The sequence below is a fragment of the Emydura macquarii genome, unplaced genomic scaffold (assembly GCF_026122565.2).
Source record: "Emydura macquarii macquarii isolate MOO-44397 ecotype Brisbane River unplaced genomic scaffold, CSIRO-AGI_Emac_v2 contig_1027, whole genome shotgun sequence".
Taxonomy (NCBI): Eukaryota; Metazoa; Chordata; order Testudines; family Chelidae; genus Emydura; species Emydura macquarii.
The window spans coordinates 21322402-21610759 of NW_027131164.1; the positions used below are offsets into that span (position 1 = coordinate 21322402).

The 288358-nt window shown below is 40.9% G+C and overlaps 3 protein-coding genes across 3 annotated transcripts in view; all 3 read left to right on the forward strand.

Annotated features, from left to right (window-relative positions):
* The first annotated feature begins 90863 nt into the window (after positions 1–90863).
* Positions 90864–200794, forward strand: DLGAP2 (DLG associated protein 2). The gene is made up of 10 exons (XM_067544896.1): positions 90864–91880; positions 106746–106957; positions 132682–132829; positions 140512–140731; positions 167206–167555; positions 177816–177901; positions 179166–179581; positions 193285–193376; positions 198199–198351; positions 200576–200794. Exons 1-10 carry the CDS (start codon positions 90879–90881, stop codon positions 200792–200794), a joined length of 2898 nt encoding a protein of 965 aa, XP_067400997.1. The 5' UTR covers positions 90864–90878.
* A 50241-nt stretch (positions 200795–251035) lies between these two features.
* Positions 251036–270951, forward strand: LOC137150859 (protein CLN8-like). Its single transcript, XM_067544898.1, has 4 exons — positions 251036–251088; positions 251670–251976; positions 265797–266448; positions 267114–270951. Exons 3-4 carry the CDS (start codon positions 265906–265908, stop codon positions 267435–267437), a joined length of 867 nt encoding a protein of 288 aa, XP_067400999.1. The 5' UTR covers positions 251036–251088; positions 251670–251976; positions 265797–265905; the 3' UTR covers positions 267438–270951.
* Positions 270952–287672: 16721 nt separating this feature from the next.
* LOC137150860 (protein CLN8-like) overlaps positions 287673–288358 on the forward strand; it is a 1942-nt gene continuing 1256 nt past the window's right edge. Inside the window, exon 1 of the mRNA XM_067544899.1 lies at positions 287673–288215. Coding sequence (XP_067401000.1) covers positions 287673–288215 — 543 coding nt within the window. The remainder of the gene's footprint in view (positions 288216–288358) is intronic.

The following is a 288358-nucleotide window of genomic DNA, read 5'->3' on the forward strand; positions in this document are numbered from 1 at the left end:
TTATACAAGAGATGTGTCCTGTTCTTTCATAAGACAATTCATTGGTTGTTTGCCTTTTGATCAAAATGGTCCTTAGATTTCTGTCCTGCCATTTGCAATATATTTACAACTTTCAACTAAAGATTTCTAATAAATATTTCATGCGAAGCACAAATCACAGTAAACAATGCTTATATACACTTTAAAATCATAGCAGAAAATAAAATAGCATAGCAAGTAAAGCAGCATTTTAGAGTCTTTGTAAATACACTTGGGTGTAGTGAACATGATTTTATGGTCAAAGAGGTGCTCTGTTTCCTGACAGTCGGCTTGTCCCTTGGGAGAAACAGTCTAAATTTTTTTAGTTAGCTTAAACATCTCATTTAATAAAAATGTAAGCATGTACGTTATTATATTCTCCCAGACTCATGTATAAAAACATGTGAGTATTTCTTAAATTCACTAGTGGTGCAGGCAAGTTTATAATGACCTAACATAAGAATAAATTATAATAATTTTATTGATAACCATTTTGCAGGATGTGATGCTGTCTGATTGAAATATAACCATTTATATCATTGAAGTTGCCACTCTTATACAATTGCAACAAATCTTGTACAAAGTATGTCATGTAATGTGTCAATGGAACAGTTATAATTTGCTAAATAAGATTATCCTGTTTAAATCCATGTATCATTAATGTATCTGGAGTTATGAATAATGGCTATGTATCTGTATCTCAAATATGTTTGTTCCTGGGATAACAGCCCTAACCTAGTTAACATGCAATCTAGACAGCCCATTATGAATGGACTATTCATGTTTGATGGCCCATTAAAGGACACTTAACTCTAACAATGGGCCATATATGGGTGGCGTGTGCACCCCCCATTGGGGAGACTAGTCCCCGCTCCTTCCACCTGAGGCCCTGCGCCTTCTTCCTGAGACTTCATCCCTCCTCCTCTCCCTCCCCTCTCTTGCTGGTTGACCCTCCAGTACAGCACTGAACCCTGGCCGGTGCCCAGAGCAGCCCCGGCCCCCAGAGCAGTCCTGAGCCCAGGCTGCCCAGAGAAGCTCTGAGCCCTGCTGCAGGCCACACAGTAATGGTCCTCCATAAGAACCCAGCTTGCATTTGCAACATTTAAATACATACAATACACTGACCATATTTCTCTGACTCACACACTTAACACAAAACCCGATCACCTATTTTAGACTTTTCTCATTTACTAGAAATGTATCAGGTGTGTATTTATGTATTATGTACATGGGGACATTGCTGAGCTAACGTGTTTTGTCAGGCTGTGAGTGAGAGGAATGTGGTGTAATATGCTTTGAATTCCTGTGATGAAAGGCAGTAACACAAGTACAATGCATTAGTGTTTCAAACTTGAGACACTTGTATGTGGCTCAATGTTCTGTAGAATATTACGGAATTGTTCCTTTAATCATGTATTGAGTTTAGATTCACCAGTCTCAAGACTATGATTACACTCAGCAGCATAAAGCAACCAGCTCGCTCAACATCAACAGAAGGAAAATGATGGACCAAGGAACGATACTAAATATATAGAAAACTTAATTTTTAAGTGAGAAGATTAAAAAAAAATAAATATGGAAAACAGAAGGAATGTGGGAGGAGAATATAAAGTGTGATCCAGTTAAGCTGGCTGGGTTCAATAGACCCCCCAAGTTTTTTTTCCTTTAAAAAAAAGTTCCTGGGTATGCCAGGAATCAATGACCAACTTAATGGGTAGAGCCCTGCAAATCTGCGTATATCTGCTTTATATCTGTGGGACCATTTTTGCGGACCGTGACTCGGATGAGGATACAAATTTTGTATCCACGCAGGGCTCTGCAGCACACACTCAACCGAATGGAGTGACTGTCACCCAGTCTTCAGGCTCCATATGGCTCTCTTAATCACACAGCAGCAGGCTGTGATATGTGGCAATAATCTGCTGAGCATTCTGGGAGTCGTAGTCCCCAGCTTGCTCGCGTGGAGGAGGTTAGCTACAACTCCCAGAAGGGAGCACACCCATGTGTTTCTGCACAGTGAGCCAAGTGCCATTTTGAAACAGGTGTAGTTTAAACCGGTGGGCTCTATTTGCAAAGTAGTTGTCACCCCTGTCTGTCCTGGCCCAGTCTATGTGCGTTAGAGCCACTGCAGCTGCATAGGGATGTGCGATCCCTCCACTGGGAGGGCAGCGCTGCACACGATGGTCCAGGATGTAGCCTCCCTGCCTGGAGCGGACAGCGGGGCAGGAGGTCTCTGGGGAAAAGTGGGGGGCATTTGGGGGGTGTGGGGCTTGGCGTCACTGCTGTGTGGTGATCTGTGAAGCTGTGAGTAGAATCCTGCAAATCAGTGGATATCCACTTTATATCCGTGGATATCCGCATCTGCAGATTGCAGATATTTACAGTCAAATTTTGCGGATCTCGTAGGGTGTGGATACAAATATTGTGGATGTGTAGGACTCTATTAATGGGAGTCAGTCAATTCAAATATGACCTGGAGCTTAGCTATGCATTTTTGTGGAAGTTAAATCTGAAAGCTAAAATCATTTTTTAAAAGTCCATATTTTACAGATACCCATTCCACTGCAGTTTCTGTAGCCCAAAGGACATAGCACCAAGAATGCAGAAGTGAAACTAACTAAACTAAAGATAATTGATTTAACTGGTTTTCATTGACCAAAGTGAAAGAAATGCAAAAAAGTTAACAGTATTTGTATAGTTCTTTCAGTGTTAATAAGATGTTTTTCGTAAGATAGGTACAGAGATTTTATAATATTATTACAGTGACAATGTCCCTGGAACAGTATAATTTTAGAGGTAGCATGCATTCATTACCAACTCTTGTGATTTTATCAGAAGTCTTACAATGTTTGGTATTTCCGTTATAGCCCCAGCTCCTGGTGTAACATGATTATGTGAAAATCCCAAATTTTGTGTTTAAAAAAAAATAAATAAAGCATTTTTAATCCTCATTGTTGCAGTGAAAAGCTTGAAAACATGAACCCTATAGGCTCAAAAACCAGAAAACAAATAAAAAGAACCTAACCTTCATTATACTTCATAATCCCTTGATTTTTAAACCAATTTTATGATTCTGAGGGTCTGAATCTTGAGTTCTTAACGCTTTGAGTTTGGCAATAAATACTCAGTTAATTTTTGTCCTAGGTTTACTTTAACTTGTGCTTTTCAGAGTTGTCAGACTATCAGGTTTATTAACAGTAAGACAATTAATTTTCCATACAAACATTTATACCAAACAGCTCTTGCATTGTTCTTGTGGTTATACAATTAGATAAAAATGAATGTAGTATCTTTGGGAAACCATAGTGACAGCACTGGATCAAAAGCTGACAGAACCAGTTGATGATTGCTCCTGTGGATTTGATTTGAATGACCCATTTGATGTAAGATTTAATCACTACTATGCCTAGATAAAACCAAGAAACAAATACGTTGATATAATGCATTGTTGTATAGTTTTCATAACTATCTAACCAAACTATTATTTTTCTTCTTGAATTACTGCTGATATGGTTAAAAAAATTGAGTTCAAACAACCAGTGCAAATGATTTATGCAGTTCTTAAACTGCCTACTGTAACATTGTGAATGTCTGTGTAATCTGCAAACTAATTTTTCTCCATTTTTTATCAGATGAATCATTACAGAAAATATTAAAAATCATAATTGTGCTGGTAACAGAAATAATGACAAATGAGTGTGATAATGTAGCAATGATGGTAAGTAAGAGTCTGAAAGCTGAGTTTTATCAGTTGGGAATGGGGGCAAGAGAATAGGATAATGACAAATAGTGCAGATCTCGGTCTCGGAAGAAGAACTGTTTGTTTTTGCTGTAAAGGCACTTCCCAATCTTTTAATTAATAATGTACAGTGTTTTTGCAGCAAAGTTTCCATTATAGTGCTTTCATGCAGAACTGCCTTCGTACCTCTATTTTACCAATTACTTTTTACTTAAGGATGGTCCCAAATCAAAATCCCAAATGCAGATACTGCTAGACCTAGAAGGTATACCCACTAGCGGTCATCTTTTTCTAGGGGGTACAGACTTGTCAACTCTTGTGATTGTCACAAGATTCTCAGCTAGATCCCAGGATGGGGAGAAGAGAAGGAGCTGAGTGCCCAACCTCTGAAATCTAAGAGGAATGAGGGGCACTGAAAGAAAATCAGGAGAGAAGTGGGCAGATGGAACGCGAGAGAGAAAAGAAAACAGAGTAGGAGCAATGGCAGAGATTGGAAGAGATGGAGAAAATGCAGCCTGCCAAAAACAGTCCACTTTGTCTGCAAGATAGAACATGCTGGAGAAGAGCTTCAGCTATCACTTGACCTAAATCAGGAGAAAAAAGTAATGGAACTAAAACACAAAAGCTCTCATCAACATTTAATACATAAGTTTACAGCTCAGGCTCTACTCAAGTGCTGCTCCCCACTTCTCCTGCCCCACACTGGCGGACGTAGTTTTTTATTTCCCCTGTACTGGCTGGAAGAGCTACAGCTGCATCTTCTGACCTGTGCAAGCCGTCCCACTTCTGCAGCTCTGCTTTCCAGCCCCATCCCACTTTTCCTGCTTCCGAGAGGTCCTGACCAGCCTTTCACATCTCTTCCTCCTTCATGTCCCAAATTTTTTGTAGGGCAGTTCTGGATCCAGCCCTTGGCTCCACCTGCTTTTCTTTCTAAAGGACCAGTGACCACTATAAAATATGCTGTCCTTAGGGCCCCTGAGCTATTTGACACTGCACACCCAGAATGGCTCCTAGATCCTTATTTCTACTGCTTCTTCTTTGTTCTCCTGCCTAAAGTGAATTAGGTTCCAGTCTTCTTGTAATATATATTTTGCATATCACAAAGAAATAGAGGAAAGAAATGTATTTTCTGACAGTGAAGTTATTGAACATTTACAATCAAGTAACATAAATTTGCACAGAAGCATAGTTAAGAATTTCTTTGGGTTTTCTTAACCCTGCTATGAATGAATCAGTGCACAGAGATTAAATTTGGCATTTCAGTATCTCACTGATATTCTAGGGAAGGATTCCTAACATTACAATTACTTACATATGTTCTACACCTGGACTACATTTCCCAGTGTGGCATTAGAATGACTGTACTTCCAAATTAGGTGTCAGTGCTCTCTCAGTACAATGCAGCAGCAGTACTAACATGGGATTTTAATCCAGGAAGCAGATCTATTGTACATCACTATTCTAGTGCAAGTCCTGCTTTAGAAGTACCACCCAGCTGGAAGACAAAGCTCTGCATATGGTAATATACAATATGTGCCGTTATTCAAATGTGAGGAATTGTGCCCTGGAGACAGGAAACAGAGAAGACTTCATCTTTGTGATGCTGGAAATCCTAATCAAATCAATGCTAAGAAATAAACAATTATCTTATCTGTATAAAAAGCCTGTACTGTCTCTAATGCCTGTTCTGTACTGAGCTAATGAAATGATTGCAGCATACCAAAGAGCAGTATATCCCCTTCTCCTTTTTAAAATCATCTAGATTTTTTACAGTGTAAATAGAAGTCAATGCTACCTTCAAATCAGTCTTTCTTCTTTTCTTCTTCTTCTTCTATTTAAATGAATGAATAACCATCTCAATCAAGTATGCATTTCGTGAATATAATTTATTGCTAATTGCTACTGAGGACATAGTAGTTATGCTGTTTGGAAATGTGTTTTGTTTGCCTGTACATCATTTTCATCAATGTTCCTGGTTTTTGTTTAGGAGCTCTTGTGTGAATCAAACTGAATACCACCAAATCAGGGCAATAGATCTGATAAATGGAATGAAGGAAACTTGTATTCTATCTGATCCCATATACTTACTTGAAAATCAGTCCAGGGAATGCAGAGTTGTTTGGATAATAAGGACTATTGCTCTTCTCCTGGCCTTTAATTGTTGTAACAAAGTAGTAAAATCCCTATGGCGGAAACTAAAAATCCTGGTTGTTCCAGGCACAGCAAAGATTTCCTTCCATTATTAACTGTAGTAAATGCATATATTTAAGTCTAGCAGGAAAGAGCAGCAGACAGTATTTGACCGTATTTGGGAAATCTTTACAGTGCCCGCCTTCTTTGGTATCACCTCATATCACCCTTTGTGAGAAAGTAATGATGGAAGTGGGGCATGTGGCATGTGGCATGATTTGTGGGTTCAATGTATCCTAAAATTCTACTGGTTTCCACTAGCAAAGTAGTCTTATTTTATTCAGAACTTCACACAATAGAGTTGTGATGAGGCGACAAGCTACCTTATTTTCGTCTAGTTGCAAAGAAATAAACATGTGTCCATGTCACATTTAGCTATACATGTAGTACAACACACTAACACTGCTTGATCCAGACACAGATGCATTATTTACATTGATTACAGAGTATCCAGTTTTGCAGCCATTCTGCCCAGAGTCTCAATGCATGTACACACACATTTCATAGATAACAGTCTCCTGTGTTTTTATTTTATTTTATTTTATTTTATTTAAACAAACAATTACCCAGGCCCCAGATGCACAAAAGGATTTAAATGCCTAACTCTTGGGAGAACGGGAGTCTTAGCATACATCCTTTTCCTTGGCATCTGTTATTAGCTAGCTTAGGCGGCTCCTCACCAACCATGCTTCCATGTGTGGATCCCATTCTTAGGTGCCTATCTCTCCCCATTCATAGTATCAGGGCATCTAGGTGCCTAACTCAGACTTTGTGGACTCCTCTGGGTGGCTAGGTGCCCAAAAGTTAGGCAATGCAATGCTCAATGTTGCAACACCTCAGTCCCTTTGTGAATGTGGACACAGTATCTATGTGGCTCTTGTTCCCCAGTTAGGAGAGACTGCACTTAAAGACCAATTGGCCCCTCTTTGCCCTTCCTTTAGGACATGAAAGTTTTACATCATGATCTTTTAAACCCTAAGATGACGTAGTCTATTTTAAATATATAGATAGGAAAGTTAGATTTGCACCTGTGTATAATCTGTAACATGGGGGTGGTCAAGAGGTCATGAACAGGTCCTGAAGGTGGTCATGACCATGATCCCTTTCTTATAGGAGGGGGAGATCTGAAAGCTATTTGCTGTTGTAACTCAGATAGTAAATGTTGAGAACCACTGGTCTAAGATGCATTTAGAATATTTTGTGTAGTGCGCACTGTCTGTGTATGATTTTTGCACATCAATATTTTCTAGGGCAAGGATCATGTTTTTTCTTTGTTCTTTTACAGCGTTGAGCATGTTATTGGTGCCCAGTAAATGTCTCTCATTTATATATTATCACAGTCAGGAATGGTTTACTTCCACTTCCCAAGGGAAAAGCTGTGTGTCAGCCTATACAGTGGTAGATACAATTTTCTCACCACAACTACTTTTTTTTAGAATAAACAACTGTATTGTAGGAGACTCAAGATTTGAGCTGCATCAACAAATATTCAAGTCACATCAGCTTTTTTTGTATGTTTGTTACAAACGGGAAAGAAAATCCATTTCTTATAAATTTACTCAGAGCTCTGAGCAATCCTTCTCCAGGTATAAATCAAGAGTAAATTCATTTCAAAGTAACACCAAGTAAACGCAAGAAAAATATCATACACACACATATGGAAGTAAGCTAGACAGGAAGATTTTCTCCTCCAATTTCTCCAGTGCCCCCATCTCTCTTTCACTTTTAATGGGAAGCATAGGAATTCCCTCCTCTGCTGTCTGGGAAACACACTGCTGCTTAATTTTATCTTACTATTTTGGTTGGAGGGAGGAAAGAACTCCTGATGGTGGTATATCTTTCCACATACCATTGTGAGGGTGATAATTATGAATTGGGATGGGATGCTATTGACCCAGGAGGGTTTGCTGTATGATCAAAAGGCCTGAACATCCCATTCCATGTATGAATGTTAACACATTAGGTAAGAAGACTTTTTTTGATAAATCAAATCCAAGATATTTGACTTTTGTCTTCCTAATACAACATGAGCCACAGCAAATCTTGTACACTAGTCAAGATTTTGTGACCATGTTTTATAAGGCAGAACTTAGATTCTGTTCCATCTACAGACCTAACTATGAACCTAAGTGTCTGAGTTACAGATCATCTTTTGTGTCTCTGTTAAAAATATGGATTTGTAAATGGAAGGGTACTGCTCCAGAAAGCTACAATTCTAGATTCTTGTCTTGACAGTTGGAAAAAACCTGAAGGATTTGCCTGCTTTCTGTCAAGGTGAATTCTCGAGGGACAAGGGAGTAATTTACACCTCCCTGCTCCTGCAGTAGTATACCAGGCCCATCTTATTTTGAACTTATTTCTTTAAACAATCATTTTTTGTAACATTTGTAAATATATATATATATTACTATGGGCTAAGAATTCATATGTACAACGTCAGAACACATGTTCATATTCAAGTAATAAACATCTGAAAACAATGGTTTGTAAAGGAATTGCTTGCAAAACCCAACCTAACTATAGTGCAGCATGATTAAAATTGTTATAACAAAGCAAGTGAGCTTGTTTGAGTGTACAAGAGCATCATATATATATCCTGCTTTTTGTATCTCATACAGACCCAAATTTCTACACAGTACCTAATGTAACACTGAGGTTTTTATCTTTGCATTCTGTAACAAATTATATATTAATGTTATGTGATTGTGGTGCCAATTAAAAGTTCTGAGTATTAAGTTAGTGTTAAAGATTTTTTTTTCACTGTTTTAATTTCAGGTTTGGATTCTCTAACAGGGCATGCATTTTCAGGTAAAGTTGCAGTTAGATATTGTGTTACATTGTGTGTTTTTTATTTATTTTGTTTATATGCTTTTTTCTTTGTTTGTTTTTGTCAAATCTTAAATTGTGTGGTTCCCCCCACATGACATTTCATGTGCAAGCTATGCTTTAAGATTTTTACTCCAGGTACATGAAGAGGAGATATGCTATTTTAAAAAAAATATAAATGTAAATCTGTTTTCAATATGATCAATACCATCTTTAGAACTTAAAACCAAATCAAAGGGAAAAGATTGTGGAACTAAAAGTTTCAAATCCAAATTAGAATAATTGAAATGAATTCAAAGTGGAGTTTGATTTAATAATCTGATAACATTAACAAGCCTATGCCTGAATAATAATTTAGGAAGTGTAAGATTCTGTTTCCTATCTTGCTGAAGTTTTGAACAGTCATGGGATGGTGTCCTGTAGAGAATCAAAAAAGGATGGGTTACACCGTTATATTAATTCTCACAACTTTCCTGCACACAACTATATCTAATAATACATGGCCAACATGATTTTTTTAAAAATAATTATTGATGTTTGTCTTAGCATTATAATATCCTCAGAACCATGGTTTGTTTAACCAATGTAAACATTTTGGGCTTGGAATTTTCCAGTCAGCAACTAGATTTGATGCTCATTGTTCATTTGAATTTCTATGTTGTGTCTGGAATTTAGATGGATCAAAATTGTGATGCAATAGTGTGTTTAAATGAGCAGTCTGCTCAATGCTGCAAGTTTGCTCTCTTCTGCAAATGTCCAATGCCCACCTCTACTCAAAATCTCCCTTTGTGATAGAGCAATGAGTCAAATAAAATGAAACAGGAGGTGAAACCCAAGACATAACTTGTTATGTATCCAAAGAGTTATTTACCAAAGGTAGAGATCATATATCTCAGTTTTATTAGAACAGTCTTGGTCTTTCATATAATATCGCAGTGCTTGAAGAATGTCTTTTGGGACACTTCAAGCGTAACTTTGTTTTCATGTAATTGATAAATGTGTTTGTTTAAATAACTACAGAAGGTGATAGATTTTGTGCTGAGCTTTTCAGATGATCATGTGGGGGCCAGAATCTGCCATACTTACTCTTGAAGTACCTTACTGGTACTGGTTTAAATGAGAATACTAATTTATACAAGAGTAATGTACCACACTCGATGTAAGGGTTTCATAAGTCTGTTTCTTAAGATTGGAATAAAATCACTGCTGAGTCAGAAGTTGGCAGAAGTAGTATCAGTACACACTCATTACAAACATCAAAGAAAGGCCTTTTTGTTTTGAAAATATGGTCACTTTAACAAAAAGAGCATTACTCAAGCTGACTAACAGTAGGGCTTCAGTATTATTTTGAAACAAAGTAGAGGGAAGGAGATCCCATGTTTGTTTGGCCTAGAAAACATCCAGTGTAAAGGCCAAATGCATCCCAGATGTAAGCGCATGCAAGTCTACTTTGCATAACAGTCATACCTTTGTATAACAGGCCCTTTGCATACATCTCCTGTATGTAGTCGACCATCAAAGAGATGCGGATTGATATTAATTGTTGCCATGAGGAGTAAAAAAGCCTGGAAATGGGGACTTGATTTATACAGTCTCCAAATGGAGATGTACTTAACCCAGAGAAACTATTTCCTGAGTCCTCAGTTGTCCTTGTTATTGCCCAGTGGGCTGCTACTTTTCCACCGTAACTTAGTTTAGCCAGGGCACCAGATTTTGTTTATTAGCATTTGTTATGGAAGGTGATTTCATTCCCTGGCAAATGTGGCAAATAGCCTGTCCCCTCCACACACACAATTTCTCTGGCAGAATTGGGACACTGTCTTTCCTCACAGAGAGATTTAGCCCCAGTTTGAGATGTTTTACAATGTCTCCTTGGTGAGGGTTTTATGCTTATCTTTGGTCATTGGTTATTAATTGGCTCCTAGTACAGTAGTTCAGCAAGCCACACATGTAACTATGTTAGCCTTGCTGACTTAAGCCCTAGTCCTGTTTACATTCGTATGGACTCTCACTGATTTCATGTGGATGCTGTGTGGGTGTAAGGGGCTAACGGTGTGGATCCTTTAGTGAATTCAGATCCCTGATAGAAAATCACTATCTCATTTGAATGTGTTAGTTATGGGATTTGAGGATCTTCATAGAGGGAAACTCTAACCGCACAAAATATATAGGTATTTGTATCATTGTTGTTACTCTCCCATAGACTGTCTCCAATTTGTCCACATCTTTCTTAAAGTGAGGTGCCCAAAATGGGACAAAATATTCCAGTTGAGGCCTCACCCGTGCTGAGCAGAATGGAACAGTTACTTTCTGAATCTTACTGTCAGTATACACAAGAATTATGTTATTTTTCACAACAGCATCACATTGTTGGCTCATGTTCAATTTGTAATATACAATAAACGTCAGATCCATTTTGGTGGATATAGGGTATATAGTGTACTTGGACTTTCAGAAATCCTTTGACAAGGTCCCTCACCAAAGGCTCTTAAGCAAAATAAGCATTCAGGGGATAAGAGGGAAGGTCTTCTCCTGGATCAAAGTAACTGGTTAAAAGATAGGAAACAAAGGGTCAGAATAAATGGTCAGTTTTCAGAATGGAGAGAGGTAAATAGTGGTGTCCCCCAGGAATCTGTACTGGGACCAGTGCTGTTCAACATATTCATAAATGATCTGGAAAAACAGTAAACAGTGAGGTGGCAAAATTTGCAGATGATCCAAAATTACTCATGATAGTTAAGTCCAAAGCAGACTGCAAGGAGTTACAAAGGGATCTCATGAAACTGGGAAATCGGGCAACAAAATGGCAGATGAAATTCAATGTTCATAAATGCAAAGTAATGCACATTGGAAAACATAATACCAACTACATATAAAGTGATGGGGTCTAAAGTAGCTGTTACCACTCAAGAAAGAGATCTTGGAGTCATTATGGATAATTCTCTGAAAACATCAGCTCATTGTGCAGCAGCAGTCAAAAAAGCTAACAGAATGTTAAGAACCATTAGGGAAAGGATATATGATAAGACAGAAAATACCATGCCATTATATAAATCCATGGTATGTCCGCACCTTGAATACTGCGTGTAGTTCTGGTTGCCCCCATCTCAAAAAAGATATATTAGAACTGGAAAAGACACAGAGAAGAGCAATAAAAATGATTAAAGCTCTGGAACAGCTTCGATATGAGGAGAGATTAATAAGACTGGGACTTTACAGCTTGGAAAAGAGACAACTAAGCGGGGATATGATAGACATCTATAAAATCATGACGTGTGGAGAAAGTAAAATAACCTTTTTACTCCTACTTGAATGGAACAGGAAGTATTATTTACTCCTTCACATAACAGAAGAGGCCGAAGTCACCCAATGAAATTAATAGGCAGCATGTTTAAAACAAACAAAAGGAAGTACTTCTTCACATAATGCACAGTCAACTTGTGGAACTCACTGCCTAGGGATGTTGTGAAGGCCAAAAATATATCGGGGTTCAAAAAAGAACTAGATAATTTCATGGAGGATAGGTCCATCAATGGATATTTGCCAAGATTGTTAGGGATGCAACCCATGTTCTGGGTGACCCTAGCCTCTGACTGCCAGAAGCTGGGAGCGATTGCTTCTTCTTTTCATTCCCTCTGAAGCACCTGGCATTGGCCACAGATGGAAGACAAGATACTGGGCTAGCTGGACCATTGGTCTGACCCAGTATGGCCATTCTTATGTTCTTATGTTTTTTTCTGCAGAACTACTACCTAACATGTTATTCCTCATTTTGCATGTGTTCATTTGATTGTTTTCCTTCTTACTTTGCACTTTTCTTTATTTAATTTTATCTTATTGGTTTTAGAACAAATCTACAGTTTTTCAAGGTCATTTTGAATTCCAGTCCTGTCAACAAAGTGTTTTCAGCCGCTCCCAGTGTGGTGTCATCTGCAAACTTTATAAGCATACACTCAAGTTACTAATGAATATATTGAATAGTACAGGACGCAGGACAGATGCTTGTAGGACCCCATTAAATATGGCCTCCCCGATTGAAAGCATACCATTGGTAACTCTCTCTGAGTAATGTTTTTCAACCAGCTGTGCCCCCAATTTACAGTAATTTCATATAAATCACATTCCCCTAGTTTACTTATGAGGCTGTCATGTGAGACGGTTTCAAAGCCTTATTAAAATCAAGATATATTGCTATCCCTGTTGCTTCCCCTCCTATACTCTAGGCCAGTAACCTCATCAAAGAAGGAAATGAGATTGGTGTGGCATGATTTGTTCTTGACAAATCCATTAGGGGCTCTCTCCATTCCCTCAATACATACATTAACATCCCAGTAGCTGCTGTGCTGTAACTCACACCATCATTCTCCTACTTCTCCTGATAATCAGTGGGTAGCCCCTTTTGCTTTGCTGCCTCCCTTTCTCCCGATGATAGCTGCTTTGCTCCCACTTTTATCTACCTCACTCACCTTGCCAGAGAATAGCACCCTTCCTCTTCCTTTCCTCCCCAGGTGCAGGCTCCGACCTTCTGCCCACTAGAAATCACAGGCCGGCTTGTTCCTCACTTCCTCTGCCTCAGCTTTTCTCTGATTGGTCCCTGTTGCTGCTGCTGTTGAGATGGGGATGAAGCTCTGCATCTAAGTCACAAACCCTTTGGGGTATCCTGATTCTACCCCAGGGGGCCTAGAAAGGCAGCCTGCCAGCATGTGCAGCTCTTAGCTCTGCTCTGTACTTTCAGTGGAGGGAGTAGCTCTCTTGAGGGGAAAGACCTCAACAAGCCTGGCCTATCCCATGCTCGCCTCCGTGCACTCTGGTGTTGCTGTATTGATGGGACTGGATGCTACTAGCCCCTCCATCCCTGACTGGTGTTGCACTAAAGGGAGAGACTCTAGCAGTCTCTTCTTTCCTCCCTCGTACGCTCCTTGTGCTTTCTCCATTGTGGTGCTGGAGAGAAGGGAGAAAAGAAGAGCAATTGTCACAAAGGTTTTTAGTTTTTAAAGGAAGGAATTAAATGGGTCTTTGACCAGTAATCCCTTACTGATGGCTTTCATTATATAGATTCAACTTTCCCCTGAGGTCCAAAGTAACTCTCCCACTCAGAAGCGAAGCAGACAGAAAACTGGAAGAGTTCTTGGACTTGACATACATAATGCCAGAAGGGGAATCTCAAGTAGGAGTAAAGAGGTTATTTTACCTTTTTTTTGGCAATAGTGCAGCTGCTGCTGTAATAGTGTGTTCAGTTCTGGTGTCCACAATTCAAGAAGGATGTTAATAAATTGGAGAGAGTTCAGAGAAGAGCCACAAGAACGATTAAAGGGTGAGAAAACATATTTTTACAGTGATAGATGCTAGGAGCTCAATCTATTTGGCTTACCAAAGAGAAGATTAAGGGATGACTCAATCACACTCTATAAGTACCTACATGGGGAACAAATATTTGATAATGGGCTCTTCAATCTAGCAGACAAAGGTATAATATGATTCCATGATTGGAGGCTGAAGCGAGACAAATTCAGACTGGAAGTAAGGCATACATTCTTTACAGAAGGTAAATAACCCTCAGAACAATTTGCCAAAGGTTTTGATGGATTCTCCATCACTGGCAATTTTTAAATCAAGATTAGATCTTTTTCTAAAAAATATGCTCTAATTCAAACAGGAATTTATTTGGAGAAGTTTTCGCCTATCTTATTCACAAGGTTGAACTAGATAATCACAATGGACCCTTCTGGCCTTGGACTCTATTAATGAATTATGATTATCTAATCTGACCTCCTGGATGCCACAGGTCATTGAATCTCCCTCAGTAATTTCTGCCTCAAGCCGATATGTTGGTCTCTTGCTGATTGGGACAGACATAGCACTGTTTCTATTTACATAGTGCCTTAGGTTAGAGGTGGTTATTAATAACAATCTGTTTTATGTTGTCCAGGTCTTAAAATATGAAGAAGAAACACTTAACACAATATTTAAAAACAAAAATTCAACTTTTTAACCCCTCTGTGAATATGGTATGAATTTTCTACATTCTACTCTCAATTGTAGAGATTTTGAAATGATTTAACAATATAGTTATTTCCTTCAATACCAATATTACAAATTTTAATCTGTTCAATGCTTAAACATAATAATAGTAATATAAAGTTCATACAAGTAAGTGACACAAAGCTTTGGCACTCTTTTCACACGAATTATTAGGCAAATGTAGTAATATAATTTTTAAAATTGAAGTCATTTTAGGAATTTATAATATAGAGATCTTTTCCACAGCAAGATTCAAATCCTGTATTGTAACTTTTGCCTTGATTATAGCATGCTAAAGTAGAATGACAGATTTGTGAAATAACTGTCTATTGGAAGTTTCTGATAGATTTTTACCAGGTGGTAAATGTCACTTGTTTTAAGTAGGGAAAGTGATGTTCCACAAGCCTATCTCACTTCCAGGTAGCCCCTGTCCTTTATATGTTTCTCATCCACAGAACTTGTCAAATACACTTGTCAACCTTATGGGTGATATAAAGGGTCTATGCAGAATGCCAGATTCTCAGCTGATATAAATTCACATAATTTCACAGAAGTTACTAGGAAGTCCAGATTCTTGATTCCTCCCCCTCCCCACTCCCATCTGCTGCTAGTTTGTATAATTGTTCTGTAGTCATTTAGCTTTTTGTTATATCTTCTTCTAATTCCATTCCAGCACCAGCTCTGGAGTATTTCCTCCTTTCTTTACTAATTTCCCAAAATGGTCAAAGCTTCCTGATAGGCCCTTTTCAATAAGATCCAAAGACTTAGCTTTCGCTTGCACTGATGCTAGACTATCCATCTGTTTTGCAACTCTTTTGCGTAGCTTACAGTTTATGAAGCCCAAACCTCTTTCAGGATCAAGATTGTGGACAAATACGTGTTTAAACAGTTCTTCATCCATTTTGGGTAATAAAGCCAAACTTTAAAATGCCTCTTTTTTTTATTCTGATAGTTTTTCACCAATGCTGGCAAAAGAATCTTAAGGGTTTGTGGTACTTGAAGTTCTATCTTCAAGTGATTGCTCATATCCATTCCCATTTAGGTGTGTGTGCGCTCCGTGCACAGTTTCTCGGAACTTTTTTGCCTTTAGCAGTCCCGGTAGGGTCGGCTCAGGCGCCCCCTGGAGTCCCGCGCCCATGTCGCGGTACATAGGGCACTGCCGACCCCACCGGCCCCCAGTTCCTTCTTTCCGCCCGTTGACGGTTGTTGGAACTTTGCCTCTTGCTTGCAAGTCGCAAACCCTTAGCTCTTTGTTCTACAAATCGTTATCCAGTTAGTTAGATAGTTTGGAAAACCCTCAGGGGTTCTCTCTGCGTTGGGCCATGCCGGGCTCAGCAGGTTTCAAGCCTTGCACTGAATGTGCTAAGCCGGTCCCTGTGAGTGACCCTCACTCACGCTGCCTCCGATGCCTCGGGGAGCAGCACCGCAGGCACAGATGTAAAATCTGCAGGGCCTTCAAGCCGCGGACCCAGAAGGAGAGAGAAGCGCGGCTGAAGGCAATTTTGATGGAGTCCGCTCTACGTCCGGACCCCGAGCCAGCGCGGTCTTCTGCGGCACCGAGCGTCTCCTCGGTGTGGAGCACTCCGCCGGCACCGACATCATCATCTAAGGGGCCGGCACCGAAGCGCCGCAGGGAGACAGCACGCCGGGACTCCTCCGCACCGCCGACCCAGCACCGGGGGAGTCCGGAGATGCCCCAGCCACGTGCCGTCGAGACTTCTCTGGCACCGGCATCTCCATGCAAGGAGCCCTCCCCAACTCCCCGGAGTGGGGCAGAGCCCTTGCAGGGGCCATCGACGCGGCACGCGCCCTCATGGGCCTGCCCACGCCTCCGTCCCACCCTCAGCCGAGGATGGGACCTGCGTCTCGGGGTAAGCCCGCAATGGGTGGACCTGGTGGGTGGCGGAGACAGGAATCGAAGTCTCCCCCAGACGGCCAAGGAGGGTTCAGAGTGCGGGCTCCCCTCCCAGCTCCAGCACCGAGTCTAACTCCTCGACGCCACGGGACCGTGGTCGGTCGAGGAGCTCTCGAGGGACGACAACACCATCATCCCTCGACAGCCCGGCTCAGCACCGCAGCGCCTGGCACCGGTCCAGATCCCCGGCACCCAGTCCGGTGCGGATCCCGGTGCCTTCGAAGATGGCACAGCCGGAGCCACCGGCACCGCCGCCGCTGCAGACCCCGTCATTGCCGTCTGCGGCAAAGCCAGCTGTACCGTTGCTGGCCACGGCACCGCTACTCACGGCACCGGCATCATCGGCACCACTGCCCCCGGCACCAGCGCTCTCGGCACCGACTTGCCGTGCACTGACGCGCAGTCCATCCCGCGCTCGGTCCGGTTCTACAGCTCGGCACCGATCTAGATCCCAGTCCCGATTTTCTGGCCGGCACCGACGGCAACGTTCCCGGTCACCTAAAGGGGGCAAACGCCGTCGGAAATCCTCAAGAGGATGGAAATGCTCAGGCTCGAACAGCTCCTCCTCCCGCCGGCTCCACTCACGACGGCACCGTCATCCTCTAGTTCCCGGAGCCGCTCCCCCAAGTCCAGGAGCAAGCGCCGCTCCGGTGGATCTGGGTCTAGATCACGGCACCGGGTGACCCACACGGCACCGATGCCGGCTCCACAATGGCCCCAGGGACCTTGGCAGTGGCCTTATTCGGGCTCCTGGGGTACACAGGTGGGACAGGCGACGGTTTCCCTCAAATCATCTGGGGCACCACTGCTACCGCCACCGCCTCCAGTGTCCCACAGGGAAAGGGATCACCCCTCGGACGAGGGATCCGATCTGGAGGAAGGCCCCTCCACAGGGCCCCTTCCTCAGTCCTCCTCCTCATCCTCCGATGACGTCACCTTCTGGGGTCGCAAAGGTCCATGGCAGGACTTTCGAGCTCACCAGGACATGCTAAAATGAGTCGCTGGCAACCTGGGACTAGATCTCAAAGAGCTCTCCGAAGAGGAGGACCCCCTATTTGGAGCCTCGGGGATGGTAGGTCCATCTAGGGTAGCCCTCCCGATTCACGAGAGGGTGCTCAAGGTAGCCAAGTCCATTTGGCAGACTCCAGCCTCGGTTCCTCCCACGGCCAAGGGAGCTGAGAAGAAATACTCCATCCCTGTGGAGGGGGTGGAGTACTTATACACCCATCCGGCACCATGCTCTCTGGTTGTTGATGCTGTCAACCAGAGAGAGAGACAAGGGGGTCAAGCCAACACCCCAAAAAATAAGGAGGCTAAGAAACTGGACCTCTTTGGCCGCAAGGCCTATACAACAGCATCTCTGCAGCTGAGGATCGCCAATCACCAGGCGCTCCTAGGGAGGTATAACCTCAACCTCTGGTCCTTGCTGCAGAGGCTTGCTGAGGTCCTTCCACAGGTCCTGCCCCAGGACAAGACTGCGGACTTCATGGCGGTAATAGAGGAAGGGGCCGCGGTGGCAGGAGCGGCCCTGAACTCTTCCAGAGACGTGGCGGACGCCGCTAGTCGGGCCATAGCATCGGCCATCGCCATGAGGAGGGCCTCGTGGCTTCAGTCGTCGGGTCTGTCCCAGGAAGCCCAGCGCACCATCCAGGATCTTCCTTTCGATGGAACTGGGCTTTTCGCGGACACCATTGACGACAAGTTACACACCCTCAAGGACTCGAGGGCCACGCTACGCTCCCTGGGGATTTACACCCCTCAGGCTGCGAGGCGTCAAAACCACCCTCAGGGCCAACGGCTGCCTCAACAACCACCGAGGCAGCCCCCTAGACCTGCTCAACCCAGAAGGGGTAGGGAGAGGTTTAGAGGCCCTAACCGCCGTAATCGTTCGGGGTCTTCGGCGGGGACCCGTGGCTCGAATAAGGGTCAGAATAATAAAAAGTCCTTTTGATGGTGCGCAAGGGGCTGGTACTCTTACTTACCCCCTGCCTCTCGACCGACGCTTTGCCCACAGATTACGGCCGTACTACGCCCACTGGCAAAGTGTCACGTCGGACCAATGGGTCCTTGGTATAGTCCGCAGGGGCTATGCTCTACAGCTCACGGCCTTCCCCCCGGACTTCCCTCCGGTCCAATCTCCCTACAGGGACCCACTTCACGAGCAACTCCTCACTCAGGAAGTCTGCTCCCTCCTCCGGCTGGGGGCGGTGGAGGAGGTCCCACCAGGGGAAAGGGGACAAGGGTTTTATTCCCGATACTTCTTGATCCCCAAGGCCAAAGGGGGACTGAGGCCCATTCTGGACCTCCGCCGTCTGAACAAGTTTATCAGACGCCTAAAGTTCTGGATGGTCTCCCTGGCCTCGATTATTCCTCTCCTGGACCCAGGGGACTGGTATGCAGCCCTCAATCTCAAGGACGCATACTTTCACATTTCTATCCTCCCAGGACACAGAAGGTTCCTAAGATTCATGGTAGCTGGTATCCACTACCAATTTACAGCCCTGCCATTTGGTCTTTCATCTGCCCCCAGGGTTTTTACAAAGTGTATGGCTGTGGTGGCAGCGCACTTGCGCCGCAAAGGAGTCCAGATATTCCCATACCTGGACGATTGGCTGATCCGGGGCAGGTCCTGGGGCCATGTCAGGAACAGCCTGGAACTCACATGCACAGCGTGCACCGACCTGGGTCTGCTCATCAACGAGCAGAAATCCATTCTCACCCCAGTGCAGCGCATAGAGTTCATTGGGGCCACGCTAGACGCCATCCAGGCCAGAGCCTTCCTCCCGCGACCCCGCTTCGAGGCGATGGCTGCCTTGATAGACGACCTTCACAGGTCCCCCATGACGACAGCCAGGCGATGCCTTCAGCTGTTGGGACACATGGCAGCCTGCACGTATGTGGTGCGGTTAGCTCGCCTCAGACTCAGACCCCTTCAAAGGTGGCTAGCCTCTGTGTACGCCCCAATCAGACATCCTCTCCACAGGATAGTCACCTTACCCACCCCAGTACTGACTTCCCTACTTTGGTGGAAGGACCCGAGGGAGGTGTTGAAGGGAGTTCCCTTCAGGGAGATGGTACCGTCGGTAACCTTGATCACCGACGCCTCCGATGTGGGATGGGGAGTGCACATCACGGGCAACCTCAGTACCCAAGGGCGCTGGTCACCAAGCGAGATCTCCCTGCACATCAACGTCAGGGAACTCAGGGCAGTCCGCCTTGCTTGCAAGGTCTTACTCCGGTTCCTCCGGGGCAGAGTGGTACATGTCCTAACGGACAACACGGCAGCCATGTTCTATATGAACAGGCAGGGGGGAGCACACTCCTCGGCCCTATGCCAGGAAGCCATGTTGCTCTGGGACCTGGCGGTGAGGCACGACTTCCACATAGCTGCCTCTCACCTCCCGGGGGTCAGGAACGATGAGGCGGACTGCCTCAGCAGACCGTTCCTCCCCTGGCACGATTGGTCACTACACCAGGAGGTGGTAAATTCCATCTTCCAAAGGTGGGGGGCTCCCCATCTGGACCTGTTCACATCGGCCTGGAACAGGAAATGCCCAACGTTCTTCTCACTCTGAGGGCATGAACCGGGCTCCGTTTCCAATGCGTTCCTGATAGAATGGATGGGGACCCTCATGTATGCTTTTCCCCCGTCCCCTTACTATCCAGAGTCCTCTTGAAAATCAAGAGAGACAAGGCAGACATCATACTGATCGCCCCAGTCTGGCCGAGACAGCATTGGTTCAGTATATTGCTGGACCTGTCCATAGCCACGACCCTGCCGCTCCCGAAGCATCACGACCTGCTCTCCCAGGACCAGGGTCGCCTACTCCACCTGGACCTGGACTCCCTCCACCTGACAGCGTGGAGACTCTGTGGCTAACAGAGGGAGAGAGAACCTGCTCCCTACAGGTGCAGCAGGTCTTACTTAACAGCAGGAAACCTTCCACCCAGTTGGTGTACAGGGCCAAGTGGAAGTGGTTTACATGTTGGGCTCAGTCCCGGGGCATCCTACCGAGCTCCTCGCCAATTCAGGCGATTTTGGAGTACCTCCTTCACCTGAAGCTGCAGGGCTTAGCCCTGGCCTCTCTCAAGGTACACCTGGCAGCCATCTCGGCTTTCCACCAGCCGATGGAGGGCAGATCCCTGTTCTCACACCCCATGTCATCTAGGTTCCTTAAAGGGGTGGAGAGGCTATATCCCCAGGTCCTTGACCCGGTGCCTCCCTGGGATTTGAACCTGGTCCTCACCATGTTGACGGGCCCCCCCTTCGAGCCCTTGGCGACATGTCCATTGCTCATACTCTCATGGAAGGTGTCCTTCCTGGTGGTCATCACATCGGCCAGAAGGGTCTCTGAGATAAGGGCCTTAACCTCAGAGCCTCCCTATACGGTCTTTTACAAAGATAAGGTCCGACTGAGACCCCACCCGGCCTTCCTGCCGAAGGTGGTGTCCCAGTTTCATTATAACCAGGATATCTTCCTCCCTGTGTTTTTTCCCAAACCACACGCTTCGGAGGAGGAGCAGAGATGGCACTCCCTGGATGTCAGACGAGCCTTGGCCTTCTACCTCGAGAGGACCAAGCCCTTCCAGAAGTCGACGCAGCTGTTTGTGGCAGTGGCAGACCGGATGAAAGGCTCACCGGTCTCCACCCAGTGCATCTCCACCTGGATCACCGCCTGCATCAAGACCTGTTATGAGCAGGCAAAGGTACCGCTTCCAGGGGCTGTAACGGCACACTCGACCAGGGCCCAGGCCTCATCTGTGGCTTTCCTGGGGAGAGTGCCCCTGCAGGACATCTGCAGAACAGTGACCTGGTCGACGGTGCATACCTTTACGTCCCACTACGCCATAGTGCAACAAGCGAGAGAGGACGCCGGGTTTGGTAGAGCCGTCCTGGCCAGGGCGGCGCAACGCTAACTCCTACCCACCTCCAGGTATGGCTATCTAGTCACCTAAATGGGAATGGATATGAGCAATCACTCGAAGATAGAAAACTTAGGGTTACTTACCAGTAACTGTTGTTCTTCGAGATGTGTTGCTCAAATCCATTCTGCACCCACCCTCCGTCCCCACTGTTGGAGTCAGCAGAAAGAAGGGACTGGGGGCCGGTGGGGTCAGCAGTGCCCTATGTACCGCGACATGGGCGCGGGACTCCAGGGGGCGCCTGAGCCGACCCTACCGGGACTGCTATGGGCAAAAAAGTTCCAAGAAACTGTGCATGGCGCGCACACTCACCTAAATGGGAATGGATATGAGCAACACATCTCGAAGAACAAGTTACTGGTAAGTAACCCTGTTTTTCAGCATTGTACTCGTAACTCAAAAATCTATCCTTGGATACAAACTTAACTTCCAAGAGACAAGCAGGATATGTCTTTCTCAAGCCTTCATATAGCTGTTTGAGTGCCCGGAGGAGTTGGAGTATATTGTGTTACAGGAATAATTAAGAGAGAGGGATGGCTAAAAAATGCCATAAAGAATACCATAAAGAATACATTCTAACTTCTTGAGTGCACCTGACAAAGAAAAGTAGTTGGTTTGTGATCTTTGTATATGTTTTTATACCTGAAATGGCACTATGTTCTTGTAGTGAGAGACTGTCATTCCACAGGTTAGAGTTAGTAAGTAATCTACTGAATTGTTTATCTATCAGACTAACAGATCTGTTAGGTTTAAATGTTATGTGAACCTTACATTCCCTGGACTTTCTCCATTGCTTATGGTTGAAATCACAGTTTATCAGCAGTGTCTGCTCAGTCATGCTGTTGGCAATTGTTGTGGCATTCAATAACAAGTTAGAATAAATCTTACTTTGTCTATTCACATTCTCTAAATTTTCCCAGTGCTTTTTCAGAGTTCTTTGGAACATTAGGGAGAGGTGGACATTGTGAAACAGATGATCAGGAATGGTGTTTAATCCAAGATTCTCAGCATCAGAAATCTCCAACATCTGAATTCATTACCATTTGATCAGAGATGACAAATCAGTCTATTCAAAGAGGTTGTTGGAGAAATTCTATTATGAAGATGCTTCTGTCTAACTATCCTCTTAAATCTACCCAAACAGTATGCTTCCCAATGAAGTGAAGACTGGCTCAATTTTGATTTTACACTTAAATTGAAATTTAGTTCGGATTACTCCTGATTTACATCACAGTAAATCAGAGCAGAGGAACATACAGTGCAATCTTGATAGATAACAGAAAAAGTAAAGACATCAAACCACCGATGTATGCGGAATAGGGTGCAAAACAAAAAGGACTCTTGTGACTCATTAACTATTCCTGATGTTTCCTATGTTTTGTAGAATTCTGTGGGTAAGGTCAGAAATGAGGAGTAAATGTTCACTTGTCTTGGTGGGCTCCCCTGGCTCATGGTTCAACAGTATTTTAAAGTTGCACTAATTCTGTATACATTTTTGCATAGACCTTTCACTACAAACCTTGGGTGAAATTCTTACCTGAGCAGAGTGCTAGCAAAAGGCCTGTGCACCAACAAAGTTCCAGTTAAGTCCTCGAAGTCTGAAGTGGGATTTAAGTGGTGCATATGCTTTTTGCTGACCGTAACTCTCAGTCTGCCAAGTACAGCTGTATGGGAACTGGAATTTCTCTCCTATGGAAAATTTTGCATTTCCAAAAAAAAAAAGTCATTCTAAATCAGAACAAAAAAACAGATGTGCAGAATTTTCCATTGGAGGGGTATTTTTAAAAAATCAGCTTCAGAAGAACTAATATTGAATTTTTCAAAAATTTCCAATCTCCCTTCCCAGAGCTTTTTTAGTCTTCTGGCTCTGTGATAGTCCGGAAGCTGGAAGTCTCAGGGCTTTCTGACTGCTCAGAAGCCTGCCTATTGAGTCACTTGGAAGCCTGGGAGGCCAAGCTCCCCAGGCTGCTTGCCAGATGAGCTGCCAAGGTGCTAGGAGGCTGGAAGCCCTGAGATCCCAGCTCTGTGGCAGCCCGCCAGGTGATCTCCTGAGGAGCTTAGAAGGCACAGAAGATCTACCTTGTAGCTAGCAAAACTTGTTGCTGAGGAGGAAAGGGGGCAGGAGGAAACCAGACATGTTTCTGTTGGAAACATGACTGTTTTTTGTCAAAATCCAAATTTTCGCAGTGGAATGTTTCAGTTTCGATTAAAAACGGTTTGTTAGAAAATTGCCAACAATTGGGCTCTGTTGCCAAATGTAGAATACAATAATGTGTACGAGAAAGACCCAAAATGAGGAGGACGAAAAATTACTCACACAGGAATCTGAAAATGATGTAGGATTCATTCCTTTGGTGAAAACAACTCTTTCTATAAGCTCAGTTTCATGTTTTTTTTATTTCTGATTTAAGTTCTTTTCAACAAGAAGAACCAAAAGGACACTGAGTTTTCTGGAATTAAGAGAACTTTGGAACTAAAATGAGCAATATCCTTTGAAAAGAAGTACACTTGAGGGATAAGTTGTTGATCCTCTGCAGAGGGGTATATTTCACTCCTCATGATTAGTTGGTTTTCATCTCTTTTGTCCGTCACCATGCTTTTGCTTTTGTTTGGCAACAGTTGAATGTGGCTGAAGGAGACTTTATCTTTTGCTTCCCAGTCTTTGTGAAATTTGTTGTCCTTCTGGATAAAGTCTGTTGAATTCTTAACTGTGTTTAATGTCAAGTTAATGACTTATTTTTTTCAGTTGTGCTTTTAATTAATTTCATTTGTCATTTTATTAATTAATTGTTGTAAAACACTCTAGGGTGCTTGGCATTACAGCTGCAACATAAAACAGTGTGATTATATGTCTCATTCTTTACTTTCAAAAAGAATTGGAGGAAAATAAAATGAAAATTACGTCTGGACCCTAGTTATTGTTAGATAATGTCTCTATCATTTATAAAATAAATGAATTCATGACTTGTGTCTCTTTTCAGTTAAACATTTTCTTCCTGGACAAATCTGAACCATAATTATTTGAGGGCTGCAGGGCCAGCAGTAATTATGATGTTGGGCCTGTCGAGTTATCGTGAACATTCTACTAAAGCAGTGATTTTTCTGCATTGTCAGTCATCCATTCTTGTTCTACATTAGTCTGTGACTCTGCTCAAAATGACATTGTCAAAAACGTGTTACATTGCAGTACATCTTAAATAGCCCCAATGTATCAGTATGTTGAAGGAAACAGATCAGAATAAAGACTCTGTTCCATTCTTTCAAAAGAATGATATTCAGATGTTGTAAGCTAATTCTATATTCCATGAGAACTCGTATGAAGGAAGGTGTAAAATTGGAATTATAGCCAAGGGCAAATCCTTAAGGAAATTAATTTGGATTAAGAGTTGCAAAAGTGGTAAATTATGTTGGTTTATGGCATAATCTTGTCATTAATCTGCCAACATGATTTTTTAAATATAGATTCTGACAGTTCTGTGAATTATTGTATATAATTATAGTACCTGTTATACACATTCAGAAAATGTAAAAGTACTGTTCTGATATTGCATTAAATCCTACATTTGCTTGAAAAGAAACTAACTACTTTGCATAACATACTGTCATGGAGTAGGAAGAATGGTCTGTGGTTAAGGTACAAGTCTAAGAGTCAGAAGTTACAGTTCTAAGTAGATTTCTTATGTGATCTTCGGCAAGTCACTTAATTTAATATTCCTTAGTTTCCTTCTCTTAAAGATACGGATAAAATTTCCCTGAGACTAAAGTAATTAACATGGTATAATGTGCTTTGAAACTTCCATCTAGGAGGTGCTGTTAACATACAGAAATATTATTATTAAATATTTGGTAATGTTTCTAACTAGCCTTGCTAATCTGCCAGATAGCTGTTGTTCCTTAGTTCAGAGTTCATGATTTCAGTGGAGCGATTCTAATTTACACCAGCTGTAGATCATGCCAGAACACTTTATAAAATGACAGCTTCATTTAGTATCAGATATTTTTCTATCCACAGTATGGTTTTTGTCAGGGTTACAAGAGCATTTATAATCTTTATGACCTCAGACAGCTCAATATGAAGCAAGGTTCCGCCAGAATTTTGGCTCCTTATATATCCAGCACAGTGGAATATGGGAGAGAACCTATATTTGAAAATAGTTTTAAGCTATTAGTTAATGATTATTATTATTATCCATAAATGATACTGTCCTCAAAAAATGTGACCCCAGTACTTTCTTTTAATTTTTTTCTAAGTACATTTTTAACATTTACATTTTTTTACTGTGAAAAGCCATGACTTTTTTCTTAGTTCTTGATATGTTAAGCAAACATCCTTACCCACAGGTCATCAAGGCTATGAAGGAGGGGAACCAACTTACTGAAAAGACACTGAGACAAGTTCAATGTACTGCATAGAATAAAATTCTGATACCTCTTCTTGTTGCAAAGATTTTAAAAAGAACAAGTAGTGGTATAACATGAATCCATTCTCCAGACAATTACTGTAATAAGAATGTTAAAAGTTCAAATAGAAAGCATTGCTTTTATTGTTTTAAGTTTAGATGGATGGATGGTATGATTGTAGTGTCATTCTTGAAAGTTTGTCTTTGCGATTTTTTTTCTTTAGTCCCGTAAAGGCTGCCTGACTGATTTTATTCCAATGTAAATCAGAGGAGAATCAGGTCTATTGTAGACAATACACTTTAAAAATTTTGTTTTTTCTCCCCTTACCTAACAGGGTCATGATTTCTATGTCCAGAAATTTTGGAAAATTCTGTAGTTGTCTTTGATGTCCTAGAGATGAGATTTGTCTATTAAAAATCAGTGATTTTTCTGTGTTTCCAATATTGGATTCTGTGAGCTGCTGGTACATGATGGAGACAGCCAGTTCCTGGCTTGGTGGCTAGTACTTTGTCATGGTGCAGAGGCAGAAAATTTGGTGCTTATCCTATCCTGCAGGAACAATTAATCTGCCCTGTGGCTCAGGAGCAGACTACTGGGTTGAAGTCTGTTTGGGAGGAAGTACTACAGCATGAGGGTGAAATGCATGCCTATGCTATGGGTTGTTTCAAAGCCAATGCACTCTTTAAGTTCCACTTGAGCACTGTGTGCTGACCCTTAGAATAGGAATTAATTTGCTGTGTTATACGTTTGTGATCAAGTACAGTAGCCTATGTGTGGAGTAGAAATGTATAGGGGAAAATACTCTGGTAATAATTGCTGTTTATTCCTAGTGGTTGTTTTTCTTCTCAAGCTTTATTCTGGTTTTACATCAGTTTAATTCTCTTTGCTTTCTTGGACTTGCTCCTGATTGACACTGAAGTAAATGAGATCAGAGGCAGACCGTGTATGTTCAGAAGAAGGGTAGATAGGAGGAGTTAAAACAACATTTTTTAAATAAGGATTAATACTTTGTGTGGGTGCACGAAACAGAGAGTGCTGTCCTGCAGATGGAAAAATACTATCTGCCAGGATTTCCTTTTTAAAGGCATCTTTTAATTTAGGTTCATCAGAATTAGGAGTGGTACTTCATACGTTCGTCCTTTAACTGAAATATCATTTTGTTTCACATGTTTCCTGTAATTACCCACGGCACTGGGTATTTATATGCTAGCAAATATGCGTAAATAAATTCAAAGTAAAAAAAAATATTTATCCCAGTGATATGCATAATTAATTGACAGCTGTTAAATTAACAGTCTTGCACTTTCACCTTCCAAATATTGCTGGTCGGGGGAAGGATTCAGGCACAGTGGAGGTCATAAGATCACTTTCAAATGTACCATTAATTATTGAGGGACAGATTGTGATGCTCTTACTCACATTGAGAATCGATGATTGAGTAGTTCCTTACTGCAGAAAGAGTCCTTTTGCCTTCATTGGAACACTTTTGATATAAAGTGCTAGGCAGTGTGATTTGGCTCTGAGCATATGTAAAAGTTATGGTGCTCCTGCTAAACTTCTGACTTAGTCCACAACTACCCGGCTGTGGAAATCCAGTGTCACTTTGGTGAGAATATGCTTTGGCATCTTGCTACATCATTTGTTTAAAAATTTTCACAGCCACTTTTTGTGGATTCTGAAGTATTTAAAAAACCAGGCTTTTCTTAAGGCAAAGTTGAAAGTGCTTCAGGCCTAATAACAAGATCAATTTTGGAACTTGGAACTAGGTACATCTAACTTGAGTGCACTTGGTGTGGAGTAAGTACAAGAGACTTAAGCAGCTCAGCATACTTGTGCTAGCGTTCTACACCAAGACAGGGTGAACGTTACCCATACTGAATGGTTGGTGGGGGGAAAGATGGGAAGGAGAATAGATCCAGCTTGTTCCACTAATTCCAGAGGGAGTCAGATTAATTCAGAGTTTGACAGACTTTAAGTGCATGGTGCAAGGCTCTCCTCTGGACCTTCCCCACCATAACCAAACTAATGGAGGATGGAAAATCACTTAGATGAGTATCCTAAGCTGTGCCTTCTCTATCAACGAATAGAGAAAAGCAAAAGACTAGGAACTTTGTCTGGCATACTTAACTTAAAACACTACAGAGATGGGCACCATAGAAAATCCCATGAAAGACAGGTGAGTAGAGAATGGAACAATTTGTCAAGCTGCCTATGAAATAAGGGCTATGCTGCCATCAGATTTCTTCTGGTGTTTTATCTGTCACAATATGACCTTCTTAAAAGAATCACTTTTGTATTTGTGATAACAATGAAGTGTTTAGCATGGAAAGCAGCTATGTTAGCTCAAGTATGTTGCCTGTTGCTATGGGAACTGTAGAACGTTTTATATAAGACCTTTATCTAGAATTTATATGGCATCTTATTCTAACATAGTAATATTAATACTTCCTGCAGTTTCAGATTTTGATTTTGATTTTTTACTGGCAATATGGAGCAATAATTCTACAAGAAGAAACACTGAAATAATATACTATCCCACTGAACATCCCTCATAAAGATAGGCTTAGCAATTTTCAAATTACAATACAATGGGGAAATAGCATCCTTTAGTTACGCATTATTGATGTTTCAAAGTACATAAAGTTATAGAAGAATGTCATTTGGAACAAGGTTGCCAAACATTGTGTGTTCAGGACGTTGCAATCATGACCTAGATTTCACCTCACCCTTCTCTTCTGCACAGCCCTATTCCTAGTACATTATTATTATTTTTGGAGGTAACAACAAATAACAGCAAAATATGTGCTTTCATCCTAAGTATTTCCTTTTAAAAAACTTTACATTGTACCACATATATTCAAGATTCACCTGTCAGCCACTTTCATGTTGAAAGGCAATATTATTTATCGATTTTAGTCAACAATAAAATATTAGAAACCCGAATGGATTTTAATCAGAGCTCAATTTCAAATACTTTGTGTTAAAAAAATTATTATACTGAACCAAACCAAACTATATAGCAAGTCCAAATTGTGTGAAATCTAATACTATATGAAATTATACTGGAAGACCAGTCCATCCATAATAAGTTTTTGTCTTGGCAAAGGATCAGTTCCATATTGGTACCATGCATGCTATACCAAAGTAGGAGGCAGCTGTTATTCTGTTCATTTCTTATTCAGTACCAAGTACTATAGTTTTCTCAGGCATAAACTATTTTCATGTTTGAAACTGATTTGTGTTGTCTTTTTTTTAAAAAAAACTGAAATACATACATTTTTATATGCTTGCGTTGGAAATGCCTGTGTTTTCTCCCTTGCCACTATTTTAGGAAATTGTGCACTTGAAAATACACAATTTCTTTGATAAATTTACAAACAAATGTAAATGAGCTTGTAGGGAGCAGTGTTCAGCACTGAACCCTGTAAAACGGCAAGTCCCGGGATTGCATCTGGGACTGAGGGTATTTGCTGAGGGTCAGTCCCATGGGCGGCTGGCTAGAAGCACTCCTTCATTGGGTCAGAGATTGATTACTCACAGGAGGCTGGGCGTGGGCTGACCCAGAAGTGAGTGGTTCACACAGCAAAGCGGAGCGAGTCAGGTCCCAAGAGTGAAGAATTGGGATGACACAGCTATACTCCACTCCAGATTGCAGGGAGAGAATATTCCATCTTTGCCTTTCCTTTCTTGTTTTCCCCTGCCCATCTGACCATCGTAGTTGCACTGTCCCTCTCTCGGTTGTGGGGCTCAGCCAGTCCCCTCTGTGGGCTCCCACCACCTGAGGGCTCCCTCTGCTGTGGGCTCCTGCCACCTGCAGGCCCCCTCTGCTGTCAGTCCCTTGAGGTTTCTCAGTTCCCCCAGCAACTTCCATTCTAGTGAGTTTCAGCTCTCAATCCATGGGAAATCCCCCTGCCAACGCAAGAGCACTGTCCCTGCTCTGAGTCCTGGGGCTCCCATCAGACAGACCAATCCAGCTGCTGACAGAGCAGAGAATTCCTGCTCTTTAACAAAACAAAAAGACTCCAAGAGTAATCATTAGTTCTATCTTTTAACAGTGGGAGGAAATAGTCAATCTATACCTCAGGGCAGCCCTTATTCAACACTGTGCCAGTCTCAGCAAGATGACCACCACCTCTCCCTGCTTGCCTTTACTGTGCTCTAGCATCTGTACACCACCTTTGATCTCTATTTAGATGAGAGCGAATTTTTCATCAGAACAGGCTAAACACAGTTCTGTTGCCATTTGTTCATATAATAGGAGGAAAACATTTCATTATCCCCTGCAGTTAACACTAAAGTGATTTGTAACCCAATTCCAGCCAGACTGACCATTTCCCATCATGCTCAGCATCTAGGCGTACTTATGCAGATACAGTGCAATCATACTGAGCACCTAGTTGTACTCGTGCAAATACAGAGCCCATGCAAATAAAGTGCCCCCCCCTTTCAGCTGGCTAAATAGGGGAGACCTCTCAGACACTCAGATCTTGCTTACACATATAGTACCCATTTAAGATCTTTTGCAGTTCATTTTCAAATACCGAGTGTAGTATGATATGAAGCAGGGTGGAATGAGAGCTGTGTTGGAGGGGCACCTACTGAGTTTCTGGAAGTGGGCGGGTGGGCTCATCCTAATCTAAGGGGAGGAGCCAGTGGAGTCAAGTGAATGCGGGGAGGCAACAAATGATGAAACAGGAAGGAGAGGGAGGGTTACAGATCAAAAGCAGGGATTCAGACATGGACACTAAGCTGCAGTTTGAGGAGCAGCTGAGCGAGCAGCACTGGTTTGGCTGCGGGTTTGCCTCATAGCCTCTTCTACTACTTTAAAGTAACTTTGCACCATTTTTGTACAGACTGAGCTTAGTGGACCAGAGAATCAGCCCTTTATAACAAAACAAACTAGGCCTGATCTGTAGCTGATGTAAACAGGCATAGCAGCATGGAAGTCAGTAGAGCTATGTTGAGGTTCTGGCCCTCGAGCTGGAATCTATATTTATATATATTGAATCTTATATGTCTCTATCTCATGGTGATATCTTGGTGTAACGTTTACCTGCAGCATATGCAAAAGAAAAGCTGGCTGATATATTAGGCTAGTTAATGAGCTTTACAGAAGCACAAAAATTAGGAAAACACTGTTAATGCTGATGATCTCTTTGAACAGGATCTTTTAAATTTAAAATTTAAGACTAAATAGAGTGCCACTTTTTTTAAACTGGTCTCTGTACCCAATTGTCAGCCAGAAGTCTCATGAGTACTGCTACAACTCTAATCACAATGCTGTGCTTTTCAGGAATTTTTTTTTATACTGAATAAAAAGGTCAGACAGTTCATGTAACATTCATTACTTTGTGCCAGCAGCCTCAGACATCCTGTAGCTGCTTACACTTATAGATGGCAGCCGTGATTCGCTAATTCTTTTGCGGTAAACGGTAGAGTTCTCAAAGTCCTGACCTCTGAAATTCATCACATATTCTGACTGATTTTGGTATTGAAAATGACATAAAATACCCTAAATGAAGAAAGTGGGTTGTAATAACTGTCAGCAGTAATTCTTACATAATTAAAACACACTGTTGCATACTAGAAAAATGCTTTTTGGAATAATAACTGTCCCTAGGGCATTGCAAAGTATTCTGATCTGTAAGACATCAGGCAGAATAAGAACTCACATTAGACATTTCACTTTTATTTCAGTCTCCATAGAAACTGAATGTTCAAATGTGTTATTTTTGTCTATGGAGGCTTTATGTGCCACAAAATTTGGATATGTGTTCAGGGTAAAAAACCTTTGAAATCCCAATTAAATTGTCTTGCCATATGTACCGTCAGCAGGTTAGTGAGATGTTTTTGAATGACTGGCATGGCAAAAACAAACTCTTTGCTTCCCTCAGTGTGGTACACACTATATCTAAATTTTTACTTGATTGCGAAATTCAGTGATCAGCACACTGCTGCTGTACTCCCTACCCCCTGAAATTCAGTTGAAATAGTGGAAGGCCTCTAAGGGACAATTATTAGTTTGGCAGTGTGAAATTTCACCTCAAGTGGTTCTTTGTATCCTAGCAGAAACATTTTAATTCCTCAAAACCAAGAAGAAAAAGCACTGCAGTTAAATCAAAGCTATTTTTTCTTGGCTCTTGAAAATAGTGTTGTATTAAAGAAGCACTGTATTATTTAATTCCAAATCAAGTAAAGCACTCTCTGGTAGCCTCATAAAGAGTAACATTCTGATACCCCACTGACTCAGGCGCAAGGTGAATAGTTACCTTATCCCTGGAGGAGGAAATGGCAATATCAGTTATTTTTGCTGTTATTCCTTCACAGCACTATTACTTGGATGTTGATAATACCTGAAATTAAATTACAGGAAGGTGGAGGAGTGGGTATTTTGTGATTATTTAGTGATGTATGTTAGTACTAAACAAAACACCCCTCATCCCAATAAATAACATGAAATGTAAGGAGCTATATGTTAGTAGCTCGCTTGCTCTAATTTTGTTAATTAAATTTATTTTCCTTATATGAAGAACTATAACAGTTACAGTGAAATAAGGGGGAACTAAAACCCAAAGCAAAGGTGGGCATAATATAAGCAATATTCATCGTATTACATTGGTCCAGCGCTTTACGTTCTAGGAAAAGTCAAGAAGGACAAAAGAGCCAAAGTGAAGAGAAACCACAGGAAACAAGGGAAAAATGACACCCGGCACCTAGTGAGTCAGACAGGCAGAGCTAGAAAATTGTCAACATACAACAGAGAACAAGTTTATTACTTATACAGATGCTTTGACAAGAACATGAGCATATATTATATCTCAGTAGTAAAGAACTTTGCTGCCTCCAAGCTACTGCATGGAATAGTCTCTAATTTCTTTTCAAAGACTGCCAGTTAACTAAGTCCAGCCACTTGTTTAGTCTGCTGGTAATGAAAATCCGTGGGCTTCTAAAAAAGCACAGCTTCAAGGAAAGCACGTTACATAAAGTTCAAGGAAAGATACGAAAGAGGTCAGTTGTCAAAAAGGAAATTAGTACATTTAACTTCCTTGTGGCAGGTAGTTGCGGATACTCAAAGATATGCCTTTTAACTGCCCAACGTTGTTTACAATAGAGTGGCAGGTTTTATAGAATATATTCATAGCTCTACATAGTTGCTGTATATACAGAGTCCTTCAATCTCTTTTTTTACCCTTTTTTAATTGAGAAAAATAGTTTTACCAGATATTTGAAAACAATTTCTTCATTAAATTTATCAGGCAAAGAATGAATGCTACAAATAGAATGCAGACTTAGTTGGTCACTAAACCATATAAATCAGACTCCAGCAAATATCTTGTTAGCTAGAAAATAGCCAGCTTGTAAGCATACTTTACTTTGATCTCTTGATGTTTCAGCCTTTGTTTGCAAAAATATTTTTGTTTTAATTAAGTCATTAGTGCCACCTTATACTAAATGTGGTGCTCATAGAAAGCTCTGAAACATAAATCTATTCATTCAGTAGAAAAATGGGCAGAGACTGATTGATAAAATATATACTATATTTAAGATTTTTGTAATTTACTATAAAATATACATTAAATAGTTCTGTGTTTTATAAAAATATTTGTCTATACATTTATGGAAAATGTAAATGATATTCCCTAATCCTAATTAATTGAAGATTTTTGTTGTTATTCTGACCTAGAAAGTGTAAATGACACTTCAATACATGATAAATATATAGTCAGTACATGCAGTGAACTGTTTCCAGCTGTTGAGCTGTTCTTACTTCAAGTCCCAAAAGGCCTTTAGTGATGGGTTTTGATTGGTTTTGTGTGTTTGTTTTTTGGTGGAACTGTGGGATTTTTTATCCTGTGTTTGAGTACTATTCCTAATGAATTGATGAGGGACTATTTCAAAAGTTGTCATTAGGGGCCAAATGATGACATTGTCTGTATATGGGCCTGATCCAGAGCCCATTGACATCAATGAAAAGATTCCCATTGATTTCAGTGGACTTTTAATCAGACTCTGTTTGCTTAATTCCAAGGGTTGATTCTTCTCAGACATCAGTGAAGTTAATGGAGCAATACCACTGAAAAATTGGTATAAATAAGAGCAGAATAAGAGCTCAAGGAAGTGTCTCAATGTGTTGAACTTGCAAGCTATCTTTTTAAGAATGGGACGTTTCCTGGCCCTGCATGGAGGCAAGATGGTTCTGTAGGAAAACGTGTAAGCTGGGCCGAACAATTTGCAGACAGCTTACAGTGAGATAGATGAGTTGTGCCTCCTTGTTTAAGGAGCAACCTGCTCTCTCACTCGCTCTCGCTCTCTGTTTTTGGTTACTATGTGTTGTTGTTTTGGATTCTAGGAAATAAGGTAGTGTTACATTGCAACCTTCCAGAAGAAGTATTTATGTTTTTTATCTAACTTCTCTGTGTGTATGCCATGAACATAACACTAAAGCATGAACAGTTATAATTTAAAACACTTGACTTGATCTGCAGGACTCTCAGAAGTGTTTTGCTACAAGTACTCATGTCTGATACAGAATGGTTTGCCTCAATGGGAAGGGGATTTGCCCAAAAAAGGACAATGCTCTTTAATGAGTTTCAGAAATGCAAGATCACATCCTCATAGTGCTATAATAGCAGCATTTTGCAGCCACATTCTGTGGACTCCTGCACAGCTTGCAGCATAGGTTCCTCATGACAGAAACAAAAACATTTGAAGCCAGCAGGCTGCATAGAGTCTGCAAGGCCAAGAGAGGTGGTCCAAAAGAAACAGACCCAAGCCCTTACCCTGAAATAGTCACTCATGTTATGGTGAAAAACACCATGGAAATGCCAACAAATAAACAACAAAAGAATTTTACAGGTTAGGGAGGAGCCAACATTGGAACATAACAGTTTTGATCATGGTTCTCTTAGTCATTGCTTTTTGGATGTTTTTGTATAGGAACCCCAGTCCAGAAATTGTCCCTAAATTTCTGTTCTGATTTCTGAAAATCATGTAACTTTTCTTCCCTTAAAGTAACTTACACTCTCTTCATGAGTAGTTAGAGAAATGCCTGACTGGCTGCATTTTCAAACCTATACCAGATTGTGTACATCTCTCTATACTATGCATTCATGAGTCTGTCTACTCAGTGTTTGGATCTGAGAGACTTTGAACTCCCATATTGTGTATGTATTTGACATAAAATAATAGAGGGGAGAAATCTATATCATAATCCCAATATAGAAGTTAAAGATAAAATGAAGTAAGATTTAAAAGGAGGCCCAGGAGAATATTACGGTATTTCAACCACCTTTTTCTAAAACAAGTACCATTGTTTTACACATTATTTATAGTATAATTAAATCAAGGAGTTTCCCTAGAGAAGGCCTAATATTTATTCAGACTTCCTTTTATGCTCTTTTTTAGCTGGCTTTAATAAACCTTTTCATTAACAATTTGAAGCCTACTGCATGTCTTAGACAGAGGCAGTCTAAGCATCCATGTGAAAATCTTACTTGTACTTGCTAATAAGACAAGAAAGGTGATTCCTTTTGACCACATTTTATAGTAAAATTAAATGCCTTCTCTCATTCAATCATTTTCTGCTCTAAAAACCAAATGACCCAAATAAAATCTGCTCTGCACAATTATTTAGTTAGTTATTTATTTATGGTGTGCTAGCACCCCAACCAAGGATGGCTCCTTACTATTCTAGGAGCTATATGTATTTTTTTCGCAAACTAAAAAACTTAATTTTATGTCTAACAACATGTTTTGTTAGATCCAAAAAAATTTGGTTTTGAAGATTTTTTAAAACAAAATGAAAGTAAAATTCTAAATAAAAAATTGTTATGTATTGAGCAACACAATTTAAGAAATTCAGCACAAATTCACAAAATGTTTTGGTCAACCTGAATCTGCATTTCTGGCCAAAAAATTTGTCTGAAAAATTTCACCCAGTACTAGCCAGCAGTTCAAATATACACTGAATAGAATCAGTAATTTTCACGGCTAAACATCTCCCATGTTATTTTGCAATATATGATTTTATTCCACTATCCTTTGCATTGTTGCAATTACCCCAGTCCTTATGTCCCAGAGATTGCCTTTGTGATTTTGTTGTTGTTATTTTTTAGATTGCGGTAGCATCTACGACAGTAAGGAATCAGGGCCTCGTTGTGGCAGGCAATGGGAGGATAAAAAAAAGGGAGGATGACACAAGAGCATGTTTTTGCATAGGCTAGCCCAGCGTACCATTTGTACGTACTGTGCTCTATCAAAACATACTAAAATGTGTCAATTGATATCATAAAAGCTGAAAATTGTGATATTTACTTCCCTGATACTTTACTTCTATTGTACAGATCATGCATTAAAACATTACGCTGTACATGGGACTTTTAATGGCTTGATCACATACCCAGATACAAATGTACACCTCTGCAAGTAGGTCTTATGAGACTATGCTAAAGCTTTCCATATAGTATGGCAGAGTTAGTGGGAAGTATATGTCACGCACAGCTTTTTAATTATTATTCATGAGCAATTACTTAGAACATTGCATAATAAAAAAAAGCGACGTATGACATATTTGTGTTTTGTAGTTATTAATATTCTTTACACATTTATTAATATTAAAGCTAGAAAATGTTTTTGAAGATATTTGTGTTAGGCAAGTGCACTCTTTTGCTTTATCCTGTCACAATTACTTTAATCTGCCTGGGATTCTCATTTTACATGAAGTCTGAATGTAAACTAAAGTGTGTGTTATTTATGGAGACTGATACGTTATACAGGGCTTGATCCTGTAACAGACATGCCTTCTGCTCCCACTGAAGAAAATTCAGGTTTGGAACCATAGACAGCTGTGTGAAATTGCCTTTGTGCAAATATTTCCTTTTGTTTCAATCCACATGGATTCTCATGCCTCCCCACTCAGTCTTGCTTTCTGTTTCAAGTTTAAACAAACTCAAATATTTATCCTGATGCCATCATTTTTTACATTGCCCACCTTCATACAGTCCCTTTGACTTCAGTAGGGCTCCACATGGATGCATGGGTCCCTCGTTATGGAGGGGCCTAGATTGTAAGTATTTTAGGGCAGAGACTGTGGATGAAATCTTGTTCCTGTTGAAGTCAAGGGGACTTTTGCCATTGACTGCAATAGGCCAGAGTTTTACTCTATGTCTTCCTATGAGTTTTGGACAGCATCACTCACAACAGGACTTTGACCACAAAATAATTTCCAAAATAACTTTCTGTTTTGTTAGCTCATAACCTCCTGGAACTTTAACCAATAAGGCTGTAATTTTTTGTTTGTGTTTTTTGTCTAGAGATGTATTAATCTGTAGAATTTGAGGAAGAACAGTTTAGCTGTTTGGAAATTAGCAGAGGGGGTAGATTTCAGATGCTTGTGGTTTAGTTGACGACAGTGGGATCTGGTATACCAGAAGAGTTTCAATACCATGGAGGCTGTAGCTCCTTCTATGGATTTCTCCAGGCCCCTTTTTTTTTTTTCCTTTTAAAGAAAACCTAAGAAATTCCACATAAAAATATTTAAGAGAATCTTAAGCTGAAGTCAAATGTCTGGAAATGCTGAATCTATTTCCCGGCCTATTTATCTCACCCAGTTACCCAAATATTTCATGTTTGCTAGGTCTGGATGACCGCCAGATTTTAATCTAAGTTGTCAATATAGTGCTTGTGCCTACCCTCTGTTTTATCCACCAGTTTCTTATGTGACACTTTATCAACTGCCTTGCCAAAATACTGATTGCTTCTATCACCTTTTCCATCATCTGTTTCCTTGGTCACACTTTCAAAAAACTCACTCAGATATAACTAACAAGATACATTTATAGCAAATCTATCTTGATATTTGGATTTGAGCCCTTTGTCCTCTAAATATTACATCATCTTTCTCCTAACAATTAACTGAGTATGTTAGGTGGGAGGTAGGTTAGACTAAATGGTCTATGGTTGCCATCATCACACCTGCTTCCTTTTTTTTTAAATATAGGCATTACTGTACATCGGCCTTTTCTCAAGTTCTGCCACCTGTATATAGTCAATTACAATGAAGTTTTCAGTGAGACAGTCACCTTTTCAAGCCCCACGTGGATACCATGATAACAGAGAGTGGCATCAAATGAATGTCTGTTTCTATTTTCTGTTGTTCTTGTTCTGTAACCCGCATCCCCTGATGTTGTAACCTGCCTGAGGGAGTGCCTGTAGCCTTCTTTTTTGGGACTTCAGCTTGTTCATGATGTCCTGGAGTTGATTCCACACTTGCAGCCTTAGAAAGCATAACCTAGAGAAATTAAACATTAGACTTTAATTCAGCAAATTTCAAGTTAATAATGAAAACTAAAACTTGGTTAGTTTCATGGTATTTCAGTTTTAACTGAAAATATTTTGCAGAGTCTTAGATATGGAGCAGATTCTCGAGTGGTAACCACCAGTGGGGAGTATAGTCCGTTCCTATACCACTCTCTTTACTCTCTCTGATACAAGGAGTGTGGAAGGGGCCAGTGGAGATGTGTCAGGTTCAGAGAAGGAGGAGTGTTCAGGCCATGCTTTGACCTAGCTATATTCAGCTGGTCTATGATCATTAGAAAGTTAGCTAGTGTGAATTAGAGCAGCCTCTGGGCTGCTCTAACCTGTGTCAGAGCTAGACTGATAATAAGGGAACCATAAATCTGTTATAAGAGACTGAACCACTGCTACAGTGGTTCAGGAGAGCATATTATTTTATAGTTCTTACACTGAAAGGCTAAGAGACAACTCCTGATCAGCTTTATCACCCAGCTAGTCTCTTTGAAACTAAATACTGACATTGAGCTGCACTAACTATATAACTCTGACTAGGTGAGACAATTACATTTTATTGTAATGCCAGTTAGTCCAGTACAATTTAGGGTGGTGGAGATATTACATCTCATGTAGCACAATGGAGAAACAGTTTAATATTAAAAAACAAAAACAAAAACTACTGTATAGCATTAATGTAAAGAACACATTCGCAGTACAACAGCAATTATAAATCTTCTTACCATTTATTCAGTGTGCTGAATGGCTACATTGTTGTTTTAAGATACTTTTATTCTGCTGCATTTAAATACTTTTCTGAGCAAAGAAAGGCCTAACACTCAAATCCATGGCATTTCTCTTTTTGGCTATCTGTCTGTCTGTGAATGCAGCTGTTAAGTAATATTAGAGGCAACTTGTGGCTTCTAATCAATCTGCTAAACTGTCATTTTACTCTCTTCCTCACAGCCCACTGCTACCCTTTTTGTCTGTTTTGTGTGGATTACTTTTCTTTCTTTCTTTTTTTTTTTTTTTTTTTAATATCAAGATGAATTTGGGAATTCTTCCCCAGTTCAGGTTAATTCCCAACCAGACATTAATTCCCATTAAAAAAAAAATCCTGCAACTCCTGTGAAGTTCAGACTGAAGGTTTACAGTATTGAGCTCAAAACCCTTACACTGGAGTCTTTCCCAACCAAGCCCTAGCCAAGGACACCATGAGGTAAATAAATCACAATTGATTATCTCATAATAGTCAAGGCCTGGAATCACACTTTGACATTGTGGAGCCACATACGTTATGTTAATGAAATGTATTTTTAATTATTCAATGTCGTTTCAAGTGTGTGGTTCACAAATGAACTCTCACAGTGCAGAACAGCCAATCAGAATGGTCTATTAATTTCATCCTTACTATAATTAAGTACAAGAATACTTTTCTGCTTTTTATCCTTTGATGATCTCTTTTTTTAATCTCCTAAAAAAAGATGATAATGGTAAGTATGTCTCTATAGATCTGATTATAAAGACAGATATGAGCTGGCTTCATTACTAATCAGCACATATGACTCAACTGTATAATCTGTACTGATCCAATTAAAAGCTATAGCACTGTCAAAGTGACCTGACAACATGCAACGGGTAAAAATAGGAACCTATGTGTAGTCTTTGAGCCACGTAATTCCCTATTAGTTTTTTTTTCCTCTTAGACAGCAGTGGGCCAACTGAACTCCTGATAAGATACTAGAGGAGGCAGTGCATCCCCACTTATCATCGAGTTTAACAGACTCCACTCCATAAGAGGAAGAGACTTCAGGTGAATTCATAAATATCTATTCAGCCACCTTGTAGGAATCATTCTCTTAGAATACGGAGAAGACTATTATTGTTGAGCCAGAAAGAAGCATGGAACTTCTGCAGAATCGTATTTGTTTGAATAGAAAGGAACAACTCTCCTAACATTTTCAAGGTGACTAATGATTTTTAGTGCCTCTATTCAGGGTTCACAACTTCAGACACCTCACTGAGACAGATTTTTGAATGAGCCAAGCATCTTCAGCTGGGTACTCAAAATCACTAGTTGCATGTGAAAACATATGTCCGTACATATATCTTACACTCTCCTTTTCTGGAAATAGTTTCATTTAATCTATTTTAAAAGGAAATTCTGCCTAAGTATTTTCATGCTTTTTCAGTACAAATCAGAATATCACCAGTAATCTACAATACTGCCCAAAGTCAACCTCACGCCATATTGTCTCTCAGTTGAGCCATAACCCAAACATTTCCAAGGAACCTAAGATTTACCTTTGTAGCTGGACCACTCTCACCCCATAAAGGATGGTTCTACTTAGAGCCATTGACACACATCTAAACTTTCATTTCAAACTATAACCTTTCCAAAAGGGTAAAGTTAAAAGTTTTTAGTTAAAATGAAAATATTAAATGGCAGGGACCAGAAGTGAGTGAAGTGCAGACATACCACAAGAATAGGCTTTACTGAAGTATTCCCAGCCTCACTTGATGCCTTATTCTAGTATAAGATTTGCAGCTCGGTTGTAAGATTATGCATCCAAGCTGTTGGGAGCTTTTCTGAACATAAACACCAAACTTTTTGATCAGCAGCAGTTTACGTGGAGGTTCTTCCCAATTCTGTCCACCCTCCAGCAGCACAGACTTTCTGGTAAGTGTGTATGTGAATGATCGGCTATGGTTTAGGGGATCCCCTAGCTTAGGTGCGGACCAAGCACAGGACAGGGTACCTTACTGGGGAGACAGTAGGCAGCAGTCTGGAGATTGAGCCATTGTGGGGCAGGGCAAAAGGCAATTAGACAGGAGTTGGGGCAAGAGTGATTTACTCAGGCGATGATAAGGGAAGAGTGTGAAACAGCTTGAACAAAACCTTTTATCGTGCCTGGGAAAGGATCTTTTTCTCCCCTGTTTCACTTAGCTGTGGGATCAGGTGGCCTGCTCCTGTCTTTTCTAGTGCAACTGGAACAGAAAGTGACTGAGTGGCCCATTCTTCATCCCCACATTCAGGAAGCTGCACAGATTGTTCTGCCTGCCAATGTGTGCTAAGATCTACAGTCTTCTGTGCGGCTGTTCGGGTTAGAAAAGACAGAGGAGACAGGACTCAATATCTTGGAGGTTCAGTAGGTTCAGTAGATAAGGCCTATTTACAACCGTTGATTAGAAGGTGTGAATGTGTGAACAGTGACAATTACTTCTTGTAATGAGATAATCATGCCAAGTCCCTATTCAGACCCAGTCTGATTGTGTCAGTAGGCCTCATCTACTCTAACTGAATGGACTTTGTTAACACTTACCCTCCCCATTGTTGTTTCTTACCCCACCCCCTGTCTGTGATTACCATTTCATGCATCTGACAAAGTGGGTTGCAGCCCACGAAAGCTTATGCCTGCAGAAATTTGTTAGTCTTTAAAGTGCTACACTCTTGTTGTTTTTGCTGTATACAGACTAACATAGCTATCCTTCTGATGCTTTCTATAGTCAGAAAGGATTCTATGTGACCGAGGCCTAATTCCTAAATAAATACATACAAAGATAAAAGAGCAAGCTCCATGTCCCTGGGAAAGTCACACTGCATATGCAACAGAACCAATTTAGGATGCTCTTGTATCATGTAAAAATTATAATCAGTGTGACTGATTTGAATTCTGCCTCGGTGGATGTTTCAGTCGTGCACCCAAGGGGGCACTCAGCCCCAAAAGAAATGTCTGCAAATGAAAATAAGGCACAGCTCCATACTCTGCTTTTTCAAAAGAAAGACTACATGTTACTGCAGCCCCAGGATGCGGTAACCTGTATGCTAACAAGTTATGCAGATTTTATATATTGCAGCACTTTGCCATTCAGTTAAAAAATATCTTCGCACCATGGCAACCACTGCATCACTTGGTACTTCTGCCACTTCTGAGGTGCAGAGCATCTTCCGAAAGACTACATATAGGAAAACAAGCCTAGTAAAAAACAAGACGGGAAACTTTATAAAATTTACATAAGGCATTGGTGCAAGTTATTGAGACTTTTCCCAGTTTTTCCAGAATTATGGGGTTTTACACTATTTCAGTGCATTATGATGAGTATTTACAAATTTGCACATAGTTGTATTCCTAAATTCACAAAGCACGTACAAAGTATTGTAATGGAGAAGTGAGTAAAGACTATTCATTAGTCTACAAAAAATGACAGGCATTTCTGCTGCCTCTGTCTTTTGCATTTCCCAGACTTTATTGCTTTACTCAAGGTGGGGATCAAAGAAAGGTGTTACATGCATTCTGTCCAGTCCTAAGTGCACTTCAGCCACAAATAAGAAATTTGTAAGGAGTTTTGAGCTGCCTGTTCATCTTGGAATCTGTAGGCACTGAGTGGATGTTGTGAGCGAAGAGATGATGGGCTAGGGTGTATATAATAGTTTGGTTTGTCAAACCTCACTCTCCCCTATAAAACTACTTAAAGGAATGAATATTTTTTTTAGTTAAACTTCTTTATCTATGGTAATTATATGTCCTCCCCCTCATTATGATGGTGTCTGAGGGCCTCACAATTGTTAATATATTTGTCCTTACAATACCCCAGTGAGGTATTAGCCTCATTTTACAGATGGGGAATTGAGTCCCAGAGAGACTGTGACTTACCTGAATTCACACAGGCAGAGCAAGGAACCTAGGTCTCCCAAGTCCTGGACTAATCACTGGACCATCCTTCCTCTCAGGACAGTATAGCCACTATACCTTAAATAAAAAACAAACAAGAGAGTAATACACATACACAGCATGATTCCCAGAGGTATAGCAGTGTCAGGATCCAGAGAACTAGAAGCCAGGTCTGCAGGGCTCATAGTGACACCGTTCCATGCCTCTACCCATGGGATAGCCGTGATCTATGCACTATGAACCCTGTGGAACTAAGCATCACAGGAAACACTACCCATGGGAGACCCGATTGGCAGCCCCCAGTACCTTTGGTTGGTGCAGGTACATTATTTAAGCATGGAGAGAGTAATGGCTTGACTCCTGATTTTTGACTCGAACTCTGATTCCTGGCTAGACACCTGACTGTGGCTCTGACCTTAGGCCTGACTCCTGTTTCTGACTCCAGCTCTGAAACCTTGGTTTGACTCCTGGCTCTGACTCCTGCTGCAACCACCAGGCCCTGCTGCTGCTGGGACCACTAGCTGATCGCCCACATCCCAATCGTGACAAGTAGACTGCAATGATGTAGATTAATCCATTTCTACAAGAGCAGAAGGGTGTTGAAAAAGGAAGTTTTTCCTTTCTCCCCTTAATTACAATTTTATAATATTAGGAAACATCAAGTGTAAAGGACAAAAATAAGAAAGGAAGTGGAGGACACATGCTGATACAATATGCAGTGTAGAATGGAATCACATTTTATCAGAACCTTCAGTATGTTTGTCACATGCCCCAAAATGTTTTGCTGTGAAAAGCTAAAGGAAATTCTATTAAAGCACCTTCTTCTTAACACATTCCACGAGACAAAAAAAAAAAAAGAGCTGCTCATTCATATTGTTTGATTTCCTTAGCAACAATTTAGTATCAGCTGTGGCACAGCTGAGGGTGTGTAAACATGGTGGGGAAAAGCTACACCAATAATGGTGGAGTGTGTATGTTCTCTTGCTTTTCCAGCCTGTGAATAATATCTAATTACCTTTTTGCCAAATGGAATAAAATTGCCAGGATTCTCTTTGTTGAAAATATAAATTGTTGAAGGCAAATATATTTTCAGAGAAGCTGCCAGTATGATAATCATGCAATTGTGTCACTAAATTATGTAAAAATACATTCATTTATGCAGTTACTAACCCTGTGAAACATTAACAGAAGGAATACCTGGAAGAGTGTCTGTGGGGAATCTTTGTGTTCTTTTTTTTTTTTTTTGGCTATTATTATTGGTAGGTAACCCACGGAGATTATGTTTGAAAAATATTTTAGTTGGTCAAGATGCCACTGTTTTCCCATCACAGTTTCTGGTGACAATATCATTTCAAGATTTACAAAATCAGTTAAGCAAAAAATTAATCTGAAATTCAAGGGACAAGGAAAATCAATGAACAGAAGTAAGGAGCTCGTTAAATATTGTGAAGTCATGGGTTTTATGAATAACATACTATAGTTTTTTATGCTTTAATGTGGTAGGAAACCTTGGATGATAGTCATCAAGGGAGTAATGGGTAGGTCTGTAGAATTTTTTTAATTTTAACAAATAACTTTCCCATATGTTGAATTTCAAAAGTGTTTTTCTGTGAAAATCACCCAATTTCAATATTTAGAGAACAGACACTTCTGTACTTTAAATAACTGTTCAGTTTAATATTCCTGAGGTGTACATTTATGTAAATATAGACATTCAAAAGCAGTCAGACACTTTATAAGTGATTCATCAACTTCAGGATAGTTTAAAAAAAGAATGTGAAAAATGGTTCTGACTTAAATCTCATAAGCAGGGCAATTCTTGGTTAAGAATGAATATGGATATAAATGGCCAGTTAGGCACTGAAAGACTGCTTAATGCCCAGATCCTGTGCATTGACGTTAATGGAATGTTTGTAACTGATTATTGTTATTGTGATTGATTTAAATGAGATCAAGATCAGGGCCCATGTCTCGACTGAGCACTGGGATCCCAATCCAGCAAAGCAACATGTGTGTAGTCCCATTGCAGCCAATGGACTTGTACACTTTGTGAAGAATGTATGAGATATGTGTATTGTTTTTAAGAATATTACATTTACTGCTGTCTGTTTGATTATTATCATAACTTCTGCTACATAGGTGCAAAGTGATAACTTAAGTCTGGCCTATTGTATATGTTTTGACAGTATAACTGTCAATCAGAGGTGTGATTTTTTTTTCCCTCACTCCTGACTAACGTAGCTATGCCAGTAAAAGCCTTAGTGCAAACACAGTTATATCAGCAAACAAGACCTTTTGCTGGTATAGCTTAATCCGTTCAGGGAACTGGTTTAAGTGATATTGGTAAAATAACTCTTTTTTGCCAGGCCTGGTCTATACCTAAAAATTAAACCAACCTACCTATATTGCTCAGGGCTGTGAAAAATTTTGCACCCTGGTCGATCTAGTGAGGTCAACCTAACCCTCACTGTAGGTGCAGTTAATGCTTCTCGGAGATATGGATTAATTATATTGATACAGGAAGCATCCACACTACACCGTTATACTGTGGCTGTGCCACTGTAACGAATGTAATGTAGACATATCCCCAGTATAAGCTGTATCTTCACCTTGGGGTTTACTTCTATAGCTATGCTAGCAAATCATTTCAAGTGTAGACAAGGCAGAGTTTACGGTGGTTGTATACACCTTCAGAAAGGCAGACATGGTTGTAGACATCACAATCATGGATACTTAACAAACAATACAGGTGCCATGACCTGTTTTTGTTTTGCCCTGTCAAGGGGGAAAACAACCAACTCCAGTTTAGGGCAGAGCTCGCAGCCCTAGCACAACTATGTAGATTACTGATCAAAGACTATTGACTTGTTTTTAGCCACACTGAGCAACACAGAGGATTGGAAAATAGAAGAACCCCAGGGGAGTGGCAGGAAGACATAAGGTGTGAGAAAGAGCTGTTAAAAGGAGTCTCTCTAGCAAGGACCAGTCCAGAAAAAGAGAAGGCCAGGCAGGAGGAGAGTGGGTGCAGAATGATCCTGGACTCCCTGAAGGATGCTGACCAATACGAATGGGTAAAACTTAGGGAAACTGGGAAGGTGTTGTGTGCAGCTTTTTGTTATATATCCATAGATCTTTAGTTCATGTTTTGTGCATGAATAAAATATGTGTGGCTTAGAAGTGCATTTGCTGAGTCTCAGTGTTTGTTGCTTAAGCAGTCATAAAGCCTTTGAAGGGTTAAATTATAAGCCAATGTGTGTGGCGCTGTAGAGAGGGTGTGCTTAAGCTACTTGAGAGACTATGGGAGTCAGCTTCAGTGTTTCAGCCTATGTGTTTCACAGCACCCCACATCACAAGAAGGGGGACTAGAGGTGGAGTCTGTGCCCTAGAAGTGTGCTGAAAGGCCAGGCTTAGAGACAGTGACTGGACATTGCTCAGCCTCAGTGGGCTTACAAGAACCTGGGAACATTTGGATCTAATACAGTAGTCTGGTGAGGGGGAGCTCCGTCAGGGTTGTAACACACATTCTTAAAGTCAGGCATGTGCTTAAGTGTTTTGTTGAACTGGGTCCCAGCTTGGATTAAAAAGTACCATGCATTTTTTCACCATAAACTCACTCAAAAACTAGAGACTAGATTGTGACTTTTAGTTGTAGGAAATACATGCAGTTAATTTAGGTGAAATAGAGAAACATATACAGTAGAACCTCAAAGACATGAACACCAGACTTCCGAACTGACCGGTCAACTGAACACGCTGTGAAACCGGAAGTAAGCAATCAGGCAGCAGTGGAGGGGGGGAAGCAAGCAAACACTGTGCCTGTATTGCAAGGTTGGCATGCAGAGCAGAAACAGTCCGGGGTCTGCGCTGTTCCTGTAAGTCAAGGGCGCTGTTTCACCCCCTCCATCCCCAACCCTATTGGGGGGGAGCTGTTTTCATCACCACCACTCCCACTCCAGAGCCCAGGAAAGAAAGCTCCCTGCTGATGTTGCTGCAAGAAACTAAAGGTTGTAGCCAAGGTCTGGACTGGAGCTGGAGTGGGAGTCAGCTGCACTCTGGAGGAGTTTTAAAGGGCCACAGCGTGTGCACCAATGTGGCCCAAGCTTTGCCCGTGGATGTACTCCTGGATCCTGCCAGCACCTCTGAGAGTGCAAGGGGCAGGGGAAGGAGGGTGCGCTGGCAGCCGGCTGGCACCAACCGCCTGCCACGTGCTGCCTCTGGAGTGTGGCAAGCAGTGCACTGAGCAGGACGAGCCCTGGGGAGAGGTGGCTTAGGGCTGGGGCTTGTAATGACAAGGGTGTGGGGCAGGTCCCTCCAGTTCAGCCCAAAGGCAAGAAATAGAAATAGGGCAGGGAGCTGCTTGCAAACAAGGCAGTGCTGCCAGATGCCACCTTTGCAGAGATCTCTCCCAGCCTCAGCTGGAAGACACTGACTGCAGGGTACTGTACCATAAATGTTTTGTTCAGTTACGAACATTTCAGAGTTATGAACAACCTCCATTCCCGAGGTATTCGTATCTTTGAAGTTCTACTGTATAGCATTCATACATCAATAACTAATAATAATACAAATAAAAATTAATTTTAGTTTCAAAAGGAAAAGCAATTCTATGAACAACAAACAAGATTTTTCAGAGCTCTACATCTTCAAATAATACACACTCTGGGTGACAGTAAGTGTTATTTGTGGCTCTGGGTGTTCCTGCAAAGTTGCTGCTAGATACTGAATCTCCTCTACCTTCAGAACTCAAAGGGCTTGCTAAGCAATAGACCATGACCTGTATGGTCTGTAGTGTGTCAACATAGTATAGTTAAAACCTACAACAGTATAGTAATGCCGAAACCTGAGTGCCTCGGCCCTCCCTGTAGAATAAAGGTAGCTCAAGGTGAAATTTAAAAAAAGACAGTGACCTGTGGAGTGGGGGAAATGTGGAAGAAGAAGTCCAGGGTTTTTTTTTATAGCTTCTTGTTTATTTGTTTCCCCCTTCCCTCAGCTTATGATGACTCAATTTCAGTATAGAGAAATATTTTGCATTTCATAAGGCTTTAAATAATGTACACAAAGCATGTAGACCAGAAAGTAAATGATGCCATGGAAACAGGCTTCAGTCCAGGGCAGCATAGTCTAGGACTAATAGAAGCATGCATTCCAACTGTGGGCGATTCCAAATGTGTGCATCCTTTCAAAAATTTATGCAATGTCTAACTCACATGCCAGTGAAATATGGGGCCATAGTCATATAGAGGTTGGACCCTTTTTCAGAAGGTCTCAGAACTAAGTGTGACACAGAAGCTTCTCTGTGTTAGCAATTCATGTCAGGCCTGACATGCTCACTTCACCTCACGCACCGTTGTCATGATATTTATCCAAAAAGTGACATGTAATATTTCACTGGAAAACTAATAATTCTTTCATGTCTTATGTATTGTTAACCTACAAAGAATTATACAGGGGTTCTGGAAATATATGAGTAAAATGTGCTTAAACCAGTCATGTCAGTCAAAGTTGATAAACAGGTTTTTCCAGACAAAGAAAAGGGACTAACACCTTAAACCAGGCGTGGCCAAGGACAATGTATTGAAAATAGCGAGACCTTCATTAGCACTGTAAAAATCAAAGTGGAGGAGAAGCCAGCTTGGTGTCTACACCCAGCAGGAGAAAGGAATTTTGTCTGGGGATATACTTTGGAAGAATATATTTCAAAGGTTTACTAGACTATACAGAGATGGGGAGAGAACCCTTAACTGATCCTTCACCCGAGGACTCAAAGATACCAAATGCTTTGAGCTCCATATATTGGGTCCTAGCTAAAAAGGAGCCAGCCATGCTGGAAGAATGACTGTGGTGAGAAAAACTTCTGCAAAAGACTAGTTTGATGAGTTTTAGTCTTAAAAGTGTATTTTTACGTCAGTTTCCTTGTAATCATTTCCCTCCTTATTTATCATACTTGATATCACTTAATCCTATGTCCTTTTATTAGTAAACTTGTTTTACCTTTACTATAAGCCAACTCAGTGCTTTCACTGAAGCATAAGGTTTGCCAATCCCAGTTAAGTTAATAAACTGCTGTGTACCTTTTGTTTAAAGGAGCTGTTTGTTTAAAGGAGCAGTGAACTTGATAAGGTTTTCTGGGTGTGACAGTAAGAGGGGCCGAGCACTGTAGAGAAAGACAGTTTGGGGAAAAAGCCGGGACTAGGAGGGAGTTGGTGTCACCCTGGAAGGAGCAACCAGGCTGGTGGAAGCCTGGGTTGAGGCTATGGCGCTGTGAGCATGCGATTGGTGTCAGGGCTCTGAACTAAAGTTGCATGACACAGAGGCTCCCAGATTTACAGGGCAGGTGGTGACAGAAGCCCTTACTGGTCTGGGTCGAGCCCCAGAGTGTCACAGTAACTAACACATATTTTATATTTTGTGTCCAGTGTTGTTGTAGCCGTGTTGATCTAAGGATACAGAAGAATCATAGAATCATAGATGATTAGGGTTGGAAGGGACCTCAGGAGGTCATCTAGTCCAACCCGCTGCTCAATGCAGGACCTACCCCAGCTAAATAATCCCAGCCAGGACTTTATCAAGCTGCAGCTTAAAAACCTCTCAGGATGGAGATTCCATCATCTCCCTAGGTAACCCATTCCAGTGCTTCACCACCCTCCTAGTGAAAAACATTTTCCTAATGTCCAACCTAGACCTCGACTACTGCAACTTGAGACCGTTGCTCCTTGTTCTGTCATCTGCCATCACTGAGAACAGCCTAGCTCCATCCTCCCTAGAACCCTTCTTCAGGTAGTTGAAGGCTGCTATCAAATCCCCCCTCATTCTTCTCTGCAGACTAAACAAGCCCAGTTCCTTCAGCCTCTCCCCATATATCGTGTGCTTCGGTCCCCTAATCATTTTTGTTGCCCTCTGCTGGCCTATCTCCAATTTGTCCACATCCTTCCTGAACATAATACTCCAAATGTGGTCTCACCAATGCTGAATAAAGGGGAATAATCTCTTCCCTCAATCTGCTGGCAATGCTTCTACTAATGCAGCCCAATAAGCTGTTACCATTCTTGGCAATAAGCGTACACTGTTGACTCATATCCAGCTTCTTATTCATGGTAACCCAAAGGTCCTTTTCTGCAGTACTGCTGCTTAGCTAGTTGATCCCCAGTCTGTAGCAGTTTATGGGATTCTTCTGTCCTATGTGCAGGACTCTGCACTTGTCCTCATTGAACCCCATCAGCTTTCTTTTGGCCCAATCCTTCAATTTATGTAGGTTGTTCTGTATCCTATCCCTACCTTTCAGTGTATCTACATGTTTTATTCCCTTATATATAACAATCTGTCCCACTTTGTCTTTAGCTATGACACTCTGGTTATTTGTTCCTGACCTGAAGAAGAGCATTGTGACACTCAAAAGCTTGTCTCTTCCAACAACAGAAGTTGGTCCAATTAAGAATATTACCTTTCCCATCTTGTCTCTCTCAGGTATTTTATATAGCCTTTGAATACATACTCAAGTCTGATTTCTTCCCCTTATCTTTTCTGTAGAAAGAATAAAATTCAATTACTTTGAAACATGCTGAAAATCTCTAGCTTCTTCTTCGAGTGCTTGCTCATGTCCATTCCACTATAGATGTGTTCACGCCTCTGTGCATGGTTCCTGGAACTTTTTTCCCCTTAGCAGATCCCGTAGGGCTGGCTCTGGAGCCCCCTGGAGCCCCGTGCACATGCCATGGTATATGAGGCGCTGCCAGCCCTACACGCCCTCAGTTCCTTCTTTCCGCCTGTGATGGTTGCTGGAACTAGCCTTGCTCACAGCAAGTACTATTCCTCTTGTTTGAACTTGTTTGTTATTCTAAGTTAGTTTTAGTTAGTTAAGTAGTTGTTAAGTGTGTTTAGAGTAGTTAGCGATAAAGCAAGTCCCTGCGGGGACTTAGAGCGGCCAGGCTATGCCCCAGTTGCCGGGATTCAAGCCATCTGCCTCCTCCCGCTTTCCCACTCAGCGACCCCCGTGATCGCTGCCTTAAGTGCATGGGGGAAGCTTACAGAAAAGAAAAATGTAAGATCTGTAGGGCTTTTAAACCGAGGACCCAAAAGGACCGAGAAATCCGGATGAAAGCCCTTCTGACGGAGTCAGTGCTCCGCCCGATGTACGAGCCAGCCCACTCCACCTCAGCACCGAGCGTGACCTCGGTGCAGAGCGCACCACTGGCACTGGCCTTGACTCGGCACAGCACAATATCACCGGCACCAAAGAGAAAGAAGCAGCGCATGGAGCGCGGACACTCCCCTGCGCCATTGGTACAGGCAGGGTTGAGCACAGAGATACACTGGACCAGGCCCATTGCGTCTTCTTTGGTGCCTGCATCTCCGGTCAGGGAGCCTCCCCCGACTCCTGGGAGTGGGAAAGCGCCCCTGCCGACGCCATCGACACTGACGGCTTTTCAGGTGGCAAGAGCCTTGTTGGCCTTGCCTGTGCCACCTCCACCCAGCCCTCCACCAAGGAAGAATGGGTCGGTGGAGATCCCCGGTTCAGGGAGGAAGATCTCCTACCAGACAGCCTCCAGGGGTAGAGCAGAGATGCTCCCTCAGCAGTCGCTCCAGGTCGGCGTCATTGAGCTGATCTGCTTTGACACAGGACGCGGAGTCTCCCTCTCAGCCTCAACATCGATCCCCGGCACCGGAGGCAGCACATGCCAGGAGGCGGCACCAGTCAAGGTCTGTCAGGTGGAGCTTGGACAGCTCCCATTCCAGATCCCTGGCACCAAGGAATTTGCCCGCACCTAGGCGGCGCAGAACCCAGTCGCTGTCGGAGGACCCAGCACCGTGCAATCCACAACACGGAACCCGGTTGCCGGAATCCGGCTCGGCACCAAGGAGTCACCGAAGGGGTCTGCAAGACCGCCGTGCACTTGGTGAACACCCTTGGAGCCGAAGATAGGCCAAAGGGTAGGGATGTAAACTGATAGTGGGAGCCAGCCACTGTGTGGAGATGAGGAAGTACCTCGAATAGACCCCTTCTGCCTTGAGGGACCATTTCCACTGCTCCTATGTTGAGGAGGGTGTCCACCTCCTGCAAGAGGAGTTGCTTGTGAGAGGGGTCCCTGAAGAGGGACGGAGCGGGAGGCTTGTTGCTGGGGGGGGTAGATATAAACTGCAGGGCATAGCCCCCTGAGACTATCCCAAGGACCCAATGGTCTGACGTGATCTTTGCCCATTCAGGATAGAAAGGCCTTACCCTATTTAGGAAGGGGCAGGGCTGATTCAGGAGAGCAGTCAGGGCGCCACCCTTGGGCACACCATCAAATTATCTCCTCTAGTTGCCCGACCTCCTGGGGGGCTCTTGCTGGGGAGCTGAGGACAAGCTGGGGGGCTGATTTCTTCCTCTAAACCCCCTATTCCTATACCTATTGCTAAAGGGTTGGAAAGGCCTGGGCGGGGGCCTTGGCTGCTGCTGCGCCTGGGGCTCTGACTGACGCCTGGAAAACTGAGGTGTGTACAGGCCCAGGGAGCGAAGTGTGGCCCTGGAGTCCTTCAGACCGTGCAGCTTCGCATCAGTCTGGTCGGAGAATAGGGCCGACCCATCAAAGGGAAGGTCCTGAATAGACTGCTGCACCTCCTGGGACAGGTCCGAGGATTGCAGCCATGAGCACCTTCTCATGCAGATGGTGGAGGCTATGGCCCTACCTGCCAAGTCAGCAGCATCAAGGATGTCTGGAGCGCTGCCCTAGCCACCATGGTTCCTTCCTCCACGATGGTGTTAAAGTCTGTGGCCTGGTCCTGGAGCAGGGCCTCAGTGAATCGCCTGAGGGAGTCCCACAGGTTGAAATTATATCTTCCCAGAAGGGCCTGATGGTTGGCAATTCTGAACTGCAGGCTTGCCGTGGAATAAACCTTTCTCCCAAACAAATCCAGCTTTCTATTGTCTTTGTTCTTGGGAGTTGACCCTGACTGACCTTGCCTGTCTCTCTGGTTAGCCACGTCTACCACCAAGGTTCCCGGGATGGGGTGAATGAACAAATACTCAAATCTTTCGGCTGGGACATAATACTTTTTCTCGGCCACCTTTAACATAGGGGTGACCGAGGAAGGATTTGCCACAGGGTCTTTACAATTTTAAGGACCCTTTCATGGACTGGGAGGGCCACTCTCGCTGGGGCAGCTGCTGCCAGCAGGTTAAAGAGGCTATCCTTAGCCTCTCCTAACTCCTTCACCTCCAGCCCCAAGTTGGAGGCCACCCTCTTGAACAGCTCCTGGTGCGCCCTGAAATCCTCCAGTGGCGCCAAGCGGTCCCGGGAGACTGTCTCATCCGTTGAGCAGGAAGAGGACTGCCAAGGCGCGTCCTGCGGGTGCACCCCCTCCTGGCGAAGGGTTGCACCCGTTGAGGGCCTTCATGGGGTCTGACTCCTCGTCCGAGGAGTAGTGTCTATAGGTCTTATCCTGTGCTGGAGGCACGGACTGCATCCCCGATGACAGGATGGATTGGGGCCCCAGCCCCATCTGGATATCCCATCGGGCCCAATAAGGCCATTGTTGCAGCCATTGACCCTGGGACCAACCCAGAGCTGACTGCGCCACAGACTGTGACGCTTTGTGGGGGCGTCGGCTCTCCTGACGACTGTCCCCTTTGGGAGATCCCAAGTCACTAACCGGCGGTGCCGTGCATGTCCTCGGTCCCAGGAGCCCTTCCGTGCTGGGGACCGCTCTTTTGATGCGGAAACAGTTTACCTCTTGGATGGAGTACCAGGGCATTCCGCCCAACCTCTCGCCTCTACAGGCGATCCTGGAGTACCTGCTCCAGCTAAAGCTCCAGGGTATGGCGCTGGCCTCACTGAAGGTTCACCTGGCGGCCATTTCAGTCTTCTATCAGCGGCTAGAGAGAAGATCGCTGTTCTCCCACCCCATGTCGATCAGATTCCTCAAGGGGGTGGAGAGGCTTTATCCACAGATCTGTGACCTGGTGCCTCCCTGGGATCTCAACCTGGTCCTCTCGAGATTCATGGGACCCCCCTTTGAACCCATGGCTTCATGCCCTCTGCTCATGCTTTCATGGAAGGTAGCCTTCCTGGTGGCCATAAACTTAGCTAGAAGGGTCTCCAAGATTAGGGCCTTGATCTCAGAGCCCCCTTATGCAGTATTCTATAAGTATAAGGTGCAGTTGAGGCTGCATCCAGCCTTCCTGCCCAAGGTGGTTTCCCAATTTCATTGTGATCAAGATATTTTTCTCCCCGTGTTTTTTTCCAAACTGCACGGTTCGGATGAGGAGAGGAGATGGCATCTCCTTGTGGATTACATCATGCATCAAGTTCTGCAATGAGCAGGCGAGGGTGCCGCTTTCAGGAACCATCACAGAGCACTCAACCAGAGGTCAAGCCTCATCTACAGCCTTACTGGAGAGAGTGCTCCTGAAGGACATCTGCAAAGCTGCCACCTGGTCATCGGTGCATACCTTCATGTCCCACTACTCCATCATCCAGCAGGCGAGAGAGGACACAGGATTCGGCAGAGCGGTGCTGAGGGCAGCTCACTGGTAACTCCGACCCACCTCCGAGGTACTGCTTGTTAATCACCTATAGTGGAATGGACATGATCAAGCACTCAAAGAACAAAACAAGGTTACTTACCAGTAGCTGATGTTTTTCGAGATGTATTGTTCATGACCATTCCACAACCCACCCCCCATCCCCACTGCCGGAGTTGGCAGAAGGAAGGGACTGAGGGGGCGTAGGGCCGGCAGCACCTCATATACCGCAGCATGTACGCGGGGCTCCAGGGAGTGCCGGTGCCAGCCCTACAGGATCTGCTAAGGGGAAAATAGTTCTGGGAACCGTGCACAGAGGCATGCACACACATATAGTGGAATGGACATGAGCAACACATCTCGCAGAACATCATCTGCATCTACACAACCTGAAGTTATGTTTTCAGATTGAAAAGAAAGCTCGAATGTTTATGAGATTTGGCAGATAGTCCCGCTGCCAAGTGTAAACAGATTCCCTCTTAAATTAAACTATAGTTGAGGTGAGTAAGGGCACTTTTCATGTTAAACTTTCCCTTTACCTGATATGAGTTTAAATGACAAGAAAGGAAAAATTGTTCTTCTTACTTTTTTTTCTGACTCTCGTTTTGTTACCTCACTGTTTTCTTCCTCCTCCCTTCATGTGATGAGGTCATACTCTGAAATCATCTAACTACTCATATTGAGTTCAGTGTGTGCAGGATCAAGCCCAAAAATTGTAAGTTCCCTGAAGCAGGGACCCTCTCTTCTTATAAGATTGGAAAGCCCCCCTTCCCCACTCTACACACACACCTGTTCTGCTGTATAAAAAGTAGCATGTGAGTGAAATTAAATTCTGCACCCAAAAGAAAGCCATTCAATAGCATTTGTGTTCCTTTCTGCCACAGTAGACTAGAATGCCAGGAATAAAATAAGTTATCTTAGTACCCAACAAAGAAAAGTAAAACACACGATATGTCACATATCTACCTTGTAACATACTTTGCTAGATTTAGGGCAAGTCAACAGATCTACATTCTGAGTTTGGAGGAGAGCCAAGATCACCCTAAATCTAGGGGTACGTCTACACTGACATTCACCAAAGTCACCATCATCAGATCAACCTATCTGGATCGATTGAGCAGTCAGTGAAGACCCACTCAATCAATCCAGAAGTTGACACAGTAAAATCACACCCTCAAGTGGCGTAACACTGTGTTGATGGGAACGGTCCGTCAGTGCAGTGCAGTGAAGACGCTGCGCACAAAGGAAGCACAGCAATCGATGGGAGTTACGCAAGCTACTCTACTCATATGCGACTGCCACCGAATCACCAGGTAAGTGTAGACCAGGGCTTTGTCTATGTAAGGATACGCCTCCCAGAACAACCCCTATTCTGAAGGATGACAAGTGATGAGTACCAGCAAAATAGATCAGATTTGCTCATAGCCCTTAATTTATTGCTTCTGTCTCATCCAGGTTTCATTAAGGTTGTTTTCAGAAGGATCATTGTAGACACTCTGGCTGATGAGCAAGCATTCCGGCTTTGCAAAACTTATATTGTTGAGTAAGGCCTAAGTAAGATTGAAGACAGACACTCAGGGATTTGTCCCTTTGATACTGCAATTATTCTTGGCAATTAGATGGTTCCTTGTAAGTGCTGTGGACCATGAATTCATCTTCACAATATGTGATGGGCACATAAGTAAATTGTACAGGTAGAGAAGTTGAGGCAGAATGATTCTGTGAATTTCTCCTGATCACACAGCAAGTCAGTAGCAAAACAGTTATTAGGATGCAGGAATTCCTGACTTCCAATTCTGCCCTTATTCCCCCAGATGCTGTTGCGTCTTTGTTTAGGTGATATTTTAACATAAAATCTCTGATTTTAATTCTTCTGTTTTCAAAACAACCAAGTCATTAGACGTACTTCAGTTTTCCAGAAGCTAAGGCAAACATAGATACTAAGCTGTCAGAATATTCAGGTGTCCCTTGAACCTTGAAAGGGGGAATTTGACATGAATTCTGCCTGTTGGAAGGTAAAATATTTATTATAGAAATATTGGGAAAACTTTTTTTTAATCTTATAGCCTGAATCTCTGTTGAAAAGACCAAATTTCCCATTATCACATGGTAACAAAGTAGTTGACAGAAAGTTGTTAAAGATCTCCAATGAATAGCTGAAGTGAAGGCAGCTCTTTATCTACTTCCAGGCTTCAGCTCAGCCTCTCCCCTTATCTCATCAAGCTGTGTCCCATTACCATTCATGTGAGAGAGTTATGCTTCTGGGTTCCTATATACTGTTCTTGTGTCCTTTATCCCTTCAGTGCCTGCAGCTGCACCTTGTTCTGTATAGTCAAAAGTGGTGCTATTTAAACTGGTTCATGATAATCAGTAGCTTTTTCTAAAGCTTGATTCATTATCTACTGATAATCTACAAGTAGGAAATTACTTGGAAATCCTGGATCCTCTCCTGGCTGACAAAAGTCTTTGTATTCAATCTGCATATGACCAGCAAGGTGTATGTGTGTAGACTGTTATTAGCCGCATCTGTAGTTACAGAACTTTATTTTCAGATGTGCACCCTCGTATTGTATTTGGCTCCTCTATCTTCTATCCCCCCAAATCTGGTATCCCCTACTTCTAGGGGTCTTTCTCTGTTTCTTTTCAGAAGCCTTCTGCCATTTTGCCATTCCAAAATTGGCTCTTTCTCACCTTTTTCAAAAAACATGATGTTATTCAAAGCAAATAAGAGTCTTAGTAAAGCTGCACACAGTCTTAGTAAAGCTGCACACAGAAAGGCAATTCTGCTTCCTGGAAGAGATATTTCAAAACTTGGTTTCATTTCAATTCAGACTTGAAACCAAAGACATTGTAAGCCCTGGGATCCCAGGTTTAGCAGCAATCGGCCTGACTAATGACAGACTTTGGAAGTCTTTTGGGTCCCCAACTTGGAGACAGTCATCCTGGTTGGATGCAGTTGGATCCTGAAAGCCCCTGGGGCCCCAACAGCCCATCAGGTGGGCTGAGGAGGAACCAAGCAGGTAAGCTGTCAGGAAAACAGGCAGGTTTCAAACGTTGCCTAGCTATAATCATATTTAATTCTCATTTCAGAAGTGTTAACATTTTTTGCCAGTGTTATGCATATATGACTGCCTTTGGGTATCTTAGAAATTAGTGATAGGAAAGGTCTAGTAACATATTCCTCAATTCATGTAGAATGTTTTTCAAAAAATATATTTTCCAATGTTTTGTCTAGTCTAATTTCAAATAACAAGCAATGGAGCTTCCATTACTGCCCTTAGAAGAAATTTATTTCATTAATAAATCTCTCTGCAGATAACTTTTATTCTTCATGCCTACATTTTCTTTTTCATAAATTCTTCACATTCCGCCTAATTATATTCCAGGGAGATCAAAGAAAGGCAGACAGAGTGGAAGCCCCAAGAAAAAAGAGAGTCAGTAGCCACCAGTGGAAAGGGGTCCAGAAATAGTTTACAATAACCATAATTATAGTACGTTACATAAAGTAAAATATAAACCACTTACAGCTCTACAGTGCTTTTGCAGAAGCTATAATACTATGGGCTGCAATGTTATAATTTTTATTCAGGTAGCTACATTTTGCTTATTCTTAGATTCATCACTGGGGGCAATTCAGAGTCAAGTAAATTAAAGTAAATATACATGCAAGTTGGTCATGGCCCTCAGGCTGAGACAAGTTGCCAATACAGCCTCTAGGCTACAAGGATAAAAGGCCATTCATAGATTGTTTTGTATTAGTATTACAGTAGGCTGATGAGTTTAAAATTCTGGAATTCTTTTGTTTCCCTATCTTGTCATGATATTTACTTTCCATTTATTTCAGTCCAGTTTTTATCTGCAACTGAAGATAACTAGCTTAATTTCATCTTCCTACTTACCACTTTCAAGCATTTGTTTTCTTGATGTTTTATATTGCTCTTCCTGATCTTGTCTCTGATCTTCGCTCTTATTGTCTTACACAAAAGATGAGGGAGGGAAATGGCATTGTTAACGTGCTTTCAGTGTAGTTTGAGCTGTCCGAATTTCTTTTCAGTGTCGAACTACACTGTAATGATGCTGTCTTAAGTGCATTATTTTCAGCACCAGAATGTTGTGTCCAAAAATCATACATAATTATTTCATTATGATTATTTATGTATTATATTTGTTATGGTAATGCCTATGAGCCAACTGAGAATTGGCAACCCTTGTGGTAGGCACTTTACTAACACAAAGATAAGAGACAGGTCTTGTCCTGAAGAGCTTACACTCTAAATAGCCAAGATAAAGTAGAGGGGAAAGGGATACAAAATACAAGCAGAGGGAGTTGTGATGGTTTGTAAATGTTAAATTCTATTATTTTGATTCTTATTGTTTTTTGTTTGTTGTGCACTCTTGGGTGGGGTTTTGTTAGGAGGGAATTGTCTAAATGGAAAGACAAAGGAAGGGCATGTACAGCAAGAGTTGGAGACTGTGAGGAAGTAGGTGGGAGGGGATTGGAGCCAACAGCCAATCAGTACAGAGGAGAGAACATTCAGAGTGAAGACTGCAAAAAGCAGCCTGATGACCTCATTGTCCAGTGGTCACTGTTTATGCAACTTCACAGCTGCTCCTGCCAGTTTAAGGCCACATCTACACTAATAACTGTTGCTGGTCTAATAATGTGAGTTGGGGGGTTGATTTTTTTAAAAATGCCCTACGGTTGACTTAGTTACACCAGCAAAAATGTTTATTTCAATTAGGGAACAATTGGTATGAGCTACACCAGCAAAAGTACTTATTTTGCCTATATAAGCTCTGTCTACACTAAGGGCTGATCTACACTTACCAGGCGATTCGGCGACAGTCGACGGGAATTATGCAAGCTACGCAGAGTTCCCGTTCGATGCAGTGCTACACCACTTGAGGGGGTGGTTTTACTGCATTGACTTCTGGTGTCTTCTCGATCAATTGAGCAGGTCCTCACTGACAGCTCAATCGATCCAGATAGGTTGATCTGATGGTGACGACTTTGCTGCTGTCAGTGTAGATGTATCCTGAGAGAATTTTTTCTAGTACAGCTATATTAGAAAACCTTTTCTAGTGTAGACTTAGTTTAATTCTGTGGCTGGCTCCTCCATGCAGTTTTTTGCCCCAAGTCCACATGCCTGGATTGTGGGGAGGAGTGGGTCTTAGTGCTCCCAGAGTAGAGGGTCTCTTCTGCACAGTTCTGGGTTGGTCAGTGATGATCAGTGTCAGATTTTGATAAGTGCCTCTTGCTCACATACAGAAACAACAAGGTTTGATTTTGCACAAAATATGCCTTATTCCCATTTCCTGATGCTTCCTGAGCTCTTAGAAAATACCATAATGTCAGATGGAACTTTCCCTGGAATTTGATAATTTCAGAGGAAATATCTCCCCTTTCTTCCATAACTGAAACCCATTCTCTGAAGTTATCAGCAACTACTGTGATGATGACATTCTTCCCAAATGTAATGAAATGACTCCTCCTCCGATACCCCCAAACTCTTACGCGTCTTGTGAAGTCATTTGCAACTGTTCAAAGCAAGCACAAAATGCTACTACTCTCATTTTGAGTGTCTTACTTGGCACACACCTTGCTTGGCACACGTTTTGCTCAGGAATAAATATACACAAGATGCATGGTGAATGAAAAATAGCCCCATTGGTTCTAAATGCTCCAGAAACCTAGCTCTAGCCAGATAATGCATCCATTCTCTGAGCACCGAAAAGTCCTACTGAAATAAAATAGTCCAGGATCTCACTCCAGAATGTGATTGAAAGATTTGTTCTGATGAAGAGACTGCTAGTGTGTGTACAGTACAGCATGAATCTATCTGTACTGTAGGTATGTTTCAAACAGAGTATATAATAATGCATTATAATTTTGGCAAGTTGTGCAACACTGGAAAACAATAGGTGGCCACCTGTTTTACTTGCTGAGTTTTGCCCTAAAATTGTAGTTTAGAACAAATGTATGAAATAAATCCCTGTATTGGGATGAGAAATACATTTTCTTTCCATACTTTTGCCACCTGCCTAGAATGGTTCTGTGTAAGAAATGAGTTTATCTCCATTGATCTGGGGAACTTTTCATGCCTTTAGAAATGGCCTTAGACAATAAATCAGACAATTTGCATAGGTATGAGAGGACAAGCTATAATATTTTGATACATCTGTGCATTAATAACCAAAAGAGAACCTCTGATGTTGTTTTAACACTTCCTCAGAAATCTTTCAAAAGTTCTTCAACAGACACATTGTGTTAGCTGATTAAGCCTGGGAATATCTAAAAGACTGTAATTGTTGATAAATGTCAATATATCAACATTAGAACATAATCTTCTGCATGGACTGAGTATCTTATTTTATAAGAAGTTTTAAATACAGACTAATGCAATCATAGTGGCAGAGTGAAGGTTTCAGCTTTGCAGTCAGGTAAGACTTGTATTTAAATTAAGAGAAAATGAATATTGCTTTTAGTGTGGATGATGCTAAGACTTGACTGAGTTATGCAACACAGATAGCATTTAAAAATGAAAACTCCACTAGTTCATGGTGAAAATATTACAGTATTTGAATAGAAGCCATACTAGCACTATACTAAATCACAAATTGATCCTTTTTATGCTTTTTCTGGCTATGCACATCTATTTGGAAGTAAGGCACTTTATCGTATAGTCATAGCAGACTTCTTTTAGGAGGTGATTTCATAATCTGCATGAAAACACTAGAATGGCAGCAGTTGGCTTTAACCTGATAAGGCTCTCTAGGCTAGAGAGGAAGAATTGTAGAATTTATTTATGTATGCCGTTTATCTGAATGTGATTTTGCTGTAATTAGTTTTAGTTTCTGTCCACTTTCACATAATCATGTTCTTTTCGTCATGCATTAATATGTGGTGTGGTTTTTGGTGACTTTAAATTTCCCTCTGGTCCATTTCAAATGAAGTTTAACCAAGAGTGAGGATTGTAGACAGACTGTATAATTTCAATCAGATTTTTTTTTATCTTGAATCCAGAGTACAAATGCAAAAATTGTATTGCTTTCCAAGTAAAACCATTAGTAATTGTTAGCATAGCAGTGGAATACAGACTGGTCATATGGCTGTACACAAAATGGAACTGGAGGTCAAACATTAAAACTAATCACTACCATTGTACTAATAGAGTAGAAATAAAGAATTAATTAAACACATTGGAAATCCCTTCACTGGGGAACCAAATGGCTGAAAATATGTGAGGTCTTATTCATGGCTTTCTGTACGACAAAACCAACGCTAAATTTTAAAGCAATTGCACTGCTCTTAGAAAAATGCCAGAGTATCAGCCCTGGAAACTTGTCTAATTAGATGTGACTCATGGTCAAGTGGAGGCAAGATTCCCCACATTGTCATGCTGATGTGACTCAACCTTGTGACCAGGAGGGAATTTGAATGGTTCAGAGGCTACTTCATTCTCCTTGTCCTTTCCTGAGACAGCTAATTGTGAGTGTTGGTTTTTGAGATGTGGACACCTTTCCCTTGGGAATTGGATAGAAACTATCAATTCATTTTCAGCCAATGAGTTTGTCACTACCAATCCAGACTTCATCTGATCAGTGAAGCAGAAGTGATAATGTTAATAGTCCAGTTCCAGTTCCCTGACCCATCCTATGTCCCTATTTAGATCTTTCAATAAACAAAGGCATGGAGCCGAAAATATGGATTCTAAGGCCTGTAATTTATTTTACTTTTTCAATGTGAACTTTAAGGCCATCACACAGTCCTCCTTCCACTCTCCCCCCTGAAATGAATAACATAATAGCAAATGTATAATACTATACCTAAAGATTATTTAAACCAATATACTTCAAAAAGAAATTGTTGGATACAAATGTACTACAATTAATATTTTACCTCCAAATTGGAGGTCATGGTTCTTTCCTGAAAGAAGGCGGAATGTTCTCTCCAGGTGAAGGGGGAGCAGAGGCCTTTAGTGGAAGTGTTTAAGTATCTAGGGGTCTTGTTCACAAGTGATGGTAAGCGGGAGTGGGAGATTGACCAGTGGATTAATGCGGAGGCGGTAGCAGTGATGCGGGTACTGTACCAATCCATGGTGATGAAGCGGGAGCTAAGTTTTCAGATGAAGCTCTCAGTTTACAGGTCAATCTATGTCCCCATCCTCCCCTATGGTCATGAACTTTGGGTAATGACTGAAAGGATGAGATCGTAGGTACAAGTGGAGGAAATGAGATTTCTTGGCACAGTGGCTGGGCTGACTCTCTGAGATACAGTGAGGAACTCAGCTATTCAGGAGAGCCTTGGAGTAGAGCAGCTACTCCTTCAGATCGAGAGGAATCAGCTGAGGTGGTTCGGGCACCTAATATGGATGCCCCCTGGTAGGCTTCCTTTGGAACTACACAAAGCACATCCCACTGAGAGGAGGCCCTGAGGTCGACCCAGGACATGCTGGAGGGATTATATCTCCCAGATGACCTGGGAATGCCTGGGAATCCCCCCGGAGTAGCTGGAACCTGTTGAGGAAGAAAGGGAGGTCTGGTCCTCCCTACTCTCTATGCTGCCACCATGACTCTCATCAGGAAAAGTAGCATAAAGAAAAAGAAGATTGTTACATGTATTCTGATATGCTTATAGTGAATTATTTTCTACTGACTCTGGAAAAATAATATTGTGAAGTTATGTTTACAGGGACTCAATAATTTCCAGTTCAAATATTTTCATCTTACAAATACATATTCTTTCTTCTAACTGCAAACTCTTCCTAGGAACTCAGACTCAGGTTGGGTTTATTCCTGATCATGCATTGTCACAAGTGGGGAAAAAAAGACCAATTTGTGCTCCATTGACATTTGTCTAATGCCAGTGCCTTTAAATTGTACTGTGCAAGTGAACCCTTATATTTGTGTGAAATGCAATTGACTTCAGCTATGCATGGTTGCAAGTGTCTGCTCATGTATAACAGTTTGCAGGACCAGGATCTTAATGAGTGATTCTGTTGATGAACTGGAAGGTATAGAATCTTGATAATTCTCTCTTAGCTGCATTATCTCAGCAGGACTAACAGAAGTGAATGATGGTAGATAGTTGCTTTTGATCCCAGATTAAGCAATTATGACTCCAAATGCACACAGAATGCAGAGCTGAGAAAAAGGTGCCATTGTTCCAAAAGCAGAAATAGACTTTAAGGGTCCTGTCAAGTTTTTGATTTCTCCTTTACTCTTTGTTCAATGTTTAGGAAATGGACAAAATATATTTGTACACATTTTTTAGAAAATCCTAAATATTGATTCTCCCTTTCCCACCTCTTTCCACATACACACATCTTGAGACTGGCATATCTTTTTCACATACTAATTTCCTTATGCATCAACATCATCTTTATTATTTCTTATTTGAACTTCAGTATGTGATGGGGTGTACAAACCTCACACTGGAGAACAAGGGGGTAAGGAGCAGCTCTGGGCCTGGGCAGCCCTGCCAAGCCGTACTTGCAAAGCTTACACAAGATAGAGATGGGGCCTAAAAGGGGAAGCAGAGCATCTCATAAGGGGACACACAGTAGAAGGGAGCCGACCTCTGCTCTGAGCTGTGGTGAAGTACTGCCCAGGAGCTATCATGCCCAAAGACCTGATAGAACCTACAATGGAGAGCCTGGTGACTGACTGGGAAGGTCAGAGACTTTGTATGATTCTGTAATTTCTCCATGGGGAAAAGGGAAAGTTGGGTAGGAATTGGTTCCAGGGGCAGCTGCATAGTACCCCAAGATGCAGAACATAGCTGTCCGCCATCGGGCCTTGGACTGAAGCCCGGTCGGGAGGGTGGGCCTACTCACTCCCAAAAGACATCAACAGAAGCCTTTACCTCAGTAGGGAGTCCAGCTGAGGAAGCCCCTGACTGTTCAAGGGCTCAGACCCCAAAGTCCCCAAACTAAGGTGAAAGCTCCGAAGCCCTCAGGGGAGCTGAAGGACAGGACAATATCGAAAAGGGGCAAATGACCACTCAATCCTTATTTTGGTTTCTGTTGTTTCTGAGATAGAACGGTGCACAATTTACACTCGATACTTAAATTCTCCACCTGGTTTCAAAAATGCAAAAGGAGGATAGATTTTGAGTCTCATCTAAATTAAAATCCATCCTTCTCTCCCCTCATGAGGCATGTGTATATAGAGGAAACTTCACCATGTTGGTTTGGAGCTTATAAAATATGAGTGCGGATTTGCAAAAACAAACTACCCATACTTGCCCCATCTCTACAAATTTATGATGCCTTTGTGATCTTGTGCCAAAAGGCTTTATAGTAAGTGATCAAAGCTACAACTGACACTAATCACTGTTTTCTTTTAGTTCCAGAAGGAGACCTCCTGCTTTTGTTTATATTCCATAAGGGACAGATCCTTCTCATACTAAATGTCTTCAGTATTCGTAAACCAGTGAATACTATGATTAATCGAATATCCCTGTTTGGTTCAGCAAATTCAGTGTCTCTCAGATGTTAGAGGTTATATTGACAACACATTTGAAAAACAGGGACAAACCTGGCAGTGATTGAAAGTACTGCTTTCCAGCTAAAAGAGAGGGTATGGTGCACCCTGTTGGATCCAGCAATCACCAGCAACATATTTCATTTAGGCTTCCTGGGAAATAGAACCATACATGTACAGGCGACTTCTTCAGCTTTATTTAACAGGCTCTGTGACTGAGCAGCTTTTTCAAACAGCCAGGTGGTGGGACCAGGTTTCAGATGTCTGGACATGTGTAGTATGTACAAAGTGGAAGGACTGGACTGGAAAAAGAGATCTAGGATTCTTCAATTCTGCTTTCTTATCAGCTGCACTGATAGTAGCAAACTGCACTAATTAAATACAAGGACTTATTCAACATTTACCAGCATAACATATAAGGCAATTTTTCCTGTATAAGGAGAAAAGCCAAACTAATCATTATCTTAATTCACATAAGCAATGAATTCTCCACTTTGTGTAGTGGGCAGATGGTATGTAAAAGGAAATGGGGTAAAACAAATCGTGGTGTTGATAGGAAAAATAAGGGCAATGTGGCAAGGTGACCAAATGTCTTTTGTTCTTCCCACTGCTCAAACAGGGCACCCATGAAAGTGGCCACCAGGAGTTTAAACCTTCCAACATAATCTTTCATTTGGGTTACAATCATGGTTTCCAATGTAATTCCACCCCATCCCCTTTTCTGTGTATCGGTCACTCACTGATTTACCACAATACTGCACAAGAGCAGTTTATGATTTGCTAAGCACTGACAGTGTGCCAGGTGCTATACAAAACACAAAAAAGGAACACTACTTGCCTAATGAGTTTGCAGGCTAAAAGAGAGACGTAGATAAGGCAAGATGCGCTAAGAGACCCAGAGGAAGCTGAGAACTCAGTTTATCGATTTTTAATTTATCTATTAAGTTTAATATCAATTTTAGCTCAGTCTCTCTGGCTCTCGTACAGGGTTGTGGTAGCGAAGGCAGTTAACTGATTGTGAGCCTTGCTGAGGGCACCTTTAGAAGGGATGTCAGTGAGGATTGGATGAGACCTGCCCGCACTTGGCTTGGGAGCTTGTTCCATGGAAGGGTAGTGGGGGCTGAACCTTCTGTTGGCTGATCCCAGAAGATGGGGAACATAAAGTAACCTCCTCCAGCTCACTGAGCCTTAATTTCTGCACCAGAACAGAAAATTGGAGCCTGAGCTGAGCCTTGGCTGCTTTCATAGATGAGTGCATTAAGGCATCGCTTTATTAGAAATTCAGCTTTCACAAAAGCAAATAGACATCCATGCATTTTTCCCATGAAACTCGCACATCAGTCTCACGCAACTTCCATTGAAGTCAGCGGAGTGCTATGTAAGTCTGAGGATAGATTTTGGACTTCACTTTAATGTGATAATGTGTGCACTTGCAACAGACTTAACTAGTAATTGTATCTGTTGTCTGCAGAATGTGAGTTCTTTACATTATTCAAATCCTTAAAATGTAAGTCATCCAATTTTCATCCTATTTTCAGAATCTCACGTTTATTGTCAATGCCTTTTTCCCCTAAACCCTTGCAATTCACCCATCATCGAGTATTTTCACATTAAGGTTAGCATTATCATGTAAAGCTGTGGTTTTCAAATCCTCTGGAGTTAGTGCCACTACAGGCGATGGGGCAGCTGGTACAATTTGGATCTGTGTTCTAAAATGAGGAAAGTAACAGATGATCAATAGATGCAAGTATTTTATGACACTAGAATGTTAGAAGAATGCGAGAATGACACAAGAATGCTATGAGCATGCAACACAATCTGCCCTGCTTCATTACCATTAAATAGGAAAAACACTGATGAATGAAAGATTATTTTAATTTTGTTGGTCAATAATAAAAATTATTTGATTATGAAAAATGAAGAAAAAATTCATAGGAAAAAATATAACCAGACCAAACAGCCTTCAATGCCTTTACTGATGGAATTACAGTATATTGGAATAATTGTTTATGAACCTCCGACAAAGATTATGCCACAAGAGTCGCGGAGACTTTTGATTAAGTTATTCTTCGTCAGTGCAGAATGTATGAACTGACTTTGTTCAAAGGCTGACTAAACTAGCTATTTGGGGGAAAAATCTGAGCACTGAAGTAGTTATGTGAAGAGTTACAAATTTATGATAAAAAATATAAGGAGAATTACTCTTCATGCTTGGGATATAAACTGATCACCAGAAAATAATTCTCTCCACCACAGCAGACTTATAGAGCAAGGTATTTTACATGAGTTTTATGCATTCCTCTGAAGCATTTGCAATTGACCACCATTCAAGGCAGAATACTGCTCTTTTACAGAATGGCAGGTCTAACATCCTTATGCAATCTAACTATTTGTCTATCCACTGCCATACATTGTTCTAGTGGAATGCATCTCAAGCAGTAAGGAGTTTATTCTTACAAGGGACCTGTAAGGTAGGGAAGGATGTCTTCATTTTACAGATGGGGAACTGAGGCACAGAGAGATTAAAAGACTTGCCCAAGGTTACACAGGAATGCATGTGTCAAAGCCAGAATAACAACATGGTTTCCTGAGTTCTGATCCTGTGCTGTAGCCACAGGATCCTTCCTTGATTGTTTATGTTAATCTCTCCACTTCTACACCTTTTCTCTGACCTCTTTTGGATTTATTCATCCATCTTCTTCGTCTCCCTTCTGTCTTGTAGCAGCCATCTCTCCCCCCTCCCCCTCCCCCCTCTTAACAGCAAGGGTAGCTGGAAAAAGAATTAAGTTAAAAGAGTTATTTTCCTCTTCTGTCTAAAATATGTCAGATTTATGCAGGGTGTTTTCAGAATTTTTCCTACAATCTTAGTGTAGTTTGGGGTTGAACAAATATTAATTTTACAGACTTCTAGCATGAGAGGAGTTATTGCATACATTTCTGTTTTCCTTTTTGATGATAATTGAGGTGTTTCTGGATGGATGCATTATTTGCGATTTCAAAACATAAAATTACTGTCTTAAAGGAAACCTTCTTTTTCACTAATTTCCTGTGATATTTGCTAACTAATTGCAAGAATTTAAAGGATATTCTGGGTTTTGTGGGGACTCTTTTTGTCATGCTTTCCTGTTGATTCCAGACTTCAGTGCAGCTGAATTAGAGGCTCCACTCATGAGTTACACAGCATATGCAGATCACATGCATGTAGTCTCCATGGAAACTGCCTAATTTGTGCTTACATTCAATTAGAGTTGTCCATTACCTCTTCAAATGAAATTTAATTTGAATATATGTGCCAGTCATTTTTAAAAATTGTATGAGATTCCTTTTCTGTCACTTGACTGACTAGATTTCTAGTAGATTGAATGTGAACAAAAGAAGTTTATTTAACTATGTTAAAGGTAGAAAAAAATGTTACTTTTTCTGAAAGATTTTAAACATTTTCTGATTCTCTTTTCCATGCACTATCTGGACTAGGCTTCCCACTCTTGTAAAATCAATTACATTAGTTGAAGTTTAGAGTGAAGCATGACCAGGAACAAATGTTACTGAGTGTCTAAATTAACATTTGCAACCATATTAGTTAACTTGAGCTAATTGGAAATCCGTTAATTTGCATTACAACACGTCTAAAAACTGCAGACTAGAAAATTTACTAGGCCAAGAAATATACAAGATGTGTACATTTGTTAAATGCCTCATTGAAATCTGCAAAAACTGTAATTTTGTTTACATTGTAAGTCAAACCACACAAACTACATACCAGATGTGGTGGCTATATAACTTTGGTACCTGAAAAGAAAAGCAGGTGTGGTCTAATTTGTAGCCAACTTCAAAGGTTTGACTGTCCACCTCAGAATAACTGTTATGTTCATGAATGTGAGTTAATTGGAAATCAACTAACTCAGGTTACAACTGAACAGAAAATATTCTAATGAAACCCACTATGTCACTGTGTTTGTTCCCTGAAAATGTGTACACCATTTTCCAGTTGGCTATGCAGTGTGATTCAGGAAATATGTCCCCTTTCACTTCCATTCACTCTTCTACTTTTGAACCACTTGTGCTTTTGATTAAAAAACAGATTATGGGGAGGAATACTATGAAAGACTGTCTTGATTTAAAGAATTTTTTCTGGGAACTTCGTCAGCCAAAAAAAAAAAAAAAAGAAAAAGTGAAGAATAGCACCAAACAAGGGACATGTCAAAGGAAAAAATAGAGAATATAAGGATAATGTATGTACTTAAATCGCCCTGTTACTGCAGTTTCTGAGCATCTCACAATTTTTGATGTTTTTATTCTCACAACATCTCACAACATTTTATTAAGTAAAATTCTACTAAATTCTACTAAAATTCTACTAAAGCATAGTGAAGCAAGTGACTTGCCCAAGGTCACACAGGAAGTCTGTGGTAGAGAAGAGAACTGAATTTAAAATAACAGAAAAGTCACAAACACAAAATTACTGGACCTTAGTCATGCAGACTTCAAAAGATTAGGTTGTATGTGAAAGAGAATAGGCTGACAATAATTAATAGCAGTGAAATAAACAGAGAAAAATGGGAAGTATTTAAGACACAGTTGGAGAAGTTACAATAAGAATTTTTTCCAGAATAACTAAAAAAACCCAAAAAACCTAAAAAGGCAACAGAAATCAGTGTGACTAAGCAAAGATGGAGGGAAAAAAACATGAAAGGTAAACAAAAGGCATTGAGTGATACAAAGAATTTGCCCAGATGGGAAAGTTACAAACCCAAACAAAAAGCATGAAAACAAAATTATGGAAGCAAAAAAAAGAACAACAAATATTTGAGAATTTAAGATCCCTTCTCCTCCCCCATCACCTCTCACACCAATCAGCACATAACATATGGTGAGTCATTTAAAAATGAATGGAGAGCTTATACCCAGGTTGTACCCAGAGTTATTAAATAGTTACTTTGTTTCTGTCTTTACAGAGGAAGAGGGTGGCGATCTGCTCAAGCCGGGGATCAGTTTTCCAGGGACGACAGAGGAGGAGCTAGGTACAGATATTATCCCTTAGATAACTTTATGCTAAATAAGGTTAGAGGCACTTGCAGTGTACTAAGAATCAGGTCTGGATTACATGCAACCAAGAGTTCTAAAGGTAGTGAACAAGGAAATTGTTGGAGCTTTAATTTTTGCTAAGTTCTCTAGATTCAATTCCCAATTATTTGGGAAGTACTACAGAATTTTTTTTAACTTTAAAAAAAACCCCAAAAGGATAATAAACTAAGAAAGTATGTAGTCTTTGTGAGCACCACTGAAGTTGATGACAAATGGCCCATTGATTTCATTGCGGCCAGGATTTCACCCTTTGAATTGTACAAAATTCAGCTTCTACTCTTGGAATTTCTTAGGAAATGTTTTGACCATTTTATGTGAAGCCCCTCAAAATTTTGTTTTATGTGAAATTTGTATGAGATAATTGTTCTTGGTTAGAAATGGAGAAAATATGGGTATCTGCATGTTTTCTATACAAAGCTACCATCATTCAAAAGGGGCCCTACTTTCACTCAAAAATTAATGTACCTTAGTAAAATTTTTGAACCCATTTTGTACATATTTTCAAGTTAATAAATTAAAAGGGGGTCTTCTTTTTTTCTATTTGACTAGTTTTGCATTTTGTTAGGAATATTTAGCAATTCAGTCTAGACTGCTAAATTGTAAATTAAAGGTAAATCTCGATCACTCTCTTAAAGGATATGGTTAGGGGGAAAAAACCCTAAGAGGACAGTTTGATTAAGCAGTAGTGATTCAGGGATAGGAGATCACTGTGTTTAACTAATCTCTTGGGTTGGGATTTTCAAAAGCAATCAGTGCTGGCCTAAATCTGCTCCTATTGAAGTCAATAGGAGTTTTGTAGATATTACTAGAAGTGTATTTGTAGATATCAAAAAATATTTTAAAAAATATATATTTCACAAGGTTGCACATTAGAGATGAAAGGCTAAGGGAAAGAATCGTGAGGTAGGACATTAACAATGCTGGATAGAAGATTGTATTAAGAAGAGATTAAAACTATTCATCTTAGTAAGGGGTCAAAACTATTTCCACCTCCGCCTCCCCTTTGATCTCAGAGTGCATGGTTTAAAACTAAGGCTCAGTAGGATCCCTGCTAATGGAGGCTACACAGGATTAACTGAATCAATACATCCCCAGCCACCTTGGCTCAATTCCCCCTTTCCTCATGACAAAGCCTATTTTTCATGACACTCTGGTTCCCTGCTGTCCCATTTCCTAACATATGGGCGTTGTAGACACTTTGTGCCACTGCAGCCTCCCCACTGGGACCTTCCCCCTGCAGGATCGCTGAAGACAGAGCAAATAATATATAGGTCAATGCAAGCAGGTGCAGAAATATTTGGCACCTTTAGGTGATTGGGCAGGCAGTAGCTAGTGGAGTTCCATGTATGCAAATGTAAAATAATTAATCAAGGAGTAAAAAACCAGTCTAGGGAATAGGTACTAAATGGATCTATCATCCAGCATCCTGACTAGGAAACGATTGTGGGGTTATTGTATAAAAATAATTAAAACCAATAGCAAAAGTAGAGAATGATCAATAAGAACCAAAGCTGCATCAGCAAAAGAACAGAGGACCCAACAAGAGTGATATTGTTTCAGTATAAGCATTCACTAAACTGCCATTAGGAATATTGTGTCCTGTAGTGGTCATGCCAGAAAAAAAGTATTGTTCTCTTGGATTCCAAGTCTAAAATATCTGAGGACCCCATTCGTCCCAAATAGGAGAATAACCTATGTAGGCGATAGGAAGTGCTGTGAGTTTCAACTTGTTAAGTTTCCAGTTAATTCTTCCCTCAAGAACATGTTGTGCACAGTTTTATTAATATTAATGTAGGATGGGCCCCATAGAGAGTAGCATTCTGTGAAGCTTGCTTTACTCTAGTATTTGAACTTTAGAGTCCTAGGGCAGGGGCCTCGTCTCCTTTTTGCCTGTAAAGTGCCTATTCGCTTTGGGAAAAATAGAAATAATGATAGTTCAAGGTCAGTGAGAGAAATAAGGAAAATGTATTATGTTTAAAGGGACCAAACTGGAAAACAATAGTCTGGGGTGAGGGATGGGGAGGGTTTAAATGAGTGATTGTCATACTGGAGTAAATAGGGAAAAGATAACCATTGTCAAAATGTACGGGGGCAGTTGTGTTTTTTTGTTCCTATTCGTAACAATAAAGATATTTGTGTTTTACAAGTTTTACAATTCAGTGGACAGCATCTTGTGTTTGACTCGGTTCATATGAGGCATTGCCATAAAATTGTTTTAATATCACAAGTTGAACATTATGACTCTGAGGCAGTCAGAAAAGGTAGGATGGAAAGAACTTTTTCTGAAATAAACATTTAAAGCCCTGATCCTTCTATTTGATCTGTCTCTCTAGGTTCTTATACAACCCTCATCACTGTAGTATCTGAGCATCTGTCAGTCATTAATTGATTTTATCCTCGTAACTCCCTACTGAGGTAGGGAAATATTATCCACATTTTACAGACTTGCCTAAGGTGTCATAGGATATGTCTACTCTGCGGAATGAAGTCGATTTATTTATTTATTTAAATCAACTTCCACCCACCGAATTTTAGAAGTTGCAGGAACATGATCACACTACACTCATTGCGTCGGGGGATTGCATCCCCACTAGCCACACTTAGGTCAACAATCAAAGCAGTGCATCGTGGCTAGCTATTCCGCAGTGCAACAGCGGCTTTCGGGAAGGTTGTTGTCCTCCCATGATGCAACGTCCTCCCTCCCCCTCCTTTCTTGTCTCAAACAAACAGACTAATGCTTTTTCACATAGTTTTTCTAAACCCTTCTGTCTGCGCCGCACGCATGCCATTGCTGGAGAGGCATGGAGCCTGCTCAGCTCTGCGCTATCATTGTGAATGCCACAAACACTTCATGTCTTATTCTGCAGTACTTTCAAGGGTGAGACAGGGGCCGCAGTGCTGAAAATTGTGATGTTACTCAAGACGCCCTATCACAAGCCATAGAATTAAACAATTCCCATTTGCTGCTGGCTGTCACACAGCATCTGCAGTTGGTGGAGTGCTGCTTCTGGTCCCGCAAAACAAGCAGTGACTGGTGGGATCGCATCATTATGAAGGTGTGGGATGATGAGCAGTTGCTGCAGAATTTTCATTTGTGAAAGGCCACTTTCTTTGAACTCAGCGCAGAGCTGTCCCCAGCGAACGTGCAGAGTGATCACAGAAGAGCATTGTGGGATAACTCACGGAAGCCAGTTACATTGAATTATGCTGTACTCCACCTACACTGCTGCTCATTTGACCCAAACAATTCGATTTCAGCGCTATGCCACTTACGGAGGTGGTTTTATTAGGTTAATTTTTCCCGCAATTTAAGTTGACGGAACTGACCAGCCCCCCGAATAGATGGTAGGAATGGTATGTAAAGTTGTAATTAGTAAATACACTAAGAAAAAATTGATCTGAGGTACTTATATGGTCCCCATTACCATAGTACCTGAGCGCCTCACAATCTTTAATGTATTTATCCTAATAATAGACCTGTGAGGTAGGAAAGTGCTATTATCCCCATTTTACAGATGGAAAGTGAAGCACAAAGAGATCAAGTGGCTTGCCTAAGGCACAAAGGAAGTCTGTGGCAGGGCAGGGAATTGAAGCCACGTCTCACAAGTCCCAGACTAGCAACTTGGCCGAGGACCGTCTTTCCTTCTTATGCTGTAAAAGATATATTTTTATATTTAGGCGTGAAAATCCCTCTTAAGCTTAAAATGTATCTGCTGCCTCTTAAATAGAAGGTGTCCTAATATTTCTTTACATATCTTTATTGTATACTTTACACCTGTGCAGATTCTGCAAAAGAAAAATATTTCTATGAGTATGCATTCATATTTTTAAATAAAGTTACTTTGTGTATTTTCTGTCCCCAATCTGTGAATATTTTTCAGGGAACAGAACCATGCCATGTGACCTAAATATCCAATGAAAATTGATTAAACAGCCTGGATTTTAATTATTGATTACAAGAACTAACTGATCACAGATATTTACAGACCAATAATTAGAGATGCAGCTCATCATTCCAAGTAATTCATTTGGAAAATGAAAACAGTGGGGCAAGTGCTATTCTCCTCTGCTTTAGCAGCACATCATCTTATGGTCAATTCACAGAAAGGAAAAGAGCTAGTTCATAAAATAAATTATTTATAATGAATTACTCACCAGTTTTTGCTATTGAATAGAAAGTGGTTTTATTTATCTGTCCAGAAGTAAAGTCAGTTTTTGGTACAAGTGATGTTTGCCTTTTTACTAGGCCAGCTGGCTAGATACTTACAAGTACTTTCAGTGCAATGTTACCTCTTGCAAAGACATATTATTTGTGTTTAAATTTATGCTCATTACAGACAGCTAATATGCTGGGGTTTCTTATTTCATTCCCTTAAAAACAAAAGTTTTATCCTGACTAGCACTCAGTGTCCTTTCCTCCATTTGCTGCTCTACCGTAATGAGTCTTAGACCATATCTCGGCTGATATATTTGAATGATATAGCTACACTAGTGCAAGGCCCAGTGTGGATAGAAGTGGCCATGGGAAGTCTTATGAAGTACCAATGACAGTGGGCACCAGTGCAGTGTGTTGCCATTAGGGGTTTACACCAGTGTAATTAAATTGGCATAATTACACCAGGTCAAATTTCCCAACTCTAGCCAAGCCCTTATTTGGAGGCTCAGAAACATCATTTCTGAGTTCAGTTGCCATCTCTTTTAAACTGGGATTTTCACACCCAGTTCCCTTCCTTTGTGCAGTTTATTGAGGACTTTGTCTTCATCAGTAATCAGGCAGTGGCAGAATTAGATCATTCACTCTCCCAATTACTAGCCAAATCCTTGAGATGGGCATGTACCACATACACAGCCAGTTCTTTTCATGGGCTGAGTCTATGTCTGTCCCCCTTGCCTGTCATATAGGAGCACTAGGTTCCAATGACGACAAGCATTTGCATCACCTCCTACACACCCAGAATGGAGCTGTCAGCTAAATAGCAAAGAGAGAGCACTACTGATTAAAAAAAATCTTAATATGAAGGTAGCGAAGAGAAGGGTATTTTCCACCTGCCGACCATGGCAGCATGTTTAAAAAGGTACTTTTTCCCAGTCTGCAGTCTCTCCTTCTCCCTGTAAGAATTCATTAAGGATACAGAAAGCTCTTCGGTCCCGGTGGGCTGAGTGGGAGAGAGAAAAGTTCATTATACGTGGTAAAGCAGTGAGAGGTTGTACCATGCAATAGCTCCTGCCAGTCCTAGAGCAGCTATACAGTTTCAAACAGTGGAGCAAGTACTACTCTCCTCTGCTTACCTTTAGCACCAGAAGGAATAAAGTTAGAGAGGGCGACAAGAAAATAAACGTGAAAGCACACATCTAAAAGCCTAAAACTTAATCTAGCAAGGTACAGGCTTGGTTCAAGATGGCTTTTCTCATCCACAATAGTCCAGCAAAATGGTGGCTGACTGCCCTCCCTCATTCAGGATCTCCATCAGAAGTCTAAAAGTACTGGTTCCTTCGTATTCTTAGGTGAAAGAGATTGCCTGAGCAGGTTTCTCACCTATATTCAGTTTCCAGAGAATTCAAGTCCTCCCACTATTGAATGAAGGACCCATCTTTCTCAGCTTGTAAGAGCTCTGTTCCCTTCTGTCTGTCTAGTGATAGATGCCAAAGATGGCTTCTGTTTTACTTATATCTTCCAAAGTTCAGTGACTTTGTTTCAAGAGGTAAGATGTCCTCATGATGTTTTTCCCTTCCTGTGAGCTTCCCATCCTCCTGTATGTAAATGGGGCTTCCACTGTTTTGATTCCACCATGCTAAATTTACATAGCAGACAGGTAAATAGCTGCCTTTTCTCCTGTCTGGGAGGAAACCTGTTTCTATCTGTGTAGCCACAGATTTGATAGTGTGAGGTACCAATATTTCCTCAGGTAGTGTTAATACAGACATTTCACAATGATATTTATCAGCAGTGTGTCATTAGTTTTCAGAAAAGACCTCACTCTATACGCTTTGTATACAATATTACTGTATTATAAATCAGTTGAGTCTCATAAAAACTCATAGTCTGATCTTCTGCACAGTGTAGGCCAGAGAACTTCACCTACCCACTCCTGTAATAGAGCCTCTGACTGAGTTACTGAAGTCCTCAAATCATGATTTAAAGACTTCAAGTTACAGAGAAGCCACCATTTACACTACTTTAAACCTGCTAGTGAGCCATGCCCCATGCTGCAGAGGAAGGTGAAAAAACCCCCAAGGTCCCTCTCAATCTGACCCGGGGAAAATTCCTTCCCAACCCCAAATATAGCAATCAGTTAGACCTTGAGCATGTTGACAAGACCCAACAACCAGACACCTGGGAAAGAATTCTCTGTAGTAACTCATAACCCTCCCCATCTAGTGCCCCACTGGGGATATTTGCTACTAGCAGTTGCAGATCAGCTACATGCCATTGTAGGCAGTCTCATCAGACCATCCCCTCCATAAAATTATTAAGCTCAGTCATGAAGCCAGTTAGGTTTTTGCCCCCACTGCTTCCCTTGGAAGGCTGTTCCAGAACTTCACTCCTCTGATGATTGGAAACCTTCATCTAATTTCAAGCCTAAACTTGTTGATGGCCAGTTTATATCCACTAGTTCTTGTATCAACATTGGCACTTAACTGAAACAATTGCTCTCCCTCCCTGGTATTTACCCCTCTGATGTATTTATAGAGAGCAATCATATCTCCCCTCAGCCTTTGTTTGGTTCAGCTAAATAAGTCAACCTTGTTGGGTCTTCTCTTCTAAGTTAGGTTTTCCATTCCTCTGATCATCCTAGTTGCCCTCCTCTGCATCTATTCCAGTTTGAATTTATATTTCTTAAACATTCAGTATGACCCGTTGCGGTTTCCCCTTTAACCAGTTCCTTATCCACCTTATTCAGTTCTCATGTTAATCCCCATCTTCTCTAATTTAACTAATATTTTTCCATGTGGAACTATATCAAATGCCTAACTGAAATCCAGATAGATTAGATCTACTGCATTTCCTTTTTATAAAATATCAAAGAAATTGATCAGGTTGGTTTGTAAAACCATGTTGTATTTTATCCCAATTACTGTTTACCTCTATGTCCTTAACTACATATTCGTTCATAATGTTTTCCAAGATCTTCCATACAATTAAGGTCAAACTAACAGGCCTGTAGTTTCCCAGATCACTATTGTTCCCTTTCTTAAAAATAGGTGCTATATTAGGAATTCTCCAGTCATAGGTATGACCTTTGAGCTTATGAATTCATTAAAAATCCTTGCTTGCAGTTTCACATGCCATTTCCTTTAATATTTTGGGTTGGAGTTTATCCAGCCCCTTCCCCCGCACCGATTAGGTTCCATTAAGCTGTTTGAGTTTGATTTCCACCTTGGATGTGGCAATTTCTACTTCCATATCCTTATATCCAGTAATCATCCTGCCACTACCCTCTTCATTAGCCTTATTAATAGCTGAGGCAAAGTATGGGCCGTGTCTAGATTATTTTTAATCTCTACCCTATCCTCAGCATTTAGCAGTCCCACTTCTTTATTTCTTTGTTTTCTTCTTATTTATATGGCTATTGAATCTTTTACTACAGGTTTTAATTTCCTTTGGGAAGGTCCAACTCTACTTGGCTTTTTGGCAGTTCTCACTTTTTTTCTACACGTTCTGACTTCCAAGAGGTAGCTTTCCTTGCTAATCCATTGTATCTTCCATTCCTTGTAGGCTTTCTGCTCTCTCTTAATCATCTGTTTGAGATGCTTCCTCCTCCAGGTTGGTCTGCGAACCTTCCCTATGAATTTTTCCCCTGGCTTGGGATGCAGGCCTCAGATAGTTTCTGCAACTTTGACTTACAGTAATTCCAAACCTTCTCCATATTCAGATCCTTGAGTTCTTCAGTTCAATTGCCTATTACTTGAGGTTCAGCCCTCCCGCCCCCCGCCCCCCCGGCCATGTTTATAGACCATTAAACCGTTTGAAATGGATTCTTCAGGGAGTCACCTCTCAAAGTAAAGTTTATTCAAACTGTGAGGAAAGTGACATGGAGTCTGGTGGAGAAAGAAACTCCATGCTCTTTCTTCCCCTGCTGCCGCTGTTTGCTAAAATGCAGTTTGTTCTGTTTCCTGCAATCTCCCCCCATTCCCCTTGTTAGTTTGAGGGCCCTGTTTACTGTTTATATGTAAATGTACCTTCATTGTCTGCCTTATGAATGGGATGGTCAGAGAAGCAAACTTATTTGTGTAAGGCAGACCTGTTTACCAACTCCCCCTGGTGTGATTGGTTTAAAACATATTAGTCATAACTCCAGCATATATTCATGACTCTTAAAACACACTATGTATTAACACATATCACATGCATATGAGTGATGAGTGAGTTATCAGTTTTCAAATGATACCCTACAAGGCATATTTTGTACACAGATTATTACAACAGTGTGCAGGATGTGAATACAGGGTGCTTAGTGTCACATGCACCCTAAATCTCCCTACATGCCCAGGGAAGGGAGTGGAGCCCCAGAAGGACAGGGCAGCTCACGCTAACAGTTAGTACAGCCTTGGATCCCTGGGAGCAAATGGAGCCAGCAGCCACAATGCCGCTAGCCTCCCATGGAACAAAAGGATCTGCCAGTTTTGTAGGGCTTTTTAACCAGAAATCCTCCTGGAGATTCCTAAGTGAAAGTCTCCATGTGTCATTTTAACCATAGCAAACAGCGGGAGACCTTGATAATGCCTACACCAGGTCAGAAATAGACACTTCCCTTCTCATTTAAAGTTTACTGCCATTCGGTGTTGGTTATCAATAGGTATAGTTTCTTTGTTCTGTTTAAGGAAGTTCCATTTTCTTCTTTGGGGGAGTCATTTTGGTTGTTTTCAACATAGCTCCTTTTGAAGAATCTCAGTATTTGCACAGAAAATAGCCATTGGCTGATAAAGACAGTCTTTAAATAAAGAAACCCATTTTATTCGACCATCCTCTGCTTACGAGATGAAGGAGTTACAGTAACAGACAGAGAGTTTTTCAGAATATACTTTCTATGAATAGTAACTACAACATATAAAACTTTCCTTAGAACATCCACACATTAAAGTAGTTCCTTTTGTCAAACATGAGGGATCATTGTTTTGATGTGCTGGCATATTTAAGAGCCATTAAAGGTAACCAGTTCTATCACTTCGTAGCAAATGTCCATGGTGGAATTGTCTCTCAAAGCATATCGAAGTGCCTAAGATAATCCACCAGCTGTGTTGATATTTTCATATGTAAAAGAACTGGGACTGAATGGCACAGTCTCTCTTGCCATTTTCCTAACACTAAAACTCCATCCAAATGAAAAGTTTCAAATAACAAAGGAAAATCATGGCAATTACCCTCCAACTTTCTTTTACTCATATTCAGCACAATAGTGTTGTGTTTATCTAGGCTGCTGTGCTGTTGCTGCACGTTCAAGGGGCCAATATTGATTGTATTCTGGGCTATTATCCAATCTTTTCAGACTAACTCTTATATTAGACAATATCTTGTCAGAATGCTGCATAATACAGCATTCAAATGAGGCTCTGATTTGTTCAACTATACAGCCGTATCGGAGGCAGGTCTAAGAATGCTGAGTGACACAGGTTTAATTTTAGCTGTGCCTCTCATGAACTACTCAGCTGTCATATTGTATTAGATTCTGCATACTTGTTCCCATTCTTTTGATTGGATATTTACTGTCTTTTTATTATAAAACTATATTTTAATTTATTGTTTGTATTACAGTAACACCAAAGGCCCCAAATTAGATTGGAGCCTCATTGCGTGCAGCATTATACATCATACAGTAAGAGACAGTCCCTTATAGTCACCCTGAAGAGTTTACAAACCAAGTAGGATTACTACAGGCATTTCACAGCTGGGGAACTGAGAAATTAAGTGTCTTCTCCAAAACTGCATAAGATGACTGTCAGGAACTGAACCCAGCTTTCCTGAATTCTTCTCTGCTGCCCTAACCAGACCATCTCAGATATTGTCTTTTAATTCTGAATGTCCACTCAGGATTTAAGGCTCAATAAGGCTGGGAAATGTCAAGTCAGTCCCCCCTTTCAGGCCTTTGATTTGATGAGAGATATTGAGGGCCCCTACCAGAAACCCAACCCATGTGTGTGCTTCAAGCCACCTGGTTGCCTTAGTTGCAATTCCAGCTCCACCCCCTTGGCTACTTATCATCTCTTCTCAGCCCTTCAAGGAGCATCTGCTCTTGCTGAAGCTAAGAGGCTGTTGCTGAGTGCAGCCCAAACATAGGAATTTGCCATATTGTCTCAGAGCTGTGGTCCATCTACTCCAGTATCTGTACCTGGCAGTGGACAGTGAGACACTTCAGAGGACGGTACAAGAAACCCTGCAGTAGGCAGAGATGGTATAATCTGGCCTCAAGGGGAGTTTATATCTAACTCCTGATATTTAGAGATTGGCACAAACTCTTAAGCATGAGATTTTATATCCCCTCTACAACTTCTTTTTGTAGTTCTTACTATTATAGCTATGGATGTTCTTGCTATTCACATAAATGTGCAATTCCTCTTTGGATCGTGCTAAGATCTTGACTTGAACAACATGCTGAGGCAATGAGTTCCACGGTCTGTGAAAGAATAGTTTCTTTTATCCATTTAGAATTTGTTGCCTTTTGATTATTGAATGTCACTTTGGTTTTGAGTTATGAGACAGTGAGAATAGATGTCCTTTAACCACTTTCTCAATACCATTCATTATTTTTATTATTTCCCCCTCTTAATCATCTTCTTGCTAATCCTTATCTTTTCCATTTCTCTTCAGATGAGAGCTTTCCCATGCCCTAGTAGTTTTTTCATGCTCATCTCTGAACCCCTTCTAATTGAAAAGTTTTCGGGATGGGATGACCAATATTGCACTTAGTTTTCCAGAGGAGGGTGAACCACTGATTTATATAAGAGCTTCATAATATTTTCCATGTTTTTCTCCATCCCATTTCTTATGCAGTCTAGCGTTTTGTTGGCTTTTTGACTACACCTCTATATTTGAGCAGAGGTCTTCACTGAGCAGGATGTCAGGTCCTTTTCCTGAGCTGATTATAGTTACTTTAGAACCCAGTTAGATGTTAGAGTAGTTCAGATTCTTCCATGCAACATGCATTACTTTGCATTTATCAACACTGAATTTCATCTGCTATAGTGTTGCCCATTCACCAACTTTGGTTAAGAGTTATGAATACAGGATATTTATAAATTGCACTGGAAAAATAAAGTAAAATAAAATATACTGTATACCTATTACCATTTTAAAAATTCAGTGCTTGTAGGTGTCTATGTGAAGTATAGGGAAGAACTGTGATATATATTTCAGATATCATTACATTATAACTGTTGGCAAATGCTGGTCTTTAACTATATGTTAGGCCACAAGAGCTTTATGAAAGCACTTATGAGCTGTTAAAGGTACATTTAAGTAATATAGAGTAGAGGTGCAAATGGCAGATCATGCGTACCCAGGGAACTGGCATGGAGGTAATTTACGCGAACCTGGATTTAATTTTCTCTTACATCAGGCTCCCATATTTCTGGAGTCATTCATTGTCACATTTCAGACAGAGAGATACTGCCAGGGGGAGGTCCAGAAATGCTGATTTGATTTTTCCAGTGCAGTTTATAAATGGTGAGAAATGTCTCTTACTACAGAAATGGGAATCCAAAAGGCTTTGGAGGTTCAATTCTGATGAACAGTGACAGGTTTGGATCCTCAGGCTGAAATCCTGGCCCCACTGGAGTCAATGGCAAAACTCCCATTTACTTCAGTAGAGTCAAAATTTCCCCACTGAACTTTCTTAGTCTGTCTTTTCCTCTTCCCCAGGATTTTCTGATAGTCATCCAGATGGATCCTTACCTTCTGTAACTCTCAATTAGCTGCCATCCTCAGTTCTCCTCCCTTTTCAGCAATGCCCTAATAATGCCTGTCCTGCCCTTTCCATTTCACTCATAAGCCTCTCACTCCAAAAAAGTGAAGTTAAATCTTTAGATTTATTTAACCTAAGCAGAAAAAAGAGGAAAAATAATATGTATCTCTAACTTGAAATCATAATGCCAGTTGGACTGGTTTTTCAACCAGGCATAGATTGTAGGACTAGAGAACATCACTGGGTGAATGATGTACAAAAAATAAAGGGAATCTGAAAACTTTTCATAGTCCACATTCTTTTAAATAAATCTTCCTTCTTTCAGGGGGAAGGAGTTTAACAACAGGGCTCATATTTGATTAAATATGTGGACTTAGAAGGCACAACCACAGATAAACATTGAAATAGAGAAATGGGAAGAGAACACACTGAGAATTAATCAGTTGATGATGCTTTTAAGTTCCTTGCCCAAGATGCTATTTTCTGTGGTCATGTTATCATGTACTTTGGGGGAATATTTGCATAAATGTTTATGAACTACAGCAACCTCCAATTAACTCGGATCAACCTCAGGCAAATCTGCAGCCCATTAGGCTTGAAATGACATCTGACAGAAATTTTAAAACTGATAGATGTTGCTAGCTGATTTGGCCTGATAAACATCAAACAGTGCTTTCTTGGAGCTGCACCACGTAAATGTCTAGTTTGCTTAGTGTTACCTTGTGCTCTGTGATTTGTCAAGGCTTCTAATGTATTTGTTCCAATCAGGCACAAATTGTAATTTGATATTTAACTCTAACTAAAACTGATCTTGCTTTTTTATTACAATTGGATCTTTGAGTAAAGTAGCTGACATTGTTTCTCAGTAAGCATTTAGGGTGAAAACTTGGCTCCACTGAAATCACTGGGAAGTTTGCCCTTGATTTTAATGGGATCAGGATTTCATCTTCACATGGAGAATGCTGAACAAATTCATATGGGTCTTTGAATTAGACTAACATTGATTTTGCTGTTCTTTCTTACTGAGTTTCATGGTGACCGCACATGGCCAAACTCATCCCTGGAATATGCAGTTGCAATTCCAGTGATGTTAGTGGAGTTTGAGGTGTTACATCCAGGCTGTATTTAGTCTAGTAACTACCAGGTATTCATCCTTCAATTCAAAACAGCTGTGCGTCTAGAAGGTTGCAGGTAATAACTGATATATTAGTTTAGCTCTTTCTAAGAAGACACCTATATGGGTCAGCAAAAGCTAGTGCTTTATGTTCTTGTCAAAAGCTGATCTTCATATTTTCACTAGATCACACTTATGGATAGATTCTGTGAAAAATGATGGGTTTAAAAATCATTTTGCTTATTTACCTCCTCCCTCACAGTAATATTGTGAAGAATAATGAATGTTTGTTCAGCACTTTGAAATTGTAAAGCACTGTGAAGTGCTAAGTATTAAGTATTATTATTACTTTCACAGATTTTGTTGTATTCTATGGAATCCAATTTTTCATGTAAAAAAATGAAGTTTTGGGGCCTCTTCTTTGAAAAGGTAACCTTTCTTCTGTGGTTAAATGTACTGTAGATTTAAGTGCAGTCAGCTTTGCAGAAAAGTGTCTGTAAAAATACCATCATAGGGTACCATCGTGTGGCAGGATGAACAGGCAGTAAAGTTATGTTATTTATACAAGAATTTCTATGGGAATGTACATTTTAAGGACAGCATTGTAATATGTCCTCTAGCATAAGTTGAGTGACAACTGAATGTCCAATATTTTTATTAACAGATGTAAATAACTTAAATTGACATGAAATTTTGTGTATTAGAAGACAAGGAGGTAAACTTACATCTGAAAGGCTCTGTCTTCCACCCTTGACTTATGCAAGTAGTTCCATTGAAGTTGATTGGATAAGAAAGAGTTGAAGGATTGGGCCCAGAATGAGAGTTATCTTTTATATAATGATGACTGCATGAAATTGAGACATATGAGGTAACATTTTCAAGACAGAGCCTAACTCTCATTGAATTTCAATGGTAGGTTGGTTTATAAATACCTAAGTCACTTGCGAAAATGGGATTTAGGCTCCAAAGTCACAGAAGCACTTTTCAAAAATTTATTTATGGTCCCTCCCCCGGTGCTTTACCATTAGTCTAGAGGTAGGATGTGTATCTCACTTGCATAACTGCAGCTTCTAGCAGAAGCGTTACAGAGCCTGCATCCTACCCGTAGACATCTTTTTGTAGTGTGCTTCCCGATGTTATCTTGTGTTATGAAAGCCTTTATCCAGATTTCACATTAGGTGTCCGTTCCCCGCAACATCTTAATCATACCTTAATAACAGAGCAACTCAAAGTGCTTGAATTTCCTTTCTATTAAAATATACACGAAAGTAACTAAGGCCTTGATCCTGCGAATCAGTCACCCATTGCACATGTACTCAGCCTCATTCACTAAATTTATCTCATCGGGGTACAGTGCAAGACAAGTGGTGTGCCCATGCACAATGAATTGCAAAATTGGGGCCTCAGTATATAAATGTTTGGTTTGGATACAATTGTAATTGAGCTACCCATGGATCCATAGATATGGCATATTGCATACACATCCTCACTTGCAAATGCAGCTGCAGAGTGAGTATAAAAGTAATAAAAAGCCAGACTCTGAAATGTAGAGGTCAAATCAGGTAATCACTCAAATTGTTTGGATGCTTATGTAAATGTTATGTGAACCGCCTTGGTCTCCATAAATAGGCTGGAAATCTCATGAGACTAGAATAGCTCTTTGTGGCATTTCCAGTATTTGTTCCTTCCAGCTGACCAGTTAGTCAACTATTGCAACGAACAAAAAGGTTCACTTTCAGTGCTGGAATAAGTTATAAGCAAACAATTTAACAGGGGGAAACTGCTCTTGGGTTCTGTAGTTCTTATGCAGACAGAACTCCCATTAAAGGCACAATGGCTGCAGGAATGGGCCCTAAGAGACTGTTCCTGCTCCAACTGAAATCAATGGCAAGATTTCAGAGGTGCTGAGCAGTTGCACCTCCACTAAATTCAGCTGGAAGTGCGGTTGCTCAGCACCTCTCCAGATCAGGATCATAAGCTCAGGCCGTAAGTGAGAGAGGTCCCCAAAATTTTGCAGAAATAGAGGAATTCTTTTAAATTCCCTGTGGTATTGGCAAAACATCTGTGAAGCTTATTTTTATTAGTTCTTTCCCCTGCCTACGAGTTTTCCATACTCCCTGCAATGGGCTGTAGTTAGGTGCATAATTATTTACATGGCATTCTTAGAAATAAGGAACTAATCTACTTAAAATATGAGCAGTGAAGTGTGTTGCCTGACTGATTAAACATTTGCTAACTAGGTTAAAATCATTTTAAATCATTTTTTCACTGGAAATCAGAGCAATTTTCAAAAGAAAAAAGGTTGAGCCTGGTAAGTATTGGGTATGGTTTATTATTTCCTGGGATTACCATTTTTGATGCTTTCTTAGATTGCATTCAGTATGAGACATACAGACAGGTTTGTAGAGCTAAATTTGCAATGACATATACTTGCTTTGAATGACTGAGAAATTTCCAGTTGTTTTCACGTTGATTCCCTTTAGCAAAGAACTGTTTTCCAGCAAATTACAGATGCAGAGCCTTGCTATTTCATTGCTTAAAGGTATTCAGGCCTCTTGCCCTCGCACACTAATGTTAACAGAACTACTTCGCAATTTCAAGCAATGCCCTCAGTAATTAAAGCTGATGCTAGCTGCCTTTCCTCCCTTGATGCTGACACAAGGTAGAGAAGCTGGCATGCTCTCAAGAATTATGGCTAGCACTTAGAGAGAAGAGAACAGCCTAGCAGATACTTGAAATAAAAGAGCAGCATTTTTAAAATTGGAAAGTGAAGAGGAGTACCCAGGAGAAGGTGGAAGAATGCAGAGGAGGGGACAGATGCAGTAATGGGGGTGGAGAGGGAATCGATGGGAAAGGATGCAGTTCTGGCATCCATCAGGGTTTAAGTTTGATATATCTCCATGCAGTGCTCCATAGTATAGAAGAGGCAGCTTTAAGGAGTTTTCCAGGATTTTAAGAAATTGCTAATAGGATCCAAGTCTTCAAACGAAGGGTCAAATGCCATCCTTATATGCTATCCATATATACCAACATATATCTGGGTCAATGGTCAGGAAAGGAATAAATCATATATATAGGCTAGTCCCATTGTCTCTAATGGCTTGATCCAAAGTCCCTTGAAGTCACTGGAAAGTTTCCTCTCTTCCTCCAATAGAACCCAAATAAAAGCCACTGCTCTTGTTGCAGGATTAACATAATGTGTTTCCTCAGCTCTTGGTTGCTCTGGTCAAACTGGTCTAGATTACACTAATTTGCTATGCTCAAAGCTTCCTTGGTTTTATATACTGACAGCAGTGCAACTTTCTTTGTAGGATACATTAGTATACTCAATTATGAAAAAATATGAAATACAGTTATAAAAAAACCTACGGCCTGCTCTTGTAGAAAAGCCACCGAATGAAACTGTTCTGTCATTTATTTTCTCATTTAAGAAAGAGGGCAAAACTTCTTACACATTTTGGTTTGTATTATTTTTTTAAGATGGCTCTGACATTGATATTCAAATTAGGCGAAGTACTGGGGTACTTAAGAGTAGAGCACAGAGATTGAGGAGGAGGGAATGTACAGGACAAACCCCAAGAATTTGATAAATTCATAGTTGAAATAAATAAGTAAATGAAATTCTTCAGAAGACTGGTAACAGGACAATAGCATTCTGCTTTGTGTCTAAAGTAGAGCCCATAACTGAGTGATTAGCAGGAACCCTAGTTTTCCATGATAAAAAAACTAAAATTTTCTGATAATAAAACATAAAAATCTGCATTTTTCTGCAGTTAAAATGAAAAGCGGAACTTTAGTTTCCCTAGCCACAATATATATAGGTATCTGTTGACCACAATGTTTTATTGATATATATATATAATTTTTAAGCATGTTTTTAAGCAAACCTACCAGTGCCATCAATCACTATAATAAAATAAAATAAATAGACTGATCCAGTTACACTGCATTGTTTCTTTACTATTGTCAATGGCCATGATGTTTCAGCATCTTGTTTTCGTTTCTTTTCATTCTGTTTATGTTTAGCATTTTCCATGTGTTCTACAATTGCTTGCCTTAGAACGTAATCTACAGTCTTGCTGCATACTGTACAGAACAGCACATTACTATCAATGTGAAATTTGACCTTGCCAAACTCAGGGCTTGTCTTCACTACACAGCCAGGTCGATGTAAGTAACGTAACTGAAGTTGATGTACCTTCCATTGAGTAATCACGCTGTCTTCACAACTTTATGCTGATGGGAGACACTCTCCCATCGACATAGCTTATGGTTCTCGTATCGGAGGAGTACCAGACTTGACGGGAGAGCGCTCGGCAATCGACTGAGTGTGTCTTCCCCAGACCTGCTCAGTCAGTGCCGCTGCATTGATGGCTGTGGTGCCAATGGAGCAGTGTAGTGAGGACAAGCCCCCTGTGATGCAGTCTTTAGGGGTGATTTTTAAAGTTTTCAGAATCTTTTCATAACTTTAATTACTCACATATGGAGGCTGAAGTGAAATTTGAGATGCATTAAAACATGAACCCCTATACGCCATTGAGTAACCTATATACTTTGAAAGCAGTTTATTAGAGTATGTTTAGCTATGTAAATTTAAAGCATATTCAAAAATCAACCATGAGAGGGGGAGGCTGCATGCATTGATTAAGTGACACTGGTATTTTCAGTAAAATTTAGTTAATAGTTAATATATATTTTTATTTTTTCACAAAATGTAAAAACTAAAGATTCTATGTAAAAACACAAATTCTGCACTTTTCCATGACAAATGGATTTCTAGGATGCCTGGTGATTAGGGACCTCAGTGTGGGTGATTGTTTGTATATCAAAGTGATTATGAATTTTATTTATTATAAGTTTGTCTCCTTCTCTGATATAAGATTTTACTAAGAAATATAATTGATTTTGAAAAAAAATCTATTTTGTTTTGATTTTTAATTTTTTAAATGTGCTCTGTATTAAAGTTGCACAGTAGTCACCAAAACACAACTAATCATGACAAAAATATATAAACCCTACCCAAGTATGTGAAAGATGTGATCACATATAACAATATACAGGAAATTATACCCAACCATTATAATTGTACAATCTTACTATGCAAGAATCATAGACGTTAGAGATGCTATTAGATCATCCATTCTAACATGAGCCAAATATCATGCTATCTCACACCCCTAGAGCTGTAGCCAGCTGAAAATATTTGCCTTCTGACATATAGCTGTTGCTGTGAAAGGCCAAAATAATTAGTTGGAAGTTGTAGTGTTCAACCAGGGACCTCATTTAAATGTGCTTCCCAACTCCAATCCAAACACTCTGTCCTCTAGATCTGTGCCATGTCCTTCCTGGAGTAACCCTTATGTATAGCCCTACAAGATGGAGATGAACAGGTGCTAGAGAGTTGACTTTTGCTGGTTTCTTGGTTTGACTGAAGGGCTTTCTTTCACTGCTCTTGGGCTCTCAACTAAAAGCACTGGCCATTCTGGAAAAAGTTGCCCTAAGTGTGTGTGTATTTTTCCATCTTTAAAAGAGAGACCAGTAATAGCTTCTATATTTCACAGAGATGTTGTGAGGACTAATTCAGTAATGTTTGTTAGGTTATTTGAGATCATCTAATGGGAGATGCTTTATAAATGCAAAGCATAGAGCATTATTATTATCATGATAATACTTGGCGATATACTGAGTTAACTACCATTAAATACTTTGGTAGTGATGTGGCTAAATCCCAATGTTCTGTTATATAATTTACTGCTATGTCTATATAATAATTCTGCTACTTTTCATTGGATAATCAAAATTAGGTCATTCCAGTGGAACATTTCTCTTTTTATTTCTTTTGTGTGACCATGTTTGTGCTGGAGATTCTGGACTAAACAGTACAATAGACTTGAATCTGTGTATAGAACAATGAGTTTTCATTTTAATATGATAGACCAGAAGTAGGTAAAAGAGATTGATATAAGCAAAACAGAAGCAGAAAAGAGTAGAGAAAGATTAATTTAATACCGTAGTAAAGCCTAGGAATGAAATCTTGATCCTGTTGAAGTCAATTTTGACTTCTGTGTGGCCAGGATTTCACCCAAGATACAGAATAAGGTTTTGTTGTTTATTAGTTGAATATTGAATTTCCTTTAAAAACTTGATTAAAATTCTGTTAAAATATAATACAATATTTCTTAAGCATCCCCCATATACCAGACTGCTCTGGTTATAACTTCGCTGTTGCCAAAGAATATCAATGAATTGCTATTGTATCATAGGTATTGTGACATAAAACTCATTGATGTAATAAAATAATGCTATTTGCAAAGAGAACAATACCCATTTGCACTGTATCCAGGCAGGCTTTGATTTTTGGACCACCAACGGGGACCTGAGGGGGGAGATACTTTTCACAGGTATATAAAGATCACTCCAGCTGCTCCTTCACTATTGTGCTCCCTTTGTAAGACAGTTGCTGATGTCAGATTATGACAAGCATTTTCATTTCTGTTGAAGTCTCCTACATGTTTGTAGCATGCACCTGCAGTAACTTACACATTACTTAGTTCTCAAGAGCAAGTTTGCAGAAAGAAGGTGCTGAAGTGAGTTGGAAGTGTAGATTCTTAAATGATTCTCTAAAGGATTAGTTTTAAATAGCCTCGATATTTATCTGCTTTTGAAATGTTTGCCTTATAAGCTGAATTTTGAGGAGGAATATGAATGCCTAAATCAAACTGAAGTATTCCTTGGGTTTTCAAATTTTTGTTTGCAGAATTTGACAGCTGCAGGAACTTGCATAAGAAAAGGAGAAGAATTAATCAAAAACTGAATACCATATACCTTCGTTTACAAGCCACCCTTGATTAGTAATCACTCTTGTTTAGTAGCCACAACTTTACTACAAAATCCACAGGAGCAAGTAATTAAGTATAATAAAAGCTGTGGCTTCTACGTGTAGATATACAATATTTGCTGTAGCCAGCAATAATGCAGTGGTTGAAAGAAATGTTATCTTATTGGAGTACTATGTGACAAATATATAATTGGGAAAAATAATATGTTTTAGAGATGAGTGTACAGTAAGGAGGTGACTGCAACGGGAGTGCATCTGGAGAGTTGATGAGAGATGTTCAAAAGTGTCAGACACCTGCTAACGAACGGTTTAGTGAAACGGAAACCAACTTTGAATTCAGTGTGTTCATAGTCCTTTATTATTTGCTATTTATTATTTGTAGTTTAGTTTGTACATATGTTCTTGAATAGCAAATTTGGGGCCTGCAGCTGAGATTCACTTAATCAAAAACTGAAGTTCAATTTGTGACAAAACAGTTTATAAGGGTTAGGATCATCCACTTGGAGAACAGAAACAATACCATGTGACTTAGGAGACCAGTCACAAAGCTCGAGTAGTGAATTCAAAATATCGAATAATTAACTGAATGCTTAAAATGTATCCATAAAAATTATTTCAGTAAGTTTGCATAATGAACACGTTCAGAAAAATCCAGATCTGTTTGTAGACAACTTGTAAACAGGAAAAAAAAAAAGGTCTAAATTAACCAAATAAGTTGTTCACAGCAAATATTTAACCAGCTTTAATTTAAAGCGTGAAGTCCCTGATTGGTAACTGAGACCTTCTATTGAGTTTCTATGAAAAAAAAATGCTTTATTTTCATAATATATGTGTAGTTTTAAAATTAGCATTTTAATTAGGTATAATACTGAAATTTGTGTATTTTGTCAACAGACCAGCAGTATTCCTGGTCACCTTCTCAGCACTTCAATGAAGAAAGATTCTCGCCTGCTCCGAGGAACATGAAAGGATTATCTGGGAGTCGCAACCAACCACAATTATGTTCTGCTCATACTTGTGGCTTAGCATCCCCTGAAGATTGTGAACACACCCATGATCATATCCACCATGGGCAGGAGCCAAGGCAATCATATCTTCTCAGCCCTACAGAGAGCTGCCCACTGGACCATCATCGCTGCTCACCGCGAAGCTCCATCCATTCAGAATGCATGATGATGCCCATGGTTATGGGCGATCACATGTCAAGTAGCACTTTCCCCAGAATGCACTACAGCTCACATTACGAAACTAGGGACGATTGCGCCATGTCTTACGGTAACCCTAAGATTAACCGAATTCCTCCAAATCTCTTGGATCAATTTGAGAAACAACTTCCTCTCCACAGGGATGGATTTCACACTTTACAGTATCAGAGGACCTCAACAGCTGCAGAACAACGCAGTGAAAGCCCAGGAAGAATACGCCATCTTGTTCATTCAGTCCAGAAACTTTTCACTAAGTCTCATTCTTTGGAAGGATCATCCAAGGGCAATGTCAATGGGACAAAGGGAGACAGTCGAGGGGATGATCATCATCATGGACATCATTCCAAGCATAGCAAAAGGAGTAAAAGTAAGGAGCGAAAACCAGAGAGCAAGCATAAATCTGGAATGAGTAGCTGGTGGAGCTCTGACGATAATTTGGACAGTGATAGCACTTATCGCACACCTAGTGTGGTAAATAGGCATCATGTAGATCATATCTCCCACTGCTACCCTGAAGCTCTCCAGGGGCACTTTGGGGATCTCTCACTAAAGACTTCCAAAAGCAACAATGATGTGAAATGTTCAGCTTGTGAAGGGCTAGCAATGACCCCTGATGGTAAATACATGAAAAGAAGTTCTTGGTCTACACTCACAGTAAGCCAGGCTAAAGAAGCTTATCGCAAGTCATCGCTTAACCTAGATAAGCCTTTGGTTCATCAGGAAATCAAACCCTCCTTGAGGCCGTGCCATTACCTTCAGGTAAGAGCCAGATTTGGTTAATATTTACAATAAAAAAGTAACTAGTTATAATTTATGCCAGAAGGTCATTGTAAAAATATATGGGTGCCCCGTAAATTTCTTGCAAAGGTTATGGTACTCACATACTGCAATATCTTTGCAATGGGAAATCTGCAGTATTTATTTTTTTAATAATAGGATTTAGATTGCAGTGTGAATAAATTGATGTAATGTAAACTAGTTTAATTGTAATGAATTTGTTTTCAGTACCTGAGTTTGTACAGTATTTAAATCTTGATGAAGTTTGTTTCAGATGACAGAAAGGGGCACTTTGCACAGCAGTTTGCATTTAGATTAGAATAAATGTATAGAAGACAACTATAAATAAATTAAGCCAGTCATGGTGAGATCTTGACATACCTTTTCTTCTGTTCTGTCACTCCCAATCTGCCCCCAAACTTTCTTAACAACACAGGGCTAGATTTACTAGTACGCTCAGTTGCTTTTCAGAGAGGTAGCCGTGTTAGTCTGTTTTTAGCAAAACAGCAAGAGTCCTGGGGCACCTTAAAGACTAAAAAATTTATTTGGGCATAAACTTTTGTGGACAGAAACCCACTTCGTCAGTTGCTTTTGTTGCTCTGATGATGTAAAGTAGATATAACATCGTTTAATTGGCTGGATAAACTAGGTTTATGGTTGCTTTGCATCACTGAAGTAGTGCAAAGCAGGTGAGGGTACCGGTGAATCTGGTCCTGTGTCTTTAAGGCTTGGTCTAAAAAACTCAGGTACTAAGCTGCATAAAATCTAGTGTATCTATCTTGAGGTTGAAGATCTGAGCCATTCCTTTTGAAATTTGAATTCATGGGTGAAAGAGAGTAAATATTTCAAATCTGATATTTAGAAAACTTAACTATCTCCATCAAGTAGAGTCTGAAAACCCCACTGCTGCTGTGAGTGCCTTCATTCTCATTTTCTTTTGAAATCAGTTCTTCTTTCCACTGAAATGGTTTGTCACGTGCATTAACCCACCCTAGCCCTTCTCAACTTTTGTATCTTGAGTATCTCTCAACATCTCTGGTGTCTGTGGAAGCCAATAGTTGTGGAGTAAAGGGAGGGATGTTTGTTCTAGTCCTGTGCAGTTCTTTTGGTCTCTCCAAGCTGTAAGGTACAATAAAGGTGGGCCGGCCCCTTTAAGGAAGGGGAACTGTGGCAGCCAACCCTATTCCACAACATGGCCCCTTTTAAGGACCAGGTGTTTAAGGGAGCAGCAGACACCCAGGGCAATAGGACCCAGGTTTAATCAGAGAGCTATCTCCTGAACACGATAAAAACCCAGCTGTTAACAGAGGAGAAAGAAAGGAGGCTCTGTAAAAGAGCACTGAAAACCCAGCTGCTGATGCTCTGCGGAAGCTGGCTTGAAGCACTACACAGCCCCAAGAAGGCTGTGGACTCCCTTAACCAGGGGAAAGGTTTGGGCCAGGTGCGCCTAAGAAAACTGTCTTTTTATGAAGACTGGAAGGGGAATATTACTTTAAGTAACATTTAAGTGCAATCAAGTTACTTGGGAGAAGCAAGAGGGAACTGAGGATGGCATGTCTGCAGGGCCACACCATGCCACGAGGGGCTGGGCTGTGGAATAACACCATCCTGCAACAACCAATACAGCAAGAGCTGTATCTTTTCAAACTCTGTAGGAACATTCTGTATCTATCCTACATCTGTCCTTTGTTTCACTTTCTTTCTCTTCCTCCTCCTCTCCTGCTTTTGTGTCTCCTTCTTTCTCTTCACTGAGCAACTCTCAGTTCTGAACCCTGGTTAGCCTCACTCCCTCACACTTCATTCTGCTCAGATGATCAGTAGTGAAAGAGTTAATGCTGAAATTGGAAGTGTTATCATTAGACTTTAGAGTCAACATCCCAGTGAGATGAGTGAGGCGTAGGAGAGTTCATACCTCTCAAAATCGTTATTTTAGGCTGTTTGCAAATTCCAGAAACCATTGAAAGGAAGGCCAGTCCAAAAATTAGGGTTCTAAACTTGGACTTAGACTCTCTGTGTTTTAATTCTGCAGCTGTGAAATGGGGATGATAGAACTTTCCTACTTCACAGGGATGTTGCAAGGATAAATTCATTAAAAATTGTCAGATGCTTAGATGCCACAGGAATAGGGGCCACAGAAGTGCCAAAAAGGAGTACTGCAACTAGCTCTGTACTGGAGAGATTTTCTTCAGAAATATTAGGTTAATTTTTTATTAAAATGTGTATTGTGTGGATTCTGAACATGACATAAATGACATAAATGTCATTAGATGAGACGTGGATCATTCGTATAAGAGAGATGGGCTGTGTTACTAGCTCTGTCACAAATTTCCTATCAGAAGTGGGTTAAATCATTTGTTAATCTCCCGGGGCTTCAAGTTACGTTATCTGTAAAATTGGAGAATATTTGCCTTCTTTATATGAGAGTAGTCAGTGGCTTCATTAAATAATGAGAATTACTAAGGCCGGTCAATTAGAAACATAGGGGCAGTGCTCAGGAACCCATGATAAAAGCAAGGGCATTGCTAGCACATCTGTTTCACAGACATAATGGATCCTGGCTAGTTCTGAATAATTCAAAGGATGTTGGTGATGTAGCTAAATCAGACACACAAAGCATTTACCTGAGGTGCCCACGTGATCAGGTTCGCAGGTTCGCAGAAAAAAACATCCATGTAAAACCTTTCTGGATATAATGTTAAAAGCATGTGATATTCAAAGGTTCAAAGACAATGATGTTTTCCATACCAGATTTAAAATTTGAACTGCCCCTTTAGATCATGGCCATGGAATCCTGGGCAGATTTTTTTTTTCATATAGAAGAAGTGTATATTTTCTACTCCAGTTTTTTTATGCTGTCCTTATATGGCCTGAATCACTTTGGTATCCGAGCACCTCATAATCTTCCATGTATTTATTCCTAACAACACCCTTGTGAGATAGGGAAATACTATTACCCCTTTTACATGTGATGAACTGAGACACAGAGAAACCAGTGACTTGTCCAAGGTCACTTAGAAACTCTGTGGCAGAGCCAGAGTTCTGGAGCTTAAATCCAGGTGTCCCAATTCTCAGGCTACCACCCTAATCACAGCATCATCCTTCTTCTTCCTTAGAAACAGCTGAACTGTGTCTCCTCAAACTTTTCTCTTTGGGGGAGTGACCAAGCCAGGAAAATGTCAACATGAAAGATGACAATTTTGAAAAATTATGAATAACTGAAAACAGAGGGTTAGAATAGAAACCCTTGTGTATCTTTAACTATGGTGTTTGCTACTGCTCCCCAAATAATTTTTCCCTATATATAAAAAGATGTTGGGAGCAAGGAAATATCTTTAATCATAAATTGACTAATTAGGTACAACGCATTTGAAGCTAAAGCCCATTATTTGATTTATTTTATTGCGTGACATGAATCCTTAGGTGTGACAAGGATTTTCAGGGAGAAAGCTGGAAGAGAACTAGGTATCAATAGTAAAATTATAAATTAAAAAATCGGATTTTACAGTTTCCAGTATTCAAATATCTATGATCACTGCTGGAAGAGAAAAGGAAACTACTTCAGATAGGGAAGCCCAAAGACAGGCAGAAATGTAGAACTAACAACCACTATAGTTTCGGAGCATAATTTTAGTGCCATTGATTGATATGCCTTCCTCAGCCATTCAACAATATTTGAAGCAGCAGCATGAAATCAAGGTAAACACATCAATGGTACAGCGAATGAATCAGCACTTAAAAAAGAAAATAGCATGTTGTGCTAAAAATGGCCACAGCCCCCTTCTGCCTGCCTGATGCATTGAAGTGCTAGCGTCATCCGTTACAGCACTGACATTGCTAGCGTGCAAGTAATAATAGCAGCAGTGGATTCTGAAACATGAAAGGAAAACACTGGCTTCATCTGTCCTTCCATTTAATGTTGTCTTAAAAAAATAGACGCAGTGTTGGGTGGGCTGCACTCTGGATTCAGGTAAGCCAATGTAGAGAAGAGCACTGAGAACAGGCCAGCAGAGGGGACCACTGAATTATCACTTATACTGGTCTTACACAGAGCTACAGCTCTATATGCACTACACTATCATGAAGGCAGATTTCAAGCTTCAGAAACCCTATATTCTAACTATGTAAAACTACTTCCAGGCTGCATAACTGTTGAGTATAAATTATTCTTACCAGGCATTACAATGAACGACTCATATGTATTCATTTCATAATGTTCTCAGTGCCCATTATATCTCTGTACAATTCTTACTCACTGAAAGGATTTAAACAAATTGGGACTTTACATTAAACTGACACTCCTCCTTCCCAGTTTCCAGGGATGCAGAGGTATCTACATGGCCAAGGCTGAAGTGCTGCTCTTTGAAAGAGAAAAGTGAAATAAATACATGGATTCAACTATGGGGCAAGAATCTGACTAAAACTATTGGGAATCTCTGATTATTATAGTGCTTAATGACGTGATAAAGTGTGCTACCTCCAAGTGCCAAGAAGCTGTTTACCATTTCTGGTGAAAATACTGCTGCAGATGTGTTGTGGCTGGTTTGCTAAACAAAATAAGAAAAATATTCATAGTTTCATATTCTTCTAACAGCCAATGCAAGTTGACATTACTGCACAGGTGCTGTTGCCAGGATAGGAAAGGAGAGGCTTTGTTCCTACCAATATTTGATCGGGAGTAATTCTCCTTTATATTTCTAGCACTCTTTTGTTGTCAGAATAATGTTCAACATTAAACTGATAGTTAGGTTGAAAGTTGGTCCTTGCTACACTTGCCTGGGGCTACCTGCCCGGTCCCAAGAAGCCTGCAGCCACAAATAACTTGATGTTTTCAAGCCCTGGCCCAGTTCACACCAGTGATGGGGGCGCTGCTTGGACTACTGCCGCTGATGCTAGATAACCACACACTCCCCTTGGCTCCTAGGCCTGAACTAGCTCCTCACTGATCAGTTAGTGCAGTTTTGGGTCATGGAGGAAATTGCACAGCACGCACCTTAAAAATATCTTTTTAAGATGGGACCCACAAATGATTTTACCACCCTTTCTGGGTCATTTTACAGTCCCATCTTTAAAGGATGTTTTTGAAATGTAGTTGCTCATATGCTTAAATATCATAATGGAAATGTACTCATGGCCCCTCTTACTTCAAGTAAGAGAATAAATATAGCTCCCTTTGGAATTGTACAGATAGTAAAATGTCTCCTAGCAGCTGGAAAATAACACTTTCCTCTCAGGTGGCTAAATACTTGCCTATGGAGATTTGAGTCAGCTGGTCAGAACATGAAACTCATTTGTTCGGATGAGAAGAGTGTATGAGAGATACAATATATGAATTAATTTTTATATAGCCCTTTTAAAAAGAGTGTTTTTGGAATACATCTGTGCTCTCACTACAGGTAGTGTCTGCATAATGACTGGGGGAAAAGCCCAAGGAGGAAAAATGCGTCTTGCTTGGATTAAATAGGTGGTTTAAAACAGCAGGAAGTCAGCGTGCTCTAGGGAACATCTAGTGTGCAGCAGCAAGGTTGACACGGACAGTGCACAGCATGATTTACACCCCAGCTTGCTGTGCAATAAGTGTTGGTGCAGGCATGCCTTGAGATGCAAACAGCACTTTTCTTGTTCATCTACTTTACTGAATCTCAAAATAGGATTTCTATTACAACTCCTCCAATCACCAAACTTGTGCACGTATCTCAGTGACTATAAACTCTCGCAGATTTAAGTTGTTTAACAGCTCAGATTATTGGAGTACTGAAAGTGAATATTTAAAGAAAGCAGGCTATGCTTTTTGGGTCAGGCAGCAAGGATATGTTAGGCCAGGTAGGTTATCTAGAATTCATGCTCTGCATGGAAACTTGTCACTTGTTCCTTATGGGCCAAATCCTCTTTCCTCTCATCAAGTCTGAGTAGCCAAAGTTGGTGAGCGGGTTTCCAGGTCAGCAGGAAATAAAGGCTTTTCTCTTCTCCCCTACCGCCCAAGCAACAGCAGAGCTGCTCCACGACTACTAATGTAGGCTGTGCTGTGCCCTTTCTAATTGAAGTAATTGGTCATTGACTGATCTTCCAGCTCACCTCAAACCCATCTGTGGAATATGCAGAGAGAACCCTATAGTCTTGGCTCTGTGGTCCGTGGAAAGGTGGAATCCTCAGTACATCAGAACTACACCAGTTATACTTCAGGCAGGGCTGTTTGTGGCCACAGAAAGGGAAGACACACGATTTACCCTGGGGTGAGGTAGAGGTAGAGTGACTAGAGAAATGCAAAGGTGATTGAGGTAGTTCCTCAGAAGAGCTTAGTTTCCAATATTTCCTGAAGAGTCAGTTTTTAGTCAGCCTTTCTTGCCTGAGAAAAATTGTGGCAAAAAAAAAAAAAAAGACATGACCTTTTCTTTCAAATATCCATCTCCAGGGCTCCATCTACTCTGTGGCACATGAACACAAATTGTATAACCACCAGCCTTAAATTCCACAACAATGTAATTTTATCTATCATCATGAAATACCCGCTATTCTCACCTCCGCATATAAACATGCACAATTATGGTTCCTGTTTTAAAATACTAATAGATGTAAAATTCATCTGAGTATTTTTACAGTGATTATTTTATAGTGAATGTATGAGGATATGGTGTTTTTGTTTCCACTATATCTTGTAGGTAGCCTGGCTCCATACTCCGGGTAGGTTCCTGCATTGTTCAAAGCCTTTTTCATGCCACAAGGAAGCTTGTAGTCACCTTCATTTGGTCATCTTCCTAGTTCTCTGGGCCTTGTCTGCTGCCCAGATGATCCAGGCAGCCCAGCTAGCCAGTCTACATTTCTGGATCTCCCTACCCTCTAGTTACGAGCTGGACTCCAGCTCTAGCTCCCTACCACCTGTTGCTTTGCTCCCTAGAACTTGCACTGTCATTCAATTAACTCAGCTTGTGGGGAAAGTTGGAGAACAAGGTGTATCTACAGGCAGGTCCCAGCAAGGATAGGGAGACAGAAAGCAAAAAGCTGGGTGTGTGACTACAGCAAAACAGTGTCAGAAATGCTGAATTCTGGAATGTTGGAAAAGTTCCTCTGTCTGTCTATGGCACAATGTGGCCCATTACCATAGTATCTATCTAGTATTTATCCTCTCAACACTCCTGTCAGGTAGGGAAGTTCTATTTTCCCTGTTTTACAGATAGGGACCTGAGGTACAAAGAGACTTGCCCACAGTTATACAGGAAGTCTGTGGCAAAGCAGGGACACAAACCCAGATCTCCAGAATCCCATGCTAGCACCTTATCGCTAGACTATTCTTCTTCTCTGGCTAGGGAGTCCATTGCCATGGAATCACAGAGACTATGGGGCCCTGAGTGGGGCATTTCACACCTCTTCAAGTTGTTGCTTCAGGCTCTCTGAAAAGTAAGGCAGGTGATACTATATATTTACACTAGATTCGTGTCTTTAAGTTTATTATCTCAAGTATCTCAAGTTTTTTTCATGAAAGCTGAGATTTTGGAGCATAGTTCTGTAGCAAGTGGATATTTTGTGGATACAGAATCACTGAATACATGGAACCCTATTGGCTTCACCTCAAATTTCAATTACTGCATTTGCATTCTGCTTGGGGCTACTCTTAAAAAAAAGTTTGTTAATATGAGCTAATACGGAATGCAACTGCTGAGTTGCTCTGTGGAGTGTCTCACACACAGCATGTGTCGCTTGTGCTTTGTGATCTGCATTAGCTTCCAGGTCATTTCCAGGTGTAATTCAAGCTGTGATTTTGACCTATAAAAACTGTAAATGGTTGGGATCTACTTGAGCATCTTCCTCTGCATATGATACCATGACAGATGAAATCAGGTGAGGTTCTCAAGATGTCATCCCCCTGGTTTACATGGGAGAGTTGTTGGCAGGACATTTTCAGCAATGGGTCCTCAACTCTGAAATTAGCTCCCCCTCATTTGACAGTGTCAGCCAACCTTCAGGGCATGCTGCAATATCTCTCTATTCTCCCATGTGCTCAGGGATGGGGGTGGCTTATGAAATTTGGAGGGAATAGAGGGGGTGGCTTTTTTTAATGCTGAGTAGGAATTCCTGGCCTATTTTAAAGAACTTTTTAAATGTTTTTTATTATATAATCCATGTACTTAGAGCAATCAATCAGCACATTAAAAAATCAGAATAAATAAAATACGTGCACTAAGAAAAGTGTTGAGGAGATAAAAGGTTATATGTTAAGGAAACAAGGCCTTTTTATAGGTGCAGATTCACCGTACAACTCCTCCCTACTTCCAAAACCTTGTGAGTCATAGTCAATAGGGTTGGAGGGAATGGAGCCAGCCAAATTTGTATGGGGTTAGAGACATCTGATTCTAGAATTTGTGACAATAAAATAATTTACATTTTCATGTCTGTGGAAAATTGCATACATTGCATACATAGAATTTCTATCTTTTTTTTTTTTTTGCCCAGTAATTGGCTCAAAAAATCAGGCACTCACAGGATTTTATATTTCCTCAAAAATGGGTCCATGAAACTGGGACCAAACTCTCAAATCCACAATATAAGGTGAAAAGACTTGCAATTAAATTTTGCTGCAAATATGTCACATGCCAATAGGAACTTCGATAATGCCAATCATGACAGTCACACTAAAGACAGGGTAAATCAAGGAAAACAGCCAATACTTAAAGAATCTCTCATTTTATTTTCTTTAAAAATGCAGCAATAGAATGTTGTCTTTAAATGCTTATTGAAAAGGTGCTGCTTGAGGAGAAAACAAAAACTAAAAGCACAGTCCTCTATACTCAGAGAAAAGTCACAAAGTAATAGGCTAAGGAGAAGCTTCAGGGAAAAAAGCAGCCAACAGAGAGAAGCTGCTAAGAATCCAAGTCTCAGTACAAATATCAGTCAGGCTCACAGTATTCCACTTGTCTTTCCACATCTAATTCCAGGAACAGTCTATTCAGTTTCCCTGGGTTTGGGTTTTATCGAGTCGCTGCCACCACCAGGAAGAAACCAATTAGACCAGGGTAGTTTTGATATTCTGAGCAGCAATTGAGGTTTCTTCCAAAAATGTTGAGCCTCATACACAGAAAAGAGAATGGCTGAACTCCCTCTTCTTCTTCCAGAACTCTCTAGTTTAGTTTCTTCTGGTTGGATAGGCCTCCAAAGTGGGTTCTCTGAGAAAACAAACTGGAGAAATCCAAGAGAAAAACAAGGGCAAGGACTAGCAAATAGGTTCCAGACTAGTCCTGGCAGCTTTCCTTGGAGAAACTGCAGGCTTTATGCAAATCTCGAAGGCTTCTCCTAACCCTTCTTCATAGAAATGCTGGGTTCTTCCTATTAAGTCTGGAGAGAATAAGCTCATCAATGTTTATCCTTCCTACTCAGCAGATCAAAAACTAGTAAACATTCAGGCAAGCATTGATAACTACTTTAATTTATGCATTTATTCCTCCAAATTACACAAATTATACTTGTGACAAAATCAGAGTGTGGGCACTTGCCTTAAGGTAGATTCTGGAGTGGACAGATGATTTAGGAAGAATTGCTGATGTTTTGGGCACCCTGTAGGAATCCTCTGAACAAGTATGTAGGTCTTTCAAAAAAGCTAGGGCTCTAGTTGAATTGGGTCCTCTATCTTGGGAAGTTTCCTTCACAATTACAAAGACATTCTCTATCCTTCTAGAAATTGTTTCTATCTGCCTTGCAAGGTTGCATCCATTTATCTGCCTAATCATTATCTATGTGTACAATGACATGCTGGGTTCTCTTGAAATCCTGGAGTGGCGGAGATTTGTCATCTAAATTTTAGTTCTTGTCCCTCTCCTTTTTGTTGGGGCATCTTCTTGATCAGGCTTAGAAAGCTTTAAATGAAACAAGAATTGCATTTGTAGCTTTATCTATAGTAATCAGTTACTTTAACCAATTACCCATCCCCTGGTGAGGGTTTACATCTACATTAATTTGTGAGAGGTTAGCCCCCAAGATCGACTATAATAGAGAGATTATCAATAGAAGGGGGAGCCCATGGTGCATAGCAGAGATTACATAGTGCTTTTTTTATCATAATTACATTTCTTAGCCATTAGAACAATACACACTGCACTCTATGTATATATAGAAAGACCACTACAGAATGCACAAATATTTGCATTACTCACATCATCCCTTGTGGAAAAACCTGAAGTGTTAGTCCTGACCATCATCACCAGTGATGGTCATCCTGGAGTCTCCCACCCCGAGGCATATAGACCGTAATACAGTTTTTATAATGTGTTATGCTGATGCTTATTGGGGTTCATATATATTTAAGAAGGTTTTAACCCCTTTTCCTTAGTTGAACTTCCACACCCCACTACTTTTGGCATGTCCTGTTTTTCATAGGTTAAATCATCAGCTCCCCTTGTATCCATTAACATTTATGTCATGTTATCACCACAGGAACTGGTGATTACTTTAAGAAAGCCTCCAACATTTCACCCTGCCTACCAACAGTCATCTTGTGGTGTCTACTACTCTCTCATAGACATTAGTGTCCAAAGTCAGCAGTTACTTTCAAAACATCAGCATATCACACACATAAACACAAACTCAGCAGGTTTACTATTGACTTACTTATGTTAATTTATCCAAAATCCTAAAGCCTACTTTGGCTAAGCTAAATGTTTTACCGGCCTGGGGCCTGTAGGTCTTGAGCTACAACCTTAATTAATCCTTATATTTCACCTCTTTATCCTAAATATATCTGATACCTTTATTCCTTGGCTACACATGTCCACCAGACAGAGCTTCAATTCTGATTCTTATATCTCTGGCCTAATTTAATGCACAGATTGTTGATGATGATAAGATTTTAGATTTATCTTAATCAAGTAAGATTTTGATTATAATAGTTTTAACTTATGTAGCCCCATTCAGCTGAAAATTTCAAAGCATTTTACATTTACATGAGAAATTAACATCACAGTGTTTCTGTGATGTAGGTAATACTTATTTTAACCTTGGAGAAACAAAGGCTACCGTCAGATTTTCAAAATCCATTGGTGCCCATTTAGACATCAAGATAAGCAGCCTGATTTTTATGAGTCCAATACTGCAGGTGTGGAACACTTTTGAAACTCTGGAAATTAGCTAGGTACCTAAATGGAAGCTGATACTAATGTGAAAATCTAATCTCAATTGCTGGGTTTGGGCTCTTTGGAAAATCTGGCCTTAAGTGTCTAGCCTAAGATCCCACAGTGGAACAGTGACAAAAGAATGAAGAGAACCCCTAATTCCTGTGCTCCTTTCTCCTCCTCACACCACTAGAGCACAGAATTTGTTAAAGAAAACTCATCATGGCCCATAGTTGTTATAACCAAATCGGCAGCAAATGACTAATTAAATGAAAAGATCTAGACCATGTCACCTTATTGTTCTTTTGAAGGAAAATTCATATGGTAGTATGCAGTCCTATTCCTTTGTGGGTAAAAACTGCAGATACAGAAATTTATGTGAACATCTAGAACAGGAAGAAGGCTTTTAAAAATTATAAATATCAGCACTCATCACTATATGCAAGTAGGTAATTAGGGTAATTATTTACAATTAGCAGCTGCAAACCCTGCAGATGGAAATTTCAGGGACTGGTAACTATTGTAAAGGGCACTTTTGCAAGCTGTAAAATCACTTTCACCTTTTGGAATGCATGCGTTTAATACCCCTTGCACGATCTGTAGCAGATTTTTGTTAACGGACCAAAATAATAAAGAAAGAGAAATGTTTTCCTGCAGTATTATAGCTCTGGTGCCGTGCTGTAGTTCAAGACATGTTGGCATCTGAGATGGGCTGAATTTTTAAAGAAAATTTCAGGTGTTTAATCTGTTATGATTGTGTGAGGAGCTGAAGTGAATCTTGAACCTACACATACTGAACCTGAGCTTGAGTTTTGCTATCTTTTTCAAATCTTGTAGGAAGAAGTTCACAAGGAGCTGATGCAGTGTCCTTTGAAGTCAATGGAAAGATTCTAATTAACTTCTCTGGGCCTTGGATCATGCCCCATGTGAGGAAATGTGTACCCCATTAAAACATATTTCCTTCAAGCCACCAGACAACATCCTTCCTTCTACCCAGGATCCAGAAACTCTTCTACTCACAGTTGTCATTTGCAGAGGGGTTGGTGGCCTCTTCTCTCTCCTGGATCTTCCAGAAGGCTTTTTCCTTTTTGAGAACTGGACTGCCAATCACCTTTCAATCCCAAGGGTCTTTTAGTACCCAGCAAGTGGCTCTGAATGTAAAAGGGACAGAGTGGTTTTGGATGTACTTGTGTGCTCTCTGAGTTATATTACAGGCAAGAATGGTGGAGGGCTTTCCCTGATTCCAGTGTCCTTGTGAACTTAGCTGTATAACCAAACAAATCTAATCAGCCCAAACGGGGTGAAATATGAATCCAAATATATGTCACTGGTGGAAAACTTGTAGTAGGTAGAGCTGCCCTTAGCATGAAATTGCAAATGTTAAACATTCATAACATTCCAACTAAGGCTTGAGCTTTGTGTTACAAATAAGAATCTCAGAATATACACTTGTTTTAACATGTTTAGCTTTCAGCCATTTTTGAGTTATTGGAGTACAGAATTTCAGATTGGACCATATAAGGAAAGTAAGCTTTTTCTTGCTTGAGTAATTCAAAAACAGCTGAACTGATTTTGCTCACACTTTTTTTCTTAAAAAAAGAATCATCTGAGAACTAAAACAAAGCATTGAAAATCTCAGACCAAAAATAAGTTGCTATGATAACAATGGATACTTGAAAAAGTGTATCTAGAACAGAGGTTGCAATTCATCCTTAATACAGGAAATTGAGAAACAAAGTAGGGCAGATAGGGTACCCACTTGTGTGCCAGTAACCAGAATGGTTTTCCATTACTTGAACCTTGTTCATAGCCATGCCAGCATCCAAACACTAGCAACAAAATAAAAGATATAAATATGTATGTTTGGTTGCATGTACTTCATTGTAATGAATTTACTAGTCTGATTCTTTAGCAGTATAACTCTATCATTCAGACTTTGGCAGCCAAGAGATTTGCCAGTTGTGTGGTAATAAAGTTTAAGAAAAGGTATTTTTCGATGTGTTAAGGATCTCCATCTGTTACACTAACACTACTTGCAGATATTCTTGAGTTCTCAGCAAATCTTGGAAATACTTCCCACAAAGAACTTCCATATGTGTTTGGTTTTAAAAGAAAAATGTGGGTGATATATTATTGTATCTAGAGATCTCAAGCTTGGGGAGAAATGATCACCCTCTTCTCTTGGCTTCCCACCAGCTCCTTCTGAAATCCAAATCAGGCTAACTTTAAGATTAGTTTCTGTGCTTCATACTGCAACTTCTTGTTTTATTTGTTATTTTTCCTTCTTACTGCATCTTTTTTCATTCCTTTTCAGTGCCCGTGTTTTCCCTCAGATTCATTTTTCCATATTTTTCTTCTTTTAAAATACTTCCAGAGTATATTTTTTCTAAAAACAATGTCTCTCTTTTCAAGCTGTTTTTTTTCTGATTTGCACTTGCTTTCCCTATCAAGCTTTACCTTTAGTGTTTAGAGAGTTTCTCTCTCTCTCTGCCCAACCTCTCCCTCCCACTATCTCTCTCTCTCTCTCTCTCTCTCCCTCTCCCTCCCTCCCTCCCCCCTTGTTCCTCCCTCTTCTTCATTTCCCTCTTGACCCTCTTTGGATGGGGTCCACAGCACAAGTCCAGCTCACCCTAAATGTGGGTTATGAATGCATTTTGGAGGGTGAGGAGCTGAGAGAATAAGTGAGTATCAGTCTCCATGGATCTGATGCAAGGCCAATTGAAGTCAATGGTAGTCTTGCCTTTGAACTGAATAGACTTTGGATTGGCCCCAAATGCACTTAGGTTGACAGACTTGACTAGACTGTCTACCTTTTCAGAATTTCCACTGTACATTTTTACCTTGCAGTCCTCCAGCTTTATAGGGTATTTATATATCTTTCAAATGTTCTATATAAGGGGTGAAGCCATTATGCTGATAAAGGGCTTGAACTTAAAGTTTTCTGGCCCAGATCTAGTGAAGCACCTGTGCATGCCTTTAATTTTAAGCATATGAGTTTCTGCACGCATATATCATGACTTGAAACAGCCCTGCTTCCAGTTCTGAGTTTGCTTGGGGTAGAGATTTCATCTCTTGGAAGCTTTGTGATGCAGACAGTTATGAGCATGAAGCCATCAAACTCATTTTCACTCAGCCTAAGTCAGAATTTGAACCTAGACCTCCAGAAGGTACAAAGCTAGCGAAGAGTGATGGATTGTCTAATAACCAAACATAATGAGCATTTTAAAAACTGCCTAAATTGCATGTATTAATAATTAACTGCCTATATTACTAAGATAGAATGAGATTATATTATAGTCTTGTCTGAATTATTTATTTATCATTCTTAAAAAATATATTACTTTAGAAAACTCCCACCATTGTGCTTGTTTCATAAATCAAGAGTTATGAACATTAGCCGTCTCTTGTAATTCCATCAATTGGTGACAGAAATACATCTTAATGTTATTTAAATGTAGTTTTTTATATTTCATTAGTGATGGCTTGTCTGAAAGACTGCAGAATCCCAATATGAGGATAATGGGTAAAATGTTCAAAAGGGCTTGGCTGAATGAGTTTCAGGTTCTTACACACCTAAGCCACTTTTGAAAATGTGACTTAGGCTCCTAAGTTACTTAGGAAATTTTGAAAATTTTACTCAGTGGCATTGTGCCTCAAGGGTCAAACCTAAATGACTTGTCTTTGAAGTGTGGAAAATCTAAGGATGTCTCTTAAAATATGATGAGATTCCTACATATTTTGTGTTTGGTACCAGGTGCCTCAAGATGAATGGGGAGGGTACCCTGCTGGCGGTAAAGACGAGGAGATCCCCTGCAGGAGAATGAGAAGTGGGAGTTATATTAAAGCCATGGGAGATGAGGAAAGCGGAGATTCTGACACTAGCCCCAAAACATCACCAAAGGTAGCAGTTCGACCAGAGTCATTATTAAAATCCATTGGACAGAGACCACTTGGAGATCACCAAAAGTAAGCTTTACCAAATTTTGTTGCATATCTTACTGAAAGCCACAGTGACTCAGGTCATTTTTCTATGATGTTTTGATGTGATTACAACAAACAGGTTTCATGAAATATATATGTACATATATACACACACACACACACAGAGCAAAAATACAGAAATACCATATATATGGTATATCACTTTTAGTTTTCAACATGATGATTTCCATATGCAACAGTCCCAGGTATCAAGTATAGTGTATCACACTCATTTAAAAATTGTATAACATGTTTTTCTGAGCATCCATAATGGGTGATCTATCAAATAAGTAATGGACGTATTATAAGTGTATAGATATGTATTTATGTAATGGAGCCAGACATGTGCTTCTAGTAGGTTTTTATTTTTGTCTTTTTTTTAAATGTACAATTACAAAACTAAGCATTTAAGTATTTTTGAGAGGTAAATATTCAAAGTGGTAGCTTGGGTCCAACTCCGCAAGTTGAATTATTGTGAATGGATATTCCACATAGCTTCAGAAATAGACCCTTGAAGTCTGAGAGAAATGCATCAAATGAAGAAATTAAGACTGAAACTGACTGGCAATTTGTCCTTTATCCTTTAGCTTTTCTGTAAATATTACCATGCATAATGCACCTTAGTGATGCTCATTTTTATTATAATAGCAATAATAATACCCTTCCCCTCCCCAAGTAAAATCTGTTTGGCTTCATTAAATAAAAGAATTTAGTTAGCAGATTGGAGGAAAAATATTTTTGACAATACCAACAATAAGCAGTTTCATGAAAGCAAAAGGGAATTGAAGATCTTGCCTCAGAAGACAGTTCTAAGAGTGTAGTACCATATTTATTTATGCAAAGGTAAAGGATATTCTGTTCTCTTATTAGGAGTCAAAAGTGATACACATTTAAACAAGATATATATTGTAAAGGACTTTTTATAATCCACTGGATCCACAGTGCAGGAGCGTATCAGTAGGTCATTGTGAAAACAATTGTCAATCACTCTTGCCATGTTTTGCAAATATACTGTACAAAACAGTTAAACTGACCTAATTTTCCAGTGTAGACCAGCCCTTTATGTTAATAATTTTATCCAGCACTTCTTTTCTACTCAGAACTTGCCTTAGAGTCAAAAGGCATTTTGGGGGGACAATAAACAAAACAAAAATACTAAAAAAACGGAACAGTACTAATGCAGTATACTAGAAATGACCAGAAATGACAAAAATCAGTGGCAGTTCTGCTGTTATTTTCAATAGGAGCAGGAGCAGGTTCATTGTAGTATTGTAGAAAATGATTAAAGGCTTATTTGTGGTTTTGCCGCAAGCCCTGAGCCAAGGGCAGCACATACATGAACTGTTCCTGGACCAGACCAGGAAAAAGGTTGTGACTGAGAGCCACCTTCTGTTTCCTTGTTATCTCTTTGCTCTGAAGCACGGTAATCTGCACCAGCCCTACATCAGGCACAGGTTAAATCCCCTAGTGCACCAGCTCAGCTGCATCGGTTGACTTGTCCACCAGGATGCAGGCAGTTTGCATAGAGGAGTAAATAGATGCTTATACCCTTTACTCCCTGGTTCAGGTACATAAAATGGTTCCAAATTGAGCTCTACAAGAGCACTAATATCTTTGATGAGACAAAAATCACACGGATAAGTGTAGAATATTATAGTAGTGATTTCAGATTTTTAACAAGTTGCTATATACAGACACATATGGACATAATGGTTTCTTGAGAATCAGTTTTTATATTCACTGTCTTGAAAACAGTAAAGTAAAGGATTAGAGAACAGTGAAGCTTCAGAAAAATGTACATATGTGTGCACATAATTCCCATTAATTTCATCAGGCACCTGTGCTGAGGGATGAAGTGCTGACATGTGTGACAGTTAGCTAATTTTTTTTCCATTTGACGAAAATAAGTGGTCTGTATTTGTTGATACACATAGTTTAGGGATTCTTTTAACAATAAATTGATCATGTCAAAATTTTTAAAATAATGAAAATGCATTTGTTAAAAATAATTTCAAACAAAAAATTTGATTTAGCAACACATTGCACATTATATACTGCTTATATTGTAAAGAGGTAAGAGTAACTGATTTAATGAAAGCTTTAAAATTCTAACATTGAATTTTTGTTGAGAAATCATGAAATGTTTATTGTCCCCCCCAAAATGCCTTTTGACTCTAAGGCAAGTTCTGAGTAGAAAAGAAGTGCAGGATAAAACTATTAACATTAAGGGCTGGTCTATACTGGAAAATTAGGTCAGTTTAACTGCATCGGTGAGGGGTGTGAAAAATGCAGACTCCTGAGTGGCATTGTCAAGCCGACCTAAGTCCCCGTGTAGACAGCAATAAGTCGATGGAGGAATTCTTTTTATTACCTAGCTATCACCTGTCTAGGAAGTGGATTACCTACAGCGACAGGAGAATCTCTCCAATTGGCATAGGTTGTGTCTACACTGAAGCACTATAGCAGTGCTGCTGAGAGCAGCTGTGTCTTAGTAGCATAATAAGTGTAGACAAACCTTAAGGCACAGGGTTTTTTAAGTATTTAGGTGGCTAAAGATGAAGACAGGCTCCTATAGTATTTTTTCAAAAGCTTAACATACCTTTAAATCCCTTTAAAAATCTGTCCCTTAGTTTGTCATCTGACAGATACATTTTTACCTAATTTTCTTTGAATAGTATTGTGATACACAAATCAAACATTGGAATAGTGCAAATCTGACTGCTATAGCATTATGTGAAAGACTTACAAGTGTAATTTACTGTATTTAAGTATAATATAATATATAATATAATATAAAAGCTTTCTGTAGTGGAGACCGAAGTGGATTCAAGTATCTGTCCTATTTCAAGTTTGTTGCTTCTTAGAATAGTGCCAGTGCCTACATTTGTCTTGGAAATTGTCTCAACTTCCTTTTGTCATGAGAGGAAAAATTCAACATTTTTTGCTTTAGGGTTGGCTTTGCAAGGGAGCTGCCTGATATACAGTCTGTTATCCCACATCAAAATATGGATTTTCGGAAGTAAAACACAAACTTTTTTAATTCAATCCATTGTTTGCTGGTAGCGTATAACAACATTTAACTCCAAATTATAGAATTTGCTATTTTTTTATCATATTGACAACAATGCGGTGCTAGAGTTTTCCATTACGCTTTTGAAGCATCTTAAGGGAAACTTCTCTTTGCAAACCTAGAAAGTGAAGTGAAGATGAGCATGATGACAATGTGTTGTATATATTTTGCCTACTTCTTCTCTAAATAAAAACTTTACTGTAGCAATAGATCCTCCATATACATTGGATATATATGATATGTGTTGTGATATGTCACCGGTGATTGTGACAGGTATTTAGGACGAATTATTTATTTAACTAACAATAAAAAATAATATAAAATAAGCACAGTATTGATGCTGCTATAATCTAGGCTGGGTGTATTCTGTGTCTGTCTCTCCTGTGTATGTGTGAGAGTGAGTCCTTTGGAGTCAGCAGGAAGTATGGCATTGCATGGTGTCATTTTAAAAAAGAAATATAGAATTTACTGTACTGGATCAGTTCTGCAACCATCAGCCTTGGACAGTGGCCAGCACCTCATGCTTCCGTAGTGGTGGCAGTTGTGTCGAGTTTGGCGATAGGATCCTTCTGATGAAATAGAGCTTGGTAAGCATGCAGTGGGAAGCATAGTCTTGTGGTGAGAAGGATCCTTCAGGGGACAAATTTAATCCTGCTTCCATACTCTATAAATGAATACAATATTTCAATATCACCCATTGCTGCATGTGGCTGATCCATCCCTGTTTAAAATGTTGAGTTTAAAACTTTTTTTTTTTTTAATATTTTCTATATTGATTTCAGAGAGGGTTTCTGTACAGGGTGGTGCTGAGGGAATAATTTCAGTTGAGTGGATGGGAAGAATAATTAGCAGCCGAAAAATTATGTTAATTTTTTATTTGCTCTTTTTATTAAGCTTTGCTTTTCTCTCATCCTCCTAATGCTAAAAGCCCAGTTGCACACTTTGTTAGCAGCTTTCCAAGTTTTTGCAGTGAACCAGCAGCCTGCTCAGAGGCTCTGAGGGTATGTTTCCCTGGTGATAAAAAATCCACAGCTGGCCCGGGCCAGGTGACTCAGGCTTGCAAGCTTCAGGCTTTGGGTCTGAAAAATTGCTGTGTAGCTGTAACCTGAGCTCTGAGTCCCTGCAAAAGTGAAGGGTCCCAGAGCCTGGGCTTTGGCTCAAGCCTGAAAGGCCTACACAGCAATTTTTAACCCCGCAGCCTGAGCCCCGGGAGTCCGAGTCAGCTGATCCAGGCCAGCGGCGGCCATGCTGTGAGGCTTTTATCCCCGCCTTGATGTACCCAAAGAGGTGAAAACGGAGATTTACCAAGAGCAGTTTGATGGCTTGTTACAAAACCTTATCCAACTAATAAGGCAATTGCCAGGCCAGTTGCATAGCTACTTTCTCTACTGTCATTCAAGAGATCTGGGTTTCACTGCTCCCTGGGTTGGGAGAGAATGCTTGAAGGGCAACAGGCTTAGCCCCTTGGAAAGAGGGTGTTTTGCAGTGCTGAAGAGCAAGCCATCTAGCTAATTGCTGGAAGTTGAAACAACTCAGACAAATTCAGACTAGAAATAAGATGTAATTTTTAACAGAGAGACTAATTAACCAATGGAGCAATTTATAATGATCATGGTGGATTTTCCATCACTATCAATTTTTAAAACAAGATTGGATGTTACATTCTGAGATATACTCTAAGCATTATTTTGGGAAAGTTAAATGGCCAGTGCTATACAAGAAGTCAGACAAGATGATCACAATGGTCCCTTCTGGCTTTGGAATCTATGAGGTAAGAAGAATCTTTTATGAGCTCAGAAGGAAGTCTCATCCATTCTTCCTTGCAGGAAGCATAGTGGTTGCTCTTGTACAGTGCACGATACTTTGTTCCCGCAGTTGCTGAGCATGTTGACTGAGCATTCACTCCAAACACAGGAAGTAATCTAACCCTAATCTTCTGAACAGTAGAGAACATTGCCACTATGTCTTTGACCCTAAAATACAAGGCCATCGGATTAGAATGGGAATATCAGCAGGTGCTGCGGGAGGGCAGGAATCTTCAGAACCTGAAAGAAGTGTGTGGAGGCTTCCCAGGAATAAAACAGCATTGTTTCACAAAGCTGTAATTTATCCCTGTGATGCACAGTAACAATGATTTATAAGGGCGAGTATTTCAACCATGAATTTACAATTTCTGATAGCAAAGCCTTTTTTTCCCCTCAAACCAAGCTGCCTCTTCACTCCTGCTCTCATCTTCGGTCTTACTTTTACTTTTCTTTTAATTTAAAAGGCTGGATCAAAAGGTGGTTTTGTTTTTTCTGATTTAAGTACCTATAATAAAAAGTTGGGATGTATAAATGCTCTCTGCTGAAGGTAAGAATTTGAAAAAAAAAAAAATTTAGTTAGAAAAGCAGAAAACATGCATAAATTAAATTCTGGTTCTCCTGATGTGACTTTTATTTCATGTTTTTTAAGTTAAGTCATCTGTGGTCTCCACAGTGTGATGGTCCTATTCAGTAAAGCACTTGTGGGCTAAAATCCCATTTACTATTATGGAATTTAAGCATATGCTTAAGTGACTTGCTCAGTATGGATGAACGTTAGTCCATGTTTAAGTTAGGACTTGTTGTAAAAATGTAGATATGTGAATAATGGAAAAATAAATCAAATAAAAGGAGAAGCATATGAGAAGCAGCTCCTCAGAGAAAATGGATATAGTTTTCAAAAGTATCTAAGTGACTTAGAAGCCTAAATTTAATTGAAAGTCAATGGGACTTAGCTTCCTAAGTCACTTAGAGACTTTTGACAATTTTATCCTATATTTATGTTATGTCTAGGCCACCATTTTGGGAAGCAAAGCATGAAGTGAGGGTAATTATCAGAAAATTGCTACCATAAAAATATTCTGCATACTGAGTTAAAATATAAATCACACTGTTGGTAGTTCTACTGCCTAAATCACCGCTAAACAGAACCAACTTTTAATTTTTTGTTCAAAATGATACATCATAAATCATTCATCACAACAATCAGTCATTAAATCATCTTTAAGTATTGTTCCTTCGAGGATAACATTATAGAATTAAGAAGGCATTTAATTTCTCTGACATTAAAAAAAAGGACTTAAGTTTCCATCCAATGAATAGTAGAAATTTCACGGGAAAAGACACAGCACCCTCTGCCACATTCGAAACACATTCTCATTTTAATGAGTCAAATCTGCAATAATATCTAAGATGAGTTTGTCAAAAAAAGGAAATGTATGGCTACTTTCCTACACAGAAAACCTTTTTAAATTTTATTTGACCCAAAACCTGCCCTCTATCAGAGTTAGACCGAAAATAAATTATTATAGTTTGGCAGAGCTTATAAAGGAAATTTTCCACTACAGAGAAATTAGCTAGATTTATAGGCACCTGCAGTATTTCCAGGAACCCAAAATAACTATTCCATTCTTAAGGGAAAGTCAAACTTAGTATCTACAATCCTAGTTTTGGAATTGACTGGGGGGTGGACACATCCACTTCTCTGTGCAGAAAGCCCCATTGACTTCAGCAAGGCTCCACAGTCTCTGTGTGAATCTCAGCTTGTACAGAATGGCACTGTTCATTCGTAAAGTTTATGAGTTATTTTTATATCTAAACATAGAATTAAGATACATCCAGGTAGAGAAATTAATACCCATTGGAATGCAAATCCCTCAATAAAATAGGTTATGATGACTGATAGAACACTGCTAATATTAATATACCTGCTTGTTAACTGTCCAGCATCAGGTCTTTAACAAATGTTATCTTACCTTTTTATCACAGAATGGTGCTTCTGCATCTCACTTACTGACAGTTATCATTCTTTCTTTCTTAGATTTTCTACTAAAACGGTGGTGATCCTGGATGTATAAAAAAAGTCAGAAGTGCAATGTTGAAGCATTACAATTCCCTAAATCTGACAGAGGATGTTTTGCCCTGAAAGTGAATTCCATTGAATAACATTGGGTTCCTGTAAATCAGACATACGCTTCATAAACTTGGTGGAATTTTAAGAACCCAAGGGAGAGATTCGGTGCTTCACCTCTTAGAAGTGAAGCACAGAACTCACAGACCTGGGGGGAGTGCTAAAATGGTTATCAGATACCCTTTGCACCCTCCTAACCCTGGGCTGCTCCTGAGGCTGCAACAGCTCCCAGTGTAGCCAGAGAAGTGTCTAAGTTAAAGCAGCTTGTCCTCAGCTAGCAGCAATGTCCTGAATCTCCAGAGTGCTACATGCTAAAGCCCAGGATTGGACTGTATCAACACAAATAGTTTTCTGTGTCTATTGTATCTGTTCAACGGCCACATAAAAAGCAAAGGAAGGCAGATTTCTGAAAATAAAAGTGCTTGCTGTTAACACAACAGGAAATCCTTTCGTTGTGATAGTCTGAAGAAATACAGTCATTTATAAAGCATATGAAGTTAGCATCCCAGTCTCCTCAGAAATGCATACTTTACAAATAATGATTAAAATTATTGATTTAAAATTAGCTTTGCAATAAAAATAGCAATAAACCATAGCAGGAACAAAAGTTCAAACTATTTGTTATTTTCTCTGGCAGCAGAGGAAACCACCAGTTACTTTTGAAAATTCTCCCATAAAGTACAAAGCTAGATATGTAATGCTGAAGAAAGTGGATTCATAGGCACAGCATGACCTTTGAGCATCCACGATATTCACTTATCTTGCATAACTGCAGATGTTATTAGCAATTCCAATCTTTTAAAATTCAGCCACCTTAGTTTTTACATTTAGTCCTTGTTTCAATGAATTCCACAGGTTGATTACACAATATGATCCCTTAGAAAAAAAACAAGAAAAATTCAACAACAACAAAAGCAAAAAAACCCCGATCTTCCTTTCTTTGGTTCTAAGCATGTAGTACTGCCCTTTAATTTCATTTAGTTTCTCTCTTTTCTTCTTCTAAAATGGAGTAGGAGTAAAAGATGGACAGATTACATTTTACTAAGTCTTTCATAATTTTAAAATCCTTTCTCAAATCTCCTCTAACTCTTTTCCTTTCCAGGATAAATAAAGCTAGACCTGGTTTCTAAATACTGCAGTAATTGGTGCTCTTTAAATACCTAAGATAGGTTATGTCTACACTTGGAGCTAGGGGATATGATTCCTAGCTCACACAGATGTACATGAGATAGCTCTGCTCAAGCTAGCATGCTAGAAATAGTAATGTAGCCGAGGTAACACATGCAGTAGCTTGGCTTAGCTGCCTGAGCATGTTCCCACCTGAACCCACAGGGTACATACCCAAGCAACCACTGTCCTCAGGGCTGGCTCTAGACCCAAAGGTGCCCCAAGCGAGGAGCGTCTTCGGTGCCCCCTTCCAGTTATTAAACTTTTGAATACCTTATTTTTATTGCATTTGTAGTCCATTTAGCAACTTTTATGCACAATTTGCATGCATGAGTTATTCCTACCTTATAAGACAATAAATTTGCACACTAGGATCTGTAAATCTGTATTTCTCCATGCCATATATAACAAATACAAATTTGTTTCCTCTAAGCTTATAGAAACTTTTAAATTTTAAGAATAACTGAAATGTACTAACATCCAGAAACTGAACTGTGCTCCAACATTGGGACTATTAAATAGTGTTACAGTAGGTGACAACCTTATAGTGTTAACCCTAATTGTTTAGTTCAAAAGCTCGTTTTTCTCACTTTTGCCCTTTCTAACTGAAGCATAGCATCAGAGAGATCCAAAGACTGGCCAATGGCATTTTCAAGCAATAAAATTGCAAGCGCTGTCAGTCTCTGGTTGGCCATTGTCAATCAAAGATATGTTTTATTGAGCCTGCAGTTCGAAAAGCTGCACTCACCATTCTCAACTGTGACCAGCAGTGTGAGGAGAATCCTCAAAGTCAGCCGCACATTAGCTCTGCATCATGAATATATTGGAGAACTTGGAGTGGTGACTGCTTCCTGTGTGACAAAATGTGATGTCCAATTCGACATAGAAGTCTTTATCATTGACATTCCCCATGTGTCAGTGTCTGGTGAAGGTCTGTACTATGGTTCAAGTGTGTTTTTGTATCCAAAGGCAGCTTACTATGTCAGACAAAAAGACCCAGATCTTTTTCTGGTACACTTTCAAAATTACATAGTAAAAAAGGTTCACAATATCGCAGCTGGGCTCTCACTTCACTTCAGTTCATTCTTACATCTCACTGACTGATTGGCATCACGCCACTTCTGATATACCTGCAAGGGCCTGGCTATAAACATTCTAGGAGGAAAATGTAGTTCTCAGAAAGTCTGGAAGTTTCCATGAGATTCTACAAAGGTCCAGATCATTCTAGGAGGTTAGTGAAAAATGAATCCACTTAGAATCATAGGACTGGAAGGGACTTCACAAGGTCATCTATTCCAGTCCTCTGCACTTATGGCAGGACCAAGCATTAACCAGACCATACCTGACAGGTTTAGCGATTGTCTAAACTGCTCTTAAAAATCTCCATTGATAGAGATTCCACAGCCTACCTAGGCAATTTATTCCTGTGCTTAACTACCCTGACAGTTAGGAAGTTTTTCCTAATATCCAATCTAAACTGCCCCTTCTGCAATTTAAGCCTATTACTTCTTGTTCTGTCCTCAGAGGTTAAGGAGAACAATTTTTCTCCCTCCTCCTTGTAACAACCTTTTATGTTCTTGAAAACTGTTATCATATCCCCTCTCAGTCTTCTCTTTTCCAGACTAAACAGACCCAATTCTTTCAATCTTCCCTCATAGGTCATGTTTTCTAGACTTTTAATCATTTTTGTTGCCATTCTCTGGACTTTCTCCAGTTTGTCCACATCTTTCCGAAAATGTGGTGCCCAGAACTTGACACAATACTCCAGTTGAGGCCTAATTAGCATGGAGTAGAGCGGAAGAATTACTTCTCGTATCTTCCTTGCAACATTCCTGCTAATACATCCCAGAATGTTTGTTTTGTTTTGCAACTGTGTTACACTGTTGACTCATATTTAGCTTGTGACCCACTATGACCCATAGAACCTTTTTCTGCAGTATGCTTTTCTAGGGAGTCATTTCCCATTTTGTATGTGTGCAACTGATTGTTCTTTGCTAAGTGGAATACTTTGCATTTGTCCTTATTGAATTTCATTTTATTTCTTCAGCCTATTTCTTCAGTTTGTTCAGAGCATTTTGAATTATAATCCTATCCTCCAAAGCACTTGCAACCCCTCACATTGGTATCATCTGCAAACTTTATAAGTGTACTCTCTATTCCATTATCTAAATCACTGATGAAGATATTAAACAGAACCGGACCCAGAACTGATTCCTGTGAGACCACACTCAATATGCCCTTCCAACTTGACTGTGAACCTCTGATAACTACTCTATGGGAACGGTTTTCTAAGCAGTTATGCCCCCATCTTAGAGTAGTTCCATACTAGGCTGTATTTCCCTTATTTGGTTTTTTGGAAGGTCATATGAGACAATATCAAGTCAAGATATACCACATCTACCACATCCTCCCCAACCACAGGCCTGTTACCCTATCAAAGAAAGCTATCAGACTGGTTTGACATGATTTGTTCTTGACAAATCCATGCTGACTGTTACTTATTACCTTATAATCTTCTAGGTATTTGCAAATTGATTGCTTAATTATTTGCTCCATTATCTTTCCAGGTCATTAAGTTAAGCTGATTGGTCTGTAATTCCCTAGGTTGTCCTTATTTCCCTTTTTATATTTTATATTTGCCCTTTTCCAGTCCTCTGAAATCTCTACGGTCTTCCATGACTTTTCAAAGATATAATTGCTAATGGTTGACATTTTTCCTCAGTCAGCTCCTTGAGTATTCTAGGATGTATTTCATCAGGCCTTGGTTACTTGAAGACACCTAACTTGTCTAAGTACTTTTTAACTTGTTCTTTCCCTATTTTAGCTTCAGAGCCTACCTCATTTTCACCAGCGTTCACTACGTTAAACGTCCAATTTCTACTAATCTTTTCAGTCAAAACTGAAACAAAAAGTCATTTAGTTCTTCCTCCACTTCCACATTTTCGGTTATTATTGCCCCCTTCCCTCATTGAATAATGGGCCTATCCTATCCTTGGTCTTCCTCTGGCTTGTAATGTATTTGTAGAGTGTTTTCTTGTTGCCCTTTCTGTCTCTAGCTAGTTTAATCTCATTTTGTGCCTTGGCCTTACTAATTTTGTTTCTACATACTTGTGTTACTTGTTTATAGTCATCTTTTGTAATTTGACTTAGTTTACACTTTTTGGCAGACTCTTCTTTTGAGTTTCAGATCATTGAAGCTCTCTTGGTTTATCTCTTGCCATATTTCCTGTCTTTCCTATGCAGTGGGATAGTTTGCTCTTGTGACCAGAATAATGTCTCTTTGAAAAACTGCCAGCTCCCTTGAATTGTTTTTCCCCTTAGACTTGCTTCCCAGGGGATCTTACCCACCAACTCCCTGAGTTTACTAAAGTCTGCCTTCTTGAAATCCATTATCTTTATTGTGCTGTTTTTCCTCCTACTGTTTCTTAGAATCATGAACTCTACTATTTCATGATCACTTTCACCCAAGCTGCCTTCCACTTTCAAATTCTCAGTTACCCTATTTGTCAAAATCAAATCTAGAACAGCATCTCCCCTAGTAGCTTTCTCCACCTTCTGAAATAAAAAATTGTCTCCAATACATTCCAAAAACGTGTGGATAATCTGTACAGAATATCTGAAAAATTTTACTTCAAACATTCTATTTTCCCTTTTGTTGCTAACAAAAAAACAGCACCCTGAGCCCAGTGCCTCCTGAGCCTGGCACCCCTGGCAGTCGCCTGGGTCACCTGCCCCTAAATCCAGCCCTGCCTTTGCTACCCCAACTACACTTCTATTTCCAGTGTGAGCAGAGCTAGCGCAGGTATGTCTACACAAGATGGAAATCACACCCTGAGCTCCAAGCATAGATGTAGCTTGAGATAAATACAGTGTAGAATAGTTGCCCTTAAATGGGAAAAAGATAAAAGAAAAAAATTAAGGGCATCTACAAAGGCAGATAAATAGTTTTTGATACCTCTTTTTTTTTCTTGCTGTGTCTCTATCCTTCTTTGCACCACTTCAAAATCCATTATATCTTCAAGATGAAATGACCAAAACCATTCACAGTATTCCAGAAGATAGCAAGCCATGCCATTGTTTAGTTATATCATTATAACACAGCACACTGCCCCCTTTAACTGCACCTGAGAAACCAGTTTAATACACTGTGTGCTGCTGCACATAGGAAATCTGAACTGAGCAATCTTCAATAACCCCTAAGCCTTTCTTCTTAGGGCAGTGGTTCTGACACTGTGGTCTGAAGGGCAGTTGCTGATGGTCAAGGCAGAGTAGATTTTCCTTGTTTCCAGTACCTTTTTTTGGATGCTTGGCTACCCATTGGAACAAGCATCTGGATTCATGGGAAAACAATTAAAGGCAAAGAGCTGCCAGCCTAATCTCCTCCATTAATATCCACCATTACGAAAGGGGAAGAGGGGAGGAGATGGGAGCAACCCTCATGACTGGAATGTGTGTATTTGTACCACAGTGCTCTGTTGGATGGAATGTTAGCATTGTCTTGCCCTCTGCTGTTGACTTGTGAGGAGGATGTAAGATCTTCTGCTGCGAAGAATAAAATAAAATTCTCTTCTATATCAAGGGGTAGAACTGTGACTTTTGGCTGTGAAGGGTATGAGTTCTATTTCTGCAGCTGCAGAGGCAGTGGCTGCCATTAAAAAGTCAATGCTTACCACAAAGTAACATATGAGACACTGTGTACTCTGTGTTGCATCCCATATGCCACTGAGTATTAAATGCACTGACGATAGATGCTGACTTTTTGATGGCACCTGCTGTAGGTGATTGGTGTCTCTCTGTATATTTGGTCCTCGATAACTGTAAAATCAGGGTCAGAATTTGCATCATAGACTGAATCATTTATCCTAAGGAATTAAATTGAAAGTATATTTTAGAAATAAATGTTTTAGTGCTATTCTGGCTTAAAAATGTATCCTATCTTTAGATCAGAAAAAGTTCAAAATATTAATTAAATGGGTGTCTAATGTATGCAATATTTCTTTTACTCTGCTACAGACGTTTAAATAAATTACTGTGCTCTGATAGGTAAAAAACTGCTTAACTACCAGGAAGTATCCAATCCCTCATCCATCAGAACTCGGCTGCTTAAAGTGCCACTGTACACTATTTTTTCCCCTTAAATAATTATTGCTGTTTAAATTGTCGATTATGGTTTATGATAACTACTTCCTGAGAAACTGAGTATTCCATAATTAATTACTAGATTGTTATACCATTACTTTGTGTGGCAAAGAAAGAAGACTGTTATTAACTCTTGATGATAATTGATTTTATTGGACTTGATAATATAACGTCTTATTTCTGTTGTCATTTTTTCTTCATGTTGCCTCTGTGACTTGACTCCTGGAAAAACCCAAATCTCAGTGAAGAAGCCCAAAGTTTTTCTGTTTCTCAGGTAGTTCTGGTCTCAGAATCCAGGATTTGCTAACACCTGATGAGAAGCAGAGGGTCCAAAATGTTTCTCATCCATTTTTGGAAAATAGTCTACATTAATAACACAACCAGTTTTAAAGGAGCCATGTTCAGGGAGAACAATTATGATAACACAAAAGGGAGGGCTTTCTCGGAAAGCTTCTTCTGAATTAAAAGGAAAGCATGCATATTGTATTCAGTATTGTATCCGTGTTGGTCCCAGAATGTTGAAGAGACAAGGTAGGTAAGGTAATATATTTTATTTGACCAACTTCTGTTGGTGAGAGAGACACACTTTTGAGGATACCCAGAGCTCTTGTTCAGGTCTGGGAAATATACTCAAGGTATTAGAGCTAAATACTAGGTAGAATAGATCGTTTAGCATAAATGGTTAGCACATATTTCAAGGGATGATTCAAGGTGAAGTGGACTGTTAACACCCCTCCAGTCACAGGGAGGAAAGGAAGTTGTGGGGGGAGTAGCTGCAGGGTTGGATTATTAGTGGGTTATAGATCGTTGTAATAAGCCATAAATCCAGTGTCTCTATTCAGTCCATGATTTTTAGTGTTTAGCAAAGTTATGAATTTAAGCTCCCAGACTGGTCTTTTGAAAGTGTTGTGCCGGGTCCCTTTGAGGATGAGGACTGATAGGTCTGATATAGAGTGATCACTTAGTGAATAGTGTTCACACACAGGTGTTGTGCAGTTTTTGTCTGTCATCATTTTCTTGCATGAATTCTTTTGAGAGCCTAGTGATTAAACGCACCCTAAATCAATAGCAAGGAACACTTGTGCCTTTTTATTGCAGTGGGGTTAGAAGAGACAAAAACTCCTTGTATCCTTTTCCTCTCCTCTTCTATTGTAGACTCACAGAGGGACACTCTAGCTTTTTATATGCAAAGGAATACTATATTAAAATAGGTAAATTCATAATTGCAATATGTGGATCTCAGAAATGTTGGAGGTTCTGATAAATGCTCCGTTTTGATGTTTAGCCGAACTTTTTCTTAATCCTCCAAACCCTTTGAGTCTGTCAAGCAGGTCTGGAAACCTTGGCTCTGAGGTTTCTGCTACTTTCTGCTTCTTGTTGGGCTAGAAATAGTTCTAATAGCCTTTTCAAGGTATTTTCTAGCACTTTTGCTTCCAGTTGCTGGTGAAACAAGAAGAGTAGAGGAAGGAGTATAACAAAAACTCCAGACTTTTTCAGCCTTCAGAATACAGGTAATTTGGGTTTGATTTGAGTTTTAAACAAGATTCTAATCAGCTCATTATTTTATCCAAACCAGCTCGGTCCCCCCCCCCCCCACACACACACATATTTTAGCTAGTGCTGACTTCTTTGTGCTCTGTTTTGGAAAAAGTGTAGATTCAGCAGAAACTTCACCCTTGGCACTTGTGTTAGACTGAAGAGGCTAATATATGGAAACACTTCATCTGGAGATGAATAAACCCCTGTACAAGCATCTGTCTTTTGGGGGTATTGATCTACTATCCATCTCAGCAAGCAATCACTTTGCTACTCAAATGACTAGTGGGAGTATTGTTAGATGAAAGATGGTTGCAAAATAATATGAAGCTTTCTTCTTAGAAGTGGAATCCCTTCAGAATTAAACGGTTTTTCGATGAGGAACCTCAGAGTAGAGAAATGTCTTCAGAAGAAGCTTTTCTAGTAAGATTGCCCTACTGTTCACATTTTTGTTTTCATCATCTTAAACTAAATTAGATCCAATATTACCTTAATGTGTAACCCACCTTGACTGTGACTTAATTAACTGATGCTCATGCATCTGGATCAATCTTGTGTGGTTTCATTTTTTTTAGCAATTTTAGCATTGTCCCTGCACAATTTCACTCTGAGTCAAGGGACTCAGTCTTGCAATGACATCATCAGCTTCTGGGAGATGCTGAGTGCTCTTTAGTAAGATCTGCCCAGTGGTGTATCTAGGACCTCACAGGGCTGGGTACAAAGTCTGTCTCTAAAACAATGGCTTAAATAATACTGGTGTAACATTGATTTAATTGGCATAAGTTTGTTTCTAACAGAAGAACAAAGTTGCAAACCTTTTTTTTAAATATAAAATGACTGTCCAGGATGTGTAGGAAATAACCCTTTTATAGATTCAGGGTAACATTTTCAGAAGAGTTCACTCATTTTGTGCACTGCTATTTTATAGTGCCCAACTTGAGACTCCAAAACCCTGATTTTCAGAGGTGTTGCAAACTCACAGTTCTCATTGAAATCAAACCCCATCCACAACTATCTATTTATTCTTTCCCCTAGGTGGAGCAAGGTCTTTTCCCTATGTAAAGATTTGTTCTTTATTCTAGGCTGATTTGAAATCAGTTAATTTAAAGTAAGAGAACTAGTGGAGACAAACGCCAGCAGTTCTTGGAAACTCAAATGGGGCTGGCAGTGGTGTTTTTCCCCCCCCCCCCCCCCCCCCCCCCCCCCTTCTCTCTCAGATAGAAGATCAAATTTTCAAAAGTGGGCACAGAATTTGGGTATTCAATTTGAGACACTTGAGGTTGGGCATCTAAAAATTAAGAAATCCAGAAACATCAACCACTTTTGAAAATTGGGCTGTTATATTTTGCCAAATTCATGCCATATGCCAAATTCATGTTTGGCTCTGTGTGCTCATTTTTGAATGCTCACCTTGAGACAATTTACTCAACTAAAAATACACAGCTCCATTTTGAAAGATCCAGGAGGTTTTAATAAAAACTGGATATTACCAGTTTTTCATTGAAGGTCCTGATTCGACAAAGCACTCAAGCATGTGTTTAGCTTAAGCACGGGCATTGTCCCAGATGTAAGTATGTGCCTAGGTGGCTAAGGATCATTATTCTTATTTTAAGTGTTTCAAGTTAGGTCCACAAAATCAATGACCACTTATGACATACTTTGATCTATGTGTTTATTTTGCCTTGAAGCAAAGAACAAGTGAAAGTCAGTATATTCTTCATAATTTAAAATGTATATTTTACTGTCAGACATTTATTTGAGGTGTCCCTGTTTTGCTTCTTTAGGGAGGTCTCTGTGATGTCTTGTAGCTGAACATATATTTAGAAAATATTATACTGTCATGTCCAAATGATGCAAAATTGAAACTGAAGAAGCTGCATGGGAAGTATGTGGGATTTTTTTAAGCATAAAGGGGAACAACTTGCACAATTTTAGTACCTAAGTAATTTTGGTCAATCATATTCCACGTTCTGTTCAGCATGAAAATTACATAGAAAATGTATTAATTGAATCCCATAGCTATAAATACATTTCCAGGGAGGACAATTAGAAACCAAACTTTGATGCTTATTTCATTTTATTTTAAAAAAATGAATGTATTAATTTATTTGAACACTATTTGCAATAATGTAAGTAGAACATTCAATAGTCTACTGAGAAGCAGACACTGAGATCAGAAAAGTGATTTTACTTTGCAAAAAGGCAATCTTTGACTAAACTTTAACCTACTGACTATAATGGGATGGTAAAGAGGTGCAATGGTGCAAACATAGTATGTCGGGTGATAGGGCAGACTGTGCTGCCAGAGGTATTGAGCCGGAGCACAAAGCAGCTGTTCCTACATGCTATAAGTTTTAAAATGGTGCAGTATGTGGTGTCCCCATTCCATATCAACCTAGGGAGAATGGGACCATATTGCAGCCCCTTTTGAGTTCCTAATACCATTGGGGTTTGTTGGTACTAGGGTATTTTTTTAACCCTCAGGTGATTGCCCATCAGACTTGGGTAAAGAACAAACCTAGCATTCCATCTCTGTGTTCTTGTTTGTACAGTACCTGACACAGTGCAGTCTTGGTCCATGACTGAGGCTTCTAGATGCTACTATAATACAAATAAATAATAATAATAAAAAAATTCTGCTAAATTAGGATAAAAAACTTTACTCCACCTGGGTAAAGAATAAACATTTGGAGTTTGCAAAAAGTGTTTGTGGAGTGTTCACAGGCCTTTACCACAGCACTAACTACCTTGAATTAGTTGACAATGAATTCAAGATAAAAGAAAGTCTAGTGTAGACATACTCTTGCTGGCGTTAAGAGTTTCCTGCTCCTTGTTTGCCTAGATTGTGCCTGGTGCTTGATCATGGTGTAAAAGGGGAGGCTCACTGTTCTCTTTCCCACACCTTGTGAATATGCACACATCTAGTTACAATCTTGACATGCAAGGAGCAGGTTCCCCGTGCTAGCGCATGAGGTCTAAGGACCAATAAGTATCTTTGTCCCAGACACATGGAAGGAAAGACAAGATGTACGGAATGTGGTTTTAGGCCTTGTCTACACTACAGAGTGTTGTCGACACCAGTTACAGCAATGGTCAAAAAGCACCATAATCACAGTGCTTGTGCCTGTTCACATAGCACTCATTCTGTCACTGAATTGTGTTCACAGCTGATGCTTTGCATCGACAGTGACAGCAGTGCACAGTGGGCAGCTATCCCACTGTGCAACTCACAACCTTCTTCAGCTTGGAGCTGTGGGGAGGCAGAGAGGATCACAGTGCATCATGGGTGCAGACTCAACATCCCATGATGCAGTGTTTTCGGTCCCATCATTCCATGGGTTTCCAACTGCGTTTCACAGCATTTTTCAACGGCTCCTGTTTACTGTGCGCCTACCATCTCTGTCTGAAAGGATGGATCCTGCACTGCTCTCTGCTGTTGTGCTCAGTGTTCTGAATATATGGAGGATAGTCATGCAGTATACTATGAGCTCCCAGTCTGAACTGGAATCCGAGGCACCTGACCTGCTGTGCGCCATGGAAAGAAGCAACACCAGATTAGTTTTGGCATTCACAGAGTAGCTGCACATGGTGCACTGTTGCTTTTAGGTGTGTGAAACAAGCACTGAGTGGTGGGATCGCATTGTTATGAGGGTCTGAGATGGTCAGCAGTGGCTGCAGAACTTTTGAATGCACAAAGCCACCTTAATGGAACTGTGTGAAGAGCTCGCCCATGCCCTGTGGTGCAAGGACACCAAAATGAGAGCTGCCCTATTGGTGGAGAAGCACGTGGTGATGATTGTGTGGAAGCTGGCAACTCCAGACTGTTACCCATCAGTTTCGAATCAGTTTGGAGTCGGGAAGTCCACCATTGGGGCTGTGTTATCACAAGTGTGCAGGCCCATTAATCACATTCTGCTATGAAGGACTGTCAGTCTTGGAAATATGCATGAAATAGTGAATGGCTTTGCAGCAACGGGATTCCCTAACTGTAGCAGGGTTTATCCCTATTGGCCCCGGATCATCTCGTAACAGAGTACATCAACAGAAAGGTGTACTTCTCTATGGTACTTCAGGTGCTTGTGGATCACCGTGGGCGTTTCACTGACATCAATGCTGGGTGGTCAAGGAAGGTGCATGATGCACACATCTTCAGGAACGCTGGCATGTACAGAAAACTGCAATCAGGGACTTTCTTTCCAGACCAAAAGATTCCAATGGGGGACGTTGAAATGCCCATAGTGATCTTGGGAGACCCAGCCTTACTCCCATGGCTCATGAAGTCTTATATGCACAGCAGCAAGGAGCACTTCAATAACAGGCTGAGCAGGTGCAGAGACCATGGAATGTGCATTTGGCAGATTAAAAGCATGCTGGTGATGCCTTTATAGCAGGGTAGATCTAAATGAGGAAAACATACCACTGATTATCACTGCCTGTTGTGTGTGCCATAATATTTGTGAAGCTCAGGGTGAAAAGTTTCCCCCTGGGTGGATCGCAGAGGCAGATTGCCTAGCGGTTGACTTAAGCAACCAGGTGTCCAGGCTATTAGAGGGGCACAGTAGGGTTCCATTCGAATCAGGGAGACCTTGAGGAACCATTTTGACAGTAAGGTATCTTTGTAAACAGCACTGTGCCATGCTCTGATTGCTAGTCAGCTTGCATGAATATTTGGATGATCCCTGACTGTGATTTGTACTCTGCAAATGATCCAGTTGCCACTGTGTATCAATTTCAGCAGCAACGGCTATGTGTAGGAGGCAAATAAAGATTACTTATCTTTCACAGAGTATGTCTTTATTAAATAACAAATAACAATGTACACAAAATTTTGAGCTGGAAGGGAGAAAGCAGTGAGGGGCAGTGTGGGCTCTCACAACTGTGTGTAATGCCAGATATTATCTTGGAAGGTATCTGAAGGGTTGAGTGAACAGGGTACTGAGACAGCCTGGGAGGCTGGAAGGAATGTGTGACGGGTGTTTGAGGAGGGCATGGAAAGCAGTTCTGTATAGGCTGCTGGGGACGGCGAACATGCAGGAATTCAGTCTGGAGCATTATTAAGGACTTTAACAGCTCCATTTGTTCCTCTAAGTCTTTTATCATCCACTTGTCACCTGCTAACACTTGCTCCTGGTTTTCCCTCCTCTCTTGCCTATCTATTTTGTGATTTTCATTTACACTCTGTCTCCATGTCCTGTGTTCTTTTTTCCCTGCCTCTGAGGATTGGAACAGTTCTTGAAACTCTTTGCTCCTCCGCGGTTAATTTCTTATCAAGTGGAGGTGCTCCCCAGTGTGTAGGTGGTACCCTTCCAGGCCACAGCTGTAGAAGCACAAGAAACAATGAACAGAAGCATAATTGTTAGTGCACTAAAAGCATTGATTCATTACAGTAATATACATCTCTTTCTCACTGTCCCCTGGCAAACACACAGCTCAGCGAACGCCCTGAACGTGGTGAGTTCTGCCGTTAAAGGTGGAGGGCCCCCAAGATGTGGTAAAGGGTCTTGCTGGTTGTTAAGGGAATCACTGCGTGTAACTTGGACAAAATTGTAAATTCTGACACCACTTTCCACAGCGGGGGTTATATAAACTGATATCCCACTCCTGAGAGTAAGCAGAGATGCTAGGGTGCATCTCCTCCATGAGAGCAGCTTCAGACGGGGTCCATATGCTGCTCACTTGTGTGCCTCTTTGGTCCCTGCACAAGTGATTTCTGATTAGTATGGGAAAGTTTCCTACAATGCGGGAGAAGGAACAAAGCAGCTCTGCCAAGGAACCTTCAGCAGAGGATTGACAAATACCTCCATGAAAATTTCTGAGAGATCTCTCTGAAGGAGTCCCATGAAATGTCAGTGTGCATTAACACACTTTTCTATCACACTGCCTAGCTGTACAAGGGAATGGGAAGCACATGCAAACACAGTTACTCTTGTACATTTATATCCCTTCAACCAGTTGCAGAATTAAAAAGAAAAAAGTAAAAGGTATACCTTATATCACAAAACAGCACCAACTGAAAAAGATCACTTACCAGAGCTCCCCTCTCCTGCATCCTGCATGCCAGAACTGGAGTGCTGGGACTGGCTTGAACCCTCCGTGATCGAGAAGAGGTCCTGACTCCCCATGGCACTGAACGATTCTGTACCCTGCTCCGCCTTCTCCTCCAACTCAACTTCCTCATCCATGACCTCCTCCTCAGTGTTGAGTCCAGTGTCCACTGTCTCCAGCTCCATGGAGGTATCCACGGATTTCTTGGCAGTGGAGGAGAGGTCGCCGCCAAGGATGGTGTCCAGCTCCTGATAGAAGCGGCAGATATTTGGCTCTGCACCAAAGCAATGGTTTGACTCCTTAGTCTTCTGGTAGGCCTGCCACAGCTCCTTGATTTTCTTACAGCACTGCAACATGTCCCATTCATAGACCTTCTCCACCATGCCATGAGAAATCTGACCATAGGTATTGAAGTTCCTATGGCTGGAGTGGAGTTGGGACTACGCAGTCTCTTCTCCCCATATGCTCAGCAGATCCAACAGCTCCAGTGTGCTCCAGGCAGGAGAGCATTTGCTGCATGGAGCTGCCATGGTCAGCTGAGAAGATGCAATGTGAACTCTTCACACTGACCAAGCAGGAAGTGGTATTTCGAAAATTTCCAGGCCTTTAAAGGCAGGAGAGAAGGATGGCTGCAGGGCTGTGGAGTTCGAACTGCTGACCAGAGTGGTCAGAATGGGCATTGTGGGAAACCTCCTGGAGGCCATTTACCATTAAATATCCAAGTGCGATGTCTACACAGCTTTGTCGCTAAAAGTTTGCCTCAAAAAGCTCTACCCCTCTTGTTGAGGTGGTTTTATTTTGTCACCAAATCAGCGGAGTTTGGTTGGTGGGGGAAACATTGTTTCGGTGCAAAAAGCTGACTTTGGTCGACAAAACTCTGTACTATAGACCAAGCCTAAGTAAGCAATAATTTATTTAAGAAACGAGAGTTCTGTAGCACTTTAAAGACTAACAAATTTAATTTCTGCAGGCATAAGCTTTCATGGGCTGTAACCCACTTCGTCAGATGTAAGGAATAGAAATCATATTGGAGGTATATATATATGTCTAAGGGTAAGAAACAACAATGGGGAAGTTAGGTATAAGCAAAGTCCATTCAGTTAGAGTAGTTGAGGCCTATTCACAACCATGGATTAGGCGGTGATAATGTGTCAACAGTGACAATTACTTCTTGTAATGAAATAACCATTCCAAGTCCCTATTTAGACCCAGTTCGATTGTGTCAAGTTTGCAGATGAGTTCCAACTCTGCAGTTTCTCTTTGAAATCTGTTTTTGAAGTTTTTTTGTAGAAGTATAGCAACTTTCAAGTCAGCTACAGAGTATCCTGGGAGGTTGAAGTGCTCTCCAATTGGTTTATGGATGTTACCATTTTTTATGTCTGATTTGTGTCCATTTATTCTTTTGCGTAGTGACAGTCCGGTTTGGCCAATGTACATGGCAGAGGGGCATTGCTGGCACTTGATGATTACATTAGTAGATGTGCAGGAGAATGAGCTTCTTATGGTGTGGCTGATGTGGTTAGGACCTGTGATGGTGTCACTAGAGTTGATGTGTGGGCAGAGCTGGCAACGGGGTTTGTTTCAGGGGTATGTTCCTGGGTTAGTGATCTTCTTGTATGGTGTATGGTTGCTGGGGAGTATTTGCTTCAGGTTGGGGGGCTGTCTGTAAGCAAGGATAGGTCTGCCTCCCACAGCTTGAGTGAGTGAGGGATCATCAGCTAGGACAGGTTGTAGATCCTTAATGATGAGTTGGAGAGATTTTAGTTGGAGGCTCTAGGTGTTGGCCAGTGGTGTTCTGTTGTTTTCTTTGTTGGGTCTGTCCTGTAGTAGGTGACTTCTGGGTACCCCTCTGGCTCTGTCAATTTGTTTCTTCACCTCTCCAGGTGGGTATTATAGTTTTAAAAATGTTTTATGGAGAGCCTGTAGGTGTTTGTATCTGTCTGAGGGATCGGAGCAAATCCAGTTGTATCTTATGGCTTGGCTGTAGACAATGGATCGTGTAATGTGTCCAGGGTGGAAGCTGGCGGCATGAAGATATGTATTGAGGTCAGTTGGTTTTCGATATAGGGTGGTATCATTCTACCTCTGCATCTGATGAAGTGAGCGGAGTCTCACAAAAGCTTATGCCTACAAAAATTAAATTTGTTAGTCTTTAAAGTGCCACAGAACTCTCATTGTTTTTGCTGTATACAGACTAATACGGCTACCCCTCCTGAACAGTGGTATTAATGTGACCATCCTTTATTTGTATTGTAGTGTCCAGGAAGTGGATTTCTTGTGTGGACTGGTCCAGGCTGAGGTTGATGGTGGGGTGGAAATTATTGAAATCCCGGTGGAATTCTTCCAGGGATTCTTTCCCCTGGGTCCAGATGATGAAAATATCATCAATGTAGCGTAGGTAAAGGAGAGGTGCGTGGGGACGAGTGTTGAGGAAACGTTGTTCTAGGTCAGCCATAAAAATGTTGGCATACTGTGGAGCCATGCGGGTGCCCATAGCTGTGCCACAGACTTGAAGGTATAGATTGGCTCCAAATCTGAAGTAGTTGGGGGTCAGGACAAAATCACAAAGTTCAGCTGTCAGGTGTGCCATATGATCATCAGAGAAAATGTTCCTGATGGCTTGTAGTCCATCTTTGTGTGGAATGTTGGTGTAGAGAGCTTCTACATCCATAGTGGCTATGGATTTTCTGGGTTTTCTGGGAGATCACCGATGGACTGTAGTTTTCTCAGGAAGTCAGTGGTATCACGAAGATAGCTAGGAGTGCTGGTGGCATAGGGTTTGAGGAGAGAGTCCATATAGCCTGACGGTCCTGCTGTGAGAGTGCCAATGCCTGAGATGATGGTGCGTCCAGGATTCCCAGGTTTGTGGATCTTGGGTAGCAAATAGAATAACCCTGGTTGGGGCTCAGGGGGTGTGTCTGTGTAGATTTGTTCCTGTGTTTCTTTAGGGAGTTTCTTAAGTAGATGTTGTAGTTTCTTTTGGTATTCTTCAGTGGGATCGGACAGTAGTGGCTTGTAGAATGTGGTGTTGGAGAGTTGTCTGGTAGCCTCCTGTTTGTAATCAGATCTATTCATGATGACAACGGCACCTCCTTTGTCTGCCTCTTTGATTATAATGTCAGAGTTGTTACTGAGGCTGTGGATGGTGTTGCATTCTGCATGGCTGAGGTTATGGGGCAAGCGGTGTTGCTTGTCGACAATCTCAGCTTATGCACATTGGCAGAAACACTCTATGTAAAAGTCTAGTCTGTTGTTTCAACCATCAGGAGGAGTCCATGCAGAATTCTTCTTCTTGTAGCGTTGGTAGGAAGGTATCTGTGGGTTAGTGTGTTATTCAGTGGAACTATCGGGGAGCTATAACTTGTACAGAGCAGGGCATGATTCCTTTCCACCTTGTGGAGGAGTGCTATCAGACCTTAAACCCTTCCCAGCTGATGCCAGCCTGTTGCTGGGATCCAGGTTCTTCCTCCCGTATGAGGGTTGAGGGGCTGAGGAAAGGGTTTTATCTCTTTGCTGTACCATACATTGAAAGCCCCAAACCCAGTCCTCAGCTTCTTTAGCAGATGCTTTCCCTAAGCCATTTCCAATGACAGGTATCATGGAGCCGGACCACTACAGAATGAGTACCTGAGCACCTGCTATGTGTTAAATTATGGCAACATGAGCCTTAACCTCCTGACCTACCCCACTGGGTCCCTGAGCTGCTGTGGGAAGGGCAAAAACCCCACCCTGATCAATCTGGTAGTGAGGGAAAAATTCCTTCCAAGCCCATAAAAGGCAGTTACTGCAGTGGCTTCAGCAGACCAAAAAAACCCCAGTCCTATGTAGTAAATCTGCAAACATGGGCAAGGGGAGAACTCAGGGCTGCTGGGGTTCCTAAAACTGTTTGTAACTCAAGTTGACAGTTGGTGTGTCTTCACTGCCAAAAAGATGTGATTTTTACAGTGAGATAATGAAATGCAGTATTCTACTGGTGACAATACTCTGTAGTTTTTAATGCGATGTAGCTAGGGGAGGTCATCAGCTGCGGGTGGAGATATAGTGTTGACCTTGCTTAGCTACATCATTGTAAAACCTACTTGTGCCTTATCTCTACTAGGAGAGCAAGATAATTCAATGCAGGTTAGTTATCTTGTTTAAAGAAAAAAGAAAAAAAACCACCTTGTTTTGACAGGGAAGACATAACCAGTGTATCTTTAAATAAGATCATTCTCTGGAACAGGAGGAGGTGGTGTTGGTGTAAGGTCTGCAGTACACTCAGGGAAAAGTAATTTGAGAGATGTTTTGTAAAAAGATCAGTTCAGGAGGCTTGTGCAATTGTTCTGTGTGCCATTACAATCACAGTCTTTAGCTGATCCACATGATATTTTGGTCTTCTGTAAATGTATCGATACTTTAAACCTAAACGATATCTTGACATCCAGCACTTTGATGAAAGAAGGATGATAGATAAGAGTGATTTTTCTCTCTCTGAAAACATTTCTATTCCTGCAGTAGTTGTTGTTCATATGGATGTTCACATTTTATTTTAATAAAATGTAACATTTTTAGCCGGGGGGATATTAACGATATTTATTTACAGTAAAAATGCTGAACACTTCAGATAATTTTGGTATTAAACTTAAGGCCAAATTCTCTGCATATATTAAATGAGGCAGCTCTACTGACTCCAGTAGCACTGTGCCTCTTTATATGGATTGAGAATTTGGCCTCAGGGAGTGCGTTTATGATGCTAATACAAATTGCCGTTTTCAGTGTCATAACTGATTCCATCCGAACATTTTTATACTCTCCTTTTTTTTCCTTCTTTCTTTTGTAGTCAGAGCTACCTTCAAGCTGCAAGTGATGTGCCTGGGGGTCACAACCTGGATCCCTCCGCAAACTACAATTCCCCCAAGTTCCGATCAAGGAATCAGAGCTATATGAGAGCAGTGAGCACACTCAGTCAGGCCAGCTGTGTTAGTCAGGTGGGAATATATTGCTAATCTTTTACTGAGGGCTATCGACATATACAGGAGTAGCTTCTAATAAATGGAAATTTTGTGTTTTCTTGATTAATTTAGTGGAGTGAGGATGTAAGTAGACACAACACAGTTCAAGCTTTAAGGAATTTAACATTGAATTGAGATGGTGCAATTTAAAGAGACACAGTCAAACTGCAAATTAGGCCACAAAGCTGCAAAATTAGAATTTCCCTTTTAGGAAAGCCACCCCACATATGAATAGAAATAATGGTTTAAATGTACTGCCTTTTAGTTTCATTGGGTTCCCATTTAGTCTTGGACAGTAATAGGACATGAATAGGAATACTCCATGGCCCTTCTCTAGATCATTCATTATTATGTATACCTCTCTCATGACACCTTTTCATCTTTTCCTCTCTAAATTAAACAGTCCTAACCTTTTCAATGTCCCCCCATGTGGAAGTCTCTCTGTGCCTTTAAAAGTTTTCATAGCCCTTGTCTGGACATTTTCCATTTCAGCTACTTCCTTGTTGAGATGGGATGACCAGAATTCATTGAGGTGTACCATCACTTTAATTAATGATTATTTTAAGTATTTTTGGCTCTTTTATTCCTTAATATAAATTAACATCCTTTGCCTTTTTGGACCATCACTATGCATGGATAAAGAGTTTTTCATTGAGCTGTCCATAATGATGACTATGCCCTTTTCCTAACTGGATAGAGTAGTGTGTATAAATGGTTCTTATTTTTTCAGTATGCACAACCTTGCAGTTGTCCACAAGGAATTTCACTTGCCATCATTCTGCTCAATTAGCTTGCTTAATTAGATCCTACTGAAGTACCTCACTATGTCATTTGGTCTTGACCAACCTAAATAATTTTGTGTCATCTACATATTTTGCCACTTCACTGTTCAACCTTTTCCAGCTCAGTAACATATATATTAAATAGCATAGAATATAAACTAAATAGATTCACTTAAGTTCTGATCCTTTGCTGTTTCCTGATCCCTTCCTATGACATCACCCTCTTCATGTTTCATCAATATGACTGCAGTTCAGTGTTTTTATTTATGTTATTTCAATGGGTTCCCTTCCCATCCTCTCCTGCTCAGAACTGAATTGAGGGATATTGATGGACTGTACATTTAAGGAGTATAAATTCACTCTTGCAATCTGCATTTTAAAATGATTATTTTGCTAATGTCAGCAAACTTTGTTTGAAAAAAGTAGTTAGGAATTTCATAATGTAATTATTGACTAAGGCCAAGATTTTCAAATGTGACAGGTGATTCTGGGTTTTTCCGTTTGTGGGTACCCAACTTGAGATGCCTTCAAGGGGCCTGATTTTCACAAAGTGCTGAACATTAATCCTTTTAATTAAACATTATTAAAGTGTCTTAAATTGGGAAGCTCCAAAAATTACTAGTCTCTTTTGAAAATCTTGGCCTAAATTATCATAACTCTCTTGGTCGACAGTATAAGCAAAAGATGATTCAGAATAAGATTTTTTTCCCTTACCAGACTTCATTAGTCAACTTAATTTTATTAGAAATATAATAATTATAATTTTATGAGGGACAAAGTAATTCATTTCAGAGTGGACTTAATTGCCAAGATGCCTTTGTAGAAAATTAGAATATCAGCCTTTCATTGTGGTCTGAAGTTCTGTGTGAAATTTCTATATGCTTGATTAATCAAAACTATGGAAAATTTGCAGTGACTTTTCTTTTCAAAATGAATAAGAATTATTGATAACAGTATATAATAAAAAGTAATATCATCTAGATGTGGTGGTTGGTGAAGTTACGAGGTTGACTAGATATTTATATGATTTTGTTTCTTTCATTCTGCTTTAATAAATGATTAAATAAAATACATATTATTGTCATTTACTGCTTTCTCCATTATTCAGCTTCTAATTTCTCTTTGGATGAATACCATTTCCAGTTACTCAGTCAAACACTACAATTAGATATATAGTGCATTCCTAATAATTATCCCAGAATGTCTACAAAATGAAACATATAAATTAATTGTGAAAATAACAACTGTCCTGGGTAAATGGACATAGTAAAATTAAGCTTTTTTTTTTTACACCAAGCACTTGAAATTAATATATTTCAGTCCATATTGTGATTGGCTAAATAAAAATAATAAAAAAGAAAAGTGTTAAAAAATCAAATCAGGATGTGGGAACTGATCCTCAGCTGATTTAAATCAGCGTAATTCCACTATATTTAATAGAGCAACACCAGCTAACACCATTTATGGATATGACACGTGGTATTTATATAGATTCTGTCAGTACAGAGCAGATTATTTTTGTTGGGGCTCCTCCGAGAGTCTTCCACTTGGTTCCCTGAGAATTCAGTGCAGCTCCAGTTTAGTCATTAAATTCCTTCGTTTGGCATACAGCTAAGCTATGCTGAGTTGATCAGACTCAACCATAGAGGGTGGGTATAGGATGAACCACACATGCAAAGGTATACAGAAACCTCCTTCCTTTATATACATTACATTACATTCACTTTAATTGCATCACTCATTTTGTCATTGGCTTGGTTATTTTGTAGGAACCAATCCCTATACATCATGCATTGTCCACTCGCTGTCCATGTACAACTTACTCTTTTCCTCATCTTTATGTTCCCAATTTATCTTATCCATTATTATCTTGTCCATTGCAAGTGGGTTTCCTGGGTGTTCCTGGGTGTTCCCTAACTATTTTAGTTAGTACAGGCATTGTTTTTTACCTTACTGACCCATTTTATCTCCTTAATCCTGTCACTCAAGAAATGAATAATTGGACATGGGTGATGCCTCATGTCAAGCTGGGCCAACTTTCCACTGCTTCTGTTTATCTTTTCTATATTAGCATATGTTTTATTTGCATTGTATTTATGTTTTCTATGCTTTCTTTTTAAAATTCATTACCCAGCAACACATTTCCAAGATCACAGTAGTTATAATTTTTGAACCATCATTAATAATAAGCTCAAAGTACAAACAAGAGTGTGCAAAACTACCTCCTCTGGTATAGCCCACTAGACTGCAATTCCAAATAGAATCATAGAAGTGTAGGACTGGAATGGACCTCAATAGGTCATCTAACCCAGTACCCTTCACTCAAGGCAGGACTAAATAATAACTAGACCATTCCTGACAGGTGTTTGTCCAACCTGTTCTTAAAAACCTCCCATGACGGAGATTCTACAACCTCCCTAGGCAATTTGTTCTAGTGCTTAACTACCAAGATAGTTAGGAAATATTTCCTAATGTCCAACCTAAACCTCCCTTGCTTCAATTTAAGCCCATTGCGTCTTGTCCTGTCCTCAGAGGTTAAGGAGAACAATTTTTCACCCTCCTCCTTGAAACAAACTTTTATGTATTTGAAAACTATCATGTCCCTCCTCAGTCTTCTCCAGACTAAACAAACCCAATTTTTTTCAATCTTTCCTCATAATGCACGTTTTCTACACCTTTAATCATTGTTGTTGCTCTTCTCTAGATACTTAATCATTGATGAAGATATTGAACAGAATCAGATCCAAAACTGATCCCTGCAGGACCCTACTTGATATGCCCTTCCAGCTTGACTGTGAACCACTAATAACTACTCTCTGGGAACGGTTTTCCAAACAGTTATGCACCCACCTTTTAGTAGCTCCATCTAGGTTGTATTTCCCTAGTTTGATTATGAGACGGTCATGTGAGACAGTATCAAAATCCTTGCTAAAGTCAAGATATACCACATCTACCACTTCACCCTTATCCACAGGCTTGTTACCCTGTCAGAGAAAGCTATTAGGTTGATTTGACATGATTTGTCCTTGACAAATCCATGTTGATTGTTACTTATCATGTTATTATCTTCTAGGTATTTGCAAATTGTTTCCTTGCTCCATTATCTTTCCAGGTACTGAAGTTAAGCCAACTGGTCTGTAATTCCCTGGGTTGTTCTTATTCCCCTTTTTATAGATTGGCCCTATATTTGCCCCCTTCCAGTCCTCTGGAAACTCTCCCGTCTTCCATGACTTTTCAAAGATAATTGCTAATAGCTCATATATCTCCTCAGTCAGCTCCTTGAGTATTCTAGGATGTATTGCATCAAGTCCTAATGACTTGAAGACATCTGATTTCTCTAAACATTTTTTAACTTGTTCTTTTCCTATTTTAGCATCAGATCCTACCTCATTTTCACCAGCATTCACTATGTTAGACATCCAATTGGTATTAAGCTTTTTTTGTGAAAACTGAATCAAAAAAAGCATTTAGCACTTCTGCCATTTCCACATTTTCTGTTATTGTCTTCCCCCTCATTGAGTAATGGGCCCACCCTGTCCTTGTCTTCCTCTTGCTTGTAATGTATTTGTAGAATGTTTTCTTGTTACCCTTTCTGTCTCTAGCTAGTTTAATCTTATTTTGTGCCTTGGCCTTTCTTATTTTGTCCCTTCATGCTTGTGTTGTGTTTTTATATTCATTCTGTGTAACTTGATCTAGTTTCCACTTTTTTTAGGACTCTCTTTTGAGTTTCTGATCATTGAAGATCTCCTGGCTAAGCCAAGGTGGTCTCTTGTTATACTTCCTGTCTTTCCAACTCAATTTTTCTTGTGCCCTAAATAATGTTATTTTGAAAAACTGCCAATTCTTTTAAACTGTTTTTTTCCTTAGACTGTCTTCCAGTGGGATTTTACCTACCAACTCCTTGAGATTGCTAAAGTCTGCATTCTTGAAATCCATCATCTTTATTGTGCTGTTTTTCCCCCAACCAGTCCTTAGAATCATATAGTCTACCTTTTCATGATCACTTTCACCCAAGCGGCCTTTCACTTTCAAATTCTCAACCACTTCCTACCTATTTGTTAAAATCAAATCTAGCACGACCTCTCCCCTAGTTGCTTTCTCCACATTCTGAAAGAAAAAATAGTTTCTACTGCATTACAAGAACTTGGTGGATAATCTGCCTTGCTGTATTATTTTCCCAACAGATGTCTGGGTAGTTGAAGTTCCCCATCACCACCAAGTCCTGTGCTTTGGATGATTGTGTTACTTGTTTAAAAAAAATATCATCCACATTTTCTTCCTGGTTTGGTGGTCTAGAGTAGTCTTGGTTTGGTGATCTATAGTATACCCCTACCATGGCATTATAGGTTTGCTTTAAATCAGTCTTCTGTAATTTTAACTTTGCTTTTATTTTAATTACATTATAAAAAACTGGTACAAAATATTTTTTTAAATGTATTACTACAGGAAATTTAGGTGTGAAAGAGAACAGAGGCCAATTAAAATAATATTTCCTGGTTCCATACCAGAAGTGATCCTCTTCACCCACTGCACAATACTTCTTGTTATCTGCATGAGCAGTTTTTACTTTACTGATGTCCCAGCAGCTCAGCTGTACTGTGGAATTTGGAGACTGTTTCCCCAGAATGAACCCTGTCTGTAAGAGTAAACCTGCACATATAAATGTCCTCCAGATGTCAACAGCAGGACAAGTCTGGGGCTTTCCAGACCTTGCATTGTCTTGCAACAGTATTTGAGGAGGGAAAACAAACTTATTACTTTTATTACCCCTGACTATTTAGCCCCCTCCAAGCTCTCACAATTTGTGCAAAAGCTCCTTTTAGCTGCATGTACTTTTCTTTAATGTACTCACTTCAGTTTTTCACTGTTTAATAAAACACTTCCCTTGACCTTACTAGCTATTAAATTCTGAGGCTGTAATGCTTCTGTTTTATTCCTCAGAATAACACATTTCTTAGCTGACTTTTCCTCAGCAGCTCTAAGCTTATTTTTTATGTTTTTTGCACTTATTTCTTAAGTTAGTACACTTGCACAGCCATACTCACTAAATACATTCTTTCAAGTCCACGGCTGCTTTTTACTGTGGATGTATGCAAATAGGTAACAGACATTGGGTTTGGTCTGTGGGTTGTTTCTTTTTTAACCTTTTAGGAATCTTTTCCATTTAGTTTGTTTCCTCTGCTCCATCTTTGATTTGTTTTTATGCTTTTAGCAGTCATTTCTCAAGGTAGCACATATTGTTTGTAAAGTTTTAGCCATTAGAAATAATCCTTGTAAAGCTGCTGCTTTGATTTGGGCTTTCTTTGCATTAGGATAAAAAAAACAAAACTAGATACCCTTTTTTAAAGCTGCCAAATGGGTCCTATTTTTTGAAAATGTCAGTGATATTAAACAGATCTCTGCTGTTCTCTGCCAAACATGCTCTTTTTATTTAATCGAATACTACTCTGGAGTTCCTTTTTTACCTAGACCCCGTCTCCCCCGAATCTTTGTTTGGGGAGTCTATAGGGTCCAGCCTTAGATTTAACCAACCTCTCCAGCATAGTTAAATTTTTAAATCCTACCAAAGCCATTTCTTTTAATGGTAGGTTGTGACCCTTACACTAAGAGTGTATATGTTACCTGCTCCAGATGAGTGGATCCAAGTCACAGCACCACTATGTTGGGGTTCACCATAGACCTCTTCCACTTGGTTCCCCGAATTCAGTCCGATGCTAGTCTTTTCAGTTTGGTTGCTTTATTTGGCACACAGCAAATCTATTCTGAGTTGATCAACCATAAGGGGTGGGTATACCACAAATCCAAAGTTACTCAACCCTCCCCCCATTCCCTTCTATACATTTACTCATCACATTACATTCATTATACACTCCATCATGTGTTTGGGGTTTGACTTAGTTACTTTGTAGAAACCACTCACTGTGCAGCTTGCTCTGTCCAGGCATTGTGCATTGTAAATGGTTTCCTGGGTTGATCCCCTTTATCTTAGCTAGTACAGACATTCTGTTTTCAGCCTGCCTATCCATTTACCTCCTTAATCTGGTCTCTGTCAACAAAAATTAGTACCTGGTCCATGAGTAATTGGACATGGATGAGGCCTTATTTTTTTTATTTTGAATACAAAAGGGTCCAGATTGTGGTGTTAGCCCTCAACCACGTACATACATGTCACCATCCCAAGCAAGGGCAACTCATACAGATACAGATTCTATCGCAATGCAAGTGGCAAGGGATTCTTTTCTTCTGTCATTTAGCACACTTTAGGCTTAAATTGTGGCACTGAGCCACATAGATACCTCCTTGAGCTCCCTCATAGCAAGGGGAAGAAAGCAATCTGCAATATTCCTTTTAAAGAATGCAGCACACACACACCTATGTGGCCAATCGGTCTGTTGAGTTGTGCACAGAAGGCAGTAATCAGCCCACTTCTCCACTAGTCTTGCAGGCTAGAGTAAATATAGTTCAGAGCTTGAAAATTCAGACTAGTCTACTTCAGTGTCTCAGTTAGAAGACCAGATATAATTAAATGGTATTGAATGGGTTTTGAGTCTCCAGTTGTGATAGTGGATAGATTTCCTAATCAGTATTTAGAGATCTTGGATTTATCTGTTACTGTTTTTAATATTCATTAAAAAGCTTCTAAAAACACCAAATGAAAACTAAAGATGATTACCTAAAACTAATTGCATGATGCATACTATATATGGCTAATGTAAGGTGATAAAATGTGCATGTGTTCAGATGGATTTCCTAAACTTAATTATTTGCTAAACAGTTCTTCATCAATGCACAGGTGTCCACTTGAGAGATGTTGAAGCCATGATGATCACAAACAAAGAAAGTCAAATATCAAATGCATTGTTGTTATTTATTCAGATGAGTGAAGCAGAGGTCAATGGGCAATTTGAGTCGGTGTGTGAATCAGTGTTCAGCGAAGTTGAAGCGCAGGCAATGGATGCCCTTGACCTCCCTGGATGCTTCCGAACAAGAAGCCACAGTTACCTGCGTGCCATTCAGGCAGGTTACTCCCAAGATGATGAATGTATCCCTGCAATGGCATCTTCCAACATCACCTCAACTATCAGGTCAACAACAGGTAAGAAAAATCTATGCTGGCCTCCATACTGTTTCACATGTAAAAATAAACAAGGTGGAAAATGGTGCATGAGACTGAAAGCTTTTTTTTCCTGTGTAATTATCATTACTGATATTGTCTTTTTTATATATATATATAGTGTATTGAGGATCAGGCCTTTAATATTGTACTATAGTGCCTGCATATCTGAATGTGTAATTATGAATCATTTCATTTTTATTAGAACTTGTAAGTGGGCCTGGAATATAATGGACTTGAATTTCTGCCTAGATTTAACTTCATCTCCTTTGCTCACTTGCCTAGTTTTGCAAGTGCAAGTCATTGCAGGCAAAAATGGTGTCATTTAGATATTTAAATAACTAATTGCAGCTGCCCATCTTGAATTTAAACATCTACATGTGATCAGTTACATTCACAGTCAGCTGGGCCTTTAAATTGCAGGTGCAAAAAGGGAAGCCAGAGTTTAAAAATCTGGTCCAAACTCTTAGGGCTAGGGCATGGTGTAACTGACGTAGCTTTGGAACGGGTATGACGGGTGGTGATTATATACTGCGGTATATGCACTGTGGCATATTTCACGTATTTTCACTGTTACTCATTATCATTATCATTCATTATTATTCCACTCATGTTTAGGACCCTTTAACACCTTTAGAGTTACCTTTTTCTCTATTACGTTGCTTAACAAAGAGATTCATTTTATCATTTTATTATTTTTAACTGTCATTCATAGAGAAAGGTGAGCAAAGATTGCACAGATAAGTTAGAAAACTAAACTGAATCCATTACAACATTTATTATTTTTCAAGTTACCCAAATCTATTTTTATGTTTCCAAATATATTTCATCACACTCAGTGATGATACTGACCTATCCTCATATCACTGAAATGAGATGCCACATTCACAGAAAGTAAAAATATAACCCAAAAGTATATTAATGTACAAAAATAGATATACACCTACTTAAATTGATTTTTGACATATTTACTATACAGCAGAGCAGTGGGAGCTTTTGAGCGGAAAGCAATTGTCGTCTTTCAATATCATTAGCATGCAGTTCTACCAAGAGCACCGAATGTGTTATTTAATCTTCAGTATAACATTTTATACAGCTCAGCTTAATGAAATATTGTAAGCAACTCCTAAATACAAAGAGTTATTGTTACTTCCCTCACCACATATATACATATTTCCATTCAAGTTATAGAAGCTTTAATAGCTCTGCCATTAAGGAATAAAATGTATTAATCCAGTAAAACTTTTAATAGCCTGCATTTTCCCCAGTTGTTGTATAGCACTGTATGATGAATATGGAGATATATCGCATCGATTGAAGCCAAAGCAGTCAAATTTGGGCACCTAAATATGGATTTTGGTACCTGACTTTAGGCACTGAATTTAGAATAGTTCTAGATCTAATTTAGAAGACAAGTTGGTTGACTTATCTAAGATACTGTGACTTTGCATTCCAGCTTGAACATAGCCTTCCCATCCAAAAGGAGATCACTTTCCTTTCCCTGGAATCATAAAGCTGAATAGAATATGATACGTTTACAAAATCATCAGATTAGACAATAAACATGTCTGCCTCCTGCTTTTCTTTCCTCATGGAAATTGCTATACATTGATTAGCAGTCTGCTGGTTAAATGATGTGGTTTTGAAAACTCTAACCTTCATTTCACACATGATTTCCTTCTCATTTCTGGAATGATTTATCAGATAGATTTTGTTGCCTAAATAGGTAATATTTCTTGTTTGTCAAGGTGAGGAAATGTGACACTGTAGAAAAAAAATGGTAATTAGAGATGAGGCCCTAAGCAAAACCCTGGTTCCAAGCACCATAGACTAGAGCAGGGCTAGTCGATTATTTTTTGTCAAGGTTAAAACTTCTTGGTCAAGGTATAGTCAGGATCCAGACTCCAAAGAAAATAATAAAAAAATAACAATAATGATAACAATAAGTAAATAAAAAGATTTTGTAGTCAGTTCGAAAGCGTCTGGCAGTCCGGATTTTGCCCATGGTCTACCTATTGACTACCCCTGCTTTAGAGAGTTGAGAATCTGGATCTGTATTAAGATTTAACTGTTTGTGTTCTTGACTTTTATGGGATTAATGCTGTAAGAAAAAGATTCAGAAGTATTTATTAGATTTGCAGGGGAGAGCAATGATGATGTGGTTCAATACTAATTGTAATTTCTAGTTTCCAAATAAGTCATTAGCTATAAAACCATGGAATAATTGTTTCATATTTCTGTCTTCAGCATTTGGCAGGCTAGAGGCAGATGCTTCATTTCATATTAACTACACTTCAAATAACCCATTACTTCCTCCTTCACTTATCTAAAAATTGTAAAAGAAGTTATTGGATACAATATGGTATATGATGCTGGCTAATACTTAACAAGCCAATAGTCTTCTTTCAAATAAAAGTCAGAAAGGTCAAAGTTCCATTTCAGCCTGCAGTGCAAATTCAAACTTTTGAATCTTTAGGAAGATTAATTTTTGTCAGATTTTTTTTTTCCGCTGGTGATGTTATAAGCCCTTCTTGGCAAAGTCATTAAAGCCATTCTTAAAATATTAACAAGAAATACAATTTCATTATTAGTTGAAATGTTAGTGATAGGACCCCGTGGTTGCCTCTTACTAATTAAAGAAATGAAATTTTACCACATGGACTTAGCTAAAACATTTAATGGTGTAATAAAAAATGTAAATCGGAAGCAGATAAATGTAATATTTCATCTATTAATTTAATTATGGAACTATCTATTTTGGATGTACATTTGTACATTTATAAAGCTTAGTCTGTCAAAATGTGCCTACAACTGTTGATAGACACATAGGTTTCATTCAGAATGTCAGCTTTATTCAGTAGTGTATGGGACATATTTGCTCATCCCATTAGAAGCATTAGGCTGTCCTCATAACATTTGGAAAAGGGGTTACCATAGTCAACTCATCCAATATTTAAACCACTTTCTAAGGACAGGACATGCTCTTGAAAAGTGCAGAGTCCTCCACTTAGGAAGGAAGAATCCCATGCACAGCTATAGACTGGGGACCGACGAGCTAGGCAGCAGTTCTGCAGAAAAGGACCTGGGGGTAACAGTAGATAAAAAGCTGGATATGTGTCAGCAGTGTGCCCTGGTTGTCAAAAAGGCTAATAGCCTATTGGGCTGCATTAGTAGGAGCATTGCCAGCAGGTCATGGGAAGTGATTATTCCCCTCTCTTCGGCATTGGTGTGGCCGCATTTGGAGTATTGTGTCCAGTTTTGGGCCCCCCACTACAAAAAGGATGTAGACAAGTTGGAGAGAGTCCAGCGGAGGGCAACAAAAATGATTAGGGGGCTGGAGCACAGGACTTATGAGGAGAGGCTAAGGAAACTGGGCTTGTTTAGTCTGCAAAAGAGAAGAATGAGGGGGATTTTGATAGCAGCCTTTAACTACCTGAAAGGATAGGGTTCCAGGGAGGATGGAGCTAGGCTGTTCTCAGTGGTGGCAGATGACAGAACAAGGAGCAACGGTCTCAAGTTGCAGGGGGAGAGGTCTAGGTTGGACATTAGGAAAAAGTTTTTCACTAGGAGGGTGGTGAAGCACTGGAATGGGTTACCTAGGGAGGTGGTGGAATCTCCATCTTTAGAGGTTTTTAAGCTGAGGCTTGACAAAGCCCTGGCTGGGATGATATAGGTGAGGTTAGTCCTGCTTTGAGCAGGGGGTTGGACTAGATGACCTCCTGAGGTCCCTTCCAACTCCAATATTCTATGATTCTATGACTACTATGGGACAAGTAATGACATTAGCTTTTGTGCAGATAAACTGGGCTTCCACTGGACAAATCCCTGTCCATCCTTGACTGCCAGATTGATTTTTTTCTTCTGTGGGAGGAAGCAAAAATTTCTCTCATTACTTCAGCAAGATTGGAAAACAGAGATCACTTTTGCCACAGTACCCAAACAGTGAACTCAGACTACTTCCGTGATAGAATTCAAAATGATGGAATCTTACTTCAAGAAAGGAATCACCAGATTAGAGATGAATGTGAGCCTGCAGGCACAGGGACAGTACCTGTCCTTTTGACCTTATCTAAATCAGGCAGAAACCAGTGCCCCATTCATTCCTATGGTCCAGGGAGAACAAATGACGATGACCCAAAGGCAGCCCGCATTGTTGGAGGACAGTGGTAACTGCCACTGCTCTGTATGACCCCTACCAAGACTAATTTGCTTCAATGTGGTTAAGAACTTTCTGTCCATCCTCCATTGGTTTAATTAAGGGGATAATTTGTAACCTTTCTGCCAGATAGTGTCAGTAGCAGCAAGGGCCGGGTTCAGTGTGTAGGTTCACCTCCAGCCCTGGGGGAGCAGGGAGAATGAACAAGTGATGTCTTTGCCACTCTTGCTGTGCCGTCACCACCCTCTCTGCTGCTGCTCACCATTGTCGCTGCTGCTAGTTGTGATGCCATGTTCTGAGGTTCCACTGCCCAGCCCAGCTCTCAGTGATTTCACTGGGTTGAGAGGAACCTGATTACTGCTGCCTCCTCCACTTTGTCTTTCACAGGAACAAGTGTCCCCCACACCAGATCTAAGGCTCAGCACTCTACAGCACTTTATAGATGATTTTAGCTCTAGTGATCACTGAGATGAGACAAATACTCTCGATTGAGTCTAATCAGCACTGTCTTTAAACACTGGAGTTACATGGGTTACATGGCATTTAGAGCGCTTGAACAGAGTCCTCACCATCAGGGAGGAACATCTGTCCCCATTCCTCTGTCTTTCACTTGGATTTGACTGCTTAGCAAGTGAGGTTTATATTATGGTGACCCCTCAGTTAGGGCCTATTAAGTACAACTCGACTGTCCTTTAGTCATAAAACAATTACCTCTATATCCATGAATTAGGTGAATTTTAACCCCAAAAGAGCCAAAATTGATCACCTTGGCAGAGTAGCAGCTTGACTAAGGGTATGTCTATACTGATGGCGGCAAAGTCACCGCCATCAGATCGACCTATCCGGATCGATCGAGCGGTCAGTGAAGACCCGCTCAATTGATCCAGAAGTCGACGCTGGTAAACCACCCCCTCAAGTGGCATAGCGCTGCGTTGACGGGAACGCGGTTCCTGTTGGCACAGTGCAGCGAAGACGCCGTGCAGAAGGGAAGCACAGCCGTCAATGGGAGTTACGCAAGCTACTCCGTGTAGCTTGCGTAACTCCCATTGACTGACGCCGAATCGCCAGGTAAGTGTAGAGCAGGGCTAAGTAGATGTGTCTATGCAAATAAGGTCTGATCATGTGGTCTTTTCCTCCACTTTGTCAGTAGATGGCAGAAGAGAGCTCAGTCAGGCCACCTGCTTACAATGTATTATGGATACAAGAATGAGGGAAGTGGGTATATTGTTACAGTTCTGAGGTTACATAGTGTTACCTTGTCCACCACTGCCTCTGTGCTGCCACGAGATGCTATTGTCAGAAGCAAGGCACATAAGTATAGCTCTACCTGTTGCTGCCTCCTGTTCTGTTCCTCTACCACAGACAGCATGTTGTTTCCCAAAGGGGAAGCTATACAATCCAGGACTCCCCCTGTTCCAGCCACTGCTGTCTCCCATTCCAGTGAAGCCAGCATGTCACCTCCAAGAAAGGCCCATAAAATCCATGTTAATCATTCAAGTATTGTCAGCATAGCGCCCTGTTGCAAAAATGTATGTGCACCCATGGAGTAAACTTGGAAGATACTATAAGACCTCCAGATGGCCTCAGTCATCTCTCAGTTTTTTCTTGGCACTGTCAGATAAAGGCCAGAACTTACAGGCCCTCCCTTTCAAGCTCTCTGCTGGTTGTTATTCTAAAGTCGTTGTAAACAGCTTATTTTCAGGTTTTTTTAGTACCGCCTTAGTGTAAAATGTGTCATTGTGCAGGTTCCACAGTCAACTACAGCCAGTCTCTAGTTCAGGGCAGACCTGTGATCTCCACTTCCCTCAGATTCATTCAGCTTTTTGGTGCCATTTGGGGTGGCAGATCCCACTAAAAAGCATCGTGTCATTATGAGATGTCGATCATGGATCAGCATTCCTGGTGTCCATGGTGCCTGGTTAAAAGTCACTCTGGGGACTGCACATTCTGAACAGCATTTATCTGCTTCATTCAGTGAGAGTAAGAGTCCAAGTTCTCTTTCCAGCTATTGGAGAATGTTTTGCAAGTGCCTACCTTTCAAAGTACCTTGTCTCTTGGAACCAGAGATGTCTCTGGCATCTAAAGATGCTCCAGACACTATCTCTGAGAAGTACCCTGGTCCAAAGAAACTGAAGAGAAGGGACACTGAGCTGTCCTTAGCACTACTTATTTTCTCCCTAAGGGAGAGTAAATGTAAAAGGGTATGACCATTCCTCATGGAGAGTCCCACAAGGTGCTGAGAACGTGATATAAAAATGACACAAAGTCCAAACAAAATTCAGTCCAAACAAAATTCTCTTTCCCATTGTTTTTTCCTCCAGTCTTTCTGTAGTTTCACAGGCTCTGGTTAAGAGGGTATATGGCAAAGTCCAAAGCAAACACCAAGAATTCCCATTCCCATTTTTCCTAAGTCTCATTTACATATCACAAACTCTTATTTGTAGCTAAGTTCAAAGTCAAACATGCATCCCCCAAATTTTTCCCAGGGCAACACTGGCCTGAAAGTAAAAATACAGTTTAAACTGGCCGAGTTTACTTACCAGTCTCAATCAGCGACCCTTAGTATTTCTGCATCTCTCCAGGTCTGTCAAATTCTCATTATGAGGAAAGAAAGCTACTAATATACAAAACCTGCTTCCCAGCATGCCTTGCTCAAATCCTGCCAGGAAACTGCAATGCTCAGCATGATCTCATTACTGCAGGAGTAGGGAGCCTGTATCCATCTACACTTTGAAACTCTGGCCTCAAGCCCTGAATAGAGTTAGCAGCCTGGATTTCTCTTGCAGACTGCACACAGCAACCCTGAGACCACTTCTTCTCCCTTGTTAGCTGCCTTCATTGTTGCCCAGGTATGTTCCCAGAGTAAAAACCTAGAATGCAACACTGCTGGCCCCAGAGGATTATTTTAAACAGTCTCAAAGGGCCAGTACACGCCATTTCCAACCACTTCTTTTTTTCAGGAAGCAGGGAGTGAAATTACTTCAGACCAGTCAGTTCTGGAGGTTATTCAACAGTTTACTCTATCCAATTCACTCTCTGCAGTCTCCCGACCTTCCCTTTTCGGTACCTTTTCAATGATCCCTATCAAGAGAAAGCGCTAAAGAATGAAATTATCTGCCTCCTCCAAGTGCTTGCTATAGAGGAGGTCCCTCAGCAGCACAGGAGAGGGTTTCTATTCCTGTTATTTTCTTATTGCCAAGATAAAAGGTGGATCTAAGTAAACTGAACAAGTATATCAAATGGTAACATTGGCATCTGTGTTCCTATCTTTGAGGCAAGCAGGTTAGGTCTGCTGCTTCCCCTTTGCCATACAGGAGTGTTCTGCGTGTGCTCTACCCAGTAAAGGTTTGGACTGAGGATTCCTCTGTGTGTGTGTGTGTGTGTGAGAGAGAGAGAGAGGCTATGTTTACACTAGAGAGCTAACTGGAGAGCTGTACCGATGCAGCTGTGCTGCTGTAAGATCTCCAGGGTAGCTGCTCTGTGCTGCTGAGAGAGAGCTCTCTCATGGACATAATTAATCCACCCCCAACAAGCAGTGGTAGTTATGTTGGCGGGAGAAGCCCTCCCATCAACATAACACTGTCCACACCAGTGCTTTAATTGGTGTAAGTTATGTCACTTAGGGGTGTGTTTTTTTCACACTGCTGAGCGACATAAGTTATACCAACATAAGTGGTTGTGTAGACATAGTCGGAAAGAAAGAAACATGATTTTACCCTAATGACTTAATAGGGAAAAAAATACCCAAATTATTAGTTAAAATAAAATCAAAAGAGAGGGAAAAAACCCAAACCAAAACAAACCCCATTCAAACAGAGCTGACCACATAGCAGTTATCTAACTGCATGCCCTGAAGTTCATTAAACTGGTCTTGGCGCACCACTGAAGGTAATGAGATCCGAAGCCAGAAGCTCTTAAATGAAAAAGACCCAACTCTGACCTCTGAAAATTTTACCAAAGCAAGTGCACTGCAGTTGATCTTAGGTCAGTCGTTGGGATGTAAGGTTTAAGGCTGTCTCTCAGACAGGAATCCCAGACCCATTTCGGTTTTAGTGGCCGGAGGTAAGAGTTATGTTGGTGTAGCAGAAAACTCTTACCCCAGAGGGTGATAAAGTGACCAATAACCAATTCTGGCACAGAAGTCCTGTTGATGATAATGAGACTCATGTGGTTATGTTCCAACAACTGTACTTCACGTCTTTCCTGATGCCTGATATTTCATTTAGCAGGTGAGCTGCAGCTCAACAAAGTGTCTGCTACTGGACCAGCAAGTATTCTTCTGTCAATCTGAACCAGAAAGACATGTTACACTTCTTCAAGCCTATGGAGATACTGAATATAGGGAAATGTATCAGTCATGGATGGAGCTATGCAATATAAATTCATTGTAATACTGCCATGGCTATGATGCATTGATGGCTGCTATTCCGAAACATTATCCTAATCTATCAAAAATAAGAAAAATATCCTCCTCCAGTTGCTTAAAAATAAAAGGGTCTCTGACCAGTAAAAATAATTATTTTATTCTCTTAACAAAAAAAAAAAAAAAGATATATTGATTCTGTGTCCAGATTGCTGCATGGTTCTTTTTAATTCAGTGCAGTTTGACACATAAAGCCTAGTTATATGAGAGCAAACAAATATGCTGAGTGCTACACAGTGATATCCAAGATTCCACACTTTTTCTCTACACAAAGAACAGGAAATAAATGCAGATAATAATCTGAGATATTAACTGCTGGTAAATGTGGATTTTAATGGTAACCATCGTATGTGTCCATTTAAACAAATATAAAGAATTTAATTAAAATAATATGTAGAAAGCTCTTCTCTATATCATGATTTGCACCATGGCTTTGTTTAATTACTGTTAGGGCCCCTGTTTGACACTTCATTCTCTATAGGACTCACAGAAGATATCTCTGGCAGCATTTATGGATCCTGAAACTGAGTCAATTTGTGTGCATGTACCATGAGAATAAATTATACATCAACACACAGTGACCCTGATTCTACACTGAAATATTCACACATAATGTCCATTGTTCTCAGTGTATCTGAGGGTATAATTAGGGTCTAATTCTTTAAAATATACTAATATCCTGATCCTGTGAGGAGCTGAGTGCCTCAAGACTTCTCTACTTTATGCGGGCAGCCAAGGTCTCTTCCAGCAACTGGGGATTCCTGGAGGCTCAGGGACGTCCTGGACCCATGTACTGAGGGGTAGGATCAGGTGGCATAGGAGACATTATGGCATTTCTACATAACCCAATGATTCACTCACACAGGAAATCTAGACTGATCTGGATCCGCAGGCTTTCTGGTTTCTTCGTGCTATCAAAAACGAGCAAAGCACCTGAAGCAGGAGCCAGAACCTGCCTTTATTCTTTTCATTTCTTTCAGCAATGGCAAAAATGGGTCAGAAAAAAACAAGGTGCTTGTCTTGTATCTGCAGCTACTTTTTAGTACAAATGGTCTAACTCCGATATCCCTGGTATTGGGTTTTATCCCCGACTCCTGTTGCGCTATACTTGAAATAATTCCTTCAACACCTATTTAGATTGCCCAACAGCTGGGTCCCATTTTGTTAAAAAGGATACCCATCCCTCCCTCTTTTATAAAAGAGCTCAACCTGTAATCCATTGTGTGGGAAATTCAAGAGGATAAGTAAAAAGAAAAATCATACAAAGAAGTAACTTCACTGCTTGGGTGTTTGAACTCTGTTGGCTCACTCAGAAGTATTTAGTTAGATACCACCAATCACTCTGTCCTGTGTAGGCATACTGGACCTTCCCCACTTGTAGTGTTCCTAGAGCTTCCTTTTATACACTTTACACAGTATTCAGGAACCTTCCTTTAGTTCCTTTATCCCTTTCAAGTTCCAACAGCAATGATGAAAAAACTCTTGGGGAGTCTTCTCTTAAGCCCGGCAAGAACCCGGCCCTGTTTCTTACAGAAATATATGCAAGAAGCCATAATATTGTCATCTGCATTGGCATAAAAAGTTTTATGCACTGGGTATACAAAGTCTGCTTTAATTTTGCTTTGTCGAGAAGCTCCTGCCAATTCACGTACAAAATTGTATACACTTGGGCCCAAATCATCACCTAGTATAAATGAACTGCATTAAAATCCATTGAACTTATGCCTGTTTACACCAGCTGAAGATCTGGGCCCAATTATATGTCGTTATTAATAAGACAAGGACTGAGATTCTCATCTGCTCTGGTCCCTTTACATTGCTTTAAAGGGGCTAGAAAAGCTCTGTAGCCAAATGGGGTGGCGGGAATTCCTCTGGCTGAGGCAGTGTAGAACATTGGTGTACAGCTGCCTCCTGAGGACCCTGTCTCAAGCTCTGATGCAAGTGTTATGGCAGGAATAGGGATAAGAGCTAGAGGAGGATGTCAGGGGTAGAGCGCTGCAGCCCATAGGCTATCCTGGAGAGCCTGCCATAACTTAGACAGACCTCTAGAGCTGTTTAAATTACACCAGGGGTCTTGCCCCAGAACAGCCCACCGTGATTAGAGCTATTATTAGGGCTATTCAGAAAAGGTAGATATAAATAGATCTCAAAACCTATATATTATATATGTCACATATATAAATACAACCCCGTTTTGAATAGCTCAACAACCAGAGCCAGAAGACAGTGTGTTTTGTCACTCTTCTTTTCAAAAATAGTTTAGTCATAAAATGTTATCACAGGATGACAGTACAGGTGAAATCCTGGCCCCATTGGTTAAATTTCCATTGACTTCAGTAGGGCTAGGATTCTAGGCTAGGTGTACAAAACCTAAACCTAGCGGTGTGTTGTGTACAAAAGAATCAAATGTTTGGTCTGAATATGGGACTGGAAGCCAGCTTGAACTCTATTAACTCTCTGCTTGAACTCTCTGTTTTTGGGTCTGATAGTGACTCCTTCTGTGTCAGTGGATAAATGGGTTTCCCCATCCGTACATGAAAGATATAATTATCCATCTCACAGGATAAGGGTGAAGGTTAGCTGATGTTTGTAGAGCTCTTTAAGAGGAAAAGCATCAGATAAAAATTAATCATTTTATTATTTTTATTATTAAAGTTGGTTTAGTAATTTATAAGTATCATGAATCAGTGATTCTCAACCTATTTACCGTTGTGGGGCACATATGCAGCCTACAGTGTGTTATGTGGACCGCATCCAATACTACCTATATGGCCCTGAGGATGTCACCTGGGCCGCAGCTTTGTGCTGATTGGGCCACAAGCAGCCTGCGGGCTGCAGGTTGAGAACCACTAAGCTAGGAGATTATCTTGCGCCCTTAAAACCATTTAATTGCATACTTCTTTTAAGGTTAATTGATTATCCCAGTGTTTTTCAGGTTGGTGACTCGTTAGTGGAAGTCAAACATTTCACAACCACCTATAACAGTAAGAGTAAAAATTTATCAACAATCATAATGATAATCCCATACAATTTAAAGTGTGTGTGTGTGTGTATGCGCGCGCGTGCACACGCACACAGAGATTGTCAGAGAATACTTGACCTTGAAGGGTAAAGGTGTGTGAGAAGTAGGGTGGAATGAAATTTTCTTGGCTTTATAGTGTAATATATTCAATAGCTTGTGACTACTCTGATTGCTTTTCATGACCCTCATTGGGGTTTGTCATGACCTAATAGTTGAGAAACACTGAATTATACTAATATGGGAACTGCTCCTACTTCTCTTCCAGTGAGTGCAGGATTACCCCATAGGTCAATAATCATAGGTTACCCTTTGCTGCCCTTTGGTAAGATAAGGCAATGGTTCTCAACTTTTCCAGCGTATTGTACCCCTTTCAGAAGTCTGATTTGTGCTGCATACACCAAATTGCACTTCACTTAAAAGCTACTTGCTTACAAATTACACATAAAAATACAAAAGTGTCACAGCTCACTATTGTTTTGAAAAATTGCTTACTTTCTCATTTTCTCCCTATAATTATAAAATAAATCAATTGGAATATAAATATTGTACTTACACTTCAGTGCAGAATATACAGAGCAGTATAAACAAGTAATTGTCTGTATGAAATTTTAGTTTGTAGTGATTTTGCTAGTGCTTTTTAATGTAGCCTGGCAAAATATCTGGGCAAAAAACTAAGCAAATATCTAAATGAGTTGATGTACCCCCTGGAAGATCTCTGCATATCCCCAGGAGTATGCATACCCCGGTTGAGAACCACTGAACCCAGGTACATATTTTTGATGCCTGTAATATATTTTTAAAATGCAGCATTATTAAATTCACATTTTTGCCACCTCTTTCCTGCTGCTGAAAAACTAAGATCGTATTTTGTAGTGCAATTTAAATATTTTAGAAGAACAAAGAAATTGTCTAGAACAGTGAAACAGCTGTCAACAGAATGCTAAATTCTGGTGAGACTATAATTTCTTGCAAATTAACTGATCTAAAATAGAACCCTTTGTAACTAGCCTATCAACGATTCCACAACGTTGATGTTACCCACATCTCTTTTCACTTTAGTACAAGCTTACAATGTGTGATCTTGATGTCTTGCTTGATTTACATTTCTGTTCTGAGACTAACATTAATTAACACTATCAAAACAGATCTTACCATCTATGTAGCATGGGCTGCCTTCAGAGCTAGATTCTTCCAATATGGAAGCAATGATTTACACACTGAATGACTTGATTATTGTGATTCCTTTTATACTGTTCTCCTTCAAGTTCTAATTAGGAGCTTGCCATGTGTTAAAATGCTACTCTGAGACTTCAACGTTTTCCAAATTTAGTGGTCACATTTCCCTGTTTAATTATTTGTTTTGTTGGTTTCCTGTACAGTATTTTGTAGCTTCATAGCTTTTACAGCCAGAAGGATCTGTTGTGGTCATCTAGTCTGAACTCCTGCATAACACAAGCCAAAGAATTTCACCCAGTCATTTCTGCACCACGCTAATAGTCTGTGACTGACGTTAAGTATCTTATGAACAAGTAAAGCTTTTGTTTTGTCTCAAATGGCTTCATGGATTTGATTCAGCACTGAGATGTCAGGAACAGATGGATATCTCACATGCTTCATTAAAAGTATCATTTTGTGCAGGATTTGTCCAGCAGCTGTGTCTCAGTGACCTGGTATTTCAGAAAACTCTTACATTTTTTTTAAATACAGACACAGTAGAGACTAACCTAGCCCATCTGTACAGCACACAGTGATAACGATAATGTGCCAGACCCTCAGCCAGTGAAAATCGGCCTAGCTACATTGACTTCCATGTCAGTGATTTCAGTGGCGCTAAACTGATTATGCCAGCTGAGAATCTGGCCCAATATTTAATACTTCACAAGCAAATTCAAAACTACAAAAAAATACAGGGTTTGGTCCAATCTGTTAACATTTCTCTACAACAGATCTTCAGACATGGCTTTGGGCCAGATTATGACTCTCTGTTGTGTGGCAGTGCAAGGGAAAAGAGTTTTTGGTGCTTTCTCTTCCCTGCAGAAGCCAGTCCTAACCCAGCAACCCTTGCCCTGGACCAGCAAAGTTGGCTGACTGCAGAGAAGAGAACACTGTGCAGTGGCTTGGTTCTGCTGCATGCCAGAGATCTCCAGGTGAGCTGCCACTGAGGGTACATCTACACTGCAGTTGGGGGGATGTGATTGCAGCACATGTAGGCATAACCATACTATCTTTACTCTAGATAGCGCAAATACCAATAGCGTTGAAACTGCAGTAGCACAGGCTTCAGCATGGGCTGTATTAGCCTACCCAGCAGCCTGGCTACTTCCTTGGACAGCCTGCGCTGCTGTGGCTTCACTGCTGTTGTTACTTGTGTTATCTAGATTAAAGCTGGTTTGGATACCTCTCAACACATGGTGCATTTGCACCTCTGATTGCAGTGTAGACATACCCTGAGATGAAGCATGTATGTACTGCCCTCCAAATAAGCCGGTGCCTCAAAGGCACAATGGCAATCTTTGTCACTAATAGTTCCATCAGAAAACCTGAGTGCATGACTAACTGTAGTTTCTTGCTCTTAGAAGTTGTGCCAAAATGCGATAATATGTGACCAATTCTTATTATATATTAGATCTGTGACAGATGTGCGCTTCTATCCTTGATTTCTAAACATTGTATTTTGTGATGAACTAAATCTGATCTCTGACAACCAATCCACCTTTGATTGATCCATCAAAGAAAATAAATAGGAATGATTAGAACACAATGGCCCAACAACCAGGCTATGGAAAAGGCCATTTACCTTTAAGTATTTAGTCAGATTTCACTCTAGTCTATGATAAAAACAGATAAAGGTTCCGGTAGAACTGAAGTGTGGAGAAAGCAGAGTGTCTCCCCCCAGGAAATAGCAGCACACAGATGTCATTGTGACTATATTAATAGTTTCTTACCTGCCCATCTCTGGAAATCAGAAGAGAAGATTCTTTTTAAAAGGACAGAGAAAGACAAAGGAAGCTCTCTGGCATTAGGTAGGAAGACATGCTATTGGGGCAAACTAGGGGCTTGTCTTCACTTATGGTGCTGCAGCAGTGCAGCTGCCCAGCTATAGCACTTGGTGAAGACACTACCTATGCCGACAGAAGAGCTTCTCCAGCTCCCTGGGAGGTGGTAGCTATGTTGATGGGAGAAGGCCTCCCATCAACATAGTGCTTTCTATACCGGGGATTAGGCTGGTATAACTTGGTCACTCAGGTGAGGTGTTTCTACACCCCTGAGTGGCCTACTTATACCGACATAAGTTGGTAGCGAGATGAAGCTTCAGATTTGATCTTTGGAAGCATGTGAGCATATAAGCCTCTTTATTCTGGAATAGTGATTAATATAGCCAATCGGATCAGCTTTTGGGGAAAGTAAAAATCTAGATATGATAAGAAAACCATTTATTTTTATTTAAAATATACTCTTTCTTTAATTTCTGATATAGCTTGTTTTTTAAAGAATTTTGTTGTGAGTTTGCAAAATCCAATTCTATCCTTGAAAAAAAACACTCAGGAATATTTAGAAACAGAAGAAATCTGGAGTCTGGGACACTCTGGTCCCAGGATAAGGATGAAAAGATCCTTTCCCAGGAAAGTAAAAAGCAGAAGTGGGCGCTCAGCAAGGAATGGCTGACAGACCAAACAGCACACAAGGAGTGTGGAAGGGCCAGTGGATAACAAGAATATATACTTGGAGCCTGATTCACCACCATCCTGCGCCTTGTGTAGTCATTTACACAAAAGCAAAGTGGATGTGAAACTACCATTCTGATTTAGTAGCATTTTACATTCACTTTGCACACATACAGTTGATTTCACAAGGTGCAAGTGTTATGTCTTCTCCTATTTTGTGGCTTGAATAATATTCCTAAATTACAACTCTCCCTGCCACCTAACTTTCTTGGCCCAAATTGATTGACTTTCACATACTTTTTGCTGTCTGATCAGCACTGATTTTAAATAATAATTTCATGCAGTAATTAAATTGGAAGGCAAGGAATGGGCATTGTAACAATTGTCTATAGAGAAGTGCAAAAATGTATTTTCTTTTATTCTCATAATAAAAAATTCCTACAAGTTAAAATATTTCCCTAAGGTCTATATTCAGAGGACTCACTTTTGTTTGAGATGTTTCAGGATGTTTCAGTTTCCTGTGGCTTTCCTTTTTAAATGTCTTACATCATGGCGACCTCTTTTCCCTCTGAAGCCCTTCAGAGCAATGTCAGGTGGGGGGAAGGGTCACTGCAAGGTGAGACATTTTTTCCTTGTGGTACATACTGAGTACATACTGCTTCTGCATGTAAGAGAGGGACCAAGCTCAAGACTGTAAATGTGGATCCTGTGTATTACAGGGCTACTAGACTGTCCGACTAGCCCCAAGCAACTAATTTACCTTCAGTTTTGCCCATTCCTTCAGTTGAGCATTCTTTATTTCAATAGCCAAAAGCCACATATGCATTATAGCTAAATATTTCTAATTCATCTCATTATTATGGAGCACAGAAATGTATTAATGATGTAGGAAAGAAACCATCAGCTAGATCTCACACTTGCCTTTATAAAACCATTAGAAAATTTTTTTCTATGTGTAGTTGAAATGAACCTATGTGATATTATCCTGGTCTCTGAAAGTAGCTTTTCATGGTCATTAGAGACCAGATTGTAAAGTCGAATGACAACATGCTTATTAAATATAAAAAACATGTCTGAGACACCCCTTTTTTAAAAGAAGGTATTTTATCCTTCAAAGGGGACATGGCTTTCTAGGAAATTCCTCAACGGGGTCATCCTTTGATTGGAAAATAAAATCATTTAGTGCTCATAACTCAGAAGCCCCATTTGCTTTCTGTGGTCAATAGTCTTTTAATGTTTATGGTTCTTTGTTTTCAAAAGTGATTTTTTTTGCAGCCACAACTACTCAAAAATAAATAAATAAAGAGTTCCATATTGCTGCTGAAAACATTGTGACAGCATTCTGAACAGAGCAAGGCTCTGCTTCCAAGACATTTGAAGGGTGACCATTTTCAATGATGTAAACACATTTAATTATAAGAATTCTCATAATGATCAGACGATCAGATAACTAATTCAGTAATCTCTACGTTTGGATCCAGATTTTGTCATGCCCTTAAACTGGCTGGTTCAAGGAGCCTTTCCTCTTGCACTGTTGCAGGCTTTGCACTGTGGGAGAGCAAATATAGTGCCATGGTAGTATTAGCCTTGCCTTCCTTTTGCACTAGACAAAAGAACTAGCACCCACAGGGGGGTGTACATTGCATTCCCTTCAACAGCAGCTCAGTGGTCTCGCTCCTCTGAAACTCTGGGGCACATTGTATCCTCCTGAAGCAAGATGCTCGCTGGAGCACCTACTGAGGCAGTGTGTCTCTGCAGTGCCTGCAGCACAGAACTGTTCTTCCAGCACAGTAGCCATGCCCATGATGAACAAAGCTTGTTATCCAGGAAATCCAGTGTGCTTTTTTCCAGTATTTTCTCCCATGTGTAGCAAGAGGAAACCATTCCTTTTAGTTGCTGGTATATTTGAGTAAATTAATCATGGAATTAACTTTATCTCTGTCAGCCTAGATAATGGCATTTTCCCCTTGAGTTAGTGTATAATGGTTATATTGATTCATAGGAAAAGGTGATCATATAATGCAAATGGACCGACAACTGTGGGTGAATTAGAAAGCTGTATGTCTTGAAAGTGGCTGGAATGTGACCTCATGAAATTTGATGTCCGATCCAAAATACCAGGTCTCACTTCCAGGCTTTTGTCTTTAAATCTCCTGATCCATTTGGATAATCCTAGGCCAAGTTATTTGTAATGAACTCAGTCTGAAGAGCATTTCATTTCTAGTGTAAATGATATTTGCGCTGTAAAAAATTGCATAGACTGGGTAACTGAATTATTCCTAGAATTGTTTCTACAACATTCTCAGAAAAAATCAGACAAATGTAACTCAGAGTAAATTTGTAAATGTAACTCAGGGGAAAATTTGCTCTCAGTTATATCAGTGACACCTAAAAGTGCCTCTCATTGAAGAGAGAAATCAGTAGAATTACTTTGGATTTATACCAGTTGTGTCCCATCTGACGCCTAAACTGTAAGCTCTCTGGGGCAGAGATTGTTTTCTGTACAGTGCCTACCATACTGATTTCTAATTATGCTTCATAAGAGGTAACATAATGCAAATAGTAGAGAGAGTTGAATGTGATTCAGAGGATGCATCATTCATGGCCATCTTCAGGCCAAACTCAGTGGTGATAGCAGGGTTATACATGATGTCATAAAGTGACAATATAGTGTGCCAATTTGGCACTGAGTGGATATGCAAACCACATGTAATTTACATACTAAGGGAAGGTAGCAATAAAATCAGCTAATAGATGTCAGGATAATAAAGTGCTTCTTTGTTGATTCACAGTGGGTTAAATTAAATTATTAAGAACATGAGAACGGCAATACTGGGTCAGACCAATGGTCCATCCAGCCCAGTATCCTGTCTTCCTACAGTGGCCAATACCAGGTGTTTCAGAGGGAATGAACAGAACAGGTAATCATCAAATGATCAATCCTGTCGCCCATTCCCAGCTTCTGGCAAACACAGGCTAGTGACACTTCAGAGCATGGTGTTGAATTGCTGCCCATCCTGGTTAGTAACCATTAATTGATCTGTCCTCCATGAACTTATTTAGTTCTTTTTTGAACCCTGTTGTAGTCTTGGACTTCACAACATCTTCTGGCAAAGAGTTCCACAGGTTGAATGTGCATTGTGTGAAGAAAAACTGAATTTTGTTTGTTTTAAACCTGCTGCCTATTAATTTAATATGGTGACCCCTAGTTCTTGTGTTATGAGAAGGAGTAAATAACACTTCCTCATTTACTTTCTCCACGCCAGAAATGATTTTAGAGACCTCTATCATATCGCTCCTTGGTCATCTCTTTACCAAGCTGAAAAGTCCCAGTCTTATTAATCTCTCCTCATATGGAATCTGTTCTATACCTTAATAATTTTTGTTGCCCTTTTCTGTACCTTTTCCAATTTCAATATATCTTTTTTGAGATGGGGCGAACAGATCTGCACGCAGTATTCCAGATGTGGGCATACCATGGATTTATAAAAAGGCAATATGATATTATCTGTCTTATTATCTATCCCTTTCTTAACGATTCCCAACATTATGTTAGCTTTTTTTGACTGCTGTTGCACATTGGGTTTATGTTTTCAGAGAACTATCGACAATGACTCCAAGATCTCTTGCTTGAATGGTAACAGCTAATTTAGGTCCCATCATTTTATATGCATTATTTTATGGGATTATGTTTTCCAATGTGCATTACTTTGCCTTTATCAATGTTGAATTCATCTGCCATTTTGTTGCCTAGTCACCCAGTTTTGTGCGATCCTTTGTAACATTTTGCAGTCTGCTTTGGATTTAACTATCTTAAGTAGTTTTATATCATCTGCAAATTTTGCCACATCAATGTTTACCCCTTTTTCCAGATCATTTATGAATATGTTGAACAGTACTGATCCCAATCCAGACCCCTGGGGAACACCACTATTTACTTCTCTCCATTCTGAAAACTGACCATTTATTCCTACCCTTTCTTTCCTATCTTTTAACCAGTTACTGACCCAGGAGAGGACCTCATGACAACTTTACTTTCCTTACTTTGGAAAATCTAAGTACACTATATCCACTGGATCACCTTTGTCCAAATGCTTGTTGACCCCCCCCCCCCTCAAAGAATTTAGTAGATTGGTGAGGCATGATTTTCCTTTACAAAAACCATGTTGACTCTTCCCACAACAAATCATGTTCATCTATGTGTCTGATAAATCTATTCTTTCCTATAGTCTCAAGCAATTTGCCTGGTACTGAAGTTAGGCTTACTGGCCTGTAATTGCTAGGATTGCCTCTGGAGCCTTTTTTAAAAATTGGAGTAAATTGGAGTAACATCCTCCAGTCATCTGGTACAGAAACTGGTTTAAATGATAGGTTGCATACCACTGTTAGTAATTCTGCAATTTCACTTTTGAGTTCCTTCAGAGATCTTGTGTGAATATCATCTGGTCCTGGTGACTTATTACTGTTTAATGTATCAGTTCGTTCCAAAACCTCCTCTAATGACACCTCAGTCTGGAAGAGTTCATCAGATTTGTCACCTAAAAAGAATGGCTCAGATTTAGGAATCTCCCTCACATCCTCACCTATGAAGATCAATGCAAGAATTCATTTAGTTTCCCTGCAATTGCCTTATCTTCCTTCAGTGCTCCTTTAACATCTTGATTGGTTAGTGGCTCCACAGTTTATTTAGTAGGCTTCCTACATCTGATGTACATAAACATTTTTTGCTGTTACTTTTTCAGTTTTTGGTCAGCTGTTCTTCAAATTTGTTTTTTGGCCTTCCTAAGTATATTTTTACACTTCACTTTCCAGAGTTTATGCTCCTTTCTATTTTCCTCAATAGGATTTAACTTCCACTTTTTAAAGGATGCTTTTTTGCCTCTAGCTGCTTCTTTTACTTTTTTGTATAGTCATGATGGCACTTTTTTGGTCCTCTTCCTCTGTTTTTTAATTTGGGATATACATTTAAATTGAGCCTCTACTATGGTGTCTTTAAAAAGTTTCCATGCAGTTTGCAAGGATTTCACCTTTGACACTGAACCTTTTAATTTCTGTTTAACTAACTTCCTCATTTTTGTGTAGTCCCCCTTTCTGAAATTAAATGCTTCCATGCTGGACTGCCTTTGTGTCCTTCGCCCGCCACCCCCCCTCCCCCCCCCCCCCGCCTTCCCTCCCCCTACACACACATAGATGTTAAATTTTATTATATTATGGTCACTACTACCAAGCGGATCAACTATATTCACCTCTTGGATCAGATCCTGTGCTCCACTTGGAACTAAATCAGGAATTGCCTCTCCACTTTTGGTATAATATGCATAAAAATGGTATTCGGTGGGCAGGAAAAAAAAGAGTAACATATACCTTTTTTTTCTTTTATTTTGTAGGGACCAGATGTAGTCTCACAAGTGTTAGTTCTTGGATGTGGGTTGCACTGGCTTATACTGTACTAGGACTAAATCTGGTCCTTACAAACAAACAAAAATAAAAGGTCTATATTACACTTATTTTTCCTGCCCACCAAATGCCAATTTTGTGCACATTATGATACCAACTCCTGTCTCTTGATTACTTTACACCAACTTTATATAATCATTTAGTTTAACCCACTGTGAATCAACACAGAAGCACTTTATTGTCCTGACATATATTTATCTAAAATATACTTCCTAATAGGAAAACACAAGGGAGTTGCTTGTATATGTTTGTGTTGATGATGGGCAAGAATTTAAAAAGCAGAACTGTTATTCAAAGGGTCCTATAAGACATCCATATAATTTATCAGAAGGAGGTTTTTTTGCATGTCTTGACCTGTACACTTCATTTCCTTTTTGTTTTTGTTTTTTGTTTTTTGTGATGATCAACTAACTGATGCAGACAAGTTGTAAATTCTGATTTCCAGAAAAAAGGTTTCTCATATTTATAAAAATAAAAATAAAACTACCTTTGTTGAGGTAACCTATGAATGTAATAGGAAAGACAATCTCAGCCTCTTTGTTTCGTACTCCTTTACATGTTCAGGTTAAAGCAATCACATAATATTTCTTGACTACTGTTGCCAACTCATTTTTCTCTTTGTATGTCAAAGCAGCTGCAGATGTCACAGATCAATCATCAGTGTGGAAGCAGTCTGTCGTTTTTTGCTTTGTATGTACCTCGGTTTCAACAGCAAGATTATTGAACAGTGCATTGAAAATGGCCAGTGATTAAACACTAACAATAATTCTCCCAAAATAAGGAAATAAAATGTCAGGTCAGATTTTGCAAGTTTCACAACAGATTGGGCATTTTCTGTGTTATCCAAGAGTGCTGTTTTACACTGAAAATAAGCTTTTACATGAAAACTGAATCAGTGCATTTCCCAGGCATCTTGGGCATGTTTCTGCTTAACTCACGCCATATATTCTGAATCTATACTGACTTACTCCAGCCTTTCTCGCAGTGTCTGTGAATTATTCCACTGACGGCAAAATCCAGCAGGATTCACAAGCTAATAGAACATTATGGGAAAAATGGTGTAGTAAAAAGATCTGAGGAGAGACTGGGATTGTTTATGTTAGAAAGGAGACAAATAAGAGGGAAGCATGATAAATGAACAAAACAGTGAATGGTAAAGAGTAGGTAGAGTGAGAGCTTCTGTTCTCTCCATTTCAGAACAGAAGAACGAGGGGTATTCGATTAAATTAAAAGGTGGCACATTCAAAATTGATTAAATATTTTTTTCACAAAACGTGTAATTGGACTTTGGAACTCATTGCCACAGGAAGTCATTGAGGCCAGAAACTTGGAAAGATCCAGAAGGAACTGGACACTTTTGTGGATAAGAAGAATATCCAGAGGCATAATAATTAATTCTGATAAAAATGTAGATGGGATACTAAACCTCATGCTTTTCAAGGTTTAAGCCAATCTCTTGATATTAGAGATCAAGATGAGGCCTAATGTAGAGGGAAGCTCCCATATCTACCTACTGCAGAATTATTTTCTCCCGCCTGCACAGCCTTCACCTTCTATTTTGACATCACTTAGCTAAGCAGTACATTTTTTTGTTCTTTAGACCAAAGTCCTGCTCACCTTGTTCATACAAATAATCCCATTGACTTCAGTGGAACTACTTGAGTGATTAAACCACTAGGATTGGCCCTTTAATCTTTCCCCATAAATCAGCCTCTCCATCATCTTAATAGTTTTTGTGAGTGCTTCCAAGTTGTCTAGTTCTTTCTGGCACAAAAGCAGCCCTTACAAAAACCACTGTTCCAGATGTGGCCTCACCAGCTCTATAGGTATTGATTGTAACTTCCATGCCCAATGATCTGATCTCTTGTGTCTGCAGCCTGGAAATACATTGGATTTTTTTGCTGCCATGTCTCATTGTAAATATATATTAAGTTTGCTTATGTCCTTAGATCTTTTTCATTATTATGTCTTTCCTGGTTTCTTTTTCATCATTATGTCTTTCCTGATATCTGGGGGCTAGGGAGGGCATTAATTATTATGCAAATGCTTTCCAGTGTAATGCAATAAGTAATAAAATGTATTTGTAAGACAACTCGCCCAGCAGAAGGCCAAAAACAATACTAAGTTCTCAGAAATAACTCTTAAATCTTTTAAAAAAAAGTAATATTAAAACAACAACAGCACTGATTCTGCCAAGAGAGGACCTTTAGAAAAGTTAGATAGAAATTAAGCTAATTGTGGAAGTATGCTAAACAAATTCAACATTTATATTTGTGAGGCAGAAATGGGACCTTGTTACCTATGTTAGGATTATGCTTGCCCTTGATGTTTCACTATCACATTCACCATATGCTTCATTCTTCACTACTGTTCTTTGGGATGAAGACAGCTGGTGAAATATAATAAATTAGTTATAATGATGATAACATGTCTTAGTTTAACTTCCTTATCTGGATTACACCCACTTCATTTTATCCCACTGGCCCTATTTCATTAATTTGAGCCATTGTTTAAGCTTTGCAGATGCTATTGTAATTTCCAAATATTTTGGTCATTCGCATCTCTGAGGGGACAACTATATTATGAAAAGCAGAATTTTCACTTGGCATTTGAAAAGTGTTTTTGTTTTGTTTTTGTTTGTTTTTATCCTCTCAACCAGGGGTTACAAATCTGATAGGAGGTAAATTTGGTGATGGGAGAGCACAACCACACTTTAAGAAAATGCATCAATTCTCAGAATCTGAAGACTGTCTCTGTATTCTAATTCTCTCAGATAAACCCTTTTATGAAAGTCTGTTCTTATTACAGTATATTCTGATTTTTATGAATAATTGTCCTCATGTTTGCACACACGGATGGCTTAAGAGAAATTGATGAGACACTTATTTAATTGTTTTAAAGAGCAGTGAAAATAGTCAGAGTTGATTAAATGTTAAATCAAGATATTCATAATTATTGATTAAAGAGAAATGCTTTCTGTTCTTCTAAGTAATTCAGTGTTGTTTCAGTTATTCCTGAATAGCCATTTTAGGTCTCGGGTAACCTTAATTGTAACTGTCTAGTTATCGGGGGATACAATCCATTAAAGAAATGACCATTAGACCTAGATGGTAGCACCACACTTTTAACAGTTTAACAATCCCAGGTTCTGATTTACATTCAGGACTCCTTCCCAGTTTTGCAGTTTCATTTTCATCTAAAGGAAGCAAGGCATGGCAAAAGCAGAATTAGGCAGAAAAATCATAATCTGGTTTCTCAACAATAGGAAAGGAAGTATATTGATGAACCTTCCAGTTTTATAATTCAACATTATAAAAATGTATTTCCTCTTTATTCAAACACTTTACACATTAACCTGTCATTTTCCCATTCCCCTTCTTTATAATCAGTTTAAGATTGGTATGTCTATGGCTTGGTCTACACTGGCCGCAGATTTTGGTGGCAGTCGACAGGAGATACGCAAGCTACGTACAATAACTTGCGTATCTCCCGTCTACTTCCTAACATCTACTTACTGCAGTGTCTCCACTGCGCTGCACCGATGGGAAATGCCCTCCCATCAACACAGCACTATGTTTCTTACTGGGGTGGATTAGCAGAGTCGACTTCCAGGTTCGATTGAGCTGGCAGTGTAGACATACCCTGTGTGTCACCAGAAGTGCCCTTCAAGTAAAGTAAGACTGGTCAGTTCAGTGACAAACAGACTAAAGTTCCAGAGGCTCTTTGTCTAGAATTTGATCACCAATATCCTCTCAGCCCACCACTAACACCACAACACCTCCTATATTCAAAACATTTGATGGTCTAGTCTGCGAGGTCTTTGACATTTTTTGAATCTGATGGCACTAACCATCAGCCCTGTTCCTTTAAAGGTTTTTAACTCAAAGGCAAGAGCCTCCTCAAATTTCCACCAGAATTGGAGCTGTTTCAGTAAGTAGTGGGTTCAAACCAGGCTCCTAATGAAGGGTTCCTTCCCCAGCACTGTCTCACTCTTTTTCTTATTTCATCTGTGAATACCAAGGATCAAAAACAAAATGGAAGATCAGCAGCTTTCTCCTGGTTCCACTTTCTCCAAGTGGTAACCTTCTAATTCTTGCTCAGCAGAAGTCCCAGTGACTGGCAGCTTCCTATCCAGCCCCTTCTCTTTCCAACTGCAGCATAACCTAAGCTTAGATGGAAAGAACTGGATAGTCACCACCAATGCCTATTCCTTTGCTTATCATGTGACATAGAGAGGAACTAATAAGTGGCCAGCCTCTAGACTGCCTGAGTCCCTGCTTTACCTGGGTCAACTTTACAATGTCCTGAAAAATGCAAACCCTTTCTGTTAAAAGTACATCTATTAGGCCTTATCTACACACACAAGTTGTACTGCTAACTATGGTGGTATAATTAAAGTAGTACAATTCCCCTAGTGTGGGCACAATTATATCAGTATAATGGTGCTATAGCTATTCCTGTATGGGAACGGGAATAAGTTATACTGATATAAGGCACTTTTGTATCAGTATGACTGCACCCACCCTAGGAGTTGTACTGGTATAATATATCAATAGAAAATCACTCCCCTACCAAAATAGTTCTACCAGTACAAACAGTGAATAGATGTGATCTGAGGATAGCCCCTTTCAAGTAAGGTGGATTGGATTTAAAAGTTCAGATTGTTTACAGTAAGATAATGATCACTCAATAAATAAAGTGTTTTCTACCACTATGTGAGCTGTTATCTTTTTGGTCCCTGAAATACCAGAAAGCAAGTGATTTCTTCTGGTCAGGACTCTCCCTTTTATAGTTTCTCCTGGATGCACAGGATGCTTGGTCAAACTCTCTGGTGTAGGATGGGATTAGAGTCAAACCAGAAGCAAACCTGATTCATCCTGCAGATTTTAGTTCACGGTCCCCGTGATGTGTACACTGTTCTTTCAACATCATTTTAGTCCTACTTTTTAGATCTGTATTTTTGCTGGTTCTATCTATTTCAGAATAGCACCCTGGAATATACTCTCACTGCATTTAAAATTTGCTACAGGAATATGGATAAAATGTCACTAGATGAAAGTATTTTAGTTTGTTTTGGTTTTACAGGTAATTCATAGCCTTTGCATTTTAGAAATACTTATATATACAGAATTTCCTGCTTGATTACTATTTGTAGCTTGTTTTTAATCATATATATTTTAATCCTTATTCCCATTTAAGTAGCCATTTTATTGTCAGGTAGTAAATCTATATCCAACAGTAAGCCTAAAATTCATATTAAAAGGTCAAAATGTAATGTGCTGCTCAGTGGAAGAATCTGTTGGAGAATTTCATGTTTCAATATATTGCTGTCACTTTCTTAAATCCACTGTATCAGTGAAGAGTCCACAGTTCAAATGATTACATGGGCACTAACATATACAAATCTGAACATCACTCTCATTACTCAGACATACGGAGACAAATCCTTGCTAACTCTTTTCATCTTCACTGTAATCAAGGGCTCTCATTTTATAGTATGTGGAGCATTTTCAGTCCTTGCTTCCTTGATGAAATAAAATAAACTTGTTGCTATGGATACCCATCCTAGTATGAGAAAGAGCTTGTGCTGATAGTGAGCATCACAGAGGAACACTATTTTCAAATTGTCTTTAGATTTTAAGTAGCATAGTCTCTATTTTACATTTTTCTCCAATAAAGCACAATATTGTCATTAACCAGTTAATCTTGATTTCTTTTTTATTCCTTCTGTAGCTGTAACTTATACAAGTTACAAAAAAACGCCACCACCGGTACCGCCTCGTACCACTTCCAAGCCACTCATCTCAATTACAGCACAGAGCAGCACGGAATCCACCCAGGATGCATATCATGATAGCCGGACTCAGAGGATTTCCCCATGGCCTCAAGATGGTCGAGGGATGTACAACTCTACAGACAGTTTGGACAGTAACAAGGCCATGAATCTTGCCATGGAAACTGCAGCTGCACAGCGCCATGCTTCTGAGAGTCAAATCACTTCAATAAGAACCAGTGACAAGGCCATTTTAGTGACAAAAGCTGAGGAGTTTCTTAAGAGTCGACGTTCATCTATAGGGATTCAGGTAGCCTATCATTAACATCTGTTCTGTGATGAATTGCTTGCCTTGGTTCTGTAAATAGCATAGAATGAGTCACTCAGCTTCACTGGCTCTAATAATCTAACAAACAACCTCTGGCTGCTTAGTATTAATTGTAATTCACATCATGGCAAAGTGGCTGTGCAGAAACTTGGAAGTGAAATGAATGAATAAATCTCTAGGGAGGTTATCTGTCATTAACACTTGATATGAAAATTATATTGAAGATCTACAGGTGAACAGCATGTTCATTTCATTCACTCTGTGAATTTATAGTCCTTTTTTATAGAATTATGTCAGCTTTAAAATCCTTGACTGAATTTTTTCATTATCTTTCCGTTTTGACCTTGGGGGATGGGTGCTGATGCTGGTTCTGTGTTTGTTGTTTGGTTGGGTAGATGGTTGTTTGTTTGTTTTTAAGTATAACTTCACCAACTTACCAAAAGCGAACCAGGACTGGGAGCTTCGTTGTGGGATAAGATAAAAAATGTGTCACTATAGACAGAAAGGGAATTGTAAACTGGACAATAATTATGTAGAATTAATAAGCAAGTCCTTTGAGTAAATTTGTGTAACACAAAAAAATATTTATTTTGGCTTACAAAATGGCTGTCATTCTATGGAACATACTGTCACACTGTGTCGTTTCAGGTGAATGAACTGTGATGATCCAGAATGCAAATTTTATATCATATTTCTTCTACTAACTGGCAGACACTAGGCGATAGTCGTCATTTACTTACATCTCTAAGCAATATTGATTATTAATAAATATACTGCAGGTAACCCTGCAAACAATTCAGGACCCTTTGAGGATGGAGGAGCAGGTGATCTGATCCTGGTTCTGATCCTGTAAACACTTAGACATGTACTTAACTTTAAGCAAGCAAATATTCCCATTGACTCTTCTGTTTAAATATCTCTGCCTTTCCTCACACACAAAGGAATCACCATGTGTTTTTACACCACTGGAATAATAGTACATGTGGCAATGACAATACAACTCTGAGGACAGTGCTACTGCAGCATCATTCCAGAGGACAGTACAGTAGAATCTGGTGAATCGAGACATCCTAGTGGATGCCTCATTAAGAGGCAAGTCCATTAAGTGGATCTATTGTTCTTTTTATACAACAGTCCTTCCACTGCTGTTAGGCTTATATATGTTCCTGAAAAAACATTTAAGCATGTCTCTACTAAGATGAAGAACTTTCGTAAGTGACATCACAGTATGATAGCATGTCGGTGTTACACAACTCAGATATCGGACCTATAAAACAAGGCACAGGATCTGGGTAATGTTGCCTGCTTGCCTCTCAGTGTAAAGGTTCTTTGTTACAGGTGGTTATATAAAAGAGTAGAATCCAATTTAACATACTTAGGTATCACTTTTCAAATGCTTTAGGAAGAAATTAAGTCTTGCCCCTAACGATTACAATAGTACATCCTATGAAGTTGTTCAAAAAGGGTGCTTAGCAGATAATGATAGAAAGCTGAAAAGAGCAGTGAGTAATTTTTGGTACCTTTAGACTTTTAACCCAGAATTCACTGTTTAAACAGGAATGGTATGTATGGTTGTTCTTGTCTGTTCTTTACAGCAGCTGAGACCAAAGGTATATAGCAATAGTGGTGCCTCCCCTCAACTCCTGTATTTGAACAATTAATTCGGAAGCTTTGATTACATCATTTCATCCCGTCTCTTACTACAGGTGATGACCAGCACTTTTAGTAGGGCTGTGATTCTTCTTTGTATGCAGTAGTTTTGGTAATGTGTGCTTATAATCCCTTAATACATCCGTGCAATGATTTATACTGACACAGTGCAATGTCTATAGCAACACAGCATTTAGTGCTTGGCTCCTACGGTTGGTTTTCAGGTTTGATCACTGTAAATGATAAAAGCTGTTTGTCAAACGTACAGCGTCTAAAAAAGCTGAAGCGTATATTTTCAGAAGTGCAGATACCTCCTATGCACCTTTTGGAAAATTTCGTATATAAGATTAAAATTACAAAATTATCCCAGGACACAATATATTTATACTGTTTATTTCTGCAATAGATTACATCTTTTAAAAATATTCATCTTAAATATTCATTTTCTTAGCAGAAAATACATTTAGTCATATTTCTGTTATCTTGTTTGCAATGAATAATAAAGCAAAGTAGAATAATTTTATTTCAAAAGACAGAAATATTTTAGTTCATGCCTCATAAATAAGATTAAACTACTTCAGTTATATTAGCCTTCTGCATCAAAGCACCTAAGATAAGGATGTTTTTATTTACATATTACCTTGATAGACTGCATTACTTGCTTTCTCATTAGAATGCAGTGCAGTGATATTACATTGCATCTGCATTTATATGCATTAATAAATTTGCTACTAGGATGGATAATTAGTGCATTATTAACATTACACTGATTTAACAAATTGGTGTGAAAATGGTTGCTATTAGGGTTCTAGGCAATATGAGAGTCCGAAACAAAAAGCAGCCTGCTACTATGAAAGTCTTGCTACCATCTATGTTGTGAAGATGATTGATTACTAACATTAAGACCAATCTAGCAATGCTGCTGCATGTGGAACTATATAGTTTCTGCATGTGGAACAGCTACAGAACCTATCCCTTTATAGGGAAAAGAAACATTTTTTGTCCCTATTCCTGCACCATTCAAGTCACTGGGAGTTTTGTCATTGACTTCAATAGCCCTCTATTCCCAAAGATGAGCAAACTGTAAAATGATGACGTTTGAGTTAAAATTTAGTCACTGCTCTATTATAGTTGAACTATATGAATTATAGTTATGTCTGCAGTTTTACCATTGCTGTAGTGAGAGTATCAGATGAAATCATGAGAGTATCAGAAAGTACTTTGATATAGAAACAAACCCAATGTATGTCAAGACTAAATCATTATTACATTTTTTGGAGAAAGGTGTTAATTGTAGCATAGAGAATGGACTCTTTTCCCTTCATTTGTCATGTACAGGGCACCCTTCAAAATCGGTAATTTTGGGGGGGGGGGGGATTACAGTAATTTTTACAAATTCAAAACTTATTTTGCTTCAGTCTTCACTAAAAAGGTTAATGGTGACCAGATACTCAACACAATTAATATTAACAAAGGGAAGGAATGCAAGTCAAAATGGGAAAAGAATAGGTTAAAGATTATTTAGATAAAGTGGATGTATTCAAGTTGGCAGGGCCTGATGAAATTCATCTTAAGGTACTTAAGGAACTAGCTGAACCAATCTTGAAACTGTTGGCATTTATCTTTGGGAGCTCCTGGATGATGGGTGAGGTCCCAGAGGACTGGGGAAGGGCAAACATAGTTCTTGTCTTTAAAAAAAGGGAAGAAAGAGAACCTGGGGTATTATAGAACAATCAGCCTAACTGTGATACCTGGAAAGATAATGGAACAAATTATTAAGCAATCAGTTTGTAAGCACCTGGAGGATAATGACGTTATAAGGAATAGTCAACATGGATTTGTCAAGAACAAATCATGTCAAACCAAATAATTTCCTTCTTTGACAGGGTTACCGGCCTAGTGGATGGGGAAAGCATTAGATGTGATATGTCTTGACATTGGTAAGGCTCTTGACACTGTCCCACATGACATTCTCATAAGCAGACTAGGGAAATATGACCTAGATGAAATTACGATAAGGTGGATGCAAAACTGGTTGAAAGACCATACTCAGAGAGTAGTTATCAATGGTTTGCTGTCAATCTGGATGGATGTATCTAGTGGGATCCTGCAGGGGTCTCTCCTGGGTCCTGTACTATTCAACATTCTCATTAATGACTTGGATAATGCTGTGGACAGCATGTTTTTACAATTTGCAGATTGCCCCTAGATGGGAAGGTAGCAAAAATGTTGGAAGACAGCATTTGTCAGGGATAGTCTATGTATACTTGGTCTTGCTTCAGCACCGGGGGATGGTCTAGATGACCTCTTGAGGTCCGTTTCAGCCCTACATTTCTAAGATGCTATGCCAATCCACTGTATGATAGCTGTAGTATGAGGCTTCATGGGCTCGAATGGTACAGTTAGTCTCAGCTGTACTCCATGAGTTTTCTACATTATGACATGATGAAACAGAATACATGCCTTGGATAGAAGGAGAAATGGATTCCACTATTTTTGTATATGTTGCATGGAAAAGGTTAGAGAATAATAGAAAGTTCTTGTTTTATTTTGCTCCTTTCTCTCATAGTAGCATTCTGTGAGACAAGCACCTCCCAGGTGCCACTTTCCTGGGAAACAGTCGTGATACAGGCATTTTATTATAAGACACTACATTGGTATCAACCAGTTCCAAAATACAGATTTCTGCAACACTACCTTAAGAGCAAGAGCGGCATTCACATCACCTCCCAAGTGATAGTGTTTGTACATATGCCCTTTTTAGGTATAACATACAGTCCTTTGTCACATGCAGCTTTGTCACTATGGAGATGAGCAAATTCAAAAAGTAATTGTAGATGGAGAATCATCATCCAGTGAGGGTGTTTCTATTGGGAGCACATAAAAATCAGTTCTTGGTCCAGTGCTGTTCAATATTATTATCAATGATCTGGGAGAAAACATAAAATAATTGCTATTAAAGTTTGTGAATCAGACAAAAATTGGTAGAGTGGCAAATAATGAAAAGGCTGGGTCAGTTCTACAGAGCTATCTGGATTGCATGATAAGCTGGGCTTACTTGAACAACATACATTTTAATACGGCTAAATCCAGGGTCATATATCCAGGAAACAAGAATGCTGGTCATGTGCAGAGGCTGGGGAACTGTATTTTGGAAAGAAGTGAGTCAGAAAAAGAGTTAGGGGTCATGGTGAATAACCAACTGAACATGAACTCCCAGTTTGACGCTAAAGCCCAGTTTTTGTACTTACATAATTATTTCACTTATAAATGTGATTATTTATTTTCTTTTTTTCTCTTTTTTTACTGAAACAGTAATATTGATGTTAGACTTAATCATACAGGCCTGTATAAAGCACTTTTGCCAATAGAACTGCACACACATTAGGGGGTTGAACTATACTGGTGTAAAAAAGCAATACAATTTTTGTGTGTAGACTAACCCTAAGACAGCAAATGCAAACCTTGGATGTAGAAGTAGGGGAATGTTGACGAGTAACAAAGCATTACTACCTCTGTAAGTTAATTAGGAGACAATTACTGGAATTCTGTGTTCTGTTCTGAGGTCCACACTTTTAAAAAAATGTAAACAAATTGGAAAAGGATCAGATAAGATCTACCCAAATTATTTGAGGTCTGGAAAATCTGCCTTATAACAAAAGACTTACAAAGTTCAGTCGATTTAGCTTATCCAAGTAGAACTTTAGTGGTGACTTGATCATAGTCTGTAAGTTCCTACATGGGAAGAAGATTCCTGATAGTTGAGCGCTCTTCAGTCTAGCAGACAAAAGCATAAAATGAGCCGTGGTTGGAAACTCAAGCCAGACAAATTCAGACTAGAAATAAGGTGTACATTTTTAACAGTGGGTATGTGTATACTGCAATTAAATACATGAAGCTGGCCTGTGTCAGCCAGCTCAGGCTTGTGGGGCTTGGGCTAAAGGTCTGTTTCATTGCAGTGTAGACAGTTGGGATCAGGCTGCAGCCCGAGCTCTGGGACCAACCCCCTGCCCTCGCAAGATCCCATACCCGAGACCAAATGTTTGCACCAAATCGACTGACACATGCCAACCATGGGTTCTTAACTGCAGTGTAGACATACCCAGTATGGGTAATTACCATTGAAACAACTTATCCTTTTTCACTTGAAGGCTTTAAGTTCTGACTGGATGCTTTTCTAAAGGTTATGCTGTAGCCCAACCAGAAGTTATGATCTGATGCAGCAATCACTTGGTGAATCCTATGACTTATGCTGTGCCTTCTGGCTCTAAAAATCTTTGAATCATAGTCATTCCTTGTATCATCTTCTCTGAGACAGTAAACAGTGTTGGCCACACTAGCATTCCCCCACCTCCACCCTCACTCCCATCACACACGCACACTCACTCTGTACTTGAAGGGCACTGATCGCCCTGTGCCCATTATCCCACACTAGCACATCCATTATAAAGCAGCCATAATTTGACCCCTCATGTTGTTCTAAGCCCATATGTGGACATAAAACAATGTCCATAACCAATTAATGGACTTGCCTCAACCAATAGCTATTTCCTCCCTTGTTAAAAAGGTTAGCGGAAGTGGTTGTAATTGAAACAAAATGGCAATTATTTTTAAAAGCTTGTAATAATTGTCTTATTTCACAAATTATCATAATTGATTTTCTTAATTGTTATTTAACATAATGAAAAGTTCCTATTACTAAAGATCCAGGAAGCTGTCATGCAGATTATCTGTTTCTTTAGTTTGTTAGAGAAGAATTGCTGTTTAGCATCTGAATGCACAAAAGATGTTGGAAATAGTCACAGTTCTGTTATGTATTAGAACTCGTTGGTGATAATCTAAGCTTAGTTTAATATGAATCCTGTTTTCTAAATTTTCTGAACTATTTCTTTTACCAAATAGAACTCAAAAGAACCATGAAAGTCTCCAACCTATTTCATGCATTCATCTGATAATTAGCACTTATTTTGTCACATAACATATTTCAGGAACCTGGACTTCCTGCTGGGAAGTACTATAGCAGTAAAATGACCCCCCTTGGCAAAACACAGAAATCATTCACAGATATGGAGAGATGTTAATCAAGATATTCATTTCTAACAAGTGTTTTGAAAAGTGAACATATATGCATCTGTTACTGGTAAATATTCCTTCAGCTAATTGAAGTAGTGGAAGTTCTCACTGCAGTTTTACTTTAAGGTGTTATTCTACTTTGAAAAATAACTAGGTGCAAATGAAACTTTCTTATACATCAGATCAGTATAAATGCTAATCCTTGTGTGTTTAGAGTCAGATTTGCTTGTTAATGTGTCAAAAGTAAGGATATCTTGCTTTGAATTCTTGTTAGCTCTGAAGAGCCAATACAGGTAGGAGAGTGAGGTGAACTCATCCATCAATGGATAGATAATTTATTAAATTATAATTACACACAGAGCCATTCAGTTATGACTGGGCAAAGCCACTGAGGACAATGAAGTTGCATGGGGTCATGAGAGGCATAGTGTGACCTGCAGAACTTTTTATTGCTGATGATGATGAGAGAAAAGGAAAGAGCCTGGCTTTGCTTTCAGATAGCAGTTTGAAAGCTGTTTTCTTGTTAACTGAGCATATTTGGCTTGGAAATCATTATTAGAATTGGAAAAGGTACACAGAAGGGCAACAAAAATTATTCAGGGTATGGGACAGCTTCTATACGAGAAGAGATTAAAAAGACTGGGACTATTACCCTTAAAAATGAGATGAGTAAGGGGTATATGATAGAGGTCTATAAAATCATGACTGGTGTGGAGAAAGTGAATAAGGAAATGTTATTTACGCCTTCTCATAACACAAGAACTAGGAATCACCCAACTAAATTAATAGGCAGCAAGTTTAAAACAAACATAAGGAAATACGTTTTCACACAGTGCACAGTCAACCTGTGGAACTCTTTGTCAGGGAATGTTGTGAAGGTCAAAATATAACTTGTTCAAAAAAAGAATTAGATAAGTTCATGGAGGATAGGTCCATCAATGGCTATTAACCAAGATCGTCAGGGACACACCATGCTCTGGGTGTCCCTAAAACCTCTGACTGCGAGAAGCTGGGACTGGATGATAAGGGATGGATCACTCAATTATTGCCCTTTTCTTTTAATTCCCTCTGAAGCATCTGACACTAGCCATGTCAGAGGACAGGATGCTAGGCTAGATGGACTATTGGTCTGTATGCCCGCTCTTTTGTAAATTAAGTTCAGGCTGGCTGGGAGATAAGGATTCTGTTTTGCAAAATATTTCAAGGTTTCTATTTTTGTTTTATGTTTTGCATCAAGATGAAATGAAGACCTTTCAAAATATTTCACAAAAAAGAGAGAGAAACCCACCCCAGGCTAGCCGGTAGCCCAGTGGCTAGAGCCCTCACCTCCAGTGTAGAAGACCCATGTTCAAGTTCCTGCTCGAAATCAAATAGAGAGGGTTTTGAACCTGGATTTCTACATTCCTGGGCAGTGCCCCAACTACCGAGCTATTGGCTATTTTGGAATGGGCCTCTCTGTTTTTGACCAGAAATTTCATCCTGAGAAACCTTCCTCGATGGCTTTGTCGAAACTGATAAGTGTCTGCAAATAATTTGTTTTGATGAATCAGCATTTTTACAAAGAAACATTTAGCTGAAAAATTCCCAACCAGCTCTAAATGAAGCCTGGCCAATCTGATTACATTTGAATCATCTCCCTTTCTTTCTGACCTTACACTGCCTTTGTTTTGCAGGAATTGTTCTTCTCCCCCAGCCCCCACCCCCTGCCATTGAGAGTTGAAACTGTTGTTTTCTTGCTTCTACTTGTTTCCACATATGCCTCTATTTTGCAGGTTTGTTTTCCGTTTGTCAGGTGTTACAATATGTGCTCTCCAAATTCCATCAAAAGTCCTTATTTGCCATCCTCCTTCTGCTGCAAGGCACAGCAAACTCATGAAAGGTATTAAAACATGAAAGCAATCATCAGAGCATTTAGTTAGTGTCAGCCTTGGCAAGCTGGAGTGGAGGATAATTTGGCAGAGTTTCTGTTAAGAAGGAATGCTCGCCAATGCCATTTTGACACCTGGACTGTAATTTTAGTGATAACTGTATTTTCAATAATATAAAAGTTCAGTGTAGATCAACTATATATATTCTCATAAATTCCTGTGTCAGTTACATATTGGGCAAATACCCATGGAAGTAGGTACTTGAAGAAGTACACCTTGGAAGAGGAAATTTCTGAAAGGCTCTCTCCATGGAAATGTTCCCAAGTGTTCCATTAATGGAAAGATTTCAGGCCATATGGAACACACAGGGAAATCTGCTCTGATGTTTCTGAGGCACTGAGCAATCCACATGGAGGCTAAATATCTGGCTAAATTGCCTTGATCTTGCCTTTATCTTCACATGATTCTCCTAGTGAGATCTGTGCAACAACATTGTCTGCAGCGTGTTTATGCAGATATAAATGATTGGCTTCTTAATTGTAACTTGGTGAATTATTCTGTTGATGATGGACTAGAAGGAACAGAATCCAGTTTACTTTGCTTTAGCTGTGTTGGTTCAATGTGGCTAACTAACAGGAGCAAAAACTACCAGAAATATATTTTTGTTACTAAGTCAGCAGCTATGACTCTGAGTGCACACAGAGAGATCTGGTGAATAAAAAGTTGCCAGTTTTATACCATCCCTTTTCAAAGTAAAACTATATCTTAAGTTAACAATTATTTCTACTCCCAGTCTATTATATAAAGATATTTTTGTAATGTTAACTATACTTATGGGTGACTACCACTCATTTTGTTTAACAGGCAAAATATCCTCCAAAAGAGAAAAAAAGTTCTATTTTAATTATTTTTCTTTGACTCTCCTTTGATGCGACATAATTTTCATGCTGCAACGTTTTTGTGTGTGTGTTTATATAAAATCCTGCGGTGACTTTTGATAGATGGGTAGTGCCAATTAAGATGAAGACTCTATTGTGAATACATTTTGGTAAGAGTATTTCAGATGGGAATATTATATAAAATTCCTGACTTACTTGATATACCATTGTCAAGACTATGTTGATAAGAAAGGTGAGCTATGGTATTTTGCTGTTTCTTCTTTATTACTTAAATGTTTCCGTATTTGTTGGCTCAGTTGTTGATAGAATCCATTCATTGTAACATTTCTTTTTATGATTTGCAATTTTTATGGGGCTATTTTAGGTTTTTTTAATTTATTTTATAAATCATGGGACATAATAAGATTGATTTCTAATAATATACAAAGGGGCTAACTTGTGGATTCTTAGTTCTAACAATAGAATAGTTGAGCCAGTCTTACTTTCTGCTTGCATTAAACTAAGTAATTGTGTATGCATACATTTAAGAGAGGGAATTACAGAACAGAACAGAAGTGGTTTTGCACAGGTTTATAAAATACAGCATCAAAACAATGATACCAGACTGAATGCTCATTTAAATGGTTTTACTGGGTTAGATGTTTCTTTGAAGTAATTAAGGAAATATATAATTAATTGAAATGAAGGTAGGTAGAAATAATGTTGGATTGTCAATGTTCACTTCTGCAGATGTATCTTTTGTGTTGAATTAGGTGGAAACGGCAACCGATTCAGATACTGAGAGCAGAGGCCTACGGGAATACCATTCTGTTGGAGTGCAAGTGGAAGATGAGAAACGGTAACTCAAGCAAAAAATATGTGTAATCTTTCAGAAGAAAAAATACTTTTGTGAGCAAACTGCTAGCAAAATATGTAGATGGTGCTGTCTATAAATAATTCATAAAATCAGGCTTGTACGTGCATGTTGGCCAACTGCTCATATTGTAAGAGAGGCTTTAGCTCTCCCTTCAGATTTACTCAGAGTTTCCAGTTTTTTCTTTAATGGGGAGGAAGTTAATGTTTGTAAGGTGAACTTAGTGCTCCTAATTAATGAGAGGAATCACAGAACAGGTGCAAGCACACTGAAGCACCAGCCTTGTAAAGGGATCCCCATGGCTGAACCTTCATGCTATACAGTCCATTTGCAGGATGGGGTCTATCTCAACCCTGACCTACAGGGACTACTTCTAAGAGTCAGTTTCCATGCTCAATCAATCCTTGTCCAGTCTTTTAAGACTATTGACAAATCTGCTAATTCTGGTGGTGGTGGTGGGGGAGGGGTTGATTTAGACACTCGTCCACCAGGCACTGGACTGGGACCACTATCTCATTTCACAGAAGCCATCAAACAGCCTTTGGGGATAGTAATCACCTTTGCTCACAACTGACATGTGAAACAAATGTGAACAATTGACCTGTATATTTCATGAACAATCCTTTGACCCTCTGATACAACTATTTAACATAAATTTATTCAAATATTTCAGTATCCAAGATAAGATTATCATGAGACACTTAGCATTTCATGATAGTTTTACACCGTTTTAAAAACAAACAAACATAAAACCACACTACCCCTCTACCACTTTTTACATTCATTACAAAATTCTCAACAGCTTTAACTTAGAACATCTCTGAGTATGACCCATATTATTGGAAATAGTTGTATACATTTATTTGATAGTCTTCATTTCAACAGTATATGCAGCACTGCAGGCTATTTCCAGTTATTAATGATGTGCAATGTAATGCAATGTGAGAAAAGATCAATATTTACTTCCAAAGGTGATTTAAATTATTTTCATTTATATCTTTGTTCAGCTCAATAATGATACCGCATAGCCTATTTATGTGCTTCTTTTTGTGTTGTCTTTCACTCTCTTATTTCAAGTAACTAAAGCAGTTGTAAGGTGGATTTGATAAAAATGAATTAAAATATATGCTGTATGCTAGCAAAAATATTCTTTAGTACCAGATGCAAGAAAGAAAATCAGATTTCCTTTGCCAATACATTATTCCCTCTCTCTATATCTATTTTTCTTTCTTTTTTCTCCTTGCCCAAGACATGGACGGTTTAAACGCTCAAATAGTGTAACAGCAGCTGTTCAGGCTGACCTAGAACTGGAGGGCTTCCCAGGACACATAACGATGGAGGACAAGGGACTTCAGTTTGGTTCATCATTCCAGAGGCATTCAGAGCCTAGCACTCCTACCCAATATGGTGCAGTAAGAACTGTACGGACACAGGGACTTTTCAGTTACAGAGAAGATTACAGGACCCCGATTGACACCTCAAATCTTCCACCGCCAGAACCCTGGCTGGAGCCAGCCATTGAGACAGTAGAAACTGGTCGGATGTCCCCATGTCGACGGGATGGGTCTTGGTTTATGAAGTTACTACATACTGAAACAAAGAGGATGGAAGGATGGTGTAAAGAGATGGAGAGAGAAGCAGAAGAAAATGATCTTTCTGAAGAAAGTAAGAGCACCTCAGTATCTTTTGTTTTATAAATTTCATAATGAATGTGAAGCTGTGATTTATATTTATTAGTAATCATTTTCTATACCACTCGGGAGTGTGTTAGAAACTCTAGAAGACCAACAGAGAGAAGGTTTCCACCTTGAGGCACTTACAATCAAAGCCCCCAATCCTGACGTTGACTGTGCAGGAGAACTATTGTATCTGAGTGGAGCCCCACTGAAGTCAATGAGGGCCCCTCTGCACATTCAGTTGCAGGATCAGCCATAGTTTTTTACATGATGAGTGAGATTCTGTGTTATGCCTCTAAGAAAGGAAGAAGGAATTAATGTGACAGTAAGTCACCCTTGCGCCCTTCTGATTCTGAGCTGCTCCAGGGTCATAGCGAGCCTTGGTGTAATTTAGCCCTGAGGAGCATCTAACTTACAGCAACCTGTCCCTGCGTAGTGTATGGCAGTAATGCTGCCCAGAATCTCTGCAATGCTACATGCTTCTGCCCCACCCCTGACATACCCTTTTTGCCCCTGACCGAACCCTGTGCCAGGGCATGCAAGAGGATCCTTGAGGGACAGCCTTCAATTGTCTTCAACAGTTCTGCACCAAAAATTTTTTCTCCGAGCTGGATCTGGGCTTTTAGAACTCTTTTACTCTACTTCAGCCCTTTTCCTGGCATAAAGGGGCTGGAGTGAGTTTGGGGAAAACAAACATTGGAGAGGAAATAGAGTGTGGAAAGACAGTGGTTACAGCATTAGGATTCTGTCATTATTTGAGCATGTGCTCTTTTAGATGGTTAAGTTACATTTTGTTGTTGCATTTTTATAGAGAATCGTTATTATTTGCTCACTTCTTGTGGACACCCTGAAAGAAGTGATGGAGTGAAGTAAAATGTGATGCATGTTTCCTGGGGCAAGAGCCATGATAGCATTAATGATGCTGATAAATAAAACCATCCCCGTCACTCTATTAGATGCCTCCCCACAACTCTGTCCATTGCCATGTATCTTTAGGTTTGCTGACAGGCTTTTAGCCAGTTTTCAGTTCGAGTGACAATGTTCCTATCCCTGCCAATTTGAGTTATTTTTTTCAGTTCAGACTTCCTAAGGCACAAGATCAATTCATTTAGACTTTTGCGGCCCACATATTTCCTCTGCAAGCTGACTGACTCTAAATGTTCTTGTTTGACTGTGTCCTCTATTCCATGTCTGGTTTATGTTTTACTCTCAGACATTTGGACAGTTGCACATGATGCCCCACTGTCTCATTCCTTTTTCTTGAACTCCTCTTTTTTAGAGGAAAGACAGGTTGTTCTGTTATTAATCCATTTTTATTTATACTTAATTATTTTTCTCCACCATGCTGTGCACAAGCCTTTGCTGAATAACCACATTATCATATCATAAGGCCAGTCTTTCCAACTCAGCCCCCTCCCTTGCTTTTTTCTCATTCCTTTCATTGTGTCATTTCTGAAATTGGAGTGTAAGCAATTCAGACCAGGAATTTTGCCTTCACTGAACTGTTTAGTACACTCTTAGGTGCTGTTAAATAATAATAAAAATTTTATAATATTGTGCTTTTGTTAGAGTGTGTTTTAGGACTCCCAAGTCTTCTTCCATAATAGTGGATTTTTAATACTCTCTCTTATGTACCTTATTCATCAGATTTTTTCAGTTCCCCTAAATCGAATGCCCTTGTACTATTGCATTCTGTAAATTCTTTGCTTTGATGAAGTCAAGTAGCTAAAAGACACAGATTCCAAGTTTCTCTGTTATTCTCAATCAGTGTTCAGTCCTCAACTGGTAGATACAGCTGGCTTCTGTTTTGATTAGGGTCATTACTTTCTGGAACATAAAGTGGTCTTCTAAATACTTTAGGAAACTTTGATTATGACATTTTGGATTAATATTGATATCCAGATCCCTAACATCCCTTGTGCTTATAGTGCCTGCAACTTAGTTTACCATAAAATACAGTGCTTCACGAGTGTAACCAAAGACATGCTTTTCAGTCAGTTGTGTTGCACAGATGTAAATAAGGGCATCATTTGGTCTGGAACATTTTCATTGTTGTTTAGACCTGATGAGACCATTTCAACAAAAAATAAATTTGAAGGAAAACAGAAATTTAATGATTTTATTTTTTTCCGATTTGCTGAACAACTCTATTACTGGTGATGGTGCAAGAGAAGAAGAAAACTCAGCCAATGTGGAGTCACTGAGGCAAAATAAACATGGACTCCCTATGATGCTGTTTTTACGGGATAATGTTTCAGAGAGCTGCACTTTGGCGAAGATTCTGCTGTTGTTGACACTGAAGTCAAATGAGTTATTACAGGTTTACATGGTGTAATTGAGAGAAGATTTTGGCTCCAACTAATTGTAACATATGGCATTCATATTTCTGCTTTATATAGCCATATGTCTCAAATGTCCCTCATTTCAATGGACATTGCTCATTTTACTCCCAAATTAACATACATTAACTACACACAAATTTGTATTGATATGATTTACTTCAGGAAAAAAAAGAATCATGAAGCTCAAGTTATCAGCAGAGTTATTTATACTAAAGGAATGAATCTCAGAGCATTTTGAGTCTCCTGCATGAATAATTTTATTCATTTTGGGTCTTTTTCATGCATTGCATCCCACATTTAGGCCTTGGCAGGCTGAGAGGTATTCTATCCACCACATCCCCAGTTTAGTGATAACCCAGCATGAAATTTATCTTGATGTATTTAAACATTTGGAAGTTCCATGATGAAAATAATCAGAAGTGCCTGGGCCAGAGGCAGCCAAGTATATTTTGCCAACTTCCACTAGAACATATACCCAAGAAATTTCACAGCAGAGTTCAAAATGTCACTGTTAATGCTGAATCCCTTATTTGAGTGTCAGATATATTAATTGTACCACAATTGTAGATATAGATATAGATCCCATCGGAGAACCTCACTCTTTAACTACCATTTATATTGCACAGATAATCTTGAAAAAAGGACTTAAAATAGAGCTAAGTTTTAAAAAGCAATTTCCCTTTGTGTGTTAGCACAATAGCCTTCAGATCTTAGAAAACTGTTTGTTTGCTGTATTGATTTTTTCTTTTACTGTAGCCTGTCTCCCATAATGTTGTTTTAAGGTCTTCACTCATTGAGTCTTAGAGAAGGAAAGAATAACCATTGCACCAAAAATAACCCATCATGTCTCAAATTCTTTTTCTTTCTTTCTTTCCCTTCTTCCTTTCTTTTCTTCAGTTAACAGTAAATTACACCAGTAAATTTATTTCTGTAAATATCCTCTCTTATTTATGTGGGTAGATATTGGTGTTTTTATAGTTAGGAAATTGTGGCTCTTTCCAGGATAAATCATTTGACCCATGTTCACTGGAAAATGCCCCCATGCTAATTTGCAAAGATATGTGTTTCTAAACTATAGCAGTTAGAGTCTCAGTTTTGCATCCTGAAAACCATATTTGGCTTAACAGTGTTGGGTGACTGGTAATAAGTAAATCACGATACATGTTCCAAAGCTGCACAACGCAAGAAGAGCCAGGAACCATGTAGCGCATGGGACTGGTTTCTGACAGGAGCTGGGAGACTTGCACAGTAAGTCAGTGAATAAGTAAACTCTGCAAGTCACTGAGACTTGTGGAAATTAAAGACAACACAACACAATGCAGAGAAAGGCAAGAGAGACAGGAATACTGTGGTGCTCCTATATTCCACATTTGCCCTGTTTCTTAAGAATCTGGAAATTAACAAACAGCTACTATGTGTGCCCATCAAGAAATGCTGCAGTGAAAAACCAAACCAATAGTCAAAGTCACCCAAACATTAAAATATATGGAAATTAACAGATGAGGGAAGTAGATAAACACTCAGATACATTTAGTGTTTATACAACATCCTAAAAGATATGCCTATTCTAAAACCAACTTCATTCTGCCTTAGTATAGCCACCAGATGTTCAGGGCTTTGGGTGAAAATGACTTATCAGTGGCAATGAATTTCTCAGGCAAAAGTCTCCATATCACAAAGTACCACAACGACTGGCTCCCTTGTTGCTGGTGTCACAGGCCACAGAATGGATACAGCAACTATAATACCCTTTGGCCCCTGAGGCAGTATCTCTAGGATAGAGTGGAGAGACATGTTAGCTGAGCACTATGGAAAAAGTTTACATTGTCGCTAGCTGAGCTTGGACCTATTGAGTTGCTAAATATACTGGGAGGAGTTCAGATTCTAGTATTGTCAGTCTGGAAACTTCCAAGACCACAAAAGGCTTGTCTGCATATTAATTTGCACCAAGTTAGTTAAACTGATTAATTAAAGGAGTGAAAACCCCTGTGTGGGCAGACTTATCTCAGGTTAGCTTGGCCTTGTAAATTTGCAGGACCAGCTAAATGGATATAAATCGAGTTTATATCAATTTAAGCGTGTCCACACACAAAGTTGCACTGGCTTAACTAAACTGGTTTAAAAGCACACCTTTACTTAAATCAGTGGAACTTCTGTGTGTAGGCCTAAAATGCAAACTTAAAAAAAAATTTCCTGCTGTTGTGGAATTCTGCATCAAAAGAAAACAGTCTTGGAAAGACTTGCAATGATATTTACTGTTCAAAGCACCTAAATTCCTTTTGTAACTACTTCAATCCATAATACAGTAGATTTCTCCAGATGGAGTGTATCTATTTGGATTTCTGGTGGTAGTTCCTACCACACTGCAGCCCTGATTCTGACACAGCCAGAAAGGAGCAACTTCTCCTCTCTTGCAGACTATCCCTCTTTTACGGTGTTGGATCTCCTCCCAGCTTCCTGACTTGCCATCTCAACACATTCACTTCACCTACTACCACCTGTTTTGCTCCCATGCCTCCTTTTCCCACTTATGCCTGCCTTTTCCTCCCTACTCCTTTTCCCATCCTGCTTGCATGCATCTGTCCTGATTCTCTAGCTTTCCCCCATGACTCCTCTCACCTGTTCCTGCTACTATTCATTTTACTTTCCAGCTCTTGGGGGAGCTGCTTTTCTGTGGCTACCTGTTACTCTTTCTCCCCTTGCAAGCTGCTACTCTTTTCCAGTTTCTCCAGAATCCACGCAGAGACACATATACCAGCATCCCCACCTACCTTGCAGTGCCCATAGATTTTCACGACTCTGGATTTTCAGGGAGAGGGCTGTCTGCAATCGTATGTAGGGGTGCTGAGGATCACAGTATTTTGCTGCAATTATATTTGTACAAAGTATACCTTATGAGGTATCATGGGAAAGCTAGGAATGCACTGATTATTAATATCATTGTAAAATGCATGTGTTAAACTTATATGTGAAGTTAGGAATTCCCTCTATATGCTATTACTAGAACATGTTTAAGACAAGACAGCCTAGTCTAGGTAAAGGTGATAAACAAGTCTGTCCTCGACTGACCTCAATTTACATATTAGCAATAAACAAAGCCATTGAGCTAAACCAGCGGGGGTTATCCTGGTCCTGAGCTCGACAGACAGAGAATTATCAAGGCTCCTGCACTCCAGACAGACACAGCAGACTGAGACCCCAGGAGACCATCCTGACTTGTAAGACAGACACATCGCTTTGGGGATATAAGGAACAGAGAGAGACTCCATCTTGATTTCTTCACCTTAGGCGACCCAGTAACCAAGTGATTTGATATTTGTGATGGGTCCTGGCCAGTAAAAGTTGGAAAGGAGATTGGGGGTAAAAGAAACCATCTTGAACAACGACTGTATTTTGTTGGATTAAGGTTTAGGTTTTAGATGCGTGTTTTGACTTTTATTTTCTTGTAACCATCTCTGCCTTTATTTCTTTTACTTGGTATCCCTTAATCCATGCTCTTTTGTTAGTAAACTTCTTTTGCTTTTTGTATAAACCAATTCATTGCTGTGTTTGAAGGGAAGGGTGTAATCACCCCAGTTAAATTCATAAACTGTGATGTACTGACTTATTAACAAAGCAGCAAACTCAATATCATCTGTGGGTGCACAGTGGTGGGGGCTGTGCATTGCAGAGAAACATCTCTCGGGTGCTCAGGGGCTGAAGTCCATTAATCATTACCTGCTAGGCAAGGTCTGGAAAGGGAGAGCCTTGAGGAGTTTGCTCATGAAGGAGACGGACTGGGATGGTCAGGAGCTGACACGCAGTCTAATTGCCAGCAAAGCTCACTCTTGCTGAGGCAGAGAGGTAGCACAGTGGCTCGGAATTCTAGGTGTCCCCAGTAGTATGTTACAAATACTAATAGTAGCAAAACGAGTGTCTCATTAGAAATGAACGAGTTTTACTTTGCCTTCCCTTCTCTCTGCAGCAGCCTGGGGCTACACTGAAGTGACCTTCCCTTTCTGATGAAAGTTGGATGCAGCCCTCTAGACTTTTTAAAAGCTAACACTAGCCAGTGGAGAGGGGGAAAAGCTCTCCCAATAAAGGCATTAGTATAATACTTCTGGCCTGGACAGCAGAGGAGCAAGCTCAGTCTGGAGACTTCTTCAGGGCTGGCCAATTGAATGCATGCTTTGGGGACACAATTCCTAAATATAATGGTAGAGGTTTTCCAAGCAGTGCAGGGAATGTAACAATACATATTAAAATTAATGAAAGAGGTGTGGCTACATCTCCTATACTGCTCTGAAAATCTCAACTAGTATATTTTAATATATCCATCAATTAATCAGCCATAAAAGCTTTCCAGGTGTCTCTCACCTTTTAACCAAAAAGCTAACTAACATACTTCCCTTTCCTGTTCAGTTATCCAGTCCGTCAGGATCTGTTGGCATTTAAATATAAAGTCAGTTAAATGGCTAAAGAATGTCTGTTTCCCTAAAACGAGTCTTTTTAAAGCCAAGAAAAGACTGGCTAGTGTACTGGAATCTAAACATCCCTCTTAGCACATTGAGTGTTCTGCCTAAATTTTCTCCTGTTTGAATCCTCCTTCATTTCGCTGGAAAGTGGATGTACATATAGTCTCATTTTATTCACAAGGATTCCACTGTGCAACCTTTGTGACAGTAGATATAATGTAAGCTTAATTCTATGGAAATGTGTCATTTAGCTAACTTCTCAATTGTATGAAAAGAGGTGGGATTACCCAACATAAAATTAAGTGTGTCCTGCTTTTGAGAGTGCCCGGCAAGATTTCACTGCAGATTTGAGACTGTGGCTCCCCTCTTTCATTTTTAAAGAGCTGTGAGAATATCAGAGGTTTGGTATGTAGTCAAGACCACTAGTGTACTTTATCAATTACATGAGACTCATGGCATGGGCCTGATCCTGCCCTTGTTAAAGTCAATGGCAAAACTTCCACTGACTCAGTAGAGAAAGGTTTTGTTCTATGATTTCCAAAGCACCCCCTTGACATATGTCATATATTTTTAATCTTCCATTCTCATAGTTATACAATTTATTGAACTAAAATAGACATATTTGACAGTTACACTATATGGTATTTTTAACTGACACAACTTGTGCTGCAGTAAAATGCCAGACTATTAAATCTAGACATAGTGCTAAAAATCATGTATGTTGCGAAAGAGACTTGCAGTTCAGTAAGATTTAAGTTTTTAAAAGTTGACATAGTAAGTACTGAATATAATTTACTGACTGGCATAGGAAATTAGAAGTAGATTAAAACAAAAAAGAAAACTTTCATACAGAATTATGTTGCTATATATATATATATTAATACATATATAACTTAAATATTAATGAGAATTTAAAAATTATAGCATTTTAAAGAGGCTGAACAACAGATCTATTATTTGTAGTTTCCTCATTATTGTCATATCGACTGCAACTGAGCAGAAATATTTTAACATACCAGGAATAGCGCTTAAGCAGACTCACAGTTACTTCTGTGTAAATCCAGGTAACCTTAATCTGCCCCCTTGTGCCTATGTGATATAGAACTGTATTTAATTATATGATTGCATCATATATCTCATATATGTGATCTATCATCATACAGGATTTTTTTCTACAGTATTGTAACATGCTTGTTGCATGTGGAAAAGTTTCTGTGGCATTAATTGTGAATCTTGTGTTCAAATAACTCTGTCTGCTATATAGGACCTGAACCTACTCCTGTTGAAGTCAATGGTACAGTTCCCATTCTCTTCAGGCAGAGCAGGAGCAGTGGTACTAAACAGTGGTATTCGATGGAGAAGTTTAATTAATTAATTAAAGGGCGTATTGTAATTCATACACGAGGGAACAGAGCTAAAGTTGCATGACCATTTCCTGACTTTTGAGTGCTTACCTATGCAACCTTGATTTTCTCTTAATAGGTTTTTCTTATATGGTATTGATTGATATGTTGGTTAATTTTATCATCATTCATTGATAAGCAAAATTCTCTCTAGGCATTACAAACATCTCAACGTCTACAGTCTCTAACATTCATCATTCCTTCATGGAGATAATCAATCTGCACTCATCAGAATAACTCCTCAATGCATGAAATTAATAGCAAGGCTTTGGCTATTAATACTGTGCTGAAGATTATGAACTGAAGTATTTTAATACTTTAATTTAATTACAGTAAAGCTGAGAAGCATGAATAAGAGAGATTCTCACTTGTTATAACTTTCTAAGTCTGATTTACTTATTTAAATGTAAATAAAGTTAGGAGAGACTGTAGTAAAAGACAGGCTCTTAATGATACATATTCATTCACCAATCCCAGTGCTATAACAAGTTTCTTTGTATCTAACCCTATCTGCAGCACATAGGCCCTGATTCAGCAAATTCTTTAAGCATGCTTGTAACTTTATGTATATGAGTGGTCCCCCTGAAGGCAACAAGACATGCTTAAAGTCACACATGCGCTTAAATATCATGCTGAATCAGAGTCATGGATAGTCCTACTGACTGTATGGAATGCCTTATATGCCTAAAGTTATGCACATATATAAGTTTATACAGGATTGGGGTCTAAAATATTGGAATTTTCTCTCACCAGTGCTTGTAACTGAGCACAGGTCTAACTAATGTAAATAAAGCTGAATTAAAATTTAGTACTTAATTCCATAAGCAGTCTCTCAGGGTCCACTCAGACATCTCTCTCATCAATGTTAACTAGCATGTTACCCTTCCCCACCCGCTAAGTGCTATCTTTTGAAAGATGATGTGTTGCAGTGTAGTTCTGATACAGTTTCACTCCTTCAGTCCATTGTTTCCAGCACTGCTGAAAAATCATTTTAGACTTGCATCCCAAACCGTCTCCAGGGAAATCATAATGTGTCCGATTTCCATCCCAGCTTACAAATCTTTTAAAAAAATTAATTTTCTTGCTCATAGAAGGCAATGTCATTTGTTCTGGGAAAAGTCTGGATGTTTCATATGAGGTTACAGGAAGCTTGGATTTTTCAAGAAAAGCCAGAATTTCAGTAAGAATTGGGAAACTTGTACTGGAATATAGGGTTACTTAAGGAAATGTGACTACAAGCTGTAAATGTAAAGTACAGTTATAGTCGGAAAAGTTACTGTGGACTGTGCTTGTTGGCCCTGGTTTAGCAAAGCATTTATGCATGAGCTTGAGTACTTGCTGAGCTCGTGTGAGACTGCAGGCACTCCCTGCCTCTGTTTCCCTTCCCTCAGAGGGAGAACGCCACACAGTCCAAACTGATGTAAGTCAAAATTCTCCTGCTGGGGTTCTACTTTATTAAACCCAAAATATACCAGAATGAAAGTCTCTCCCTTTGGGTTCAAGGGGTTGCACAGCCCTCTTCTTTGGGCCTGTGGTTCTCAGTTCTGGCCTCTCTGTCTTGTGGTGTCTCTCCTTGGCTCAGCGATGGCACAGCTCTCCTCCTTGGGGCCTGCAGTTCACAGTTCTAGTCTCCCTGGCCTGTCATCTCTCCTTGGCTCATAGGTTGCACAACCCTCCTCCTTTGGGTCTGTGGTTTTTAATCCTGAGAGCTCCTCTCATGAGAGTTTCTCTCTGTCTCCCTGTTTCTGATCCCTGGATGTCTTTTAACAGGCCTAGGTACTCATTATCCAATTAACTGCCTAGATGCACTCCTTACCTTAGCTCATCAAGGATAGCCTGGGTCTGTACTCCCTTTAAAAATGCCAGCAACCCATGACACACCTCCCCCCCACAGAAATGACCTATACCTAAGAAGTAGATTAGACACTGCCTAGTACTTGATCATATTCTCCAGCTAGGGGGAACTTTCTGTTCAGCAGCAACCAGAAAGACTATTAAATCTTTGGCAATGTTCCTCCCCTCTTCAATGTGACCAGAATTGGAAGTGCCTCGTGCAGTGAATATATTCCTCCAGAGTTCTTAGAATGTCATAGTTCACCACATGTTGTGCTCCCTGAATGTCTAGTTCCCCAGCTACTTGTGTTGTGGTTAACAACACAGAGTTTTCACCACAGACGAACTGACTTAAGGCAGCAGCTCGGGATTTTGCGGAGGAGTGTCCCTGGACACAAACACAGGCACAGCCCTTAGAATTAAAAATGTCTCTATCCATGTCCAACTTCCTCTGAGGGCTTCCTAACACTAAGCACTAGAGTAGACCCTTTTTCCTACAGTTGTTAACAATCTACTCAACAGCACCCATTTCTGCACTTCCCAGCAGCTTTTGAACAGTATTCTGGGCCGTAGCTCTGTCTGGTTCTTCCATGTTCCTTAGGGTAGATCCCTTTTTGCAACTTGGCCTTGCAGCTTCATCGTGATCCCATGTTTTTAGACCTCTGGCAGGGCAGTTCCTAGCTTCTACAGGCTGAAGTACCACCTTGCTCCTGTCCATCTTCCTGTTGCAGTGGGCTCACCTCGCATGATTTCAGTTCTCTATCTTTAGCCAAGTGGAACTTCAATTCCAGATGGACCTTAGTCAGCTCCTTTTGCATCAGCAAACACTGCTATTCCCCAGTCTTTTTTTCAACTTTGAGGTGATCCAGCTACTGCTCCCACTCTACTGCTTATGCTATGATTTTTTCATGGAAAAAGCCTATCTCATCCAGCTCCCACCAGTACTGAGTCATCTACATGTGAAATTCCAGGATTTCAGCCAGGTTTCTATCAGTAGTAGCAGCCTTCTCTTCCAGCTCACTCTAGTCCATTACTGCAGATGTCTGCTGTGTAGCTAAGAGGGCTACTGCCGTTATTGCAGCTTCTGTTGTGCATGGGATCTTAGTGTTCGTGCAGTGAAACACTCAATCCTTTGCCAAGCTGTTGACAGTTACTCTTGGAGAGCTTTTCTGGAAGTCTGGCATGTCAGTCAACTTCCTTGTATCAACACAAGCTGCCATTTCTGTGCTCACCAACTTACTGCATGATTCTACAGAGGCTTCAGCTCCTGCACTCCTACACAGCATTGGGCCAGTTTCCCCCACAACACAACTGCTTCTTCCAGGGTGTATAGTACAACTGCCTCAATGACCACTTCCTGACACTGACAAGTCAGTCTCCAGTTCCTTACCCAACTTGGTAACTTGCTGTTCTAAGGTACATTTGACATTCTGTAACTCCAGCTTCTGTTTCAGGCCTTCCTCCATTGCTCTGCTCAAGCAGAGGGTCGCTGTCTCCTGTTCCCATACTTCTGTTTCAGTATATTTCCTCTTACCGCTGTTGTTGGCAAAGCAAGCAGATATTCTAGTTCTTTCTTTCTGTCTTTTAAGTTGAAGACCTTTTTCTCAAGGTTTTTGTTTAGCTTGGCTCCTTCACATATCTGCTCCTTTAATTGCTTCTTCTCGTCCTCCATCTGTTCCACCTTGGTACTGAGACTCAGTGTCTGGCCCATGTATTCCTGCAGTAATCCCTGAGTCATCTGCAGTTGGACTCCTGGGCCTGCCAATTTATTGGCTGGCTTAAATGACTTTCTGTCCAATGGGTTTGACTATCCTGAGCAGCTTTTCATGCTGACTTGCAGTTCTGTTATTTTCTTCAGGGTATGCAAAGTGTTTCTTTTGCCAGGTAGAGACATCTTAATCTCATTGGTCTGCCTTATACATTCACTCCCCCATGTCTGCTTTGCACTTTCAAGATCTGCTTCTATTTGCCTGGTCCATTCCTTCTGTGCGGTCAGCCCTTCCAAACCCTGGAAATATTTCAACCTCATTTCTTGGATTTGGGCATCCAACTCCTGGTAAAAAGCCTCGACCTGGGCCTACAGTTTATAGAATTGTTTAACAGTCACATCATGGTAGTCATTGCCAGATGAGCTTATTAAATTGGCTCATCAGGGGCAGCCTAAACTCCCCTTAATGGAACCAGCAATCCTGTGAACGTTGAAATGAACAGGATTTAAACACATCTTAAAGTTAAGCATGTATGCTTAGGTGCCCTGTTAAATAGGGGCCTTTATGCATAGTCCTAAGTATGGGTCAGCATTTACTTGCATTATCCCAGGAAGATCCAGGGAGGTAAGAAGGCCCAGGTTCCTCTGAGGATCTTGTGTTAGGAGGACTTTACATATATTTTACCTTTGTTAACAATGCACAGCCAAAACAGCTATGATAATGTGAGCTGAGTTCTATTAAGTGTCAGGACATCATCCACAGAATTGTTAGTGCACTTCTGAGAGAAAGATCTTTATCATTTGTGATTTCTCAGCTAGAGGCTGAAATCCTGGCTCCCCTGAATTCAATGGCAAAACTCCAGTGGGGATTGGATTTTACCAAACCTGAACGCATTTTGATTCTGAGATCCAAGGCAGGCATCATCTTTTTATTACCTATGAACTGATCAAATTTGGTCTTAAAATCATTCAAAGATGATTAATAGAGAAGTCCACTATGCCATTTTACAAATTCTCTTTTTAGAATAAAACAGTGTTTTAAGGAAGAATAATACAATGTTGTTCTTGATTCATAATTATTTTATATTAAGATATTAACACATAAAGTAGCACTTAATATTTTATAGAGAATTTGTTTTAGAAAGATGTATTGCTTTAATTAGCTACTAGAAGGTTAATGCATTTAATAAGCCAGGCCAAGTTAACAAAGACCTGCTGCCTACAGTATGCTTTTAGGGCCTGATCCCAAGCCTAATGGGAGTTGATGATAAATCGTGTTCCTCAATGGAGACCGTAGAGTAAAGATATTTTTGGATTGAGCTCCTTGTTGTTAGTTGTGCCTGATGATGCTTGTGAGATAAAGTTAGAAAAACTGATGGGCTGTGGAGTTGAAAAACAATTTAGAACACTGCTTGTGACAATCCACTGGTCTCATTGACTTTCATGGGCCTGCTGAAGTACTTAAAGTTAAGTGCATACTTAAGTGCTTTGCTGGATAGGAACTAAAGTATTTGCTAAAATAACTTCAGGATGATGACACTTGTTTTGTTTTTGTCATTGGCTGTGTAAATCAAGGTTTCCCTTAAAAATAAATTTTGAGTACCAGACTCAGCAAGTCGTTTCTCAAATCTTTGATTTCCTAGGAAGTGGAGACAGTGTTAGGCTTTCCCTCTTTTCATAAATTAGCCTTTCCCTGCATTATTTCCAATTATTAATTATTATTGCCATGGGACTAGGGAGGTTGGGCATAATGCTTATCCAGCCTCAGAGCCTCCAGATAACTGCAGCTCCCTCAGAAGTAGTTTGTCTACACAGTCTCTAAAACATACCAAAATAGTTACTAATATTCTGAAATAATAGGAGTTCAGCTCAACACTTTTTGTATCTAATTATAGTTCTGCATTAACTTGGCTTCAAAGACACTGATTGAAAAAACTTTTCCACTTGTTCAGTTCTAGGTAAGATCCGAAGTGCTGTTGGAAGTGCTCAGCTCCTCATGTCTCAGAAATTCCAGCAGTTTTATTGGCTTTGTCAACAGAATCTGGTAAGTCAATATTCCTACCCACCTTTCTCTATTCCCTCTAATATCCTGGGACCGACACAGCTACATACATTGCATATATATTATTGGATAGTTTAAGCAAGTTGAAAACAATAGTGGTCCACAAAAAATTGGTTTTAACATCCCAGTTCAGAGCCACATTTAACATCTAGTTACTGCAGCTGCATAAAGTTGTAGAAATCCTGAAGTTTCATTTGGAGGGTTTCCATGGCCCATATTTGTCCTACAAGTCTGTTTTTCTTCTTAAACTGAGTCTGGCCATAAAAATACAGCATGGAGCCTGTTATGTTTCCCACAGAATAAACTTGTAATTTCAGGCAACTTTTATTTCAGATTAAAGAAAATAAATAAACAGAGAACAAATATAAACTCACTGTGAAGACAGTGACTTCATTTTGTAACATTCTGTATCTAAGTTGAGAATGGCAGAGGCCTGTGTAATGGGAGGGGACGACTGCCCTAGATTTAAAGTTTAAAGTTTTTTAAAGTTTTAAGATTTAAAGTTGCAGAACAAAGAGAACAGAATGACTTGAGTTTCAATTATACAACTACATGCATACAGGTCTGATCCTGCAAAGTCAAGTAGCATTGGGCCCCATTTTTGCCTAGCCAATTATACACAAGAAGTTGTAGGGCTAGAGGAGTGATAGTACATTATCTGGGGAAGTGATTGTTTTGGAAGTCCACAGGAGTCTAATTCAATTCTAAATGTTATTTTCATTAATATAATGTGCCAACTGCTATAAGTGATATGAAAACTGTGGATACAAGATATTAATTTATACAAGAACATAATTCTTCTAGTGAAGTACAGTTTGTGATAAAACATTTCCTATTTCCTCAGGTTCTCTATCAACATTGAATATAATCTTTACCTTTTGTTTCCTCTCTCCTTCTGTTTAAAAAGTGCTAAATTCTGTAGCATATGTAACGAAAGACATGACCTATGTGACTGTCTATATGAAATCCATCACTCATTAATATTTACTGAATAACCTTTATAGTCATGACAGGACATTCACACTGCAGATGCACATTTGGTGCTTGTCCATCCACAAAATTAAACATCCAGGATTTGAAAATTGTATCCAAAATGTTACTGAGAAAGTCATGTAATAGTGTCTTACTTTCAGTTAGTGATATCTGATAAAAAATGGTAAGAACAGGTTAGACAAATACCTGTCAGGAATGGTCTAGTTATTATGTAGTACTGCCTCGAGTGCAGAGGACTGAACTTGATGACCTATTGAGGTCCCTTCCAGTCCTACTCTTCCATGAATCTATACAGTTTGCATTAGGAAAGCTTCCAATTATCTGCTTCAAAAATATTATTTTAAATTATATTACTGGATGACTGAGTCAGGCCAGTATTAGGAACCATATCTGAGATATTATGATATGTTACAGGCTTCCTTTTTGTCTGCTGGTGAAGGAAATCTTGACTGATGTTTACAAAAGTCTTACTGATATCTATAAGTTTCTTTCCATTATCTGATTGGCTAAAACTATGCATTCTTGGATTAGGAAATCCTAGCCTTCATCCCACTTCATTTATCTCTAAGTGGGTCTCTGCAGCAGCTGTAGCCAAGAGCATTATTTTAATAAGATGAAAAAGGACTGCCTGTCCAGCATATACATTGGCTGTGTGGAATGATTAGCAATTCCTTACTGGAAAAACAATAGGAAAATATATGATAAAATCTAGGACTTTTATGACATGATGTTTGAAGATATGCTGTGAATTTTTTTCTCTCTTCCCCTTTTGATTGATAAACCTCCAACAAAGTATGGCTGTCTGCTATGTTGATAAACTAACTCTACAAGACAATGAAACCACAGCAAGCTAGAATATGAATCTATCCTTAACTAGCCTGCCATGGTGTAACAGTCCATGTGCACCCTGCTAGTGTGCATCAACCATTCGTTAAAGCGTTTTGATCTAGTCCTCTATGAAATAGGAATGTTCTAGCTCAAAGCGCATTAATGAACTAATACACCTCAGTAAGTTGCACAAAAAATTGTGGACTGTTAGACTGCAGTAAGCTAGAGTGGGGTAGATTCACTCCCCAATTTGCCATGGTCTAATTGTGTAGATGAACCCAACATTCATTCTGCAGCATGCATTACAGTATACCATTGGAGTCAGTAGATATTCTTTATGGTCCCAATCCCACCCCACTGAAGTCAATGGGAACTTAGCCATATACAGGTCAGTTATCATTACATCCACCACTGAAATGCAATCACCTCTTACTGGAGTAAAATACAGCAGCTTTCCACAGCACACAGTAAGACTAAATAAATATTTAGGACAGGAAGTGGGGGATTCCACCTTATCCCAATTGAAACTACAGTGAGGATTTAGGAAGACAGAATGTAATTACCCAAAATGTAATTTAACGAAGACAATGAACCATCATCCCAAGACTTTTGAGAAGTGCTATGAAATCTTTGAGTAGCATAAATGATCAAGCTCTTCGTTATATGTCTCTCTCACAAAAGACTCTTAAATGGTATAAATCCACACATCTACATCAATTTCAAAGGAGCTACTGTGACTTACATCAGGTGAGAATCTGGCCTTGTTTTTCCAGCAGCACAGGGCCCCCATTAACAACTAGGAAGAGCACTGTTGGTTCATTACTGCTCCCTAGTGAATCACCTGCACCACGGTTTGTAAGCCCCAACTGTTTTTTGATGTTTCCTCATCCATGTTCTATTTCAGCACTGATCCTGCTTAGCTTGTGAGATCTAATGAGATCACAGCTCAAGGGTGGCATGGTTGCAGGCCAATACATAAGTATTGTCAAGGCCCTTTTTGTTAGCTCTTTGCTCCCTGCAGGAAAAAGGCAGCAGTCATAATTAATCTAGTTTTAGAAGCAAAGTCTGAATTCAAAATTAGATACAAACAAATGAGAAGTTGCTGAATAAATTCAAACTTAAAACAGGCTTTGCCAAGCTTAGATGTTTAATATTAGTCCTTTTGGCTAGGGTTACCAGTCGAAAATAATGTATATTATTGATTTATACACATTAGCGGTGGGAGGCAGCCCCCTAGTGGTCCAGAGAATACAAAGCAAGTTCCAGTCAACAGTAGCTACATTGGAAAATATACTATATCAAAATAGATATGTGTGGAGCTTTGTGTACAAAGATACAGAAGAGCCACTGCTTTCAATTTAGAAGGGAATGGCAATTCAGAATAAGTAGCTTACAGCAGCAATCTTCTTATGTGTCTTTTAAAGTAAACTGGGAAAATGACAAGACAAATTGAGAGGACTATATTGTAATGGAGGAAGAACAGGTCAAATACAAGCTATATTAAATGTCGTACATTGCCACAAGACTCACCTGGTGGACTGCATATAGGGGACCCATATCTTAAAATGAGTGGAGTTGCACCAGTTTACACTAGTTCAGGATCTGGTATATGTAACTTACTTGGGCATAGGCTTATATGTTGGAATATAAGATCCACAAATTTTGAATTAAACATTTTAAGAGAACAGTAAACAACGGCCTCGTCCATCTAAACATCATCTTTCCCCACAGGGAGTTTCCATTGAATCCACTGAGCACCCATACAAAAAAGATACTTCCTTTAGCGGGGAAAGGAGGGCTTTCAAGTGAACTAATCAGAGACCCACTCACTAACAGGGATGTCCTTCCCCCTCCTTATCAGGTGTGGAGAGTGCCACACACAATCCCAATGTGTTTATTCTGCCTGTAACTGTACAATAACTAATGAGGGGCTGTCTATGGAATGAGCATTCCTGTGCAGGATACAGTACAGCTCTGTGGACCATCCCTTACGCAGGATTTAGGGGCAGGAGTAGAGGCAGTGGATCTGCTTCCATGCAGATTCACCAGCCATTGACTCCCCACAGTCAGGAGTACAGTATGTGTGGAGGCTCTTGCAGGCTAAGGTCTACTGTGGTGGTTGTAAATAGTATCCACTGCTGCTCTGTGGCCTAGAAGGAAAGCTTCCTTACTGCTGTCTTCACAGAGATCTTTACCACCTAGGCCATTTCTCTTTAAAGTCATCCAGCTGGTCCCTACCTGCAATAGCACTCTCAAGAAAATGCCTCCACAGCAAAGGGTTATGTCCCCATAATAGCTTTTCTTATGTAATTCCCCTTTAGTACCAAATTGGATTCATAATCACATGAAGGATCTCCAGGCCAACTCATTGCCACTATTATTGGCTGTCCATTAACTTGTCTTGCCTGAACTTGGCATAGAAACTACCTAATCATAATATCTTGAGGGAAGAGCTTGCCCAGCCCTTTTGGGAGTGACAGAACTTTTAAAGTGTCTCAGATAAGATATTTGTGCCGTACATAAACCCTAAAACCCGAGACAATGTAATAGCAAAACTAAGCATGAGCTGGCAATAAATTCATAACAGGATTAATTTTGTCTTCTACTCAGATATCACTAATGCAATGTAAAATCACAGAGATTTTAGACTGAGAAGAATAAAAAAATTGGTTTTCCATGTTCTCCTCCCTCTGTAATGATCAGCAAACATAGTCGGTCTGACAGCTTACTACAGTTTAAAAATGCAGGTCAGCTCTGCACAAGAATCTGCACAAACTACAAGAACCTGTATATAACATATAACTCAGAGATTCTGGGGTTGTGTGGGAGGCACGTATTTTAGGCACAGTTCCCAGCCTCACTGTGTACCACTGTAGCAATAGAAATCGGCACCATGCATTTCCAACTATATACAAAGGTGCTTCAAAAATGTTGTTCAATGAGTTCCAGTCTATTTATATTTTCTCTTTTGTGCATGTGTCAGGACCCCAGTGCCATGCCAAGGCCAACTTCCCAGGACCTAGCAGGATTCTGGGACTTACTGCAGCTTTCAATTGAAGATGTCAGCATGAAGTTTGATGAACTGCACCAGCTGAAACTCAATGAATGGAAACTAATAGAATCACCTGAAAGGAAGGTAAGCAGACTATAGACAATAAAATTTCCTTTTAGATTGTAGTGATATGGCCTTCTGGTGTTACATTCAGTTCCAGAAAGTTCAAACCTGAAAAGAGGAAATGACTATTTTCCATTGCCTCATTAACAGATAACACTGTCCCAAATTAGGGCGTTGAGGTTTATTTTTTACTTTCTTCACACATTTTTGGTTTAAATTGTAAGATATAAATGAAATAGGTATCAATTATTCCTACCAGCCCTCTGCCTAGCCACTGTCCTTTGGCCATTTGAATTCTGATAACAAACAACTAGGAGAAGATTGGAATTGAAAGATGCTCCGGTTCATTCAGATTGAAAAGAGAGCCTGAAAATGCAACTGAAGTAAAGTCCAACATGCTGTCACACTGTGAGCAGTTAATATCTGGGGACTATATCCTCTACTTCCTTCCTAATGGAGAAATCTCATTCCCCAAGATTTCTGGGTCTCTGGGGTTTGCATCATCCCCACTCCAGGACCGTGGATTGGCCTGTGAAAGTTGTGTGGATAGAGGTTGCATGCTTGTGCTCTCAGACACCACATTCCTACAGCCTCTCCTTCTTCACAGTTGTAGCAGCACAGATTGCCATTTTGCCACAGGACCAGTGAAAATGTTGCTGTTATACCTGCTTTCTTCCTAACCCAGGCCCCCCTTCTTGGCTCTATCCCTGCTGATTACAATATTGTACAAATGGGGAGGATGTTTTTAGATCTGAGTCAGTGTAGCTGGCCCCAACTGAATACTTGTTTGGTTTTGGAATGAGATAGGAGGTGCCTGGTCAGAAGCTGATGTGCTTTTCCCATCTGAAGGCATTCGATATAACTGCCTGCTTCTCCTCTCGGGTTTCTTGGCTAGGTGGCTGGTGGGTATGGAGTTTCCCTTTTGCTGATGGTAGGGTAGAAGTAAAAGATGATTACTTGATGATGGGGATGACAGCATTGGTGATTGTTTAAAGAGGGAACTAAAAACTAGTATAGAGAGAGAAGGTGGAAGAAAGGGCATGAGGTTGTAATGCTTCCAGCTGAAAATAGCAAATAAAAAAAAAGTATCCAGGCTTTCAGGAAGAAAAGTCCTGTCCCTGCTCAGGACTCTGCAATAAGGACATTTTAGAACTAGGTTCCAAATACTGTAAAATCTAACCAATGACAAGTGCATTTTACTATATTAGGTTGAGCAGATCACTTGCAGTAAAAAGACCTAGACAATACATGCCCCATAAGAGATCTTTATTGTGTAGATCTTGCAGTGGATTAAATTAACAGCCAACCAATGTGTCCTGTGTGAATAGTGAACTACTGTAGTGATAATTTTTGTAGTATTAACATGTACTAATGGCAGAAAGTTGTATCACGATAAGAGTGCCACTGATGCATGTTATCACTACATTGTGAAGATTACATATCATCCAAAGCTTCCAGTTCACAGTCCCATTAGGAAAATGAGGCTAAATGGGAGATCCAAATTTTGAAGTAAAATCTGCATTTCATTTTTCAAAACATCAGGTTTAATAGCTGCAGAATTGAGCTATGACAAGTATTATACAAGCATGTATTAAGACACACTTTATATTCTAATAATTTCTCAATATGATTTTCTTAAGGTAGTCTAGGCTGATGTATGGAACAACTAGCCCTATATTTACATTTGTCTGGTTTGTTTTTGCATTTCAGAGCGGAGACTAAACCAATAGATATGTGTGCACAGTTATTATCTCATACTCAGCTAAACTCAGTATGATTAATTTAATTAAAAATCCTGTCCTGCTAATCTTAGACATCTTTTCACTCGACCAGAACATCCAGACACACTGAGTTCTTACCTGAAAGCCAGCCTGTGTTTCTGAATGTGATAGATATAATGATGTGCCAGGTAGAATAAAATTAACACAATGTGAGGTTTGCAGCATGCATGTGTATAATACCTGCAATGAGAGGAAATGGAGATATACCCTTTATACTGTGCTATTGTAATGCAATCCATCGGAATTTGCGCTGGATTCTGCAATAGTCGGTTTTCAGCTGGAACCCCAGAACTGATGGTGATGAATGTTATACATTAATTAGCTAATCTCAGAATATAAATTGAGCATATTTATTAGCTGTGTAATGAGCATTTTTTCAATTCACATTTCTCTAATGTTTTTGTTTTATTGACATGGTGCCTTTCACATTTAACCCACCTTTCAATTTTTAATAACCATTGTAGGAAGAAAGGAAGGTTCCTCCTCCAGTACCAAAGAAGCCCCCAAAAGGAAAATTCCCTGTAACGAGAGAAAAGTCTCTCGACCTACCTGACAGACAACGTCAAGAAGCCAGAAGACGGCTAATGGCTGCTAAAAGAGCAGCCTCCTTTCGGCAGAATTCAGCCACAGAGCGGGCAGACAGCATTGAGATATATATCCCAGAAGCCCAAACCCGGCTTTAAAGACAGAATGCTGCAGTGTCCTTTTTTAAAACAAATGCTTGTACAGTTTGTCACTTACCTGGTAATTTTTGTCTCATTCTCTCCACTGAATATGCCCTTGCTGTTGTGTTCTTTGTGCCATAAGCACAGTGGAATGCTTTTGATTTCCTCAGAATTTGCTGAGCTCATTGCAAGAACTACTTCTTTTTGTATTTATTGTCTGACTTACAATCAGCTACAATGGATAGGGCTTGATGAGACCTGACTTATCCAATATGTTCTCAGAGGACAACAAGAAACACCTCTTGAGATGGAACCCAGCTTACTTTTTTTGTTATTTATATTTTTATAAATTGTGTGATAATTAGGGATAAGAATAACAAACTATAAATGGGTGCATCTCACCATTCACTAGAGGCATTAGCTAATCCAAGTAGAAGGTGCTACAAATGTGAAGTGCAGGAAAGAAAGAACCCATTTATCTCTCTGACCTCCAGTTTCTTTTCCTTGAACCCAACTAAAATATTTGCCCATGTGCTCTGCCATTCTACTTATCTTTGTTACTGCAAAATAACTTTAGGCCTCTCATGTGAAGTCAAGTTTCTGGAGATGAACAGGAATATCCAGCCACTAAAACTCCAAAGTTCATCAGGAACCAAGAAGGATACAAGTCTGGTCCTATTGGGAATGCCCAGTGAGAAATGTTTGTGGTAGCAGTATAATGACATTCAGAAATCAAAGCAAAATTATAATGCAAGAGAACTTGAGTGATGGGTGAAAGGAAAGTGGAAGCCTTAAAAAGTTAGATCTTCTGTAGCAAGATGTGTAAAGAGAACAGTTATACTTACTCCTTTGGAACACTCATTGCATTTTAACAGTTCTTTTATGTGTTAACTTTTTATTTGACCAACCTTCTCTCTTTAATTTCAGAAGCTATGCTACATGTGATATTTTAAACTCTCAAAATGCTATATCAATTGAGTTTCCAGGGTATCCTTGAAAAAAAAAATCTTTGCTTGTTTAAAATGCCAGTTGTGATGTTGTAAACAGTTTAAGAAATATGAATGTGAGTGGTAAGTATATCTAAGTTTAAATGGTTATCTTAAGGTAAAGGTGAACTGTGGTTTACATTTTTTTTCCAGAACTCTTTTTCCTATGCAGTATCAGTTAAGGCAGGATTACTCTCTTGCTTGTTTCAGACTTAAAGAACATGATTCGAGAATAAAGTGACTTCCAGACATGGAATATAAGGAAAGTAATTTTTTCAAGCCTCTGATTAGTCCAAGAGAAAAATAGGAACCACTACAATCAAGAGGCTTTAAATGTTAATTTGAAATAAATTTAGATAGTAGAATTCCACTTCATCTACCTTCTCAGAGGTAATTGAGCTCTTAGAAGTCTTCAGATAAAGATGTAATAAATGATATAACCCACAGATCCTGATACCAGGATTCTGATTATTACTCTAGGTCAAAAGAGTATTACAACTATGACACAGATAGTCCCAACTAACACATTTATTGTTTACTGCTTTAACAAATACTATGTACTTAGCCATAGGCAGAACAGTAACTTAATTATACTCCAGCACTTTGGTTTGTTCACCTTGATGAGCACTTTAAATATGTACTCAGCACATCCTACAGCCTACCACATGACTGAGAACATTAAGTAACATAGGTTACACAGATCTGACATTTCTTCAATTCTGGGTTTATTTGGATTTTTTTCCTTCAGTGCATTTTGTTAAGCATGTGTTCTGTTTTCGGAGCAAAGCTGATATAAGCATGTTTTAGCTCCAAGATATGAATCTTTAGAGTTGAATAGTTGAGAAGTTTCTGTAAGGAGAAAACTCTGTAAATTGAGCCTGATATCTGGTATATATTTTACCAAATAGCCTTAAACTATATTTGGAAGCAAAAACCAAGATGAATGTATATCCTTCCAAAAAAATAACAACAACAAAAAACCCCTTCCTGAAATATTCTTATATAAATGAAAACTTATTATACCCTCACCCCCCCAGCGTGTTCAAAGCATTTTCTGTATAAGGAAAGAGCTGAATCCTGGGTCGTGTACAATATTGATGCTGCTTCCTATATTTGTTGTACTATTTTAAATACAAATGTATTTGCAGGTATTGGCATCTTTAGTCTTTAAAAGTGATATTTAATGTTAAATGGAGCTGCAAATTAGAACTATTGACATGAAAATAAAGCCAGTGTATTTCCTAGAGGTAGGAAATTTAAAATAGACCTATATATATATTTATGGCACCTGATATGTTTTATCTAATTTCCTTGGGTACTTCCAGGCTAAATCACATTTGTTTTATTCACTTGAGTAATCCCCACATAGGACAATGGGTCACGTGATTAAGGCAAACAACATTTGACCTGTCAGTATACAGAACTTGTAAAGTCGAATTGTAAAAATTAGACTAGCTGTTAAAATTAGATCCCATATAATGTTATAATGTTGACTTGGAGCAGTCCATAAAGGTTTTATTTCCACATCAGATTTTGATAGTTTTTTTGGTATTTTATGTTACCATTTTATCACTAATTGGACTCTAAATGTCTCACTAAAACAGGGGCTGTGTGAGCAAATCAGACCCTACATTTTACAATGTCCCTACAATGATGGTAATATGCTCAATATGAGTCTTTGGATATATATGATTCCCTGTTTGTTCCACTTCTGTTCCAAAGAAGAAGAATTAAAAGTAAAATAAATGCCTACTGCTAAATCTGATAAAATGTTATCTGTGCATGTTACATTTTTAAGTGCAATATATTCAACTTGTTGTGCAGATAGCATTCTACCAATAAAGGCAGATCATAAGCCATGTTTACCTATGTATTGTACATCTAATTAATTGGAAAAATAAAATGATGTTTATAATACTTGTGTTGAAAGTCAATCATACCCAATCTGCTTGAATCATCAGATACATACTATTCAGTAACTATTGACTATAGAGAGGTCACATCAAATCTGGAAAGTGCACTCATTTCACACTGTCATAGACATAGGAATGGATTCAAGGACCACTATAGGGGAAAATTCAATAAATTACAATTTTTTATTAACATAATAGCTGAATATCTCTTTTTTTTAGCGACTTCCATGCTATACAGATACTTAGGAATCAGAATTCTCTAACAACAAAATAACTCATTAGCTAGATCATTTGTATACTAGATTTTATCTGTAACGGATGAAAAATACAGAAAGCCTCCATTTGTTATTTCATTGTCCATAAAACACAAGTATAATAAACAGAATCTCAAGAGTATTATATTTGACATAGGAACAAGACCTGGCTGGTTTAAGATTCGATACTTGTTATACGTATTTTTTGCTTTGTATATGTTTTTAGATTTAAAGTTCATCATAAATCGGTGACGTATGTTACAATGCATTTCATTACTTCTCGGCAGATTGATCAGACTGGCCTTGGGCAATGTGTAAAGACTGAAAATGTTGTACAGTTTAATACCAAAAATTACATTTTAGTTCATGCTTAAACTTTGTCACTGTATGTTAAATTTGAGATCAACTACAAAGGAATTGAAGCATAAATAGGAAGGTGTGTGGATTTCATACATATTATGCATTTGATATAACATGAGTTTATTTCTTTTTAATTATAACTTCTGCTAAATCAGTGCCCTAATTTTTACTACTTTAATACTGTTGATTCTACAAAGTGGAAAAACTTCCACTCAGATGATGATGTTGAAAGGGATAGAATTGACTACTAAGAGACTATGCACTGTAGTTTAGCTTGACCACAAATGTACCAGAATCTCTCAGAATCCTTCTTTGAGTTATGCTTCTCAACAGCCTTTCTTTCTTCCTGGGCTGCTTTGTTCATTCCTGCATTTGTTCACAGCACACACTATCCAGTTCTATTGCTCATCATCAACTCTTTTGAACGTAAACTTTCTGTTAGGTTCCTGTGTTGTTTTACTGCAGTAATGTATTTACTCTATTTGGTAGTTATACTAGCAAACTAAGGACCATATTCATCTGGGTCACTTGCATGCAGCATGCTCTGAGATAAATTATTTTCCTGTTTACACCTGGACTGCACCATTAATGTCAGTGGAAGGGGCCAGAGCTTGGCCTGTCTGACTGCATTGTGAGTTGTGCATTTTACTCTGAAGGCCGAATTTGTCCCATAGGCAATTACGTACAGCTTCCTCATTTAATATTATATAAAAGCATAAAGTCCCAGTGAGAGGGGCTTTAGAAATGCTGATTGACAGTTGAGATAAAATGCTCGCAGTAGTCAGTTACTCCTCTGCGCTGCTTTCAGAGCAAATCACTACACAATGCTATCACAAGTAAATTGAGATTCAGGTGACAGATATCAGTCAATGTTTTAATATTCAAAGGGGTGCTTTGTGGTGTATGGGATGTCAATACTTGTATTGACATAGTGCCTTTCATCCAGAAGGATATCAAAGCACTTTACTAGCTGATTTGCAAAGTGTGGGCAAAATTCTGGCTCATGCACGGAAAGTGGTTTATCTGTTCTTCAAAACTGGTGCACATACAGGACTAGATTATGTCCTCATCCCCTCCACATCAAAAGGGAGTTTACAATCCTCTCAGAACCTTATGGAGGTCTCTCTGCATGGTCCAAGGTCTGTGCTGTAGGAGGAAGAGGTAGAGATCGGATGGTCCAAGAGAAAGAAGTGGCCATAACTGGGATGGGGGCAATGCACATGGTCAGCCCTCTAGAAATTAGGCAGAAGAGAGAGAGTGCATCCTCAGGTTATGGTACCTTTTCAGAAATAGCCTTTGCTTCTCCTTTATATTTGATGGTCTTTGGGGGCATTGTGCCCAAGGGAGGGCCTATTAGGAACTATACTGCCAGGGAACTGGATAACAATTCACAAGAGAGCCACAACAAATGCTGAAGACACAGAGTCTCTGGGCAGTTAGTCCATGTTTGCCGGGTTTTTCTATCTAAGCCTCTCAGCCTTTTCCATTGAGACAACCCATCTCTCTCCCCAATGGGATTATCTCCATTAGGGATTTTCAGCTGATATTTCCTCCACCAGAACTCCTTCCCAGGGGTTTTGCTGCAGTAGTAGACAATGATCTGGACCACATGCTGCAAAAGGCTTAATGTATGCCTATATTGTAACTGAAACCTGCTCTGTTTGCTGTTCCTTTGTAGACTGTAGTAGAAATAAAAAGGAATAAAATATTCTGAAGTTGTACATAGGGACTATAGGGGGCAGGCAATTGCACATCTGTGTGGACCGTGCTCTTTGATCACACCTTTTATGACCCTAATGGTTCTATTTATGAAAGATCAATATGGCAACTTCTATGCAACATTTTGGAGGAGGGCAGATTATGGGCAGGTGTATTTTTATGGCATGCTCATGTGCACACCCGAATTCCTAGATAGCATTAAGCTCTTTATAAACACCAGAATAATTTAGTCCATCACTGAAATGCATCCATCTCGGAGGTGAAATACAGCAGCTGAAACACTACATAACTGTCTGTTCAGGACACTTAAGTATAAAAGTGAAAGTAAAAAGGGAACTTGCCCAAAATTGAATTTGGCTGGGATACTGAGATTAACACACCTCATATTTACAAAAAAAGTTAAAATTAAAAAAATGGTATTTTTAATGACTGTATGTGGCTAGGAAACGTTTTTCATTACATATGAAAGACACCCCAGAACTCCTTTCATAAAGGGTAGTAACTGTGAGTAACATTATGGTCCTAATTCTGCCCGTGGTGATATGAGTGTAGAGCCCATTACCATTTGTTGAGGTGAGAATTGAGCTTTATGGGTCAGATTCTCAGATCGTGTAAATCCCCATAGCTCCACTGACATTAACACCCATATATACCAGTTGAAAATCTAGCCCTTTATCTTTAATTAAGGCTCATTGGTAGTTACTTTTCTGAATTTGTATTTTGTTGCAGAACAGGCTTTTACTCCTTTAATACTGATTTGACAAACTAAACAGTGTTTAAATTAGGAATAAATGGGAGTTTGTTTGAAGACATGATTAGTTTTCTCCACAGAGATGTTTAAAATCCACAAATCAATATAGCCCATTGTGAGGATTTTCCCTTTCTAGTTTGTCATTTTACACATAGTTGTTTCCGTCTTTGAAGCTGAACCGCAATCAAAGCTCCAGCTCTATGAGATAGTCTATAGCTTTGGGACTAGATTCGAATCTCAGTTACACTAATGTAAATCCTGAGAAACTCCACAGAAGTCCATGGAGTTATGCCAGTGCAACCGACATCAGAATCTGATGCAGCATGTTCTAATGAAGTGGAAAACACTTACTGTGGGAGTTATCCCATGCAAATCTTTTTGTAGTAGACCTTCTTCCCTTTCAAGTAGGTCATAATCACCGCAGAGTGCTTATTACTGGGTTCAAGTCTATGAAAACTATTATTACATAAAAAATTACTAGCATTGTTCACACTTTTCTGTGGAATCCACATCCTCATATCCATGCTTTGATTTACCCCTTGGAGGTTTAATAGTATGGCCATCTCACTTTAAAAGGGCTCAGCATGTATGTATTCTTTACTCCACTTTATATAGTGATTTTTCTGAATTAACAAAATTTCCCTTTGAAGTCATGTGACTTCTACTGCTCTAGAACTGTTCTTTTTTGAAGAAAAACCACTATGACTGTGCAGTTTCTTCTGTACAGAGGTAAAACTCAGACATCCATTTACCATGTAACATGCCAAAATATTCAAGTGTGGCCTAAGGACTAAATTAAATGCCGCCTATAGAATTTCAAGGAATGTTAGAACCAGGAAACTAGCTGTTTAGTTAACATTAAAATATATAAATATATATATATAAATATATATACATAAGAAATCATATCAACAATGAGGATGAACTGAGTGCCAAATATTCACCATCTGTACAAAGCTACACTTCACTAGAATTAAACTATTTTATGTAATTCTCTTTTCATGCTTTTATGGTTCTTTTGATAAATTCTATTTAGTAGCATGCAGGATACCTAAATTGAATGTACAGTATGCTGTTTCATTGCTACAATAATTTCTTGCTTCTAGGTAATATCTTCTTTACCAGAATGTTACTCGTTACTTTGAAGACATATTTGAGAATTGTTTTATTCTTGAGTTATTCCTTTTCATGATTCTCTACTCACCTCCAGCTGATTGTAAGAAAATGTGCTTCACTATTTTGCCCCATGGCTCTTTTATGAAGTTGCCTCTTTCAATTGGTTTATGTATTGTTTATGTTCATCTCCTGTAAATAATTCTGCAATTAAATTTTTTGAGAAAAGTGGAATTTACTCTTTATTGAATTAAATAATTTGCATTAGGTGAAATACATGGGAAAATACATATCCGCCCCAGTTAGGAAACTCTTAGCCCTTGCAAAAATATTTCTGTGTAACAAAATATATGATAAATGTGAAAGCACTTTATAGATATGAAGTTTCATGTACCTGCAATTTCAACCTCAATAAAATAGTTTTGAGAAGTAGTTATTTGAATGCCAAAGCAACACACACTTAATAGCTGAAGGAATGTGATAAATCAACTTGGAATCAATTGAACAATACTAACAGTTGTGCTGTTTAATATTCATACAAGAGATATAGACTCTAATCTGCATACATTTTGAATCAAGTCATTGTGCTTCATTAACAGAGAAACTAATGGCCACTTACAGATTTAAAATAATTGAAACTGAATTATTTGTAATTAGTTTGTATTAGAATGCAAAAAAACAATGGAAGATCTTATTGGTTGTACGTGATGAATCCCAGTGTTTCTCTGTGTATGTATTTGGCCTGTTGGCAACTAATTAGCCAATAAGAACTTTAGTATCTCATGTTTTTTCAGCTCCTTCCCGGACAAACACAAAAAATTGCCTTCAGGAAATGTCTCAGAAGAAAACCTGAGTAGTGCTTTGCACTGTCCACACTTCTTGATATGAAGAAGTCGCAATAGGAGTGCATGAAGCTGAATATGGCATCTCTGAAAATAGAAGAAGGAGGTACAAGAGATCCTGTGAGCAACATGAATTTATTTGGGGGCAGGCAGATATGTCGGGGGGAGATTACTTAGCTGGCTAAGTATAAACTGTTTGCAACTCAGTAGTCTGCCTGCCCACAATTTGGATGAGAGGATTTTTGCTTTTAATATTGGGATGGGGAAATCCCAGGCATTTATTCTACATGCCAAAGGTTTGTGATATAAGAACTGATATTCAGGAAGAGGGCATAAGGACAACCTAGGTTTTCTTTCTGTCTGGCTCCAGTCCAAGATCCGTTTTGGCAGAAAGAGGTGTTAGTAGCAGTTCTGCATTGATATTCTCCAACCAAGAAGCTTTCATCCCAATGCCCATTTCCCTAATTTCAACTTTTGGGGGTTCTCTAAAGTTGAGGATCCTTTCTGGAAACGCATTTGCTCTCAGAATTGCTAATGTTGTTTTTCTTTAAAAAGTATACTGTTTCTTGCATAGTAGTTTTAGGGCTGTCCTGTACTTACAAAGCTTTACTGGCATATAGGTTGTGAGGTGTGGTGATTATTTGCCAACATAGATATGCTGGCTGGTTAACGCCCCAGTGTAAACACAGTTATCCAAGTATAAAGTTATTTCAGCATATCTTAGGTCAGTTCTAGAACTGGAATAAACAAAGCTCTCCTGCTATAAGCACTTTTCTACTACAACTGTCCACAGATGGGAGGGAGCGTGGGGGTTGTTGCTTTTCCTATGCCAGTGTAGACAAGGGTAGGCCATTACAGTGTGTTGTGTTTCTGTCAAATCTAAAGAAAAGCATCATGAGGCAAGGTTAGTGCTTGGTTGACAGGCCTCCAAGGTAAATGAAGGTGCCACAGGAAGTGCTAGTGACTGAATTGGTGATGTTTTTTCCCCTGAATCAGTAGTGGGCTAACGTCCCAGCACAGTAATAGCAGGCAGTGGGATTCTAGAGGTGGTGATAGATAGATAGATAGATCACTGGTGAGCATTAAAGATTCCTTAGCTTTTCCCATGTGAGCAGAGATGTTAACAGAGCCAGCACTAGGCATAAGTAGACTAAGTAATTGCTTAGGACCCAAGCAGCTCAAGGGGTGGGGGGTCCCTATTTGCTTTATATTTTGTGTGTGGGGGCGGAATATTCCTACTTAGGGCCCCCAGTGGGCTAACCCCGCCTCTGCGTATTAAGCCTGGTGTCCTGACCAAGTTTCAGTTTGGATAATAATATTCTGCCTATCTAAATTCTCTTTGAAATTTCCCGTGGATGCAGTATTCTTCATTTCCCGAGTTGAAGTGTTGGTCAGTGTTGCTGTGTGGTAATGCTATTTGTTATTAGCACCATACAGGAAACCATAACTACAAACAAATACATAAGGAGAGTCTTTTTCAGGGTTTCCTGATTTTCAAAGGTACTGAGCAGCCATAATGTTAACTGGAGCTATGACACATGGCATAGCTGAAAATCAGGCCTCTAAAACGCTACAAGAACTCAGCGTCCCTGCAACTGAATCCCATCACACTTGATGCAGAATGTGGCACTGAAGTGCTTCAGAAATCTCAGTATTTCGTTCGGTGATTGTGATATGATGGCCAACCAATTGCAATACAGCTCTATAGGGAGTCTTAATAAATATAATATATATATATAAAAATAATAATACATTCTTTTCAATAAATGGCTATAAAAGAAATTAAGCTGTAATACAACAAATAAATACTAATAATATTGTAAAGATCAAGGACCTAAATATTATAAATGACATAAAAAATAATGTTAGCGATGTGACATAAAACGTTTCTGGCAGTTCAGGAAATAAATTCCAAATGAGGAGCAAAGAAGGCACATGAATGTTATCATGTGAGATTGGAATATGTCTCAATAAATTTGGTCAAATGCATCTAAACTTGGAAGGACTTGACAACATCTTAGAAAAAATTAACCTGATTTTTAAATGGTATATATACATAAAATTAGACTGATAGATATGATGGACCAAACCACTTACTGGTGTAAGTCAATGTAGTTCCACTGGAGCTAATGATTATTTACACCAGCAGAAGAATTGATTCAAAGTGTTTACATGCACTGCTGCTCAGTAAGTACTGCTGAGAAGATCACAAAAAGAGGCAACTGAAAAGGAAGCTAAGGAGAACTGCTGTTGGGAAAGGGAACAAGTACAAATTAATACAGCTATACATTCTATGTTTCTTTTTATTGAATCATCAGGAATGTAAGCTTAATTTTGTGGTTGTAAAATTGTATTGTACCGTATATTGCTTTAAGTTCATATATGAAGAAGCAACTTTTGATTAAATCTCACTATGGACCTGTCTGTAAGGCTCCTGCCTCCAGAGACATATACAGAAGTTACCAATATTCTGGGCTTCAGAGAACTAATTCACAGCATCCTGGCATCCTACAGACTGTGAATTAGGACAGCTATACTTCTTTGTAAGAGGGATAGAATGTGACATTGTTTGGTCAAAATCAAGACCTCTTATTTTTCACCTGTTCTCATGACCGTCATCAAGCAGACATAGCAACAAGAAATCTCAATTAGCTTATTCTACCTGCAGACGGAATAAACAACATACAAACATTCTTTTTAATAATCCATAGGAAGCTGTATAATTACATCTGATTTTACTTTCTGCTCATAATCATAATCAAAGAGCAAAGAATCCAACCCTTGGGGATAACATGGATGTGTAGCCTCACAGCCAAAGAGGGGACATTAAGAGCCATGAATAAATGACTGAATTGAATATGACACTATATGTAGCTATTTTCTCCTTATCTTTAATATTTTATCTGGATATTTTTCATCATTTGTGAAATAAACCAAATATAATCAAAACATTTTAGCCTTTGCCAGCTATGACAAGTATTTTACGTCAGTGCTATTTGACTTGCATGCCCTAGAAGATTGTGACCGTTTCTCATTTTTCTGGGACCTAGCATCTCACTGTCAGTATGACACCCCATGAGTTGCACTAGCCCAGAAGCCAACCCTAGCCCATGAGTTGCACGATATTTGACTTTATTGTCACAAGTGACACACTTCTAGGTGTTTTCTGGGATGATCCATCATGGAATATTGTGGCAGATGATATCCTCGGACCCTCGTCTTTCCGCAGAAAGTTTTAATGCTTCTGATTATGCTGCTGCTGTATTTCCAGCTGTTGTGACAGAAAAGGATTATGCTGGGGCAAGATGAGGCAACAACTCTGAGTCAGTACGAAAGTAAGGAAAAGGTGTGGTATGCATGGAAAATGTATAGGGAGGAAAATGGGTGGAAATCGTATTGTCATAGATGGGTAACAGTGAACAAGGAAACTCACAAACATGTTTGCAGTAGCTGAAGATCAAATATATTAATTGGGATATGTTCAAAGTTGTTTCCGCCCTCACCGCTGGGGTTGCTCTAATTTTGACCCCCAGCTAGGTCCAAAACACAGAAGGCATAAAAAGGGGTTAACGCCTCCTTATTCCTCCTCCCTCCTTTGACTATCTGAAAGGGGGTTCCAGGGAGGATGGAGCTTCTAGTTCTAAGTTGGATATTAGGAAAAACGTTTTCACTAGGAGGGTGGTGAAGCATTGAAATGGGTTACCTAGGGAGGTCGAGGAATCTCCATCCTTAGAGGTTTTAAGGTGAAGCTTGACAAAGCCCTGGCTGGGATGGTTTAGTTGGGGTTGATCCTGCTTTGAGCAGGTGGTTGGACTAGATGATCTCCTGAGGTCCCTTCCAACCTTAATCTTCAATGATTATATGAAGAAAAGAGATGTTTGACTTGTAAGTGTCACTTATGGCAAGGCTTTCTCATGGAGGAAAGCTTTACAATGTTCCCTAAAGATAATCAGACTTTGGGTTTGCCAGATCTCATTTGTAAGATTGTTCCCTAACTGAATCTCCGCAGCAGAGAATGCTTTCTCCCTTGTTCTCACACACTTCATCCTAGGCTTTGTGATGTGCATTAGCCCAAAGGAGCACAGTATCCCTTGCAAGCACATCTTGAGTGATTCATTAAGTTGGGAAAATCATGCTGTTATAGTTGGAGGAACTCAAAATGATATGATGGCTACCATGCCAGCTGGGTTGGGTCCTGACTCAGTACCCCAAGCTTGGCCGAGGAGTGGGCCAGGGCCCTAGGGCAAGCATTGGAAAGGGTGGTGCTGTCCCAGTCCATGTCAAAATCCTACTGTAAATTAAGGTTATTTGCTGGGGGGTCCCATCCGAATACCTGGGGAAGAGGAGTTTGAACTCTGGTTGGCACACATCACTGAATTGCTGCAAGAGTGGGCCGCACCAGAGGCAGAGAAGCGAAGATGTCTATTGGAAAACCTCAGGGGCCCAGCGTTAGACGTGATTTGCACCCTGAAGCTCACTAACCCTGAAGTCAGTGTGAAGGACTGCCTAGAGGCCTGCAATCACACCTTTGGGAGTGCAGAGGGCTCTGAAGACATCTACTGTAAGTTCCTTAACACCAGACAGCAAAAGGGTGAGAAGGTTACATCCTATATACAGAGGTTGGAGAAACCATTGCAGAGGGCTGTCTTGAGGGGAGCAGTCACTGCTGAGTAAAATGGACCAGACTAGATTGGCCCAAATTGTGTGAGGAGTTTGGTCTCAGTGCTCAATTCTACTTCATTGCCAGTTAAAAGGATGACTGGAAAATCCTCCCAGTTTCTCAGCTGATGAAAGAGATCAGAGAGTAGGAAGAAAGGCAGGCTGCCAGCGAGCTGTGGGAAGCCCAACCAGCTGAGACAGTCAGCACAGCACCCCTGCAAACAGCCGGTGTACTGATGGTGAGCACCAGAGAGGAACTTGCCCAGCAAATGCAGGTCCTGATGGAAGAGTTAGCTGAGCTACGCAGTACCAGTGACCGAGCTGAGACTTTCAGGCATAGGGAGCCCCTGGCTGTAGTGAGGGAGACGTCAAATTTACAGCCACCATCCCACTTGAGCAAAGAGGAAAGGAACCATCCTTCTGTTACTGGTGTGGCCAAGATAGACACATTGCAGTCAAGTGTCGTAATGAAGAAAACACCTGCTTAGTGTATGGAAAACTGATGGACCATTGGGGAAGGGGGTCCAGGAACTTCCAGAGGAGCTTGGAAAGGGGGCCACCCAGGCCCATGGGATTTGAAGACTCCCTGGGAAACAACTATCCAGGGGGGTCCCAGCAGGGCTGATAGGGCCTAGAGCAGAGGTCATGGTGAGGATTGAAGGGACACAGTGCAGAACAGTGCTTGATACTGGATCTTAAGTGACTATTATATTTCAGTCATTCTACCAACAGAGGCTTGCGCACCTGCCTATACAACCCCTGAAAGGGCTTGGTCTGTGTGGCCTCAGCATCGACGAATACTCCTACCAGGGATATGTCATAGTGCATTTGGAATTTCCAGAGGAGGTTGCTGGGGTAAGGGAAGCGGTGGGCACTGCAGCCTTAATATGCCCTGACCCTAAAGGGATCTCTGAGACGTCTGTGCTGATAGGCACCAACTCTAGTCTCTTCAAAGTACTGACTAGTGCAGACAACGAGCTGGGGATCAGTGCCTAAACACCCTGATGATCCATATGCTTTGTGCTGAAGCCTATAGGAAAATTGAGAGCACTAAGAAGGAGATGTCTGAGCTACCAATGGGAGCAGTGAGGTACACAGATGTGAGCCGCCCTGCAGTGGCTGCAAGGGTAGAGCGAGAAATGCCTGTCATAAGAAGCTGTTTCAAAGACAATAAGGGAACATTAGCAATGGCAGACCAGCCAGCTGAAGGAGGTCTCCCTGAAGGGGTGCTGGTCCCCAGTGGCATCATAACCCTACCAACTGAAGCCCAAGAGAAGGTGATTATATTGATGACTAATGAAAGCAGCCGTGATGTCATTATGAAGCAAGAGCAGAAGATAGAAGACCTCTTTGAGCCTGAAACTATTGTGAGACCCCAGTGTGAAACCGAAGTTCCTGTCATAGATCCTGCAAGATTTGACTTCAGAGATTCGCTGTTGCCTGAAGAGTGGAAGGACCACCTGAGAAAGAAGCTTTGTGAAAGATCCAGGGTATTCTCACTAGATGAGTGGGATGTGGGATGTTCAAAAGGAGTGGAACACATCATCAGGCTCCAAGACTCCTGACCTTTCAGAGAGAGATCTAAGAAGACTGCTCTTTCAGAGATGGAAGACATGCGACACCATCTCCAGGAGCTGCTCGTGAATGGTATCATACAGAATACTGCACTCTATACGCCTTTCCTATTGTGATGGTCCATAAAAAAAGTGGAAAAATTCGGATTTGTATTGACTACCGTACCTTAAACTGATGCCCTGTAGTCGACCAGTACTCCATGCCTTGAATCCAAGATGCATTAGACTGTTTGCCGGGGGCCAGTGGTTCTCAGTATTGGATCTCCCACGTGGATATTACCAGATCCCTCTGCGAGAGGACAATAAAGGAAAGATAGCCTTCATCTATCCATTAGTCTTCTATCAGTTTGAACGCATGCCCTAAAGGATTTCAGGGGCACCTGTCACGTTTCAACATCTTATGGAGAGAGTTGTGGAGGAATGAACTTGCTGCAAGTCTTAGTTTATCTGAATGACCTGATCGTGTTTGGAAGAACCTTGAAGGAGCATGAAGAAAGACTTCTAAAAGAGTTAGAAAGGTTGGAGCTCTGTTGTTAGGTTGGAGACTTATGAACTGAAGCATTCAACTGACAAATGCCAGTTCTGTAGAACATCACTTAAGCATGTGGGTCACATTGTGTCCCAGGAGGGTGTGAGTACTGATCCAGATAAAAAAGAAGCACTCACTACATGGCCGTGCCCAAGAAATTTCAGGGAGCTCAAGACCTTTTTCAGATTTAGTGGCTACTATCACAGGTTTATGAAGAATTGTGTGGGTGCATCAGCAGCAGGCCTGAATGCTTCTGCCATGGGGTTTAGAGCTGAAGAATCGGGGCTCTTGCTGGGTTCATCTAACCAAGTTTGGGATCTGGTCTCCATCCTGAGGTATTCTACAGGAATGTCCTCTTCTTCAGAATCATCTCAGATACACTCAGTAGGAGTCGATTAACCCCTGAGGGCCAACTGCACGTGTCCAGAATGTCTTTTTCGCCCTAGTTCCATGTCATGGTCCATTCAATCAGGGGTGCCTCCTAATTCTCCCACAGGTAGTAAGAGATTCCTATGTACTACCTTCATTTGTCCTGGCCCTGCCTCAGCTCTAATCTTGTAAACCAGCAGATCTTCCAGCTTTTCCACCACCAAGTAAGGTATTGCCTTCCATTGGTCAGCTATTTTACGTTTGCCAGCAACACCCATGTTTCATAGTCGGATTCTGTCTCCTGACTGGAGGTTCTGCGACCACACCCTAGCGTCATATCGGTGCCTTGTTTCTATCTGAGTTCTTGCGGGCAGCCTCTATAGCTAAGTGATACGCATCCTGCAGCTTTTCTCTTAGTTGTGAAATATATTGCTGATGTGTCTCATAGTTATCTCCATCCTCAGATACACTGAAACACAAGTCTATAGGTAATCTTGGTTCTCACCCAAATATCAAAAGATATGGGGTGATGCCTGTAGCATCATTCATTGTAGGCATGCACCAAAAATGCTACACATAGTATTAAATAATGTTGCAGCAACAGTGCAACTGCACTATGCCAAGACAGTAAGGGGGGCAAGGCTCAGGCACATGGAATTTCAAACATCTAATCTCTGTCTACATATATGGGCTTGTCTTCACTTACCAGGGAGATTCGGCGGCGTCGACCAGAGTTACGCAAGCTACGCAAAAAACTTGTGTAACTCCCATCTACTTCTGTGCTTCTGTTCTGTGCGCCGTCTTCACTGCACTGCACCAACGGGAACCGTATTCCCGTCGATGCAGCGGTACACCACTTGAGAAGGTGGTCTTAATACTTTGATTTCTGGATCGACTGAGCAGGGCTTCACTGACCACTCAGTTGATCCAGATAAGTCGATCTGATGGTGGCAAATTTGCCGCTGTCAGTGAAGACATAGCCAATGATTACACTGATGCAACTGTACCATTCATGACAGTTGCTTTAATATGGGTATCCATTTTTTTTACATAGCCAAAACCTTAAAGGTAGGTGCAAATGGATTGATTACATGCATCTATCGAGCTGCAGCTGGTGGAACATAAAGGCATTTTCCATTGCAGAGGATGTAGTTGCTTCCATGCTTGTCCATGTATGAATTTTTTGGGGTGGGGTAGGGTGGGGTGAAAGACTTTATTTAGTGCTCCAGTTTATCAACTGTATTTAATGTATATTTTATCCTACAATATTTTCGTGCTTTTGAACAGTTCTACAAATAATATACTATGCTAAAAGCTATTTATAAGATTGAACAGTTCTAGAAATAATACACTGTGCTAAAAACTATTTATAAGATTAAATGTGGGTATATTTATATTTATGCAATTCTATGACAGATTCCATTACATTACAATCAGGGTCTTTACTTTTTTGTGTGTTACTTTTAGCCCTTTGGATACATTCAATACAATACTCCTACTCCTTCTGCCCTACAAAGAGTCACCACTGTAAGTGAATATACTTTCAGGTAGAGCTGGTAGTACCACCTAGAGTTAATGTTGCCTGAAACTTTTAATTATAAGACCCAGGTTTTAGTTGTTTATTACTTTGCCATACTTTAACCTTTTCAGGATAAAAATCTCCATGCCAGGTGTACGCCTCAGGCTTAAGTTTTTGCAACATGTCAACAAAAATAATTTAGCCATTTGCAAAAAACAAGATTAAGGAAAAATACATTGTTTTGCTCATATTTAAAAAATCAGGCAACCGTCTTATTGAGGAGCTCTATCACCTCCATGTTTTGGATCATGGTCTTGACATTCAGGAAAGCGGTGTCAGGACTATGCCTTTTGCCATCATCATGAAAATCTGCCCAGATTTGGCCACACTGTAAGCCTTTGAACAATCACAGTATGCACATGCTCAATAGGGGCTTGTTAGAGTTTGGCAGCTAAATTATCTCTGAGTATTTTCCATCCCCAAACAGCTCCTATGTGCTGACTGATTGTGTGTATGCTATCCCCACAGAGCAACTGAGCATACACCAGCACAGAACTGCAGCAGCCGGGCAGGACTTTCCCTGTAATTGCTCCTCCTCGCTTCCAGGCACCAGATTTGCAAATATGGCAGGTGACCAGCTTGGCTTAACAAAGAAGTCTTCAGTGAGCTTAAACACAAAAAGGAAGCTTACAAGAAGCGGAAGCTTGGACAGATGACTAGGGAGAAGTATAAAAATACTGCTTGAACATGCTGGAAATAAATCAGGAAGGCCAAAGTACAATTGGAGGTGCAGCTAGCAAGGGACGTGAAGGGGAACAAGAAGGGTTTCTACATGTATGTTAGCCACAAGAAGAAGGTCTGGGAAAGTGTGGGCCCCTAACTGAATGTGGGAAGCAACCTACTGACAGATGATGTGGAAAAAGCTGAAGTACTCTATGCTTTTTTTGCCTCTGTCTTCACAGACAAGATCAGATCCCAGACTACTGCACAGAATGGGGAGGAGGTGAGCAGTCGTCAGTGATGAAAACAGGACTATTTAGAAAGGCTGAACATGCACAGGTCCATGGGGCCGGATGCAATGCATCCAAGGGTGCTGAGGGAGTTGGCTGATGTGATTGGAGAGCCATTAGCCATTATTATTATCTTTGAAAACTCGTCACGATTGGGGAGGTACCAGATGATTGGAAAAGGCAAATATAGTGCCCATCTTCAAAAAAGGGAAAAAGGAGGATCCAAGGAATTACAGACTGGTCAGCCTCACCTCAGTCCCCAGAGAAATCATGGAGCAGGAATCCTCAAGGAATCCATTTTGAAGTAGTTGGAAGAGAGACAGATGATCAGGAACAGTGAGCATGAATACACCAAGGACAAGTCATGCCTAACCAACCTGATTGACTTCTATGATGAGATGACTGGCTCTGGGGATGTGGGGAAAGCAGTGGACATGATATACCCTGACTTTAGCAAAACTTTTCATATGGTCTCCCACAATATTCTTATCAGCAAGTTAAAGAAGTATGGGTTGGATTAATGGATTATAAGATGGATAAAAAGCTAGCTAGATCATTGGGCTCAATGGGTCGTGATCAACGTCTCTATGTCTAGCTGGCAGCCGGTAACAAGCAGAGTGCCCCAGGGGTCAATGCTGGGGCTGGTTTTGTTCAACTACCTGATGAGGGATTCCAGGGAGGATGTAGCTAGGCTGTTCTCAGTGATGGCATATGACAGAACTAGGAGCAGTGGTCTCAAGTTACAGTGGTGGAGGTCTAGGTTAGATATTAGAAAAAACGTTTTCACTAGGAGGGTGGTGAAGCACTGGAATGGGTTAACTAGGGAGGTGGTGGAATCTCCATCCTTAATGGTTTTTAAGATGCAGCTTGACAAAGCCCTGGCTGGGATTGTTGGACTAGATGACCTCTTGAGGTCCCTTCCAACCCTAATTGTCTATGATTCTATCATCTGGAAGCAGGGCTATCTTGCCAGTGCTCTCACTGCCCAGACAGCATACAGGAGAAGGAGGAAACAGCCTGACTCTGATGTAGAAGGATGAGGAGGATGAAAGCAGATGTGGTGGGTTGGTTTAGTTAGGAGTGGAGTAGGAATAGGGAAATAGGACCAGAAGGAGGAGCCAGGAAGCAGATGGAAAGGGGAAAGAGCCAGGGAGCACAGAGACATGTGGTGCAGACAAGGACAGAAGAGTCTGTAACCACTAGAGAATATTTGTCTTCCAGGAATTGAACTCAGGGTTGTGAGTTTCAACACTCCTCTGTTGTCAGCAAATACCTGGGAAACCCATTGACAAAGTGTTTGTCTCATCCCCCTTTAGTGGCTGGTCCACATATAGAATGACAAAATTGTCAAAGTATCCTCCAGTGCCTAATGTGATTTAACTAGTTCATGGTGGTCATAATTGTATTGCTGTAAGGAATCAATCCTGAAAAATCACTCACATGGTGCCATTAAAAAATCACTCTCACTTGGCAAGCAATAGACTCAATCTTTCTCTGATTTAAGTGAATGGGAGTCTTGCCAGTGAGTTCACTGGAAACAGAATCAGGCAAATATCACCATTAGACAAACCTCAACTTCCTGCGGAGACCGTTAATTACAAAGGAAATCTTGGGCAGTAGAATGTGAGTTAGGTTTCCTTGCATTCTGTTTGCACATCCTTCTCATTCCAATGTCGGTGTCATTGTGTAGTGTGTAAGCAAGAGAATGCTACAACCAAGTTCAGGAATTTATAGTACAAGTAGAGCTATACACTATGGCATTAAGATAAGTTCCTACCTGAACACAGGAGATCTTCACTAATTTTAACTAATGACTCAGAGACCCATTGTAAATTACTAGACAAGCTAAAAGGCATAAATGAATAAATAAAAGAAACCAGGATATGTGTTAGAATTTGTTCATTTATTTTATTTATTGTTTGTATTCAAATTACAAAAACATCTAAGCAGAGCTCCAGGTGATATATAGTCCTTGTTAATGTGTGAAAAACTCAATAGATCAAAAATACTACAGACAGATTTTTTTTAAAAAAGGAGTTTAATTTCAATAATGTATAATAAGTCATAGTCTCCCGGTTATTTTGCAGTATATTTTGTAAATATAATGAAGTGTCAGTTACATGAAATCTTACTACAGTACATGGTCATTAAATCTTTGCTATAGTGAACAGGCTGACAATTTTTGAGTGGAAAATTGTGGTTTATATAGATTGGTGGCCTGAGAATTAGTGACATTTTACAGAGGTCTGAAAAAAAATTTTTTTTGGATTTGGAAAGAAAAAAAATGGAGTCTGGAGCTGAAAAGAGAATTCAGAACAGCAAGTTAAAAGCAGGCTGATTCTGTCACAGTGGATGGAAGGCTGACATGAGAAAAACAATTGTCCATTAGTATTCCTCAGTTCTCAAGAAAAGAGATAGGGGATTACTTTTGTAAGGGATCACTTCCCGGAGGCTACAGATAGTCACTGCTTCAGAAGAGAATCAAGATAGAGAAACAAAGAGAACTGTTAGAGTTCCTAGTTGGAACCCGAGCAGAGAATGGAGGACAGTGGCTGCTCCCTGTCATCTGTACCTTCTGTCTCCTGTTAATATGAATTAGTTCTTTTGACATCAGTTTCCCGTTAGAAATAAACACTCCACCCACTAGGCTGTACCAATATCTTTGCTGTGGTGTCCATCTCTTTCTTACTTTGACCTCTGTGCTGAGTAGCCGTTGTGCTGAGTACTGCTTTAGAGATAAGTAAAGGGTTAAATAGGAACAGCAATTGAAGTACACAGTGCAGATTTAGTGTCACATACTAAAAATAAAATAAAATAAAATTAATTGGCGGTGCACTTTCATATGAAAGTGAACTAAGGCTAGTTCTTCACTAGAAACATTGCAACTGTCTTGCTGTAGCCCTTCAGTGTAGACAGTCATCATAGCAATAGGAGAGGTTCTCCTGTTGCTGTGGTTAATCCACCTCCCAAAGAGGCGGTAGCAAGGTTGATAGAAGAATTCACTGTCTACATCACGGGTTAGGCTGGCTTAACTATATTCCTCAGGGGTATAGATTTTTTGATGTAGCTGGATTGATTTGACTTTTTAGTATAGACCCGGCCTCTGTCACAGGTTCTATCCAAAGGAGTACAAATGTATGTTGGAAATTCATATAGAATCATAGAAATATAGGGCTAGAAGGAACCTCAAGAGTCACCTTGGCCAGCCCTTCGCACTGAGGCAGGACCAAGTAACCCTACCTACACCATCCCTGATGTGTTTGTCCAACCTGTCTTACAGACTTCCAATGACAGGGATTCCACAATTTCCCTTGGAAGCCTATTCCAGTACTTAACTATCATTATAGTTAGAAAGTTTTTCCTAATATGTAACCTAAATCTTCCTCACTGCAGATTAAGCTCATTACTACTCCTATCTTAAATGAACATGGACAACAGTTGACCACCATTCTTTTTATAACAGCGTGTAGGAAGCCGCTGTGGCCTCCCACGGAGCCAGAGCCTGAGAAAGGACACGAGTGCTCTGATTGGCCCAACTCACACCCTGCCCCAGAGTCTGCCCGGCAACAAGGGACCCGGGCCGTGATAGGGCCACCCGGCCGGCCAATTGGCAGCCGCGGGGCGGAGCCCCAACAGGAAGGGGAAGTACAAAAGCCTGGCCCCTGAGCTCAGTAGGGCCCAGACCGCCGCCAGAGGCAGATGTGCTGCCCCGCCGGCAGAGGCCTAGGCCAGAGCCTAGCCGCCGCCGATGAACCCCGGCCCCACCTGGGCCCGGGGATTGGATAGGGCCCTCGAGGAGCTGGACAAGGCAACCCGGCCAGGACGACTGGGCCGAGTTACCCCGACCCCGAGCCCGGGGCCGTGCTCTGGAACCGCCTGGCTGGGCCGAGACCCCAGAGCAGCCCAAGTGGCGGGCACCCCCGGAGGCCGTGCCGGATTTGGAGGAACTGCCGGCCGCTGAGCTCCTCCCTGCAGTGGGACAGGACTTGGAGGAGCTGCCCGAGGCCGAGCCACTCCCCACCTACAACGACCTGGAGGAGCTGCCCCCTGAAGAGGAGCTTCCTGCCTTACCCCACATTGATGAGGAAGGACTGACGGCGCTACACCAGGTGGACTATCCCCGTGCCACGGAGGAATCAGGTACTAGGGTCAGTGGGGAGGAAGTAGCCCAGGGACAGCTGAAGCCGCCTTATAGCCGCTGTGTTGCGGCGGGAGCCCCGCCGGCACAGTGGCAGCCGCTTCTGCCACTGCTAGTGCCCTGGGCTGGGACGCAGTGGAGACGGGTGGGCCTGCGTCCCCCTCCCCTTTCCCTTTTCCTTAGCCACCCCAGGAGAATTGCTCTCCTGACCCCGCCTGAAGCCGTTGCCTCCTTTGCTGACCCTGCCTAAGGGTTAGAACCTAGACTCCTTGCTCGCTCGCCCGGACTGAAGGTCTGAGCGAGTTGCTCACCCCTACCTAGGGGTTGGAGCGATAGACTCCTTGCTCGCTCGCCCTGCCTGAGGGCCTGAGCGATCCGCCTCTGCTCACCCTGCCTAGGGGTTGGAGCGATAGACTCCTTGTTCGCTCGCCCTGCCTGAGGGCCTGAGCGATCTGCCTCTGCTCACCCTACCTAGGGGTTGGAGCAATAGACTCCTGGTCACTTGCCCTGACTAAGGGCCTGCGCGACTAACTGCTGCTCACCCTGCTTAAGGGTGGACGACTAGAACTACTCCCTCGCCAAGTGCAAGCTATTCCCTTGTGTAGGAAGCCGCCGTGGCCTCCCACGGAACCAAGAACACTTACACAGCGCTTAACATATTTGAAGATTAACATCAGGTCCCTCCCCAGTCTTCTTTTCTCAAGACAAAACATACCCAGTTTTTTAATCTTTCCTTCTAAGTCAGGTTTTCAAAACTTTTTATCATTTTTGTTGCTCTCCTCTGTACTCTCTCCAGTTTGTCCATGTCTTTCTTAAAGTGTGACACCCAGAATTAGACACAGTATTCCAGCTGAGGCCTCACCAGTGCCAAGGAGAGCAGTGCAATTACCTCCCAGGTCTTACATGCGACACTCCTGTTAATACACCCCAGAATGATATTAACTTTTTTTGCAAATGCATCACATTGTTGGCTTGGATTGGATTGGATTTTGTTGACTCAAGCAGACAAAGCATGAATGTCTTCATAGAAAGAAAGCAATCAGGTTGGTCAGGCATGACTTTCCTTTGGTGAACCCATGTTGACTGTTCCTGATCACCTTCTTCTCTTCCAAGTGCCTTAAAATGGATTCCTTGAGGACCTGCTCCATGATTTTTCCAGGTATTTAGGTGAGGCTGAGCTGTCTGTATTTCCCTGGATCCTCTTTCCTCCCTTTCTTGAAAATGGGCATTATATTTGCTTTTTTCCAATCATCAGGGACCTCCCCCAATTGCCACGAGCTTTCAAAGATAATAGCCAATTGCTCTGCAATCACATCAGCCAACTCCCTCAGCATTGCATCTGGCCCCATGGACTTGTGTATGTCCAATCTTTCTAAATAGTTTTGGATCTGTTCCTTCAGCACTGCGGGATGTTCACCTCCTTCCCATTCTGTGCCGCCCAGTGCAGTAGTCTGGGAGCTGAGCTTGTCTGTGAAGACAGAGGCAAAAAAATCATTGAGTACCTCAGCTTTCTCCACATCCTCTGTCACTAGGTTGCCTCCCCCATTCTGTAAGGGCCCACGCTTTCCCTAATCTTCCTCTTGTTGGTAACATACCTTTAGAAACCCTTCTTGTTCCCCTTCACGTTCCTTGCTAGCTGCAACTCCAATTGTGCTTTGGCCTTCCTGATTTATTTCCAGCATGTTCAAGCAGTATTTTTATACTTCTCCCTAGTCATCTGTCCAAGCTTCCGCTTCTTGTAAGCTTCCTTTTTGTGTTTAAGCTCACTGAAGACTTCTTTGTTAAGCCAAGCTGGTCACCTGCCATATTTGCAAATCTGGTGCCTGGAAGCGAGGAGGAGCAATTACAGGGAAAGTCCTGCCCGGCTGCTGCAGTTCTGTGCTGGTGTATGCTCAGTTGCTCTGTGGGGATAGCATACACACAATCAGTCAGCACATAGGAGCTGTTTGGGGATGGAAAATACTCAGAGATAATTTAGCTGCCAAACTCTAACAAGCCCCTATTGAGCATGTGCATACTGTGATTGTTCAAAGGCTTACAGTGTGGCCAAATCTGGGCAGATTTTCATGATGATGGCAAAAGGCATAGTCCTGACACCACTTTCCTGAATGTCAAGACCATGATCCAAAACATGGAGGTGATAGAGCTCCTCAATAAGACGGTTGCCTGATTTTTTAAATATGAGTAAGCTTCTTTTTTGTGTTTAAGCTCACCAAAGACTTCTTTGTTAAGCCAAGCTGGATGCCTACCATATTTACTATTCTTTCTGCACATCGGGGTGGTTTGTTCCTGTGCCCTCAATAAGGTTTCTTTAAAATACGGCCAGCTCTCTTGGATTCCTTTCCCCCTCATATAGCCTCCCAGGGGATCCTGCCCATCAGCTCCCTGAGGGAGTCAAAGTCTGCTTTTCTGAAGTCCATGGTCTGTATCCTGCTGTTCTCCTTTCTTCCTTTTGTCAGAATCCTGAACTCAACCATCTCATGGTCACTGCTGCCTAGGTTGCCACTCACTTCTACTTCCCCTACCAAATCTTCCCTGTTTGTGAGCAGCAGGTCAAGAGAAGCACGTCCCCTAGTTGGTTGCTCCAGCACTTGCACCAGGAAGTTGTCCGTAACACTATCCAAAAACTTCCTGGATTGCTTGTGTTCTGCTGTATTGCTTTTCCAGCAGATGTCAGGGTGATTGAAGTCCCCCATGAGAATCAGGTCCTGTGAACTGGAAACTTTTCCTAGTTGACTGAAGAAAGCCTCATCTACCTCTACCATATATAACAGACATCCACCATGACATCACCTTTATTGTTCTTGTGACTGGCTCTGTGGATGTGGGGAAAGCGGTGGACGTGATATACCTTGACTTTACAAAGCTTTTGATACTGTCTCTCACAGTATTCTTATCAGCAAGTTAAAGAAGTATGGGTTGGATGAATTGACTATAAAATGGATAGAGAACTGGCTAGAGCATAGGGCTCAATGAGTACCGATAAATGGCTCCATGTCTAGCTTGCAGCCGGTCACAAGCGGAGTGTCCCAGGTGTCGGTACTGGGGCTGGTTTTGTTCAATATCTTCATTAATGATGAGGAGGATGGGGTAGATTGCACCCTCAGCAAGTTTGCAGATGACACTAAGCTAGGGGGAGTGCTAGATACCCTGGAAGGTAGAGATAGGATACAGAAGGACCTAAACAAACTGAAGGATTGGGTCAAATTAAATCTCATGAGGTTCAACAAGGATACGTGCAGAGTCCTGCACTTTGGACGGAAGAATCCCATGCACAGCTACAGACTCGGGACCGATGAGTTAGGCAGCAGTTCTGCAGAAAAAGACCTGGGGGTAACAGTGGATAAGAAGCTGGCTATGAGACAGCAGTGTGCCCTGGTTGCCAAGAAGGCTAATAGCATATTGGGCTGCATTAGTAGGAGCATTGCCAGCAGAACACGGGAAGTGATTATTCCCCTCTATTCGGCATTGGTGAGGCTGCATTTCGAGTATTGTGTCCAGTGTTGGGCCCCCCACTACAAAAAGGATATGGACAAGTTGGAGAGAGTCCAGCGGAGGGCAACAAAAATGATTAGGGGGCTGGAGCACAAGACTTATGAGGAGAGACTGAGGGAACTAGGTTTGTTTAACCTGCAAAAGAGAAGAATGAGGGGGGATTTGATAGCAGCCTTTAACTACCTGAAAGGAGGTTCCAGGGAGGATGGAGCTAGGCTGTTCTCAGTGGTGGCGGATGACAGAACAAGGAGCAATGGTCTCAAGTTGCAGTGGGGGAGGTCTAGGTTGAACATTAGGAAAAAGTTTTTCACGAGGAGGGTGGTGAAGCACTGGAATGGGTTACTAGGGAGGTGGTGGAATCTCCATTTTAAGAGGTTTTTAAGCTACAGCTTGACAAAACCCACGCTGGATTATTTAGCTGAGGTTAGTCCTGCTTTGAGCAGGGGTTGGACTAGATGACTTCCTGAGGTCCCTTCCAATTCTATGATTCTATGAATGTCACTGGATTGTAGGACTGGATTTAGGGGAAGATGACCCAGATGACCACCTGGGGTGCCGGGCTTTGGGGTGTGGGGTGATGTTTTTGTTGTTAGTGACTAAAGAGAAAATAGAATGTTAAAAGTAAAATGTTTCAGGTATTTCATATGTGGATTCATTTTTCACTAACCTCCGAGAATGTTCTGGACCTTTAATAGAATCATAGATGATTAGGGTTGGAAGGGACCTCAGGAGGTCATCTAGTCCAACCCCCTGCTCAAAGCAGGACCAACCCCTACCAAACAATCCCAGCCAGGACTTTGCCAAGCTGCACCTTAAAAACCTCTAAAGATGGAGATTCCACCACCTCCTCAGGTAATCTATTCCACTGCTTCACTACCCTCCCAGCGAGAAAGTTCTTCTCAATATCCAACCTAGACCTCCCCCACTGCAACCTGAGACCACTGCTCCTAGTTCTGTCATCTACCACCACTGAGAACAGCCCAGCCCCATCCTCCCTGGAACCCCCTACAGGCAGCTAAAGGCTGCTATCAAATGCCCCGTCATTCTTTTCTTCTGCAGACTAAACAAGCCTAGTTCCCTCAGCCTCTCCTCATAAGTCTCTTTGCAGAATCTCGTGGAACCTTCCAAACTTTCTGAGAACTGCATTTTCCTTTAATGTTGTCAGCCAGGCCCTTGTGCGTATATAAGGGGAGGGGTGTCACCAGTCAATCAGTGAGATATAAGAATGAACTGAAGTGAAGTGACAGCCCAGCTGGGATATTGTGAACCTTATTTTACTGTGACATTTTGAAAGTGTGCTTGTGTTTTGAAGAGTGTAAGTAGCGACTAATAAAGGACATATTTAATGAGATGCCAGAGATATCTGTCGAACCCCCATCTATGCAACAATATAAAAGAAATATTGTTACTTCTTTTGCCATGTTTAACATATAATGTTTGATGACTTTCTAAGACTGTGGAACATATACTTTTGCTCTCCCTAATACTGTCTGTTTTCCCTCATAGAAAATAAAAGATGCCCTCGAAGAAGCCTTCAGGAATTCAGTATAGGAAGTGAAAAGCTCAGTTGCAATCTAGTTGGCATCAAGGAGCAAATTTGATGGGAAAATATATGAAATAGAACAACACAGACCGGGCTTTAGGTAGTAGCAATTGTCCCAGGGCAGAAGAAATTGAGGAGTGAAGGATTAATGATGGAAGCCCTATTACAAAGGAATTAGCAGATTTACCTGAAGATAAGGAATGGAAATGTGAGGGAAGTGATGGGGAATCATCCAGTTTTTCTAGTGGCATAAATGAGAATGTTTATAAAGAAGAATGTGACTCACATGAAAAGGAGAATAATGACAAAGAAAAATCTGTTTTACATGAAAAGGAGGGAAACGATAAAAAAGAATCAGCCTCGCATGGTAACAGAAATAGCAGTGAGTAAAACCGCACACCACAAATCAATACATCAGCTCTTGTTATATGCCGGCTATTCTAAACATTGCAGATATTAATTATACAATTTTGAATGGGCCAGGCAAAACTGAGGACATGACATTTCTAGTAAAAGAGCAGAAGCAACTCCTCTCAAAGTCACATTGCGAAAAAGTGATCAAGGATGGTGAGAAACTGAATTGGTGTTGGCTAGTTTATCTGAAATCACATGCAAAGTGACATGACAAAGTGTTCTGGTTTTTTGCAAAATGTTTTACAAGAATTCAAAATCATTGCTTGCACTTTCTGAATACAATTACTGGCATAATGTAGCATTCCCTCAACCTGGTTGTGTCAGATGTAGCATCATCTTCTTTAGATTCAGTATCTCTCTTTGGAGTACTGCAAAGGATATACATCCTGTTTTCAGCATCAACTATCAGGTGGAAGATCCTCACAGACAATGTTACAAATCTGATCATGAAACCGCTAAGTGACACTCGCTGGGAGAGCCGCATTGACAGCATAAGGCCGGTAAGGTAGTAAGTAACAGAGGTTTACAACTGAGGTTTACGATGGAACAGGTGCAGTTTAGTAAAGCCAAGGCCGGAGTCTTGCACAATGTGGAAAACCTGGCAAACCAGATCACTGACTTCAAATTTCTGGTCTCAGTTGTAGTTTGGTAAGATAGCCTGTTCTAAAAAAATGTCAAAAGCTAGGCATTACAAACTTAGTCGATGGCTACTACTACTTTGATGAGAAGCTGCTTTGATTTCATTGTGGCCTACAGAGATAATGGATTTGAAGATACCATCACTGCTGCCAAAAAAAATGGCATAAAACTTAGGAGTTGAGCCTATCTTTAAAGAAACTCATATTCATTGGAAGAAGAGACAGTTTGGTTAAGAGGCAAGAGATAAGGTTAAGAGGAAAATTCAAGAGTGAGTTCAGTCATTGACATTGCTCGAGTGTCCATCGAAGAAAGATTCAGACAAATGAAGCACCACAAAAAGGCCTGGGGTTTTTTTGCATGACCTTAGTAAGCTGCCAGCAGATAGGAAAACACTCATGAACAATTGTACGGACTGTCACCGGATGCTGACACATGGGGGATCTTCGGACGTCAATGATAAAGATCTCTAAGTTGAATTGGACAACATCTGTCACATTTTGCCACAGGGGAAGCACTCTCCACTCCAAGTTCTCCAATTCATTCATGATGCAGAGCCGAAGGACACTTTTCCTAATGTGTGGATAGCTTTGAGGATTCTGCTCACACTGCCAGTCACTGTCGTGAGTGGTGAATGCAGCTTTTCGAAGCTCAGGCTCATTAAAACATATCTTTGATTGACAATGGCCAATGAGAGACTGACCTCACTTGCTATTTTGTTGCTTGAATATGCCATTGGCCAGTCGTTGGCTGTATCTGACGCTGTGCTTCAGTTCGTGAGGGCAAAGATGAGAAAAGCAACCTTTTGAACTAAAGGACTAGTGTTAACATTCTAAGGCTGTCACCTACTTTAACACTATTTAATACTGGCCCACACAATGTTGGTGCACAGTTCAATTTCTTGAACTTAGTACATTTCAGATATTCTTAAAATTAAAAAGTTCTTATAAGCTTAGAGGAAACTATTTTTTTTATTTGTTTCTATATGGACTGAGGAGTTTTCTTGCTTACTTATTACAAAGGTCAATAAACGTCCAGGCTGACTGGGGGTTCTACCTGCAACAGTTCGTCCTTTACATCATCATTCAGGCTACGTGAGAACTGGTAGAGCTGAGCAGCCTTGTTCCATTTGGTGTCCACCACGAGGCACCAAAAGCCAACAGCACAGTTAGGTATGGATTGGGCTCCTGATAGCAGGGCCTGGAACATGGACTCAGCTGTGCATGTATGGTTCAGGTTATCAAAGACTACTGACATGGCAAGGATGAACCCCTAAACTGGTCCAGAAGAGGACTAGACTTCTTGAGCAAAGGGGAGGCCCATGCTAATGTTTCCCCTGACAGTAGTCTATGGATAAGTCCCAGTCTGACATGGTCAATGGGGAATGTCTTTGGACACGGCAGAAACAGGAACTAGCATTGGTTCAAAAACTGGCAGAACTTTCTGCAATCACCATCAAGCTTGTTGGGCAGCGGGATCTTTGGTTCATGGGAGGCATGAAGTATGGGTGGTGTGATGTTTACCTGCAGAGCTGCACTCTGTGCCTGCAGAGCACTAATCTGAGTCTGTAGACTCTTCAGGACCTTCATTAGCTTCATCATGGATGGAGATGTTCTTCATCAGGTCCATCCCAGCAGGAGACCCTGCTTTTGCCATTTAGAAATGTTGAAACTGTCAAAAACTAGGACTTGGGCGGTCAGGCCTAGTAGTTGTAGCAGGAGTCAGGAGCCAGAGCCAAAGATTAAAGTCAGAGTCAGAGTCAGGAAGCCAGTAACCAGAGACAAGGGGTCGGAGCTGGAGTCAGGAACTGAAGCCAGAGGTCAGAGCTGGAGGAAGCCAGTTGGGACGCAGGGCTGGAGCAGGATTGGAGACAAGAGGGATGGAGGCTGGGGACTAGAGGCTGGGGACAAGGCTTGAGGAGGACTGGAGCACTACTGAGAACAAGGCAGACACAGGAATGATCGCAGCTGTGGGTGTAAGTGCTGAGCAACCAGATAGCAGTTGTCGCTGTTGGCCTTAAGAGCAGGCTTGCTGAATTCCTCAGCCAATCAGGCAAAGTGGTTAATCAGGCAATTCAGCTGTGCTCATTGGCTGCTTGGAAACTCGACAGGTGCAGCTGCAAATCCTCATTTCCGACACTGGGTTACTGACCAGGTGGTTGAGGGGAAACAATAGATGTGTTATATCTTGAATTTAGTGAGGATTTTGACACAGTCCCACATGACAGTCTCATAAGCAAACTAGAAATGTGGTCTAGATTAAATTACTTTAAGGTGGGTGTACACCTGGTTGAAAAGTACTTGAAGGGTAGTTACAAATGGTACTCTGTAAATCTGGGAGGATGTATCTAGTGACGCTCGCAGAGGTCAGCGCTAGATCCAGTGCTATTCAAAATTTTCCTTAATGACTTGAATAAAGTCCCACTGAAGGTGGGAGGGCAAGGAAGAAAAGAAGAGCAGCTAGTCCTATACAAAGAATGGTTGAGCCAATGGAGATACCACCAAATAAGAGCCCCAGGAAGATACAGAAATGTTTGCAAAGGAGAATAGTAGACGAGATGACTTGCAGCCAGAAAGAACAGAGGATAGGCTGGAGAATCGCACTATTACCAGGAAAAGGCAGATCTATGTGATTGGGGACTCCCTGCTGAGAAGAACAGACAGGCCTGTAACCAAAGCTGATCCGGAGAACAGAAGAGTGTGCAGTCTGCTCAGTGCTAAGATACGGGATGTGGACCTGAGGCTGAAGAGGATCATAACTGGAGCGGGAAAGAATCCACTGATTGATACATTCCAGCGAGAATTTAGCTATATCATTTGTACCCACATGAAGGACAAAGAAGACTATGCCAGGCTGAGGAAGAAACTTAAGGAAATTGAGGCTCAGGTGATCTTCAGCGAGATTCTGCCTATGCCTAAAGGAGAACAACAAAGGCGTGACAAGATTATGATGCTCATCAGATGGCTCAGGCAGTGGTGCTATAAGGAGGGCTTTGGGATGTATGGTCACTGGGAGGCATTCATGGACAGAGGACTGTTCTCCTGGGATGGACTTCACCTGAGTAGGGAGGGAAATGCACTTCTAGGATGGAGGCTGGCATAACTGATTAAGAGAGCTTTAAATTAGGGAACTGGGGGAGATGGTTAGGAGATGCCCAGGTAATCTCCATGCCTGATATTAGCATTGAGAGGGAGAAAAATGAAGTAAGAAAGGACACAGCAGTGGGGAGCAGAATGGACATTAAGAGGAAGGGTAGTGTAGATACCAGTCTAATAGGTGATATTGGCAGTAGAATGATTGTGCCAAATCAGGTAAGGAACATAAGCAAAACCAGACAGCAAAAATTAAGATGTTTGTATACCAGTGTGAGGAGCCTGGGTAACAAAATATAGGAACTAAAGCTACTAGTAGAGGAAGTGAAACCAGATATTATAGGGATAACAGAAACATGGTGGAATAGTAGTCACGGCTGGTGTACAAGTATTGAAGGGTATGTGCTGTTTAGGAAAGACAGACATAAAGGCAAAGGTGGTAGAGTAGCATTGTATATCAGTGAGGTAGATTCTAAAGAAATTAGAAGTGATGGAATTGATAAGACAGAGTATGTCTGGGTAAAAATCACATTGGGGAAGTACTAAAGTTTCCCCTGGGATAGTGCTTGCGGTGTGCTACAGACCACTGGGATCTGATTTGGACATAGAGAGAGACCTCTTTAAAGCTTTTAATGAAGTAAATACTACTGGGAACTATGTGATTATGGGGAACTTTAACTTCCCAGACATAAACTGTAGGACAAGTGCTAGTAGTAATAATAGGGCCCAGATTTTCCTGGATGTGATAGCTGACAGATTCCTTCACCAAATAATTACTGAACCAACAAGAGGGGGTGGCATTTTAGATTTGGTATTGGTGAGCAGTGAGGACCTCGTGGAAGAACTGGCTCTAGGGACAACCTTGGTTCGAGTGACCATGAGCTAATTCAGTTCAAACTAACTGGAAGGAAAAACAAAAATAGATCTGTGAGCAGGGTCTTTGGCTTCAAAAGGGCTAACTTAAAAAAATTAAGGGAATTAGTTTGGGAAGTGGTCTGGATGGAAGAATTCATGGATCTAAAGGTGGAGGAGGCTTGGAATTACTTCAAGTCAAAGTTGCAGGACCTATCTGAAGCCTGCACCCCAAGGAAGGGGAAAAAATTCATGGGCAAGAGTTGTAGACTAAGCTGGATGAGTAAGCATCTCAGACAGGTGATTAAGAAAAAGCAGAAAGCCTACAAGGAGTGGAAGATGGGAGGGATCAGCAAGGAAAGCTACCTTTTGGAGGTCAGAACATATAGAGATAAAGTGAGAAAGGCCAAAAGTTAAGTAAAGTTGGACCTTGCAAAGGGAATTAAAATCAAGAGTAAAAGGTTCTATGGCCATATAAATAGGAAGAAAACAAAAAAAAAAGATGAAGTGGGACCGCTAAGCACTGAGAATGGGGTGAAGGTTCAGGATAATCTAGGCATGGCCGAATAGCTAAACAAATACTTTGCCTCCATTTTTAATGAGGCTAATGATGAGCTTAGGGATAGTGGTAGGGTGGTTAATGCAATTGAGGCTATGGAGGTAGAAATTACCACATCCAAGGTAGAAGCCAAACTCAAACACCTTAATGGGACTAAATCAGAGGGGCCGGATAATTTTCATCCAAGAATATTAAAGGAACTAGCACATGAAATTGGAAGCCCATTAGCAAGGATTTTTAATGAATCTGTAAACTCAGGGGTTGTACCATATGACTGGAGAATTGCTAACATAGTTTCTATTTTTAAGAAAGGGAAAAAATGTGATCTGGGCAATTACAGGCCTGTTAGTTTGACCTCAGTAGTATGCAAGGTCTTGGAAAAAATTTTGAAAGAGAAAGTAGTTAAGGACATCAGGGTTAACAGTAATTGGGACAAAATAAAACGTGGCTTTACAAAAGGTAGATCGTGCCAGCCCAACCTGATCTCCTTTTTTGAGATGATAACAGATTTTTTAGACAAAGGGAATGCAGTGGATCTGATTTACCTTGATTTCAGTAAGGCATTTGATATGATTCCACATGGGGAATTATTAGTTAAATTGGGAAAGATAGGGATTAATATGAAAACTGAAAGGTGGATAAGGAAGTGGTTAAAGGGGAGACCACAATGGGTCATACTGAAAGGTGAAGTGTCAGGCCAGAGGGACGTTACTAGTGGAGTTCCTGAAGGATCGGTCTTGGGACCAATCTTATTTAACCTTTTTATTACTGACCTTGGCACAAAAAGTGGGAATGTGCTAATAAAGTTTGCGGATAACACAAAGTTGGGAGGTATTGCCAATACAGAGAAGGATTGGTATATCATACAAGAAGATCTGGATGCCCTTGTAAACTAGAGTATTAGAAATAGGATGAAATTTAATAGCGGAAAGTGCAAGGTCATGCATTTAGAGGCTATTTACAAGAATTTTTGCTATAAGCTGGGGACGCATCAATTGGAAGTGACAAAGGAGGAGAAGGACCTGGGTGTATTGGTTGATGACAGGATGACTATGAGCCGCCAATGTGAAAAAAGGTAATGTGGTCCTAGGATGCATCAGATGAGGTATTTCCAGTAGTGATAGAGAGGTGTTAGTACCATTATACAAGGTGCTGGTGAGACCTCATCTAGAATACGGTGTGCAGTTCTGGTCCCCCATGTTTAAAAAAGATTAATTCAAACTGGAACAGGCACAGAGAAGAGCTACTAGGATGATCCGCGGAATGGAAAACCTGCCTTATGAGAGGAGACTCAAAGACCTTGGCTTGGTTAGCCTAACCAAAAGAAAGTAGAGAGGAGATATGATTGCTCTCTGTAGATACATCAGAGGGATAAATACCAGGGAGGGAGAGGAATTATTTAAGTTCGGCACCAATGTGGACACAAGTACTAATAGATATAAACTGGCAATCGGGAAGTTTAGACTTCAAATTAGTCTCAGGTTTCTAACCAACAGAGGAGTGAAGTTCTGGAATAGCTTTCCAAAGGGAGCAGTGGGGGCAAAAATCCTAGCTGGCTTCAAAACTGAGTTTGATAAATTTATGGAGCCAACGACAACCTCGTTTGGCAATTGACTGATCTTTGACCATTGGTGGTAGATATGCCAATGGCCTGTGAAGGGATGTTAGATAGGGTGGGTTTTGAGTTTTTATAGTTATTTAAGATAATTCTTTCTTGGGTGTCTGGCTGGTGAGTCTTGCTCACATGCTCAGGGTTTAACTGATCGCCATATTTGGGGTCGGGAAGGAATTTTCCCCCAAGACAGATTGGCAAAGGCTCTGGGGGTTTTTCCCCTTCGTCTGTAGCATGGGGCATGGCTCACTTGCTGGTGGGCTCTCTGTACCGTAAAGTCTTTAAACCATGATTTGAGGACTTTAATAACTCAGTCAAAGGTCAGTGGTCTATTAAAGGAGTGGATGGGTGAGGTTCTGTGGCCTGCATTGTGCAGGATTCAGACTAGATGGTCATATTGGTCCCTTTTGATCTTAGTGTCTAAGAGTCTATAATGGAGTGGAGAATATGCTTATAAAATTTGCTGATGACAATGAGACGGAAAGAGATGCAAATACTTTAGCGGATATGATTAGAATTCAAAGTAACCTTGATAAACTGGATAATTGGTCCAAAATCAACAAGTGAAAAGTACTGTAACACTTAGGGAAAAAAATCAAATGCATAAATACAAACTGGGGAATAACTGACTAAGAGATAGATAACTTACAGGGGTCTGATTTTCAGAGGTGTTCCACATTGGGCACCCAAAATTATTAATTACTTCTGAAAAGGATTTGATGGTTGTAGTGGGTCACAAATTGCATATGAGCCAACAAAATGATGCGTTTGTGAAAAAGGTGAATATCATTCTCGAGTGTATTAACAGGAGTATTATAGGTAAAACACAGGAGGTAATTGTCCCACTGTCCCACTGATGAGGCATCAGCTGGAGTATTGTGTCCAGTTTCAGCGCCTCACTCTAAGGAAAATGTGGCCAAATTGGAGAGAATCCAGATAGAAGGATTTGAAAACCTATCCTACAAGGAAAGGTTAAAAAATGTAGTCATGTTTAGTCTTGAGGAAAGAAAACTGAGTGAGGACCTGAAAACAGTCTTCAAATATGTTAAGAGATGTTATGAATGGGACAATGATCTATTATTCTTCATGTCTACTGACATTAGGAGAAGAAGTAATGAGCTTAATCTGCAGCAAGGGAGATATTAGGGAAAACTTTCTAGTGCTAAGAATAATTAAACCCTGAAATAGGCTTCCAAGGGAGGTTGTGGAATCCCCATCATTTTTAAGAACAAGTTCAACAACCACCTGTCAGAGATGGTCTAAGTATATTTGTTTCTGCTCAGCAGAGGGGGATCAATTGGAAGACCTCTCATGGTCCTTCCAGCCCTATATTTTTATGATTCTATGAATGAATATTCCAAAAATGTTTTCATTTTTGGGTTGATTTTGACTTTTTAATGTGTTGTTTTATAGTACAATGCTATAGATATATATAATTTTGTATACAATATCATACAAAATAAATGGAGCTTGAAACAAAAAGTATTGTCAAAATAAAAAATCAAAACATTTCATTCCCAAAACAGAATGTTTTGACCTTTCCAGAAATTTTCCAGTTTTCTTTTTAAACAAATTTCCAGCAGATTGGACCCGATTTTGCAAAAGCAGTTTGATTTCAATTGAACTGCATTTTCCAACAGGATATGGTTCTGTCAAAGTTTCTCCAATCAGCTCTACCCAGTAATGCTTTGGAACTCGACAGTAAACATCTCAGTGAGGCCCTCGCACTTTGTTGCTGAGAGCTGATGTTTCTAGAGGTGCTCTTATCTGTCACCAAAGACAAAAGACTAGACAAGTGCATCAGTTCCTCTGAGGCACCTGGTCCAGCCCCCTACTCCCACCTTTCCAGTACAAAATTTGATGAAGGTGCAATCTCTTTGCAAATGGAAGTTACATCTTTTCTTGATGCCTTTTGTTTGAAGATTAATGTTTGTTTAAAATGTTTAAATCTCAGATGTTATTACAACACCTCCCTCCCTTCCATTTTTTCCTTCTGACTTTTCTTAGTATATTTTAAGGGTACATTTTCTTAATGATACTCGGGGAAAAAAATGAGTGTAGTGTTTCTGCTTTCACACAAGATGGCAGTCAAATGACACGGTGAAGCACCATTTCCCTAGACCTGTAAGTATAAGGTGTTCTTTCTTTCTTTCTTTTACAGTGCATTTAGTGTTACTGGCAATAAGACTGCGGAGAACAAAGATATGGTTATTTTAAGGCAATCAAAATACAGTTAATTTTATGTCTGTGTTCTAAGTTTGAAATCAAAGGGATAAAATATCTAAAATAAAATATCTAAAAGACAACATAGAGGGGCCTGATTTTCAGAGTTGATCCAAATTGGGCCCCCAAAATTACTAATCACTTCTAAGAGTCTTGGTCATACTGCATGACTGTGTTCTCCAGTGTACAGTCCAATCTCAATGGAAGTTAAGGGCACTGAGTGTGATGCTGAAAGACCAGGTGCCAGCTCTGCTGAGGCTTTAGGCCTCAACCAAGAACCAATAAATTAATTGCTGGAACCCAGTCTTTTTTACCTGTGTGTTAGTATGGTTGAGATGGTTATTGGACTTATAACAACTTACAACAGACTTTAGGAAATGCTTGTAAATTGCTACATGCATTAATCTCACTTATAATATCTTTATACATGTTATAAGGCAATATTTATGTTTTGAAAAATGTTTGCTCTGAAACTGTGAACCCAGTCAGGAGGGATCCTCTCCTGCCCATCAAGAAGGCCTATCAAAACAAAATGGGCCATCCTGGAACATCACAATACAAAGACTTTGTTAATTGCCCCCTTACACTCATGAAGAGGCTACATCTTGAATTCTGGGAGGACATGGAAATAAATAACAAGAAAATTTTTCAAATCTTTTGCTGTTGGGATTCTCAGAGGGCTAAAGCTATGAAACAGAAGCAGAGATCCCCTTGGTGAACCTGGGTTAGCTCTGAAAGACATTCAGAGTTGACAGATTACTACAATTCCATCACCTTTTGAAACCATAGCCTGTAACTCATTTGTGCATATATGTTTGCTTGCTTTAACCTTGTAATAACTCTCTCATTTCTTTTCTTAGTTAATAAATCCTTAGACAGTTTATTATAGGATAGGATACAAGTGTTGTCTTTGATGTGAGATCTAAGTTATAAATCGACCTTGGGTAAGTAACTGGTCACTTGGAACTAGAAGCAACCTGAATCTTGTGTGATCTTTAGAGTATAGCAATCATCTATAACTAGGTCCAGCTTGCCTGGTGGCAAGATAGACTGGAATCCCTAAGGGGACTGTCTGTGACTACATGGTAAGACTGTTATAGTGCTTTACGAGTTCACACTTGTTACAGGGGTGCCATTTCAGATTTGGGGTGGGGGCAACTTTAATTGTGATTCCAGGGCTACTTAGGCGCCTGAAAACTCTAGGTTTTTTTCAGATAATAACTTAGAAATTAGTTGACAGGAGCATTGTATCTAATTCCTATATAAAGAAGGAAAATTAAATAAATATTAGACTCGCACCTCTAATACTAACATGGTCTGACATCTTGTGTCAAGTCATTTAAGGAACACTGGTTAGATTCAAAATTTTAATGTATATTGCTGTTTTGTTACAAAGTCTTGAATACAACAATTGAAAGAATTGTAGAAAAATCTAGATTACTTTCAATCATTTAGGCTACTTATTTTTTGCAGTTCACTAAACTTGGAATAGATCATTTAACTTTTGGAAACATCCTACTACAGCAAGTCCCTGAGAGTTTATACTGCACCTGCCTGATGTTATAAGGGTGATTCTATACTACAAATAATAGAGTAGAAATTGACTTTAAACACAAATGAAACTGACACCTTCAGGTCACTTTCACAATATTGCCAACCCCAAATACTCAAAAATCATGAGGCTCACCAAAAATCATAAGATTAGCTTAAAAATCATGCAAGTATGTAAAAATAATAGATTTGGTGTTCTTTTTATTTGTGTTCTGCTTTTTGAGCCTTTAGAGTGCACGGGGGTCATATTTTGAAGCTTTCTCCACAGCCACGAGGGCTAGAAATTTACTTTCCTTTAAAAATGAACGCTGAAATCATCACATATCCCCTTAACTCCAGGAGCTGGAGCTTTAAGGAAAACAATAATTATTATGAGACTCATGACAAAATCATGAGAGTTGGCAACACCACTTTCACTTCTGTTTAAAGGCTAGTTACTTTGCAGAAGGCTCTTAAACACAACACTACAGTGATTGAGTTGTAGTTTTCTCCTGAGCTTTAGAACTTGACTTTGATTACAAAAATCCTGTCAACAAAGAATTTTTGTTTCTTGAACCCTACCTATTGTGATGTTTATGATATCGGCAACCATTGCATAGGAAATTAATTTAAACTTAACAGATAAGTGAAGGGCATCCCACTATTAAATGTTTTTTTAATATATTTACTTATTAGAATTTTAAAAAAAATAAGTTAAAACAACATTATTTAGGTGGGAAAGTTGAGCAGTCAGAAATTAGGAAATATAAGAAATAGAATTTAGGTTTCTCTTAGGCTTTCAATTAGTCCCCCTTTTGCACATGTATTATAATAGTCTTTAATTACATTATCACATACTTTTTTTTGACAGGACCTCTGCCTCCACTAAGTTTTTTTAACACAGTTTTTCATATATAGTTTCCTAGAAATTTTTAAAAGGAAAATGGTAAAAACAATATTCTATTATGCACAACTATACCAACACCTTGGCCAATAGAGTCTGAACATTGAAGCATAAGCTGCTACCACTTGAACTACAGGAAATCTACATTAATGGAAGCAGAAAGCTGTTATCTCAGAGTGGGAATGGGCTGCTGAAGCTGGAATGTGATCAAAGGGAGTGTCACATGGGTCATAGTTTCTCAACCTCTGGTACATGTACCCCCAGGGGTACGCGAGACACAGGCAGGGGGTACTCGGGGAAAAAAGAGAGAAGGAGAGGCGGGCAGCAGCTGCCGACTTCTGGGGAAGCCTGGCGGCAGCAGCCCACTTCCCACCCAGTCCCAGCTCCTAGCTGGGAGATGTGCAGCAGCCCCTGGCTTCTGGGGAAGGCGGGCGGCAGCCTCCTCGCTTCCCACCCAGTCACAGCTCTCAGCTGGGAGGCGGGTGGCAGGCACCATAGTCCCAGGAAGCCAGGCTGCAGCCGTCTGCTTCCTGCCCGGTCCCAGCTGAGAGGCAGGCGGCAGCCACTGCCTAAGATGTCTACACCACAGTAATTACTGCGCTGGTGCATGTCCACACTACCTTCCTTGGGTCGATGGTGCATGTCCTCATCAGGAGCACTTCCACCAACTAAGAGGAGCAGTGTGAAGACCTGAGAGCCTGGTCTCTCATCTCCACTGGCAGCTCCCTACAGGGAGCCCAGTTGCCCCACATGCTATCTCCCACTCCGCACCCCGTTCCCCACTGGGAGCTGGAGCAAGCCGCCCGGGGCTTCTCATACCTGGGAAATGGGGTCCAGCTGCCTTGGCTTCTCCCTGCTCCCTCCCCCGCCTCCTCCACACCTCCCCATTGGAGCCATGAAATTGACAAGGCTGACTGGCTTCTGGCTGAGGGGAGAGGGAAGGGCTCCCAGGCTTCTCTCCCCAGCTGGTGACTATACTGATATAAGCCTTACACCGCTCCTGAAGGTGGAGTTATGATGTTGGTATAGTAGGGCACTTACATCTGTGGGAGGAAGGCTGTAATGTAGACGGACATAATTAGACATAAGCTGCCTTAAGTCGACCTAACTGTGTAGTGCAGACCAGCCCTAAGAATCCTGGACAGCATTTGAGATTTCCCCTCTGCACTGTTTAAAGACAGAGCTGATTAAACTCAGCTTGGAGTTGTTTTTTTTTTTCTGTATCACTAGAGCTGAAATCACTGATAATCAGGGCTTAGCCTTAGGCCTGCTGTGGGACAGTGTCTCCAGTGAAAGAGACAGTCCAGCCTGCACTAGCAGTGAGGCTCCCCCACTAGCAAGCTGGAATCACTGAGAGCTGTGTTAAGTGGTGGGGCCTCAAGACATCCCAGAGGTGGCAGTAGAGAGGAATGATGAGGCAGCGGCTGATAGCACAGTGGTAGAGTGAGCAACCTGTCGCAGCTTTTGACACTACACCAGCAGTGGGCAGCAATGCAAAGGGAATGGCATGCCAGCAGCAGCTGAAGCATTGCTCGATGCCTTCTACCCGCTCTAAGTACTGCTTCTTAAAGGCGCCCAGGGTGGTGTGTAATTTTCCCATATTACTGGTTGAGGGCTCGAGCCAGTTCTGTGTTGTATTGTCAAAAGGAACCCCTAGATATTGAACCAGGCTCCTTTTGCTGCCTACTCCATCTGGCAGTTGGGTTACATAAATAACAACATTTCCAGTCTTTGCCCAGACACACGCCCTGTCCCAGATTTGCATGTGGTAGTGGCAACATGGACAAATGGGCATTGATATAGATCTGGTTGGGTCATAAGTAAACGTGTAGGATTCTAGACTGCACTACTACATCTTCATGTTGGTTTACTTATCTTGATGACCTTGCAAATATATCATAAGGCTTGCAAACTTTTTATATAGTTAATAAAATCATCTGAGTATTGTTCTAATATAAGAGTAGGAATAAAAAAAGCATGCAGCAACCTATTAAAATCGCTAACAATCTTTTGTAAAATAAAAACTGCTCACGTACTGAAATATTACAGAATAAATCTACATTTACTCTATCTGGTTAATAGATGGACCATAGTCTGCCACCACCTTTAGTAGACTAACTAAAAGAGCATCAAACAACTCAAAGCTTACCATGGAGACCAAAATGCTAGTGTACCAAGCTCGCGTCCTCAGCTCTCTCATGTGTGATGGGGAAATATGGACTATTTACACTCAGCAGGAGACAAGGTTAAACAGTTTCTGCTTACGCTGCATACTCAACATCAAATTGCAAGATAAAGTTACCAACGCAGATATTCTTCAAAGGGCAAATGTGTCAACCCAGCTTAAGCAAAGACAACCGCGCTGGCTGGGCCAGCTGAGCAGGTTGGAAGATGGATGCATACCTAAGGACGTACTATAGGGAGAGCTATCAGAGGGAACAAGAACAATAGGTCATCCCAAGCTAAGCTATAAAGATACATGCAAGTGAGATATGAAGGAATTTGGAATTGACTCAGGCTGATGGGAAACCTTGGCAAGTAATCGTAACAAGTAGTGCCATTGTCTCCATCAGGGCATCAAAATCCATGACAGGAAGTGGCTCCTACAGCTTGAAGAGGAAAGAACTTGTAGAAAGCAAGCAGCTCCCAACCAAGACACACACATTTATAATAACTGCCAAAGATTATACAGATCTCAGCTTGGACTATTTAGTCACATGAGACATTGCAAACCATCGACATCATAGGCTGGAATATCCACTATCAATCCCAGATAAAAGGATGCCATTCAGTCTAAATCAATGGGTCTCAACCTTTTTGGCTCGAGGGCCACAGTTATTTTTACAACTTGTGAAGGGTCACTAGTTTCCACCACAGCTCCCCCCGTTCACACCTCCCTGCAGCCAGACAGAAGGAGTCCTAGCTGATCCCCAATCCCCCTGGCTGCAGCAGGGAAACCACGCACGTCCTGTAGCCCCATGCACTCCACCTGGGTCCCTCGGCAGTGGCTCCCTTCCGAGGCCAGGAGGGACAGGAGATCAGTGCTTCCCTCCCTCTGGCTCCAGCAGGACCCCCAGTGCCTATGGACCCAGGTGGAACGCTTTGGTGTGCTCCCTGCTACAGCCAGGGGGAAGGGAGCCCTGATCTGCCATCCCCTTGGCTGCAGCGAGGAGCCTGCATCCCTCTTGTAGCCCCAGCACAATGTGCTCTGTCTACCTGCATAGTCGGCAGCTCCCTTCTGCAGCCAGTGGGAGGGGAAGAGCGGCCGCTTTGAAAGACCCTGCTGGCCACTTTTGGGCCAGGGGTGGGGAACCACTGGTCTAAATGCTATGTATAAAAGCAGATTTCAGCTTGTTTAGGGGGATGGGTGAGGAGTGAAATTCACTTTACCCGCTGACAGCCCCAATGCTAATCACCGGCAGTTAGAGCCTCACCCCTGCTCAGGCTGGGTTTCACACGGGAGCTGTCACCGTGCGGTGCACTCTTGGAACCTGCTGAGCAGGCCCAGCTCAGTGTCACACGTGCTGCCTTCTACATTTGATTTCCTCACAATTAAAGGGCCGGTGTCAGGTGGTTGAACCCCAAATGTAGGTTCGGTTGGTAAAGGTAACTACAACCTGATATTAATAGAAACATTAACAACAATTAAAAATCAGGAACCTAAACACGTTAGCGATTTGCCGGGGCCCGAGCTAAACCGAGTGAAACTGACGCGAGACTCACCGGGGCTTTCCCAGCTCCGCATGTGCCCAGCCAGCGCCCGCGGGAAGGAGCAGGTGGCAGGCTGCAGCGCCCCAGCGAGCGGAGAGCAGACTTGGAGTGCCGTGGGACGCACGGCTGGGCGGAAGGGGGGACAATCACAGACCTAGAGCGGGGGGGCGGGGAGGAAGGTTTCCGGGGTTTTCTCTTTACACCAATGTAGCTATGCTGACATTAATGAGCCTGATTCTCCACTTCCTTGTACATTGGGTAGTTGCATACAACTTGGTGCAGGGTGAGTGTGAAATTCTACCAAAGGAGGATTTCAAGATGCCAGGCAGTGTTAAATAACGGCTCGTGGAGTTGCTTTGGTGTAAATGAGAATACAAATAAGCAACAGCGCTGTGTTCTGTAGTTATGAGGATATTATCCCCCTTTTCTGTGATTTATTATAGTGAGGAGCTGGGAGGCAAAGAATCCCTGTAGAAGCTTTTTACTTATGCTGCTAACAATCCATATGGCTTCCTCTTCTGCCTCCCACCAGAACTCGCAGTGGGACTGTTAATTTAGATATTCTCTGGGCAGGGCCCCCACATGACCTGCAGGCTGCAACCCCCATTACCATAAGGAAAAAATTGAGGTCAAATAATAGATCATGCCTGAGGATATTTATAGAAACTTATTTCCCTGTATCTATTACCCAGATTTTGTGAGATTTGCAAATCTTGGGAGTTTTGTAGCACTGGAGGGGGCCTGTGTTACAAGTTTGTACGGGGCCCAAAAAAATTATGCTTGGGCCCTGTCTCTGGGTATATCTTTTCTTTGGCCATATTGACAAGATGTTCTGTGTCCGGTGTGGTATCACTAACCAGGACATACCAGTATTTGGGACCTAGATGTAGGGAGTATGCTCACACCCAACTGAGCATGCGCAGTAACATTTGCTGAAGCCATGCCCTCACACTCTGCCCTTCCTTACAGTCAGATTCTGCTGCCTGCTCTTTAGAGGGCTTAATAAGAGGGGGGGATGGGCTGGATCTGAGCAGGGGGTGGAATCTTACTGGGGTTCAGGCAGCTGGAGCCAGGGGCAGAAGAGGGGCTGAGGAACAAAATCATGGACGTGGGGGGTGTGAGCCAGGGTCAGCTCAGTGGTGAGGCGCTGCCAGCTGGGGAGAGAGGGCAAAACCCCAGTACAGGGAGGGGCAGAGGGGGTAACAGTTACCCGCAAGGGATGAGCCACCTGCCCTGTTTTCAAAAATAGTGGGGGAAGGGGGTATGAAGGGACTTATTCGTTTCCTCTCTCTCAGGACGGTACCTCTCAGCAAAACCAGGTCACCAGGTCACCTTCCCTTTTAAAATGTTATTTTCATGAGTCTAACTACTCTTACCACTTCATCATTAACCTTTGGTATCACTGCGCAGATGCATGTCATTGTATTGTTTGTTGTTTATTTTAATAGCAAATACTCATAAAATATTTATAAGTAAATAGCTGGTATTAGTTTTAGCAATGATATCTGTGTTTCTAGTATAGAACCTGCTATGTTTTATACTGTGATTTTGAATTCTAACTTTTTCTTCTTCTTTTTATACCACAAGTTTATTCTATTGGATCATGGGATTTCTAATCTGACTGAGTCCCTGGGCTGGTGTCAAAACTTCATTTGCATATGATCCACTAATGGGGATTGTCTTGCAACTGTTATTTTGCCTCTCAATCCCACCCTTAGTGCTTTTTCATGTCATTGCTCATGTGTAGAATTTGATTCTCAAATATTCAATAAGGCAGTATACTATCTCCTATTACAGCCTTCTCAAGGGCAAAAATCTTCTGTCATTTCAGGTGAACATAAGAACCACCATGCTGGGTCAGACCAATGGTCCATCTAGCCCAGTATCCTGTCTTCTGTTCACTCTCTCTGTAACACCTGGCACTTCCCACTGTCAGAACAGGCAATCATCAAGTGATCCATCCCCTGTCGTCCACTCCCAGCATCCGGCAGTCAGAAGTTTAGCAATATCCAGAGCATGGGGTTGCATCCCTGATTGTCTTGGCTAATAGACAGTGATGGACCTATCACGAGGAATTTATCTAATTTTTTTAACCCAGTTAGAGATTTGGCCTTCACCACATAACGAACTCACCTACAACCCCAAGATAGCCTGACAACCACGAGAATTTAAAAATCAGGACTTACAGACCTTCAAATCATGAAATTATAAAAAAAAGAATACATGATATTGGATTCTTTTTATGTTCCTCTTTGTTCCTGAGTTTTTAGGGTGCAGTACACCCTGTTCCACAAAAACAGGAGGCTAAACACCTGAATGAATTTTGGCCTATCCTCATGGTTTTCCTGTTACCTCTCCAAAACATTGAGACACAGTAATAAAAGGGTATACAATATATCAATGGGACACGTTATAGCAGGATACAAAATATATGCGAAGGACAGAATAGATTGCACTGGTGGGGGAGTAGCACTATATGTGAAAGAAAGCAGAGAGTCAAGTGAAGTAAAAGTCTTCAATGAATCAAATTGTACCATAGAATCACTATGGATAGTAATTCCATGCGTGAATTATAAGAATATAGCAGTAGGGATATACTACCAACCACCTCACCAGGATGGTGATAGTGACTGTGGAAAGCTCAGGGAGATTAGAGAGGCTATAAAAATAAAAAAATCAATCACAATGCTGGATTTCAAGAATCCTCATATTTATTGGGTACGTGTCACCTAAGAATGGGATGCCAAGATACAGTTTCTAGACACCTTAAATGACTGCTTCTTGGAGTATCTTGTTCTGGAACCCATAAGAGGAAAGACTGTTCTTGATTTAGTCCTAAATGGAGACCAGGATTTGGTCCAAGAGATGAATATAGCTCAACTACTTGGTAATAGTGACCAGAACATAATAAAATGTAACATCCCTGTGAGGAGGAAAGCACCAAAGCAGCCCACCACAGAAGCATTTAATTTCAGAAAAGGGAACTACACAAAAATGTGGAATTAAACAGAAATTAAAAGGTACAATGCAAAAGGGAAATCCCTGCAAGCTGCATGGAAACTTTTTAAAGACACCATAATAGAGGATCAATTTAAATGTATACCCCACAATTAAAATAACATAGAAATACAACCAAAAAAGTGCCACCATGGCTAAGCAATGAAGTAAAAAAAGCAATGAGAGGCAAAAAAAAAATCCTTTAAAAAGCGGTAGTTACATTCTGTTTGGGAAAATAGAAAGGGGCATAGACTCTGGCAAGTGAAGTGTAAAAATATAATTAGATGGCCAAAAAAGAATTTGAAGAACAACTAGCCAAAGACTCAAAAAGTAACACCAAAACGTTTTGTAAGTACATCAGTAGCAGAAAGTCTGTTAAACAACCGATGGGGCCCCTGGACAATCGAGATTGCAAAGGAGCACTCAAGGAAGATAAGGCTACTGCAGGGAAACAAAATGAATTCTTTGCATCAGTCTTCACGGCTGAGGATGTGAGGAAAAGTCCCAAACCTGAGCCATTCTTTTTAGGTGTCAGATCTGAGGAACTGTCCCAGGTTCAGGTGCCATTATGGGAGGTTTCGATACAAATAGATAAATTAAAGAGTAACAAGTCACCAGACGGTATCCTTCCCAGAGTTCTGAAGGAACTCAAATACGAAATTGCAGAACTACAAACTATGGTATGTAACCTATCATTTAAATCAGCTTCTGCACCAGATGACTGGAGGACAGCTAAGAGGCTTTTAAATTTAAAAGGGTGGCCCTAATGAGTTTAGGGAGCTGGATAGGTATCTCGATGGGGCTGTGCAGTTCTCTCTTTCTCTCTCATATTTTTTTAAAACTATAAATAAGACCAAAAATAGGTTTTGTAAAACTGATTTAATGAAACCTGTTATGAACATATTTGATTTTCTTACTCTGATTTTTAAATTTTCAATTAAAAGCATTTCTTTTTAGGGAAAAGTAGGGAACAGAAATGTAATATATTCCTGGAGGCAGTGTAAGCTGCTTTTGACAAGACTGTTATTCTAATTTATACCTCCTAAAGCATCCTTCCTATCAGTGGTACTTAATGAATAATATTGTTATGTTACCAGTGTTTGCTAGGGCAAAAGAACCAGAAAATAAAGCTAATATATATCTAAACTGAATTCGTATTTGGGAGGGGGGAAGTGTGCTTTGGTCTTGTAAAAAATGTAGCTAGGGCATTATTTGTATTAATGTTACTTTTCACCTTGATAGTGTACCTTGAACACCTGGAATATCATGGGCATAGTATTAGAAGCTGGATCAAATTAATTTATTTTATTTGAAGAGGGGTGACAGGAAAGGAGGGAGGTTCAGAACTTGTTAAAGGGAAGGATAAGGGAAGTTCTCATGGTATGTATCCCTCTAAAATTACAATCTCAACAAGTAACCTTAAGTGTACAAAATCACCTTTCTGTAGAACGTGTGTGTTCCTTATCTAACCTGCCACTCATATACTGTTTGGTCAGATTTATTGCTGTTATGCAGATATACACTGATATGGCTCTCATTCCTCTGGACCTAGACTGGTAGCACGTGTTCTCTTTAGGTTTCTCTAGCTCTGAAGAATGAGATATTAATCATGCCTAAACACTACTAAGACTTCATTGCTGCTGTAGGACAAAATTAGGTGTAGTTCATTTGTAGGCTTTGCTAAAGTAAAGCTGGCATACTCCTTTAGCACAGCCTCATCACACTCTAATATGGAAAAGCTCCCATTGACTTCAGCAAGAGCTGGATCAGGCCATTAATATGTTGCTGCCATCACTTGGATAATTTTTGCCTAATTCTGAATGTTGGCAAGTTAATGTACTCCCTTCCCTAGTTCAGTGCTGCAGACTTCATCTTTGCCGTCATCAGGAATGGGCTTAATTATTGTAGTACTTTTTATCAGGCAGTGTTCCATGTCCTTTCAAATAGATCCAGACACTCCAACCAGATATTTCGTTCCAATTGTCCAAATGGAGCATTCATGTGCTGTGCTCTTCACATTTACTTTGTATTGTGTTTTTTTGTTTATTAAATCAATTTTTATTCTTACCTACAAAGCCTACCATGATTGAGCACCAACAACACAGTCTTCCTTGTCCTATAGATTCCAGCCCAAACTTTCAAACCTTTCTCCAGATTGCCAAGTGTGTCCAAGTCCAGTACATTTTTTTTCTTGTACAGTAATTGAGGATTAATATACTGTGCCCTCTCTTTCTAGAATGCTTTACTGTAGGGATTCTCCCACTTGACATGGATTACAATTCAGTTTAAACTGTCTTTTAAAATGCTGAATGCAGTTGGTTCATTATGCAATAAAGCACTATTGGATAATCTGCCATCTTTGATTTGATTTGTTTGCATCAATAAGTATTTTGTTGGATAATTATAATTTGTGTGATTCTTCCATTGGTTTTTTTACTGATTAAATGTCAGCTTCTTCACTGTTCAACATTTTTCCAGTGGTGACTTGCAGTGATGAAATAAACGTTATAATATATGTACTGAAAGTATCATTTTGTATATTGAAAACGGTTTAATTACATATGTTAAGAATAACTTCATGTTCAGCAATTGGGAATAATCACAGTATAAACTTCTCATATTAACAATGTTTATAAAGGAACAGGTAAAAAAGTGCCCTCTTTTAATGTATTGTGGATTATTAATGTCAGTGAAGCTTCAGAATGTTTATAGGTGTATAAGTGATTAAAAAATAGCAGCACTTTGAGATTATTCCTTCAGTCAGCGTGTCATGTGTCTCAGCTTGTGGCATGTCTCTGAGTTAGGCCCTGATCCTGAGGACATGCATGTGAGTAACTTTATACATGTGCATAAGTATTTTCAGGTTTCTCTTAAGCAAAGAGGCCTAGTGAAATAAAAATTACATTACAGTGTTTAAAAGGGAGATCCTGCCATTTAGCTTGTTTTTAAAGTTTTGCCTAAATAAATTGCTCAGCATGTAAAAACCCCAACCAAATAAAAACTTTCTAAAAGCAGTTTACAAATATAGGATGTAGGCTTTGTAATCGGGTCATCATTTGTAAATTGGGAAGAAAGTTTTAGATTGCAGGATGCAGGATTGAAACCCCCATCATGTATAGAGAGATTTTACAAAAGAAATATAAAATTTTAAAAGAAAAGCCAAGGCTTTGTAACTGCATGAAGGACAGAGATAACAGCTGTAGCATCTGATACCCTTACCTGAATAAACATGTCCCCCACACTCTTCCTCTCCCCTTTTCCTGACCTTTTTTTAACTAAAACTGCCAGCTTCTCCATATCTTTCTGCTAAATATACTGTTTTTAATCGCATAAAAGTTTTAAAATATAAGCTATCCTAAACTTATAAACGTTTAACATGAAACATTGATTTTAGGGGAACTTTGACACCTAACTGAAATCTTTTTTTTTTTAGTGAAACTGTTGTGTATCATTCATGTACACCCTTATGGTATAACTGTGTATTGTTTAATGCACAGTATGTCATGCAAGGTGTTTCTGCAATGCTCTTGACATGCTGAACATTAGTGCTATAGTAGTATGTTAGTTGCAATGTCATGTATATGGTTATGAAGCTCTGCTATGTAATATTCCCAAATATGTGTCTCATGGCTTGAGGGAGATCTAGGCAAACACTAAAAGCAGGGAGGTAGTTCACGCCTAACTAAGGCATGCATAAAACACCCTACTCCCTGGCTACCACAACAAAACAAGTTGCACAGAGATACTTCATCCCTTCTAAAGAGTATGAACACTTTTATTCTTGCCCTTCCCTGGGATCTCTGGTGGTGGCAGCTGCTAATGAACGGGAAAGACAGAGACAACAAACCTTCATGTCTAAGGGCAAAGACTCAAAAAGACTTGATATGTTTGGTGACAAACTGTATTTGTCAAAGTGGCCTGCTGCTCAGGATTGCAAACCAGTAGGTGCTCTGGAGTCAATATGACTATACACTGTGGGAGAACATTGCCAAATTCAAGGACAGATTACCAGAGGACTGTAAACAAGAGTTCTCAGTAATGGCAGAGGAGTGGAAGCTGGTCACCAGGACTGCCCTCCCTCCAGGACAGTCTGGATAGTGCAGATTTGGTGGCTTGAAACATGGCATCAGTGATTTCTATGAGATGGTGTTCATGGCTGCAGTCATCTGGACTACCTGGAGAAATCCATTTTGAAGGCCCTATTCTCTTCTCCGTGAAAACTGATGACAGGCTTCATAACTTTAAAGATTCCAGGACAACACTCAAATCCTTTGGAATCTACACTTTGGCAACAAAAACAAAGCAGTTTCATCAACAGCAATCTCTGAGATATCATAGTTTTGCTCTCTATTCCCAAGATCAACCTACAAAACAGGAAAGGGGCACCTCCACTGCCCTCCTCTTCAATGTCAATTGGTTTGCAATTAGGCATTTTTTTAGGATTGTCAAGGACAGTATTTGTCAGGAAAAGATACTGTGAGAACGCCAATCATTATCAGTAAATAGAGTCAGATCCTCAGGGGTGCTGAAGTTGTTCTTGATGCAGTGGAGGTGAGAGGCAAAGGTGACTTTCAGGGTCTGACTGGGAGCTGTTGAGCTCCTAGGATACGTTAAAGTAGCCTTGAGGCTGCTCTAATGTGCATTAGCTTGTAACAGCTCCTTAGGAATCATTTCAAAGACTAAAATTCCTGGACGACATCATGCACTAGCCACACGTCCTCTTACCGCTGACATCAGAAGTCTATATATGCATCAGGATTATGATACTTTGCCTTAAAGAGCCTATAGTTCTGCCAATACTTTTTTCCTGGTCATATGTCTGTTCCAGAGACCCCCTTTACCATATGCTTTATGTTAAAGGGTCCTATTTGTTTAATTGACACTAGTTCTTTAAGCAATGCCATCTCTGAGTGAAGCATATAAAAATGGCTGCCTCATTGCATTTTGCAGCTGTAGGCTCTGGCTGGCCTAAATCTGGAAGACCATATCAGGGCTCCTTTGATCTCAGGTAAGGCAGTCTCTGTTGCATGTCTGAGGATGATTCCATCTTGAACATATGCAAGGCATCCTCCCTGCATGCATTTAAAACCATTGTTCCTTGGTTTCAGCCTCTAGAGAGGAGCCCAAACTCATGAGCCTGAACTTTCCTTTGAGATGTCTCCTAATTGAAATTGGCCACTTTTTTATGTGTTGTGATTTGGATATAGCATACAGATTGAGAGTTAGATCCAATGTTCTTTTAAGGAGCTGTCTTACCCCTCCCTTTTAAACTTCCTCATGTTGCTTGCATTGGCCTAGTTCTTGCTGCCTGTTCTTATTGCTGTTCTTTTGCTTTTGTGGTATCCCTCAGCTGCTCATTCCCTAGCTTGAGAATCCTGGCTTGATGTTGTCTTTAGATAAGTTACCTTCTGATTCTGTGAACGTTTCTTCTTGATAGATCCTCATTTGTGCACTCCTCTCCATCAGAGAGTTGAAGGAGATCTGTTTTGAGGTGGTGTCTATCTCTACATTTTCAGGCTTTTCTTTTTCTTTTTTCTTTTTTAGGTCCTCGATTATTAAGTTTTTTTGTGCTTGGCTTATTATTCTTAGGGGAACCTTTGCTTTCAGCTCAAAGTAGGAAGAGAAGAGAAAGTTTCAAGAGAAGCAGTTAAGCTCCAGGGTAGTGTTGCAACAACCAGTGGGAGAGAAGGAGGGAAAGTACGGATTTCTACATGCCACTGCTGTCCTTAGAAACCTCAAAAACCTTGAGAGACTGTAATGTTCTACCTGCCTTTCACACTTCAACGCTGTGACCCAGGAGTGAGAAATGCTGACAAAAGGAGATCTTCAGAGAATGAGAAGAAAAATGTTTCCCTGTTGAATACACCTAGACGTAGTAATTCAGTTATAGTTCATGGTAATGTTTCTCTAGAATGTCCTAATCTTGAGCCTGTTACTCTTTCCAGTTATTTCTTATTACACAACTCGTGTGTGTGTGTGTGTGTGTGTGTGTGTTTCAGTGCTCTTAATCTCTGACCACTCCTTATTGCATTCTTTCTGCTTGTTGCTGACTGCTTCCATTTACCTGTCCTTCCCTGTCACTTCCAAGAATTCATTTCTACTGCTTATATTATGCTGATAATGGGATGAATTCTAGATTTTTGCTAAACTTAAAACACAGTTTTTGGCTATATTGCTCAGTGACCATGCTCTGTACTGGTTTGGAACAAAATTAAAAAGTAATGAAAACAGGTCCAAATGTGTGTTTATTGACTTACCAATGCTTTGGGGGGAGTTAATAAAGCAACTCTCTAACCTTCCCATGGTTCCTCAATGTGACTTGAAGATGAAATTCAATTCTTCTAATTGGTCTGAGATTAATCCTTGGTCCAGGAATAGGACTAGTATTCCTGTAAGCACCCTATTAGCGGGGACTTTGAACTTCATTGGGTTTGTTCTGGTCAGGAAGATCCTGAGTGCTGCAATCCCAGCCCTGCAGACTACAACTCCTGTGGTGCTTTGGGGAAGAGAGAGACTTCTGCTTTCAGGAGTGAGAGGAACCTTGTTTACGAGAAAGAGGAAGCATGCACTGACCTCCAGTTTGAAGGGGCTTTTAAAAGGATTGGCTACTGAGAGGCTGGGACTCTTGTTTAAACTCTGGCTAAAGCGTACAGCAGCCTGCCACTGCAATCTCCTATTCCGACTTGGGAGCTGAGATTGTGGTCACAGTGCTGTGATAAGGGGACGGGAGATTCTTTGTGGAGCTCTGTCCAGCAGCTTAGCAGTAGCTCCTGACTTGCTCAGAAGCCTGCAGTTGCTGCTGAGGAACTGCTGGGGCTTCGACAAGTGGGGAGCCAAGCAGGCAATGCTGAGCTTCATCAGAGCCAGGGCAAAAAGACCATTGCTGTGACTGGAATTAACTGAGGCTGGCATGCAGAGAAGGCCATGTGAGTAACTGCAACATGCTTTTGCTGGGAAGATGCTTTCAGGGGAAGGGGGATAGTGAAGAGACTTTAAGTGCTTTCCTTGAGTCTTAGAAGGGAAGAAGTGGGCTTATTGGCTAAGCAGGATTCAGGGTTACTGGCCCCTGGTTATGACAACTCCCATCTTCAGAGGGGTCATGCAGCTTGGATTGATTCCAAGTTAGAATCGCTCTGCTCCTTCTTGATCTCTCTGGGCTACTTTACCAGATCAACAAAGAGCTCTCCCCATGTTCAGTGCTTTCAATCGCACCCATGCAAGCGTTTAGAGCTCTGAAACTAAGAGGAATGCACACTAAGGGGCGCAACTCAATATGCCATTAGCCTTTTTGGCAATAAGGGCACACTGTTGAGTCATATCCAGCTTCTTGTCCACTGTAACCCCCAAGTCCTTTTCTGCAGAACTGCGGCCTAGCCAGTCGGTCTCCCGTCTGTAGCAGTGTATGGGATTCTTCTGTCTTAAGTGCAGGACTTTGCACTTGTCCTTACTGAACCTCATTAGATTTCTTTTGGCCCAATCCTCTAATCTGTATCCTATTCCTATCCCCCAGTGTATCTACCTTCCCCCCAGCTTAGTGTCATCTGCAAACTTGCTGAGGGTGCAATCCACCCCATCTTCCAGATCATTAATGAAGATGTTGAACAAAACCAGCCCCAGCACTGACCCCTGGGGCACTTCACTTGTGACCGGCTGCCAGCTAGACATCGAGCCGTTGATCATTACCCATTGAGCCTGATGATCTAGCCAGCTTTCTGTCCATCTTATAGTCCCTTCATAGACTAATACTTCTTTAACTTGCTGGCAAGAATACTGTGGGAGACCGTATCAAAAACTTCGCTAATGTCAAGGAATAACATGTTCAGCACTTTCCCCACATCCACAAAGCCAGTCATCTTATCATAGAAAACAATCAGGTTGGTCAGGCATGACTTGCCATTGGTGAATTCATGCTAACTGTTCCTGATAGCCTTCCTCTCATCCAAGTGCTTCAAAATGGATTCCTTGAGGACTTGCTTCATGATTTTTCCAGGGACTGGTGGGGCTGACTGGTCTGTAGTTCCCTGCATCCTCCTCCTTCCCTTATTAAAAGATAGGCATTATATTTGCTTTTTCCCAGTCATCCGGGATTTCCCCTGATAGCCACAAGTTTTCAAAGATAATGGCCAATGGCTCTGCAGTCACATCAGTCAACTCCTTCAGCACCCTCAGATGCATTGCATCCAGCCCCATGCACGTCTGCATGTTTAGCTTGTCTAAATAGTCCTGAACCTGTTCTTTCACCACTGAGGGCTGCTTACCTCCTCCCCATACTGTGCTGCCCAGTGCAGTAGTATGAGAACTTGCCTTGTCTGTGAAGACAGAGGAAAAAAATGCATTGAGTACTTTAGCCTTTTCCACACTTTCCCTGACCTTCTTGTTGCTAACGTACCTGTAGAAACCCTTCTTGCTATCCTTCATATCCCTTGCTAGCTGCAACTCCAGTTGTGCTTTGACCTTCCTGATTTCACTTCTGCATACTTGAGCAGCTAGTCATCTGACCAAGCGTCCACTTCCTTTAAACTTCCTGTTTGTGTTTAAGCTCACGGAAGACTTTGTTTCTAAGCCAAGCTGGTCGCCTGCCATATTTGCTGTGCTTTCTGCATGTCAGGGTGGTTTGTTCCTGTGCCCTCAATAAGGTTTCTTTAAAGTACAGCCAGCTCTCCTGGACTCCTTTCCCTCTCATATTAGCCTCCAAGGGGATCCTGCCCATCAGTTCTATTTCATTCCAGCTGCATCTGCAAAGGTGGAAGAAGCAACCCTGACTTCACTGCAGTCAGCCAGTAAGTAGCATGCAAAGGATGCTGTGTGGAGAAGGGCTTTATTAACTAAAGCACTCACTTTACTGACTGTCTAAGGGGGGCTCAGGAGAACATGCATATTGTTAGTTCCTTCTGGTTTTTGTTTTTCCCTCCTGTACTGATTCTTTTGCAAATATTTTCTGTATGTTGTGCTGTTCCTTCTTGTGAGGAGAAGGAAATGGGGATTAGACAATATTAACTAACATGAAGTCAGGGGAATTTCACACAACCTGTGAACCACTGTATTTAGAGAGCTGTAAGTAGCTATGCTGGTACTGGCAGGAGGTGGGGGGAAGGGAGAGAAGGAGTGTTTTGCTTCCTTTGCATTCTTTTGATGAGCTGAGAGAGGAAGGTTTCTCTTCACACCAGCATAACTCTGCTGACGTTAATGGCCTGATTCTTCACTTCCTTATATGTTGCACAGTTGTATACATCTATGCAGAGTGAGTGTAAAATGCTATCAAATTACAATTTTCAACTCTCCCACTAGTTCAGGATGCAAGGCAGTAGGAAGGAAGGGCCAGTGGATTTGGTCTGATATAAAGGAGAACAGAATCAGGCCCTGTGAGAACATGAATAAGCAATATTCCTTTGCACTGTAGCTATCAGGATGCTATCCTCCTTTTCTGTTATTTATTATATTGGGGAGCAGGAATGAAATCATCTCTGTAGAATCTTTTTATTTATGCTGGGCAAAACTTCAACTTGCTAACAGATACAAAAGACTTATATAGGGGTTGCCATGGGCACACCAGATGCCCTCACAGAGCCCAATGAGTCACTTGAATATACAATGGTGTGAGTCTCTTCTTCTGCAGTCTGTTCACATCAGAGCTCCCAGTCAAACTGTGTTAAATTAGATATTCTCTGGGCAGTTATTCCCCAGCCATATTGACAGGATGTGCTATGTCCGGCAGTAACAGCGATCTAGTCTAATGCATCAGCAAAATGGACCTGTAATCATGAATATTTTAAAACAAAACAAAAGCAAACATTCAGCTTCTTTAAACTAAATCATGTAGAGAAAGTTTTAATTAACTTTATGCCCCCTAGCATGAAAATTCTGGAAAATACAGTTAACTGTGATGCTAGGGAAGGCAATAGGTGGTTGTTTTTCTATGTCCTATCCTTTGAGTTAGCTTCAGGAATAAAAAATCTTTAGAAAGTGATCTAATTCTGTTCAGAAGTTGACCATGCAATTCTGTTCACATTTTCACATGATGATCCTGTCAGTGCTTACTTGTGTAAGTAGTCCCATTTAATAGAACAAGGTTTGTAGAATTATGCCCTAATTTTTGGTGTCTGATATTCCAAATTGCAAGCAGAACACCATTTCTGGGATTCCCTCTGAGACCTTTTCCACTTAGCTTATCCAGAACACTTTGTCCAGTTCTCTGGGATCCAAAAACTCTGTTTGAATCTAGATTTGTCATGAAGGTTTCTTTGGCATTTTAGAGCACTGCATCTGAAGTGATCAGGTTCAGGTGTAGTGGGGTAGGTGAGGAAGCACACCTCTGAAATACATAATTATAAATCAGATTATATAAATATTGCAAAACAGACTAACACACATACATTACATTCTATATTATATCACACGCTTAACGATTGGTTTACTAATTGTGTGAACCAGGCTCTGTATATATTATGTCATGAGCTATTCATGTGCTATAAACTGTGCTAATAAGCAAAGCTGCAGCTGCAAGCTTATCACACTTTACTCTTGTTCTATGTTTTTATCTCCTAGCTGTAGATAAATGTAAAGATATGTTTGGAAAAGATTATAATTTGGAGATGCTGCTTCTGTCCCTCATAAGGGACTCCCTCATAAGGGACAGTATTGGGAACACAGGAATTTGGAGATGGGCCCTGGAGGCGGGGTTGGGAACACCACATGGTTGTGTGCAGCAGTTCTACAGAAGCTCTCCAGTTGTTTTATTAAAGTTCTAGCTCTTTCTCATTCACTTGTTTGTTATTTAATGAACCCGAAGATTGTTACAATGTGTCAGAAATGCTGAATGAGAAGAAAAGTGCAGTGATTTTGAAGTTAACTCCTGTGTTTGCAACTGAAAGCAGAGACAAACAGAGACACCAGAGAAGCATGTGGAGCACCTGGCACAAAGGCTTTTGCATGTATTTGGTGAGCACAATAGCAGCTTGACTAGCTTAAGAAGAGGTAAAAAGCCCAAAATGGTTGTGTTGCAACCTCCATCCTGACTGCAGTTGTCAGGCAATGTTTAAGAGAACTGGGAAAAAATTCAGACAGAAATGTGAATTGTAGTTAGCAGCGGTAGGGGCAGAGAAGAAAAATGATAAAGTGAAATCATCAATCATTGGATATTTATAACAACCTTATGTTTGAAGAAGGTGAAAGCATGAAGTTAAATAAAATACTGACTACATTTGGGGAACATTGCGTGGCGAAAAGGAATGAAACCTTTGAGAGAGACAAATTTTTTTACTTAATGCAAAAAACTGATAATACCATAGAGCAATGTGTCACAGAATTAAGGCAACTCAGTAAAACCTGTGACTTCGGGGAGTTGATAGTGTTTCTGGCCAGAGAGAGAATTATTTGTGGCATTAAAGACAATGTGTTAAGAGAGGGACTGCTCCGTAAAGGAGATTTAACGTTAGAAAAAGCTCTCCAAACACGCAGGGTAGCAGAAACTGTAAAAGCAGAAGCCAAAGAGCTGAGTTCACCAGAAGGGGTTATCCATGTGCTAAGTAAAACAGAATGTAGCCTGAATAGGTCAAATCAAAAAGTGGAATCACTCACTATGAAAACCACTGCTAGGAGGAAGACTGGGTGCAGACGTTTATGTGGAGTGTGTGGATCACAGCATGGCCTCAAACAGTCTGTTGCCTTTGGGAAACTCTGTCATAAAAATGTGGGGGAAATTATCATTTTGCAAAATGCTGCAAATCCCAAATGCAGAAAAGTTAATTGCTTTCAGTTAAAACAATCTGGTTGAGTTTTTCATAGATGTACTGGGATCAAGCAAGCCTGATGACAGGGACTGGATACTGCCTCTGACAGTGAACGGAACAATTATTCCACTGAAACTGGACACAGAAGCTCGTGTTAATATTCTATCTGAACAGGATTATGAGAGACAGAAAATAAGACCAAAACTGGGACCATCAAAAATAAAAGTAACTGGTTATTCTGGAACAAATATACCAGTGAAGTGGAGGTGCATTGCTAGCATTAACCATAAAAACACCATATACAGTGAACAGGATCCCTTTCATTGTAGTGCCACAGTGACACCAATTTTAGGCCTTGCTGCATGTGAGAAACTCAGTCTGGTAAAACAGGTGCTCTCACTACAAGATCATACTGAACCTGGCCGTGAGGCACTCTTTCGGGAATATCATGACCTTTTTCAAGGGTTGGGTTGTTTGCAGGGTAAATATACAATCCGGATAAACAAGCAGGTCCTTCCAGTTATCCACCCATGTAGAAAAGTGCCATTTGCACTCTGTGATGAACTGAAGGCTGAGCTTGCAAGGATGGAAGCAATGCAAATAATACACAAAATTGAGGCGCCAACAGAATGGGTGAGCTCCCTAGTCATCATGGAGAAAAGTAATGGTCAGCCACACATGTGCTTAGATCCCGGAGACCTCAACAAGGCTATAAAAAGAGAACATTTCAAACTACCAACCAGAGAAGAGATTATGGCTCAATTTGCAAATGCTCAGTATTTCAGTAAATCCGATGCAGCCTCAGGGTTTTGGCAGCTAAAATTAACTGAAGAAAGCTCAGAATTATGCACATTTAATACCCCATTTGGAAAATACAGATTCTTATGCTTACCCTATGGCAGGGCTTCCGCACCAGATGTGTATCACAAAACCATACATATGCTCTATGAACATATTAATGGTGTTGACACCTCATTGGATGACATCATCATCTGAGGATCAAGAAAAGAGGAGCATGATCATAGACTTTGGGAAGTCCTGAATGCAACTAGAACTGCAAACCTCAAACTAAATAGGGAGAAATGTGTTTTAGGGTTACAGAACTGACTTTTGTTGGGGATATTATTTCCAATGAAGGTATAAAACCTGATAAGAGGAAGATTTCAGCCATTGAAATGATGCCATGTCCCCAGTCAAAGGAAGATGTCCAACGGTTCCTGGGAATGGTTAATTTTCTTGAAAAATTCATACCTAATCTATCTACCAAAGCAGTGGCTTTGAGAAAACTCCTAGGGAATAAAAATGAATGGTGGTGGGGTGCTGAATAGGAAGAATCATGGGAAGGTTTAAAACAATAGCTGATACAAGAACCAGTGTTGAAGTTCTATGTACCAGGAAGGCCTGTTACAATTTCAGCAGATTCTTCACTGTTGGGAGAAGGTGGAGTGATTTTACAGAAACCTGAGGATTGCTGGCAACCAGTGGCATATGCAGCCAAATCATTGATTGAGGCAGAAACCAGATACGCACAAATCAAGAAGGAGCTTGTAGGAATCTTGTTTGCCTGTGAGAGATTCAATCAGTATATTTATAGACAGACAGTTGAAGTTGAAATGGACCACAAGCCCCTGATAGCATTATATAGCATACCGCTAAATGACTGTACCTTAAAGATTCAAAGAATGATGATAAAGCTGCAAAAGTATGATTTGGTTGTGACTTACACCCCTGGTATATTCATGTTCCCAACAGATACACTTTCCAGAGCAGTGGCTCCCATAAAACCAGAGAAGACTTTAGAGACAGAGATGCAAGCCTATATAGATCTGATTGTACAGTCAATTCCCACAGCTAATAGGAAACTGTAACAAATAAGAGAGGAAATGGAGAGAGATGAATCATTGGAAATCCTTAAAGAAGTGATCATTAAAGGGTGGCTTTAAGAAATAATCAGTTGCTGTCCAAGTATAATGATTTGTATTTATCTATATATCATATATACTATTATTTTTATATGATATATAATTATTTTATTTATTTATTTATTTATGATAATTGTTTAATGAACCCCAAGATTGTTACACTAGCTACGTTATTTACAAGGCCCACTGTGAATTCCTGCTTTGTCCGTTGTCCATTTCTCAGGCTTCCTTCTTCTGTTTTTCTTTGTGTATGCAAGGCCTACAAATGTGCACACCTGTGGTGCGGCATACATAATTAAAACACCTCATAGAAGAGAGAACTGTAAGAAGCAAGGCTCCAAAGACTTTTCTTTAAACTTTGAAAAGTTTTCTTTATATAATATGATGAAACAGAAAAAGATTAAAAATTTCTGATCATAAGAGACAAAAAGTACATAACTTGTGTGTATCAAAGGTCTGTTAATATACACATACAATTAAGAAAATGTTTACAATATTACTGGTTTTCTCTTTTTTTCTAGACAAAAACAGTCTAGGGCACATGTACTACAGATATAGGGGCCAATTCTTATTTACATTGAGGCCATGTTATTTTGCTCCAATAGTTCAAGGCTCCTTTATACTTCCAGGCAGTGTAAAATGACTAAGTGTAAATGAGAATCAGGCCCATAGTGGCTGGTTTGTTGATGTAAACTGTGTGTGTATGTTTGATTCCTAAAGACTCCTAGGGTATATCTGCACTATGTTTTAAAAGCAATAGCAATGAATGTCAGAGCTCAAGTCTACAGACTTGGGCTCACACTAAGGCACTAAACAATACTGTAAATTGCAGCTTGGGCTCTCAAACTCACCCCCTCCCTGGATTTCAGAACCCAAGCTCCCGTTTGAGCCCTGACATCTACACAGCTGATTTTAGTGCTGTAGCGCAAGTCTGAGGCTGTAGATCTGGGCTCAGAGACTCACAGCTGCAAGTTGTAAAATATGCTGTAGACATACTGTGACACCCTCGGGGAACAACCTGAACTGTGGGACCGCTGTGTCCCCTTTAATTCTCTGCATCAAAGTACCTCTCACACTGCTCTGCTAGTGACAAGCAGCCTCTTCAGGCTTTGCTCTCAAACATTGGCATGTGAAGGCACACCCAAAGTAACATGCATGATCTCACAGCCATTCATGAACTGTACACAGGGAGACACCAGCAAATCCCCCCAGCCCCAACCTTGCACCCAAGAACTGTACCGTTTTATACCACTGGAGACTTTCTTGATTGGTGTAAGCTCATTAATTAGCTCACCACTTCATCAAAGGGTAATGGACATACACAGCCTATGTAATCTGTGCAAATTCCCCAATTAATCAAACTCACTGGTAAAGATAAAACATTAAAATAAGTTTGTTAATTACAGAAAGATGAATTTTAAGTGAATATATGTGTTAGTCATAGAGGTCAAAGTTGGTTATTTAAGAAATAAAAGGTAAAATCACAGTCTAAGGCCTGGTCTACACTAGAGACCAGTCCTGGTATACACACACTGCAATAACCCTTTTGTTGACAAAACTGTCCTGTTTTGTCTACAAAATAAAACCACTTTGATGAGAGGCATAAAGCTTTTTCCGCCAAACTTCTGTTAAAAAAGCATCAATGTTGACACTCTTGTGTGTTCTTGTCATCTTAAACGGCCTCCAGAAATGTCCCACAATGCCAATCCTGACCACTCTGGACATTCGTTTGAACTCCACTGCTCTGCAGCCACCCGCCCCCTTTAAAGTTGTGGGAAGTTTTGAAATTTGTATTCCACTTCGTGCTTGATCAGCATGGAGAGCATGCATCTCATCTTCCCAGCTGACCATGGCAGCTCCACGCAGCAAACTCTCTCCCACTTGGAGCATACTGGAGCTGCTAGACCTGATCAGCATTTGGGGAGAGTCAGCCGTGCAGTCCCAGCTCTGCTCTAGCGAAAGGAAATTTGATATCTACAGCCAGATTTCTCATGCCATCGCGGAGAAGGGCTATGAGGAAGACACGCTGCGGTGCCAAGCTAAAATCAAAGAGCTGCGTCAGAACTATCAGAAGGCTAGGGAGGTCGCTCTGGTGCAGAACCAATGCGCTGCCACTTCTAAAAAGAGCTGGAATCCATTCTCAGTGGTGACCCCACATCCAGCCCCAAGACGCCCGTAGACACCTCCTCTGTCCCCGTGCTACCGGATACCAGAGTCAACCCCGATGAAGAGGTCATTGACGAGGAAGTGGAGCTGAAGGATGATCCGGAGCCGGGGAACAGTTCAGTTGGTGAGAAGTTGGGAGAGAAGTATCTCTTCCTATTTATGTACTCCATCGTGAGATGGTCCGGTGCCAAAATCGGGATACGTGTGCCATCTATTGCCCTGCCACAATGAGGGAAACCCATCGCTGCAAATCCTTCCACTATTTCACGCACATTGACCAGAGTCATGGTTCTTCGCAGCAGAATGCGATAAATAGCCCTGCATGCTTGCAATAACACAGCTCCAGTGGTGGACTTTCTGACACCAAACTGATTAGTGACTGACTGGTAGCAGTCTGGAATTGGCAGCTTCCACACAGTGATCGCCACGTGCTTCTCCACTGAGAGGGCAGTTCTCATTCTGGTGTCCTTGCATCGCAGGATAGGTGCCAGCTCCGCACAGAGTTCTTTGAAGGTGGCTTTGTGCATTCAAAAATTCTGTAGCCACTGCTCGTCATCCCAGACCTGCATAACAATGCAATCCCACCACTTAGTGCTTGTCTCACGTGCCCAGATGCAGAGGTTCACCGTGTGCAGTTGCTTTATGAATGACAACAGCAATGTGGTGCTGTTTGTCTCCATGTCACTCAGCAGATCAGGCTCCTCGGATTCCTGTTCTGATTCGGAACTCATGATGTACTGTGCGACCAGCCGTGATGTGTTCAGAACACTGAAAGCAACAGTGGAGTGGAGTGCGGGATCTATCTTTTCAGATAGAAATGGTGGGCGCGCAGTAAACGGCGGGGAGCCATTGAAAAAATGGTGTGAGTCGCTGCCAGCAATGCAATTAATGATGGCACGGAAACGCAATGCACCATGGGACATTGAGCCAGCACTCCTGCTGCTCCACGCTCCTCTCCCCCACCCCAGAATTCCTAGTGGCAGATGCTGCCGAGTTGCCCGGTGGGATAGCTGCCCATGATGCACTGCTCTCACTGTCGATACTACAGCACCAAGTGTGGACGCGTTTTGGTGATAAAATGAGTGCTGTGTGGACAGGCGCGAGTGCTGTAATTACAGTGCTTTTATCACCAATATAATTATCGTCAACAGAACTTTCTAGTGTAGACAAGGCCTTAATCCTAAATGTTATCAGACTAAGCAAGATTTGAATCAGATCGTTTTTCTCTCCCTACTGGATGTTGCAGGCAGAGTTCAGTTCACAATTCATACTAACTAGGACCATCCCTTTTCCCCAGTTCACAGAGGCTTCCTATTTTTCTTCCAAATGTTCTTGCTAGACAGGCAAAGTGGTGATGTCATTGTCCCTCATTTTATACTCTTTTCCCATGTGTTGGAAAGATCCTTGATGAGTCATAGGGGTTAAATAGCCTCCATTATGTACATGGTTTCTCAGGAGTCTTTGGGGGGAGGGCACTGGGAAAGTAGATTCTCCTAAATGGGCCATCAACACATGGCCAGCTAGTCCTGATGTAAATCTGTCTTGTGGGTTTTAGTTGCTCCTTTGTTGCCACTGAAATGCTAACTGTGTCATATTCCAGACTCACAACATACTTCAATAACAAAAGGAGCAAAACTTCACATACAATGGAAATACATATAATTCAAGAGGGTAGTAATGGTCAACAGATCATGACTTCTCAAATGATACCTTGGAGGGCATATTTTGTACAAAACATATCATAATCATATAACAGTGGTGAATAAGTGGGTACAAGATGTTATTTTTAGGTACAGTGTGTCACACATACTCAGAGGGCCCTACGTGTGAAAAAATGAAAGTTCAGTGATGCTTAAACACACTGCTAAAGAATTATAAGCCTCTGTTGTGTTTTTCTCCCGTTAGCACTGGCCCCTTTCATTTATGTTCATAGTAGTTGTTTTTGTTCACTCTTGGAATGTTAACTGTTAGAAGTAAAAAAAATTGGTCATACAACCATTTTCAAGCATTCTGTGAAGAAGATGGTGGGGTGGGGGATGTATTTGCATATATGCTGTTGAAAGATCATATTAAAAATATATTGACTTCTTGAGGTATGAATTATAAAGACAAAGGAAGACTTGAAAAAGATAAAAAAAGAATAGCATGTATTCTGTGTATGTAGAATTAGCCGGAAGGGGAAAAAATCTGGTAAGGAAAGTGAGCAGGAAAAGGTATTATATTTTTATATAACTAGAGAACAATAGGTGAATTTTTGTGACTGTAATATCCATTGACACTAATAGTTCTGCAAGTATCACTCCTGGGGGAATTCTGCACCACTGTGCAATGCAGAATTTGCACAGAATTAATGTTCTCCTCAGAATTTCCTTTTTCCATCACAGGATTGACACTGCAGAATTGGCACTAGGGGGTGCTGGACTTGGCCGAGCCCAGCTCTCCAGCTTGCAAATAGAAGACACTGCTAGGGGGACGGAGAGTGAGCTGGAGGGTTTCCAGCAACTGTGATTCGCTGTAGAGCCCTGCAAATCCATGAATATCTGCTTTATATCCATGGACCTCCGTGACCTCTGGGGCCAGGCTGGAGCAACTGCCAGCCAAGGACATGGCCAGAACAGCTGATTAACTGTTAGGTGGGCAGGCGGGGCTGATCAGCTGTTGTGGCCAGTTGTTTGTGGTGGTAGGGGCTCAACAGCGGATGGTGGACTGCTGGCTCCAAAACATCTGATGTATGGATGTGGTTAAATCTAAAAGAGGGAGGGCAGATTGCAGATCGGGTAAAAGTTTATTCCAGTGGATACGGATCCACATATTTGTACCCGCGCAAGGCTCTACTTCCCAATATGCCCTGCAGGAAGGAGGTGGCATGCAGGAAACTCTATGCCAGCCTGGGACCCAAGCATCAGGCTGTTTCTCTCTCTGGATCCCTGGACTCTGGGAGGGGATACAAGTGCAGCTGGTGTCTGGGGGATAAGAGCATGTCTGGGCTGAGGGGTGCTCCATAGCTGGGCTCTGGGAGAGGAGTGGGAAGAGTGTCTGAGCTGGGGATGCCCCGCAACTGAGCTCTGGGGAATAACGGGGGGGGGAGGGGGGGTGTCTGGGCTGGGGTGGGGATGGGCCCGCGGTTGGGCTCTGGGAGGGAGGAGGCAGAGAAACAGGAACTGGGCTGTCATAGAGGTTTCTTCAACTTTCTACTCCTGAGGGAATTTTTGTGTGTGTTTGTATTGTTAAAGACTTAGGCCATGTCTACATTAGTGAGCTTACAGCGGAACAGCTGTACCGATGCAGCTGCACCACTGTAAGATCGTTTGTGTAGCTACTCTAATAAATAAACATATAAAGAGTGGTGGTACCTAAGACATTCTCCCATTGACATAGTGCTGTGCACGCTACCACTTATGCCAGTGAAACTTACGATGATCAGGGGTTGTTCTTTTCACACCCCTAAGCGACATAAGTTTTGCTGACATAAGTGGTAGTGTAGATATGATCATAGTTGCTGATAGGTATTTTGAAATAAATTACCAAAATAATTGAAGCTGGCATGATTATATAGTGTTATTTTGAAAAGCCAAATATGCAGAATTTAAAAATATTGTGTGTTGAATTTTTAATTTTTTGGTGCAGAATTCCCTGAGGACTAAAGTAAGGAAACAGGGAGTCTTTCTCTATGTCTCATCTTCTATTTTATACACCTGATTGAGACCTTGAAGGCCAAATATCAGCTTTGAACAGGTTTTTTTAAGTAAGTTCTAAACTGTTTGGAAATATCAGTGGAAACTGTAACAAACTCTAAACTGTAGTGAAACTAATGAGCTTTCATAAATGGGAGGATCATATATATACACATACGTACAGCCATTCTCTACAAGTCTCTTCTGTCTTTTTTTTAATTGCAGATGGTTTTCTGCTCCATGTAACAGCACAGGCGCAGTAGCCTTAAGAGGACCAACGCGTGGGTGAGAAGCTTCAGACTTCGTCTTAATACTTTGATTTAGAGAAGAAGAAATGAATCTTGAAAATGATGATGCAATGTCCAGAGTCATATTTGACTGGGACTATGTTCTATGGGATGTTCGTTTGAAGTTAGTAGCAGCTGGATTTTTCATCTACCTGGGTGTATTTCTTCTAGTTCACTGGCTGTCCTCATGGATCATTACCAGTTATCGCAATTTGTCAGCAAAGGAGAAGGTCTTCTCAAACATAGCTATCACACGTGGCTTGCTTGGAATTCAGAGTTGTGTAGCTGGGTTGTGGGCCTTGCTCATAGATCCAGTTTTTCAAGCTGACCAAGTGTATTCACAGCAAAAATGGAGCTGGTTTCATTGCTTAATAGCCTCTGGCTACATCTTGGCTGAAAATGTACTTGTTCATGTGTCTAATATTGTTTTCAGGATATGTGATGTGTTCATGGTAGTTCATCATTTATTTGCCTTTGCTGTGCTTCTTGGTCTGATAACTAATGTAAAGTGTGGACACTATCTACCCCTGATGGGATTGCTACTTGAGATGAGCGCTCCTTCAATTTGCATATACTGGATGCTTGTAAGGGTAAGAACTTGTTATATCAATTATTCGTGATACAAGTTTTTGTTATAAACCTCACATTGCCTCCGCCTCAAAAAAAATTGCAAAGAAGTATTGGCCTCCAAATTTGGAGATAAATTCTTCCTTGATCCCAGAACTATTCTGCCAAACTTCAAGTGAATTGGCAATGAGAATCGTTAATTTGAACACTCTTAAAATACTTATATTGTCCAAAAAAAAATTTTTTTACCCACTTTGTAGCAAAGAAACACAAAGGGAAGATGTATAAAACTTACTTTAAAACACACTAGTTGGGATATAGTGCATAGGATTAAAGATTAGGTGACCAAATCCTATTTTTAAAAGTTTTTTTTTTTTAAGACTGAAAATAGTAACATGAGAATAGCTCATCGGCTCCAACAATCTTAACACAGACCATTAAATTTCTGCTTGAGACTAATGGTATGTGCATGCGTGCTCACACATCTAAGTGTTTAAGTACATTCTATGGATGCAGAGAGGGAGAACAGCCTTAGAGAGCTCTGCCATGCATGTTGGGAGAGAAGTAATCTGGCCTGCCTCCCAAACCATAATCAATTCTAAGCGGCTTGTCTTATTTATAGAAAACTGACTGCCTTATCGTTTATGTTGCAATCTCATTTCTCTTTCTTTGTTGTTGTCTGTTCCAGATTGGCTGTGCTAATACCTTTTTTTGGAAGGCAAACCAATGGGTACTGATCCATATGCAACACTGCCGCATGGTCCTTGCTTATCACATGTGGTGGGTGTGTATTTCCAATTGGAATGATGTGGTGGAAAATCTGGGACTTCCACATTTTATTGTATTCCTCATGGGGTTAAGTACACTTACATTAATCCTTAATCCATACTGGATATACAGATCAACTCGGCGGCTCTTCGGTCCAGTTGACTGGAACTTTTCATTTTTCACTGCTGTATTTGGATCCTCTGGAAAATTAAATAGTGAAACATTTCAAAAGAAGAAGAAATAGTCCTACAATAGCTATTAGGGTAATGGTAAAGTATGACCAGAAGAACATGGTGCAGATTTACTGCTGAGTTCATGAAAATAGAATTGCTTACAAGAAGTTTATGAATATATTGACTGCTTTGTAGATTGCTATTTATATCCTATACTCATTCATCAAAAACGTTTTAAAATGTGGCTGTCTGTATTTAAAATACACACACATACAAAATCTTTGACTTAGTGAGGATTCATGCTGGTGACTTCAGTCCGGGAGCATAAGGTAATAAAATTTCACTTCTGGGGGAAGTGGCAAATCAGTGATAGAAAGCTACGGGAGGCATCATTTGATTCATGAGAATCATAATTTCAATGCTGTTACCATCTGCAGGATGGCAGGGGGGATCTCCCTTGTGTATCCCCCCCGCTCCCAGCTCTAGGTCCTCCAATTAGTGGAAGTTTTGATAATACAACTTCGTCTGAAATTGGTCAAGTTCAGTATTATTCAAAAGCCCTTCCTCCCACAAACACAATGGGGCCAAACACGAAAAACCCCAACCAATTATGTAGCTATATACTCAACAAAATAATGAAATACCAACTTTTGAAATTATACTTTAAAAATATGCAGGGATGTATTTTTTACATGAGAAAAGACATTGATCTTTGGTAATCCCAGTGAGGTTAGATTTGATATGTAGGACTGAAAAAATTATGTCAAACTCATCATCAGTGTCATCTCTGTCTAAGGCTCCACTGCTAGATACAATATCACATTGATCCTCATCCATGTCATACTCACACATCTCAGTATAAGGCAGATGGCTGGCCAGACATTTGTAAGGTGGTGACAATTTGTCTTTCAACATGCGCTTTCGATTGACAGAAGAACTGATTTGGGAGTGCTTGGTATTTTATGCATAATTGGTGTGATCAGTCCATCCTCCAAAACCCATCTGTGCCTGATAGGGAAGGATAGTTCTAGATGCACTTGATCATCCTGGAGCCATTCCATTGCTTGATAATTTGCCCTCTTGATAGCAGATATAAATTCATCCCTTGTCAATAGCAGTTTTTCTCCATTGTCTGCTTGGAAAACATCCACCAATATAGCTCTGCAAGTGCCATAATGTTGGTCTTCAAATGGTAAACTGGACACCTGAACGTGTCTAATGCATTTATGATCTCATTGGTGACATTTAGCCATTCTGAGCACCTTCAGAGCAAAGAGAGAGTCTGAATGAGGCTGAATGAAATGCCTTCCTGTCAGATAATTTGGTCTTTCCAGACATCCTTCCAGTAGTGTCACATTCTAAATGGGTATGGAATCCTGGCAATGCTCCTGTTGTACAGGCCTGCAAAGACCCATGTTATTTTGATTCAATTCCAAAGATGCCTTTGTTCACCTATTCCAGCTGCATAAGGAATGTTAACTAAACTGAGTGATCAGTGGGGGCTAGCATGTATGACTGGTAGGATGCATACATGTGTCAATCATTCGAGCACCTTGTGTAGTGCTGAGTTAAAGGCTGACCATGTTGGAATGTACCTTTCTCCTGAAATGGTGTGTTATGGTATTTCCTGGGTGTCTGGATCATTTGAGGGTACATCTTCTGTCTCTTCAGCAAAGCAGTACTCAGTGAAGCCAGAATTGATTTTAGCACTTGGAGGGGCTGGGGTTAGCAGTAGTGCTGGGGATACAAAATTATTATTGGAAGTGTGGGCCATAATGGGCTTAGGCAACTGGATCTGTATCTCGATAGAGCTGTGCAGCTCTCTCTCGTATTCTATTTATTAATACTATTAATAGGCAAAAATAGATTTTGTAAAACTGATTTTATAAAAACAGTTATGAACAAAATTGCCTTTTTTACACTGATTTTTTTTTAAATTTTCAATTAAAAGCATTTCTTTTTTAGGAAAAAGAAGAAAGGGGAATTTAACACAGTTCTGAGCCAGTGAAAGAAGCTCAGGGCAGGAACCTTGTTATATTTTATACCTGTTAACGCACCCTGCACATCAATGGTATTTAATTAATAATATTGTTAACCTACCAGTGTTTGCTAGTGCAAAAGAACCAGAGACTGAAGTTGACATGTACCGAAACTGAATTCTTCTTTGGGACTGGGAAGTGTTCTTCAGCCTCGTTAAAAATGTAGCCAAAGTGATATTTTTATTAATCTGACTTTCACCTTTAATTGTGTGCCTTGGCGTAATGTAAGAAGAGGGATCAAATTAATTTACTTTATGAAGAGGGGTGGCAAGGAAGGAGGCCAGTTCAGAACATGTTAAAGGGAGAGATGAAGAAATTTTTCCCGGTATGTATCCCTCTAAAATTATAATCTCAACATGTCAAATTAATGTACAGAATTACCTTTTCCTTTTTCTGTACAACCTGAGTGTTTCTCATCTGAGCTGCCACTTGTAAACCAGTTGGTCAGGTTTATTGCTGTTATGCAGATATACATAGATATCTTGCTCATTCCTCTGGACCTAGACCAATGTAGTGTCTGTTCTGTTTAGGTTTCTTCAGGTCAGAAAGATAAGAGTTTAATCATGTCTAAACGCTACTAAGACTTTGTTGCTGCTGTAGGCCTAGACTAGGTTTAGTTCATTTATAGGTTTTGCTAACGTGAAGTTGGCATACTCTTTTAGCAGGGCCTCATCACACTGTCACATGGAAAAGATTCCATTGACTTCAGCAAGGGCTGGATCAGGCCCTTAGTATGTTGCTGCCATCACTTGCAAAAAATGTACCTAACTCCGAATGTTCACAAGTTAATGTACTCCCTTCCCCAATTCAGTGCTGCAGACTTCATCTTTGCCCTCAAAAAGAATGGGCTTATTTATTGTAGTACTTTTTATCAGTCAGTGCTCCATATTCATTCGAACAGATCCAAACTTTCCGCCAGGTATCTGGTTCTAATTGTCCAAGTGGAGCATTCATGTGCTGTGTTCTTCACATTGAGATCATGTTGTGTAAAAATCAATTTTTATTCTTACCTAAAAGCCTACCATGATCTAAGCACCAACAACACAGACTTCCTTCTCCTATAGATTCCAGCCCATACTCTCAAGCCGTGCTCTAGATTGTCAGTTGTGTTCAAGTACTGTACATTTTTCTTGTACAATAATTGAGGATTTAGAAAGCTCTCCTGTTTTCTCAGGAAGACTCCCACTTGATAGAGGTTTAGAAGTCAGTTTAAACTGTTTTAAAAAATGCTATAGTTGGGTTCATTGTACAATAGTGCATTTTTGGATGATATGCCATTATTGGTTTGTTTGTATTTTGTGGAATAATTTTAATTTGTAATACTTCCATTCCCTGTTTTACTGATGAAATGTCTGATTCTTCAGTTTCAAATTTTTCTACTGGGGCCTTACAGTGATGAAATAAGCTTCGTAATATATGTATTAAAATATTATTTTGAATAGTGACAATATTTTATTGCATATGTTAAAGATAACGTCATGTTCAGCAACTGGGAATAACCACAGTATAAAACTTTTCATATTAACATTGTTTATGAAAGAATAAGTAAAAATTACCCGGTTTTAATGTATTATGGATTATTAATGTCAGTGCAACTTCACAACGTTTGTCTTTTGTACAGGTGATTAAAAATGCACCTCTTTGAGATTGTTCCTTTAGTCTGTGTGTATCTTGGCTCATCTGTGCGGCCTTTGTCTCAGTTAGGTTTTGATCCTGAGGACATGCATGTGAGTAACTACACGAGTGCATAAGTATTTTCAGGTTTGTCTTAACCAAAGAGGAAAAGGTCTATGAAATAAAAACTACAGTACAATGTTTGAAAGAGACACTATCCCAACCTTTTAAAAAGATAGTGTTAGCTTGTTTTTAAAGTTTTGCCTAATCGAATTGCACAGCTTGCAAAACCCCAAGCAAATAAAAACTTCTTCTTTGAGCAATTGCTCATGTCCATTCCACTATAGGTGAGTGCACGCCACCATGCACAGTTCCCGGAACTTTTTTCCCCTTAGCAGATCCCATAGGGCTGGCTCTGGTGCCCCCTAGAGTCCCGTGCGCATGCCACGGTATATGAGGCACTGCTGGCCCTATAGCCCCTCAGTTCCTTCTTTCCGCCCATAATGGTTGCTGGAACTAGCCTTGCTCTCCGCATGTACCATTCCCCATTGTTCGAACTCTTGTTATTCAAAGTAATTTAGTTAGTTTTAAGTAGTAGTTAAATATTGTTAAGTTTAGTTAGATAGAAAGTCCCTGAGGGGCTTAGGGCGGCCGGGCATACACCAGCCGCCTGGGTTTAAGCTGTGTGCCTCTTGCGGGAAGGCTTTCCTGCTCAATGAGCTCCACGATCGGTGCCTTAAGTGCCTGGGGGAAGAGCACAGGAAAGATAGATGCAAGATTTGCAGGGCTTTTAAACCGCGGACACAGAAGGACTGAGAGATTCGGTTAAAAGCCCTGCTTATGGAGGCAGCGCTCTGACCGGCGTCTGAGCCATCCCGCTCCCCCTCAGCACCGAGCGTAACCTCGGTGCACAGCGCACCAACGGCACCGACCTCAGCTCGGCACCAAGCAGCATCCCCGGTACCGAAGAGGAAGAAACAGCACGCGGAGCGCGGACACTCCTCCACAATGCCGGTAAGGGCAAGGTCGAGTGTGGAGATGCATCAGGTAGGGGCCGTTGAGTCTTCGCTCTCTGGGCCTCTACATGCCCCAAGCTTCCAGGCGGCAGTCACGGCCCCAGGCGCAGCAGCAACCAATGCTTCCACCTAGACCCTTCCAGCCCTACAGGAGCAGGGATAGAAACAGGGGTTTAGAAGTGTAGCCTGATTTTATGGTTATTAATTTATTGAATAGGGTAATAGGTTTGCCAATTAATCTAATTAAAGGATTATGAGGTTCGTATCCTTAATCAGGCTTCAGGTGAGTTTTATAAGGACCCCGGGTGCAACACAGGAAAAATTCCAGTGATAACCATCATTTGTATAATTTATAAATTTATTAAGATAACATAAAATAATAAACAAATGACTGATATAGAGAAAATAAAATGAATAATCAATGGATAATGGATTAATACAATCTTAAATTTAAAGACTTATTTGATATATATATCGATGATATGCTTTAAACTAGTATTCTCAAACCCTTCCTGGACTTGGTTGAAAGAGGTGTCTAATTTCTCAAGTTGGAATTGAGTGGAATAAGCACTGCTTCAAAGCTAAGAGCTATAAGCTAAGACTAACATTACAACATGACAACTCTAAGAATATAAAATAAAAGAATGAATCTTAACACTAAATAAAACTTCAAGCAGGGGGTAGCTGACAGTCAACTGCCCCGATGAGCTGGATTTGATCTTTCTTATACCCCCAAGAATATGGATCCTCCTTCCAGGCCCATACTTGGCCTTTCCACCTCCAAACTTTTGGGGTATATATAGTCTATCGGCTACTAGGTTTGTACGTATTATTGACGTATCCACATCCTTTTCCAGGTGGTCTTTTATCTCATCTTTGTTATTTTTAGCTTATTGTGGGTTCTGTGGTGTTCTTGTAAAGTTTCTTGGGCATAACCGGGGACAGCCCCTTCCCCTTTTAATGTCTCTTGACTTATCTAGGGTAAAGGTTATGACCATATATGTTTTATCCTGTTATACATTGATACTTATCTAAGCCAAAGGTTTAATTTATATATATACTAACGGTAGCTGTCATCCAGGATGTGGCCTGGAAGGTACTTTGCATTACAGCTGAATACAATATATAATTTTATTATTTAATCACACAATCATATCAAAATATATATGAAAAATATCTCTAATAATAATGCAAGCAAGCAGGCTAGTTCTATAGGCTACAGCAGGTGAAATCAGCCCTCTAGCTCATCCTAAGCCCCCCAGCAGTGTCCCCCCAAAGGGTTGGGCAATCGGAAAAGGCAATTTTGATGGTGTGCCCGAGGGTGGCACCGCTACCACTCCCCTGGATCTGCCCCATCCCTTCCTAGACAGATTAAGGCCCTTCTACGCCGAATGGGCAAACATCACGTCGGACCGTTGGGTCCCCGGTATAGTCCTCGGGGCTACGCCCTACAATTTACATCTACCCCCCCCCCAACAGCCCTTCTCCCCCGGCCCTCTTCAGGGACCCCTCTCACAAGCAACTCCTCTTGCAGGAGGTCGACACACTCCTCAACAAGGGGGCAGTGGAAATGGTCCCCAGGACAGAAAGGGGAAGGAGTTCTATTCCAGGTACTTCCTCATCCCCAAGGCGAAGGGGGGGTCTGAGACACATATTAGACCTGCATCGTCTAAACAAATACATCAAACGACTCAGGTTTCACATGGTCTCCCTAGCCTCCATTATCCCTTCCCTGGATCCAGGAGATTGGTATGCCGCCCTTGACGTCAAGGATGCATACTTCCACGTGTCTATCCTCCCCAGGCACAGGCGTTTTCTCTGTTTTATGGTGGCTGGTTCTCATTTCCAATTTACAGCCCTACCTTTTGGCCTCTCATCGGCCCCCAGGGTGTTCACCAAATGCATGGTGGTAGTGACTGCCCACCTGAGACGAAGAGGTGTGTAAATCTTCCCTTACCTGGATGACTGGTTGATCGGGGTAGTTCCAGGTCCCATGTGCAGGACAGTGTGACCCTCACTTGCTCTATGTGCAGCAGGCTGGGACTGCTCATAAACAAGCAAAAGTCCACACCAACCCCAGTGCAGCGCATAGAATTCATTGGGGCCACCCTGGACGCTTCCCAGCCCAGAGCCTTCCTCCCTCAACCACGGTTCAAGGCGATGGCCTCTCATCTCCCAGCTGCACCGGTGCCCCACAACAACAGCCAGGTACTGCCTACAGCTGTTAGGCCACATGGCAGCCTGCACGTACGTAGTGAGGCTAGCTCGCCTGAGGCTCAGGCCATTTCAGGCGTGGTTGGCCTCGGCATATGTGCCGAGCAGACACCCATTGGACCGGGTGGTCACAGTTCCCCCACCAGTCGTAGCCTCCCTAAACTGGTGGCGGACTCCCAGGGAAGTAATGAAGGGCATTCCATTCAGGGAACTGGTCCCGTCGGTCACCCTAATCTTCGATGCCTCGGATGTGGGATGGGGAGCCCACATCAGCGCCAACCTAGGCACTCAGGGGCTCTGGGCAGGGGAGGAGACGTGCCTGCACATCAATGTGAAGGAGCTCAGGGCCATTCGCCTAGCGTGTAAGGTGTTCCTCCGATTCCTGACGTGCAGGGTGGTGCAGGTGCTGACGGACAACACCGCAGCCATGTTTTATATAAACAGGCAGGGGGGAGTGCGCTCCTCAGCCCTCTGCCAGGAAGCCATCCGCCTGTGGGACTTCGCTGTGAGGCACGACTTCCACCTGACTGCCTCTCACCTCCCGGGAGTGAGGAACGACGAGGCGGATCACCTCAGCAGGTCGTTTCTACCCCACCACGACTGGTCGTTGCACCCGGAGGTTGTGGCTTTGATCTTCCAGAACTGGGGTGTTCCCCAACTGGACCTATTCGCGTCAGCCTGGAACACGAAGTGCCCGAGATTCTCCTCGCTCTGGGGTCGCGAGGCTGGATCGATATCCGATGCGTTACTCATCGACTGGACGGGAACCCTCATGTTCGCGTTTCTGCCCATTCCGCTCCTGCCCAAAGTTCTCTTGAAAATAAAGAGGGACAGGGCGAATGTGATACTCATAGTCCTGGCCTGGCCGAAACAGCATTGGTTCAGCATGCAGCTGCACCTTTCGATCGCTCTGCCCATGGAGCTCCTGAGGCAGCACGACCTTCTCTCCCAGGACCATGGTCGCCTGTTGCACCCAGACCTGGACTCCCTGCACCTCACGGCCTGGATGCTCTGTGGCTGACGGAGGGAGAGAGAGCCTGCTCGGCGCAGGTCCAACAAGTCCTGCTGGGCAGCAGGAAACCTTCAACACAGGTTGTGTATTGGGCTAAGTGGAGGCAGTTTACCTGTTTGGCGGAGTCCCGGGGCATTCCGCCAAGCCTCTCTCCTATTCAGGCGATCCTGGAGTATCTGCTCCAGCTAAAGTTCCAGGGTCTGGTGGTGGTATTGCTGAGGGTTCACCTGGCAGCCATTTCAGCCTTCCACAGGGAGATCCCTGTTCTTCCACCCCATGTTGGTCAGGCTCCTCAAAGGGGTGGAGAGGCTCTACCCGCAGGTTCGTGACCCGGTGCCTCCCTGGGATCTCAACCTGGTCCTCTCGAGACTCACGGGGCCCCCCTTTGAACCCATGGCTTCATGCCCTCTGCTCATGCTTTCATGGAAGGTAGCCTTCCTGGTGGCCATTACCTCAGGTAGGCGGGTCTCCGAGATTAGGGCCTTGACCTGGGAGCCCCCGTATACGGTATTTTATAAGGATAAGATGCAGTTGAAGCCGCATCCAGCCTTCCTGCCCAAGGTGGTTTCCCAATTTCACTGTAACCGAGATATTTTTCTCCCTGCGTTCTTTCCCAAACTGCATGGTTCGGAGGAGGAGAGGAGATGGCATTCGCTGGACGTGAGACAAGCCCTGGCCTACTACATCGAGTGGACAAAGCTGTTCCGGAAATTGACGGAGCTCTTTGTCGCAGTGGTGGACCGGATGAAAGGGTTATCTGTCTCCACCCAGCGCATCTCCTCATGGATTACATCATGCATCAAGTTCTGCTATGAGCAGGCGAGGGTGCCGCTTCCGGGAACCATCACAGCGCACTCAACCAGAGCTCAAGTCTCGTCTACAGCCTTACTGGAGAGAGTGCTCCTGCAGGACATCTGCAAAGCTGCCACCTGGTCGTTGGTGCATACCTTCACGGCCCACCACGCCATCGTCCAGCAGGCAAGAGAGGACGCTGGATTTGGCAGAGTCATATTGGGGGCAGCTCACCGGTAACTCCGGCCCACCACCGAACGTATGGCTTGTTAATCACCTATAGTGGAATGGACATGAGCAAGCACTCGAAGAAGAAAACAAGGTTACTTACCAGTAACTGATGTTCTTCGAGATGTGTTGCTCATGTCCATTCCACAACCACCCCCCGTCCCCGCTGCTGGAGTTCGCAGAAAGAAGAGACTGAGGGGCCGTAGGCCTGGCGGTGCTTCATATACCATGGCATGCACGTGGGACTCCAGGGGACACCAGAGCCGGCCCTACGGGATCTCCTAAGGGGAAAAAAGTTCCGGGAACCGTGCACGGTTACGTGCACTCACCTATAGTGGAATGGACATGAGCAACACATCTTGAAGAACATCAGTTACTGGTAAGTAACCTTGTTTTTCTAAAGGCAGTTTACAAAGATAGGACGTAGGCCTCGTAATGTGCTCATTGTTTGTAAATGGGGACGAAAGCTTTACAATGCAGGACGCAGGATAAAATCCACATCATTTACAGGACAGATTTACAAAAAGTATAAAACTTTAGAAGAGAAGCCATAGCTTTGTAGCTGCATCAAGGACAGAAATTATAGTTGTAGCATCTGACACCGTTAACTATTACCGTTACCTGAAGAAACATGTCCCCCACACTCTACCCTTCCTGCTTTCCTGACCTTTTTATAAATCTAAAACTGTCAGCTTCTCTCTAGCCTTCTACTAAAAATGCTGTTTTTAATCACAGAAAAGTCTGAAACTAATAACTATCCTAAACTTCTGAAAGTATAACTTGAAAAACAGGGCATGGGGCTAAGAGAGCTCCCACTGCTTTTAGGGGAACTTTGACAACTGACTGAAACAGTTGTGCATCCCTTCTGTGTTAGTTGTCATGATTTAGTAGCCGCTGACAGCCCGAGCGCTAATCACCGGCAGTTAGAGCCTCACCCCTGCTCAGGCTGGGTTTCACGCGGGAGCTGTCACCGCGCGGTGCGCTCTTGGAACCTGCTGAGCAGGGCCAGCTCAGCGTCACACGTGCTGCCTTCTACATTTGATTTCCTCACAATTAAAGGGCCGGTGTCAGGTGGTTGAACCCCAAATGTAGGTTCGGTTGTAAAAATAAATAAATAAAAGCTAATGTTGATAGAAACGTTACACATTTTTGAAGACGCAGGAACCTAAAGACGGCGGCGGCAATTGGCCAGGGCGGGAGATACACGAAGTGAAACTGAAAGGAAAGAACCGGGGCTTTCTCAGCTCCCAAGTGCCCAGCCGGCGGCAGCAGGAAGCAGCAGGAGTCAGGCAGCGCCCCAGCCCGCAGCGAGCGGAGAGCAGAGCTCGGTGAGCCCCCCGGCTGGGCGGGGCTGGGCAGAAGGGGGGGGGGAATCACAGACCTAGAGTGGGCGGAAGCTACTGGGAGCCAGGCAGGCGGGGGGAGGCTGCTCCAACCCCCCCAATGACGCTTGTGTCTCCGATGCTTCCCAACAACCCTCCCAGCTGATCCAGGCGCGCTCACCCGCCTCTGCCCCCCCCCCCATTCACCTCTGCTCCTCCGCCCTCCCAACAGCCCCCCCGCAGCATCTACTCCTCGTGCTCCCCCCGATTCCCCACCGATTTCCCGTCACCCGCCTTCGCCAGCTCCCACCCCCAGACTCCCTCCCCCCTCCCCCCCCACACACACACCCCCAGCTCTGCTTCTGCAGGGCACGTGGGACAGGCTCCTGCCCCCGCCCCAGGGGAACAGCAAAGCGCCGGGCGGGGAGGGAGATCCGGGACTGTGGCCGGTGAGAAACGTCCCGCACCGAGCTGCACCCAGCCCCGCAGCGCTGGTGAATAACTAGACTTGGCCCCGTCATACACCGCAGTGACTCCGGGCACGACTCGCTGTTTGGGGGCAGGACACACACCCCGTCCTGCCCACAGCGGGGTACGGGCTGGGTCTGTCCCGCTCTTCCAGCTCCCACGTGTCTACGCAGCTCAGCGGGTCCCTTCTAGCCTGGCTCAGTCCGGGCACCCGACACGCCCTGCGTCCCGCCGGCTGCGGCTGCCCCCCTGTGGCTGTTGGGGCAGGTCTCTGTGCCGGGCCGATCGCCCTTTTACTGCGTGCGCCGCAAAACTGGGCTGCTGGGACCCCGCTTCCGCAGCGCGGCATCAAATCCGCGGAGAAATGGGAACCACCCAGCGAGCCCGGGGCTTCCCCAGGCGGCTGAGCGGATTTGTTTAGTGCGCCCCGTCCTCCAGCCAGGGAGTTTGTGTCAGGCAGAAACCGAGTGTGCGGCGCGATGAACTGAAGCAACGTGCAGCATACAACTGGGTGTGGGGGTGTCTCCGTGCAGCTCCGTTTTTATTCCAGCAGCCCCCCTGCAAAGGCGGAAGAAGCAGCCCTGACACTGATGACGCCGGTGTACACTGGCGGCTCACTGCCCATTAAAGTCCCTTAATAGGCATTAATAATAACTGTGGTCACACTATCACGTTGTTAATGCATATTAATTAAGGAGCACTTTGATGCGCAGCAATAAGAGCACCTCTGCCAAGAGGATTAGCACCTGAAGTGTATTAGCTACCGCGCAGTAGTGCAAGTGTGGACTCAATCCGACTTAATGCGCATTAATTGGCCTCCGGAGTGTATCCCATCATGCCCCATTTTAGTACCCGCCCCCAAAGCTGCCCCGGGAAGATTTGAATCTTCATTTCCTGTAGTTACCAGCGTGGAAAGAACTTCCCCATTGTTCTCAGTATGGCTACTGCAAAGCCCAGATGTGTTCCCAGAAACACAGGAGTTATTCTTGACCCCTGAGCAGTCCAGCAGCATACAGGACAGCACAAATGATCCCGTGGAAGGTACATGTGGTGAGTTTTCTTTCTTATTATCATTGGTGTCCTTGTACATTGAGTGTGTGGTGGGGAGCACGAGAGGGATCTCAGGCATTTTGTTGCCTGTACTGGGTGATAACCCAGGTCTCAGTTACTGTATGTGTTGAGAAATGCTAGGTGTAACATCACTTGTTATAACATGGGAAATATTATGTATGTAATCTGTGATCCCTTCCTTGATTTTCTCTGCAATCAAGGGAGGCAGACTCTTGGCTTTCTGCCTTTTAAGCCTTGTTCTCCCGGACCACCATGCAGTGTTTTAAATCCAAGCCTTGCTTCCCCTCTCCCCAGCACAGCAGGAGCTGCGAGTGCCTGCTCAAACTTTTTTAAATCCAAGCCTTGCTTTCCTCCCCCACCCACAGCAAGCCCCGAGTGCCTGCTCAAACTCTTTTAAAGCCAAGCCTTGCATCCCCGCCCTCTACCCAGCGCACAGCCAGGAGTGCCTGGTGAAAGTGTTTTCAATCCAAGCCTTGCTTCCTAGATACATAGTTTCATGGACCACTGTGTAATTGGCAACAAATTTATATTGTAGCTAGCTAATGATGTGATGTTACATTTGTTGCAAGATGTTCTGAATGCAACTTTTTGCAACAATGTTTCATTGAGTCCTTTTTCAAACTATTACAGTTCTATCTATCGCTGTACTCAGTATTCTAACTATGTGTACCCTGTTGTTTCTATTTCGTTCTGTAGACACCTATGCAGTGGACCGACCCTTAAGAAATGCAGCTGACAGACTATTTCTGATTAGGGAAAAACAGAGAAGATATGTTTTCTGAGCTCATGGGCACCTCAACATCATCAGAGACAGAGCAAAGAACGTGGAGACAGATCTTGAGCCAGACCATCCATGGTGCCATGGATAGTCATAGACAAACACAGGAGACTGTGCGTGGTGGAGGTTCTGAAAGTCCTGTGGTACCAGTCAGACATGCTCGGGCATCTTGTGGATCTTCAGGAGCGGAGGCAGGGCACAGTGCTGCTGCAGTCCCTCCAGAATGCTCCAGAAACCAGGGTTATGGTGCCCTCAACCTTCCCTGCTACCACAAGGTCTCGTGCTAGATTGTCCAGGATGCAGCCCCTGCTGTACTCCACCCCAGCAAACTCCCACCCAACCCCTGGAGACAGTGAATGAAGCCTCCCCTCCCCTCCCATTACTGGAATGTAAAGAAAGGTTTTCTGTATTAAAAATGGTGTTTAATAAAAAACCTACATATTCAGGTGGCATTTGTTGGGCACAGCTATCAAAGGGGGATTGGGTGGGGGGAACATCAAAGCCAAACAACATATATGAACATAAATCCGTCCTGCATCTCATTGCAGAACCTGGCTTTCAAAGCTTCCCTAATGCAAATCGCTACTCGATTAGCTCTATGTGTACTGCTGGCATCTGGCTGATCATAATTGGCAGCCAGTCTTTCTGCCTCCACAGCCCAACCCTGGGGGAACCTTTCCCCGTTAGCTTCACACACATTATGAAGAACACAGCAAGCAGATAGCACAGAAGGGAGGTACTTCCTACTGATGTCCAGCCTAGTGAGGAGACTTCCATCTACCCTTTAAGTACCCAAAGGCACATTCAACAACCATTCTGCAGCTGCTTAACCTCTTATTAAAACACTCCTTGTCACATTCAGGGTGACTGGTGTAGGGCTTCATTAGCCAAAGGAGCAAGGGGTAAGCAGGATCCCCCAGGATCACTATGGGCATTTCCACACCCCCAATGTCAATTTTTTGGTCAGGGAAGAAAGTGCCCACCTGCAGCTTAGAGAAAAGCCCTGAGTTACGAAATACACGAGCATCGTGCACCTTCCCAGGCCACCCCACATCGATGTCTGTGAAACGACCCCTGTGATCCACAAGCCCCTGAAGGACCATGGAGAAGTACCCCTTGCAGTTTATGTACTCCATTGCCAGGTGTGCAGGTGCCAAGATGGGGATGTGAGTCCCATCAGTGCCCCCCCCACCACAGTTTGGGAACCCCATCGCGGCAAACCCCTCCACTATGTCCTGTATGTTTCCCAAAGTCACAAGCTTTCTTAGCAAAAGTCTATTGATGGCACTGCACACTTGAATCACAACAGCTCCCACTGTAGATTTACCAACTCCAAATTGATTCCTAACAGAGCGGTAACAGTCGGGGGTTGCCAGCTTCCAGAGAGCGATGGCAACTCTCTTCTCCACCGTCATAGCTTGTCTTAAGCGAGTATGCATGTGCTTCAGGGATGGTGACAGCTCTGCACACAGTCAAGGAAAGTTGCCTTCCACATATGAAAGTTTTGCAGCCACTGATCATCATCCCACAGCTGCATAACAATGCGGTCCCACCAGTCTGTGCTGGTTTCTCTGCACCAGAACCTGTGGTCCACTGACTGCAGATGAAACGTGATAGCCTGCAGCAATCGGTCATTATTAGTATCTATTGCCTGTATCAGGGCAGGCAGAGTGACAGTGGTGAAATACATACTTTCACTTACTGCTTCAATTAGAAAGTAATCCAGGATAAGCCGGGTTGTATTTGTCATGCTCAGAATCACAGTGCACAACTCGTCTCTCTCCATGTCTCTGCAGCAATGGTGATCATGACTGGGAGGAATGAAAAAACGGCACGAAAATCCTTTTCCTGTTTGCTTGGGGGGGGGGGGGGAGGAAGAGGGGGGGAAGCAGCACTGCATCATGGGATGATGACACTCGTCACAACAGCCTCTATGGTTAGTTGCACTGTGGGATAGCTTCCCACATTGCACTGCTCTCTAATTCCAAGTACGGTTTTCCAGTGTGGACGCAATAAAGCGGATCAAGCACTGTAGTGTGGACAGTCTGCAGCGCTTTCTATAAAGTGCTTTCTAAAATACGCATTAAGCTAATGCACATTAGTGCTGTAGTGACACTCGCTGTGCTGGGTGTAACGGGCGGGCTGAGCAGAACCTGCCTCTCGTTATCTCGTTCCCTTGTTTCCCCTCCTGTGCTGATCGTTTCGCAGATATCTTCTGTGTGTTGCATTGTTCCTTCTCGTGAAGAGAAAATGGGGATCGGACACCGTTCACTGACTGCTGGGTAGGGCTAAATGCCGAGAAAACAGCCTGCTTCCCGGAGAGAGGCTGCTGCATGAAGTCAGGGGAGCTGCGCGCAGCCTGCGAACCGCTGTGTTCAGAGCGCGGCAAGTAGCTGTGCTGGGGGTGGGTGGGTGGAAGGGAGGGGCTTTGCTTTTTATTTTTGTTGGCAGTTGAGAGAGGACAGTTTCCGGGGCTTTTTCTTCACACCAGTGTAATTTTGCCCATGTTAATGAGCCTGATTCTCCGCTTCCTTGTATGTTGGGTAGTTGTATAAATCAGTGCAGGGTCAGTGTGAAATTCTACCAAATGCGGATCCTTAACAGCACGGGTCCAAGATGCCAGGCAGTGAGAAAAAAGGGCTCGTGGAGTTGCTCGGGTTTAAATGAGACTACAAATAAGCAACAGTGCTATGGTCTTGTCTAATGCGTCAGCAATATGGACCTGTGATCATGGATATTTTAAAACAAAAACGAAAGAAAACATTCAGCTTCTTTTAACCACATCATGTGGAGGAAATTTTAATTAACTTTATGCCCCCAAAACCTGAAAATTCTGGACTATATAGTTAATAATAACTGTGATGCTGTTGCTGTAGGAGGCAACAGGGAGGTTGGTTTTTTTGTTTTGTTTTGTTTTGTTTTGTTTTTTTGTCCTACCCTCTTAGTTAGCTTCAGGAATAAAAAACCTTTTAGAAAGTGGTCTAATTTTGTTCAGAAGTTGACCGTGCAATTCTGTTCACAAGATGATCCTGCCAACCCTTACTCGTGCAAGTAGTCCCATTTACTGGAACAAGGTTTTGTAGAATTATGCCCTGTTTTTTGTTGTCTGATATTCCCAATTGCAAGCAAAACACCATTTCTGGGATTCCCTCTGAGACCTTTTCCACCTGGCTTATCCAGAACACTTTCGCCAGTTCTGGGAGAACGTTTTATCCATTTCTCTGGGATCCAAGAACTCTGTTAGAATCTGGACTTGTCACTAAGGTTTCTTCTTTGGCATTTCAGAGCGCTGTGTCTGAGGTGATTGGGTTCAGATGTAGTGGGGTAGGTGTGGGAGCACACTTCCAAAATACATAATTATAAATCAGATTATATAATTAGTGCAAATCAGACTAACACACGTGCATTACATTCTATATTGTATCACACGCTTAAGGTTTGGTTTACTAATTGTGTGAACCAGGCCCGTATATATTGTGAGCTATCCATGTGCTATAAACTGGATTAATAAGCAAAGTTAAGCTACTATCTTATCAGATTTTACTATTGTTCTATTTTTTTATCTACTAGCTATAGAGGCATGTTTGTAAAAGATTATAAAATAGAGATGCTCCCTCATAAGGGACAGTGGTGTGAACATTGGAATTTGGAGATGTGCCCTAGAGACTCAGGCAGGGGTGAGAACATCACATGGCTGTGTGCAGCAGTTCATCACAGAAGCTCTCCAGTTTGTTGTATTAAAGTTCTATTTTTATTCCATTCTCATTCACTGGTTTGCTATTTAATGAACCCCAAGAATGTTACACTAGCTACGTGTTATTTACAAGGCCCATTGTTAATTCCTGCTTTGTCCACTATCCTTTTGTCCTGTTTCCTTATTTATATTTTTCTTTGTGATTACAAGGCCTACAAACGTGTACACCGGTGATGCTGCATACATAATTAAAACACCTCAGAAAAGAGAGAATAGTAGGAAGCAGAGATGTCTTTTCTTCAAACTTTGAAAAGTTTTATTTATTTTTCATAATATGATTTAATATAGAAAGAGATTAAAAATTTGCAATTATAGTAGACAAAAATATATATAACTTTTGTGTATCAGGGGGTCTATTAATATAAACATATAATAAAGAGAATATTTACAATATTACTGATTTTCTCTTTTTTCTAGACAAAATAATCAACTCTGCGCTCACATGTGCTACAGATACAGGTCACAATTCTCATTTACATTTAGGCCACATTATTCAGCTCCAGCAGTTCAAGACTCCTTTATACTTCCAGATAGTGGCCTATAGTGGCTGGTTTGATGCAGCTTTGATCTGGAAACTGTGTGTGTACATTTGATTCCTAAAAGATCCTCTTAGGGTATGTCTACACTGTGTTTTAAAACCAGTGGCAGTGAGTGTCAGAGCTCAAGTTTACAGACTCGGGCTCACACTAAGGCACTAAACAGCACTGTAGACGTTGCAGCTTGGGCTCTCAAACTCACCCCCTCCCTGGATTTCAGAACCCAAGCTCCAGCTTGAGCCCCAACATCAACACAGCTGTTGACGTGGACGCGCAATGGCAGGCATGTTTGGATAGAATGTCTATCACTGTTAAGATGTACTTAAAACTGCTGTTGTGTTTGGCGAACCTTTGCATATCCACCAAATCTGCCTGCCGTTGCGCATCCCCATCTGAAACAACCGTCTTGTTTCTTTTAAAATGTATTCGAGCCGGTTTGTGTAAAGTGTAAGCGTCCTAGTCTGAAAGCCAGGCTGTTACCTCTCCCCTGTTCAAAGTTTCACTATGCTTTTTGGCCGCTTAAAAAAGAGTTCACCCGTCCAAAGCTCCCAACTTCCCAGGGGTGTAATATATATTTTTAAAAGAGCCGCCTGCATTGACATGGCTGTTACTCGTAACACCTGTTTACTAACACAAGTATGGAGGAACACATTGACGCCGACAAATTTAAACAATTTTTATTAACCGCCTGGTTTAACACATCCTTTTACAACATCCCATGAGCTGATTCATTCTTCCATTTTGCTGTTTCCCTCTCAGATCGGTGTTTCAGACACGAGCGAAAACAGCTGATGCATGATAGATTTACTCCCACAGGGCTACCAATGTGTAGGTTCTCAAAGGCCTGTAGAAAGGCATCGTCGACCTGTCGAGAGATTTTCAGAAAAGAAATAGCTGTAAGATCCCCCATCGCTTGGTTTGTACCTTATCCCATCACGCCCCCATGCTCGTTCCTTTACCTTCGCCGCGTCCTCTCCGTTTGCCTTTTCCACCGGTGACTCCTGCGAGCCGCCTTCCTCCATAGGGATGGACAACGTGAGACCATCAGGCTCGTCGGACTGCCTCACAGTCGCTTGGGTTTTGGGTTCCGACGTATCCATCAACATCTGGGCCAAAGGACTGTCCTCAGAACATTCGCTGATGCAGCATTTTCTCTGAGGCAGTTAAAGGCCCCGGTAGCCAGAACAAATTCTGATGGTCTCATGGGGATGGTGAAGGCGTCCATGTTCTCCTCTCAGCATTTTTCCACAAGCTGTGAACCATGCAGTCTCGAAAACGAGACGCTTTAAAGACCCTGAGACTTCCGGGGCGGTGCTGCCGCCCGACCAACCATTGAGCCCCAGAGATTCCATCCCATCCTGATTGGTGCACTTTTCCCTTCTGGGGTGGCCTAAGCCCACTCCAATTGGCGGAGGGATTGCCCCACTCCTCTCCGTGCCCTTTCTGGGACGATCCTCCTCTCGGCGTGAAACGCACGTTGATTGGCGGAGGGGTCACCCTACCCCGCCTCGTGCCCTATTTGGGCCAATCCCGCTCTCGGGGTGGTCCCGCGGGGGTGAAACCCTCTCCTATTGGTGGGACCGGAGGGGAGGCTTTCCCAGAGGGGTGACACCACCCACTTCCAATCAGGTGTCCATCTTCACGTGGAAGTCATAACCAGGGGTGGGACCGGAAGTCAGGTGACTGGATGCGGTGGGACTTCCGGTGACAAGTGGGCGGGACTTAAGTGTCATGGGGGCACGGCTGAGATTTGATTGATGGGAGGCCCCTTGTACTACTCGCTGGGGTGGTGGATGTATTGGCATATATGCTGTTGAAGGATTATTATTAAAATGTGTTTACAGTAGTGCTAGCAAAACACTTCCACCAGAAGGACTTCTTGAGGTATGAATTATAAAAACAAAGGAAGACTTGAAGAAGATAAAAAAGAATAGCGTATATTCGACATGTGTAGAAGTAACAGGAAGGGAAGAAAAACCAGTAAGGAAAGTGACCAGGAAATGTATTCTATTTTTATATAACTAGGAACAATAGGTGAATGTTTTGTGACTGTATTATCCATTGACACTAATAGTCCTACAAGTATTACTCCTGGGGGAATTCTTCACCACTGTGCAATGTAGAATTTGCACAGAATTAATGTTCTGCTCAGAATTTCCTTTTTCTGCCACAGAACTGGTGCTGCAGAGCTGCTGGCTGCCACGAGGGGGCTCTGGACTCAGCAGAGTCCAGCTCTCCAGTTCACAAATAGAAGACACTGCCAGGGGGAGGGAGAGTGAACTGAAGGGTTCCCAGCAGCCATAGTTCCTGGTACACCCTGCAGGAAGGAGGTGGCATGCAGGAAACTCTATGCAAGCCCAGGATCCAGCAGCAGGCTGTTTCCTCCCTTTGCATCCCTGGACTCTGGGCGGGGAGGGGATGTGAGTGTCTGAACTGGAGGGTCCGGCAGCTGGGCTCTGTGGGGTAAAGGGTGCAAGTATCTGGGTGGGAGTGCTCCATGGCTGTGATCTGGAGGTAGGGAGTATGGATGTCTGGGGTGATAGGTGGCCCTATAGCTGAGGTTTGAGGGGGGAGGGGATATACGTGTCTGGCTCCACAGCTGGATTCTGGAGGGAGGGGGCAGAGAAACAGGAACTGGGCTATCGTAGGGATTTCCTTAAGTGTCTACTCCTGAGGAAATGTTTTGTGTGTCTGTATTACTACAGATGTACGCCATGTCTATACTAGTAAGGTGACAGCGGAACAGCTGTATTGATGTTGTAAAATCATTTGTGTAGCTGCTGTAATAAATACACATACGAGTGGCAATAGCCAAGATGCTCTCCTGCCGACATAGCGCTGTGCGCACTACCACTGATGCTAGCGAAACTTATGTCAATCAGGAATTTTTGTCACACCCCTGAATGACATAAATTTTGCCAACATAAATGGTAGTGTAGATATGTTCATAGTTGATGACAGGTATTTTGAAATAAGGTACCAAAATAACGGAAGATGGCATGATTATATAGTGTTATTGAAAAACCAAATATGCAGAATTTTAAAATATTGTGTGCAGAATTTTTGATTTTTTGGTGCAGAATTCCCCCAGGACTAAAGTAAGGAAACGGAGTCTTTCTCTATGTCTCATCTTCTCTTTTATATACCCGATTGGGACCTTGATTGCTATTTATCTTCTTTGAACATGTGTTTTTATGTCAGTTCTAAACTGTTTGGAAATATCAGTGGAAACTGTAACAAACTCTAAACTGTAGTGAAACTAATGAGCTTTCATAAATGCAGGGATCATATACAGACACACACACGTACAACCATTCACTACAAGTCTCTTTTGTCTTTTTTTTTCATTGCAGATCGGTTTCTGCTCCATGTAACAGTACAGGCTCAGTAGCTTTAAAAGGACCAACGTGTAGGTGAGACGCTTCAGACACCCTTCTAATATATTGATTTAGAGAAGAAGAAATGAATCTTGCAAATGATGGTGCAATGTCCAGAGCCATATTTGACTGGGACTACGTTCTATGGGAAGTTCGTTTGAAGTTAGTAGCAGCTGGATTTTTCATCTACCTGGTTGTATTTCTTCTAATTCATTGGCTGTCCTCATGGCTCAGTACCAGTTATCGCACTTTTTCAGCAAAGGAGAAGGTCTTCTCAAACATAGCTATCACACGTGGCCTGTTTGGAATTCAATGTTCTGTAGCTGGCCTCTGGGCCTTACTCATAGATCCAGTTTTTCAAGCTGACCAAGTATATTCACAGCAGAAGTGGAGCTGGTTTCATTGCTTAATAGCCTCTGGCTTCTTCTTACTTGAAAATATATCTGTTCATGTGTGTAATATTGTTTTCCGGACATTTGATGTATTGGCGGTAGTTCATCACTTACTCGCCTTTGGTGGGCTTCTTGGTGTGATAACTAACGTAAAGTGTGGACACTACCTACTCGTGATGGGACTGCTACTTGAGATGAGCATGTTTTCATACCTCATATACCTAATACTTGTAAGGGTAAGAACTTACTGTATCAATTATTCATAATATAAGTTTTAGTTATAAACCTCACATTGCCTCCTCCTCAAAAACAAATTGCAATGAAATACTGGCCTCCAAATTTGAAGATAAATTCTTCCTAGATCCCAAAACTATTCTTC

Coding starts and splice junctions, on each gene's coding strand:
- DLGAP2 (XM_067544896.1), top strand. CDS start 90,879: ATGAAAGGATTATCTGGGAGTCGCAACCAACCACAATTATGTTCTGCT. Junction 167,556..177,815: donor GTTCATCTATAGGGATTCAG/GTAGCCTATCAT, acceptor GTGTTGAATTAG/GTGGAAACGGCAACCGATTC. Junction 193,377..198,198: donor GGCTTTGTCAACAGAATCTG/GTAAGTCAATAT, acceptor TGCATGTGTCAG/GACCCCAGTGCCATGCCAAG.
- LOC137150859 (XM_067544898.1), top strand. CDS start 265,906: ATGAATCTTGAAAATGATGATGCAATGTCCAGAGTCATATTTGACTGG. Junction 266,449..267,113: donor TATACTGGATGCTTGTAAGG/GTAAGAACTTGT, acceptor TGTCTGTTCCAG/ATTGGCTGTGCTAATACCTT.